Source organism: Equus caballus, chromosome 1 (genome assembly GCF_041296265.1).
Source record: "Equus caballus isolate H_3958 breed thoroughbred chromosome 1, TB-T2T, whole genome shotgun sequence".
Taxonomy (NCBI): domain Eukaryota; kingdom Metazoa; phylum Chordata; class Mammalia; order Perissodactyla; family Equidae; genus Equus; species Equus caballus.
Window position 1 is genome coordinate 104,635,142 of NC_091684.1, and position 208,402 is coordinate 104,843,543.

At 47.8% G+C, this 208,402-nt stretch overlaps 4 protein-coding genes and 1 long non-coding RNA gene across 19 annotated transcripts; all 5 read left to right on the forward strand.

The window, feature by feature from the left end:
- Window positions 1-20,203: 20,203 nt before the first annotated feature.
- BLM (BLM RecQ like helicase) lies at window positions 20,204-117,693 on the forward strand. Of its 7 annotated transcripts, XM_070230739.1 has the most exons (23): window positions 20,218-20,386; window positions 56,009-56,110; window positions 57,048-57,733; window positions 59,096-59,258; window positions 62,380-62,501; window positions 66,127-66,259; window positions 66,561-67,258; window positions 69,000-69,191; window positions 72,344-72,462; window positions 73,645-73,758; window positions 75,293-75,391; window positions 75,600-75,748; window positions 81,150-81,319; window positions 87,233-87,339; window positions 89,275-89,435; window positions 94,926-95,121; window positions 97,628-97,818; window positions 101,541-101,688; window positions 108,675-108,874; window positions 109,315-109,507; window positions 112,082-112,204; window positions 114,116-114,317; window positions 117,343-117,693. In XM_070230739.1, exons 14-23 carry the CDS (start codon window positions 87,240-87,242, stop codon window positions 117,512-117,514), a joined length of 1,686 nt encoding a protein of 561 aa, XP_070086840.1. In that variant the 5' UTR covers window positions 20,218-20,386; window positions 56,009-56,110; window positions 57,048-57,733; window positions 59,096-59,258; window positions 62,380-62,501; window positions 66,127-66,259; window positions 66,561-67,258; window positions 69,000-69,191; window positions 72,344-72,462; window positions 73,645-73,758; window positions 75,293-75,391; window positions 75,600-75,748; window positions 81,150-81,319; window positions 87,233-87,239; the 3' UTR covers window positions 117,515-117,693. The 7 variants fall into 7 exon arrangements, with proteins under 7 accessions (XP_023505347.1, XP_070086831.1, XP_070086840.1 ...); XM_023649579.2 differs by lacking the exon at window positions 81,150-81,319 and having other exon boundaries at window positions 20,204-20,386; XM_070230730.1 differs by lacking the exon at window positions 81,150-81,319 and having other exon boundaries at window positions 20,206-20,386; window positions 66,131-66,259.
- An 8,791-nt stretch (window positions 117,694-126,484) lies between these two features.
- Window positions 126,485-139,215, forward strand: LOC102148517 (uncharacterized). The gene is made up of 4 exons (XR_288922.4): window positions 126,485-131,176; window positions 134,982-135,046; window positions 136,467-136,701; window positions 138,075-139,215. It is a non-coding gene; the product is annotated as an uncharacterized lncRNA (long non-coding RNA).
- A 14,957-nt stretch (window positions 139,216-154,172) lies between these two features.
- FURIN (furin, paired basic amino acid cleaving enzyme) lies at window positions 154,173-166,100 on the forward strand. Of its 6 annotated transcripts, XM_070230787.1 has the most exons (17): window positions 154,937-155,061; window positions 155,963-156,071; window positions 158,289-158,628; window positions 159,023-159,121; window positions 159,232-159,327; window positions 159,645-159,773; window positions 159,884-159,960; window positions 160,269-160,357; window positions 160,874-161,046; window positions 161,458-161,670; window positions 162,124-162,224; window positions 162,346-162,449; window positions 162,539-162,656; window positions 162,769-162,948; window positions 163,350-163,474; window positions 163,587-163,697; window positions 163,959-166,100. In XM_070230787.1, exons 3-17 carry the CDS (start codon window positions 158,452-158,454, stop codon window positions 164,546-164,548), a joined length of 2,382 nt encoding a protein of 793 aa, XP_070086888.1. In that variant the 5' UTR covers window positions 154,937-155,061; window positions 155,963-156,071; window positions 158,289-158,451; the 3' UTR covers window positions 164,549-166,100. The 6 variants fall into 6 exon arrangements, with proteins under 6 accessions (XP_070086905.1, XP_023505390.1, XP_070086888.1 ...); XM_070230804.1 differs by lacking the exons at window positions 154,937-155,061; window positions 155,963-156,071 and adding an exon at window positions 154,173-154,307; XM_023649622.2 differs by lacking the exon at window positions 155,963-156,071 and having other exon boundaries at window positions 154,912-155,061.
- Window positions 166,101-166,927: 827 nt separating this feature from the next.
- On the forward strand, window positions 166,928-177,012 carry FES (FES proto-oncogene, tyrosine kinase). Its single transcript, XM_023649612.2, has 19 exons — window positions 166,928-167,118; window positions 167,576-167,797; window positions 167,988-168,161; window positions 169,567-169,663; window positions 169,794-169,977; window positions 171,397-171,534; window positions 171,609-171,728; window positions 171,874-171,996; window positions 172,127-172,313; window positions 172,436-172,519; window positions 173,097-173,306; window positions 173,656-173,778; window positions 174,191-174,244; window positions 174,863-174,981; window positions 175,289-175,383; window positions 175,487-175,610; window positions 175,833-175,990; window positions 176,110-176,232; window positions 176,652-177,012. The coding sequence occupies exons 2-19, from the start codon at window positions 167,585-167,587 to the stop codon at window positions 176,792-176,794; spliced, it is 2,469 nt and encodes an 822-aa protein (XP_023505380.1). The 5' UTR covers window positions 166,928-167,118; window positions 167,576-167,584; the 3' UTR covers window positions 176,795-177,012.
- A 7,883-nt stretch (window positions 177,013-184,895) lies between these two features.
- MAN2A2 (mannosidase alpha class 2A member 2) lies at window positions 184,896-204,059 on the forward strand. Of its 4 annotated transcripts, none has more exons than XM_023649658.2 (23): window positions 184,896-185,209; window positions 186,962-187,111; window positions 187,680-187,937; window positions 188,009-188,153; window positions 188,267-188,438; window positions 188,886-189,013; window positions 189,208-189,381; window positions 189,773-189,959; window positions 192,086-192,263; window positions 192,563-192,765; window positions 192,971-193,153; window positions 193,327-193,441; window positions 193,684-193,751; window positions 193,910-194,075; window positions 194,581-194,817; window positions 195,030-195,152; window positions 195,471-195,585; window positions 195,873-196,006; window positions 196,213-196,354; window positions 198,509-198,642; window positions 200,541-200,735; window positions 200,899-201,009; window positions 201,493-204,059. In XM_023649658.2, the coding sequence occupies exons 1-23, from the start codon at window positions 184,910-184,912 to the stop codon at window positions 201,643-201,645; spliced, it is 3,771 nt and encodes a 1,256-aa protein (XP_023505426.2). In that variant the 5' UTR covers window positions 184,896-184,909; the 3' UTR covers window positions 201,646-204,059. The 4 variants fall into 4 exon arrangements, with proteins under 4 accessions (XP_023505426.2, XP_023505418.1, XP_070086859.1 ...); XM_023649650.2 differs by having other exon boundaries at window positions 185,056-185,209; window positions 198,425-198,642; XM_070230758.1 differs by lacking the exon at window positions 184,896-185,209 and adding an exon at window positions 185,465-185,678.
- The last annotated feature ends 4,343 nt before the right edge of the window (window positions 204,060-208,402 follow it).

Here is a 208,402-nt window from a genome sequence, read left to right on the forward strand (position 1 = left end):
CCCTCCCTGCTGAATCTACGGGGAAAGTCAACAGTAAATTTTTGCTGCTTCTGAGAGGCCTCACAGACTTCCTTTCCAGTTTGTCCTATAAAATGTACTTCACATTATATTAAAGGACAGGGGTATTTCAAATCTGAGTGTGAAAGCTTTTAACAGTTTTTTTTTTTTTTTAAAGATTGGCACCTGAGCTAACATCTGTTGCCAATCTTTTTTTTTTCCTTCTTCTTCTTCTCCCCAAAGCCCCCCAGTACATAGTTGTATATTCTAGTTGTGAGTGCCTCTAGTTGTGGCATGTGGGACGCCGCCTCAGCGTGGCCTGATGAGCAGGGCCATGTCTGTGCCCAGGATCCAAACCAGTGAAACCCTGGGCCGCAGAAGCAGAGCTCTCAAACTTAACCACTTGGCCACGTGGCTGGCCCCTAACAGCTCTTTGATGACAATAGTATATTATATTTTGCATATAGCGATATTTCTATATGTCTTGTGAACATAGATTTATATTTATGTGATAAATATTTCTTCATCTGGATGAAATTAAACAGAAGTAATTGTTTTGTGGATTGTGCCTTTCCATTATATGCTTAAAAAATGACAGTACTATGGTCCACAATGGAACACGTTCGAACACATCAAAAGCTTCCATCAGACTTCCTTCATCCTGCCCACTTCATTCACGTGAGCCGCGCCACGGATCATGTGAGTGAAGCCAAGGGGAAGACTCTTGGGCGCCCTCAAGTGGCCATCTGGGGGAATACCTGTAAGGTGATCTGGGTGAAGACCACCAGCCTCTACATACTTTCCCTCTGAGTTTGGGGCCTGGTTTTGGAGAAGAGCAACATTTAAGAAAGTTGCCAAAGGAGCCTAGTTGGTGGGTAAGGACAACAAAGCCATGGATGAGAAGAGAGAAAACGGTTGCAGTAGCCAAAGCATCTTCATCTCATAAGGCTTCTTTAGAAGATAGCTGGTAAGGCATGAGAAGTCACTAAGCTAAAGACTTTTGGAGATTTATTGCTCTTCATTGTTTTTCCAGTTCTCCATAGATATGAACAACCCAAAAGTCATAGCCAGAATCAATAAAAATATTGACAGATTGATTAGAAGGGTACATGTTTTGATTAAAAAAGTTAGTTCAGGAGCCGGCCAGGTGGCGCAGTGGTTAAGTTCACACGCTCTGCTTCGGCAGCTCAGGGTTTGTGAGTTTGGATCATCTTTCTCAGCAAAAAGAGGAAGATTGGCAACAGATGTTAGCTCAGGGCTAATCTTCCTCACAAAAAAAAAACCAAACAAAAACAAATAAAATATCCAGACAGTTCATGACTGTGCAGATGTCCGACATCAAAGGGGAACGTTACCCCACCTCGTGCCCTGGAACCGATGAACAGATCTGTCCATGTAAAAGATAATAGTAAGATGCCTTTGAGGCCAATATAGGTTCAGTCAGTTGGACAGTAACTGTGTATCGGTTGAAAACCCAATGTATTAGTCAGGGTCCTGGCAGAAAAGAGATGGTGCACTCAAAAGGGGGCATTTAAGAGAGGCTAATTAAGGGATTATTTACAAAAATATGGGCAGGTTGGGGGAACCAGCAAGGGATGGAACTAACAACAGACGGAAGCTACCGCCAGACTCGAGAAGGCAAAGGGAAGGAGCAGTTCCTGGAGCCTCAGTAATATGGCCTTGGTAAAAGGATGCACCACTATTGAACCACGGCCTGGCCTCTACTCCCACCCTCTGCGTGCCATTGGGCAGACCCAACCTCCTGATTCACGGAGGGGAGCAGAGAGTGGTTCTGAAGGGCCAAACAGAAGAAACCCAACGCACTCAATTGGGTTAAAAAATTAGAGTACTTTGGGGCCGGCCCGTGGCCGCATGGTTAAGTTCACATGCTCCGCTTCAGCAGCCCAGGGTTTTGCCAGTTCGAATCCTGGGCGGGGATGTGGCACCGCTCATCAAGCCATGCTGAGGTGGCGTCCCACATGCCACAACTAGAAGGACCCACAACTAAAATATACAACTATGTACTGGGGGGACTTGGGGAGAAAAAGCAGAAAAGAAAAGTTAGAGTATTTTATTTAACAAGATTTTCTGAGGTGGGGCAGCTCCATGGTTGGTATATCAGTGATGTCATGGAAGACCCAAAGTCCTTCCATCTTTCTACTCTGCCCTCCCCAGGTTAGCTTCTGTCCTGGTCACAAGAAGGTTGTTGCCACTGCAGCTCCAGGTGCCACACTCAGGCCCAACAATGACTTCCTGGGGAGGGAAGAGGGTCCTTATTTATTTATTTATTTATTTATAGGAAGATTAGCCCTGTGCTAACATCTGCGGCCAATCCTCCTCTTTTTGCTGAGGAAGACTGGCCCTGAGCTAACATCCATGCCCATCTTCCACTACTTTATATGTGGGACGCCTACCACAGCATGGCTTGCCAAGCGGTGTCATGTCTGCACCCGGGATCTGAACCGGCGAACCCTGGGCGGCCAAAGCGGAACTTGCACACTTAACCGCTGTGCCACAGGGCCAGGCCCCCTGGGGCATCTTCTTTTAGGAATGAGGAAACTTTCCTCAGAAGCCTCCCCAGGAGATTTCTGTTTGTGTCTCAGAATGGATATGTATGTATCACATATCCCTTCTGGACCAATCCCCATCCTAGGGAACGGTACCTGACTCATCCAGATTTGCCCTTGAGCTACATAGAGTGTCAGTCTCTAGGGGAAGAAGGATGTGCATAGATGTCTGCACAAAATCAAGATTCTGTTAATGAAAAAGAGGAGAGAGGGGTTGTGTGAAGGCAAACAGACGTGTGCAAAAAATTATGAGTTTTTTAGTATGTTGGAATTATATTTTGGTTTTTAGAAGGAGCCCTGTACCTGAAGGGGAGCAGACTTCCCCTGTCCCCCATTTAGAGGAGCACCAAGGCAAAAATAGAATTCTCCAACAGGAAAGATGTCCGAGCCACAGAACACAGGCTGGAGGCACACCCGGGTCTACCGATTGCAAGGAGAATTATAACAGGCGATAGGGAGTTGTCTCCATGAGTCTTTGTACAACAGAGGTAAACTTTTTTCAATGGCAGAAAAGAGTGAAGTACTTACCAGAATCGAGGATACCTAATGCTGGGGCCAAGAGGACTTGTTTAAAGGAAGAAAAAGCCTTTTAGATTTGAAGGCCTAGATAATCATTTAATGTAATCATCTAATGTTGTTAGCTTCTTGAGTCAGATGCAGTAGAGGTTTTATATTTGAAGTGCGATTTAATATTTACTGTCAGCAAAAGCCAGATGTGTCCAAGAAGGTATGCATCTGTGCGATTGTGGTGAGCCCAGGTCGCTCGAGCATGGCTAATTCCCCAGAAGAAAATGCGTGTCTCTCTTTTACTGATTTGTAGCATCCAAGCAGTAGGCTTGGGACAGGCATAACTGTAATTTGTTTTAGAGGCTCTGTGGCCCTTGAGGGCACAAGAGAAAAGGGAGATTAAGAAATCTCATTTGAGGCCTTTTAGTGAGGAGGAGGCCAGCAGACGGCTGTTACCGTACTGGATGAGAACACAGTTTTCAGGAAATGTTATGATACTTAAATCACTTTTAAGAATTAGTACAGGAGTTCCGAGCTGAAACTGCAGATTGAATGTGCACACCTAGATTCACTCACTCTAAAAACCCTTAAAAAAACATAGTAAAGTGGGTTTTTTTTAAACTACAATAAATCTACAAGGATGAGGAGAACATAAGAGACAACAGTAACAAAATTTTGGAAGCCAGATAGCAGAAAAAGAATGCTGAAGAGTTGGCCCCATGGCCGAGTGGTTAAGTTCGCACGCACCCAGGGTTCACCAGTTTGGATCCTGGGTATGGACATGGCACTGCTCATCAAGCCATGCTGGGGTGGCATCCCACATAGCAGAGCCAGAATATACAACCACGTACTGGGGGCTTTGGGGAGAAGAAGAAGAAAACAAAATGAAAGATTGGCAACAAATGTTGGCTCAGGTGCTAATCTAAAAAAAAAAAAAGAGTGCTGACTGTTTTAGCAGATCTAAGAAGGGCCAATTCCTGGGCCAGTAGTGGGCAAAGGTGAAAATCAACCCAGTTTATACCACAGAATCCTAAAAAAGCACAGCAACTGACAGAACCAGGTATCTCTGGAATTGGGAGCGAAAGGAGGGTCTCAAATAACAAGGATTGGATGAAAGCAGTTTGAAAGCAGTTGGATTCCTTGATCCTCTTACCCACCGCAAACCTTTGGACTTGGTTTCCCATTAGTTCACTCATTGTGACCATGTTTACTTTTAATTCTTCTTTTTGCTGAGGAAGACTGGCTCTGAGTTAACATCGTGCCCATCTTCCTCTACTTTATATGTGGGATGCCTACCACAGCATGGCCTGCCAAGCAGTGCCATGTCCACACCGGAGATCCAAACTGGTGAACCCCAGGCTGCTGAAGCGGAACGTGTGAACTTGACCACTGTGCCACTGGGCCGACCCCTTCTTTTAATTCTTTGAACATATTTTCTTCTAGATTTTTGAACGTACTTTTAATTTTCTTAAAGTCTTTGCTAAATCCAACATCAGGACCATCTTGGGGTCAGTTTCTATTGACTCTTGGTCATCATTGTTTTTATTATGGGTCACATTTTCCCGTTTTCTTACATGTGTAAGAATTTTAGGTTGTTTAATGGAGGCTATGAGTAATACACTGCAGAGGCTCCAGATTCTGTTACCTGCTTTACCTCTAGTATATGTTTTACTCTCAACTCTGCAGCAGCCTCTCTCTGGGATACCTCATGTAGTCTTCCCCTACACATGTGCATCCCAGCCCGTGGTCAAGGACTCATGGGGGACCTGCCACATAGATTTCTGTCTCACACACACACAGCAGCATCCTCTCCAGTGCCAGGACCTGTAGACTGCAGTTGCTTCAGCAGCCCTGAACTCTGATCTCTGCCTCTTCAACACAGTAGGGCGTCCCTACTCTACTAGGACTCCAGCTTGCTGGGCTGTAATTGGAAAACCCTTCCCCAGCAGAAAGCCAAAGCGATTTGGGGCTCATCACATGCTTCTTCTTCTTTTAGGAAACACTCTCATGCACTGGCTGTTGTCCAATGCCTGGGAATGATTACTCATACCTTTTGTCCAGTTTTATGGTTTTTTATGGCAGGAAGGCTAATCTGGTACCAGGAATTACATTATAGCTGGAACCCTTACCTGATATATTTCTATTTCCTTCTGGCATCCTTCCTTCCCCTCCTCTTCACCCATTTAAGCAAGTTCTGTGTTTTTTGGCTCAGAGATGAAACAATAATAAAAGCAGAAAACAATAGTCCAAAAACAGTAGTTTCCAAAAACCTAAGCCTATTAAGAAGATAGAGTTCTCTAAGGAGACTTGATAAAAGCCTTTTAAGCAGGGGAAAGAGAAAGGAGAAATTGATGTGTGACAGCAGTGAGGAGGTGGGTTCAGGAACGAAAGGCTCAGAGCCCTGCTCCATGGGCAGCATCCCAAGGAAGAGAGAGGGCACTACTGTCTAGGGTGTGTAGGCAAGCCATGCCACAGGCAGCCTCTCCCAGATTTCCATGCCCTTGTTTCTCACTGAAGCAGCAGAAAGATTCCCAGGGCCCCCAAAGTAGGAATAGAAGTTGAGGAGAGTTTACAGACCTGAAGAAGGCGGATACACAGGAACAAGGTACTTCTTTGTGACCAATGAGGAAGGAAAATAAGGACCAACCACTGTCCAACCCACTCCTTGGCACAATGTGAGCCTCTAGAACTCAGACATCATATAGCAGAAAGGAAGGAAAACCCCAAATTCCTGAGGTTAATTTGCTGTCGCTCTAGCAGATGGGAGATCAAAAGATAAATTGTTATATAGAAATAAAGAAAATACTATTTGTTGCAAACCTAAATTGGTGAGCTGATATTCATGCTGTACCCTCAAGGCCACCATTTATAAGGACTTGACTGAGAGCTTCACATCCATGATCTCATTTAAGTTCATCTCATTTATTGGGAGTCCATTACCTCCTACGCCCTCTGATGATTCTTCTGAAATGGCAGATATACCTGCCTGAGGAAAAATTAATAATAAAGATGTACATTTCCTCTGTGCCAGGCTTGATGCTAAAGGCTTTATGTCACTTATCCTCATACTCAAACTATGAGACATGTAGTACTGCCTCCGTTTTGCAAATGTGGAATCTGAAATTCAGAATTGTAAAATGAGTGTGGTTTTAATTAGTTAATTTTTTTGTGAGGAAGATTGGCCCTGAGCTAACATCTGTTGCCAATCTTCCTCTTTTTGCTTGAGGAAGACTGTCCCTGAGCTAACATCTGTGCCAATCTTCCTCTGTTTGGTATGTGGAATGCTACCACAGCGTGGCTTGATGAGTGGTGCATAGGTCCATGCTGGGATGTGAACCTGCTAACCCTGGGCCGCGGAAGCAGAGTGCATGAACTTAACCACTTTGCCACCAGGCTGGCCCTGAGTGTGGTTTCTAGATTCAAACCCACTAGAAGCTTTACTGTATGTTACTTACAACTTGTGTGGGGAAAACTAGATCCAGGAGTCTAATAGCGAGCATCTACAATATGACTTATAAAGTGCATTTATTTCCAGTTTAAATAAACTCCCTTTTATTCCCTACAACAAATATTCTAAGATTCAATGAATAATGTTCTTGGCTAAATATTGTATTCTGGGAAGACATTAAATAAGAACTTTGTAGTCAACATTGTTCTGTTTTTTTATCTTTCTGTACTTTAGTTGGGATATTTTCTATTGGCTTGTCTTCAACTTTACTATCTCTTGCCTCTGCTGTGTCCAGTCTGCTGCTCAGACCATCTGAATTCTTTATTTCAGATATTATATCTGTCAATTCTTGAGTGTTCATTTGGTTTTTATAAATTCCAATTCTCTGTTGAAATTCTCCACCTTGTCACCATTTTGTCCATTGTTCCCGCTATTTTCTTTAACATATTTAAATAGTCATTTTTTTAGCAGAGCATTTAATTATTTTATTGAGGTTGTAATGGTTTATAACATTGTGTAATTTCAGGTATATATTATTATAGATCAGTTTCTGTAGGCTGCATCGTGCTCATCACCAATAGTCTCATTTTTATCCATCACCAATATGTGCCCCTTTACCCCTTTCTCCCACCCCCAACCCCCTTCCCCTCTGGTAACCACTAATCTGTTCTCTTTATCCGTGTGTTTGTTCATCTTCCACATATGAGTGAAATCACGCAGTGTTTGTCTTTCTCTGTCTCACTTATTTTGCTTAAGATAATTCCCTCAAAGTCCATCCATGTTGCTGTGAATGATGTGCTTTTGTCTTTTTTATGGCTGAGTAGTATTCCATTGTGTATATACACCACATCTTCTCTACCCAGTCATCAGTCCATGGGCACATGGGTAGCTTCCACATCTTGGCTATTGTGAATAATGCTGCAGTGAACATAGGGGTGCATAAGTCTCTTTGAATTGTTGATTTCCAGTTCTTTGGATAGATACCCAGTAGTGGGATAGCTGGATTGTATGGTATTCTTATTTTTAATTTTTTGAGACATCTCCATACTGTTTTCCATAGTGGCTGCACCAGTTTGCATTCCCACCAGCAGTGTACGAGGGCTCCCTTTTCCCAAATCGCCTCTAACATTTGTTTACATAGTCATTTTAAAGTCCTTGACATCCAGATCAGATGTGGGTCTGCTATTGTCTCATTTTTTCTCTTGATTATCAGTCACATCGCCCTACTGTATTAGTTTTCCATTGCTGCTATAATAAATTACCACAGATTTAGTGGTCTAAGACAACACTTACTTATTGTCTTACAGATCTGGAGGTCAAAGGTCCAAGATCAGTCTCCCTGGGCTAAAGTCAAGGTGTGAGCAGGGCTGGTTCCTCCTAGAGGCTCCAGGGGAGAAGCCATTTCCCTGTCTTTGCAGTTTCTAGAGGCCACCTGCATTCCTTGGCTTGTGAGCCTTCCCTAGCATAACTCCGACCTCTTGCTTCCATTCTCACACCTCCTAATGCTGACTCTAACCCTTCTGCTCCCCTCTCATAAGGACCTTGTGATTAAACTGGACCCACCTGGATAAGCCAGGACAATCTCCTCATCTCAAGATCCTTACCTTTATCACATCTGCAAAGTCCTTTTACCTTGTAAAGTAACACATTCACAGGTTCCCGGAGTAGGACAGAGACACCTGTGGGAGGCTGTTGTTCAGTCTACCGCACCTCTTTTTCTATGACTTGTAAGTTTTTAGTATATGCCAATATTGTGTATAACAGACTCTCAGAGGGTGAAGCCAATCGTACTTTCTCCCAGACAGGTCACTTATCCTTAATCAGACAATGTAGTTGAAGAGGATGATGCCTCTATCCAATGAGGAACTGAGCTGAGTTGGGGTGAGGTGCCGTGTTAGTTAGACTCCACCTCTGTTTTCAATTATCTTGAGACTGAGACCCGTCTTGTGTTTGCTGAAGGCCCTTCCCTCAGCGGAACTCCGTCTGCCCAACACCAAGAGACTGTGATACCAGCTCAACACAAGGTTGACATAAGGGGAGCCATATTGTAGAAAAGAAGCCATATTGTAACTTTGAATGACCTCTGATTAACTAACCCCAGACATGCCCTCTAGATTTGATGACCCCTCCCCGCTGTGATAAGTTGATGACTTTATTCTTTTGAGTTCTTTAGGAATGTGGTGACTCCCAGGCAGAGAGTCTATGTGATAGCCATCATCAATGAGAACTGAAAGATCTGGATATGGGGTGTTGCTCCGGTCTCTGATGCATGTCCAGTAAAACAAAAGACTATCAGGAACTGAGACCAGATGCCTCCCCCACCCAGAGGCCAGCCCCCTATATAACTGGCCTGTAGTCTTTGTTCTGTAAGACAGTTCCTTTGGACATTAGTGAGCCATCTTCCCCCTTGCTAGCAAGCTGTAATAAAACCCGTTCTCTCCTACCAACTTGCCCGTTGACTACTGGCATGTCTTGAGGTGGGCAGACGATCCCTGCCCCCCCCACCCTGCCCCCAGCCTTGGGCGGTACCAACTGCAGATCTTATTCAGGCCTTTCCAGCCCAGACCCCTACCTGGGCCCTTCCCTCGCTGCCCTTCCCACCCTAGTCTACCCCAGCACTCAGCCCATGGGGAAAAAAAGCCTCATCTCCAGGAACCTTCTAGATTTCTAGATTCTAGTCTGTAAGGGTGCCTGAGTGACCTCAACAGTTCAGTGTAAACCAAGCCCACTCTTTAGCCTATGCCCAGACTTCACAAATGCACCCCGGAAAAAAAGGACCAACAATCTTAGCTCGCCTAAAATGGGCTCTTCTCTCTCTGCTTTCATTGCTCTCTAACGTCCTTAAAAATATGATTTTTGTAACTTATCTTTTTTTTTTTCCTGATTGTTGCAGCAGGAATGGTGACTTAGTGACACCTACTACATCCTACTCTGAAGCAGAAGTTCCTTGTGAATAACATTGAATATTCTGGGAAGAACTTTCTAGTTAACCCTGATCTGTCAGAAAGCTTCTTGCATCTTCTTAGCAAACATAACAAAAGACAGACTATGCATAACGTCAAATTTAAGTAAGATCTTTTTCCATCTACCTGGTCTCTTAACTGTGTTCTTTGTTTACTTTGCTCCTGAGTGGTTAGGAGTGCAAATATACTTAGCTTACTAGCATAGTACTTTGAAAATTCAATGTATTTGATATAATAGGATTTGTTCTTCCTAAGGCTTATAAAATACCATTGCAACTTCTAGTTTTTTGCATTTTTAAAATTCTGTATTTAATATTATGAGTAGGTAACATCTTCAAATGTTCAAATGTCAAAAGATATAAAAGGATATACAGTGAAGTCTTTCTCTGACTCCTTCTGCCACGTACCCAGTTCCCTCTCCCCAACAGGTACCCATGAATATTAGTTTTACTTATCAGAAAAGTTTAACTGCATTTGCAAGCAGATACATATAAACACTATTTTTCTCCTCCTTTTCAACACAAACAGTAGTATACTATGCCTACTGTTGTGTACTTCTTTTTTTAAACACAACAAAAGTACTTGTCTTTATTATTGACTCATGTTACTGAAAAGTCCATGGCATGGCTGACAGCACGGCAGGATCCAGGGTCTTGGACAATCATGCCAGAACCCCAATTCTTTCTCTCTCTTGCCTGCACTCTCCTCTGTGGTGGTTTCATCCTCAGGCCTGCTCCCACCCTCTCCCACATGGTGTTCCCCTCTCAGTCTCAGTTTCAGGATGATATCCTGACAGTGTGGCAACCCCACCAGAAAGGGCACAGCCTGCCATATGCCCAATAAATTCTAGTGAAGTCCTGGAGAGAGATCTCGTGGGACCAGCTGGAGTCACAGGCCCATCCCTGAACCAACTGCCAAGGCCAAGTTGGTGGGATACGCTGATTGGCCTGGCCTGAGTCACATGTCGCCCTCTGGAGTGCAGGCTTGAGAAGTCAGGCCCACATCGGCTTGAGTCACGGGCTGGGAGGTGGGAGGGGGCGCTTTCCAAAGGGATGTCGAGGTGCTGTGAGCAGAAGCTCCTCCACAAGTGAAAACAACGCACGTTTACTGTGAAAGGTGCTGTTTTGTTGCCTTTAGGTTTTTGGCTCTTTCATGCCTGGAAGCTGCCATTTAATGCCAAATACACGTGTGGCTGGGGCCCTAGCACTGGCTGTTGGAAAATGCCCCAGGTGGAGAGGGCCACTCTGTGTTTTCTTAGATGCTGTATTTTCTGTTTGGCAGCTATTAACCACAGGGCCAAACTAACAGCCCAAGTTGTTTACATTTCCCGCGATCCTGCTCTTGTGAGCACAGAAAGTCCTATTACAAACCCTCCAGTCAATCCCGGGTCCATACCCACAGCCTCCTCCTTTATCACACACTGCCAGTACTCCCCCGCCCTAAATCAGCCCAGGGCCAGGTACCAGACATCCTGGGACAGCCCCTGTGCCCCAGGCCTGCTGCAATTATTCGAACTAGGAGCTTATCAGGTAAACACTCAAAAGGAAAAAACGTGGGGCGGGGTGGGGGTAATGGTCAGGGACAGACAAGTGACAGAAAGAAAAACAAGAGGAAAAACGTAACCCACCTAGAGATACAGCTGTGTGACTGCTCTAAAAGATTTCGTTCAAGAGGAAAAAAGGAGGGGAGTAAGGGAGACAGATTGGGCTGCAGACGGACGTGGAGAGGCTGCTGCTAGAAGCTCGGGCCGTCCCCTCCCTTATCAGCCAGAGGCAGAAACTAAAAACCACTGCTTCAGGCGGCTAAAAGCCTAAAACAGAAGAAAAAGCTGGGGAGGGGGTGGGGAGAAGAAAAGAGAAAAACCAACCAAATTCTAGATACAGGGGGAGAAAATAACAGGTAACTAAATTATATATATATGATAGTTTAACATAAATATACAGTAGATACATTATATATGTATATTTGATATCTAAGTTAAAACAAAGGTCCTTAATTTAACCCAGTTGGAAATCCAAAATGTATATACAAAAATTCAATACTGAAAGAATTCATATAATAAAAAGATAAAAAGGATGTTGATTGGTTTTTGTGCTTCTACAACCCAGGTTCTAAATCGACTTCAGCCATTTGCTAAAATGCACCAATTGACAATAATCACTATCGGGGCTCAAATTATAGTTTACCTGGGGATCTCACTAAATTTAAACATCGTGCCCCCTATAATCTTAAGAAAGTAACTAAATACAAAATAGAGAAAAAAATAGGAACGCCTCGCCTCTGGTCCTAGGAGCCGCTGCCCTATAAACATCCCATATTGGGCACACGCATTATAACACGATGAATAATAAAATTAAATCTTTGGCGCTTACAAATTAGCTTGATACGATGGGACCCCGTGGACTCCCCAGTTAAAATAGTTAATATGGCCTAATGTAAGTTAGAACAGGGCCTTCAAGGATTAAAATTTATTATATAAAACCTAACTAATAAAGCGGTCATTATGCCCACTGCTTCTCCACTTGCCGGCCCAATTTTGCCTATTCTTAAACCTGGAAAAGATAAAGGGTGCTGTATTACTTAGCTCAGCTCATCAGACAAAATACCACAGACTGGGTGACTTAAACAACAGAAGTTTATTTTCGCCCAGTTCTGGTGGCTGGAAGCAAAAGGTCAAAGTACTGGCTGACTCAGGGTCCGGGGAGGCCTCTCTTCCAGCAGCCTTCTCAGTGGGTCCTCACATGACTTCTCTCTGGTCATGTGGAGAGGGAGGTCTCTCTCTTCCTCTTCTTATAGGGCTCCCAGTCCTATTGGATCGGAGCCCCACCCTTATGACCTCATTTCCCCTTAGTCACCTTCATAAAGGCCCTGTCTCCAAATACAGTCACATTAGGGGTTGGGGCTTCAATGTATAAACTTTGGGAGGACACAAACATTCAGTCCCTAACAGGCGCTCCTAGGCGGATTACTACAACATTAATGCTCTGGTCCCATCCACTAGGGCCCCCACACCCAATATCCCACGTTATTGAATTACTGCCTCTACCCAATCAACATCCGGTAAATATCTTGCTCTTATACATTTGGCTAATATGTTCTGCTGAGTGCCTATTTCAACACCTCTCAGCCCTAGTTTGCCTTCACCTCTGACTTGACACAATAAGCCTTTTCCAGGTGTGGGGTACCTAAACAGCTCTGCCCTCACAATCTTTGCAGACAGGATCTTCACTGCACCTACCTTTCCCCAGGAGCACAGGTATGACGTTATAGTGATGACATCCTCCTCCAAGGAGACTCATTTGATATACTTGTTATGGACACATAAGTTCAACAACATCTTTTAGTCCTTTTTGGGTCTGGTGGCAACATATTTCTCATCTATAAATTTTACTTCCAAATTAAAATCAACAGGCACTCCCATTGGTGCCCTCCAAAGCTCCTTCACCATAGCGTCTTTGTCAACCCTTCTCATGCTTCCTGGAGTCTTATGATGGCCATAAGTTGGCCAAGAGCTTATGACACAAGAAACACCCTCTTCCAGGCTCATGCTCTACACCACTAAAACAACAAATAACAGGCCACATACCGGGCTGTCCTGGAAATAGAGGTTCTCACAGACCCTGAGCCTGTGACCCTCCACACCCAGCTGCCCATTATGCTTTGCATCATGACAAGTGCATCCCGCAAGCTTGGCATAGCTACTGAGTTCTCCCTAAGACAGGAGGGAACCAAGCCTGGACCCTCTGGCGTATTCCACCTGTAGGAGGGGGTGGCTCGCCCTGTCCTCAGACCCTTGCCAGATGCCATAGGGCTGAAGGAGTCACCCTTCCCCAGACCTCTTGGCTACTTGAGAAAATGCTTGGGATTAACTGAATGACGGGCAACGGGAGACTACACGAATGGCACTGCTAACCATCATATGTGATGGAGTTCAGTGGAATGTTGCTGCCTCCCATCCCTTAACCAGGATGCCCCTGATAAAGGACAGGACCCCAAAGTCAACACACCTGGTCAAGTTCAGGCAGTCATCTTAACACTGGATGTTCTGGCCAACAAATGGTTCCATCTTCACATTTATTACAAACTATTGGGCCATTACCCAAAAACTGTCCTCTTCAAGGTAAAGGACTCTGGGAATCCTACCTCACAGATACCCAGAATATAAATCAGAATCACACATGTCTCTACGTGTACGAAGGCCACAATACAAGGCCTTGCCAGGACTCCTTATTCCCTTCGGGGTTACAGATATTACTGGTAGAAACCAAGACATTCACTTTTCAAAATACACAATGCTGGGCTTTTGGAAAAGGCATTCAATAGAACCTTCACGTTCCCAATGGGGCCCAAATAGCCAGTTTAACTGAGCGACAGAATGGTCTCCTCAAACAACTCCTTTTAAAATCCAAGACCAGCACATAAACCCCTGAATGAGGCTCTATGTTGCCCCAGGCCTTAATCTATCTTTACAAATTTTCGACCCATTTGAACCTAAACTTTCACCAAAAACAAAAACAAAGACCCTGACAAGTGGAGGTGTGCCCCCTTCTGTTGATTACTGGCTGGGGTGCTTTCATTGGTTTGCAACCCTGGAGCCCAAAGCCTCTGAGTAACCCATGGTTCCAGCAAAGCACGGCAAATGCTAAGACCCACATTAACCTGAGTGGGTACCCCAAGTGCCACACCCAGACAACACTGCCCTGGCCCAGGGGCTCACCACTGGAGATGCCATCGCCCCAGCCCAAGACCTCACCATTGGAAAAGTCTTTGCCTCTGTGCTGGAGATGACGTCACTCAGACACTGAACCTCCACTTAGCGATGCCCACGGACAGCCCACCCCAAGGCACAAATTGGACACGGGATAGTCTTACTTTTCCTCCTTTGATATTAGAGATTCTCTTATGTTTCTGAGCTTGCTGGCTGCTAGCCCAGGGTCCTAGTATATTTCTTGCTCTCTGACAAAATGTACACCCCTACACTCCCACGCCTCAAGAGAAATCTCATAGAGGTAACCACTATCTGTGCCATTCCAAAAACCCATGGAGATTATTATTTTCCCCAGAAGCCGCCTGCCTCATATCAGTCAACCCCTTGCCCCCTTGCGGCGAGGACCTCTCACTCCCCGGAGCCTTCTCCTGCCCTTTCCCTGCATCTCCCATCATGACCGGTCCTTCCCCCGGGTTACACACAATACCACGCATCTTTACATACATATCCTTTCCTAAACTATCAGCTCATACCCTCCCACAACATAACTGCCGTGACCTGAGAAATATACCAAGACATTATTGTCAAACACATTTTTAACACACTTTAAAACTCCACCAAATTATTGTTAGAGACCCCCAAAATTTCAGGTCTCTTTTCTTGGCTAATGCCATATAAATGGAAAACCTAATACGGGCTGACCTAGCAGGACTCCTTATATTTGTCCCTGTGTTCCTCCTTTCTACTCTCATAATAAAATGTTTCCTATGTTGTTTAGGACAACTTACGCCTTACTCTGGAGAAGTCTCCATTATCATCCACCCCAAAGTTTCCTTGAAATGATGCCAGATAGCCACAGGGCCAACTGTTCTGTGTTTCCTTAGATTCTGTATTTGTCCTTTTGACATCTGTTAACCACAGGGCCAAATTAATAGCCATGGTTGTTGACAGCTCCCCTGCAGCCCTGCTTTGCAAGCACGGAAAGTCATTTTACAAACCCTCCAATCAATCTCAAGTCCACACCCACAACCAGCTCCTTTCTCTAACCCTCACACACCACACCAATATTTCCCCTGCCCTAAATCAACCTAGGGCCAGGTACCTGACATCCTGGAACAGCCCCCATGCTCCAAAGCCCACTGGAATTCCTTAAACTAGCCATCCTAAGCTAATTTCCCTGCCATGCTTGCTTTTCCTGTAGAAACCCCAGTCAAGGCTCTGGCGCAGTCTTCCCCTTGCTCCTTTCTGCTTCCTGACCAAACCTGTTGCTTTCCCAGAGGCCTGTGCAGTGTGGCTCCTCCTCTCGGGAAACGTAAGTAATAAACTCTTCTTTCAATAGCATTAGCCTGTCTGTGTCCTTAGTCAGGCACTTCCATAAATGAAAATTCTGCAGGTACAACTGAGAGAGGAGCTGCCACTGTGGAGTTCTCAGACGTGGAACACCAGCCCGTGTGTGTTAAAGTGTACATGACACAAAATTTACCATTTTAACTATTTTTAAGTGTACACTGCCATGACAATTATATGCACATTGTTGTGCAACCATCACCATTATCCTTCTCTAGAACTTTTTCATCATCCCAAATGGAAACTCTACCTATTAAACAGTAACTCCTCACTATACCCCCAACCTCAAACCTAGTAACCACTATCCTACTTTCTGTCTCTGAATTCTAGGTGCCTCATAGAAGTGGAGTCATATACAATATTTGTCCTTTTGTGACTGGCTTATTTCATTTAGCATCATGTCTTCAAGGTTCATGTTGTAGCCTGTGTCAGAATTTCCTTCATTTTTAAGACTAAATAATATTCTATTGCATGTATAGACTACATTTGTTTATCCATCAACTGCTGATGGACACTTGGTTTGTTTTCACCTTTTGGCTATAGTGAATAACGCTGCCAGGAGCATTGGTGTACAAACATTCCCCACATAACAGCCAGAAAGAGCTTTCTAAAACACAAATCTGTTAAGTTACTTCCCTCCTGAAAACCTTCTATGGCAAATTAAACCACAATGAAATACCATGAAACATCCTGCAGAATAGCTACAATAAAAAAGATTGACAACTTCAGTGTTGGCAAGGATGCAACAAATGGGACACTCATACAGTGCTGGTGGGAGTGTAAAATGGTACCACCATTTTGGAAACATGTCAGTTTCTACTACAGTTAAATATACGCTTATCCTATGACCCAGATATCTCATTCCTAGATATTTACCCAGGAAAAATTAGTGCATGTGTTCACAAAAAGACTTATACAAAAATGTCCATAGCAGCTTTATTTATAATAGCCTAAGGAAAAAAACTCAAATGTCCTTCAGTAGATGAATGGATAAATAAATTGTGATGTGTTCACACGATTGCATACTACTGTTAAAGAATAATTTTTAAAATTACGTATAATCATGACTTTCATACAGACATAAAATAAACACGTGTCAAAGGCTTTATTTAACTTACTAATTAATGAGATACCCAGAAAGATATTACAACTGATTCAAAGGAAAATTCAAAGTACTACACATACATAGTCAAATGAAGAATAATGAAATGCTTTACAAATAGATGCAAAAATTGGCAGAACTGATCAAATCCACAATAATTAAATACATTGCAGTGGCTACAATTTGCATTCTGTAGACAAGCATTCAATTTTTTTTTTTTTGAGGAAGATTATCCCTGAGCTAACATTTGCTGCCAATCCTCCTCTCTTTGCTGAGGAAGATTGGCCCTGAGCCAACATCCATGCCCATCTTCCTCTACTTTATATGTGGGATGCCTGCCACAGCATGGCTTGTCAAGCAGTGCATAGGTCTGCACCCAGGATCCGGACCTGCAAACCCCAGGCTGCCAAAGCAGAATGTACGAACTTAACTGCTGCACCACCACGCTGGCCCCTGACAAGAACCAATTTTTAAAAAACTTACAGAGTTCTTTATCTCAAAGATGATGAAAGGTGGAGAGCCCTCGTAGAATCAGATATCCCAGAAGGGTATGCTAGACAACACCTCATTTACACTGGAGACTCAGAAATGCTTTTTGGACCATTTCAAAGTTTTCATGATTTTTCTCTACATTATACAGTAATAAAAGAGAATGAACTACTGGTACACACAATATGGATGAAGCTCACAGATATTATGTTGAGCAAATAAAGGTAGACACAAAAGAGTATTACTGTATGATACCAATTTCCTGCTGGGGGCACCAACAGACTGGGAAGCCCCACAAGGGAATCTGATGGGGTGCTGGAAACGGTATATATCTTGATCTGGGTGGTGGAGATACATAGGTATAAACATATATGTGAACTCATTGATTTTACTTAAAGTTAGTGCACAAGCCTCTCCCTGTCCCACTTGCCCCCAAATCCTTCCAACAAGTGCCATTTGCCTTCAGGGTGAAGTCCATACGGAGGTCTGGTCCCTATTTCCTCTCATGTGTCATCTCTATTCCCCATTTTCCTAACATTTCCTCAAAGCTACTTTACTGTAGTCCTTCCATTTTCCTGGCCTTTGCCTCCAAATCATACGTCTTCTTCATCTCTCAGGTGTGAGGACATCTACTGTAACCACAGGCCCATTCAGAGCCAGCTCGAACAGACTCCATCTCTTATCAACAAAGCGATTAAAGATAGTCTTTCAGAAAAACTGCAAAGTCATGCAGCCAGATCATGCGTAAAAGAAGAAATCTTGACCTGAAATGAGCTTGGAACTAAAGATCCTCCATCTTACGGAACCCAAGGACAGGGATGTGACTGGAACCTGAAAGTCCGGCTCTCATCCGAAGCGAGGAATCCCTCATTCAGGAAGGTCTGGCGTTAAAATTCCTTCCCCATCTCCTCAAAAATGTTTAGAACTCCATCGCAAACATTCAGAACCCTGTCATGTTTAAAACCTCACCAGAAATACTTGAAGCCCACCAATCAAAGCCAGTGTTTCCACGTGCCAGTCTGTTCTCCCAACCTCTTAAATCTCGCCCCAAATCCTGAACTGGGGAGACAGATGTGAGGACACACGCCCTGTCTCCCTGCAGATGGATCTCGAAGAATAAGAGCTGATTTTCCCTCAAAGGCTGATGCCATAATTAATTGGCTTGTTTATGCACATTGGGCAGAGAACCCCAGTCTTAGGCAGTAACATTATCTAATCCTGCCTCCCTGAGTATGCGTCCCTCCCAGGTTGATGAGGATCCAGGCTGCCCCAGGGAGAGAAGCCCAAGGGTCCTGCCTACATACTGATCTATATCATCCTCCGGGAAGGGTAGGGCGTCCTGACTTAATCCGGTCTGATTCCGATCCAAAGTTATAGGACCACCCAATAACCAGACCCCGCCTGCACTGATACCATTTTAACGACTTTTTTCATGATCTTTCCTTTGTTTTGTAAAGAAATAACTCACATACCTATGCCTTATAAGTTTAGCTCTAACCCTTAACACATTGCAGCTCTTACTGTCCATGGATCCTGTCCCCACGCCTGCAGCTCTTCACTGCCCGTGGGTCCTGTCCCCATGCCTGCAGCTCTTACTGCCCGTGGGTCCTGTCCCCATGCTGCAGCTCTTACTGCCCGTGGGTCCTGTCCCCATGCTGCAGCTCTTCACTGCCCATGGGTCCTGTCCCCATGCTACTCCATGCTATTCTCTGAATAAAAGAGCACTACTGCCAGTCCTCCAGAGTCCAAGAAATCTTTCTTTAGACTCCTTGACTCACCGAGCCCACATCAAGGTGCTCCCATAACACTGCTCAGCACTCTTACTTCCTGTGTTGTCACATCAGCATACAAGTGTCAGCCTCCTCCACAGACGTCCTTCTAATAACAGACTGTGGGCTCCACGAGGCAGTTCTCTAGGGCCCAGCACAATGCCTGGCACTAGGGAAGACCCCGAAGTTGACGGACAATGAAGGAAAAAGCAAAAGGAGATTCAGTCAGGCGGGGTGTGGTCAGGCACTTTCAGCTGAGTGTCCCCTACACTGAGTTCTGAGAGGTTCCTACTTATTCTGGGTAGTACCCTTTCAGTCTTAAATGTTGGCAGCTTCATTTTTTGGGTAGATTTCCCATACTTTGTTGCTATCCTGCTCCCTATTAGCCATTTTGCTGTTAAAAATCTGCTCATGGGCCAGCCCCGAGGCGGAGGGGCTAAGTTCGTGGGCTCGGGGGCCCAGGGTTTCGCAGTTGGATCCTGGGCCAGGACATGGCACCACTCATCTGGCCATGCTGAGGCGGCGTCCCAAATGCCACAACTAGAAGGACCCACAACTAGAAAATACAACTATGTGGGGGGTGGGGGGCTTTGGGGAGAAGGAAAAAAAGAATAAAAAAAGGAAAAGATCGGCAACAGACGTTAGTTCAGGTGCCAATCTTAAAAAAATCTGCTTAATTTACTCTGCTTTTGCTTTTTCCTAAAGAGTACTTTAACAATATGTTTTGTTTGGCTGCAGCGTTTTATTTTTGTCACACTTAAAAATCGGCAGATTACAAACAGAAAGGAGAAACAGATTTTCCGCTTTTCTTAGAAACAAATGAAGGAAAGAAAAAAAGAGATGCGGCACCCCAGAGCCCACAGTCCCGCGTGGAGGCCCTCGGCTGGACCCGCCGCCCGGCTTCTCACTCGGGTACCGCCCGCGCCCCGGGGCGTCTGAGTTTGCGACCCCCGCCCCGTCCAGGACATCTCACAGGAGCGCGGGTGGCAGAGGCCAGCGTGACTACGGAGCGGAGGGGACCACGCGAAGCCTCACGAGGAGCCGGCGCCGCGGCCTGGCCTGCGGAAGCCGGCCAGTCTCAGGGTCCTCACCCTCCGCGGATCTCAATCCCACCGCCATCGAGATTCCAGGAGCCCGTTCTACTCAAATCCTTCACCGGCACCAAGACACACCCCCAAAACACAGAGCTCCCCACGCCGCGCCGGAAGTCGGGCGGTTACCGGTAGTCACCTGACCTGAATTCTGGGCTCTGATTGGGCCCTGGGAGCACGTGCTCCACCCAGCGCCCGCCGGGCGCCCCGTCCCAGCAGCCCACGGGGCGGAGACAGGGGCGACGGGGCGACGGGACTGGTCGGCTTCCTCAGGCCGCAGCCAATCGGAGTCCGCCGGCTCCTGGCGCGAAGGCAGCGGCGCGCGGCGCGGGCTGCGGCGGCGGCGGCTGCGCGGGGCTGCGGTCGTTGGTGCCGCCAGCTGCGGGCCCGCGGGCGAGGTGAGTGCGGCGCGCGGCCTTACGGGCGGCCGGCGCTGGCCCTGCCCCTGCCCCGTTCCCGGCCGCCCGGGGAGGGGAGGCTTACCGGCCTCGTTGCGCGCCCCGGGTCGCCTAGGCCCGCTGAGTCTTGCTTGGGCGGGCAGCCTGGGAGGGGAGCCTAGCCTCACAGATGTGCTCGTATGGGGACGCAGAGGCCGGCGGGGGCCGGCGAGCTTCGCCGGGGTCGCCCGGGGCGTCGGGGAAGAGCCAGCGTGACCCCCGTGATGTTCTCGTTCATGGGTCCCCTGCCCATCACGGCGCCGGGCACAGTGGTCCCTGCGTGATCCCAGCCCGGACCTCGGGCCCCACCTCCATTTCCCCCTGAGGGTAAACCACGACTCTGTACCTTTTTCCATGGCCTTCCGCGGTGACAATCGGGCCGCTGTCTCGTTTGAGTGTGTGCTGTGTGCCACGTGCTCGGCACCCGTCATCTTACAGTCGTAGGTTACACAGGACCCCAGCAGAGGGGAGTGATGGAGGACACACTGCATCGGATGGCCTGGCCGGCAGTCTCGTCCATGTACTAGCCCTGTGACCATCCACCCGTTGCGTAGACTGAGTGCCTCGGTTCCGTTCTGTCCTGTGGAGGAAGTGATCTCTGCTACATTCCGGAGTTTTTGTTAGGATTGAACGACTTAATATACGCAGTAAACGCTTCAAAGAGTACTTGGTACATAGGGCGAGTTCTGTTCCCATCATTATACAGAGAAGTAGGTAAAATTGTCCTCGTTCTTGACAAGGAGACCTGAAGCACGGGGAAGTTATCTCTGTGCTGAGAGGGCATTTAGCGATTGAGTGCTAGCGGTAGGATTTGAACTAAGAGCTGCCTGACTCCAAAGCACCGTCCACAGCTCCAGGCTTTCTCCCATACCCCTCACCTGCCCTTGAGTTGCTCAGAACCTTGCACGCCTGATGGCCCGAGATGGCGCAGCTGCCTGGCAGGTCCTGGTGCCACCAGTGTAGGTAGATAGCATTCCTGTGCCCATGTCAGGATTAAGGAGCAGTAATGGGAGAGACTGGTTGAGAGATCCGAAGTTGGAGAGAGGCAGAGGTATTCTGGATGGGGATAATAAATAGAATTGAAGTGTACCAGCATTTTGTTAGCCGGGCCGCTGTCAGAAAGTGGCATGTAGTCTACAAAATTTCTGGGTCATGAGTTCTTTTCAATGCCACTCACCGTGGTAGCACCTTATAAACATTCTAATCCTTCTGGGAATCGGGAGAGGTAGCTATTGGCTTCAATTTACTGTTGAGGAGACCCAGAGTTTAAACGTTGGGTGAATACCACAGTGTGAGATGTGTAGTAAAAGAACAGTCTGCAGGGAAAACATATACATCCACTCTAGGATAGTGAGTATTACCCAAGGTGGGGGGGGTGGGGGGGGGTGGAGGGAAGGAGGTAAGGGGAGTGAGTGGAATTTCAAATATATTTGAAGTGTTTTGTGCCTTTTAAAGAGAGAGAAATAGGACAGAATTTAACATTTTAAATCTGGTTGGTGAGTACGTGGGTATCATTCTATTTTCTGTATGTTTGAAATATTTAAAATTAAATATATGTAACAAATATAAATGTTTATATATTAAGTGTAATATTAATATTAACTATTTTGATATATATATATATTTTTTATATATGTTTATATGTATTTATTTTAAGGGAAGAAAGGATAGATCTAAGAGGTCCAAGGTAATTGCAGAAATAATCCTGGGAACTAAAGGCTGAAAGCCCTGTGGGTCTCCATGGCCTGGAGTATGATCTGAGGCCTTTGAACTGTTTCCTTGTCTACCTACCTACTATTCTACCTGTCTTTGCACAAATAGTGCATAGACTACCCCTCACAACCTCCACTCTTTCTGGAATGTTCCACTGTCCTTCAAGATCCAATTCATTGTTCTTTGGAAAGTTTCTCCATAATTTTCTTGAATTTTTCCTTCATATGGGAAGGCATAAGACTTTTTTTTTTTTTCCCTGCTTTTTTCTCCCCAAATCCCCCCAGCACATAGTTGTGTATTTTTAGTTGTGGGTCCTTCTAGTTGTGGCATGTGGGACGCCGCCTCAATGTGGCCTGACAAGTGGTGCCATGTCCGCGCCCAGGATCCGAACTAGCGAAACCCTGGGCCCCTGGAAGCGAAGCATGCGAACTTCAGCACTCAGCCACCGGGCCGGCCCCCATAAGACTTTTTAAGAAAAGACTTACTTGTAGGACTTATCCCATTGCGTTCTAAGTTTGTTGATACGTCTGTTTCCTCTCAACCCGGAAGGTCATTGAGGGGAGTAATTATGTCTTGCTCATCTCTGTACTTCACCTGATGCCCAGCACAGAGTGAAAAATACAAGTCGAAGTCAGCCAGTGAAAGTTCTTAGAGATACCCACTTTGTTCTCTAGAATGGGAAGGAACTATTTCATTTCCTTTGCTTAAAAATTCCTATATCTTTTTTTTATTTTTTAAAGATTGGCCCTGAGCTAACATCTGTTGCCATTTTTTTCTTCTCCTCAAAGCCTCCCAGTACATAGTTGTATATTCTAGTTGTGGATCCTTCTAGTTGTGGCATGTGGGACACCACCTCAGCATGGCCTGACGAGTGGTGCCAGGTCTATGCCCAGGATTGGAACTGGCGAAACCCTGGGCCGCAGAAGCAGAGTTTGGGAACTTAACCACTTGGCCACGGGCCCAGCCCCATAAGTTCCTATATCTTAATGAAATATATTCTCAATGTCAAGAAAAATATTGTAGTCATAATCCTATCTTTCAGTCACTTCACCTATTTTCATTTTTCGAGTCCTTTCCAAATTTTAGCTATACAGATTTCGTACATAATCTGTAACCACAATGTACTCATAATTTAGTGTTTTCAATATTGAATTCAATATTAAATTATTCCAGGTAGCTAGTCAGTCTTCATGGTTGTCATCTATCTTGTAAATTATCACAGTATTCCACTGTCCTTCTTTGTTTAATAAGTATGAAATGTTGCTCTATGCTCTTATTAGAAAAGTTGGACATTTTTCCATAAGATTATTTAGTGTGTGTAAAATCTGGTGAACAGTGTGTTTATATTCCCTGATCATTTGTTTTTGGGAACTTGGATGTTCTTTATGTGTTTTTAATATTAATCCTCTGTTATTTGTTGCTAATTTTTCTTTTAAAAAATTTTTTTGTGAGAAAGAAGATATATTTTTAAAAGTACATAGTATATATATAACTTAAAGAATAATTATAAAGTGTAAGATACATTAAAATTGTATAAATGTAAAGAACAATTTGTAAAATTGCAATTACACATACTGTCATCTAGATCAAGAAATAGGATATTACTAGTACCCAGAAGTGCGCTTCCCTCCTTGTAACCTCCTCCCCACCCTAGAGATGACTGTTCTCCTGATTTTTGAGGTGATGATTTTCTTGTCTTCATATTTGCCCCAGGTCTGCATCCACAAATAGAGTAGTTCAGTTTTGCCTGGTTTTGAACTCTATAAATGGGATGATAGTTTATATAATCTACTTTATCTTACTTGTTTGGTTCAACATTATGTTTGTGAGATTCTTCTATATTATAGATACAGGTTTAAAAAAATTTTTAAATAATTTTTAATAAAAATTTACTTTATTGTCATAGAATATTATGATTGTGCCCCAGTTTATCCATCCTACTTTTGATGGCATTTGGGTTGGTTTCAGTTTTATTTTTTTTTGCGGGAGAAGATTTGTCCTAAGCTAACATCTGTTGCCAATCTGACTCCTTTTTCTTCCTCCCCCCATCCCCCCAAATAGTTATGTATAGCTGTAAGTTCTTCTGATTCTTCTATGTGAGCTGCTGCCACAGCATGGCTACTGACAGATGAGTGGTGTGGTTCCACGCCCAGGAAGTGAACCCAGGCCACTGAAGCGGAACCACTAGGCCATCAGGGCTGGCTCTGCTTTCAGTTTTGGGCTGTTAATGTTGCTGTGAATGTTCTTGAACATCTGTCCTGGAGCACATGTTCCCAAGTTTGTATATAACTAAGAGTAGAACTGTTGGGTCAAAGGGCGTGCGTATGTTTTACTTTCGTATATAATGCCAAATTGTTCACAAAAGTGGTTGCATGCCCACCAGTTTGTTAGACTTTCCATTGCTCTATATCCTTGCTGATATTTGATGTGGTGTTTTTAATTTTTACCTATCTGGTAGGTGTATGTATAGTAATATTTTCTTGTGGTTTTGATTCCCTGGATTATTAGTGAAGTTGAGCACTTTGTGTTTAAGGACTATTTCTTCCTTTTTAAAGTGCCTGTTAGGGGCCAGCCCCATGGCCAAGTGGTTAAGTTTGTGCACTCTGCTTTGGCAGCCCCGGGTTTTGCCAATTTGGGTCCTGGGCACAGACCTAGCACTATTTGTCAGGCCATGCAGAGGTGGCGTCCCACATAGCACAACAAGAAGGACCCACAACTAGAGTATTCAACTGTGTACTGGAGGGCTTTGGGGAGAAGAAGAAAAGAAATAAAAAAGATTGGCAGCAGATGTTAGCTCAGGTGCCAATCTTTAAAAATAAATAAATAAATAAAAATAAATTGCCTGTTCAACTTTTCTGTTTTTTCTAGGGACTTGTCTGTCTTTATCTTACTATTTTGTAGGGGTGATTTTTATGTTCCACGTACTAGTTATTTGTCAGATACATTGCAAATATCTTCTACTTTGGCTTTTTTCTTTTTTTTTTGAGGAAGATTAGACTTGAGCTAACTGCTGCCAATCCTCCTCTTTTTGCTGAGGAAGACTGGCTCTGAGCTAACATCCGTGCCCATCTTCCTCTACTTTATACATGGGACGCCTGCCACAGTATGGCTTGACAAGCAGTGCCATGTCTGCACCCGGGATCCGAACCGGCAAACCCTGGGCCGCCGAAGTGGAACATGCGCACTTAACCACTGCGCCGCTGGCCCAACCCCGCAAATTCCTTTTTTTAGTAGTTACTTTGTATTATTATAATTGTTGGTTTAGTCATCTGTCTCTAGTTGTTGAAGGGCTAAAGTGAAATAAAATTCCAAAATACCTTTCAGTCCTCTGGACGCTCTTTGGGTTTTGCTTTTAAAGTAGCTGTAGGGGCGGGCCCAGTGGCCGAGTGGTTAAGTTCGCGCGCTCCCCTGCAGGCGGCCCAGTGTTTCGTTGGTTCGAATCCTGGGCGCGGACATGGCACTGCTCATCAGACCACGCTGAGGCAGCGTCCCACATGCCACAACTAGAAGGACCCACAACAAAGAACATACAACTATGTACTGGGGGGCTTTGGAGAGAAAAAGGAAAAAAATAAAATCTTTAAAAAAAATAAATAAATAAAGTAGCTGTATTGATCTCCAATAAGCTGCATGTATTTCAGGTGGACAGTTTGATCAGTGTTGATATTTGTGAGATCTCGCCACCACAGTCAGGTTAATGAGCGTGTCCCTCTCTCCCCAAGGTTCCTTATGCCTCTTTGTAATGCCTTCCTCTTGCTCCCTTTCCCCCAGTCCAGAATATATGAAGAACTCCTACAGTTCTTTGAAACACATAACAACCCAATTAAAAAGTGGCCGAAGGATTTGAATAGACATTTCTTCAAAGGAGATACACAAATGGCCAAGAGGCACATGAAAAGATGCTCGTAATCACTAATCATTACAGAAATGCAAATCAAAAACAATGAGATATCACCTACCACTCATTAAGATGACTGCTATCGAAAATCAGGAAGTAAGTGTTGGTGAGGATGTGAAGAAATGAGGATATGGAGAAATGGGAACACTTGGGCATTGTTGGTGGGAATGTAGGATGGTGCAGCTACTGTGGAAAACAGTATGGCATTTCCTCAAAAAATTAAAAATAGACTTACCATATGATCTAGGAATCCCATTTCTGGGTGTATACCCAAAAGAATTGAAAGCAGGATTTCAAAGAGATATTTGTATACCCATGTTCATAGCAGTGTTATTCACGATAGCCAAAAGGTGGAAGCAACCCAAATGTCCGTCAATAGAAGAGTGAATAAACAGTGTGTGTTTGAATGAATACTAGTGTGTGGTGTATACAGGCATACGTCGTTTTATTGTACCTTGGAGATAGTGCGTTTTTTCACAAGACCTTCCGCCAGCAAAAGGGTTAAATTTGCCAAAGGCTCACATGATGGTTAGCATTTTTTAGCAGTAAAGTATTTTTTAATTAAGGCTTGTACATTGTTTTTTTAGACATAATGCTCTTGCACACTTTATAATAGACTATGGTATGATGTAGACATAACTTTATATGCACTGGGAAACCCAAAAATTAGTGTGACTCGCTTTATTGCAATATTCACCTTATTGCCGTTGTCTGGAACCAAACCCGCAGTGTCTCCTAGGTGTGCCTATACATACAACGGAGTGTTGCTTGGCCTTAAAAAGGAGGGAAATTCTGACACATGCTACAACATGGATAAAGCTTGAGGACATTGTGCTAAGTGCAATAAGCCAGTCACAAAAAGACAAACACTGTATGATTCTGCTAACGTAGTCAGTTCATAGGAACAGAAAGTAGAATGGTGATGGCCAGGGGCAGGCGGAGAGGGAAGTGTTTAACAGGTATAGTTTCCGTTTTGCAAGATGACAAAGTTCTGGAGATTGTTTGCACAAGAACGTGAATATACTTTACACCACTAAACTATGTGCTTAAAATTGATTAAGATGTTAAATTTTATCTTGTGTGCATTTTAGCACAATTAAAAATATGAAAGGACACAGGAGCCAGCGTGAAGGAGCTGCACTCTCACGGGCCAAATATGAAACAATTTGAGCATCAAAATAAATAGTGACAGTAATGGATTACAACCCACTGAATAAATTAGGAATCCTTACGAAGAAAAAGGAGAGAAGAGAAAGTTCTTTAGAATGCCAGCGACTGAATGATGATGCCAGCTGCTAAAGGCTGATGGGGTTAGAAAAACCATCATTATACAGTGATACTATTTACCAGCCTACTATTGTTTCTTCAGGCATGAATCATCAATGAATACTAAAACAGTTATTTTTTTCTTAGTTATCTTTTTATCATTGATTTCTGGCACAATTACATTTGGTTGGAGAACATGTCATTGTGATTTCAGTCCTTTGCCATTTGTTGAGACTTGCTTTATCGCCAGCTTTTGTAGATGTCTGTTCATGAAAAGAATGTGTGCATTTTCTTTCGTCAAGTTTGTGTTATTCAGATCTTCTGGGTTGTTACTGATTTTTTATTTACTTGTTCTATCAATTACTGAGAAAGCTAATTTGTGTCTTCTGTAATTATAGTTTTCTTCTGATTCTTGTAACTCTGTCAGTTTTGCTTCATGTATTTTGCAGTTATTTTATGGGCCATACAAATTTAAAGTTGTTATACTGTCCTGGTGAATTGAATTCTTCTTTATCTCTGGTAAGGCTTTGTGTCTTAAAATCTATTTTTTTTAATACTAATATAGCTTTCTCAGCTTTCTTTTGGTGAATTTTTCCATTTTCTTACTTTCAACTTTCTGTACACCTAATGTTTTAGGTGTGTCTCTAATAAACAGCAAATAGAGTATGTAGTTAGAAATCATTTTTTTAATTCAGATTGATAGGGGCCGGCCCCATGGCTGAGTGGTTAAGTTCGCACACTCCGCTTTTGGTGTCACGGGGTTTTGCTGGTTCGGATCCTGGGTGCGGACATGGCACCACTCATCAAGTTGTGCTGAGGTGGCATCCCACATGCCACACCAGAAGGACCCACAACTAAAAACATACAACTGTGTACTGGGGGGCTTTGGGGCGAAAAAGGAAAAAATAAAATCTGAAAAAAAAAAATTCAGATTGATAATCTTTTTAACCAAGGCAATTAGTCAATTTATATTTATTACAACTAATAAATATTTGGATTTAAATCTACCCTTTTCTGAGGTATAATTGGCATATAACATTATATTTGTTTCAGGTGTACAAAATAATGATTCAGTATTTGTATATATTGTGACATGATCGCCACAATGTCTACATTTGTCACCATACATAGTTACAAAATTCTCTTTCTTGTGATGAGAACTTTTAAGATCTACTCTCTTAGCAACTTTCAAATATGCAGTCGAGTATTATTAATATATATTTACTGCTGTATTTTGTACTTTGTATTATATTTTTTCTTTTCTCTCCTTTTGTATAGCTCTCTTCTAGGTGAGATTTCTTTCTGTTATTATTACTTCATTTTCATCCTCTCAATGTCTAAAGCTAATCAACACCTTACACTCCTTGCAGGCAATGCAGAGGCCTTGGAGCACATTCACTCTTACCTCCCTCCTCACTTGTGTGTCCTTAGTGTTGGGTATTGCAACTATTTTTTTAACTCCACAAGACATTATTATTGTTGTTTAACACAGTCAAGGTTTGCATAGATTTAACTACATATTTGCCACTTTCTTTGTGTTTCAGTCCATATATTATCTGAGAACTTCTATCCAGGCTCATTTTTCTACTGCCTTAAAGTACACCTTTTAGAATTTCTCTTAATGAGTGTCTGTTGGTGCAAACAGTTGGTTTTTGATTATCTGAAAATATCTTTATTTCACCTTGATTTTTTCTTTTTACTACTTACAATTTTATTAAAAAGGATACACATAAGACGAGGTCTGGGAGGGAGTGCACAGCTTCCATGCCTCTCCCCATGGAGTCAGGCATATCGCCCTCCCAGAACATCAATGCATTCATCAACTAGGAAGCCCTGCTGAGCCTTGTTGTCCAGGGTTTTGATTGGCCTTTCATTATGTAGACATAAGTGATTTGGCCACTTGATTGGTTTCAGTCCCCAGCCCCATTCGCCTCTGCAGAGGTCCAGCTGGTCCAAAGTCCCAACCCCTGTTTATGTGCTTGGTCTTTCTGGTGACTAGCTCCCGACCTGAAGCTGTCTGGGAACGCACCAGCAATCACTTCATTAATAAAACGAAGACAACTCCTGTCATCCAGGACATTCCAAGGGTTTTTGAAGCTCTGTGCCTGGAACCAGGGACAAAGACCAGATAGATTGTTTATTAGACCTCACTCCCTTAGAGCCGGGTCTGTGCAGGGGTAACAGGGGCTGTGACTGTCATTTGCCCAGGACTCAGGCTTGGTTCTCTGACTCTGAGTTCAGATTCTGCCTGGCCTAGAGCCTGGGGTCTTGTCGAGGTGACCTTTCAAGAGTCACCAGGAAGCCTCCTGCCTGGGCTCCTGTGTCCTCCCCTCCCTCGTGATGTTACACGCATACAGAACCTGTGGCTGTGGTGCCTGTTCCTCTTGCTTCCTGGAGAGGAGCCTCCAGAAGCTGGGCTTTGCTTGCTGTTCTTGGGAATGCAGGGCTCCGCACTGTGCTGTCTGCTGCTTCTCTGCGGGGGCCCCATTCCTGTGAGGGTGGGGTACAGGCCGGAGATCATTTAAGTCCTGCCAGCTCCTCACACTGTTTAGACGTTAGGGGTGACAGTGAGGCCCTTGTGCATAGGACGTTTTCCCGGGCAAGGACAGTCTGTGCAGAAGAGCGTCCTGCTGTGGGCTGCGAGGAGCATTTCAGCCAGACTCAGCATTTCCTGCACTGCCAGCGGGAACATTCAGAGCCCAACTCTGACTCTGGAAGTCCCTTTTCTCTCTGGAGCTGCTGAGGGAGAAATTACTGGATTGACTACAGGCCTCGAATCCCAGCTCTGAGCTCTGCTGGTGGTGGGGCTCTGGTTGTCTCTCAACCTCTCGGTTTCTTTGATCCTTAACTTGAAGGTGGAAATGATTGTAATGTCCTTGTAGGGCTTGCTTGTCCTCTTTGAGGCCCTGGCTGTGTATGCTGTGTCCACACTCAAGCTTGCTCATTCTATGTTGTATGCTTTCTGCTCCGCAGAGGAGCTTTGGGGTGGGTTGAGTTCAGCCCCACACGTGCCAGACACTCAAGATTCCACCTCTTCTCGTATGTGGAGGATATTCCTACTAGGCAGTCAGAAGCACTGGCACTGTGCTCATTAGTTGCTTCATAGCCGCCCCTCCCACCCAGACAAGCAGGATTTCCCCAGTTCGTTCTTCCAAGGAGAATATTTGCCTTCCCTATTCGTGTGTGCACCAATCCAGACCTTGCACGCTTGCTCAGCATAATTCCTTCCCTAACTTTTCTTGCCATCGCTTGTCCTCTTGGGCTTCTACCATGGACTGTGACGAAGCCCCTGGAGGATGTGCCTGATACCTCCCTTGTAGTCAGAGACACCTCTCCAGCCTGCCCAGTACCCAGACATCAATGCTGACTTGAGGGGACTTGGTTCCTGGTCTAAAAACTGTGTTCTCAATCTCTGTGGGTGGGGTACAGTATACAGATCTTGCACATCACTCATTACATTTAGTCCTAGGCATATGATTTCTTCTGGTGCCCTATCTCAAGGTATGTCTTCAGTGATCAGAGAGGTCCAGGACTCCAGAACCAGCTCCATTCAGTTGATATCAGGGAAGGCGACAGAGGAACCTCCTTATCATGGCTGACTTCATACAACATCCCTTTGGCTCCCGCTCCAGTCTTTGCTTGCGTTATCTTTTCCGTCAGTGACAATTTACACAGCAGTGAGTCCCCCAGGGGGCTTGTCTCTCTGCTTGACTTCTGTCCCCTTTTATACACGGGCTGGAATTAGGTGATGGGTGGGGTCTCAGGACAGTTGGGCTGGCTCTTAAAACAAGTCCCATGTGGATAGTCCAGCATAGTTTTTAGAACGTGGGAATCCGTGTCACCTGCTGTTAGCTGTTTCAGGACAAAGGGAAAGAGTCCCTTCAACACCCTGTTTCATGAGCTAGCATGCTGTTCTTAAAATTGAGGTAACATTGGTTTATAACATTACATACATTTCAGGTGTACATCATCATATTTCAACTTCTTTACACACTACATCATGTTTACCACCAAAAGTCTAGTTTCCATTCGTCACCATACAAATGTCCCTCTTTTGCCCTCCCCCAACTCCCCTTTCCTCTGGTAACCACCAATCTGTTCTCTATCTATGTGTCTGTGGTTGTTTTCTCTTCCACATATGAGTGACATCATACAGTATTTGTCTTTCTCCATCTGACTTATTTTCCTTAGCATAATGCCCTCAGGGTCCATCCATGTTGTTGCAAATGGCAAGATTTCATCCTTTTTTATGGCTGTAGTATTCTATTGTATATATAAATCACATCTTTATCCATTCATCCATTGATGGGCGCTTAGATTGTTTCCAAGTCTTGGCTATTGTAAATAATACTGCAGTGAACATAGAGGTGCATATATCTTTCAAATTAGTGTTTTTGTGTTCTTTGGATGAATACCCAGAAGTGGAATAGCTGGATCATATGGTAGTTTTATTTTTAATTTTTTGAGGAATCTCTGTACTATTTTCCATAGTGTCTGCATCAGTTTACATTCCCGTCAGCAGTGTATGAGGGTTCCTTTTTCTCCTTATCTTCTCCAACTCTTATTACTTGTCTTTTTTAATAGCCATTCTCACAGACATAAGGTGATGATATCTCATTGTAGTTTTGATTTGTATTTCCCTCATAATTAGTGACACTGAACATCTTTTCGTGTGCCTGTTGGCCATCTGTATATCTTCTTTGGAAAAATGTTCAGATCCTCTGTCCATTTTTTAATCCAATTGTTTTTTGTTGTTGTTGAGTTGTGTGAGTTTTTATGTGTTTTGGATATTAACCCCTTATCAGATATATGATTTGCAAATATCTTCTCCCAATCAGTAGATTGTCTTTTCGTTTTTTTGCTGGTTTCCTTTGCCATACAGAAGCTTTTTAGTTTGATGTAGTCTGCTCGTTTATTTTTGCTTTTGTTTCCCTTGCTTAAAGCGGTATATTTAGAAAGATATTGCTAAGACTGAAGTCAAAGAGCAACTGCCTGTGAGTTTTAGATTTCAGGTCTTACATTCAAGCCTTTAATTTGAGTTAATTTTTGTATATGGTGTAAGATAGTGGTCTACTTTCATTCTCTTGCATGTGTCTATCCAGTTTTCCCAACTGGAAAACTTACTGAAGAGACTTCCCGTTCTTGGTTGTATGTCCGTGGCTCCTTTGTCAAAAATTAGTTGTCCATAAGTGTGTGAGTTTATATCTGGGCCCCCAGTTCTGTTCCTTTTATCTGTGTGTCTGTTTTTCTGCCAGTCTCATGCTGTTTTGGTTACTATAGCTTGCTAGTATACTTTGAAATCAGGGAGTGTGATCCTCCAGCTGTGTTCTTTTTTCTCAGGCTTGCTCTGGCCATTCGGGGTCTTCCATTGTTGCATATAGATTACAGGACTCTTTGTTCTATCTCCATGAAAAATATTGGGATTTTGGTAGGGATTGCATTGAATCTGTAGATTGCTTTAGGTGATATGGACATTTTAACTGTGTTAATTCTTTCAATTCATGAGCATGGAATATCTTTCCATTTCTTTGTGTCTTTGATTTCTTTCAACAATGTCTTATAGATTTCAGATCTTTCACCCCCTTGGTTAAATTTATTACTAGGTATTTTATTCTTTTTGTTATGATTGTAAATGGGATTGTATTCTTAATTTCTTTTTCTGCTAGTTCCCTGTTAGTGTGTAGAAACACAACTGATTTTTGTATGTTGATTTTGTACCCTGCAACTTTACTGTATTTGTTTATTATTTCTAATATTTTTGGTGGATTCTTTAACATTTTCTATATATAAAATCATATCATCTGCAAATAGTGATAATTTTACTTCTTTCTTTCCAATTTGAATCCCTTTTCTTTCTTTTTCTTGGCTAATTTCTCTGACTAGGACTTCTGATACTGTATTGAATAAGTGTGATGAGAATGGGCATCCCTGTCTTGTTCCTGTTCTTAGAGGGATAGCTTTCAGTTTTTACCATTGAGCATGATATTAGCTGTGGGTTTGTCATATATGGCCTTTATTATGTTGAGGTACTTTCTTTCTATACCCATGTTATTGAGAGTTTTTGTCATAAATGGATGTTGAATCTTCTCAAATGCTGTCTCTGCATCTATTTAGATGATCGTGTGAGTTTTATTCTTTGTTTTGTTAATGTGATGTATCACATTGACTGATTTGCAGATGTTGAACCATCCTTGCGTCCCAGGAATAAATCACACTTAATAGTAGTGTATGATCTTTTTAATATACTGTTGCTGATATTTCATTGAGGATTTTGACGTCTATGTTCATGAGCAATATTGGCCTGTAATATTCTTTTTTTGTGTTATCCTCGTCTGGTTTTGGTATCAGAGTAATGCTGGTGTCATAAAATGAGTTAGGAAGTATCCCCTCCTCTTCAGTTTGTTGAAGGAGTTTAAGAAAGGTAGGTGTTAAGTTTTCTTTGAATGTTTGGTAGAATTCACTGGAGAAGCTGTCTTGTCCTGGACTTTTGGTTTTGGGGAGGTTTTTGATTACTCTTTCAATCTTCTTACCAGTGATCAGTTTCTTCAGATTCTGTTTTTTTGTGATTCAGTTTTGGAAAGCTGTATGATTCTAAGAATTTATCTATTTCTTTAGATTATCCAATTTGTTGGTGTATAGATTTTCATAGTATTCTCTTAAAATCCTTTGTATTTCTGTGGTATCTATTGTAATTTTCCTGTTTTCTTTCTGATTTTATTTATTTGAGCCTTCTCTCTTTTTTTCTTAGTGAGTCTAACTAAAGTTTTATCAGTTTTGCTTATCTTTTTCAGAGAACCGGGTCTTAGTTTCATTGATCTTTTCTGCTTTTCTTTTTAGTATCTATTTCATTTATTTCCATTCTGATTTTTTTTCCAAGATTTTATTTTTCTCCACAAAGCCCCCCAGTACATAGTTGTGTATTTGTAATTGTGGGTCCTTCCAGTTGTGGCATGTGGGATGCTGCCTCAACATAGCTTGATGAGCAGTGCCATGTCTGCACCCAAGACTCAAACTGATGAATCCCTGGGCTGCAGGAGCAGAGTGTGTGAACTTAACCACTTGGCCACAGGGCTGGCCCCTCTGTTCTGATTTTTGTTATTTCATTCCTTCTGCTGAGTTGGGGTTTTGTTCTTCTTTTTCTAGTTCCTTTGGGTGTAATGTTAGATTGTTTATTTGAGATTTTTCTTGTTCGTTGAGGCAGGCCTGTATTGCTATAAACTTCCATGTTAGTACCACTTTTGCTGAATACTATAGATTTTGGTATGTTGTATTTTCATTTTTCCCATCTCTAGGTTTTTTTTTTTTTAAGATGCTATTTTTCCTTTTTCTCCCCAAAGCTCCCCAGTACATAGTTGTATATTTTTAGTTGTGGGTCCTTCTACTTGTGGCATGTGGGATGCCACCTCAGCACGGCTTGATGAGCAGTGCCATGTCTGCGCCCAGGATCTGAACCAGCAAAACCCTGGCCTGCCAAAACAGAGCAGATGAACTTAACCACTCAGCCACGGGGCTGGCCCCTCTAGGTATTCTTTGATTTCTTCCTTGATCCAGTAGTTGTTCAGTAGCATATTGTTAAGTCTCCACATGTTTGTGACTTTTCCAGCTTTCTTCTTGTAGTTGATTTCTAATTTCATACCATTGTGGTTGAAAAAGATGCTTGATAGGATTTCAGTCTTCCTAAATTTATTGAGAGGTGTTTTGTTTCCCAATGTATGGTCTATCTTTGAGAATGTTTCATGTGCACTTGAGAAAAATGTATAGTCTGCTGCTTTGGGATGGCATGTTCTATAAGTCTATCTAGTCTAACGTTTCATTTAAGGCCAATGCTTCCTTGTTGACTTTCTGTCTGGATGATCTATCCATTGAAGTAAGCAGGGTATTAAAGTCGCCTACTATTGTGTTGCTGTCAGTTTCTCCCTTTAGGTCTGTTAATAATTGCTTTATATACTTTGTGCTCCTGTGTTAGGTGCATATATATTAATAAATGTTATGTCTTCTTGATGGGTTGTCCCCTTTGTCATTATATAATGTCCATCTTTTTCCCTTGTTACTTTTTTTTTTAAGATTGGCCCTGAGCTAACATCTGTTGCTCATCTTTTTCTTCTTCTTCTTCTTCTCCTCCTCCTCCCCAAAGCCCCCCAGTACATAGTTGTATATTGTAGTTGTATGTCCTTCTAGTTCTGCTCTGTAGGATGCCGCCTCTGCATGACCTGATGAGCAATGCTGGGTCTCTGCCCAGGATCTGAATCAGCAAGACCCTGGGCTGCCAAAGTGAAGTGTGTGAACTTTACTACGCCATGGGGCCAGCCCCATCTTGTTACCTTTTTTATCTTGAAGTCTGCTTTGTCTGATATAGGTATGGAAACTCCCATTTTCTTGTTTGCCATTTGCTTTGAGTATCATCTTCTGTTCCTTCGCTTTGAGCCTATGTTTGTCTTTGGAGCTCAGATGTGTTTCCTGAAGGCAGCAAATTGTTGGGTCTTGTTTTTTAATCCATCCAGCCACTCTGTGTCCATTGGTTGATGAATTCAATCCATTTGCATTTAGGGTGATTTTTGATATATGAGAATTTAATACTGCCATTTTATGTTTTGTTTTCTGGTTGCTCTATATTTCCATTGTTTCTTTTCCTTGTGTTTCTGCCTGCCATTTCAGTGTAGTGGTTTTCTGTGATGTTTTTCTCAGTTTCTTCTTTTTTCACTTTTTGTGGCTTTGCTCTGAATTTTTGTTTTCTGGTTACCATGAGGTTTGTACAAAAGATCTCATAGATGAGATAGTCCTTTTTCCTCTGGTGGCATCGTAACTTCATTTGCCTTTGCAGGTGCTGTCCTTTTTCTCTTCCCTTTCCATGTTTTTGTTGTCACAAATTATACCTTTTTGTGTTGTGAATTTGTTACCAAATTGAAGTGGTTATAGTTATTTTTAATGCTTCCTTTCCCTTTAACCTTTATATTATAATTGTTTATTAACCTATTCCGATAGAGAATTGCAACTTTCTGATTCTGTCTGTTTATTTGTCACCTTGCTCAAAGCTTTGTATACTTTTACCTTTTTGTTTCAGGTGGGAGGGCTCCTTTCAACATTTCTGGTAAGGTAGGTAGTGGCCATGCACTCCTTCAGCTTTGTTTGTCTGAGAAAGCCTTTATTTCTCCTTCATATGTGGGAGATAACTTTGGTGGGTGGAGTATTCTTGACTGGCAGTTTTTATCCTTTAATATTTTGACTATATCATTCCCCTCTCTCCTGGCCTCTAAAGTTTCTGCTGAGAAACCTGCTGAGAGTGTAATGGGAGTGTCCTTGTGGGTTATTGGGGTTTTTCCCCATGGCTGCCTTTAGTATTCTTTTTTTGTCATTGACTTTTGACAGTTTTATTATGATGTGTCTTGGAGAAGGTCTTTTTGCATTGAGATAATTGGGTGTTCTGTTGGCTTCATGGACTTGTATATTCAGTTCCTTCCCCAGGTTTGGGAAGTTCTCAGCTATTATTTCTTTAAATAAGCTCTCTGTTCCCTTTTCTCTCTCTTCTCCTTTGGGGTACCCATTATCCTTCTGTTGCCCTTTCTAATGGAGTTGGATAATCCTCATAGGATTTCTACATTTAAAAAAATTGTGGCCTGGCATGGTGGTTAAGTTCGCATGTTCAGCTTCGGCGCCTGGGGTTCGCCGGTTTGGATCCCAGGTGCGGACATGGCACCACTTGGCAGGCCATGCTGTGGTAGGCATCCCACATATAAAGTAGAGGAAGATAGGCATGGATGTTAGCTCAGGGCCAGTCTTCCTCAGTAAAAAGAGGAGGATTGGCAGCAGATGTTAGCTCAGGGCTAATCTTCCTTAAAAAAAAAAAGAAAAGAAAAATCTTATTTCTCTCTGCTTTTCTACCTGCATCATTTCTAGGTTTCTTTTCTATCTTTGAGCTCACTGATTCTCTCTTCCTTGTGGTCTGCTCTGTTTCCAGTGCTGTCTAACGCATGCTTCACCCTCGTTTATTGAGTCTTCAGCTCCAGAATTTCTGTTTGGTTCTTTTTTTAGAGTTTCAATCTCTTTGGTAAAGTATTCCTTCTGTTTGTTGATTTTATTCCTGAGCTCATTGAACTGCCTTTCTGAGTTTTCTTGTAGCTCATGGAGTTTGTTCATAATAGCTGTTTTGAATTCTTTATCAGTTACATCACAATCTTTTGTGACTTCATGTTTGGTTTCTGGAGAATTGTTATTTTCTTTTTGTGATGCTGTGTTACCGTGACTTTTCATGGTGCTTACCAAGTTACTGCACTTGTTGTAGCAAACACTTATCTATCTTTGTTTTGATTCAAACCTTTCTACCAGTTGGAGATTAGAGGCCTTTGTTTTCTCAGTAGGTGGCACTCTAGTGCTATTGTTTTGGTTTCCCTTACCTGAGCTGCCTCTGACTATATATTGAGGGTTGGTGCATTCCACCCTCTACCACCTCTCTGCAGGATGTGACTGATGCTCTCGTCGTTGCTGCCTATACCCCTGAGGGTTGTTGTTGCCTTGCTATTGCTGGTGTTGCTGCAGTCACTGGCTTTGCCACCAGGGTTGCAGGGTGGCTGATGCCTCTGCTGCATCAAAGATCACCTGGGTTGGAATCCCCTCTGCCATGGCAAGGGGAGGGGAGAGTGGGGAGGGAGCTGGATTAGCAGGGTACCGTGTCTGCTGTTGCCTGTTATCTTGTGGTCACAGGCGCCGCCGCAGTTGTGATGTCAGAATCATGTGTTCACCTCCACAGCTGCTACCAGGCTTTGGTCCATGGCCAGTAGCCTGGAATCACTGGGCTCTGCCTCTACTGCTGCCCACCAGTTTTTCTGGGGCTGGGAATGGCTGGCTCAGCCACCGTAGCTGGGGGTCCAGGGTCCTGGACACTGCCTCTGCTATTTCCCCATTTTGTCTCCTCTCTCTGCTCCAGTCCACCCACCTTCTTATGTGCCAATGTGTGGATCTCTCCAGTATCATGGTGTGTTAGGCAGTGTAGCCTTTGCTGGGTTATGGATGTTTTAGTGAAGGGGATTAAAGGGGAGAGACAAAGGGATCCTTTCATACTGCCATGATGATGACATATTTTTTGGTAACAACTTTATTGAGATTTAATTCACATACCATAAAATTCATTCATTTAAAGTATACAATTGAGGGGGCTGCCCCTGTGGTTGAGTGGTTAAGTTTGTGTGCTCTGCTTTGGCAGCCCAGGGTTTCACTGATTTGGATCCTGGGCACGGACATAGCATCACTCATCAGGCCACACTGAGATGGCGTCCCACATGCCACAACTAGAAGGACCTACAACTAAAATATACAACTATGTACTGGGGGGCTTTGGGGAGAAGAAGGAAAAATAAAATCTTTAAACTGGTTAAAAAAAAAGTAAACATAAAGAGTGTCTGAATTCATATTAAAAAATAAATAAAATAAAATAAGTAAAGTATACAATTCAGTGGCTTTTAGTATATGTATAAAGTTGTGCAGCCGTCATCACATCAATTTTGGAATATTTTCCTCAGCCCAAAGAGAAGCTCCACACCCCTAGCCATCATCCCCCAATCTGCTCACCTCCCCACTGCAAGGCAATCACTAGTCTACTCTCTATCTCTATAGATTTGCTTGTTCTGAACATGTCATATAAATGGAATCATGCTGTATGTGGTTCTTTGTAACTGGCTTATTTCTCTTAGCGTAATGTCTCAAGGATTCATCTTTGTAGCATTTATCAGTTCTATGTTCCTTTGTATGACCAAATAATATTCCATTGTATGCATATACACATTTTACTTATCTGTTTATCAGTTGATGGACATTTGGGTTCTTTCTACTTTTTGGCTGTTATGAACAATGCCCCTATGAAAATTCATGTTCAAGTATTTGTTCAGTACCTGTTTTCAATTCTTTTGAGTACTATATGCTTAAGAGTGAAATTGCTAGGTCATATGGTAACTCTGAATTTATCCCTTTGAAGTACCACCAGACTGTTTTCCAAAGCAGCTGCACCATTTTACATTCCCACCAGCAGTGTGTGAGGGTTCTAATTTCTCTACATCCTCACCAACACTTATTATCTTGCTTTATTATAGCCAGTTTTAAAAATAACAGCTTTTTTGAAATGTAATTTATGTATCATAAAATTCAGCCTTTTAAGGTATACAATTCTCTCTCCTTGATTTTTCTTTTGGTGAGAAAGATTGGCCCTGAGCTAATATCTATGCCAGTCTTACTCCATTTTGTATGTGGGACTCCTGCCACAGCATGGTTTGATGAGCAGTGTGTAGATCCGTGCCCAGGATCCAAACCTATGAACCCCAGGCCACTGAAACGGAGTGTGCACACTTAACTACTACGCCACTGGGCCAACCCTACTCTCCATGAGTTTTGAAGGATATTTTTATTGGGAAGAGTTCTAGGTTATTTTTTTATCAGCGCATTGAAGATTTCACTTTACTGTCTTCTTATTTCCATTTTTGCTGAAGAGAAATGAGTTTTCTATCCAAATGTTGCACAATGGATTTCTTTTTATCTATTCTACTCAGAATTTGTTTGCTTTCTTGAATCTGAGGATTTGTATCTTTCATTAGTTCTGAAAAAGTCCCAGCTACTATCTTTTCAAATGTTAATTCTGCCCCAGTTTCTTCTCTCTTTCTGGAATTAGATGATAGGTTTATGTTAGACTTTGTTACACTATCTTTCCTGTCTTTTAACTTCTCATATTTTCCATCCATTTTCTTTCTCTGTCTATGCCTCTAAGTCAGAAACTATGAAGGAGCTTAGATTTACCCTGCTTTTTTTTTTAGACTTTTCTGCGTTTTTTGGTGAGGAAGATTGGCCCTGAGCTAATATCTGTGCCAGTCTTCCTCTGTTTTGTATGTGGGACTCCTGCCGCAGCACGGCTGTTGAGTGGTGTGTGGGTCCATGCCTGGGATCCAAAGCTGTGAGCCCTGGGCTGCCAAAGCAAAGTGCGTGAACTTAACCACTACGTCACCAGGCCAGCCCCAATTGCACCCTACTTTTAAGCTAGCAAGTTAGCCTGCCACAGTTTTTTATACACACACACACATTTACACATGTACTGACAAGGTACAAGACCCCTGGGTCAGAGATCTACATGGTTTTACAGCAAAAACAGCCATCAGTTCCCCACATCCCAGTTCCCAGAGAGTGACTTGAGGAGGGCTGGACGGTACGTCTGCATACAGTTGAGTGCATCACAGGAGAAGAGCCCCAAAATTCAGAGACTCTAAGCATTTAAGAGGTCCTGGCATATCTGCACATTCTCCCCTCCAGAGACTACTCATTACCCTAGAATGCGGGCAGGTCTTCCCTGGGTAGGAGGGGGAAGAGGCCTTAAGGTTTATTACCCTGAAATATAGGGAACTATCTCCAGAGAGAGCAAGAGGAGGGCTTTATTTTTATGACTGTGGGATGTCTCTGGGGAGCTCTGGCTCCACATCTCTCCAGACGGATACCCTGTCTTCAGCTGCCAGGACCATTTGCTGCCTGACATGGCCTTTGCTCAGAAGGCTTGGACTGTGCAGGAGTGTGAGAAACCCTTGGAGACAGATCCCAGACACTTCCTTCTGACTCTCTCTCCAGTTTACTAATTGTCTCTTTGGCTGTATATAACCTACTGGTAAATCCATCGTTGAATTCTTAATTTTGGTTATTGTATTCTTCATTCCTTGAAATTCTATTGGTGAGGTTGTTTTTATAGTTTTCTGTTTACTGCAGGTACTTCCAAGCTTGTCTTTTATTTTTCTAAACACAAGGAGTTTAATTGCTTTATTCTCTAATGCCTGATACTGTTTGACTGATTCTGTTACACCTAGTTCTCATTCTTGGTGCCTTGTTTCCTTGTGTGCTTTGCTATTTTTGACTGTTTGATACACATTGTCTTGAAAAATTATTTGTAGGAATTATTTAAGACCTAAGATAAGGGTGTATTTCTCCAGAGACATTTTTGCATTTGCTTCTGCCAGGTGCCTTGGAGTTAGGATCACTTTAATCTAAATTCATGACTTGAATTTCTTTTTTTTGGTTATGCAAGTGATGAAAATTGGGTTGAAAAGATTCTTGGGCTTGTGATTTCAGGGCCTCTCCCACTCAGTCCCTCAGTGATTGGTAACTTCCCTTTACTTATGGACACCTGGGGATGGAAGTCAGGTTTAATTTTGGTTTACCTTTTTCCAAATGATACAGGCCTTTGGGGCACTGGCTTTATAGGGGAACACTTCCCATCTTGAGTGGGCCCTAGCTTTGATTCTGTCCATCCTTTTCCTCCAAGGCTATCAAAACTGATGTTCAGATTGCAGGATTGAATAGCTGCCCTCAGGGCGAAGCAACGTCAGTGTTCTCCTTAACTCTCTGGGTTCCCACTTGCGTTTAGATTTTGGTCTGATTATTTTTTCAACTTCTCGTCAGAGATTAGATGTATTTAATGGTTTCTTATTTTATCCAACAATAGTCTAGAGAAACTGCCAACAAGTCTTTTCTGTAAATGGCCAGATAGTAAATATTTTAGGCTTTGCAGACCAGCCGTGCTCTGTCATAACTACCCAACTATGGTGCCAAAGCAGCCATAGGCAGTATGTGAACAAATGGGCCTGGTTGTGTTTCAGTAAAACTTTATTTTATTTATTTATTTTTTGAGGAAGATTAGCCCTGAGCTAACTACTGCTAATCCTCCTCTTTTCGCTGAGGAAGACTGGCCCTGAGCTAACATCCATGCCTATCTTCCTCTACTTTATATGTGGGACACCTACCACAGCATGGCTTGCCAAGCAGTGCCATGTCCGCACCTGGGATCCGAACCGGCGAACCCCAGGCCACTCAGAAGCGGTATGCACATACTTAACCGCTGCGCCACTGGGCCGGCCCCTCAATAAAACTTGATTTATGGAAACAGGCTTCAGGCCAGCTTTGGCCTGAGTCATAGTTTGCCAGCTTCTAATCCAGAGGATATTGCTTCCCGATTATCCCAGTAGCATTTGTTAAATATTGATTACTTGCCCTATTTTGTTATGTTTCTTTGATTACACATTAAAAATTATATTTTGGAGACTAGGTTTTCGTTTTTTAAAGATAGATACTATGCCATTTAAACTGTTGTTACATTGGGGCTGGCCCGGTGGCGCAGCAGTTAAGTTCGAATGTTCCACATCTCAGCGGCCCGGGGTGCGCCGGTTCGGATCCCAGGTGTGGACATGGCACTGCTTGGCACGTCATGCTGTGGTAGGCATCCCCCGTATAAAGTAGAGGAAGATGGGCATGGACATTAGCTCAGGGCCAGTCTTCCTCAGCAAAAAGAGGAGGACTGGCAGTAGTTAGCTCATGGCTAATCTTCCTCAAAAAAAAATAAAATAAAATAAACTGTTGTTACATTTAATATGATTATATTTCTAATGCTAGCTCCCTCTCCAGTGTTATTTAGTATTCTTGTCTCATGCTTTTGTCAAATGAATTTTAGAAACATTTTTGTTGAGTTTTGTGAAATATTCTTGTGGTGTTTTAATTGGAATTTTGTTAAAATCATAAATTAATTTATGAGCAACTGTTGTCTTTATGATATTTAAACCTTTCATTTAAGAACATAAAATATTTCTCTATTTATTCACATCTTTACTTCTCCTAGTAATATTTGGTCATTTTCTTTCCTTTTTTTTTTAAAGATTTTATTTTTCCTTTTTCTCCCCAAAGCCCCCCAGTACATGGTTGTATACTTTTAGTTGTGGGTCCTTCTAGTTGTGGCATGTGGGATGCCGCCTCAGCACGGCCTGATGAGTGGTGCCATGTCCGCACCCAGGATCCAAACTGGCGAAACCCTGGGCCGCCAAAGTGGAGCACGTGAACTTAACCACGCAGCCACGGCGCCAGCCCCTGGTCATTTTCTTTATATCATGAAGATGTATGTCTTTTGTTAATTTAATTGGTAGTCATTTAATATTTTTCATTGCTATTGTTAATTGAATGCCTTTTAAAATTTTTGTTTTGTTTTGTTTTTGTTTTTGTTTTAGGAAGATTAGCCCTGAGCTAACTGCTGCCAGTCCTCCTCTTTTTGCTGAGGAAGACTGGCCCTGAGCTAACATCCATGCCCATCTTCCTCCACTTTATACATGGGACGCCTACCACAGCATGGCCTGCCAAATGGTGCCATGTCTGCACCCAGGATCTGAATTGGTGAACCCCGGGCTGCCAAAGCAGAACGTGTGCACTTAACTGCTGGGCCACCGGGATGGCCCCTAAAATTTTTATTTTCTAGTTATTACTACTACATGAGAATGCATTTGACTCTTGTGGATTTATAGTTCTCTTTTATTTAACTACTTTACTGAAATTTTAGTTATCTATTGTTATAACTGATTTTCTTTGGCTCATGTTGGTATATAATCAAATTGTCTACATGTAATGATATTCTTTTTTTTTTTTTTAAAGATTTTATTTTTTTCCTTTTTCTCCCCAAAACCCCCCGGTACATAGTTGTATATTCTTAGTTGTGGGTCCTTCTAGTTGTGGCATGTGGGATGCCACCTCAGCGTAGCTTGATGAGCGGTACCATGTCTGCACCCAGGATTCGAACCAGCAAAACACTGAGCCGCCTGCAGCAGAGTGTGTGAACTTAACCACTCGGCCACAGCGCTGGCCCCTGTAATAATATTCTTGTCTATTCTTTTCTAGTATTTCCCTTTTTAAATATTTTTGCGTTGGCAAGAATGTTCAATATGAGAGTGAAAATAAGAGATCAATCTTGGTGTTGCCCCTGTTTTTAATGATTCACCACTATTATAACATATAAGATATTGTATTGGGTCTTGATTTTAAGTACTCCTAATTCTGTGTTTTAATATATCTATTAGAAATGGTTTAAGTTTTATCAGATGTCTTTTCAAAAATGCATGGATAATACATACTATATGATTCCATATATGAATCAAGAAGTTCAAGAATAGGCAATACTAATCCATGGTGATAAAGTCACATAGTAGTTATGTCTAGGGTATGTTAACTGGGAGAGGGCACAAGAAAGCATATCAAGGTGCTAGAAATGTTCTATACCTTGATTTGAGTGTTGCTTGTACAGTTATATATATAAGTAAAACTATTTTGAGACATATACTTAAAATCAGTGCACTTTACTGGATGTATGTTTTACCCCAATAGAAATGTATTTTAAAAATCTATTCATCTGATCATATTCATTTTTGTTGGTGCAACTGTTAAGATGATATGTCGTATTAGTGGTTTCACTTAATGTTAAGGCAGCTTTACATTTCTGCAATAAGCCGTAGTTGATCACACTTAGGATCCTTGTTTTTTTTTTTTTTTTCCTTTTTCTCCCCAAAGCCCCCCAGTACATAGTTGTATATTCTTTGTTGTAGGTCCTTCTAGTTGTGGCATGTGGGACGCTGCCTCAGCGTGGTTTGATGAGCAGTGCCGTGTCTACACCCAGGATTCGAACCAACGAAACACTGGGCCGCCTGCAGTGGAGTGTGCTATCTTAACCACTCAGCCACAGAGCCAGCCCCTCACACTTATAATCCTTTTGAGACATTCTTTCTATATTCTTTAACATTGTTTATTCTTTCATTCAGTAAATATTAAGTGCTAGATGCTTAGAGATGCTGTGGGTTATGAAACCAATAATGACCCATAATTGCATCATGCTTACCTTCTAGTAGAAGAAATAGCCAATCAAATAATTACAAAAGTGAATGTACAATTGCAACTATGATAAGGATGGCAATTGAGAGGTATTTGTTATTATAAGAGTGTATCATAGGGGAATTTTTCTTTATCAAGCACTTGTATATTGCTTATTACCTGCCATATGAGCTGGGTAGGCATTATATAGATGAGGAATCTGAGGTACAGAGAGGTTAAATGATGTGTCCAGGGGCACTTACTAATAAGTGACAGAGCCAGGATACAAACCCATGTACTTTAGTTCTGAGCCCATGTTCTTAACCACTCTTATGCTACTACCTAAATGTGGAGTTTTCCTTAAGGAAGTAATGATTTGATTGACATATGAAGGATGAATAGGAGTCAGCCATGTCAAGAGGGTCTGATAGAAGGCTTGTGTTTCCAGAAGGAGCATGTAGTCAGCTGTGTCATGTACTAGGAGATCAGGAACGAGAAGGGTTGGAAAAGGCTATTGGATTAAGTAACATGAAGATCATTAGCGATCCTATTAAGGCTTTTAGCATTGTGATTGGAACAGAAGCCTCTGTGAGAAGAGTGATTGGGAGAGGGGAAAGGGAGAGTGAAGGTAAGTGTTTCAAGAAGTTTGGCTCTGCAGCGAGGGAGAGAGAGGACAGTATCTACATTGGAGAAATGGAGTCATGTAGTGTCATGTTTGGCGGGGGGGTTTCCTCAGAGAGAGAGTCTGTCACATTTGAAAGCTAAAGGGGAGCTAGTTGAGAAGGAGGGACTAATTATACAAGAAAGAGAAGGATCAGTAATAAATAGACTAAGGTTTTTGAGAAGATGGAGGATATAGGGAATCTAACGTTTCAGGTGGGGAACTTGACCTTGTCAAAGAGGGTGGGCTGGGTCCACATAAAGAGGGGCTTGCATGTTTGACAGCAGAAAACTGAAGGAGTTTTCTGTGCTGGTTTCTGCTTTCTCTGGAAAGTGGAAGGGAAGTCCTCTGCTGAGAGTGGAATAGAAGTTTTGAGAAAGTGATTATGTGAAGTTGGCCAGAGAAATGTAGTTTTGCTGCGCAGTGTTGCAGGCCCACTTGAGCTTGGTGAGCATGAACGTACGTTTCTTATTTTGTTCTGATGATGTTTTAGGATCAGGACCATGCTTGTTTTGTAGAATGAATTTTGGTGCTTTAAAAAAAAGTTTGGAAGTTCTTTCTATTTTGTCTGTTCATATTGGTTTCCTATTTCTTTCTTGTATCAACAATGACCTGTTTATATTTTTATCAAAAAAGTATTTAATTTAGCTTTTCAAATCAACTGTTATGCTATGGTACTTAATGTTTCTACATATGTTTCTCTTATATTCTATTTCTTTTGTCTATATTTTACCTTTTCCTTTCATATTTTGTTTTACTATTTGTTCCTTTATCATCCTTTCCAAAAACCACCTCTTGATGTTATCAACTCCTCATTTTTCTTTATTGGCTTTCTCACCATTTAAAGAAACTTTTTAAAATTGTTATTCTATGCTTTTTCTAAGACATTAATGTGTATATAACTAGTTTGTTGTTTTCCTTTCCTTTGGCCATATCCAAATAAAGTAAATTCTTACCAAAGGTTACGGACTCCTGTTGTTACTTAGAACCCCCTGAAACTGATTGTACAATTGTGTTCATTTTTCTGGACAGAAGGTCCATTACTTTTATCAGATTTTTACCAGAAGCCATGACCCAAAATGCTGAGAACCATTGCTAACCAAGAGTTCAGCATGTAGTATTTTCATTGTCACTCTTTAAAATGTATCATTTTATAATTTGGGGATTTTTTTTCTCTGCTCCAGTTGTTTTATTGAGACCATATTTTAAACTTTGTAAATTTTGCTTCTGTTTTTCTTGTTAATTTGTTTTTATTGACTTGTGCCTCCAGTTTGAAACTATGTAATCTCTGTTTTGTGTATATTATATTTTCCTTTATGACAGTTTTTTTTTTTTAAAGATTTTTTATTTTTTCCTTTTTCTCCCCAAAGCCCCCCAGTACATAGTTGTGCATTCTTCGTTGTGGGTTCCTCTAGTTGTGGCATGTGGGACGCTGCCTCAGCGTGGCCTGACGAGCAGTGCCATGTCCGCGCCCAGGATTCGAACCGACGAAACACTGGGCCGCCTGCAGCAGAGCGCGCGAACTTAACCACTCGGCCACGGGGCCAGCCCCCCTTTATGACAGTTTTTTAATTGCTCGTCAACATTTTTTTGGTGAGGAAGATTGGCCCTGAGCTAACATCTGTTGCCAATCATCCTCTTTTTTCTACCCAAAGCCCTGGTACATAATTTAAATCCTGGTTGTAAGTCTCTCTAGTTCCTCCGTGTGGGATGCTGCCACACCATGACCTGATGAGCAGTGTGTAGGTCTGCGCCCAGAATCCGAATCCATAAACCTTGGGCTGCCAAAACAGAGTGCATGAACTGAACCACTATGCTACAGGGCCAGCCCCTCATCAACATTTGTTAAGGAATTATATTCCCTATACTTCTCATTTTATCTCTGCCAAATACCTATTAGTTCTGGAGTCATGGAAAGCTAATTTTAGAAGGAAATGTAGAGATTCTCTAACCCAATTTTACAAACAAGAACACTAGAGAGAATAAATTAATTCCTCAAAGCCACACACAATGGTTTGTGGCTGGATTGACAAAAAACTTGGGTTCTTAGTACAGTTCTCATTCTTTGCTTTTTGTGGTAAAGAGATACTGATCCCCTTACATTTCTGTTTCTTTGATTTCTCCTTGCATTTTTAACAGTTTTAGCTTTATGCATTTTCTTGCTGTGTTGTTTGGATCATATAGATTAGATATAGTTTGGGCTTTTTAGTCATTCTGCAGTGACTTTGTGTGTGTGTGTGTGTGTGTGTGTGAGGAAGATTGGCCCTGAGCTAACATCTGTTGCCAGTCTTCCTCTTTTTGCTTAAGATTGTCCCCGAGCTAACACCTGTGCCTATTTTGTATGTGAGATGCCGCCCCAGCATGGCTTAATGAGCAGTGTGTAGGTCTGTACCTGGGATCAAAACCTGCGCACCCTGGGCCACTGAAGCAGAGCACACAAACCTAACCACTACACTAGCGGGCCAGCCCCATAACTTTTTTAGTTTTTAAAGTCAGTGTCGTTATTCAAACAATTCTTATCAATTTTAGAGATAAGGCTTGAATGTTACATTTTCGAAGACTTTAAAACTACAAAAAGTATTTCTATTCTTTTCATATGTGAATGACAATTGCTTGGGTCTTTTATCCTGAGGATCCTACAAATGTTCTCTGTGTCCCTCAGAAGTAATTTTGTTTGTTACTGTAAGTGTGATTTTTTTTTTCGCTTAGTCACTTGTAAGATTTTTAAAAATGTTTCCTTTTAGGGGCCGGCCTGGTGGCACAGAGGTTAAGTGCGCATGTTCCGCTTCTCGGTGGCCTGGGGTTTGCCGGTTCGGATCCTGTGTGTGGACATGGCACTGCTTGGCATGCCATGCTGTGGTAGGCATCCCACATATAAAGTAGAGGAAGATGGGCATGATGTTATCTCAGGGCCAGGCTTCCTCAGCAAAAAAAGGAGGACTGGCAGTAGTTAGCTCAGGGCTAATCTTCCTCGAAAAGAAAAGAAAAAAATGTTTCCTTTTAGTTTAATTTCATAAGACTACCTCTTAGTGTCATAGTCTGGTTGTTAAAAAAAGGCCCTCTTGGGGCCGACCCAGTGGCACAGTGGTTAAGTGCGCACGTTCTGCTTCGGTGGCCTGGGGTTTGCCGGTTCGGATCCCGGTGTGGACATGGCACTGCTTGGCAGGCCATGCTGTGGTAGGCGTCCCACATATAAAGTAGAGGAAGATGGGCATGGATGTTAGCTCAGGGCCAGTCTTCCTCAGCAAAAAGAGGAAGATTGGCAGCAGCTGTTAGCTCAGGGCTACTCTTCCTCAGAAAAAAAAAAGAAAAAGAAAAACCCACCAAAACAACAACAACAACAAAAGGTCCTCTCAACTTCTGGCCTAAATTATTTTTATTCGTTCAAGAGGCTGTTTAGATAGGACTCCTTTCATCATTTGTTCTTTGCCATTGGTTTCTTTTACTACTTCAAGGAGTCTCATTTGCTGGATATATTTCTTCTTTTTTTTTCTTTTTTTTTCTTTTTTCCTTTTTTCTCCCCAAAGCCCCCCGGTACATAGTTGTATATTCTTTGTTTTAGGTCCTTCTAGTTGTGGCATGTGGGACGCTGCCTCAGTGTGGTTTGATGAGCAGTGTCATGTCCTCGCCCAGGATTCGAACCAACGAAACACTGGGCCGCCTGCAGCGGAGCGTGCAAACTTAACCACTCAGAGCCACGGGGCCAGCCCCTGGGTATATTTTTTCTCTTCCAGCTCTGGATTGTTATCATTCTCTCATTCCTTCTTTTCACTGATTTACTATTCTTTCTATGTATGGATATGGTTTTCTGGTTTATTTTGTTTCATCTGATAAATTTTTTTGCGCTGTTGAATCAGCTTTTTGCCTATTTATAGTACAACGGCATTATAACTTCCTTCATGTATGTGAGAGGAAATTTAATCATTTTCTAAATTATACTCATGATTCTTGTGGTGAGTCTAATTCAGAGGTTTATTTTAAGTTTTGTTGGCTCTCATTGCTTTGTTCTTCTTTAGTATTGTGAAACTTTTCACTGGTCTCAATTTACTTATTTTCAGTTTATTTTCCTCCTTTAATTTTGTGTCACTGGTCCTTGGCAGTGAACAACATTTGTGTCAAACAATTTTATTGATATTTTAACAGAGTATGCACAGAGGAGACACCTTTTTGTTTGTCAGTACGTAGCAACTTCTTAAAGGCGTTCCCACTGAAAGATATTGAATAGGAACGTTGTGTGTGTACTTCCGTGCTCTGGACTACGACTCTGGCTAGAGGATGCTACCCCGTGAGGAGTAACCAAAGAGCAGTGTAGCTTAAAAGAGTAGGGAAAGGTGCCCCAGGGTCATGGTTGACTGCATGCTAACTATGAATTCATAATGTATCACTACATTTATGAAATATTTAATCAAACATTTGTACTGTTGGCGGGCTAAATATACAAATAAAATCATGCTGTGGAATAATGTTGGAAAACTGTTAGAGTACTATGGCTGGTTTTGATCTGAAAATAAATGAGATATGGAAAATTAGAAGGATGCAATAAGAACAATAAAAACTTAGAAGGAGGGGCCAGCCCTGTGGCCGAGTGATTAAGTTCACACACTCTGCTTCGGCTGCCCAGGGTTTCACTGGTTCGAACCCTGGGCTCAGACCTAGTGCCACTCATTAAGCCATGCTGTGGTGGCATCCTACATGCCACAACTAGAAGGACCCACAACTAAAATATATAACTATGTACTGGGGGGCTTTGGGGAGAAGGATAAATAAATAAATAAATAAAATCTTTAAAAGAAAAACAAACTTAGAAGGAATATGGAAAAGGTTAAGTAATGATGCCCTGGACCTTTTTGTTCTGCTTATTGTCTTCAGGCTGAAGGTCTGTGTGCCTCCGCCTCTGTGTCTGCAGTCTAACTGGTTGAGGCTGACGTTCTGAGAGGTCAGTAGTGACTTCACTCCTTATCATTTACACTGTTGAAAGACTGCCCCGTTAGACAGAGCCTTGGAGAAAGCATACTTCACTTAAAGGCCGGTGCTTTTAAACTGAGTACAAAATGGGCAGGTGCCTTTGGACATGTAGGGACTGTGGTCTTAAAGTATTCTCCATTAAAAAACGTCAGGGCTCCTTGGGGAAATGGTGATTCTGAGTCTGGGACAAAACATGCACAGATAAATCTGCGACATCTCCTCATTCCAGATAGTATGGAAGCTCTTAAAGACTTCTAAAGTTATGTCACACGGGTTGAAGAGTCCACCTGGAAAGGCTCCCACTGGCCGAATGTGAAACCATTTGAAAATCAGTCAGGATGATAACTGTACTGGATTGAAACTTACGTGATAGTTTAACCCATGAGTTTATAATGATACTGAAAAAAAATTGACCACCGCTGGAGGTTGTCAGAGAATGAAATCATTATTTTAAAAACTAATAAATAAAGGAAAAGAATCTAAAGTTTATCCTGTCTTTCCGATGTGAACTGTACTACTGGGTGACAAAATAGTAGATCAAAGGAGATTTCTCTTTTTTTTTTTTTTTTATTGAGTTATTGATAGGTTACAATCTTGTGAAATTTCAGTTGTACATTAATGTTTGTCAGTCATGTTGTAGGTGCACCACTTCACCCTTTGTGCCCACCCCCCACCCCACCTTTCCCCGGTATCCACTAAACTGTTCTTAGTCCATAGTTTTAAATTCCTCATATGAGTGGAGTCATACACAGATTATCTTTCTCTCGCTGGCTTATTTCACTTAACATAATTCTCTCAAGGTCCATCCATGTTATTGCAAATGGAATGATTTTGTTCTGTTTTGCAGCTGAGTAGTATTCCATTGTATATATGTACCACATCTTCTTTATCCATTCATCTGTTGCTGGACACTTAGGTTGCTTCCACGTCTTGGCTATTGTAAACAGTGCTGCAATAAACATTGGGGTGCACAGGACTTTTGGGATTGCTGACTTCAAGCTCTTTGGATAAATACCCAGTAGTGGGATGGCTGGATCGTATGGTAGTTCTATTTTTAATTTTTTGAGGAATCTCCATACTGTTTTCCATAGTGGCTGCACCAGTTTGCATTCCCACCAGCAGTGTATGAGGGTTCCTTTTTCTCCACAACCTCTCCAACATTTGTTGCTATTAAGTTTAGATATTTTTGTCATTCTAACGGGTGTAAGGTGATATTTTAGTGTAGTTTTGATTTGCATTTCCCTGATGATCAGCGATGATGAGCATCTTTTCATGTGCCTATTGGCCATCAGTATATCTTCTTTGGAGAAATGTCTGTTCATGTCTCCAGCCCATTTTTTGATTGGGTTGTTTGATGTTTTGTTGTTGAGTTGCGGGAGTTCTTTGTATATTATGGATATTAAGCCTTTGTCAGATATATGACTTGCAAATATTTTTTCCCAGTTAGTGGGGTTTTTTTTGTTTCAATCCTGTTTTCATTTGCCTTGAAGAAGCTCTTTAATCTGAAGAAGTCCCATTTGTTTATTCTTTCTATTGTTTCCCTTCTCTGAGAAGGCATGGTGTCCGAAAAGATCCTTTTAATACTGATGTCAAAGAGTGTACTGCCTACGTGTTCTTCCAGAAGCCTTATGGTTTCAGGTCTCACCTTTAGGTCTTTAATCCATTTTGAGTTTATTTTGGTGAATGGTGAAAAGGAATGGTCAATTTTCATTCTTTTACATGTGGCTTTCCAGTTTTCCCAGCATCATTTGTTGAAAAGACTTTCTTTTCTCCATTGTATGCCCTCGGCTCCTTTGTCAAAGATAAGCTGTCCATAGATGTGTGGTTTTATTTCTGGGCTTTCAATTCTGTTCCATTGATCTGTGCACCTGTTTTTGTACCAGTACCATGCTGTTTTGATTACTGTAGCTTTGTAGTATGTTTTGAAGTCAGGGATTGTGATGCCTCCCTTTTTGTTCTTTTTTCTCAGGATTGCTTTAGAAATTCGGAGTCTTTTGTTGCCCCGTATGAATTTTAGGATTCTTTGTTCTAATTCTGTAAAGAATGTCATTGGGATTCTGATTGGGATGGCGTTGAATCTGTAGATTGCTTGAGGTAGAACGGACATTTTAACTATGTTTATACTTCCAATCCATGTACATGGAATGTCTTTCCATCTCCTTATGTCATCATCCAATTCTCTCAGAAAGGCTTGTAATTTTCATTATATAGGTCCTTCACTTCCTTAGTTAAGTTTACCCCAAGGTATTTTATTCTTTTTGTTGTGATTGTGAATGGTATTGTATTCTTGAGTTCTTTTTCTGTTGGTTCATTACTGGAGTATAGAAATGCTACTGATTTATGCAAATTGATTTTATACCCTGCAACTTTTCTGTAGTTGTTGATTACTTCTAACAGTTTTCCAATGGATTCTTTGGGGTTTTCTATATATAAGATCATGTCGTCTGCAAACAGCGAGAGTTTCACTTCTTCCCTCCCTATTTGGATTCCTTTTATTCCTTTTTCTTGCCTGATTGCTCTGGCCAGGACCTCCAGTACTATGTTAAATAAGAGTGGTGATAGAGGGCATCCTTGTCTCGTTCCTGTTTTCAGGGGGATGGGGTTCAGTTTTTGCCCATTGAGTATGATGTTGGCTATGGGTTTGTCGTATATGGCCTTTATTATGTTGAGGTAGTTTCCTTCTATGCCCATTTTGTTCAGAGTTTTTATCATAAATGGCTGTTGGATCTTGTCAAATGCCTTCTCTGCATCTATTGAGATGATCATGTGGTTTTTATTCCTCAGTTTGTTGATGTGGTGTATCACGTTGATTGATTTGCGGATGTTGAACCATCCCCATGTCCCTGGTATGAATCCCACCTGATCCTGATGTATGATTCTTTTGATGAATTGCTGAATTCTGGTTGCCAAAATTTTGTTTAGAATTTTTGCATCTATGTTCGTCAGTGATATTGGCCTGTAGTTCTCTTTTTTCGTGGTGTCCTTGTCAGGTTTTGGGATCAGCGTGATGTTGGCCTCATAGAATGTGTTAGGAAGTGTTCCATCTTCCCTAATTTTTTGGAATAGCTTGAAAAGGATAGGTATTAAATCCTCTCTGGAAGTTTGGTAGAATTCCCCAGGAAAGCCATCTGGTCCTGGGGTTTTATTCTTTGGGATGTTTTTGATTGCTGTTTCAATCTCTTTCCTTGTGATTGGTCTGTTCAAATTGTCTGCCTCTTCTTGAGTGAGCTTTGGGAGATTGTAGGAGTCCAAGAATTTATCCATTTCCTCTAGGTTATCCATTCTGTTGGCATAGTTTTTTGTAGTATTCTCTTATAATCTGTTGTATTTTTGCAGAGTTTGTTGTTATTTCTCCTCGCTCATTTCTGATTTTGTTTATTTGAACTTTCTCCCTTTTTTTCTTTGTAAGTCTGGCTAGTGGTTTGTCAATTTTATTTATCTTCTCAAAAAACCAGCTCTTTGTCTCATTGATCCTTTCTACTGCCTTTTTCGTTTCAATAGTATTTATTTCTGCTCTGATTTTTATTATTTCTCTCCTTCTGCTGACTTTGGGCTTCATTTGTTCTTTTTTCTCTAGTTCAGTTAGGTGTGCTTTAAGGTTGCTTATTTGGGATTTTTCTTGTTTGTTAAGATGTGCCTGTATTGCGATGAATTTTCCTCTTAATACAGCTTTTGCTGTATCCCATATGAGTTGGTATGTCATGCTATCATTTCATTTGTTTCCAAGTATTTTTTTATTTGTTCTTTAGTTTCTTCAATGATCCATTGCTTGTTCAGTAGTGTGTTGTTTAGTCTCCACATCTTTGTACCTTTCTCAACTTTTTTCTTGTAATTAATTTCTAGCCTTATAGCACTATGATCTGAGAAGATGCTTGTTGTTATTTCAATTTTTTTAAATTTGTAGAGGCTTGCCTTGTTTCCCAACATATGGTCTATCCTAGAGAATGTTCCATGTGCACTTGAGAAGAATGTATATTCAGCTCTTTCAGGGTGGAGTGATCTATATATGTCTATTAAGTCCAATTGTTTTAGTTTTTCATTTAACTCCACTATTTCCTTGTTGATTTTCTGTCTGGATGATCTGTCCATTGATATGAGAGGGGTGTTGAGGTCCCCTACTATTATTGTGTTGTTTTTAACGTCTTCCAAAGGAGATTTCTTTTGATAGAAATATTTCAGCTAATGAATAAAGAATGACATTTAAAATATCACCATTTTGAGAGATCAGCTTCCAGACTGGTGAAGTGAGAACCCTGGGATGTGTGTAGAGATGAAACAGTTTTGGATGAGTTGAGAATTGTGACTCTGGGTGATGGGTGGTAGGAGTTCATTATACTCTTCTGTCTACTTTTTAATGTTAATATTTTGGTAACAACTTTATTAAGATATAATTTGCATATCCATGTGAATTATTCCGTGTTTATTAATTAGTTAACTGTTTTACCTAAAGCATTTTAAAGAGTAAGAAGAGCCAGAAATCGTTCCTTCTTCTGGAGAAGGCGGAACAAAATCTGTATCTTAATCACCTTCAACAAGCTCAACACAATGATATTTCTCAATTGAATGTAATTCAGTTTCTCCCAAGTTTTTCTTTTCACTAATATTTAAAGTAAAACAATTGTTAAACAGGTTATTTTAATAGTGAGTGGAATATGATTTATCTAAAGCTTCCTATTTCCGTGAATATCATCTAGTGTTGTTAACCCTTTCTCCTAAGATAGGTGACCTAAAAGAAAAGTAGATCTCTGGTAAAGATAGAATGGGAAAGGGAGTTGTAACTATCAGCTAAAATGAGGATTTTTTACCATTCATAGATTTCGGCTATTCTGTCTTCCTTCAGCCCCAGTAATTTTAACGTGGCTTAAGCTGTACGTTATCCCAGGCAGTAGGTCAGCAATAGCACAATTTGTTACGCAAGGGGTATAAATGTGCTTCGTAAAAGTATTCTTTCAGGTTGAAGCCAGATATTATGAAACACGATGTCTTGCTGGTAAACCATTCCTCTCATTGATGGTGCTCTTTCTTCTTTTCCCAGTTTTCCTCTTGGGTAGAGAATTTAGTTGTTCATTTGTTCTTTGGGTTTTCAGTATGCTTTGATCATTTTCTCCCACCTTACTTTCTGTCCAGCTCCCATTTATTCTTCAAGGCCAGGCCAGGTCCCATTTTTCTGCAAGGCCTTTCCTAATAATCCTTTCCTTAATGTCTTTTGTGCTTATTTTAGCATTGGGGGAAAACCAGGTCATTTTGCTATTTAAGTGAGCCTTCTGTTATTAAAGATTATATATGTCAAATGTCACCAATTGTAAATGTCAAAACAATTTATTGACCCCCCAAAAAAGGCCTCATTACTCTGGGCACAGTTGGAATAGTACTCCACCCCCCAATAAATATTATGATTAATGCAAAGTATGTAACTCCACTGAGATTTTTTTCCTTCACTTTTTAGGATCATGGCTGCTGTTCCTCTAAATAATCTACAGGAGCAACTGGAGCGTCATTCAGCCAGAAAACTTAATAATAAATTAAGTCTTTCAAAACCAAAATCTTCGTAAGTATTTTGGTTGGTTTGCTGTCATACAGGCACTAACAGTGTCTTAGAGATGAGAGCTCTTTCCCTTCAACCCTTTCCTTGTACAGACGAGGAAACAAACCTGAGAGGGTCAGTGATTTCCGCACTTTGTAAATTAATGGTAGAGCATGTTTTAGCAGCACCAGGTAATAAATTGTTCAGCACCTTTCCGTGCTTCCTGGCACATAATACTTGCTCAGTAAATATTTGTTGAATGAATGAATAATGAATCTTCTTGTAAATTTGGGCAAATAGGTATTTTTGATATTTTAATATAGTTTTATATCCTTTCCAAAAACAGTTTATAAGGAATCTGTAGCTCTCCAGTTCTGATCTTTCCTCCAAGCTATCTTCCAAACTCCTAATGCCGTCTAATAAAAATTCATATCCTTTATTGTGCTCTCACCAGGTTCTGGACACTGTTCTGGGTGCTTGACTTTGAACTCACCGTTGACCCTCATGTCACTAAATCCAGCAGAGTCGAGGACTCTTGTCTCTTTTGCTTGTCCTGATTTCAGCATGGCTAACAGTGTTTAACTCTTCCCGTAAAACTTTTATCAGAGTAGCAACACGTAGCCACATTTGAGCCTCTTCTCTTTTTTACTTATGCTGTCCCCGCCCTCTGGAGTAGCTGTTAATTAAAGACTGCTCGCCTGAGAAATAAAGTAGTGGGAATGGCCTGGATCCTCTCAAAATTGATTAATTAGCTTCTGAATAGGAAAGATCAGCCCATAATAAGTATAATTTAAGTTACCTTATAAATTTTAAATTCAAAGAAGGCGATGGATGCTTTGCTCATTTGTGATACAATGAAGAAAAGTTGTTATATAAATTAGTAAAAGAAATTTAGAGTTTTGTATAGTTGGTGGGTTTGTTAAAATTAATCCATCTAATTCATTTTTCAATTGTTTTTCAGAGGTTTCACTTTTAAAAAGAAAATATCTTCAGCCAATGATGTCTCTGTAACTAGTGTGTCAGTGGCAAAAACACCGGTGTTGAGTGATAAAGATGTTAATGTTACTGAGGCCCGTTCCTTCACTGAACCTTTACCGCCTCCCCCAAATCAGCAGACAAGTATCAGTGACTTTAAAAAAGCTCCAGGAGGACAGCAAACCAAGAGAATTGGTTCAAAACCATTACTGCCAGATTTGTTGCAGTTTCCTCAGGAAGTTTTATGTACTACCCAGAAGACACCAGTTGTAAAGAAATCTCGTGATGCTACTTTCAAGAAATTAGAATTTAGTTCTTCATCAGATTCTTTTATTACCATCAATGACTGGGATGATATGGATGACTTTGATACTTCTGGAAGTTCAAAAGCATTTGTTACACCATCCAGAAATCACTCTGTAAGAGTGAGCACTGCTCAGAAATGTAAAAAGTCCAAGAGAACCTTTTTGAAAGCGCAGCTTCCTAAAGCAAATTCAGTAAAGGCTGATTTGACTCCTTCCTCCTCTGAAATCGAGCAAGTAGATTTGACTAAGAAACAGGATGACTCAGAATGGTTAAGTAGTGATGTGATTTGCATTGATGATGGCCCCAATTCCAAAGAGCTTATAAATGAAGATATGCAGGAAAGTCATTCTTTGGGAGAGGAAAGAGGTAAAAATTATTATTTTATCTCATTTCAATATGTTGATTGTATTAGTTTATTCAAAGCTAGGCATTAGGAACAGTAACAAATATGATACTGCTTTTGTCTTTAGGATCTATGGAAGTGCTTACTGAGCAGTCTGTTGGCCGCATTCTTGAGGCAGGGCCTACTGATGAAAGATTTTATTCTGCTAATATAAATTTTTTTTTTTAAAGATTTTATTTTTTCCTTTTTCTCCCCAAAGTCCCTCCGGTACATAGTTGTATATTCTTCATTGTGGGTCCTTCTAGTTGTGGCATGTGGGACGCTGCCTCAGTGTGGTTTGATGAGCAGTGCCATGTCGGCGCCCAGGATTCAAACCAACGAAACACTGGACCGCCTGCAGCAGAGAGCACGAACTTAACCACTCGGCCACGGGGCCAGCCCCAATTCTGCTAATATAGTTTTTAGATTAACACCAAAGATAGCTCTGTGATTTTACATGTGAAGAAAATAAGGCCCCTAGAGGTTAAAATGGCTTCTTAAGGGTCTACTGGCTGGTTAGTGGTAGAATTGGGATGTGAAACTAAGCCTTTCTATTATAATTCCTTTATGGCTTGCTGCCACCTAATATTGATGTATAATACAATCTAATCATGCTGTTAAAGTATTATAAATTACATTCTAATTATTTTCGCTTTAGTTTTCATAGTTATTAGATGTGCAGAACTTAATAGCTGAGATTAGCCATATGTGGAAGTACCTACCTTATCAGATACTTGGAAATATGAGACTAACGTTTTTAAACACCAGAATCAAGGTTACTGTAGAGTGAAAGAGGACTGAAAGGTGATTAATAAGCAAAACTGTAGTCTAATCAAATGTGTTGCTGTTTATGAAGAGAAGATTTGGTAAAAGTAAACTAGAGAGCAACAATTTGGCATTGTGTTTTCCCAAGTAGTCAAGAGAGACACTGAATCTGGTAGACTTAAATGGCTGTGAAGCCTTTGTGGTAGTGAGAATTTATGTGTACACACAACAGCATTTGTACAGTTACCAGACTTATTTGTTGCACTTTACCCTTACTTAAATATGAGTGAAAAAACAGAAAAGCAAAAGTGCTGATCCTTAGTGTGCGTTCCATAATTAACTTCATGAGACAGTCTTGAAAATCCTTACGCAAATCTTCAGCCTCAATCCAGCATTCACCGGAATCGATCCAGTTGACTCGATAATCATTTATGAGGAAACAAGCCAACATTAACACGTGAAAGGAGAGGGCTGTATACCCAGTGGTGTTGCTGTTTGTGACTTGCCTGAAGCACTAAGTGCTCACACCTTATTCTTGCTGTGTCGTTGATTATTGAAATAACTTATGTTTATCAACATAGATAGTGGTGAAAAGAAGAAAAACTTGGAAGAAAAGGAATTACATTCAATTGAGAAATCTCCATGTGTTGAGTTTGATGAAGATGATTATGATATGGATTTTGTTCCACCTTCTCCAGAAGAAGGAATGATTTCTGGCTCTTCTTCCTCTTTAAAATGCCTTAGGTAAAACAGCTAACTAATTAATAGATATTGTTTGTTTCTGGAATATCTGAAATAATTTATTTCTGTAGTGTCATTTCTATATAGATAAATTTCATGCCTCTGCACAGTTCATTTTATATTTAAATGAGAACATCAAAAAATCCCCATTTATACATTTTATTTAGTTGGTGGTATTCTAAAGCTATAAAGTTCCATTATGATTAATTACGTGGGACCTCAAAACAATTTTCTGTAGTTGATTTTGACATGTGGAATATATTCCTAAAAATATTATGTTTCCAAACTCCTAGACCTGAAATGGCACAAAACTAACTCCTTATTTAGGAAATGACTTAGTAAGTAATAAGTCCTTTTTTTAATAAACCCTGCAGGATAGAATTGGTCATTGTGTCTGTCTTCACTGAATTGTAGTAAATTAGTGACAAGATTGTGGTTAATTGGTAATATTATGAGAAAAAGAGATATCCACATAGCTTATCAGTAGCTTAAAATACTAAAAGTCAGTGTGACCTCTGTCCTCACCCCCAGTCCATTGAGTGGTGGTGCATATACTACACTTTTAACCAATATTTTGATGAGAAACAGATCCCTCTAGTATATCCCCTTAATTAAGGAAGACAGGCAGGAAGAGGGGTTTGCCTGCATAACCTAGCTTATCTGGGTTTATGTTTTAACAGGTGGGTTGGGATGTTTAAAGAGGTTGAGAAGGCTGACTGGTGATTACTGTTTGATGACAAAACTAAAAACCTGTAAGAGCTCCCCTCTCCCCTGCTCCCTTCTGATAGAAATTCAGCTAAAACTGTAGAAAGTGAAAAACTGAGCAGAAGTTCATATAGAGTCTAGATTCTAAATCAGCATTCTTATTGAACAGGTGAAGCCCTGAGGCCCAGGATGATGCAGTTAACAACAAAGGGACTAACATCCAGTGTAGCACTGTTTCCTGGGCCATACCTGTTCCCTTATTGAATGCCTGGCCTTTTTCTTTGTTTATAAAAAGAGTGTGTATTGCACAGATAACATTGTAACCATTTTAACAGGATACTTGTAGTCTCACAATTCCAACAAACAAAATAGATTCTTTATCCTGTTAAGTTTTGATCCTTCCCTACATGTGTGTATGATTTTTGCGTTACTGTAATCAACATGTAACTATAACTTATTATGCTTCTTTTAACATTATTTTAAAAACATTTTCCGTAGTGTTACATAGTCTTTATTTTTATTCCTTTTAATGGCTACATAATTTATTGAGTTGTCATACCATAATTAACTTTACCTAGATCTTCAGCAATTGGAAAATGGTTATTTCCAAGGTTTTTCCTAAGGTAGATTCTCTGTTTTTAATATTACAACCTCATATACATATTTGTATAATAAAACTGAAATAGAATTTTCACAAGTGATACTTTGTGTGCAGTGCATGCTTAAATTTTGTTACGTTTTATTTATTTATTTATTTATTTTAAAGATTGGCACCTGCGCTAACATCTGTTGCTAATCTTTTTCCCCTTCTTCTCCCCAAAGCCCCTAGTACATAGTTGTATATTGTAGTTCTAAGTCCTCCTATAGTTGTGCCGTGTGGACGCCACCTCAGCATGGCTTGACGAGAACTGCTAGGTCCGCGCCCAGGATCCAAACCAGCAAAACCCTGGGCCGCCAAAGCAGAGAGTGTGAACTTAACCACTTGGTCCCGGGGCCAGCCTATGTTTTATTTCATTTTAAAGTACTGCTTGTGACTTCTGAATTACTTTCAGAGGCATAATGTTCAGATAATATGTAGCAGAAAATAGAAACATGTTTTTGTGTCTCTTCTACTCCTAAACCTCTTTAGATGGCCCTCAAAATCCTTTGTCTTCAGGCCCCAAGTTACATTTACAGTTTGAGCTCCAATTATGCCCTTACAGTAACCTAAGCTCCAGTGAACCTATGAGACAAACCAACAATCTGGAAAACATTTCTAAACAATAAAGCCCTTTCTTTAATTACAATATATTATCATTTTTAAAAATGTATAGAATATAGTTAATCATCACTGTTTGATTTAGTTAGAAGATTGCATTCCAAAATCCTGCTTTAGAAAAGTACCATTGATTCCTGGGTATCAATAAATAGATTGCCCTTTTTGTCTGTCCTTCATAATCTGTTACTTTTCCCATACCCATCGTTCCTCAAATGCTACCTCCTCGGTGAAGCCTCCTCAGGCTCCAGAAAGTGTTCTCTATCTTTGGGTTTCCACAGTACTCTCCCTTTTTTTTAAAAAAAAAAAAAAAAAAATTTTTATTTTTCCTTTTTTTCCCCAAAGCACCCCAGTGCATAGTTGTGTGTTTTTAGTTGTGAGTCCTTCTAGTTGTGGCATGTAGGATGCTGCCTCAGCATGGCCTGATGAGCGGTGCCATGTCCACTCCCAGGATCCGAACTGACGAAACCCTGGGCCGCCGAAGCCGAGCGCGCGAACTTAAGCGCTCGGCCACAGGGCCAGCCCCAGTACCCTTACCCTCTCTTTGACACTCATTTAGTACTAATTTATTTTGTTACTTTTAAGATATTTGTTATATCCAGTCAGACTGACCATGTTTATATGTGTTAATATTTTTTTATAATCTGCATGAGTTAATTATATGTACAGATACACATATATACACATTGGCATAATAAGAAAAGTCTGGATCAAATGCTTTGGAGTTTCAGAAGAGAGAGATGTTAATAACCACCTGCTGAAGAAATAGGTGAAGTAACACTTAGGCTGGGCCTAGAAGAACAAGTGTGATTTGGGTAAGAAGAGCTTGGAATGGTGGGTTTTCCCAGTCGAGAGAAGAGCAGAAGCAAAACCCCTGAGGCAGACAACGCGGGGCTCATGTGGGGAGGGTAAGTGATGCCCTGTGCTTGGAGTGTGGCGTTGTCGAAAGGGCATCACCGGAGATGCAGGTGAAAAGGTCTCTTGGGGCCAGAAGACAGCAGACTTTAGGGCCAGCGAAAGAGGTTTTAGAATAGACGAGAGACAAATACATTGTTTTCTTTTCTGTTATATATCATCTGACCAGAGTTGGAAAAATATTAGAGGAAAAATTATGCATTTGGTCTAGTCTAGACTATGATTGGTTTTATATTTTTTAATTTGTAGTGTGTTAAAGGACCTTGACACCCCTGACAGAAAAGATGGTCTTAGCACATCAGAGGACTTGTCAAAAGCTGAGAAAATGACTGTACAGCAGCCTCATCAAGAAACGAGCACAGACTGTGACGGTACAAAAGTATTTTCAACAGATCACATATTTTAACTGCTTACTTTTGAAAGCAAAGATTGTATCTTTACCCTGTGGCTGTAAAGTGTAAGATGGCAAGTTTGTAGTTCCTTTTGCTCTAAATAGAATCATCCCTGTTCATTCGTCAGCCAGCATTTGCTCGAACAACTCAGAAACTCATGTTCTCACAACATAATTCATTCTCTATTTTGAACAGCTACTTGTTAGAACAAGTGTTTTTTAGAAAATTATTTCACATATTGAGCCAGAATTTGCTTTCCTGTAACTTTAATCCTTGTGAGATAAGTCTAAAGCTCCTAGGAGTTTGTTCTCCTTTTTTTTTTTTAAGCTAAATCTCATTAGGTCTTTAAACTCTTCCTGTAGATACTGGTTTCTAGACTTTCATCCTCCTGTTCACCCTTGTGTGTAGTCTGGGTTTGGGTCTTGATGTTCACTTAAAGTTTGATACTTTTGATTTGTTTGATTTGTTTCTAATTCATTTTAAAATTTTCTATTAAATATCAAGTATAAATAATCCAGTAGCTCTACAAGACTTTGAAAAATAGTAGCCTCCTTTCCCGCTCTTGCTTTCTACTTCCCAGGGGCTCTTTCAGCCTAGAGTTTTGTGTCTGTCTAGTCTGGAAATTTTTCTAGTGTTATTTCTTTTTATTTTCTTCTATTTGTTTTGTTTCACTCTTCCTGGAACTTCAATTTGGATATTGGGCCTCCATCGATTATCTTTTCTATTTTCCATCTCTTGCTTTTCTGGGAGATTTCCTCAATTGTATCTTTAACTCTTCTATGGAATTTTTCATTTTTATAAAATCAGTTTCCAAGAGCTCTTTTTTATCCTCTGAATATTTTTGTAGTGCATTCTATTCTTGTTTGATGGGTGCTGTACTGATTGTGTGTGTGTGTGCATGCACACAGACATGTAGTGGTCTCTGTGCGTTGTTTCTGTTTTCTCCAAATTTCTTTTTGTTTATTTTGGTCTCTGAATTTATTGTCAGGGATGTTGCTGAAATGTCTCATGTCCTAAGCACTCTTTTAAGTGCCTTACAATATTAACAAATTTAATCCTCACAGTGGCCCTTTTAGGTAGTTTCCGTTATCCAGTTTTTACAGATAAGGAAACTGAGATACGAATGGTTAAGTAGTTACACAGAGTCGTGACTTAGGCAGCGTTGGGGCTAGGCTTTGAACCCGGCAGACTTGAGGCTGCAGCCGCTGCACCATGCTGTTTCTACATCAGTAAGTTTCACTGATAAAATGGTCCACTAGGACAGTGGCAAGGAGAGTCCTGCAGAATGGCGAGAGAGGCCTCCCTCCTGGCTGACGCCAATTCACGCAGCACCACTTCTTGTTTAACTACAGATATGTCGTCAGACCATGTTTCGCTCCCTTGTCCATGGACATGGACTCCAGAAGCTCAGGGTGTGAGGCAGCAAGAGGCAATGGGTGGCACATTGGCTCTCAAGTGGTGCAGACCTGGGACACAAACCTGTCTCCTCTTCCTCCTGGCTGTGTGACCATGACAGAGTAGTTAAGCTTCTCTAGACCTCAGTTGCTGCTTCTGTAAAACAAGGAGAGTAATATCTGCCTTGCTGGGGAGTTGTCAGGATTCGAGGTGAAGTACCCAGGGTGCTGTCGGCCTTTAATAAATGGTAGTTATTTGGGCCTGGCCCCATGGCCAAGTAGTTAAGTTCACACGCTCCACTTCGGCAGCCCAGGGTTTCGCCAGTTTGAATCCTGTGTGCGGATGTGGCACCACTCATCAGGCCATGCTGAGGTGGCGTCCCACATACCGCAACTAGAAGGACCCACAACTAAAAATACACAACTATGTACCTGGGGACTTTGGGGAGAAAAAGGAAAAATAAAATCTTTAAAAAATAAAAATAAAAAAAATAAATGATAGTTATTATCTGACAGTCTAGTAATCCTTTCAAAGAAGGAAAGATGTTAAGAGGGCTGGTTTATTTTTATGAACTCTTGCTAACTCTGTAATTGTTTCCTCTCCTTCTTAGAGCACACAAAGCAGCCATTTGAGAGCATATTCTAGAATTTTACTCTGAATTAACATCAAGATCACCAGCCTGTAGCTTTTGGCCATCACTTTAGAATTTCTTTGAAAGTTAGAACAATGTTTGCCTGTCTTCACTCTTCCATCAGCTGTCCTGTTCACCAGGTGCCTCACGGATCAGCGAGATCTTATTTGCGCATTTCCTTTGTATTCTGAGGTGTGGTCTGTCTAGACAAGGAGACCTGAGCTCCTTTCCAACTGCTGTGTCACTCTCTGAGCCCCTCTTGGCTTTTATTTCCTTCAGACAATTATTTACTCTCCTCTTTCCAATCTGATGCTCCTTCTCCTTGGAGAGAAAACAGATGTAAAATAGGCATTAAGCAGTCCCACTTTACCATCTCATCCCGCACATCCCTGTTTACATCAGTCACTAGTAAGAGTCCACATTTCCCGAGTCTTTGTCACACGGATGCTTGTCCCCGCACTGCCCTCTGCACCCCTGGTCTGTGCTGTCTTCCCCCCTTCGTGCTCTGTGCACCCTTCAGCTGACTGCCCTCAGTCTGCATCTTCCCAGTAACTTCATTCTCGTCTCTGAACGTTTTCTTCCCCAGATTTCTGACTGTCTCCTGAGAGGACTCTTTCCTCTGCAGCCTCCCTCAACTGTTTATTTCTCCTTAGGCCCTGGGGCTGGAGTAGGCATCTTCCTTGCTTCCCACTGCTACCCTAGTCCGTTTTTTTTCTTTCCTTCATCTAAAGCCTCACCTCCTTTGACGTTTCCTAGTTATATAGTTTAAACAAAACAGTGTGGAGTGGGCTGGCTGGATTCAGATGTCCATATGTTGTCATCAGGAATTTCTCTCACACCTGCCTTCTCTCTCCTCTCTTCATCCCATCTCTCCCTCTCAGTCCCCCATTTCTTTCTGTCTCTGTTTTCTGCTTTCCCTTGTCTTGGTCTTATTTTCAAGCTGTGTTTTCCTGTCTGGTGGCAGAGATGGCCACCAGTAGACTGTCTAGCTCGTTGAAAAGAGAGATCCTCTTTTCCAATCAGTCAAAAAACTCCCAGACCTAATTCTCATTGAGCTGCCTTACGTCAGATAGCCAGTGAGGGAGTTGGGGAGGGGTGCTCTTCTTATGCGGATACCCAGTGAGGGAGTCGGGGAGGGGTGGTCTCCAAAAAGAAGTCAAGTGCTCTGCTGTCACCACTGAAAGGGAGCCTGGATGCCAGGCAGACCAGAACAACTGGGGCTCTTACCATTCCAAGCCCTTATGATATGCTTGGTGTGGGCATGGTGAGATTTACCCCTGAAATTAGTAAAAAAGAAAAATGATAGTAAATTGATAAACTTTTGTATCTTGCAAGGACCTTGGTTACCCTGAGAGAAATATTAAGAATTAACCTGAAATTAAATGTTAACATAGTTATGAGCTCTCATCATATAGAATAGAGGAAATCTGATTTCAAGTTATTTCACAAGCAGATAATAGGACAGTATCTCGATGTTTTTTACCTTGTTTTTAAACTACTTCAAATTTTACATGCATGACTTTCAAATTTTTACCTTTTTTGTTTTCAAAGAAAAATATTAACGTAATTACTTTATAGTTAGACAGATAAGTTTACAGCAGCAGCTTATTCACGTGATGGACCATATCTGTAAATTGGTTGATACGATTCCTGATGCTGAACTGAAAGCTTTGAATTGTGGGAACGAACTGCTTCAGCAGCGCAACATAAGGTATTTTGATTTTTCTACTTCTGGAATATATCTGATTGCATTTCTACCACTCCAAGTCAGAAATGTGGAGGGCAAAATTTCCAGGCATTCTGGCCAGGAAATTGAACAGGATAATTGTCACTATGTTTTAAATTTATTTACTTTTCCAAACTGTTCCTTTAGTACTTATATTCAGATTTTTGAGATTGGGAAAAAGAGGATATATTTTGTCACAATTTGGGATGAAAACTAAAGATGTACTTGTGTGGCCTACATTGTAGACTGCTCTTCTTTAATGTGGTTCTCTGTGTTCTCTCTTCAGAAGGAAACTCCTAGCTGAAGTGGATTTTAACACAAGTGATGCCGGTGTTCTTGGCTCAACGTGGAGAGGCAGGCCTGATTCCCTCGGTAGCCCTGTGGAGGATGTGGCATCTGCCTCCTCGCCTTATGCGTTGCCAAAGGCTGGTTCCTGTCCCACAGAGAATTCTGTTGAGTTCAATTTTCCACACCTTCCCTCAAATTCCATTTCTGCTGGAGAATGTTTACTGACTACTACCCCAGGAAAGACAGGATTCTCAGCCACCACGAAGAATCTCTTTGAAAGACCATTATTCAATTCCCATTTACAGAAGTCTTTTGTAAGCAGCAACTGGGCTGAAACACCAAGGATAGAAAAAAGAAATGAAAGCTCCTATTTTCCAGGAAACGTTCTCACAAGCACTGCTGTGAAAGATCAGAATAAACACACTGCTTCAGTAAATGACTTAGAAAGAGAAATCCAGGCCTCCCGTGAAATCGATAATTTTGACATAGATGACTTTGATGATGATGATGACTGGGAAAATATAATGCATAATTTAGCAGCCAGCAAATCTTCCACAGCTGCCTATCAACCTGTTAAGGAAGGTGGGCCAGTTAAATCAGTATCAGAAAGAATTTCTTCAGCCAAGACAAACTGTCTTCCAGTGGCATCTACTGCTCAAAATAAAAACTTCTCGGAGTCAATTCAGAATTGCACTGGTAAGTTTAAAATAAATTGAATGCTTCTATTTCGTATGAAAACAAAACTGTCCAAAATAGGAATTGTATAAGAACAACCATAGCAAATCATCATTGCCTAAAAACTACATTGTTTCTATGCAGATTTCTGCTGATAATATGAATTACAAATCACAATTTCAAAAGCAAGTTGCTCTTTTGTCTCTGTAGCAGCTGTAGTTTTCTAAAATGTGTAATTATAACCTATTATAGTAAAGCTCTAAAGTCATCACAAATGTGCTTTGCCTTTAAACTAACATTTTTAGTTCCTAAAACAATAAAACTCACGAGGACCAAGTTTTTAATGGTTTAGGGGATAGGTAAAAAGCAAAGCTGAATTTATATGTTAAAAATGTAATGGTGTGTATTTTTAGAATTCTGGATTGATGAGAACTGATCAATTTATAAAGTAGAGAAGCGTGTGTTATGTCTTAAAATATTAAATATAGGGCAGTTTAAGAAAGGTGAAGTCAGAAATTTCTTAAATGAATCAAATTATTTCTTTTGGCCTAGAATCCCTTTAACTCATTCAGCAAATACTATTGAGCGCCTACCATGTGCCATGTCCTGTGCCAGGTTCTGGTGGTGGACAGATGCATGATGAGCACTTCTGCCCTATTAGAGCTCACAGTCCAGTGAGAGGAGTTTGGGAGGAGTGAAATTAGGCACTATAAAGGCTGCAGAGAAAAGCCAAAATTAATTTTAAAACCTTACATCAACCTTATAAAGTTATCACAAAGTGTTTTTTAACTGAACAAGTTTATGTGCGTAAAAGTTTTATAAAGTACAGCCCTCCCTGTTTTTACCGTTGATGACTTAATGCCACAGAGGTTGTTCTTACAGTTATGCTGTTGACCTTTAAGACAACCATTAGTGGATTTATTTTTGTATCATGTTAGAGTGTGTCACACTTGATGTTCACAATCATCCTTGAGGCCGTTGAGTGTTGGGGTTAGAGTAGCTGCCAGGGCTGGCGTGAGCACCTCTTGTTCTCCAAGCTGAACACAGTTGCGACAGTGAGGCTGCAGAGCTCCGGGTGGGTGTGAGACACTATGGAGGAAGAATCAGGAAGCCAAGGCGACCGAGCGTCCAGACGCGGTGCCTGGGAAAACTGCGGCACCATCAACAGAGACGGGGGAGTCAGGAGGCAGAGACAGATTTGGAGAAGCGCTGAGGAGGGCTGTTTTAAGATTTTTGAGCTTAAAGTGTTGCTAAGTCCTTCAGGTAGAAATGTCTTGCAGACAGTTGGAGATACATGAGGGACTGGAACTGAGGAGGGTGTCGGCCAGGTCTTAAGAAAGAGATCTAGACGTTCTGTGCACAGAGGTGATGTTTAAAATTAGGGGACTAGGAAAATGCCAAAAAAACATGTCCCAAGAGCCCAGTCCCAAGTGTCTGCAAGACTCCCAAGTTTCAGAGGCAGTGGACGAAGCGCAGCTAAGGAAGGGAGTTTAAATCGCGTGGAAATCTCACCATCGTCTCAAGTCAAGAGCGAGGAGGAAGGAGGGATAATAGTGGGAGTGCTGCAGAAAAATCAAGGAAAACGTGAATTAGGAAGTCTCCTCCGGGGACTCCGACAGTTGGGGAGGAAACCCCAGTAAATGGTTAAAGAAGGAATTTGCTGCAGGGAAACGTAGGCCAGCGATTCTCAGGGCAAAGGGTAAATGCTAAAACTGACTTGTTACATTAATGCTCTGCTTTTTCTTAACATTCATTTTCTTAGTCAAGTCGGCGCAAAATTTAGCATCCGGAAATCTGAAACATGAGCGTTTCCAAAGTCTTAGTTTTCCTCATACAAAAGAAATGATGAAGATTTTTCATAAAAAATTTGGCCTGCATCATTTTAGAACTAATCAGCTAGAGGCGATCAACGCTGCACTGCTTGGTGAAGACTGTTTTATCTTAATGCCCACTGGTATGTATTTTTAGATACGAATTGGCAGGAATCCATTGGCAGATGTGAAATGAGAGCCGTTTAATAGAAATAAAAAGCACACCTACACAGTATCTCTGTCACTTAGGGACCTCCAAGCCTCCCGTGCAGTAGTGAGAACCCTCTGTTCTCATTGTTGACATGATAACGTTTATAGCCCTTGATGATTTTCATCTCAAAGCTCATCATGTTGAGTTGATCTAGCAGTTCTCTTTGGGAATTTTTCTTTTTTCCAGTCCTAACTTAGTCTGGAACATGAACAAAAAAATTACTGTCAGAGACAATGACCTTTTCTGGCATTTTATTAGGTCCAGTCTGGTGTCACATGAGGGTTAAAATCATCAGCTCTGGGGTGGTGGCCTGAGCTTAAAACGCAGCTCTTGCTCTGGTTAGTGGTATGGCCTTGAACGAGGTGCTCCTCTCCCCGAACCTGAGTTCCCTCGTGTGTGCAAGGGGGTAGGATGAGGGCCCTGCTTCACCGTGCATCGTGAGGATTAAATGAAAGCATTTAGCATAGTTCTTTCTTGGCCTCAGTTTTGCGGAGATCCGGGACTTTTTTTTCATTGTGCTATTAAAGTTTATACCAGCTGTTCAGTGATTTATATTCATCCAAGAATATTAAATACGCAGTTAGGATAGGAAACATGAGGGCTTTGGAACTGCAGTACCTGTCTGTAGTCCTCCCTTGCCTTTTACTTGCCTTGTGTTGTGACCTTTGGCAATTAGTTATTGCCATCATTATTAAATAATGTTGACTAGATGCCTGAATTTTTTCAAACTGATTTTAAAATTTAGAAGAGGTTGGTTTAATAATAAGGATTTCAAATTTTGTTAACTTGTTGGTCACTCTGTGTCTTCCATTTCTACCCCAATCCAAAGGTAAAGCTGGAGAGGATCCTGACAGTGATCTAGTCCAGTGATTTTTTCAGGGCTTTCCATGGTCCTTTAGGGTTTCAAGGGGGCATTTTGAGGGTCCATCCACTCCAATTTCAACCTCTTGGTTTATATATATATAAAGATTCCAAATAAGGTTTCTTTTAGACAAGAAAATTTTTTGAAAACCACGGATGTAGTATGCATTGCAGGTCATAAAGTTGAGGCGCGGTAAGATTAAGTGGCATGTCTAAATTCATATAGCCTATTGAGTGGTGGAGCAGAAACTAGAACTCAGGTCTCTATTCTTAGCATCCTGCTCTTTCCTTGACATTCACACATATGTGCCAAAACAAAATTTACTTGCCACACCTGCGAAAAAGAAGGAAAGCGATATATAGTTTTAAAAAACAAATAGGGGCTGGCCCCGTGGCCGGGTGGTTAAGTTCGCACGCTCCGCTGCAGGTGGCCCAGTGTTTCGTTGGTTCGAATCCTGGGCACGGACATGGCACTGCTCATCAAACCACACTGAGGCAGCGTCCCACATGCCACAACTAGAAGGACCCACAATGAAGAACATACAGCTATGTACCAGGGGGCTTTGGGGAGAAAAAGGAAAAAAATTAAATCTTTAAAAAAATAAATAAAAATAAAAAACAAATAGAAGTCCTAGAATCTGCCTGGCCTAGCTTCTACCGTGAGCAGATGGGTGACGTTGGAAATGAGGGACTGAGCGTTTTTGGTATCATTAGATGTGTACTCACTGTCTGGCCATTTTGAAGTGGAGTTAAATGGAGAGAGGTGTTTTTTTGATCTCGAAATTTTCTCTGTATCTTCTGTTGGTACATGCTAAGGTAATTCTACCCTTCTTTTATTTATTTATTTTTTGGATTTTTTAAAGTTATTTATTTATTTTGAGGAAGATTAGCCCTGAGCTAACATCTGCCAGCAATCCTCCTCTTTTTGCTGAGGAAGACTGGCCCTGAGCTAATACCTTTGCCCATCTTCCTCTACTTTATATGTGGGACGCTTGTCACAGCATGGCTCGCCAAGCAGTGCCATATCTGCACCCAGGATCCAAACCTGCGAACCCCGGGCTGCCGAAGCGGAACGTGTGAACTCAACCACTGCGCCACCGGGCTGGGCTCTACCCTTCTTTTATTTTAAAGGAAGATTGAGGATATTACCTTATTTTATTTTATTTTATTTTTTTAAAGATTCGCACCTGAGCTAATATCTGTTGCCAAGCTGTTGGGGTTTTTTTTTCCTTCTTCTCCCCAAAACCCCCCAGTACATAGCTGTATATTCTAGTTGTAGGTCATTCTGGCTCTGCTATGTGGGATGCCGCCTCAGCATGGCCTGATGAGTGGTGCTAGGCCTGCGCCCAGGATCCGAACTGGCGAAACCCTGGGCCACCGAAGCAGAGTGCGCGAACTTAACCTCTCGGCCACGGGGCTGACCTCAATATTACCTTATTGATAAGAGTTCTGGGAGGGCTGGCCCCGTGGCCGAGGGGTTAAGTTCACGCGCTCCGCTGCAGTGGTCCAGGTTTCACCAATTCGAGTCCTGGGCACAGACATGGCACCACTCATCAAGCCATGCTGAGGCAGGATCCCACATAGCACAACTAGAAGGACCCACAGCTAAGAATATACAACTGTGTACCGGGGGCTTTGGGGAGAAAAAAAGGAAAAAAAATAAAATCTTTAAAAAAGAAAGTTCTGGGAGTAAAAGCTCTGATATTCAGTGTTGAAAGGTTCATACTAATGGTTTAAAAAAACTGAGATCCTAAAAGTGCCTTTTGGATCGTCAAAGAAATATTAAACCATGTTTACTATGGTTTTTAATTTTGTATATTTTATCACAGTTTAACTCTAAAAGTTAAATACTATATAATATAATTATTTTTATCCTAGTATCCTAGCACCCCTTGTACTGCCAGATATAAAAAGTTTGCTGTATTTGGACTTCCCAAGTAGACTTTTAAAACATTTCCATTCCGTTTAAGTCTCCTGCCTTGAGTGTTGCTTTCACTATCGTTTGTACCTATATAAGATGTCTTAGTGATAATTTTTACACATTTAAATTGCCTAAATATTTTGGCTCATTCAAATATGGCAAATTGTTGGCACTGTGGGGAATATCACATGGTATCCTCTTAGTTAATCGTTTTAAACATTATGTGTTATTTACTTTATAACTTTTACCTTTACGTTCTCAAGACAGAACCTGATGGATATTTTTTGTCATCTCTCTTTTAGGAGGTGGTAAGAGTTTGTGTTACCAGCTCCCCGCCTGTGTTTCTCCTGGGGTCACTATTGTCATCTCTCCCTTGAGATCACTTATAGTAGATCAAGTCCAAAAGCTGACTTCCTTGGATGTAAGTTAAAGTGAAACACTACTAATTATAATAAAAATAGTAAAAAAAAAAAAAAAAAAAAAAAAAAGACTTGAAAGCACTTCTATTTCAGTACTCTGGATAACCTTCTTTATTCATGAGTCCTAAGAATAAAGCACAACATTAAGTTGTACATTTAAGCACATGTCTGAAAATTCTGATACAGATTACCTTCTGTAATTCACTCTTATTCTAAAAGAATGCACTTTAGTAAAAACTTTTAAGCAGTATTTTACTGATGTAAATTTTTTTCTTTTTAAAGATTTTTTATTTTATTCCTTTTTCTCCCCAAAGCCCCCCGGTACATAGTTGTATATTCTTCATTGTGGGTCCTTCTGGTTGTGGCATGTGGGATGCTGCCTCAGCGTGGCTCGATGAGCGGTGCCATGTCCGCGCCCAGGATTCGAACCAGCAAACCACTGGGCTGCCTGCAGCGGAGCACGCGAACTTAACCACTCAGCCACGGGGCCAGCCCCAAATTTTTTTTTAATAATATGAAAGGATTTCTTTTTTTTACTCTTGCCAGATCAACATAGTTCTCACTCCTTTATATTTTAAAATGCATACACATGAGTGTGCCCACACACATATGTCCTTCTTCCTCCTGGCTGAGGTTAAGGAACTAGATGAAAGCAGTCTACTCAATCCTGCTGATTGTGATCTTACAGAACTGATTTCAGAGTTAGGAGCCACCATTGCTCAACAAGACCACTGGTTTGATTTTTCTTACAAAGAACGTCTTAGTGCAGTGATGGTAGCCGCTGTTCCACCATCCGTGCTGTTACGCCCCTCTCATTGTTATTACGCATTAAAACCCTGAAGATGTATTTATCTAAAAATAAATGTAGCCATACATTAGGATTGGAGTCACTTAGATGCTGAATTTATATTTATTTTACTTACAAATGTGAAAAGCAAAGGAAGTAAAGAAAAGAGGAAAAAAGAAAAGGAAGTAATAATGGGAAGAGTGTTTTGAGTTAAGCCTAATAAGGGTTTTTTAAAAATATGTACTGATTATTTGTTATTTTTATTATATTGAGATTATATTTCCTCTGACAGATTTGATGAGAGGCTTATAAAAATATTTATAAAATCTAAGGATAAATATAAGCTTAAGTCAGATTAATGTGTAAAATTTAAATTGTTCACTACTTTTATACTTAGATTCCAGCTACATATCTAACAGGTGATAAGACCGACTCAGAAGCTACAAGTATTTACCTTCAATTATCAAAAAAAGACCCAATTATAAAACTTCTATATGTTACTCCAGAGAAGGTTTGTATTTATATCATTATTTTAAAATGTGATAGTAAAGCCCACTAGAATACATATAGTTTTTAAATTTTGACATTGAAATTTGACATAATTGTACAGGATAGTGCAAAGAATTCCTGTATAACTTTCACCCAGAAACTCCAAATGGTAACATATTACTATGATTTTTTTATGTTTTTCTGAAACATTTTAGAGTAAATTGCAGAGATGATATCCTTTTAACCCTAAATACTTGGCTGTGCATTTCTTAAAAAGAAGGAATTGTCATATAACCTCAGTATGATGATCAACATCGGAAAATGTTCATTGAAAAATACTGTTACTTAATCTATAAATCTTGTTCCAAATCTGCTAGTTGTGCCAATAATGTCCTTCATAGCAAAAGAAAATCTTAGATTTTGCATTGCACTTATTGTCATGTATCTTTAATGTCCTTTAAACAGTTTCTCTCTCTTTGTCTTTCATGGTTTTGACATTTTTGAAGAGCAAAGGCCAGTTGTGTTGAGGACTGTCTCTCAATTCGAGTTTATTTTATGTTTCCTCATGATTCAATTCGTGTTGTTCATTTTGGCAGGACTGTCACAGAAGTGGTGCTAGGTTCTCACTGCGTCCTCTTGGGAGACATTTAGTGTTGATATGTCCCATTGCTGCCCTGTTAGTTAACTTGGATCACTTGGTTAAGGTGGTGTCAGCCAGATTTCTCCACTGTCAAATTACTTGTTTTGGCCTTTGTGATTAGTAGGTATCCTATTGTAGGATACGCTGAGACTGTAAATATCCTGTTACTCATCAGACTTTTACCCATGAGTTTCATTATCCATTGATGATTCTCCAAATCAGTTAATACTATAACAAATGTCAAATGAGGATTCTTCCAATTTAGCTGTAAGAAAGTGCTTTCCCTTTCACCCACGTGTTTATTTATATCAATGTGAAATCATGGTTCTTAATTTATTCAGTGGGTTATAATCAATGATCATTATGTATTTTAATGTTCTAATTGTCCTAGATTTGGCCAGTGGGAGAGCTCCATCAAACTGGCTTCTGTGTCCTTTTGACATGTCTCTGTCAAGATATGGGTGCCACACATGGTCATTGCTACTTGAGGGTCATTGCTTCTAGTCCCTGTCATAGACAGAGATACAAAATATATTAATAAAAATACAAATATACATGTATGTAGGTATGTATATGTTTTTCCTCCAAACAACATGCACACGTGTAACACACATCTGTAACCCTTTTACCACTGTAAACATGTGGTGGCCCTCAGATAGACTGTGGCAGAAAAAAGTTTTAGAACCACTGACCTACTACATAAACTGTTTGCTGAGTGTAGGTGAGCATTCTAAAATGTCTGATTTGCTATTTTCTATTACTTCTGCTAATTCTTTTCATAGATTGAAATAAGAACCAGTTTTATGTGGAGCTTTTAATACAGCTTAAGTTGCAATGGAACTTAAGAGACAAAATCCTTAAGGTAACATGGTGTTTAAATGTTTTTAAATGTCTAATTAATACATTTCTGGTCTAGGTCTGTGCAAGTAACAGACTGATTACTACTTTGGAGAATCTGTATGAGAGGAAGCTCTTGGCACGTTTTGTTATTGATGAGGCACATTGTGTCAGCCAGGTAAATGCTGTTTTTATGTCTTGAAATACCAAGAAATATATACTACCAGCAGTATATGTATTTTCTGAACTGAAGAGAAAAAAAAATTAGTGAGTTATTCTGCTATTTCACTGAAGAATAAGGTGGTTCTTAATATATTGAGCAGTATTTGCTTTTTACATAAGGAAGATCCAAATAGTCTGAAAAGCAATATTTTTTTTCCAACTAGTGGGGACATGATTTTCGTCAAGATTACAAAAGGATGAATATGCTTCGCCAGAAGTTTCCCTCTGTTCCGGTGATGGCTCTTACTGCCACAGCTAATCCCAGGGTACAGAAGGACATCCTCACTCAGCTGAAGATTCTCAGTCCTCAGGTGTAAGTTCTTGAAAATCATGAATTTTAAAATCCTAGCGCGGAGGTTCTAAGTTGCTGCATATTAGAATTGTACAGAGCTTTAAAAACCCCAATGCCCAGGTGCGCCCGAGGCCAGTTAGATCAATTTGGGGGGCTGGGAGCCAGTGTGTTTTAAAGAATCTGGAGTGGTTCCAATATGCGGCAAAGTTTGGGAACCAGAGCCCTAGGGCTTTTCTCCACTTACTGATCTCAAAACTCTACCCCAGCACCTATTTTTGGAAGTAGGGATAAATTGCGTGCTGTGCCTGTTGAGCTGGTGTAGTCCCAGTACTGAATCAGCTTTTATTTATCTCATTTGGCTTCCATGTATCCTAGAGTATACTTCATAAAATGAACAGATTACCCTACTTTGTCATTTTCCTTTAAAGTCTCAATTATATCTGTACTATTGAACACAGTCCAGAAACTATCTAACAGCTTTTTTACTTTGTGTTCATCTCAACAGCAAGCAGCTTCTTGTTGCCACCAAATCCATAATTACTCAGTAACAAAAACTACTGTTAAAAATATCCCCACCTATATAGGTTGTACTGGATTATTTTGTACCTCTCAGTTTGCAGAGAAAGGTGCGTTCTCTGAAAGGTTCATTCACTCCGCAAATGTTTATTTAGCATCTGTTGTGTACCAAGGTTAAAATACTTTTTTCTTCTAATTTATTAGTGTGTGCTTTGAGTTTGTGGATTGTCTGAAGGAGTGAGGACTGATAGTTGAGGATGGATTTTTAAAGCACAGCTTTTATTCATTTGGAAATAAAGACCATAAGCTGGCTCTATAAATACAATAATCAGTAAAAACAACAACGGCATCTCAGCGGGTTATGAGGAGAACTGAAAGTTCCGCCTGAAGGACATGAGGGGTCATGAGATTAAGATAGCTACAAAGACCTCTGCAGATTAGACTGGCATTCGTGAGCACAAGAATTTGAGAGTCCTCAGAATTTTGTGTGTGACGACAAAATCTGGAAGGGGATATTTTAATTTAATCTCACTTTCAGAGGGGTGTTTGTATAAAATTTGGGGGAAAAAAGATATGTGGCTTCCATAATTGATATACATTAAAACATTACATTTAAGATGTCATATCAGGGGCGGCCCCAGGGCCGAGTGGTTAAGTTCGAAGGCACTGCTTCGGTGGCCCCGGTCTTTGCGGTTCGGATCCTGGGCACGGACTTGGTACCACCCATCAGGCCATGCTGAGGCGGCATCCCACATAGCACAACCAGAAGGACCCACAACTGAAAATACACAACTATGTACCAGGAGGGCTTTGGGGAGAAGAAGAAGAAAAGAAAAAAATAGATTGGCAACAGATGTTAGCTCAGGTGCCAATCTTTAAAAGAAAAAAAAAGATGTCATGTTATACTTTAGGTTCTAGTGAATAGCCTATCTGCTAGAAATTTGCTTCTACAAGTACTACATTGATCTACGAAAGGTTTTCTTTTTTTTTTCTTTACTAGGCACTTAACCGCTGTGCCACCAGGCCAGCCCCCGCTGTTCTTTTAGATCAATAATATTAATTACCAAATGCTCATAGTTAAAAGAAATGATATAAATTCAATTCAGCTTTTGAATAACTTTTTGTCAGTATAGAATTGGTGATTTTTGTTTGAGTAAACACTGCACATGTATATTTAGAGACAGACGCCTATAATATCTTTTCCCAGTAGTTGGAGGAGCTCTGCCTGGAAAATCAATAGATTGTACGTTTCCTGAGTCTAGCATGTGGTACCCTGTGCAGAACTGGTGCTCAGTAAGAATGAATAAATGTGGGGCTGGCCCTGTATCCGAGGGGTTAGGGTCTCGCACTCCACTTCAGCAGCCTGGGGTTTCACTGGTTCGGATCCCAGGCACAGACATGGCACCGCTCATCAGGCCATGCTAGGGCAGCGTCCCACATAGCACACCAGAGGCGCTCAGAGCTAGAATATACAACTATGCACTGGGGGGCTTTAGGGAGAAGAGAAAGAAGAAGAAGAAAAGAAAAGTAAAAGATGGCAACAGTTGTTAGCTCAGGTGCCAATCTTTAAAAGATAAAAAAAAAACTTCTTTTAATTCCCATTTAAAAAAACTAAAAAGAAAAAAATGAACGAACGAAACATATGGAGGAATTTTGGTAAATGAGGATAAAATATGAAAATTTGGTTGGGGCCAGCCCCGTGGCCGAGTGGTTAAGTTCTCGCGCTCCACTGCAGCAGCCCAGGGTTTCATCGGTTCGAATCCTGGGCGTGGACATTGCACCACTTATCAAGCCATGCTGAGTCAGCGTCCCACATGCCACAACTAGAAGGACCCACAACTAAGAATATACAACTATGTACTGGGGGGCTTTGGGGAGAAAAAGGAAAAAAATAAAATCTTTAAAAAAAAAAAAAAGAAAATGTGGGCAAGTCTGTTGGCTCTTTGGTATATTTGGTCCTTTACCTGGGAGGATTTAAATACCTTACTGAGAGTAAAAGATTTTAATGAACACTTTCTGCTACATTGTTTCTTGGTCTTTTCTGCCAGTAGACCCCTCGTTTGGGTTAAAGGCACCCGGCTGCTCTGTCTCGTGGCCCCATGAAGGCAGGTGTCCCTGGGTAGGAGCTGTGACCCCGTGTTCCTCTCCTCCTGCCCGTCTGTGATAACCTTCTTCCTCTTTGAGAAATACAAGGATGGATAACAAAATAGACTTCATTCCTTTTCCGCAGGACCTTAAAATATGAACGGAGAAAAAGAAAAGAAACAGATACATAGACAGTTAACTATAACACAACAGTAAAAGTAGCTAGCACTTACATATCTACCTACACACTGTGCCAGGCACCATTCCTGGCGTTTGTGTGTGTTATTTATCCACACACAAGTCTTATGAGGTAGGTACTCCTATTTCCCTCACTTTATAGATAAGGAAATTGAAGCACAGACAAATAACACGCACAAGGTCATATATCTAGCAGGTGTTGGAGTAAGAACTTAAACCCAAACAGTCTGGTTTCAGAAGCCTTTAAATACTACACCAAATTGCAGAATGAAGTGAGTGGTGATCAGAGGCGTAGATTATGACTGCCAAAACTCAGGAAAGCAGGATTCACTGTAACCCAAAGTAACAACTCGCTGCATGAGGAGGGGTCAGATGGGGTTTTATAAAGGAAGCTGGCTTTGTAGAATGGATGGTCTTTTAAAATTAAAACAGCTGTACTGAAATATAATTTACATACCATAAAATTCACCTATGTTAAGTATACAATTCTATGACTTTTCTTTTTAGTTTATTCACAGGGTTTTGCAACCCCACCACTATCTAATTTTAAAACATTTTTATCTCGCTTAAAAAGAAACTCCAGGGGCCGGCCCTGTGATGTAGTGGTTAAGTTCGACACACTCTGCTTTGGTGGCCTGGGTTCACGTATTTGCATCCCAGCTGTGGACCTACGCCACTTGTCAGCCATGCTGTGGCAGCAACCCACATATAAAGTGGAAGAAGTTGGGCACAGATGTTAGCTCAGGGCTAATCTTCCTCAGCCAAAAAAAAAAGAAGAAGAAGAAAGAAAGAAACTCTGTTCCTATCAGCAGTCAGTTCCCACTATCCCCCGTACTCCCAGCCCTAGGCAACCATTAGTCCACTTTCTGTCTCTGTAGATTTTTGCCTATTCTGGACATTTCATATAAATAGAACCATACAACATGTGGCCTTTTGTGACTGGCCTCTTTCACTTAGCCTAATATTTTCAAGTTTTTGTTGTAGCGTGCATCACTACTTCATTCTTTTTTATTGCCCAGTAGTAATCCATTGTGTGGATACTCTACATTTTAGTTATCCATTCATCATGTGGTGGATATTCGAATTATTTCTGTTTTTTGGCGATTGTGAATAATGCAGCTGTGAGCATCTGTGTGCAAGTTGTCGTGTGGACATGTGTGTTCGTTTCTCTTAGGCCTATACCTAGGATGGGCAGTCATATGGTAACTCTGTGTCTAACCTTGCGAAGAACTGCCAGATTGTTTTCCAAAGCAGCTGCACCATTTCATAGTACCTTAGCCGTGTATGAGGGTGGCACTCTCTACACATCCACACCAAAACTTGTTACTGCCTGTGTTTTGGTTATACCCATCCTAATGGGGGTGAAGTGGTAGATGAAGGGAATTTTAACAGGCAGAGTGAGAGTTCAGGTCTGAAGTTTCTGGCATGATGGTACAGGTCAGGCCCAGGGAATAGTGAACAATCTGTAGGATAAGTGGAGAAACAGAGAAGGGAGGACCCTTGGAAGGTGGCTTGAGGCCAGATCCTGGAAGGTCTTGCATATTGTGATGGTAAAGTGTTTGGACTTGGTGCTGTGGGCATGTTGCCCTGGGAAGTGGCTAGATCTGGACTGTTTGCTAGAGTGATAACCCTGGCAGTGGGATAGAAGGTGGGGCGAGGAACAAGAGAGTAGAGGCAGGCTAGCCCTTTAGGGACCCTGGTGCTGTCATCAAGGAGAGAGATGGTGGTGGTGGCAGTAGCAGAAGAGGAAGGAGGGAACAGAGTCAAGAGAGAGGGCAGAGTGAATCAGCAAGACCGGCAGCTGTGACAGGCTGCTATAGGTGGACAGAGGGGAAGTTTATTCTAGCTCTGGCACAGGTGACTGGGACCGTGGACCATGACTGGAAATGCAGGGGCGAAGAAGGGTGGGATGGGGTGGGGATGGGTAATGAATTTGGTTTTATATCTGTCATGTTCGGGACGGTGAGGGATGAATGGAGATAGCCAAGAGAGGGATCTTTACCCTTTCTTTGGTCACGTGTGCCTTCTAAAAGAATTTTGGAAAACTGTACCACTTATACATTTTTAACCTGACACCTAAAATTTTTCAGCATGAGTTTAAATAAAGAGAATGTGGTCTGTTGTAAATATCAACATTTTAAAACAAAATTGTTACCTAACCATTTTAAACATATCTAGTAGAATATAATATAACAGGAATTCTGTACCTACTATCATCTACTTAGAAAACACATTAAAAAATGTAAACTATTTAACAGATATATTGCATTTTCTCTTTCTCTCTTTGAGCTCATATTTCTCTTTTAGTTTCTCAGTGGAATTTTATCCTAAAGTAATATATTTTTATGCTTGAAGTCTTGTTTCTTACTCTATCATACTTATCTACAAGGAAAATATGTGTATAAATTAAAAATTGTTTTTTAATTTCCTATATTTTTTTCTAGATTGAATCATTATAGTCAGTAGTACATAACTGATTAGAATAGCTTAAATATATTTTACAAATAATTCTTAAGCATAAATTTTGAGTGGGAATGTAAAACGTAATGAGATCGGACTTTTTTTCAGTTGGTTCACACATCTCTGGATAAATTGAGTTGGCTCGTGTTTCTTATTTTTACAGATGTAGTCACTGAGAAGCATCACTCACCTAAACACATAGGTGAGGATGGAAGGCATTTTATTGTAGCAGGAACACTCAGTTATTTGAATTTCTTCTGACGCGTATCCCAAAATAACATAGTGATCTGTCATCAAAAATTATTTTTAATGATCTGTCAGCTGACGACTCAGGTAGGTCCTCCAAATTTTGTGGAAAGCAAAGAATTGGAAACCGTTTAACTGGCAAAATAAGTCAGATCATTAGTTATTCGCTTTACTTTTTCTGGGAAATATGCCCTAAAAAAAGCTTTACCAAAATTTATCTAGTGACTATTAAATATTCGTGTTACTTTTTCAGTTGAATGAATCTTATATCCAACATATTTGGAAGAGTTGGGGAAATCAAAATACTATTAGTTTCACTATACTTTTCCTAAGGTATTTTGGGCATATGTTTTTATTGTGTGATATGCTTTTAAATAATAATTTTGTCAAAACTTTGTGGCTCCAGATTAGCTCTTTCAGATAATGGGAAATGACTACCATATATCCCAATTGGCAAAGCCAGTTTTCACTGCCAAACCAATCAGCCAAATTAGATTAATTTTCTTATATAAAAAATTTCTGACTTCATTTTTCAATTCACATAAACTATTTAGTACATATCCCCATGGCAACTATCTCAGTTCCAAAAGCAACAAGAGCTGAGCACAAACTGATTCCATTTCCTGACACATCACTTAAAATGACATGAGTTTGACACTCTGGACCTAATAATATTTACCATGTTAATGACCACATCTACTCTCTTAGTGAAGATACAATGGGATCCAAAGCTTTTTTTAAACACTAAAATCTTTATTGAGATATAATTGACACACCGTAAAATTCACCCATTTAAAGGTTAGAATTTAGTGATTTTTTAGTATTTTCACAGAGTTATGCAGCCATCCCCCAAATCTAAGTTTAGAACATCTTCATTACACTCAAAGAAACCTGGCGCTCATTAGCACTCCCTCCCCATTCTCCCCCTCTCATTTGAGCCCATATTCTTTCACTTAGCTGATTTTCGTGGGTCATCCATGTTTAGCATATATCAGTACTTCGTTCCTTTTTATGGCTGAATAATCTTCTATTGCATGGGCATTCCACATTTTATTTATCCATTCATCAGTTGATGGGAACTGTCTCCAACTAGAATATTTGGTAATTCCAAACATCCCGTCTTCTAGCAGGCCACGTAAGATTTGTTGTATGTAATAAACTAAAAGGGACTATTAACTTTTTCATGATAAATTGTGTGAATATTGCTTTTAGTTAGTGACCTATCTGCTGGTGTTTGTCAGTCCTTTTGTGGTAGAGATATTGTTTTGGTTTTAATTGGATTTGAGATCTACAACTTTATGTGCTAATCTCATGTCATTTTAATATTTTTAGTAAAAGTAATTTGCTTGAGGGCTGCCCCATGGCAGAGTGGTTAAGTTTGTGTGTTCCACTTCGATGGCCCAGGGTTTCACCGGTTCAGATCCTGGGCACAGACCTTGCACCACTCATCAAGCCATGCTGAGGCAACATCCCAAATACCACAATTAGAAGGACCCACAACTAAAATATACAACTTTGTACTGGGGGCTTTGGGGATAAGAAGGAAAAATAAAATCTAAAGTAATAATAATTTGACTAAATTAGTAAACATTTCTAAGGTTTTTGTTGTTGTTGTTGTTGTTGTTTTTAAAGATTGGCACCTGATAGGGCTGGCCCTGTGGCCAAGTGGTTAAGTTCATGCGCTCTGCTTCATCAGCCCGGGGTTTTGCTGGTTCAGATCCTGGGCATGGACATGGCACCACTCATCAGGCCATGCTGAGGTGGCGTCCCACATGCCACAACTAGAAGGACCCACAGCTAAAAAAAAAATATTGCAACTATGTACTGGGGGGATTTGGGGAGAAAAAGCAGGAAAAAAAAAAAAGATTGGCACCTGAGCTAACATCTGTTGCCAATCTTTTTTTTTTTTTCTCCCCTTCTTCTTCTCCCGAAAGCCCCCCAGTACATAGTTGTAGATTCTAGTTGTGAGTGCCTCTGGTTGTGCTATGTGGGACACCACCTCAGCGTGGCCCGATGAGCAGTGCCGTGTCAATGCCTGGGATCTGAACCAGTGAAACCCCAGGCCACCGAAGTGGAGCACGAAAACTTTAACCACTCGGCCACAGGGCCAGCCCCTCTAAGTTTTCTCAGTTAAGTCACAAACCAAAAAATGACTCAGATTATATGCCAGATGTTTTTAATAACAGCTTTTTGAGATACAGTCCACATACCATACAATTCCCCTATTTAAAGTACACAATTCAGTGGTTTTTAGTATAGAGTTATCCGAACATCACCACAATCAATTTTAGAACATTTTCATCACTCTCCCAAAAAAACCCATACCCATTAGTATTCAGTCACCCTGTCCCCTCACAATCCCCCCCCAGCCCTAGGCAACCACTAATCTACCTTCTATCTATAGATGTGCCTATTCTGGGTACCCCGTATTAACGAAGTAATCTGATATCTGGTCTTCTGTGACCTGCTTCTTTCACTTAGCATATTATTTTCAGGGTTTATTGCTGCATAATGTTTCATTGTATGGGTATACCACATTTTATTTACCCATTGATGAATATTGGGGATGTTTCCATTAGGGGCTATGAATAATGACGCTGTGAACATTCATATAAAAGTTGTTGTGTGGGCCTATGTTCTCATCTCTCTTGGGTGTATACCCAGGAGTGGAGTTGCTGGATCGTACAGTAACTCTGTGTTTAACCTTTTGAAAAACTGCCAGGCTGTTTTTCAAAGTGCTACACCATTTTACATTCCCACCAGCAGTGTGGTGGGTTCTGATTCCACTAGCACTTACTGTTGTTTCTCTTTTTTGACCCAAAGCTTTTTTTTAGATGCATAAACCATTGTTCTGAAATTAAAGTGTAGTGTAGAATGTGTGAGAAAGCACTAAGGCCATTCTTGTTTATAGTCATTTCAGCATTCCTCTTGGTGGGGAGACCCATGCACCATACCCGACTTAAGCCCAAATCACTCAAATCAGCTTTGAGGTTGTCTGCATCATTTGTGTTTGTGGGCGATTCTTTTTATGCCATAATTTTTGTCAGAACTCAAGTTTTCCTTTGCTGTGGCTGTGATTGTAAATAATTAATTGAGAATGACCAAAATAGTCCTTGGATATATCAGTCTTTTATCTACTGCCTTTTGCTAAAATCTGCTACACATTCTTCTGCCATTTCATGTACTAAGAGAGAACTCTGAGTGTTTTGTGCATATAAATGACATCAGAAGAGGGGTAATTTCCAAGTGCTCTAACAGGAGTCACACAAGACTCTAGAGTAGTGTGATCTGTGCCGGTCGTCAGTGATGAAAGAAGTGACACCATAGGGTGAAAGCCATCTTCACTCCCACCACCTTACTCTCCGCATACTGAAATCAGAACATCTAACTAAGGGCTCAAATGCTTCAGTCCTGCTGTTACACTTTACTCCTAACGGAAATATGTAAAACACTTGAAGACATGAAGTCCTACCAAGGGTTTCTGATACTTTGATTAAAGAAAGTTCACCGACACCCATCCCGTATTTCAGTTTGTTTTATTTGGTGTCCTGGAGGTCTTTACATCTGGGACAATGCACAGTAGTAGAGTTCAGAATGGGTGAAAAGCGGGGTTGGTTTCTTTGTTTGTAGAAGGTGAGAGGACGATTGTAGAAGGGAAAAGTGGGGCAGGAGTAACCAGCAGGATGTCTTGACTGCAGGCACATTTTCAGATCAGTCTGAGGAAGACGTACATGTGGAAATGGAGGATCTAGAAATTTCTTTAAAATTGTCTTTGCTCACGTCCCCTTAGAAGGTCTTTGTGAATCCTAGAGGTATGCATACCCCAATTTTAGACCACCGATCTAAAAAGAAGTTGGACTGTGGCTGAGAGCTCTGAAGAGTCTAAACTGGGGTCAAAGTTGGGACTCGTGGGATGATATTTGGGTGCTGTTCAAAGCAATGAGAGTGAGGTCCCTGGAGAAGATAACATAGGGGAAGAAGAGAAGAGCCCAGCACTTCCGGGGTGATTCTCACTTAAGGAGTAAGCAAAGGAAGATGAGGAGGAGATGAAGAAAGCAGAGAGGCAAGGGGAGAAGCCCCAGGGGGATATAAACTTGTGAGAGCCGATAGGCCTTCAGGACGGACAGCTGGCACGGTGGGGTGGGTGGCAGAGAGGGCGGAGAGAGGGAGGTCTGAAAAAGACCAGCGCGAGTGCCAAACACAGGTGGGAGGTTGCCACTGCCTCTAAGGAGGCCTTATCTGTAGCAGTCCCTTCAGCAACACAGCTGCCCTCGCTCCACACGTGAGTCATGTGGAGGATGTGAGGCATCCTCTAGTCCTAAAACTAAACAACGTTATCCTACCGCTGGCAACAAAACCTGGGCCCATCTAGCTTGGGTCTAGGTGCAAAGACAGAAATCCAGTGGTTTTATTACCCTTCTTTCTTCCCTCTGATCCCCCACCCCCACCCCCCATGTGCTGGTGACCTCCTCACCACAGCTTTTTGCAGTTTATGGTGTCTCTCTTTCCTTCCATCAGCCCAGGCACTGAGATGTCTTTGTGCTCTAACTTGTTCTACAGTGTTCTCTCTCCTCCCTTTGGAGACATTGGAACCTGGGGCCATGGAGGGTCCCTGCAGGGCCAAGGACCTATAATAATTCCCTCACCTTTCTTTAGTTTTAAAAGCTTTGAAAAAATAATTTTGGTAGAATAATAATGGCACAAGCTAGAATGGAAGTGATGAGAATTGAAATTGGATGTATGGTTAGTTGGTTAGGAGTGTGTCTTCTGAGAAGCTTCGCATTGGAGGGACAGAGGCAGGATGCCAGCTTCAGTGGAGTGTAGGGTCAGAAGAAGCTTTTATTATCCTTAGGATTGGCGGTCCTAGAATGTATTCGGAGGCAAAAGGGACGAATTCACAGAAGAGAGTGAAATACAGGAGAGGAGATAAGGGAGAGGAAGACCCTGCTAGGGAAGTGGGAAGGAGGAGGTGGGATGCCTAGAGCAGAAGGCCAGAGAAGGGAAGGGCGTGTCATCCCAGAGCCAGCCACGTTCCCTTTGCGGCTCAGAGCAAGAGGTTCATGATGGTCCTTGATCTGATGCGCTTTAGCTCCTTCTGCTGCCCTGCAGTCAGCTCTCTGTGTGCACATCAAAATTTGAGAACATTGGTGGCCTAAAAGTGTGTATGTTTCCTCTATGATTCTCTTAATCTTTTAAATAATGTTTTAGCCATCTCTGCTTTGTTTTTTCCTGCTTTTTCTCCCCAAATCCCCTCCAGTATATAGTTGTATATTTTAGTTGTGGGTCCTTCTGTTGTGGCATGTGGGACACCGCCTCAGCATGGCCTGACAAGCGGTGCCATGTCCTCACCCAGGATCCGAAGCAGCGAAACCCTGAGCCACCGAAGCAGAGCGTGCGAACTTAACAGCTCAGCCGCCGGGCCAGCCCCAGCCATCTCTGCTTTTAATCAACCTCCTCTTGGAGACTGGGCTCCTGACTTACCTGTCATTTTAACATGTTCTCTACAGTCCTTCAAAATTTTTGTCATCTAGTCCCACCGATATTTCCTCCTTATGACCTTTTTTTTTTTTTTGAGGAAGATTAGCCCTGAGCTAACTACTGCCAGTCCTCCTCTTTTTTGCTGAGGAAGACTGGCCCTGAGCTAACATCCGTGCCCATCTTCCTCTACTTTATATGTGGGATGCCTACCACAGCATGGTGTGCCAAGCAGTGCCCTGTCCACACCCGGCATTCGAACCAGCGAACCCTGGGCTGCCGAGAAGCGGAATGTGCAAACTTAACCGCTGCACCACCAGGCCAGCCCCTGACCACTCTTTTCTTTAATCCTTAACCTAAGTTCCATTTCAGTGTTGTGTTATGTAAGCTGCCACTAACAGTACTCAATTTAAGACAAATTGATATGTAGGTTTGCATTGTGGAAAATCAGTATTTAATTTTTGAAGATGTCTAAAACTATATTTTCTCACAATAACAAAATTTTATGTTTGGGACTTCTTTTAGGTTTAGCATGAGCTTTAACAGACATAACCTGAAGTACTATGTATTACCGAAAAAGCCTAAAAAGGTGGCATTTGATTGCTTAGAATGGATCAGAAAGCATCACCCATGTGAGTACAGCCATGTGGTAAATTATGTCTAGAAGTAATAAATAAATGTCTTTTTAGTACCACAATATGATATACATGTAATTGCATATTAAACATTTCTTTTCTCATTATGATAGCACTAACTTGCTATTTATAGAGAAGAATATTGCAACTCTCTCAATTCTGGAAATTGTAAAACCTCATTTGGTTTGATAACAGTAAACCTAACAGAAAATGTGTTAAATACTCCTTCCTACACACCTGTATTATAATTCATGGTTTCAATGTCTTTCCTTTGCCTTCTGTCAGTTTTTGAATTATACAGCTCTTTGTTTTAGTGCCTTGTCCCAAGTGTGTCTGCTTTTGTTATATTAACTGAAACGAGATTCTGAAATTCATAGCAGTTTTCCATGTAACCCCTTTTCCACCTTTCCACAGAGAATTTTTTTGTAAATATCTCTATTTCATTTTTTAAAAATTAGTATACATATTTATTTGAACAAATCAAACAGTACAGAGATAGACTGAGAAAAGGTCAGTGATTTCCCTTTCCAGCCCCTGCTCTCCTAGGCTAATAGAAATAGTTTAGTCTGCATATCTATACCTGTAGCCACAGAGAGATGACTTTTCCTTTAATACCTTTTATTTTCTGATTTTAAAAACAACAATAAATATTATGCATGCTCATTGAAGAAAATTTAGAAAGCAACAAAACGAATAAAGAAGCAAAAATCAAAACCCGTTCCAACACAAGTCACTGTTAGCATTTTGGTTTATTTCCTTCCAATAATTTTTGTATGCATTTTTCTTTTTTTTTCCCCCTAAAGATTGGCACCTGAGCTAACATCTGTTGCCAGTCTTTTTTTTTTTTTTTCCCCTCCATCTCCCCCAAACTCCCCAGCACTTAGTTGTATATTCTAGTTATGGGTCCTTCTGGTTGTGCTGTGTGAGATACCACTTCAGCATTGCTTGATGAGCAGTGCCGTGTCTGCTCCCAGGATCCAAATGGGCAAAACCCTGGGCTGCCGAAGCAGAGCACAAACTTAACCACTCAGCCACGGGGCTGGCCCCTGTATGCATTTTTCTTTCTGTGATCATACTATACATACAGTGTTTCTACCTTCAACCTGTTTTATATCTTGAGTATTTTCCCTTGTCTGTTTAAAAACTTAGAAAACACTTAATTGTTACAGTATATCTTATTTCATAATTTCCTTTCTTAAATATTCTAATGTTGGCCATCAAAATTTTTCTAATTTTTTGTGGGGGTAGGGAGGCCTCCCCCATGACCAAGTGGTTAAAATTCCTCACGCTCCACTTCAGTGACCTGGGTTCATGGGTTCGGGTTCTGGGTGCAGACCTGCTTCACTTACCAGCCATGCTGTAGTGGTGTCCCACATAAAAAAAAAAAAAAAAAGCAGGATTGGCACAGATGTTAGCTCAGGGCTAATCTTCCTCAAATGAAAAAAGAGGAGGATTGGAAATGGATATTGGCTCAGGGCGAATCTTCCTCAGCAAAAAAAAATCTTAATTTTTAAAATTATAAAGCTTTTTGTGTAAGTCCTGTATCACTTTAATTCTTAGATTAATTTCCTAGAAGAAAAGTGAGTCAAAAGATATAAGCATTTCTAAGACTCTTGATACCTATTGCCACATGCTTTCTACAAAGTTGGTGTAAGGGTGCCTTTCCATTTTATAACCAGTGTGAAATAGAGCCCGGGGTTCATCCGGGTCCATCTAAGAAGTCGTTCGGAGTGACAGGTTTAAAGGTCAAATCTTGTCATTTCCAGTACACGTGAATTCCTTGCTTGAATTACTCTGTCTGTGTGATCTCCCTCTACTATAAGAAAACGATGGAGATCTGTTTATGGTTCATATACTTCTAACAACATAATATAAATTGTGTTGTTATTTTGAAAGTCTTCATTTCTCAATACTGTTTTGGTTTCTTGGCAGATGACTCAGGAATAATTTACTGCCTCTCCAGGCGAGAATGTGACACAATGGCTGACACATTACAGAAGGATGGTCTCGCTGCTCTTGCTTATCATGCTGGCCTCAGTGACTCTGCCAGAGACGCAGTACAGCACAAGTGGATTAATCAGGATGGATGCCAGGTAACACTTTTTTTAAATTTTTTTTTATTGAGGTCATAATAGTTTATAATAGGTAACACTTTTAAAAATAAACGAAGGAAACAATCTGTTATAGTATATATGCAAACTTGCACATGTGGAGTGCAAATTGTTTTTACTTTAAAGGTAGTAAACATCAAAATAAGACTGAAATTAAAAAAAAATCGTTTTTGAGACTTCTAAAGTTGCTTTTTATTTCTTAAATCAAAAAAAAGTTTTATTGAGATATAATTCATGTAGCATAAAATTCATTCTTTCAGTGTTTACAGGTCAGTGGTTTTTAGTATATTCACAAGATTGTGCAGCCATTACCACTAATTCCAGAATATTGCATCATCCCAAAAAGAAACCCCATACCCATCAGCAGTCATTCAAACCCCCTAGTCCCTGGCAACCACTAATCCACTAACCACTACTAATCTGTCTCAGATTTTCCTGTTCTGAACATTTCATATAAATGGAATCATACAAGATGTGCTCTTTGCCACTGATTTCTTTTACTTAGCATGATGTTCTCAAGGTTTATCCACGTTGTAGCATGTATCAGTACTTCTTTCCTTCCTGTGGCCAAATAATATTTCACTATATGGATGTACCAGTTTGTTAGCCAGTCATCAGCTGGTAGACATTTGGGTTGTATCCATTTTTTGGTTATTGTGAATAATGCTTCTGTGAACATTTGTGTACAAGTTTTTGTGTGGACAAGTGTTTTTACTTCTCATGGGTAGATAGCTAGGAGTGAAACTGCTGAGTCATATGGCGACTCTGTTTAACTTTTTGAGGAACTGCCAAACTGTTTTTCAAAGGAGCTATAGAATTTTATATTCCCACCAACAACGTATATGCTTCCAATGTTTCTGCCTCCTCATCAACACTTGTTATTGTCTACCTTTTTACTGTATCCATCCTAGTGGATATAGAGTATCTCATGTGATTTCGATTTGCATTTTCCTGATAACTAATGATGTTGAGCATCTATTTCTGAGATGACAAATTTTAGTGTGGATCAAGAGGGAAGCTGAGAACGCTCTAGGCGTCCCATACTGTGGCAGATGCTGGACTTGGATAGATCCCTCTAAACGCAAGGATGAACTTGAGGAAAATGACTAATTTTTTTTTTATAGCCTATGAAGTTCTCAGCTCACTAAAAAAGAAATTATTACCCTGAAGATTCAGAAGAAAAATGTCTCTCAAAGTTATTTTCTAAAAATGGAAAATGGAAGAAAATCTTAGAAGATATCAGCCTGATATCCTCAGAAGGATGGAAGAGGACTTATGTGAACTAAAAACATTTGCCATAAGAAGATCACAGGCTGAGATGAAGAAAGAAATATAAATGCAGTTTATGCAAATAAGAAAATGCAAGAAAAGTAAAACAAATAGCAGAATTATGTGTCAAGATACAAATGGTCCAACTCAATGCAGACATTGAATCAGACGTAGTGAATAACTTGAGAATGCAAGGGGGAAAAAACGTGAAAATGGAGGGGAAAAGCGAAAATATTTGTTGGGGACAGGGAATAGGGAGTCAGCCTAAGAATAATAAATGTCCCCAAGAAAGAAATCAGGATTATGTAGCTACAGTATTAGGATATACACCTGAAAGTTATATTATGTTATAATCCAATGTTACTGCAATAAAAAATAAAGTAGATGCAGTAGTCACATGTATTATAAATAAATACATAACAAATGTATAGGAAATTTAGAAGCATCATCTTAGAATCACTGGGGGAAACTTACGTGTAGATGTAGTTAGCACTTTGTTTGATTTACGAAGCTAAAAGGAATAAGATAAAGAAATAAGTCACTCTGCAAAGAACAAAAATAGGCCTGTCTGAGGCTATTTCACTAACCTGAAAAAGAGGAGCAGACTGTCCTAAGAATCAGAAGAGGGGAGACTGGGACTGAAGAATTGTGTACCCAGCTTGTTGTCCTGTGTGTTGAAAACAGAAAGGCATTCTCAGATGTGTAAAAATTCAGAGAATGTATCACTGATTTATCATCCGTGAAATAATTACAGATGTCAGGCTTCCCAAATTAATTTATATGTTTAATCAAAATTCAGCTGTTTTTTTTCCTTTAATAAACTTTTTCTAAAGTTCACCCAGAGGAATATTCAAGTGAAAATAACCAAAAGAATTTGGCAAGAAAATAACACATGAACACTGGGTTTGCAATACATTATAAAAGATCAATGAAACAGAACTCCAGAAATAGACTAGAAAACATGTAAAAACAATCTATGAAAAGGAAGGCATTAAAAATTATGGAGCCAGCCCTCTGGCTGAGTGGTTAAGTTCACTGGCTCTGCTTCGGTGGCCCAGGGTTTCACCAGTTCGAATCCTGGGCGAGGATCTAGCACCGCTCATCAGGCCATGCTGAGGCGGTGTCCCACGTGGCATGACTAGAAGGACCCACAGCTAGAGTATACAGCTATGTACTGGGGGGCTTTGGGGAGAAAAAGAAGAACAAAAAAAATGAGAAAGGGGAGGTTATTCAGCCAGTGGTACTGGTTGCCTAATGGGGGAAATCATTTTGGATCCTCATATCAAAATTAATTACAGGTATACAAAGCTATTGGTGTTTTAAAAGGTATGAACTCTGAGTGGAAGAGAACTGAAGCTTAAAAACAGCCTAAAAGGAAGTAATTGCTAGAAATGACTAAAAACCAAAACAACTAAACACTTCTATTTTGATAAATAAAATTAAAAGACAACAGCAAACTAGGAAATGCGTCTCTAGCAAATAAAACATGGTGAAGAGCTTGTGAAAATTTGAAGAAAAACATGAGTCTCAAAGAGTAGATTAGCCTAGGCTATCAAGAGACTGTTGGAAAGGAGGACGTACAAGAGGCTAAAGACCGATTTTTTAAAGTGCAGTTTTGCTAATAATCAAAGGAATGTAAAACAGTGAGAGACCATTTTCACCTCTTGTATTAGCAAACTTTCATGAAGTGTTGGGGACAGTACTGTAAGAGATGATTTCCTGCAGTGCTCGCAAGAGCCTTTCTCGAGAACAATACGGCAGGCTGTATCAAGAGCCTCGAATCTGAAACGTGGGCGTGGAACTTTACACCAGTGTTATGTGTAACACGGCTAAGGAGTCTAAGTGTAAATAGTCTGAATGTGCTGAGAGGATGATTGGATACAGTGTGTACATTCCTGCCATTAGAAATGGTTTGTGGGGGCCGGCCCAGTGGCGCAGTGGTTAAGTTCACACGTTCCACTTCTCGGTGGAACGTGTGAACTTAACTTCAGGGTTCTTAACTTCAGGGTTCTTGGGTTTGGATCCTGGGTGCAGACATAGCACCACTTGGCAAAAGCCATGCTATGGTAGGCGTCCCGTGTATAAAATAGAGGCAGATGGGCACGAATGTTAGCTCAGGGCCAGTCTGCAAAAAGAGGAGGATTGGCAGCAGTTAGCTCAGGGCTAATCTTCCTCAAAAAAAAAGAAATGGTTTGTGAAGAGTTTTTTAATGATATGAAAATGTTCAAATGCTAATGATGGAGAAAGGTAATGAAAAATAGGTGTGTAATCAAAAATATGTAATCTCTGCCATAAAAAACAAAATTGAATAGAAATATAAACAAGGGAAAAAGCCAATTTTTTTCAAGTTCTTTACATCTTTATATATAGTATAAATATTTACAATATACATGCATATATATACATGTTTTTATATATATAAAACTTTTATCAAAAATATGATTTTAAAAAATGGTGGTTTTTTGTTTCTTTTTAAATCTAATTGTTTCTGCTCTCAGACCAACTAATCCTTACAGAAGGTATGATAATATAACCAACTGGCCTTAATCTTGTTAGATTTGTGAGATAGAATAAAACTTGATTGTTTTTCGTCACAAAGAAATGATTGTAGCTTGAAGTTTTAAAAGCAACACAGAAATAAAGAAGAAAGTAGCAACAAAGCCATTTTTCCCAGTTACAAGAAATAAAGGCTTTCAGAAGGAGTTGGCGTGTGTGTCATCTCATTTGGAGCCTGCAGACTGCCTCGCAGCCGTGTGCCTACGCGACCTTGGGAGATGCACCTGGGCTTCTCGGAACCCTGTGGGCCTGTGGGCTGGCACATCTCGCTCCGCAGCCTCCAGCTGTTCTCCACCACCAGAGGCTCCAGTGGGCTTTCTCTTTCCAAGGAGATTTGCCTTTGATCACGGTGCCATAAATTCAGAAGGATGCCTCACCTAGAGGGCGGGCTTCTGCTGTTTGCAACATTGATGAGTGTACCCATTTGCTGTCCACATACTTATGGCTTGCAGTTCTTTTCTCTGGTACTCACAGTTTCTGAAATCATGTCAGTAGCCTCGGTCCGGCTGCCAAATCATTCGGTTGCTTTTGAAATAGTGTTCTTGGAGTAGCAATTCATTTTTTGAAGTGCTAAAAAAAGACTTACAGCTTTGTTTGTATAAAGTAATTTTGCCTAGAGATATAATGTGTTTGGGTTAGATAGGTCCTAAATTTACAGCTGAAATGGATATTCGTGAAAATGATTTTTTACTAAAAACTGATTTATCAAGCTCCTGAAGTTCAACCGTCACCTTGCTTCCACTAAGTAATTTGCATAGGCCGAGATCCACAGTCTCCAGCCTTTGTTTTCTAGTATAAGCAAGTCTCAGACTTTGACCCACATGAGTTCCAGTAAAAATTTCACAAGTTTTGACTTTGAAATCAGCTGATGAATAAAAGGAGCTGGTGTTTGATCAGCTGCTGCTACTGGGAAGACAGGTGGAAAGCACTAGAGCAGGTGAACGTGCCGTTGTTCCTGAATCTTCTGAAAGCTCAAGCCCTGGGAACGCCCCAGAGCTCCTGAGCAACAGGTTTGTGACACTGACCTGGATATCATGGCTGTGTGAGTGACACCCCTCACACCTCCATGTCAAAAACATAAGAGAGGGGCCGGCCCGGTTGCACAGCGGTTAAGTGCACACGTTCTGCTTCGGCGGCCCGGGGTTTGCCGGTTCGGATCCCAGATGCGGACATTGCACTGCTTGGCAAGCCATGCTGTGGTAGGCGTCTCACATATAAAAAGTAGAGGAAGATGGGCACGGATCTTAGCTCAGCCAGTCTTCCTCAGCAAAAAGAGGAGGATTGGCAGCAGTTAACTCAGGGCTAATCTTCCTCAAAACAAAAAAACATAAGAGAACAACCGGTGACAACACATCGAGAGGTGCCTGCTGTTGATTCTGGCTCCCTTACGTCATCATACCAAACCACACCAGAAAGTGTCTGCACAGCGAGCTGCTCTCTACCTTCTTGAGTCTTAATAGAATTGCAAATTATTGATATAAAAATCTCATGTTAGTCATGCTAAATAATGGGACCAAGTTAAGATATTAGATTGTTGTATAGAGTACATTTTAAAGTAAAATAGAGAATAAAGCTTTTAGAAGCACTATTATTAAAATGTTCCTTTAAATGCATTATGAGTCTAACAGGCTTTTGCTTTTACATCAGGTTATCTGTGCAACAATTGCCTTCGGAATGGGGATTGACAAACCCGATGTGCGATTTGTGATCCATGCATCTCTCCCTAAATCCGTGGAGGGTTACTACCAAGAATCTGGCAGAGCTGGAAGAGATGGAGAGATATCTCACTGCCTGCTTTTCTATACCTACCATGATGTGACCAGGCTGAAGAGACTTATACTGAGTAAGCTGAGCTCCGCTGTGGGGACGTGCTCTCCTCTTCTGTCTCAGGATAGTAATCTACTCCTGCTATTGTAGGACTTTTGGTCCAGTTTTCTTTAAATAGTATCAGAAAAAAAGAGGTGCTTATATAGATATGGAAATTTTATTTTAGTTCATTTTTATTGTAAAAGTATTACATGCTTGTTATGTAAAACTCAAAATGGTACTGACGTGTACATAGCAGAAAATTTCCAAACCAAGCCTTGTATACAGTCCTCCCCTAAGAAATAACTCCAGTGGTTGATTTCCTTTGTATCCTTCCAGACCCAATTTTTGCGTGCATCCTTGCATGTAACACACGTTTCAAATATGCAGAAAGGTAGAACAGAAAAAATAATGAACTCTCATGTACCACCATCCAGGCTAAGAAGTAAAACCCCCTCTGTGGCTCTCTCCTGTTTCATCCCTCTGTTCCCCCATGAGAGACAGACAATATCTTGTATTTGGTGTTTGCCTTTTCCAAACATGCATTTTACTATGTAAATGGGATTATGTTATATGTGCTTTTTAAATATATATAGTGACCTGATTTTTTTTGGTCAATGCTGGGACATAATTATGACTCCAATTAATACGCATAGCTTGACTGCCTAGAATCACATAGTACGGTTACTCCATGTTTGTTTAATCAGTCACGTTTCAGTAGATATTTAGATTGCTTATTGTTTTTCACTGTTATCAACAGTGCGGTGCTGAACATCCTTGTACAGATATCTTTGGGTGTTTGTGCAATCGTCTTTGTAGGGTAAATTTCTAGACTTAGACCAGTAGCTCAAACTGAATACATTTTAGAAATTTATTATGTCCTTTGCCTGTTTTCCTGCTGGGTTGTGATAGTTAAATATGTTTCCTAAATAGATTTGCCTATTTTGAGACCACTTTTGAATGAACTCTGGCAGAGATACTGAGCATGGGAAATGGCACTTAGCAAGCTCTGTGCCAAATAATGTATCACCTGATTTGCTCGTAACCACTAGCTTTTGAGGTGGAGTTAGTCCCATGAGAAAAGCGAGCTTCAGAATGGTTTGGTAATTGCCCCCAGGAGCACGGATGTGGCAGTGGCCACCACTGTGCTGGAAGGGTAGTGGTGGCAGTGACAGGCGACATTTCCAGCACCGTCTCTGTGCTGCTGTCTTCAGTGCTTCACGCAGATCACTTCATTTCATCTTCACAACAACCCTAAAACTCCTACCGTTTCTCTCGTCTTTTTGCAGAGAAGGAAAATGAGATACAGAGCTGGTGTCAGAGCCCCAGGGAGCCCAGGTCCCTCTGACTCCTGAGTCCATGTCCCTTGCACACTATACCAATGTGATTCTCAGTGAAAAAATGAGACTTTCAAATTTAGTGTCCATTTGTGTGTTTAAACAGAACCTATATTAAGTTAGGTCCAAACAATTTAATAAGTATGTATTTAAGTCCTAATAACTTAGCAGCTGTTTGAAAAAGATTATACTTATAAACTAGAAAAAAAATATTTTTGTTTCATTCTTAACTAACTGCAGTTGCTTACAAATGGAAGGTATGTACATGTTGTTCTCAAACCTCACAATCAGGAGCCGGCCCCATGGCCGAGCAGTTAAGTTCTCGCACTGTGCTTCGGCGGCCCAGGGTTCCATCAGTTCGAATCCTGGTGCAGACATGGTACCACTCGTCAGGCCATGCTGAGGCAGCGTCCCACATGCCACGACTAGAAGGACCCACAACTAAAAATATGCAACTATGTACCCGGGGGGATTTGGGAGAAAAAGGAGAAATTACAAATATCTTATCAAACAAACAAACAAAACCCTCCCAATCAGATTGGACACTGCCTGCCTCCTTTCCTCTTTCACATTGATTTTCTGGAGGTCCTTGTTTTCATCCAGCAACTGCCAAAAATTCAGCCTTGCAAAGATGTCATTGGAAGGAATGTAGCACACCATGAACTACCTCGAACTAGTAGTTTGTGTGGTGTTCAACAGATGTCAGGTATTGCCGTGTTTCCCTTAAATGTAAAATACCCTGCCTCACCCCTGTGAGCCCACTGCAGCACCCGGGGCTGCTTGCACAGCCTCAGGACCACCGGCTTAACCACCTGGACCCTAGATTCTCAGGGAGGTGCACAGCCCACTGCCATCGTTCCGTGCTCTGCTTGCTTTGGATGTTCAGTTCAGTACATACTTGTCTGATCAATATAGTAAATATAATTCAACTCTTCATCATTGGGAATAATGAAGATTTGCAGAAAATTTTCACCTGTTCCTGACAATCTACATTTGTTCTTATAAAACTAAAATCTTGAGAGATGAACATAAATATTCAGTTAATTATAATATAGAATGATGTCATATTGATATATAATGCTATTAATAATTTTATTTCATTTAATATATAAAGTTATCTGAATCTATTCTAAATATTTCTGTGATATTCTCTTCAGTCTTTCTACTCTAATAAGTATGTTTTACTGTGCTCTTCATCTCTTTTAGTGGAAAAAGATGGAAACCATCATACAAAAGAGACTCACTTCAATAATTTATATAGTATGGTACATTACTGTGAAAATATAGCAGAATGCAGGAGAATACAGCTTTTGGCTTACTTTGGTGAACATGGATTTAATCCTGATTTTTGTAAGAAATACCCAGATGTTTCTTGTGATAACTGCTGTAAAACAAAGGTAAAATAAGGAAGTTTTTAATTCTTCATACATAATTAAGGAAATTGCGAAGATTATTTTTCTTCTCAATGTAGAAAAGTTAGATACAAATTAGATTACAGTAAGTGGACCCTAAGGGATTAAACCAGGGAAAGATGACTGCCTCCCCATACTAATTTGAATAGAAACATTTTAATGGTAATTCTGTGGAATATCTTTAGAATTAGAAGCCTATAAAAGAATACACTGGACCTCTCCAAAATACTGAGGTTATATATGTGCACTGATGATTACAGGATATTTTAGAAATCTCGTTAATCTGTAAATATCCAAAAGATCCAACATGGGCAGATAGAATATTTTAAATTCAACTCTAATTATATTTAAAGATCTCATTTTCAAAAGAGTTATAACAACTAGTGTACTGTGTGTTTGGTTCAGATCAATTAGAGTACTCTATAAACTGGTTTTTTAAAAACTATGAGAAATAATGGCAAGAGCTTCTGGATGACTTTGCTTTCATCTGTCCTAAAAATAACCTTGGGAGGATGTTAAATGCGATCATTAGGTACTTTATTGTACCTGTCATGGTAATTCTATGTCTTATTGGTAATTTACAGAGTATTTTCACATTTGATAAAGTATTTGTGTTTATATTGATATATGAAATGTCTCTGCGAGGTGTTGGGAATTCACAAATGAATATGTCTTCACTTAATTGTGGTACCATGTAATAGGTGCAGGTACAGAGATATGCAACACCGGCCAGAGCAGAGGGTGATTTACTGTCTCATGGGGCACGGTCTGCAGATTCATGGCCATCTCCACCCACCACACCCCACCTGTAGACGTTGCTAATCAGTTCATTCATTTGACAAATATTTGTTGAGTGCCTGCTCTGTGGCAGACACTGGTCTAGGAGTCTGGGGTACATCACTGAACAAAAGACAATGATCCTTGTCTTGTGGAGCTTGCATTCTAGCAAAATGAGGCTGCGTACAAACAATATACATAATAAATTCATGTTAAAGGAGAAAAACTGTGGGAAAACGTACAGCAGCATGAGGGGTCAGGAGTAGTGGGTGGGATGCAAGATGCGGTCCTAGACAAGGTGGCCCAGGGAAGTCTTACTGCAAAGCTGAGACCTGAGCAAAGACTTGAAGAAGGAGGTTAGCTGAGCAGCTCTGTGGATATGGGCATTCTTGTCCAAAGCTAAGAACAAAGGTCCTACGGTGGGGGCTATGTTTGTGCATTTGAAGGATAGTAAGGGAACCATGTGGCTGAGCAAGGCTGAGAGTCAGCTAGGGGTAAAGGTAGTGGCCAGCCACAGCCATAACTGAAGGGCTGAGTAACTGGAGGAATGGGGTGATCCTCAGCCAAGATGTTTGGGGAAGGCTGTTTGGCAGGGAAGATCAGGAATAAAATTTGGGATGCATTGAGTTAGATATGTCTATTTGAGTCAGGAATTCTGAAGAGACTGGTGGTACGTATAAATTTGGGAGTGGTTGGCATACAGATGGTATTTAAAGCCATGAGAGCAGATGAAATCTTCAGGGGTATAAGTTTAGACAAAAGAGGAGAAAACCAAAGACTGAGCCCTGGGACATCAAGAGGTTGAGGAAAAGAGGAAGAACTAGGAAAGGAGACCAAGACAGAGAACTAGTGAAGTAAGAAAACCAAGGAAACTAAGTGCAGAAGGTGTTTCAGGGAGGAGGGAGTGGTAAGTAGTCAAAGGCTGCTGCTGAGCCGCGTCTGATAAGGACAGATTTAGCACTGGAGGATTCACAATGACTTTCACTTGACCAGTTTCAGTAGCGTGGGGCAAAACTGGAGGCAGTGAATACCGAGAACTCTTTCAAGTTTTGCTTCACGGATGAACAGAGAAATGAAACAGTAGCTGGCAGGGGAGTTAAGAAAACACAGAAGAAATCACATTGTTGCATGCTGATACGCATGTACCTGTAGAGGGTGAAGCATGGCTGTGTAAAGAGAGGGGAGAACCGCTGAAGCAGTGTTCTTGAGTAGGCCGGGGATCTCGTGTACAGGCTGAGAGAGTGGCTTTAGACGGGAGCTTAGATGGTTCATTTTAACAACAGGAGGAAAGACAAGAAACTGTGGGGCGGATGCTAGTGAGAGCTGTAGTGGAGGAGTTTGTGAAAGCTCTCTTCTGATTGCTTCAGTTTTCTCAATGAAGTACGACGCAAGGTCATCGTCGGCTGACAGTCAGGATAAAAGGGGATTAAGAGAAAGGAGACCCTGTGAAGGTCATCTAGGACAGGGGTCAGCAAACTTTATCTTAAAGGACCAGAGAGTAAATATTTTAGGCTTTCAGGCCTTAGAATCACGGTCTCTGCCACAACTACTCAACTCTGCTATTTTAGCCCAAAAGCAGACATAAACAATAAATACATTGATTTTTCCATGGCTGTATTCCAATAAAATTGGATTTACAAGAATAGGCATACAGTTCATGGGCCACAGTTTCTGGCTCCTATTCTGAGAGAATGGGGGAGTGATAGACTAAGGACGTGTGGTGACTACCTGGCAGCGTTAAGGGTCCACTGGAGGTTTGTGGCCGTGTATTGAGTGAAAGCATTCAACATGGTTGTGTATGTTTCTCCAGCCAAGTTCAGCTACAAAAGTACAGGCGTGGAGTGGTGGAGAGCTGGATCTAATGTGTTTTATCAAGCAATGTGAGGATGTAACTTCTGGGCAAGGGAGTTGAAGGTGTATATAATAATTGGCTGTGGGGTTTAAGCTGAGTTAGAGCACATCTGAGGATGAGGGTCAATGGATAGGCAGTCCCGGTGAGTTGCTGGAGTCAGGATACTACATGAAATAAGTTGGAAAGGTAGGAGATGGTGATCAGAGAACGAAGGGGTTGCCGTAAGGCTAAGGTGTAGTAAGTGTGACCATGGGAGTGAGTGGCCAACGTGTGTGGACAACAGGGCCATTGGAGCAGAGAAGATCAAGATGCCAAAGGCCAAGGTGTGGGAGGATCATCTCTGTGTCCTAAGTCACCAAGAATTAAAGCAGGAACTGTGTTGGAGAGTGACGTGGCACTCTTTCATGATGATTCCACATAGAGTCTAGGAATCACTACCAATTATTAGTATAAAACAAGAAAACCTATTTGTCTTCAGGTTGTTGGAATGTGGTAGATGAACCAGGACTAGAAGGTAGGAGGAACTGCATAGATGGAGGCATAGAAGCATGCAGCTTTTGAGAACTGCAGGTGGTTGGTATTGCTTGTTTAGAGAATAGGATAGATGAAAGCACAAAGATCATAGAGCAATGGGGGCTTTAAAAAGTACGAGTTTGGAGACAACTGAGGAGAATGAGAAAGGGAACTGACAGCAGACCATAAGAATTGACTGGCACCAAAGACCCAAAAGAGATTAGAACTCATAAAGTTGCATGGTTGGACAGTGTTTTCCATCCATTAAGTGACAGCACTATTCCAGGAGAAAAGACAGATATTCCTACCTGCAGGTGCTATCAGGTAATTGAAAGACAACATGTAAGTATGTCTGTGAAACGGTAATGAAATAGATTGAGTAGAGTGCCAGTTGTTCTAGACACAAGTTTAATGTAAGAACTTAGAAAAGAATGAACATTTGAAATTTCCTTGGTTTTTGGTCTTGGCTTTGGTATGGAAATGGTTATTAGGAGACTGTTAAACCCTAGCAATTTAGGTATCATTATCTTAATTATAGCACAAGGTAATCTCTTTTTATCCACAGGATTATAAGACAAGAGATGTGACTGAGGACGTAAAAAATATTGTGAGATTTGTTCAGGAACATAGTTCATCACAAGGAATGAGAAATATAAAACATTTAGGTCCTTCTGGGAGATTTACTATGAATATGCTGGTCGACATTTTCTTGGGTAAGTTGTTTTGTTGTTTGAGTTACATCAGTTGAAATCGAACATCTAAAGAATTCTTATAAGTACATGGAAAAAAACCTCTCTTGTCTATTTTTTTTATAGAACTTAAGGGTTTCGGAATAAAACCTTTTTGAGTAACAAAAGAAAATCAGTTTTTATGATTTATACCAATTATTTTTATAGAATTTACATAAGTCACTTAGATGAGGAGTTTTCACATACAAAAAAGAAAATAATAGGGGCTGGCCCCATGGCATAGTGGTTAAGTTTGGCATGCTCCACTTTGGCAGCCTGGGTTCACAGGTTCAGATCCCAGGCACAGACCTACACCACTTGTCAGCCATGCTGTGGCAGCCACCTACATATAAAGTGGAGGAAGGTTGGCGCAGATGTTAGCTCAGGGCTAATCTTCCTCAAGCGAAAAGAAAAGAATAAAGCTTATCTATTTCATCTGATTGAGTGGAATGTAACTTGCTTAGAGAATTACCCATTGACTGACTTCCAGTTCAAGATGGCAGCTTGAGCATAAGTATCTGTGTTCTTTTTTTGGATAATGATAAGGAAATTAAATGGGGATTCATTCCATAATAGCGTAGGGAACCAGAGAGAGACCATCATCAGAATAGAGGTTTTAAAAATCTTTTAGGAAATGAATGGAAGCATGTTGACAAATGGAATAAAATTCAATAAACCACAATGCAAAATAAATGTAGGAGAGACTGATAGCAGAGGAGGGACTATCAACCAGGCAGAACCCCATTATCACTAGGCCTCAGACTGGAAGTCTAGAGGTCCAGGGCATGGGAGTGAAAGCAGGGGAGCCAAAAGAAGGGGGCAGTTAAAAGAAAGCCTGCCCACAAAAGAACTGCGTCAAATACCAGCCGGAATTGATTCCAGAACAAAAATAAGGAAACTGCCTGAGGAATAGAAAGGCAACTGAGTTAGGGGCCAGAGCCCCTAAGTGGCATTTGGGGACCACCCAGCCCACTTGAAGTCTGGTCCTACCCACTTACCCTAAAGCACACCTGATAACTGAATATCCCTCTTCAGGGGAGGAATTTGGGGGAAATAGACCTAGATATAACACAACAGAGGAAATCCACCTAAAAAGTATACCCTCGTCTCTGAAGGTTAAATATAAATGGACAATCAAGAGAAAGAGCGAATAAGTAGAGTATTTAACCCTAGGGATAGAAATAATTTAGAAAATAGCCAACAGCTGTGGGGAGAAGTAAGCAGAGATTCCTAGTTAGTATTTTCAGAGAGACTTAATAATGGAGTGTTATGGAAAAGAAACAATGAGAAGGAGCTGTTAAAAATTTTAAATGATTGGCAAAGTAAATTTAGTGGAAAGGTTGGAGGATAAAGTCAAGTAAATCTAAGACCTGAGTAAAAAGATATATGGAAAATATGAGAGAAAAATATAGAAGATCAATTCTTAGGAGCTGTAAAATCTGACAAAATTTTTGAAATAGAAAATAGAGGGTTTTATCAAACCAATGATAGAAGAAAATTTTCCAGAGTGGAAGAGTAAAAAGCCTTCAGATTAAAATGCCCAGTGAATGCCAAGTAAGATGCTTTATAAAATGAGATAAAAGAATACCAAGAGCAATCAACATACATAAATCAGGAGCATTTCTATACGCTAAGAATGAACCAGCAGAAAAAGAACTCAGGAACTCAATCCCATTCACAATCGCAACAAAAAGAATAAAATACCTTGGGATAAATTTAAGCAAGGAAGTGGAAGATCTATAGAACGAAAACTACAAGACTTTCCTGGAAGAAATTGATGACAACATAAAGACATGGAAAGACATTCCATGCACATGGATTGAAAGAATAAACACAGTTAAAATGTCCATACTACCTAAAGCAATCTACAGATTCAACGCTATCCCAATCAGAATCCCAGTGACATTCTTTATAGAAATTGAACAAAGAATCCTAAAATTCATATGGGGCAACACAAGACCCCGAATTGCTAAAGCAATCCTGAGAAAGAAGAACAAAACGGGAGGTATCACAATCCCTGACTTCAACACATACTACAAAGCTACAGTAATCAAAACAGCATGGTACTGGTACAAAAACAGGTGCACAGATCAATGGAACAGAATTGAAAGCCCAGAAATAAAACCACACATCTATGGACAGCTAATCTTTGACAAAGGAGCTGAGGGCCTACAATGGAGAAGAGAAAGTCTCTTCAACAAATGGTGCTGGGAAAACTGGACAGCCACATGTAAAAGAATGAAAATTGACCATTCTTTTTCACCATTCACCAAGATAAACTCAAAATGGATCAAAGACCTAAAGATTAGGCCTGAAACAATAAGTCTTCTAGAAGAGAATACAGGCAGTACACTCTTTGACATCAGTTTCAAAAGGATCTTTTCGGACACCATAACTTCTCAGAGAGGGAAGCGATAGAAAGAATAAACAAATGGGACTTCATCAGACTAAAGAGCTTCTTTAATGCAAGGGAAAACAGGATTGAAACAAAAAAACAACCCACTAATTGGGAAAAAATATTTACAAGTTATTTATCCGACAAAGGGTTAATCTCCATAATATATAAAGAACTCACACAGCTCAACAAGAAAAAATCAAACAACCCGATCAAAAAATGGGCAGGGGACATGAACAAACATTTCTCCAAAGAAGATATACGGATGGCCAATAGGCACATGAAAAGATGCTCACCATCACTAATCATCAGGGAAATGCAAATCAGTACTACACTGAGATATCACCTTACATCTGTTAGAGTGGCAAAAATAACCAAAACAAAAAGTGACGAATGTTGGAGAGGTTATGGAGAAAAAGGAACCCTCATGCACTATTGGTGGGAATGCAAACTGGTGCAGCCACTATGGAAAACAGTATGGAGATTTCTCAAAAAGTTAAAAATAGAAATACCTTATGACCCAGCCATCCCACTACTGGGTATCTATCCAAAGAACTTGAAATCAACAATTCCAAAAGTCCCATGCGCCCCTGTGTTCATTGCAGCATTATTTACAACAGCCAGGACGTGGAAGCAGCCTAAATGCCCATCAACTGATGAATGGATAAAGAAGATATGGTGTGTATATATATATACAATGGAATACTACTCAGCCATAAAAAAAGACAAATCGTCCCATTCACAACAACGTGGATGGACCTTGAAGGAATTATGTTAAGTGAAATAAGCCAGACAGAGAAAGACGAACTCTGTATGACTCCACTCACAGGTGGTAGTTAACATATAGACAAAGAGAACTGATCGGTGGTTACCAGGGGAAAGGGGGGGTGGGGGGAGGGCACAAAGGGTGAAGTGGTGCACCTACACCATGACTGACAATAATATACAACTGAAATTTCACAAGGTTGTAAACCATCATAATCTTAATAAAAAGTTAAAAAAAAAGCAAAATACCAAGATTAAAGAGATGCTGGGGAGGAGAGACTTTTCCTCTGCCCTGTTAGGTTTATTAGTTAGGGGCCTGTGAATTAAACTGAAAAAAGACAAATTAACAAGAGAATAGACAGATTTATTCACATCTGTATGGGAGTTCACAGAAAAATGTGACTCAAAGGGGCAGTTAGAGTTTGTGGCTAATATGCCATCTTAATGGGGGAAGGAGAGTGGGGGAAAGGGCACTTAACGGGAAAACAAGTGATTTTTTGTAAAGATAAATGGGCCCTTAGGAGAGTAAGTGGGAGGGAGGTATGGTCGTTTGGGGATGGCGTCTGTTTAGGCGTGGCTGGAGACGCCTCATCTCTGATGGTAGAGTCCGTCCTCCCAGGCTCCGGGGAGGGGATTTATGACAGAGTTCTTTTAGACGCCTCTGCTTTTGGCAGATAAAAGATTTCAGGAACTCATGTACCTTCTGCTCGAAATAGTTTTTATGCCACAGTGGCGTATTCTGGACCCCTTGAGAGATTATCCTGAAATCTTTAGAAAGAAAAAACAGAAACCAAAGCCAAACTGGCATCAGATTAATGTCAGCAACACTGAGACTAGGAGGCAAAGAGAGTGAGTGTCCGTCATATGATACGAATAAACAGAGGAACTAATCCATGGGTCCAGTGAGAGGAAATGCCACCATCATAGCTGTGCAGCAGGTCCAAGAAGCAGGCTGTGCACATTATAACAGAAAGTCAGGAAAAATAGGTCTTGAGCAATATAGAGAAAGAGTAAGAAACGAAATTTTTTATTGATGACAGTGAAGAACACACATTGTTGCTTCTCAACATAAAAAGGAGAAAGGCACTTAGAAACTCCAGGGGAAAGATTATACAAGAAAACCAAAGCCAAATATAAAGCAAAGGAAATTGTTACACGATTTTGAGTAATTGATAGAATGTATACAAACAATCCGTTTATCTGGCTGCAGTAGACATCCTCAGGGTTGCACAAGAGTCCTGACGTTCCCAGTAGGAAAGGACAGTGGTCATCGTATAAGCACTGTTGCTTTGCTCCAACAGAGTCCACGTCTAGACTTAAACATGGTTAGAGGACAGGACAGGATGTGCGTGTTAATCTTGATGATGTAAAATTAAAAGTACAATAAATAAAAATCAAAGAATAACCTCCTACATAGAGGGGAGGGAGGGTGGTCAAAAGTTCTATCTAAAGTTGCAAAAATAATTAATAGGTGAACCTATATTGTCATATAATTAGCAAAATTTGGGGCAGGGTAAGGTGAAGGGGGTGGTATAAATGAGATAAAGCCTCATCTTTCATGGTGGGAGGTCAATAGATGAATGTCAGGTGGTGACTCTGGCTAGAGGAATGACACCAAGAGTTGGGTTCCTTGTGGAGGCACCACCAGGAGAGCTGCAAGCAGCAGGGTTTGAAACATGGTTGCTGGAGAAGAGAGAGGCTACGGAGGGGAAGGGCGGGACAGAGGAATGTTGTCCATGGGAATGTGCATGTATTACTTTCATTAAGAATATATAGGGACCAGCCGGGTGGCGCAGCAGTTAAGTGCGCACGTTCCACTTCGGGGTCCAGGGTTCACCTGGTTCGGATCCCGGGTGCGGACATGGCACCGCTTGGCAAGCCATGCTGTGGTAGGCGTCCCACATATAAAGTGGAGGAAGGTGGGCACGGATGTTAGCTCAGGGCTGATCTTCCTCAAAACAAAAAAGAAAAAGGATATATAAAGCAGGGGATCAGCCCCGTGGTTAAGTGGTTAAGTTCGCATACCCTGTTCTGGTGGCCCAGGGTTTCGCTGGTTCAGATCCTGGGCTCGGACATGGCACCGCTCATCAGGCCGTGCTGAGGCGGCGTCCCACATCCCACAACTAGAAGGACCTACAACTAAACTATACAACTATGTACCGGAGGGCTTTGGGAGAAAAAGGAAAAATTTTAAAATCTTTAAAAAAATTTTAAAAATATATAAAGCAATTCATTTTTTTAAAAGTGAATAGCCTAGATTGGAGTGGGAAGATGGTTTGCTCAGTTTCTCACTGTTCCTTCAGGATCTGCTCGTTCCTCAGGACAAAAGCAGCTTTTAGTGCTGGTGTTCCCTGTCTGGATTCTTGCCTTCTCCCAGTTTGGACTTTTAGGGGTGAAGGGAGCGTGGCATTGCCAATAATTTATTATAAGAGTGATACATGATCAATCTGCATTGCAATATGTAGAAAACTGAAAATATAAATACCTCCAGAAAAAACTGCTAATATTTTAATGTGTTTGCTCAGTCACATATTTATCCTATTGTATATATAATTTATATCATTTTTATATAACAAGATAAAAGCATTTTCTTAATCTTTTATTCTTCTAAAGTAGTTTTGAATAATTTATATCTTATCGTATTGATGAAATGTATTTACGGAGTCTTATTGAGAACATTTTTCTATTGTAAATAATGGTATGCTAACCACCTTTTAAATACACCTTCGACTACATCTCTCATTGCACCTTTCCTGTAGATTCCTAGAAAGATGACTGAATCAAACATTGTCTGACACATTCTTCAGTTTCTCGTTAGCTCTTATATGTTTTTAAGAAAATCGTTTATGTCTCACCCAGTTTTCTTAGTTGCCCTCAGCCCTCAGCCTGGTCCACGTCACCCAGCCCACCTTACCGAAGCAGTGGTCCTGATCCTGTAATGTCACGTTTCAGGGACACAAATCACTTGAAGAAAGAAAACCTTGAATCATTCAGCATATCTGACCAGAAGCCATGTGGAATTTACAATAACGTCATTATTTGGAACTCTTAAAATAGAGCTAAAGCTTTACCAAGTAACTGTTAATTGATTATAATCAGTGTCACAAGGCTTCTGAAGTAGATTGTTACAATAAAATCGTGTTTACAATGAAGATGTATTACGATTCGTAATCACAGTGGCCTGGATGTGAGTCCAGGATGCAGTGCGCTGTGGGGCCCTCAGTCAGCAGGAGGAGGGGGGCGGTGTGCGCAGGCTTGTGGAGTATCGTGCTTTTGCCTCGGCGTCTGTATAGGCTTCATTTGTAAGGGCGACAGGAAGTATTGCGCTAAATACTTGGATTGTAAATAGGTAGCAATTTCAATACAGGACCAGAGATAGTATTTATAAAATTGATTGTCAAAAATTTTTTGTAGCTAGATCAGTAATACACAGTTATCCTAATGTAGCACATTGATATGAAGCTGTTAAGGTTTGTATGAACTTTTTCCGTGATTTCTTTGCTGTAATATAATTTTATACGTTGTAAATGCAACAACCTAAAATGATAAACTTTATTTTGCTGCTATTTTTGGTCAATGTGTGTTATAAAAAGATGAGGGAAAGTGCGTACAACCATCAAAATTTTACAGTTCTACTAAAATGTTCTCATTTTATGGAAATGAGTATCTCTTGGTGCCAGGGGTCTTCCTGCGGAATAGATTGTCTATTCTATTTATCCAGACCTGTCCGTAAACGACTTTCAGCCTCTACTGTACGACAGTTATGATGCACCTGCATTTACTAATCTACCTGCTTGTGCCTTCTGACCAGGGAGCAAGAGTGCGAAAATCCAGTCGGGGATATTTGCAAAGGGGTCTGCTTATTCCCGACACAACGCCGAAAGACTTTTCAAAAAGCTGATACTGGACAAGATCTTGGATGAAGATTTGTATATCAATGCCAATGACCAACCGATTGCCTATGTGATGCCTGGAAATAAAGCCCAAACTGTCCTAAATGGGCATTTAAAGGTACGGTATTTTAAATGTTTATTTTATTTTATTATCTCGCAATGAATGGACAGAAATATATTACTGCAAATTAAAGAGTCTTTCCCAAAGCTTATGGATACTGAATTTGTATATACTGTCCTATATGAACAATACTCTGTTCCTCCTGATTTGGAAAGAGATCTTAAAATTGAACCCAAGTAATGTAATACCTGTCCAAATGAATTTAATGGGTTATCAGATCACTAAATCATCATCCGTTCATTAAAGAAACATTGATCGAGAAGCTTGTCAGTGCTAGGCCCTGGAGATATAAAGACGGAGAATGCCCAGCCCCTGCTCCCAAGGGACTTACCGTCTACCCGGCATAACAGAAACACCAAAAGAAGATGCTAGTAAGCCTCTCTTTGGCTGTAAGCGTGCACACACCCATTCTTGTGCTCCCTTTCTCTCTCACACAGGTAGATTTCATGGAAACAGAAAATTACAGCAGTGTGAAAAAACAAAAAGCATTAGTGGCCAAGGTGTCTCAGAGGGAAGAGATGGTTAAGAAGTGTCTGGGAGAGCTTACAGAGGTCTGCAAGGCTCTGGGGAAGGTGTTTGGCGTCCATTACTTTAATATTTTCAACACCGTCACTCTCAAGAAGCTTGCAGGTGAGTGCGCGCCTCTTCTGTCGCATGGTGTATGTTAACAGGCCAGAAGGGAATCTTACGAAGGACCTTTTTTAAGTGCATAAACATATCTCAGTCTTTTTTATTATTTTTATTTAGTCTCTAAATTGAAAGCTCAGAAAATCAATTTAAACTTATTCTTGAGGGAAAATATATTTTTTAAGATATATGCAGTACTTTATTATTCAGACATATGGTATAATTTTAATTTCATACTTTCCTCTAATTCTGGGTATTAAAATATGGATAATTGTAATCTCTAACACTAGATGTCACTTAATGATTTTGTGTCTGTAGCTGCCTGCCATGTGATGTTTAGCTGTGTTACGTACAAATGCCTTGGCGATGAAGAGCTAAGTTCCTCACAAAAAGAGATTGTTTTATCCTTCTTTGAATCTGGAGCTAGCAAACTGCTGTGTCTTTAGTTAGTAAGTTTACTTGCTGGCCTGAGTTATTTCCTTAGCTTCAGAGAGCTCAACCCAGAATTCTGACAGTAAAAGTCCCTGGAAAATGCATTGTTCACAGAGCTGACTGTGCATTCCCTTCCGTCTTCTTCCTTCCTACCGTCTCACCGTCACCTTCTTTCCATTCCACTCCCCCCCCACGGGTCCTTAGGGCATCTCATCAACTCTAACATGCCGCCTATCTTAAGACTCTGTTATTTTCTGGACTATTAAGAAAGAAAAAATTCTACTAATTAAACTGTGATACAATGCTTTTATTGAAAGAACTGGTTTTGACTTATTTATTTAGGTAGAGATTTTTATCATATATAACTCTGTACATATATTAAAAATGCATAAAATCAAAGTAAGTTGATTTAGGTACTTGTGAAAATTCACATTCAAAGCCTGACTCTCCTGAATCGTTTTTTGACTCAGTTGTCCCTGTCTTCGTTTTTCCTGGTGTCATCAAGAATGTTCGTGATATAGCCTTTTCAGCGTGTTCCACTGTTTTCCCCAGGATTTTAATCAGAACCTTGTCACCCATTCTGATTTGATGGTGTGTTCTTGATACCAGAAAGCGTCACCGATGGTTGCACATCTCTCAGGAACACAGATGTGACACAGCTTCCTCTACTTTAGGCATCCTCTTTTTTAGGTCATGTAGAGCACTTGGTTGTTGCTTGCAGGAAACTGTGGAATTATGCTCATTTCCTCAAAGACAGATATTTACTTTATTAATGCCAAATTTATTCCCCCTTACTGTGTTCTGAGTTTTTCTGCATTCAGTCGCTTTTTCTGTGCTAACCACAGTCAAGGCTTCTGTAGACATTTTGTGTGGCAGCTAAACTCAGCCTGCGAGGAACCAGTGCCGCAGTGACACTGTCAACAGTGCGATGGCTGTGGCTGGGTTCCCACGTGCACGGGTGGCAGCCCCACAGTGCCACTGCTGTCTGGCCGTCAGCACTGTAGGACACATCTCAACCTCACAATGCCAAAATGGGAAAGAGCGTGTGTCTTTGCATGGAAGAAATACAGTGTTTTGTTCCAAGGCTATTAGTGTAATTTCCTAGCTGGTCTCCTTAACTCCAGAGATGAACATGATGTACATTTTAATCTTTCTAAAACTCCAACAGCTCTCCAGATAAATTAGAAATTCTGTCAAGGATATGCATTTCTACTTGCCTCTCCCACTTATCTTCCACTAACCCCCTCCAAAAACCTTCTGGTCTGTCCCACAGGTCTGTTCCTTTTCCTCTAAACACAGAAATGATGTGAAAATCACAGACTTGAAATCCACCCTTTTTTCAAGTCAAACACGTAGGCGTTATTACTCCCTCACTTCCCATAGCCAGTGCATCAAATCCTGCAGACCCAGACTCCCAAAAGGATCCACATCTCTCTCCTCTCCATCTTCACACTGTGTTCTAGCTCACAGCATCCTCGCTTGCCCCTGCAGGGGCTTCCGCCAGGCTCCCAGTCCACTCTTTCTCTCACAGTCCGTTTTCCATACAGCAGCCAGAGTGGTGTTTAAAATGACATGCTTGCCTAGTCACAAGACTGATGTGCTATCTGGATGCAGAGGACTCTTAACAGCCTGCTTGTTAAAGTCAGAATGCCTGCTGCACCTCACATGTGGAAAGGCTGGAGAGAGAACAGGCTTGGGTTGGGTAAAGTAAGAATTCGGTTGTTCCCTTACTGAGTAAGAAATACAAGTCCAGAGTGCAGGGGGAAGGTCAGAGCTGGAGACATAAATGTGGGTGTTCTCCAAAAATGGCAGGAACGTCAGTCTTTTAGCTAGACGAGTCTGCTGTGAGAGCAAGGTCTGGTTAAACTCGGAGGCACGTTGCGCAGGTCCCCCGTGCGGTTCCCTATGCCCTTTGCTCTCCCATCCTCTGCCCTGACTTCTGCACCTTCGGGCTGGGATTGGATGATGGGCCCCTTCCCTCTGGGCCTGTCTGCCGCCTCTGAGTGCCTTTTAGAAACTGGCCCATGCCCGGTGCTCTGTGGTTATTTGGCGCTAAACAAACTTGCTGAATGGGTGAATGAGCATGAATTCAGTGGGTTTTCTATGGGTGGTAATTTAAATTCCTAATTTTATGCCCATGCACAGAATCTTTGTCTTCTGATCCTGAGATTTTACTTCAAATTGATGGTGTTACTGAAGACAAACTGGAAAAATATGGTGCAGAAGTGATTCCAATATTACAGAAATACTCGGAGTGGACTTTGCCAGGTTCAGTATACAGCCAAATATGTGTTTTCTAAAAGTCTGTTTTAATGTTAAGTGATGTGTCTTACTGGATTAGAATTATGTGGTTTCCGGGTTGTATTAATACTTCTACACCTGGTCACGCTGGCGTCCGGGTGCTCAGAGCAGCCCCAGTGGTGTGCTGGGCACCTTTTAGACAGCACTGGTACATAAGTGCCCCGGGGGATGCCAGTTGCTGAACCTGCTAATAGGACCCTAAGGGGAACCTTTGGGCCCAGGACTTACTGGTTCTGGTAAGGCAAGTGCCTGAGGAATCAGGAGCCCTGGGTGCAGATTCCAGATCTGCCACCATCTCACTCTGTGATCCTTGGCAGGCCAGGAATAACCTCTTTGTGCTTCCCTTTCCTTATCTAGGAAGGAACGTGTTATCTGACAAGCATGTCTAAAGATAAAATTTAAGAGTGGAGTTTAAATGTTTTGGAAAAATGTTAACATGTAATTGGAATGCTAGATAATCTTATTAGCCATTGAAAGAATCTGCCCGAGTGAGTGCATCAGCAGCACATGTCCCAGAGCTTCCATTAGGCCTGTCGTGCAGCACCTCTAAGCCCGAGCCTCGTCAGTGAGCTGGAGAAAGCCTCGGCTAAGGGGAAGTCGAGAACAGAGAGAGCTCTTGTGGGAGAGAGGATGGGTGCAGAAGTCTAACGCTCCCCTCTGACTTAGTGCCCAGCAGTGAGGCGCCACAGACAAGCTGAGCTCAGTGTTGCCCACAGGAGGGCTTTTTTCTCGATGACGGGAATGGAAGCAGTATGAGAAATGAGTGTGCGGGCGTTTTAAGTCTCCCTCCACAGTCGTTTTTTTTTATCCATTAACACAATGCTGAAAAGTAGGATTTTTGTAAATTCCTCTGTATGGTAATTATTCCATTAAAAGCCTTGCTTTGAATACCTTGACAGTCTCTTGGTAGGAACTTAACACTTGTTTAGTATACTGACTTGCTCCATAGGGGGTTTTACCTGCGCTAGACAGGGCTGCTCTGCGGAAACAGCCTGCAGGCTGGCGACGCTCCCTCCCACGTCCTGAGGGACAGACACTGAGCCAAGAGCTTTGCCTGGTTTGTGTCGTTGAATCCCCTCAACACCCATTTTACAGGCGAAAGTGAGTGAGGCCTTTCATTTCCCCAAAGTCCCACAGCTAGGGTGACACTCTTCGCTCGAGCCACACTGCACCCCGTGTGAGCTAGTGAGTCCAGCCAGGAAGTGTGTTCCGGCAGAGCGTGGAGCAGGCTCTCTAGACCTATGGAGAGAGTCCATGCCTTTGGGTGCCTTGGGATGTAAATACCTATGGAAATTACCATCTTCTTTGCAAATATGTACTTTTCTACAGACCCATTTCCTGTGTAGTATGTGAAATATTCACCACTGTTATGCAAAGAAGTATGTTTTATCTTTGAAGAGTAAAATATCGTGTAGACTTTTCTGGTACTCATTTACTAAGAAACTTGTGCAGAGACGAAATGCAGGACATAGCTGTGTTTCTCTTATATTGGGCTTATTTTTTCAGCATGTGTAAAATGATAAAATTGTCTTTTATTTAGCACTCTATACTTTCCAAAGAGCTTAATGGGACTACCTGCTCCAGTAATAACAGGGACGCAGGCCTTACACAACTGAGTGTGTCTCTAGTTAAGTTAAAGAGTATCACAAATTTTTTTAATGACTTCTGATCCCTTTTCTTTAAAAACAAGTTGGCATTGAGCACTTTGGGGCTTTGTGAATGGTTCTTGTGGAATGGTTGAATCCGTGTGGCAGGAGGGGGTTGGGGGGGCAGCCAGGTGTCAGCTGCATGTGCTCGCGGTGTGTGTCTCTGTGTGGACTGTAACCACACCTGGACCAGCGCAGCATCCCCGGTGACGTCTGCGTTGTCCGTTTGTAGCTGAGGACAATTCCCCACGGATAAGCCCATCCAGCAGCAGAGGCACCGGAAGAAATGCCCCTGAGGAGTTCGATGAGGAAACACCCATATCTTCTCACTACTTTGCAAATAAAACCAAAAATGAAAGGAAGAGAAAAAGGATCTCAGCCTCCCAAAGGTCTAAGAGGAGAAAAACTGGTTTCAGCGGCTCCAAGACGAAAGGGTATGTTGTGCGACGTGCTCTGCAGTGTGGGGTATAAGGGAGGGAGGGACAAAAGTAGAGCGCTCAGGGTCGCCGTGAAGCATCTGTTACTGTGAGCCGCTGTGAAATGTGCCCTCAACAAAAACATTTGTTTCAGATTTTTTAGATATCTAGTCCTGACTAAGCTGATTATCACTAAAGGCTTATAGTTTCAAAATCTTTGCCGATTTTGACCTTACCTTAGAAAAAGAATTTGATGATTGTTCTTCTTGAGAGACTTTTCTGCCTAAAATACTATAAACCGTGTATAGCTGAATGAGCAAAAGGTTTTGTTTCCTTGTTGCTTTTATGATTCCATCAGGACTTGCCACCCTGCCTTTACTGCTGCCGAATCTGCGGGCCACGCTGCCCTGCACACCCCTGCCCTTCATTAACGACTGGGAGAACCAACCTCCCGACCTGGGAAGGGTAGCGACCTGGGCAGGGTGGCGAGAGGAGGCCGGGGCAGGAAGACCAAAGGTCAGTCCAGCCAGGCCTCTAGGCGGGAGGTGAATGGCTTCCATCTCCCTCCCCCACATTTCCCTGGCCCCTGGGCTGGGACGTGGCTGCTTTGGGGCGCTCTCTGCACACGAGGCCGGGGAGGGCGGGGGGACGGGGGACAGAGAGAGCATCATGGGGAGGGGGGCGGTGGGGGCAGCATTCTTATTTCTTCATAATTGCACTGTCTCTGACCGCCCACTTCTCCGCAAGGACGTCCTCTGCCCTCACCTTGTAGGTAATGGGCAGGATCATGACCGTCCCGTGAGTCTGGAGAATGTGGCCCCCAATAACTACGTATTAGAACAGAAATGCTTACAGAACTAGGAAACAAGGCCGCAGGAAACTTTGCAAGCTATTGTGGTTTTCTTTTGCAGTTTTTCTACCTCTTTTCCTTCTGAGTAGTAAAAACAAAAATTGAGTGGGGGAAGAAAAAGGAAGGCAAATGTTACCAAATTGGCATTTTCTTGTTAAGTCCATAAACAAACATCTTGTATGTGCTAATCCTTCTGCCAGGGTACAGGAATTAAAGGCATTAGTAAATGTTAGTTTAATTTTGTGGTTTTTAGTGCACAAGTGACCAGCAGATGTTCTTCTGTGGGGACATTTTTCTTATTTTCTCCACTTATTCCTCCGTTTTGGAAAATACTCATTTGCTCAGAAGCTCACACAGAGCAGGAGACCTTAAAAGGCATCTGGTCCAGTCCCCTGGGGCTTCTGACAGGGAGCTGAGGACTGGACACCCACTCGCCCACACCTGCCCATGCACGTTCATTTCTGCACAACATCCTTGGAGTTCCTTCAATACGATCACCATCTTCTCATGTTTACTTGTTAGAACAAACCATATTGTAGTGTTCATTGCCATCAGCTCCCTCATTAACTTTTCACAACTTTTGTTTATGAGAGAGGAGCACTGTGCCCTGTGGTCTAGGACGTAATCTAGTAGAGAGCAAGACTCACACTCGCCCGGAAGCCAGGACCAGTTCTGATGCTGGTGTTCAGCCAGCCTGTGTGTTTGCAGTGGGGTTCTCTTCTGATCCCTGCCGCTAAAACCAGGATGTTGTGTGACTTCATTTCACCCCTGTGGCAGCCCCTCTGTGTCTGTGCTTCCTCCGTGTTGTCACTGACCCACCCGGAAAGATCGTTCCCACAGTTCCCAGTCTGCTCACCTGGTGGGGAGCCTGCGCAGACAGAAATGTCTTTGCCAGACCGTGGCTCCCCACCCTACCCTCAGAGTTTTCCGTCTTCTCAGTGATACACAATGAGCCGGGTGTGTTCTGGGCTCTGAGTGGGAGTAGAATGGATGGCCCCAGTGAGAGGGAGGCTGCTGTTGGCAGATTCATTCTGTAAATCAACATAAACAGCAGGTTTTCGCCCGGGGCTTAATTTCTCAGCAGGAAATCAGCATAGGGAAATTTAAGGCTGCTTCTCTGCGTATTTAGGGGATCTTTGCCAGTTCTGCAGTAAAACTGCCCTCAAGCAAGAGTTTAAAAATGTTGAAAAACCACACTTCACCCAGCCCCACCAAAATGTCATTACCGCAGACTAGTGGCCCCAACTCCCTGGCCCGTAAATTCAGAGATGGGGGCCACGGGCATGCCCTGATGCTGTGGAGTTAATGTTGGGCGTGAATTCAGCTGATTACAAAGCAGCGGGACATACTCCTGTAGGGAAAGGCTTCCATGGTGAATGCTGCCTGCTGTTACCCTTGTAAACGTGCTGGCCCTGGGGTGGCTTTCTTTCCATTTTATTTGGGGGAGAAGAAAAAGCTGTTGCCTTCAGGTCAGTGACAGAAGTGAGATGCTGGACGGACTTTGTGATGGGCTGTGGCAAGACCGCTTCCCTGAGTGGGAGGTGACAGCGGGCAGATCTTGGAGGGTAGGCAAGAGAGCAAACTGCTGGCAACGTGGCCCTGACAGAGGCATGCCAAGACCCAGCCACTGGCGGGCCTCCCCAGGGAACCACGTCTGCAGCCTTCTCCGCGCCTGGCCAGCCAAGTAGAGGCTCCGCCCGCCCAGCTCAGTCCCAGCTCCACTCGCCACATAGCTACCTTTCTCTGGGCCGTACAAGCACAGTAATTCCAGAATGTCTATTGTCTGGGCATTTGGGGCCTTAAAACAGGGAATTCTCACTTCCTTTATTTGGTCAGAATAGGTCCAGGAATGTGCATCTCAGCTCTGTTGTCCAGAGGGAGAGGCCCAAGTGTCAGCTGGGAAGGTGTGGATGGAGAGAAGACGTGGGCTTGGTCTCAAGGCACAGAATTAAGAAACAATCCTTGACATTTTAGGAACAAATTGAGGACAGATTTGTCTGAAGGACAGCAGGCCTGTGTTCCTTGAATTGTAAAGGAAACGTACCTCACGCGGGGAGCTTATAGGCAGAAGGTGCACAGAGACACATCAGACCAAGGAACGTCGTGGCTCGTGGAGCTCCGTGCAGCTTAAGAGAAAGAAGACTGTTCCCCTTTGGTTTTATTTAACGTTTTCTTTTCTTTGTCACATTTTAGGGGGTCCACCGCGTCCAGAAAGCTATCTTCTAAAACTAAATCCTCCAGCATCACTGGACCCAGTTTGCATGGCTCTCAAGCAGCATCAGGAGCCACTAGGAAATTGGGGATTATGGCTCCCCCGAAGCCTGTAAACAGACCGTTCCTCAAGCCTTCGTATGCGCTTTCCTGACAGCCATTCCTCGGTGTGCAGAGACGCTACCTCCATCAGCCTCTGGCCATCTGTGAATATAGAACTGTTGGTTTTGTTATACCATTTGTAATTTTTACCCATATCTATTAATATTTAAATAAATGCTTAGGGTGACAGTTCTTATTTTTAAAATAAACATTTCTTTTGAATAAGTGTGATTTGCTGCCACTGCAAATGTTGTGGTTGTTGTTTCTCAGAACTCCTGAAGCAGCAGCTGAATCATCTCAGTGAGAAAAATTCTAATCACGTTATGAAACAAAAGCTGAAGGAAAAGACAGGCATGGGACATTGGGAAACTAAAATTTTTGTGTAAGATGACATAAAATTAAAAGACAAAGGACAGAGAAAATAGGAAAAAAAGATATATGACAGAGGATTAATATCAATGATATACAAAGAGTAGCTATAAATCATTAAGGAAAAAAGCCCAGTAGAAAAATGAAAAAATGATATGAGTAAGCTCTTCTCAGAAGAAGAAATACAAATGACCCACAAATATGTGGAAAATGCCCGTCTCCCTAGTTAAAAATGTAAATTAAAACAATGAGGTGCCATTCTTTTGCCTGTCGAATTGTCAACGTTGGATAATATCCCAAAATCTGGGTTCGACAAGAGAATGGTCAGACATTCTGTTGGTGAGACTGTATAAACGTTGGTGTCGCCCTTTAGTGTTTAAGGAGGCTGTAATTTCAAGACCCTCCATTAATAGGCCGATTGGCCAGAAAGTCCTAAAGTGGGATTTCGGGACTTCTTTTTGGCGCTCCAGTACCTCATTTTTGGAGACATCTGTAGCTTGCTGACCTGTTTGGTGTCCCACTTCTCTCCTTGACCCCAGTCACGAGGGCAGAGCTGAGGAGACCCTGCCCAGGCAGAGGCTGCCGAGGCTGGCATTGGCTGGAGGCCTCGTGGCTTCTGCCCAGAGACTCAGCACTGAGGTGGCCCTGCGTGCACCCTGAGGGGCCCCCTCGAAGCTGCACGCCTCCTGCCTGCCCCCTGGGGCCTCGGGCTCCACGTTTGCCAGAGGCGCCTGGCCAGACGGGAGGCTGCTAAGGACTGCGCTGTTACCTCAACGTGCCTTCCAGCGCTGGCGTTTCCAGAGAGGCTGCCTTTCCAGCAACCCTGATGTGAGTGGCCTGAAGAACCTTCTCGGGGTGAGGAGAGGAAGTGGAGGACAAAGTAGCCGGTAGTTGAAGCTGGTGGGGTAATGTCCCCAGCACCAGGTCACCTTGGGGAGTTGGCGGTGCACGGGGGCCTCTGCCTGGAGGTCCCACCCTTCCACCTGCAGCAGCTCTGGCTGTGGGGGTTGGGGCAGGCCCTGCACACAGCTGGTGCCACAGACGCTGGGTCACTTCCTGGCTCTGACCTCAGCCATCCCCTCACGGAGTGCCTCTTCCGCGCAGACAGTGGAGACAGAGCTGTCCTCTCAGGACTCTGCCTCCAGGGGCCCCCAGGGCAATGGGGAGAAGAGATGAAGGCAGCGCTGCAGGAACCCCCAGCCCTGTCATCAGCACCTGTCACGGGAGCACCAAGGCTGACGGCTGACCCTCCCCACCTCCTGGCAGGAACTGGCAGCCTGGAGACCTTTGACCTACTCGGGATCGAGTGGCAGAGCCAGGCCCCACACCCAGCTCTTTTAAAAAACTCTGGAAACAGGCACAGAAGATGCAAGCGGCCTCTTGAATTCAACCTCCAGCCTTCCCAGAGCCCGCGGAGGATGCGACTGCATCCACACGGGCAGCCTCGGGGACAGAAGCCCATGGACTTTCCTTGAGCCAAACCAGGGCTCTGGCAGCCAGTGAGAGATGGTGACAGCAAAGCAGCTGCAGGCTGGGCCCCCTCAGTGGGCACAGAAATCACTACCGCCTGGGAGGCGTGGGAGGGGTAAGTCCACCAGGGAGGTCCAGCCGAGCCCCCTTCACTACAGGCCGGCCCGAGGGCAGGGGCAGGGCTCTCCCACCCTCACCATCTCCCTCTGGAGGGTGCAGAAAGGACTGGAATCTGACTCTCCAGCTGGGCCCTCCAGCCATGAGAACTCACTGCAGAGAGCTGACAGGCCCTTGCTTACCTCTGGGGAGAGGCAACCCACTACCTCACAGGAAGAGAACGACCATGGAGAGCCCACTCGATGCCAAGGCCTGTTCCAGGAATTTTCACATAATTTAATTCACTCCTTTAATCCCTCCAACAGCCTTGGGAGGTAGGCCCGTGACTTTAGCCTTTTTTATGCAGAAACCAGAATTCGGGGAGGTTATGTAATTGCCCGAATCCACACAGCTGGGAAGTGGTAATGAGTAGGGTGACACACATCTCCGGTGGGCCCTGGAGAGTCCCAGCTTACCTCTGCTGCCCTGGTGTAATAATGAAGACAGCTCCCTTTCATTCTCAAAAGTGCTTAGTTTGGGCAATAAATTACAAGGAATCCAGGTGTGTGCTCTTTCCCCGGACAATCCCCTCTCATCTCCCAACCTCATTTTTTCATCCAAAGTCCCAAGGGCCACCTGCTGGCACCTGCTCTACACTTGAGGCCCCTGGGGCAGGCTCCAGGGACAGAAGCTGCAGAATTAGCAGCCAGCACAGCTGAGCTGCAGTTTTTCTCCAGAAAGGAAATGGAGGCTGTGGTCCAGGCCCCCTTGCTCTTAAGAAATTGCTGCTGCTCCTCCCACGGCCTAGAGCGGCCGCGAGCCCCCAGCTCTCCTGGGCCCAGCAGCTGCCTGGGTTGGCGGCTGCTGTGGGTCTCACCCCGCCCTGGGCTCCCACCGGGCAGAGGGACCATGGCCCACGGGCCCTTTGTGGAGGCTGAGACGGAGTCCCCAAGAGGCTCCAGCAGCCACAGCCTTCAGCAGCGTGGTGGGACACGCTCAGGGGACCCAAGCCCTGACAGGACCCTGCTAGGCGCTCCAGCCCCCGCACTCAGCACTCAATGCTGTTTCTGTGCGGAGCGTCCCCAGAGCTTCACAAGCACCCTCCGCCTTTAGAAAGCTCCTGCTGGTTCCAAACAGCACTCATTCTCCTGTTCTTCGCCCCCAGAACAGCTTTCTTCAGCCAGAGCCGTGTTCCCTCTAGGCAGGAGAGGAAGGAGGGAGGGAACAAAATCCCACAGGGCTTGGAGTGGGCTGCTGGGCCCCTGTTCTGGTTACTGAAGGGACAGAGGACAAGGCAAGAGGGTAAACAGAAGTATGGACTTGAGTCCACAGAGCCTTGGGGAGGGGAGGCACCCCCAAGGGGAGGGCCTGAGCCGGGGTGCCTGTGCCCGCAGTGGTGGAGGATAGGGTTTTGGCATCATCATAACTCAACTGCATGTTCCACTATCTCACAAAGGGTTCAGGGACCATTGCTGACCACTGGTGACTCAGATGGCCCCCAGGCCTAGGCCTGCTCAGGACGCAGTTCATTCCAGCGGCTTCTGTCCCTGTGGGTCCCCCACAAAGGGCCTGGCCGTGTGTCCTGGCCCTGTGTGCTCATCCCTGCTAGGAGCCTCGGGGCCCCAGAAGGTCAGGTCCTGGCCTTTGCCAGTTCTGAGTGGAGCGGAGCCCCAAGCTCCTGCCTCCCTTGGCGAGACCCCCTCCGTGGGGCAGAGGCCAGAGCAGTGAACAGGGTGGAAGGTGCGGCCGGAGCGCTGGGGATGCTGAGCTGGGGGACCGCCCCTGCATCCAGGAAGGGTCTGCCGTGCACCGCGACCAGACTGAAAGCCCTGCCGAGGGAAGTGCGGCTGCCCCCTCGGGCCTCTCCTCCCTGGGGGACCCTGAGCCCCTGTGACCCCGTGAATGTGCAGGCAGAAGCGGGGCCTGCGGTGGCAGTGGTTAACAGCCTGTGCCGGGGTGGGGGGGACCCACCTGGCCACCTGCGCTCCCAGCGCCACCGGCCCAGCCCCCGCCCGGCCACCTGCGCCACCCGCCACCGGCGGCATCACTTTCCCTTCAGCAGGAGAACCACAGCACCCGGGGCTGCCTCCCGCGGGGCTGCAGGCTCCCTTGGTCAGCGATTGCACAAACCAAACGTTTGCTGGCCAAAACACAGCGTCTCGGTCATGGCCCTGCCCTGGCGAGGTCACGGTCAGAACAGAAGCAGGAGTGGGGTGCTGTGGTGCTGTGGGAGCCCCCAGGTGAGACCTAATCCAGTCTGGAGGCCCAGGAAGTGACGTTCGAGGCTTGAAGAACGAGTAGGGGCAGAACAAGGGGAGACCCCAAGTGGGAGAGAACCGCAGAGGGAAAGGGCAGGAGGTGTGGCAGGGCAAGGTCTGGGAGGGGCCCTGCCCAGGCCGAGGAGGGAGGTAGACAAGCCAGCCTGATGGTCCCCAGAGAGTGACTGGAGCAGGAGAAAGACAGGAACCCATCTGAGTGTTTAAAAATGGCTCAGAGCGCAGGGTGGGGAAAGGCCTGGAGGGGGTGAGCGTGGATGCCGCAGACAGGCAGGAGACCCCTGCTTGTCCAGCGAGAGAGTAGAGCTTTCAGGGTAACAGGTGACAGGCGTGGACAGGTCCCACTGACCAAGGAGGGGACATGGGGTAGGGCGGGGGCTGTCTGCATGCTGTGAAGACATCTGGAGACATGGCGTGGCTGCACCAGTGACGCCAACAGTCCCTAGGCCTCCCAGGCAGGTGGATGCTCTGTTTCCTGAGGGATCAATGTGGGGACCCCTGGGCTAGGCCCCGCAACAGCCCTTGGGGCTCAGGATCTCCCACAACATATAGGATGTGCACGCGTGTGCGCTGTCCTCTCCAGCCCACACCACCTCCTCCGAGCTTGGCAAGTCATTCCTCAAAGTCCGCCCCAACAAAAAAGGGCAACTTTGTGCTAATGTATTTTTTATTTAAGAGCATGTGACGAACGCTCTGCTAATATTGACCTAGAAAGTCATCTGCAGGATGTGGTTGAGGGGTAGAACAGTGGCCCCCTGCCTCCCTGTGAGTCCCTGCCACCAGGCTGCCCAGCCTGTGACCCGGGTCCCACCCGGTCCCCAGGGAGGGTTGCACTATGACACACACACAGGGTGCCCGGCGGTTGTATGTCTCATAAACGGCAGCTTAGTTTGTTTGTTTTAAAGCCGGCTACAGAACAACATGGCTAGCAAAGATTTTATTTCTCACTTTACTGTTTGCCTATGTGTGTGGCCAGAGACAGAGAGGTTGCTCACCAAAATATGGATACATGGTGGTGGGATTGAGGTGATTTTCACTTTTTTGAATTGCTTAACTTTTTACAACAAGCTCTGTATCTTTTTTTTTTTTTTTTTGAGGAAGATTCACCCTGAGCCAACAACTGCCAATCTTGCTCTATTTTGTATGTGGGTTGCTACCACAGCGTGTGGCCTGATGAGTGGTGTAGGTCCACACCCAGGATCTGAACCCTCAAACCCAGGCTGCTGAAGCGGAGCACGCGACCTTAACCATGATGCCACAGGGCTGGCCCCCAACAAGCTTGGGATCATTTTTATAATCAGCATAAAGCAAAGGGACAGCCATTCGGCCATCTTGGAGCTCACCTTTGCTCCGGAAGTGCTGAGGGATTGGAACCCCCAGTGGATGAGGGATAGGCTGTGGGGCCACGAGTGACTGCCCCCTCCCAAGGCCAGCCCAGGGCCAGGACCAAGCAAGGCCAGTGGGTGTCAGTGGAGTTTGACTTGCATGGGGCACAGCAGGCAGGGGTGGCCACATGGCCTCCAGTCCGGGGGTCCTGGGGTCTGGCCATCCCCACTGGGGCCACCCTACACCCTCTTCTCTCTTTTCCTCACCTTCTAGGGAGGGGAAGATGAGGGCAAAGCCATCCCAGGACCCCATTTCTGAGCAGAAAGTGACACTTCCCCACCTGGCCACCCTCCTCACTTCAAGGGGCCAAGTGCCCTAGGCTAGGTCACCTGCACAGGGAAAGGACGCCCAGCTGGCCCACAAGGACCTCTAGCCCACAAGTCCTGCCACTCCTCCACAGGCCTCAGCTGAGGTCTGCGCTTTGCCCCAGACTGGGGTTCTGGCTGGGAGGACCTGGCACACAGCAGGCGCCTAATAACATTTGTTGGATGAGTGGATGGGTGGATGGACGGATGGGTGAATGGGTGGGTGGATGGATGGATGGATGGGTGGATGCGTGGGTGGGTGGGTAGGTGGGTGGGTGGGTAGGTAGGTGGGTGGATGGATGAGTGGATGGGTGGGTGGATGGATGGGTGGGTAAAGGGGGCTGCTGTGAAGGCATCTACCTACACTGGCCTCCTCATGGGAGGATAGGATAGGAGGATGGGGACAGGGGCCTGCTGGGCCTTAGAATCTCACAGCCCAGTTGACAGTGCCAGGCCATGGAGCACGGAGACAGATGGGTCACTGAAGGCTTCCTCCCTCATCACTTCTGCTGGCTTCCCCAAGACAAGTGAAAATTGCTTCCAGTTGGCCTCAGTATTCACTTAGATCTCCTTTTGTGTGTGTGTGTATTGATGGTTTTGATTATTAGTGTCTTATTTGTTCTCGGAAAGCTAGCCAATTTCCCCATTATTGATTCGGAGATGCACTGTTTACCATGTGCTAAGATTTGTACAATCACCCGTGTGTGTCTCCAGCTCCCTATTCTATCCTGCGAATCTGGAGTCCGCTCACTTGTGGGGAAGGCTTTGGGGAGGACCAAGATGCAGGGAGGGGGAGAATTCAAGCTCCAGTCCATCTTACCTTGCAGGGCTTCCAATCCCGGCTGAGGAGGCGGAGCCCTTGGGCAGCGGTTTCCAACAGCTTCTGCACGGCTGCAGGGCTGGTTAAAGCTCAGCTTCTGACTTGGAAGATCTGGGCCGGGGTCCCAGGGTCTGAGCTTCTAACAAGCTCCCTGGTGATGCTGCAGCTGCCAGCCACCCGGCCCACATTTTGAGAACCGCTGGCCTCAGGCAGAGGAAATGCACCTGGGGTCAGCCCTCAGGGCGAATACAAACCTCAGCTGCTGGGGAGTTGGCCTGGGGCCTTAGGCAAGGCCTCCTTGCCTCTTTCATCCCTGATTTCTCATGATGACTGACCTCTCTCCAACCACAAGGTGGGATGAGCCTGTGGGTGGATCGGAACACTCCAGAGGGTGTTTCGGAATGGGGAAGCGGAACAGCCTTGCCTGGCGGGCACCGTTTGCAGGAGGGCTTCTGGGGTCACGACACAGCCAGGGCTCTAAAGCCCCTGCCTGCGGGACAGCATGTCTTGAGAGAGACAGGCAAACAGAACAGGGCCGCTGTTCCCAGCGGGCGCTTTGCAGAGTCTCCTGGAGGCAAAGGAAACCTCAAAAACAGTGGAAAAGGGTGTGAGCTGACATTTCCCAGGCCTTGCCAGCCTGCGGGGTCAAATGGGGTCACGTTACCACCCAAATCTGCCTGAGAGCAGAGGTCTCTCCCTGCTGGGCCAGGCCAGGCCAATGTCACTTCATGACACGGCCCATTGGGGACTGCTGGGCAGGGGGCCTGGGGCACCAGTGTGTGACGGACGCTTTCCAGAAAAACACCATGTCAGGCTTTACATGGAGCCTGCTCTCTGCCGAGCCCCAGAGGATGCGACTGCCGAGCCAGGAGAACAGGATGGGGCCAGCCTCCCCGGAGTGTGAGTTTCACCAACTCTAGGAAGCAGGACTATCAGATGGCTCTGGAGTCAGGGTGCCTGAGGTCAAGGGCCAATTGGGTCAATTTATTGTGCGACCTTGAGTAAGTTGCTTAACCTCTCTGTGCCTCAGAGAGATCATAACAACGTAACCCTATGGGATTGATGGTTATGAGTATTTAACAAGATAACGCATGATCAGCATGTAGTGCAGTGCCTGGCACTCACTGGACGTGGGCTCTTGTCCTTATAGCATAGATTCACTGTATGTATTTGTTGTTTGTTGCATATATTTGTGCAGAAGTTGACTGGCAGATAAACTGGATTCGCTTCTCAGTGGGCTCAGCTATTCTCAACCTAATCCTTTAATAAAATCGCTTTCTCAAAAAAAGAATCCTCCTTCAGGCATGGCCACAACCAGCTATCCAATCACCATAAGCCTCCAGATCCTGGGGTTCTGGAAATTGGTAGACAGCACTCCATAACATAGGTGGTCTCAATCCAGACTCAAGGAACCCCTGGAAGATCCAGGAATGGACCAAGAAGGTGCGTAAACCCCTAAATTGTGTATACTGTTTTTGTGTATCTGTGCAGATTTCCAGGAAAGGGGCCACGAGGTTCATCAGACTCTGAGAGGGGCCAGCATCCCTGAAAGGTTAAGGGACCCTGGATCAGTCAGGGGCTGAAGAAGGTCTCAGCAGTCTCCCTGGACGGCACGGCGGCTCCCAGGCTTCTCCCAGGAGCACACAGGGCCTCCCGGAAACCGAGACCTTGGGACAAAGAAGGGAGCAGCTCAGCTCTGCATCCCCTTCCATGACAGCCGGGCCTTCTCCAAAGGGAGGAGAAGACTCAACAGATCAAACGGTGAGAGCAAATCGGGGAGTTACAGCCCTGGGCAAACTGTGTGCCGACAATTAGCTGTGATAACAAGCTGCCTGCAAACTTTCAGGGAGACCAGCCAGTGAAGCCGTGAGCTGACCGCCCCTCGCAGACCCAGCAAACGCAGCGCTGGTGGGGCACGGGGACAGCGCAGGGCCGTTCGCATCCCAGCCTCCTTCCCCATCTGGACAGTGGGTCTGGGGACGGCGGGGCGCCTGGCCTGCCTCCCCCTGGGTTGCTGAAGAGCCGAGGAGCCCTGAACGTGGGTGCGGCGCTCAAGGTCTCGGGCAGTGGCAGGGCCTGGGCGGCCGCTCGGTCGTCCTGTGGCTTCTGGGCCTTGATGGTCCCGGCTGCGGGAGCCTCCCAGGCTGTGGCCGTGGGCAGCAGCCCCCCACTCCCCAGGACGCGCAGGGGGCCGCTAGCTGGCCCCCTCTTCGGGTAAGGGGCTCAGAGGGCTGGGACTGGGCAGTGGAAGGGACTCCAGGGTGGGTGGGGGCGGGGAGGGGGCACTGTACAGGGAAAGATCAGAGAGGTCCCAGGGAGAGGTTAAGTCATAGCTCGGTGGTGAGTGACAGGCCTTTCCCACCTCCTCGCACAGTGGCTCTGGGGACGTTTCCAGGACGCTCAGGGCGCGTCTGTTCCAGCTCCACAGCCCGGGGACCGGGAACCTGGACGGCCTTGTCTTCCCGAGGATTCGGCCCCACTGCAGCCGTGGGGAGGCTGCCCCAGACACTGAGCCCTGACGGCTGGACCGAGCGAGGGTGGGCCCAGGGTTCTCCTCGGGCTGCCCTGAGCGTCCCAGTCCTCCGGTTGGGGGGTCAAGCCCGCTGCCCAGTCGTGGCCGAAACTGCTCTGGCAGCCTCTTCCCGGGGCAGACAGAGGACCCTCCTGGAAAGGGCTGACCCCCCAACTCCAGCACTAATCCCGGATTCCCACCTTTTCTGATGCCGCTTCCTCTCATCTCAAGGATGCTCGGCGACCCCCTGCCCCACCCCGGGCCTGGGTCATCACAGGCCCTCGCTTGTGTGGAGAGCGGGGTCCTGGGCAGTGGCGGGATGGAGGGGGCGGGCATGAGGGGATGTGGGGTCGCTCCTCCTGGAGGACTCGGATTGGTGGAGTAGCTCCTGTCCTGGCCACTTCCCCCAGGGAAGCTCACCACCAAAGTTCCCCAGGGGCACGGCCACAACCATTTCCTCTCTGTGAGTCCCAGAGAGGGGAAGGAGGCTCCTCATGCCGCGGACAAAGGCCTCCCTGCCCTCAGAGGTAGGCTACCCTGATCCTCGGGCCCCAGATCTGGGGTTGCCATTTCCAGCTCTTCAAATCTGTCTGTTGCTGATTTGCTGTGAGACCTTGGGCAAGTCACTTCCCCTCTCTGGGCCTCAGAGTGTCACGGATAGAATGAATGATCCAATTTGCCCACCCACTCGGACATTCCAAAATGGTGAAACATTCAGAGCCATGTGGTTTTGCATAATCAGAGCTGCATTCCTTTAATTTGACAAAAATGCAAATGATCCTGATAGATGACTCAGTAGTCCTCAACCCCAGGCCTGTAAGCCCACATCACATTGGGTGGGGAGGGAGGACCCACCCAGACCCACAGAATCAGTCTCTCTGGGCCTCAGGGTGGGCAGGACCTGCAGATTTGCATTTATAAGAGCCTGCCGGGGACAGGAGTTCAGACTGCAGAGGGCGGAGGGGAGGGAGAGCAGAGTCTTCCCACCCCGACGCCTGACAAAATGAGTAACAGTGACAAATGGCTTATGAAAAGAAGGAGCCAACCGACCAGGAAGACAGTCTCCCCAGCAATGGCCTCCTGGGCCCTCCGTCCTCACACATCCGGGGCTGCACTAGGCATGGGAGCAGGACACACACCTGGCTGGACAGCAGGGCCCGGACAGCAGGCTGGGGACAGGGCGGCAGGAAAGGGAAGATCCCCTGGCACCTTGGAGCTGCCGAGACGCAGGCCGAAAACAGCACAACCCTGAGAAGGGTCCTGAGGGGAAGGCAGAGCGGTGCCCGTGTTAGGAGTCAAACGTCTGCAGGAGTCGCTCCAGCGGACTGCGCAAGATGAAAAGGACTTGCAAGGCTGCCTTGCGACCGCCAGGAAGGGGAAGGAAGTCACATGAGGGCACAGCTGAAAGGGAAGAGGATCTGAGGATGGAAGTGGCTTCCTTGAAACGGATAGCTGCAGGCCAGGGGAAAGTTAATGAGAACATGAATCAGCTTGAAAGAGAGCACAGAGGCGAGATGATTAAAATAACATCAGGAGGGGCAAAGAGCATGCAGAGGGGAAGACGCACGCTGAGGACCCAGACAGGACCACTGCACTTCTGTGAACTGAGTTGCACACGTCTGAAGAGCGGATTAAGAGCACGGAGAGAAACTCGAAATAATCACAATGAATTCAGAGAAAAAGGACAAAGTAACTCAAACAATTAGAGAAAAGATGATCATTCTGGAACCTAGACCTCCTGTAAGAGGAACCGGGGTCTCTGAAGTTGATTATCCAACAGCTAATGCAGAAAAAATATTTGGAGAAGCTCTCCCCAAAAGGGAGGAAGAAGCAGCCAGCTGTACTCGTGAGAGGACCCAGGGGGGTTCCCGAGATCAGCGTCAGGACATGCTGAATCCAGCTGAGTTACTGAACTTTGAAGGACAAACAAGACGCTTCTTCAGACACCCAGGGGGAAAAAGCAAGTCACCAAGAGGAGAAAAAAAATCAGTCTGGCCTCAAATTTTTCCGCGGCAACATTCAATACCAGAAGGAAAGGAAACCGAGTTGGGTGGAAAAGGGGAAACCAAGAACATGACACCCGGTGAGGGAGTTCAGATTTACAGACAACATGGAAAGAGGCAGGGGAATAGCACCCTCAGCCTTTTTTGAAAAAGAAAATTACTCAGCAATGAAACTAGCTAACCATTGAAAGGGGCAATGTTTTTTAAGGTAAAATCATGACTCTCGTACAATAGAAAATGAACACATGTCAAAAACTTGGTTTAACTGATTAAATAATTAGAGAACAAGAAATAGGTTCCAAGTGGTTCCAGGGGAAATTGGAACAACACACACGTATAGACAGATAAGGAATGTGAGATGAACTTACATATGCATGCAAAGCCGATCAATACCCACAGGGCGAAGATCAATTGCGGTCCACTGGATGCAATTCATTTGCATTTCCATGCATAAGAATCATTTGCACTGCTGTCATTTTTCTACAACTTAGATTTGTGCAAAGGTGATGAAAGGCACAGGTTCCTTAATACAGGACACCAGTAGTCTTTTTGGCTTTTTTGGTCCATTTCAAAATCTTTCACAGTTTTTCCTGCTACAACCAAGAGATGACTCCAAGTGCAAAACTCAGGGACAAAATGTGCTTTAAAAATGGAATGGAATCTGTTTGAATACAAGACTAAAATGAAATACTGGGAGAATTATGGTTGTAGAACAGATTGTAAGTATTATAAACCTTGACACAGTGAAAACATCAGAATCAAAATCGGGAGCTGGGGGGCTGGCCCAGTGGTGTGGTGATTAAGTTCACGCGCCCGATCTGGTGGCCCAGAATTTGCAGATTCAGATCCTGGGCACAGACCTACATCCCGCACATCAAGCCATCCTGTGGCGGCATCCCACATCCAAAAAAATAGAGGAAGACTGGCACAGATGTTAGCTCAGGGCCAATCTTCCTCAGGAAAAAAAAAAAAAAATCAGGAGCTGGAGGCAGGGAGAGGTTGTGTAAGGGAACTGATCACCTTTCTCATTCCAAGAAATGACGGAGCCTGCCCAAAATGAAACATTGATTCTTTTTCTCCAGGACTCCAATCTTTAATGAGTTTCATAATCTTTTTTCTTAACGTTAGAGAAATTCGCTATGAACTAATATCTCTGTGGAAAGTAAAGATTTATCTAAGACTTTCTGTGGAACTCAAGAAAAACTAAATACTTTTAGTTTAAAATATAGCAGGTGTGGTACAATCCCATTTTTGAAAATGATTTGGACCTTTTGACCTTTCTGTCTCCCTTTGCCTCTTTCTCTCCAAGGGCCTCTGTGTGCAGAGGCCATTCACCAAATGTTACCACTCGCCAGTAGGCTGCATTAAGCGTCTTCACCTCTGTACCAGAAGTTCTTTGCACACATCTAGCGGCATTCTTCTGAACAGCCGGAGTGCGGAACCACTTCATTTTAAGCTGTGTGAGTCATTGACACTTTAGTGTAAATAAGGTTTTCATGAAGACAGTGTGAAGACCTGGAGTTTCTGCAGGTCCCGACCTGGGCAGCTGAATCCTGGGAAGAGCTGAAGAGGGCAGCTGGTCCCGAGGTCCTCAGCCCCTCTTGGCTGAAAGAACCGTTGAGCTTGTCAAGCAAGCCCCTCTTCCCACAGGTCCCTGTCCTGGAATTCTAAGCCTGTGAGACAGATGCCTATTCTAGCTGGTACTGGACCCAGAAGCTGGGAGCCTGGCCCAGCCTTGATAAGTGTCTGGGACAGGGTTCTCCTCCCTGCAGCATTGTGGGGGCTCCTGAGCTCCGTCTGACCCCACTGCCCTCATATCCAATGCCCACCTCTTGATCAGAGCCCTGACTCCTGCCCTCCTCCATTTGCACCCTTGCTCTAGCCACATTGGCCTAACTTCCCCTTTCCCACACCACGGGGCCTTTGCACATGCTTTATCCTCCACGAGAATCCCTTCCCACCCACCTTCCCTCACCCCCAGATCTCCAGGCTCCTCCTCTGGAAGCCGTCCCTGACATACCTCCCGACCCCAGAGGTCAGGCCTCTGCCCCCACTGTGAGCCCCCCATGGGCCAGCCTGGCTCTGCTCATCCCTGTGGTCCAGTGCCCAGCCAGGGCCTGGCGTTGGGGAGGCAGAAAGGCAAGTGGATGACTGGGCCTTGACCTCATCACCAGCTGGTGACCTCAGCCAGATCCCTTGTTCTCACTGACTGTTTCCTCATCTGAAAAATAGAGACAGGGGAAGTCCTCCTCATGGAGGCCTCAAGAGGAATAAAGAAGATAATGCGTATTTTTATTTTAAGGTTTGTTAAACGCATGACTATGAGATGTGAGCTTAAAGGAGGAGGGAGGAAGTGAAAGGAGGAACCAGCCCCGCCTCCAGTCTGCACCCCCTGGTTCCCACCCGGTAGCACCTCCGTCCCACCCACCTTCGCTGAACACCTACCCTGTGTCCCAGGTGCCAGGGGATGCTGTGAGGTACGTAAACTGTCCTCAGTTTCCCGATGAGGAGCCTGAGACCCAGAGCCAGGCGGGTGGCTCCAGGCCGCACGGCTGGGACTGGCAGGGCCCCGGGCTCTGAAGTCTTTGTCTCCCGCCTCACTCCTCTGCCCCAGCCCCGGTGCCAGGCAAGGAACAGAGCCATGCAAAGCAGCTGCGGGGAGGGGCTCTGAGGGCCACAGAGCTTCTTGCGGAGGGCTTGTGGCCGCCTCTGGGGGGTGGGCGAAGTGCCACGTCGGGGTACAGGAGGTGCCCCTGACATATGAGCACACGCCAGGGGACCTCGCTCGTTTTAAGGGCTTGTAGCGCTCTGCTGGACAACACCCAGGATGTCCAGAATCCGTGATCCCCCACTGTTGGACATCCCAGTTACTTCTAGCCTTTGCTAAGACAAGCAGTGCTGTGATGACCGCCCCTGCCCTACGTCCCTTTGGGTGGGTATGTAGGATAAATTCTCCAAGGGCTCCGACAGGCCCCTCCTGATGGGATGCTGGGCCTCATGCCAGGAGGGTGCCGTTTCAAGGAGGGCCCCTCACCTGGGACTGACCCAAGCTCATTCCAGAGGCAGCCAGTCCCCAAGAGCCAGCTCCCCGGCAAGACCACCCAGGCACTCCACCAGGCCCTCCTTTCGTCAGGGCTTTGTTTGCTGGCTGGTTGGGTTTTTTGTCAGAGGGCAGTGCTGCCTGCCAGCTCGAAAGGTACAAAGCTGGTCTGGGCAGATTGTTATGCAAATCAAACGAGGAAGCAGAGCTTAGAGATCAGAGGGTTTCCTGCTGGCTCCTGGCCTTGGGAGATGCTGATGGAGGAGCCCCACCTCCACAGGAGGCCTGAGAGGGTCAGGGAGGGGCTCAGGGACCACTCAGTCCCAGGGAAATGGGTCCAGCCATTGCCCCAGCCCCTTGGCTCTATCCCCTGCCTCCCGGGGATCCCTCCGGAGCATCTATGGGGGCTCAGAATCCAGTCTGGACAGGCGCTGGGACAGGAAGGCCCTCTCCTTCCCCTTCGCCAGCTCTGGCCCCTGAGCTGCCAACACAGCATCCCCTGGTGATGCAGGAATGTCCAGCGGGGCGCCCTCTGTGCCCACAGTCCATCCAGCCCTGACCCCTCGGCATGGTGGTCAGCTCTGTGACGGCAGAGTGGGTCTGGGTCACTGTCGCCTGCCCTGCACCGGGCAGAGAGCCTGGCACCGCATAGATGCCCAGTGCTGTGCACAACTGGACACACCGATTGTGCCACACTGGCTGGAGCTGGGGACAAAGCGGTGCCGGGCTGAGGGGCCCCCAAGCAGGGGCTGTCCTTGGGAACAACCATTCGCACTCCAGCTGGAGTTGTCAGGAGAAGTGGACAAGAGAGAGAAGGGAGAGAAAGGAAAGGTCCTCCCCGCACAGCTGGAGGCTAACCGGAGCTGCAGGCCGCTCTGGGTGAGGCTGGAGGAGCCCGCGCTGGCTTCCCGCAAAGGCTGCACGCATCACATGACGCTCCTAGACGGAAAGTCTGGTTTCTTCTGCCTTCTTTTGAGTGTTTCAGGAACTTTTTGGCTAATTGGCATAAGGGCTCTCATGCCTAGGATTGGCAATTCTGATAAGCATTTGTGGCATCTCCGGGTTTCAGACATGAGGCTTCTCGTGTCCCCACTCACCTTCGTTCCTGGTGAGATTTGCCTTCATTTGTGTGCAGAGAGAGCTCATCACACGAAGCAGCCCATGCCCAGTGCCTGCTCCCTGACTGGTGAGGAGTGACCGGTCCAATTGCAGTGTCAGAAGATTCAATGGGGGCTAGCCCAGCGGCACAGCAGTTAAGTTCACACGTTCCACTTTGGTGGCCAGGGGTTTGCCGGTTCGGATCCCAGGTGCAGATATGGCACCGATTATCAAGTCACACTGTGGCAGGCATCCCACATATAAAGTAGAGGAAGATGGGCACGGATGTTAGCTCAGGGCCAGTCTTCCTTAACAAAAAGAGGAGGATTGGCAGCAGTTAGTTCAGGGCTGATCTTCCTCAAAAAAAAAAATAAAAAAGGAAGAAGATGCGATGGGGGCCACTGCTGAAGTGCCTTTAGCTCCCCGGCAGATGCTCCAATCAGAAGGTGACACCGAGTTGTGCTATCCCCAGCTTACATGCACGTCAACGCCTGGCAATTGATCACTGGCATGATTTCATTTTACCCCAGCTGCCACCCTCTTCATCAGTGGGACTGAACGATCAGCCCGTTTCAGCAGCTCTGGATGGTCTGCTCCGACCTGGATCCGTGGCAGACAACCTGCTGCTCAAAGCTGGGTGCCGAGAGCTGGCCCCTGGGCCTTTGTATACCCATCCCTCTGCCTGAGCGCCTCTCACTAGCATCCTTTTTAAAAGAGTTACCTCTTTTTAATCATGACCATCACACATACATAGAAATGAACACGTGTTAAAGAGTTTATTATAGGGGCCGCCCTGTGGCCGAGTGGTTAAGTTCGCGCACTCCTTTCGGCAGCCCAGGTTTTCGCTGGTTCGGATCCTGGGCTCAGACATCGCAGTGCTCGTCAGGCCACACTGAGGCAGCATCCCACATGCCACAACCAGAGGAACTACAAGTAAAATCTACAACTGTGTGCTGGGGGGCTTTGGGGAGAAGAAGGGGAAAAAAAAACCCAAAAAGTTTATTATACTCCTGAATCAGTGAGGGAACCAGGAAGATGTTATCACTGGTTCAAAAGAGAATATGAAGACCAGACACATTTATTGATCAGGAATATTGACATGAATGTGCAAATGGAGGCAGAGCTGGGGGAGGAAAGTCAGCAGCGTTCTACGGGATGGTTCAGAATCCGCAGGTCTGTAGACAAGAATTAACTTGCGTTATTGTCAGTTACCTACAATTTGCAGAGTTGTAAAATAGCCTCATAGAATGGAATCAGATCATCCCAGGGGGGTCCTGCAGAGTCAAGATGATGCATAGCTTTTCCACAGATGTACGATTTTCCTACAACCCTCACCACCCAAAGGCCTTCACCTGGCTGACTTAGCCCATGTCTCGCCCAGGAAGCTGTCTGCCTTCTTCCTTTTAACCACAGCACTTCTCAGAGCCTTTAATATGCCAAAGTGCCCTGTGACTCTCTCAGAAGGAGAATGCAACGCACCAGTGTTTTCCACGCTTATCTGGAGGGGAAGCATTTCTTTTTTTTTTTTTTTTTTTTTTTTTAAGATTTTATTTTTTTCCTTTTTCTCCCCAAAGCCCCCCGGTACATAGTTGTGTATTCTTCGTTGTGGGTTCTTCTAGTTGTGGCATGTGGGACGCTGCCTCAGCGTGGTCTGATGAGCAGTGCCATGTCCGCGCCCAGGATTCGAACTGACGAAACACTGGGCCGCCTGCAGCGGAGCGCGTGAACTTAACCACTCTGCCTCGGGGCCAGCCCCGGAAGCATTTCTTTTTTAATGGAGCAAAGACGAGGATTCTGGAGAATTCACATTGAAAAATACCAGTTTAATTCAGCCAGCCTGATTTATGGAATAATACATAAATTATTATTGCCTGGATCAGAATTCTGGCTCAGCCACTAGTGTTCCTGTGGCCTTGGACAAGTTCCTTAATCACTCTGCACGTCGATTTCCTCGTCCATAAAATGGGACTAAAAAGAGAACTTGCCCCAAAGTTGCTGGGAGGATTAAATGAGTTACTGTGAGGAAAACACCTAGCATCGAGTCTGGTACAGCGTGTACTCCATAAATGTTAGCCATGTCATTATTATTTATGAAAACACGGGGTACCATTTATTAACTGTGTGTCTTTGCATCATCTCGCAAGACTCCCACAACCACCCTGAGGCCGGATGAGGAAGAGGAGGCAGAGGAAGGCAGAACGCCTAGGAGGTGAGGTCACTGGCAGCCAGCACGTGGCCAGGGTTCTCGGACCAGGCGTGGCCCTATGAACAAGCTAGTTGAGGGCTTGGCATGAAGTAGGTGCTTAATAAAGATTGGTTTCTTTCTTACCACCCTCCTCCCTCCTTCTCTGCCAGCCAAGAGTCGCGCTCAGTCCCAGTCTGAAGGTCACCTCTGGCCAAGGTCACGGCCGGGTAGACAGTTCTTGAGGCCAAGGGCTCCCAGGAGCGTGGGCAGGGTAGGACCCAGCTGAGCCTGGCCTCCCCTTTTGCCCCCAGAGCTGAGGTCCTGCCTCCCCTTCCTCCTCCTCCTCTTCCCCATGCCCCGCCCCTCCGCATGCTCCTCAGCTACTTGGGGATTTGAGAACACAGGGGTTCCTCCGTTTTCTCCAGCCATCCCAGTGAGAGGCTCCACTTTCAACACATAGGAGGGACTTAAAATCGGTCTTGATTCCATGAATAAATGAATGCAGCCTGTGCCCTGGGGCGTGAGTGGGCCTGCCAGGCCACCTTGGGCCGTCCACAGGATAAACACAGACCCACACAGAGCCCCACCCCAGGCCTTGGCCACAAATGCTGCCCCAGCTGAAGGCTTGCTCAGAGAAATGACTCACCTTGAGTGCTCAGATGCAATTTTCCATGTCTTATGGACTAAAGGTGTTTTCATAACAACTGGGGTGCATGAGCCAGCAGCAGACTGTAAACAGAGCAAAGATCTGGTCAGAAATGCCCCATTCGGAGACCCCACCCACAAGCAGGGCCCCGGAGGCTGTAAGCTTCTCCCCATCGGGGCCTCCTTCATGCCCATGTGAGGCCAAGGGCTCCTTGCTTCATCCCGCAAATAGCACAGACCCCCAAAATGACTCACCCAGGCCAGGCCACTTCCTTAACCAGGGAGGGAGGTGAGTGACAGAGCCAGACCTGCAGCCCAAGGGGCCTGCTGCTCTCCTCCCCGGATGCCTAGGGCCCCCTGTGGAAAGCCTTCCACCAGCTGGTGTCCTGGCACCAGGAATCTGGGGGGCCTGGCACTGAGCCAGGCTGGAGGGTAGGAGGGAAGTACCACCACACAGGCAGAGAGGGTGACTCTCCCTCTAGCAATGACAGAGCTCCCTGGGGGACAGGACACTGACACACTGAAGCAAGTAACAGTGTGAAACAAAGAGGGTGGCGCGTCCCTGAGGACTCAGACCTAAGGGCCGCAGCAGGCGAGGCCAGCACCACCCGCTCACTCACTCCCACGCACCCCCTCTCATTCATTCAGACAGCCATTTATCAGGCACTTTCTAAGGGCCCCCCGTCCCCTTCACCCCGGGCTTTCCCATCTTAGCACATGGCACCACCATCCTCCCAGCTACTTGGGCCAAAAACCAAGGGAGTCGTCTTTAATCCCAGTTTCTCTGATCCGTCTACAGATCCTCTCCGCTTGACCGCCACTAGGCATCCCACGTCAGCCCACTTCTCTGCCACCTCCCGGGGCCAAGCTGCTCACCTCTTGCTTGCACAGAGCAGCGGCCACCAACTGGACTCCCGACCCTTTGACCTTGGTCTCTAAAATCCATTCTCCGACTCATCAGAGTGACCTTGTCCCAGCATCGTTCTGACTACACCATTTCCTGTCTCCAATCCTCCATTGGGTCCTACCAAACGGTAAACATTTTTAAAGAAATTAAGGAGACCAGCTATGGCATCATGCTATAAAGGGGTGGAATGAACAGCAGAAGGGCCCAGAGGCGGAACTGTGCATAAATGAGAACTTGTTATACGACTCAGAGGCCTCCCCAACCAGTGAGGGAAAGACAGACTCTTTTAAAAACGGTGTTGGGACAAATGGTGATCCATATGGAAAAAGTAAAATTAGATTCCTACCTGACACTGCACGCACAACCCCAGGTGGATTCAAGGCTTACGTGTGAACCACGAAAGTTTAACACATTTAGAAGAAAATCTGAGGGAATCTTTTTATGAGCTCAGAATAAGGAATGATTTTTTTTAAATAAACTTTTTGTTAATTACAATATGCATAAAGAAAAGTGCGTGTCGTAAGTGTGCAGCTGGATAAAATTTCACAAAGTGAACCCAGCTTTGTACCCAGCACCCAGACCAAGAAATAAGATGCAACCAGCAACTCAGGAAGTCTCTTCCTGCCTCTCGATGGGGAAGAGTCTCTTAGGTGGGAAAAGCATCAGCAGCAAAGGAAAATATTAATGAGTCTGGTGACATTAACATTCAAGTCAACAAAAAATACTATAAGCAAGATTAAAAGATATGCCACAGTCTGGGAGGAGATACTTAACAATACATACAACCAGCAGGAGATTAGTTTCCAGAATATGTAAAGGGCTTCTCCAAATCAAGAAGAAAGACAACCAATGCAACAGAAAATTTATCCTAAGTTGTGAACGAATACTTCATAGAGAAAGAACCCCATATGGCAAACAATCGTACGAGAAAAGAGGCTTTCCCTTACTGGTAGCAGAGAAAGATAAGTTAAAACAGCAATGAGATATTATGTCTCAGTCATTGGATTGGCAAAATCTTTTTAAAAAGCTCATGTTGCCAAATACGGACCCCAGCCTTGAATACGGCTGGTGGAGGAGTGGGTTGGCAAGGCCACTTGGCAGGGCACCTTGTGGCATCTTGCCAGGTTGAAGGCAAGCACATCGGTGACCTGGTGCTTCTTCCCCTGGTACAGACTCTGCAGGAGCGCTCACATGAGTGCACAGGGAGGGAAATTGAAAACATCACCAAATTATGATACAGCCATGCAACGGAGATGGCCTGGCAATTAAAATCAACAAAATAGAACTGAATTATCTATTAGACACAGCAAGCAGGACATGTGTGCAAGGCAGGACAGGAGAGGTGGGTGCAAGACCAGAGCCTTTGGGAGGAGAGAGACCCCCCTGCAGGGGCTGACCCTGGGGAGGTGGGGCCCACGCTGGGCTTGAGCCCCGGGGAGAACTTATGCACAAAGAAGTGGGAGAAACCACAACCTTTTTTTTGTCTCCCTCATTTTACAGGCGATACAGATAAGCTCCAAGAAAAAAAACGACTTGCCACGTTGGCGACCAAGCTGAGATGGTCACTGGGCCTGACCTGCAATTCTGCGCCCTTTCTATTGTCCCCTGTGCTCTGTTGCATGCTCCCTGCCCGATGGCCCCTCCTCACAAAGGCCTGGACTGGTGCAGCAGCCTCCTCGTCGGCCTCCTGGCCTCTCGTCCTCCACTCTGCCCACGACCTGAGAGACTTTCTTAGGCAGACCTGTCGTCACGCAGCTCCCCGACTCAAAAGCATCCCGCAGCTCCCCACAGCGCCCGAGTCTAAGTCCAGCCTCATAGTGGGCTCCCATTTGAGGGATAAAACAGGTCCTGGCCTCACAGATTCTGTGGGCCAAGAATTTGGACAGGGCGCAGAGGAGACGGCTTGTGTCTGCTTCACCACATCTGGGGCCTCAGCTGGAAGACTCGCAAGCTAGGGGCTGGAATCTTTGAAGGCCCCTTTGCTCACATCCCTTCACTCTTGTAGATTCCCAAAAGAGAGGAGAATTTAGAAGACTCCTGGAATTCATGGCCGCTGAAGCACATCCTCCTGAATTTAAATTACATAAGGAAACCGGCGACTGAATGTGGTGAAAAGGATATTCTCAAAAGTTATTGTTGACAACAAAGATTTATCCAGAGACACAGCTGATCTGGTTCTCTGAATAGGATGGTTGATGCTGGTGGATTGATCAGCAGAGATCTTAGCTGGGCATTGGCTGGAACATCTCCATGTGGCCCTGCCCTGTGTCCTGGGCTTCCTCACAGCGTGGTGGATGGGTTCAGAGTCAAGAGGGAGGCCGAAGCCTTATACCTTTTATGACCTAGTCTTGAAGCCCCACAGCATCACTTCTACCACATTTTACTCATCAAGGCAGCCGCTCACCTTCAAGGAGAGAGGAAATGGACCCCACCTGCTGTGGGGGAGCAGCAAAGTTTTAGAAGACCATGTGGGACTGGAAATTTTCTGTGGCCACTTTTAAACAGATAGACATAGGAAAACATTAGTATTCAGAGCTGGGATGAGTCGGGGAGGCATCACGCAGGCCCTGAAGGGGAGCCTGTCAGGCCGTGGGCAGAGCAGAGGGGAGGCAGGGAGGCCAGTGAGGAGGCAACCGCACTAGTCCGGGTCTTTGTGAGGAGGGGCCGTCGGGCAGGGAGCATGCAACAGAGGAGAAGAGACAATAGAAAGGGCACAGAATTGCAGGTGAGGCTCAGTGATCGTCTCAGCATGGTCACCAACGTGGTAAGTCGTTTTCCTCCTTGGAGCTTCTCTGTGTCACCTGTAAAATGAGTCACACACACAAACGGAAGAGGTTTCTTATTCACAGTGTGGACCCTTTGAGAAATTGGTGAAAGGAATGAATCCTCCACGCAGGGGAAGGAAGACGAACTCGGGCACATACGTAAAACCGGGCCGAAAGTTCCGGGGGTGCCCAGGACCAGCCTGGCTTGGTGGTGAAGGTTGGGGCTCTGGACCCGGAATGTCTGGGTGTGAATCCTGCCTCCACTCCTTACCAGGGAAGAGACCTTGGGTGAGGGACTCAACCTGTCCGTGCCTCTGTTTCCCCACCTGTAGCAGTTAGGGCTGCATTTGGCTGCAGGTAACTGAGGACCTCAATATTCAGTGCCTTCGGCAAAATGGCAGCTCGGTTTCTTTCTTGTGGAAAAGCCCATATGTGTGTGGTTGCTGATGCTGGTTCAGGAGCTGGGTCCCTTCTCTTAGAAAAACCTCTTCACCCGGAGGACCTCCCTTAATCTCATTGCCCACAGTGGAGTCATGGGACTAGGCCCCTGCGGGCAAGGATGAGGAATGGAGCTGTAGCTCAGTGGTTCTCAACCAGAGCCAGCATCGCAGCTCCACGGGACACTCGGAGATGTGCGAGGACATTTCAGGACATCACAATGATGGGGCATGCAGTGGGAGGGGCCACTCCAGTGCACGCAACAGCTTTCCATGGAGAATTGTCCCCCAAAAAAGGCCAAGCGTGTCCTCCATTGAAAAACTCCGAAGCTGTCCTGGTCCCTACAGTGGAGGCAAGGAAGAAGGAAGGGCTGCATGTGGTCCGGTCAGCCAGCCCGTGGCACGTGCCGCCACCACATCCTGGGCTGCTGCGAGGAGTATGGGGAAGTGCTCAGGTCAATGCACAAGCAAATGTTGGGGTCCCCTAAGGGTCAAGAGACTGCACGTGAGGCACACGTGGGAGCCCTACCAGATCTTGTGGCCGAGGTCTGAGAGGAGACACTGCAAAGAACCAACCACAGGACCAGGGAATGGACGCAGGCGGGGACACAGACCGTCTCTGCCTGTGCTGATTTCCCTCGGAGCTTCTTGCCTTTCTCTGAAACTTGCCCGCCCTGGGGGCTTCCCGGGTGTCCCGCCACATCCCGCCATAACGGCCACATCCCGCCTTCAGTCCCCAAAGGGACCCTGACTCAGCAGCAGACGCAGCAGGGCAGGTCAAAGGAAGTGGGGGAAACGTCACTGTTGCTTGTCACCACCACGTCCGTCTGCCTGGCCCAGTTCCCGGCAGGCAGGGAGTCGGCCCCCGGTGGGCGTGGACCAAAGCCACTGTTCCACCAGTGGGCCAGCAAGATGGCCAGCAGGACCTCTGCTGCCTTCAGGACTCGGGGACAGGAGAGGTCTGCGTCTGACCCCCAGGCAAGAGGGAGGAGGTGTCCCCCCAGCCTGAGGATCCGAGAATCAGATCTCATCGTTCCCAAGGGGTGGACCTGGCCCCACCCTAGCCTTGGGGTCCACACCCACTGGGGAGCAAGTGAGGAAGCCTGCCCTCTGCTCGCAGCTGGAGCCCAGACTATGGGCTTCGCGCGCATTGTTGAAAGACAACGGTTTCTGCTCGTGCTATTCCAATGTTAAAAGTAAATTGGGTTCACACTGGAAAAGTTTGAAAGGCACAGAGAAGAAAATAAAAATCCATCCCCAGGCCCATCGTCTGGGACAACCACTCTCCACCTTTTGGTCCATTTCCTTCTAGTCATTTTCCAGAGTGTGTATATAAACTTCATTCATACAACTATTTTATTACCAACTCCTATTTTTCTTTTAAAGCTACATTATAGGCCATTTTTGTTTCAAAACACTATGGACCAGTCAAAGCCAACTCTTCCTCCTGCCACTAGTGCCACAGACGTCCCCTTCCCCAGTGTCACCTGTGTGACGTGGGTGGGCACACAGGAGCTGAAACCCCTGGGGATGGGCCCTTGGGAAACCAGAGGTGGGCAGAGGTCCATGCATCTCCTCCCCAGAACCAGTTTCCAAGCAAAGATTCACAGGTTTACCAGCCCAGTCCCCGGCCAGTCCTCCGAGGAATTCCCTCCATGAGCGGGAGAGGCCTCTATCTGCAGCTCCCCCCACTGACACACAGGCAAGGGAGGCCCCGGAACGTGGGCACCGGGAGCAGCTGTTTGGGAACTTTTTGGTTGCTCCTCACAGAGTCCTCTCACCTCTCTCGCCCTTCCTCAGATTCAGGAGAAACCAATTTTCTCATCCTCCAGACCTGGCCAAGGTGCTTCGGTTCCGGCGACTACAGAGCTGGCGTGAGACAGACGGTCTCCCAGGGGAAGGTGTGGGTCACAGGCTGGGCTCTCAGGTCTGGAAAAGTCCTCAGGTGATCCCAGTTGCCCTCCCTGGGCACCTGCTGTGTGCAGGGCATCGTGCCGAGTGTTCTGCAGAATTAGCCCATCCCATTCTTAGGACATCTCAGCAGGAGCGGCATCGCTATCCCCGTTTATGGATGACGAGACTGAGGCTCAGCAAAGTTAAGCCCCAGGTCAGCTTCCCCATCGATGGAGCGGACATCTGCAGCTAAGAGAGAGAAGATGACGCCGCCCAGAGTGGGGACCGTCCTAAAGCAAGCCTTGTCCCCCTGGACTGAGCTGGCTGCCTCTGTCTGAGGGGACTGGGGAGTTTGCCTTGACCACATACCATGGACAAGGCTCAAATGGACATGTCAGGCCAGCAGCCATGTTCCAGGCACCAGGCCTCCCCCACATCTGCCCACTGACTCACGGAGCACCGAAGGCACAGATGTTATAGGGCCGACCCAGGTACCCTGGGACTTCACATTTGCACCTGTTGACGTGTGGGGCTAGAATGTCTTCTTCCGCTGGGTGTGTGGGCGTGGGGACACATATGCCCGTTCTGTCTCCTGGACCAACTGTCCAGTCACAGATGACAGCTTCTGGGCCTGGACTGGGCAGACCAGAGCTCCAGACCGGCCTTTCCCCACTAACACCTCGTGTGACCTTGACCAGGTCTCACACCCTCCCTGCGCCTCGGTCCCCTCATCTGAGGAATCCTAACCTTATGATTCCCGAAGGGCAGGGATGATGAAACCCCTCGAGGACGGTTCATCCCCCACCATGACATTCATGTGGCATGTGAATTCGGAGGGGCTGGCAGTGACAGTCTGGAACCCCATGGGGAGAAGGAATCCACGGCCGTGTGGGGACGGGTTAGCGATGTCTGCCGTGGGCTGGGACAAGCGAGTCTTGGCTCGCGTGCTGCGTGTTTGCCGTAACTGTGATCCCCCAGGCGACCCGTCCCAAGTGAACCCTCAAGGAGTTCCCCAAGTGCGCCCCGGAGCTGCGGTGCCCTAGTAACCCCATTTCTGCAAACACCGAGCCCTTGGAGAAATCACGCAGCTACTGAGAGGGGATTTTGCTTCGGTTTGTACTTCTCACAGGCACTTCCTGTCCCAGATAACCGGCTCCAGGGCCTGCGCTGGGGTTTACCTGGGAGGTCACAGCTGCGTCCTGAGCGCTCCCATCCGAGGGCTCCCCTCTGGAGAACAGCCCCTCAGGCTGCCTGCTTTCCTGGCAGCGCCCCTCTGCTGCAGGTTCCCCTCGGGCCCCGTTCTTGGCTTATGTGCAAACTCAGACCCGGTTTATGTGGCCGAGATGGCAGAATGCCCCACCCTCCCAGGGGCACTCTCAGAGCAGAAACCTAAGTCTCTCTAAGCATGGAATGCCAGACATGGAGGCAGGTAGAGGGGGACACATCCAAGGATGTGGGGACGGCCTCATTCCTCAGATCAGCCGGCCAGTGAGGGTCCAGCTTCATGCCACCCACCTTGGTCACAGTCGGCTGAACACTGCAAAGGTCTCTGCCGTGTTCCTTCCTGGCACAGTCTTGTTTGACTGCGATAGGTGACTTCACTCCACCCAGTTTCCCTGGCCTTCTGGGTTGTAGGACTCCTGGCCCAGTCCCGAGGGCCAAGAAAAGACCCTGTGCTGCTCAGTGGCTCTAAATGGCAGAGAATGACTTGTGGCGGTGGGGAACATTTTGCAGGATCCCAGAATTTTCCCAAGAGCGAGAATTCCACCTCCACCCAGGGCATACATCCTTTCCACAACCCCTCACCAAATGGACGCTCAGCTTCCACTTGAATGCCTCCAGAGGCGGGGAGCTCAGTGGAGGGGTTGGCAATTCTAGGCATCTTTTATTTCCTCTTTGTGTTTTCATGTAGATTCAAGTTTTCTGCAATGAAATGATTCATTCAACAAGTATTTATGGAGCCTACTACACACTGGGCACCGTTGTAGCCCCGGCAGATACGGCAGTGAGCAAAACAGACAAAACTCCTTGCCCACGTGGAGCTGATAGTCTTATGAGGGGAGAAAGGCAACAGGCAAACAAAGAAGGAGTATATAGACTGTGTCCGATGGTGCACATGCTGTAGAGGAAAAGGAAACAAGGAAGGGGGGTGGGGGTTGCAACGTCTTCATTTTAGCAGACTGTCGGCAGTGAAGGCAACATTCATTTGAGCAATGTCCTGAGAGATGAGCCAGCTAAAGCACGTCGGTGTCATGGAAGAGAGGTCCAAATAGAGAGAACAGGGGGCTGGCTCGGTGGTGCAGTGGTTAAGTTCACATGCTCTGCTTTGGCGGCCCAGGGTTCTCTGGTTCAGATCCTGGGCACAGATCTACACACTGCTCATCAAGCTGTGCTGCGGCAGGTGTCCCACATACAAAGTAGAGGAAGATGGGCACTGATGTTAGCTCAGGGCCAATCTTCCTCAGCAAAAAAGAGGAGGATTGGCAGCAGATGTTAGCTCAGGGCTAATCTTCCTCAAAAAAACCAAAAAAATCTCTAGGCGATTCAGATGTGTTTCCAAGGGTAAGAACCACCAAAATAGTCCTTTAAAAAAAAACAGCCATGGGCCAGCCTGGTGGCACAGTGGTTAAGTTCACACGTTTTGCTTTGGTGGCCTGGGGTCAGCTTGTTCCGATCCCGGGTGCAGACATGGCACTGCTTGGCAAGCCATGCTGTGGCAGGCATCCCACATATAAAGTAGAGGAAGATGGGCATGGATGTTAGCTCAGGGCCAGCCTTCCTCTGCAAAAAGAGGAGGACTGGTGGCAGATTTTAGCTCAGGGCTAATCTTCCTCAAAAAAAAAAAAAAGCCAAATACAGGGAACAGCCTGTGCAAAGGCCCTGTGGTAGAGAGATAGAGAAACAACAGGGAGGCCAGTGTGCTGGAACCAAGTGAGCTGGCGGAGGACTGTGGGAGATGAGATGAGGTTAGCAAGGCTCAGGGGTAGGGTGCATGGTGCCTATATAAATATGGCTTCTGTAATGCAAGAAACCACATTTTTAAATAGGAAGGGGTTGGATTCTCTGGAAGTCGAATCCAGATAAAAAGAACACGCAAATCTAATCACGGTGAGCCAAGTAAAGACCGCACTGGGAAGTGCACAGTGGGACCAGCATTTCTGCAGCTCCAACAGTGCCTGGCATCACTGGAGCCAAAGGGACAGGCTGACTTAGTTTTTACAATTGATTGTACTGATCCAGGAAAACAGAAACCAAATTGCTATGTGGGGTAAGAGGTTTAACCAAAAGGGCTGGGCTTCCTGGGACCTAGTGGGGGTAAGGGGGGAGGTGTTAGTGTTCTCAGACCTGGAGCAGAGGCAGGTGAGGCGGACACTGGAATGGTGGGTGCCTCCCAGGACCCTCACCAGGAGGGGGTCTCCGGACCCAGGCACTTGCTATGGAAACCTTCGTGTGAGCAGCCTGGGCAGCCCTGGGGGTCCTGGTCCTGGAGGGCCAAACCCACCCTTGGGCGGCCGTTCAGGAGGGTGGCAGCCAGCCGCCTATAGGACTCCACTGGGTTGTCGATCTATTAATAAGCCTGTTGCCCAGGAAGCATATGAAGCTCAGATACCTCCATGACACGCTAACTACGCTTGGGCTGGGCCTCCAGCTCCAGGCCTACCTGCCCACCCGGTCTTTGCTGAACTTGGAGCTACTGGCTGAGGCTGCAACAGGGAATAAGACAGGCCTGGGTCAGTCAATGAGCTAACGGGTGGTGACAGGAGAGGGGGTGGGAGATGAAGTGAGGCAGGGCAGGAGAGAGGGAGGTGGAAGGCCATAGGGGAGTGATGGTCACAGAGTCTGCACTTCGTCTTGAGCCCTGGCCAGCCCCAGCCCAGCGCAGACGGCCACGGATGGTACAGGAACATTCAGAACTCTCTGTCCTTTACCAGAGCCTGACAACATGTCATTGTTACAGTCATGGACATAGATCATTATCTTCTAAATGGTATTTTTGGCGTGTGCGTGTTTACTCGCTTTGATATGGAGAGAGAGGAGGCAGGGTCACCTGCCAGGCTTGGCACACTTTCACCCAGGACTCCAGGAGAGGCTCCCCAGAGTGTCCGGGCCCCACGAGGGACTGTGACCCCCGCACTCCCCTTCCGCCTTCTGCCCAGTGCCTGTATATACCGCCTAGCCCGGTCCAGCAGGGCCCAGCCAAGGTGAGCAATTACGGCCAGGAGCTGATGACAAAGAACACAGTAAGCTTCCTGCCCCATCCACTAGCCCTTGCAGTGGTCACTGAGGTCAGTTGGCCTGACACGGGTTCAAATTCTGACTGTACCACTTCCTGTACATGTGACCTTGAGCAAGTTATTTAATCCGTCTAAGACTAAATGTTCTCCTCTGTAAAATGGGTAGCACTTACTTCACAGGGTGGTTTGGAGGATTATAAAAGACCCTGCCTTTACAGATCTTAGCACGGTGCCGGCTCATAGCAAGGACTCAGGAAATGTTAACCATTACGATTATTTTCATCATCGTTACTGTCGGTGTGACCACCTTACACTCTACTGTTGACACAGGATTTCACTGCCCAAGTTTGCGTTTGTGTTTATGATTGTGTTGGCACCAAGCGGCCCTTTTTAATTGCTGCTGGCTAACGAGAAAAAAGCAGAGGCAGATTTAATGCGTAAATGATGCGTTGAAGCCAAGGAAGGCCAAATGATGTAAGAGCCCACTGTGCAAACAGAAGTCTTGCAGCAATTCAAATAGAGAAAAGTAGTGGCAGAACTGAGTCATCGCCCAGCACATGGCAGCATCCACAGACCTGTCCCGCTCAGGGGGTCTGCTCCCATTGGTCAGTCCCGTATCGGCACGAGGGGCGATTTGGTTTCAGCCAAAAAACGTCATCCTTCCCATTGAACCAATGCTGTCACTTTGAGTTGTGTTGGGTTTGTAGTTTTGTTTATATTTATTGTGTAAATATCTCCAGCATGTATTGCCAAGTAAAAAACCAAATTGTAATATGCTTCCTTTTGATAAAAAGGGAAGTAGGAAAAATAAAAAATTAAAAAAAGGGAAGTAGGAGAATAGAGAGGTGTGTGTGTGTGTGTGTGTGTGTGTGTGTGTGTGTGTATAACTTTTTTCTTCTTGCCAGAAGGATAAATCAGATCTAATAAAAATTCGTACTGGAGTGTGGAGGGGAACCACGTGGAAGGGGCCAAGGCAGGAGCAAGATTGCTCCCTATGTATTTTTCTATTTAGTTTTTATCTTTTTTAAAGATTTTATTTTTCCTTTTTCTCCCCAAAGCCCCTCAGTACATAGTTGTGTATTTTTAGTTGTGGGTCCTTGTAGTTGTGGCATGTGGGACGCCACCTCAGCGTGGCCTGATGAGCGGTGCCATATCCGCCCCCAGGATTCAAACCGGCAAAACCCTGGGCCACCGAAGCAGAGTGCGCGAACTTAACCACTTGGCCACGGGGCCGGCCCCTCTATCTAGTTTTGACGTTTGAGTCATTTTGGATTAATGGTTGCGTGAGAGCTGTCAGAAGGAATGTATACCTACTATAACAAAAATAATTGGCCTTAGTCAGCATTGGGGAGGCCGCAGAAGTTCTCTTTCAGTAAAGGGCATGTACAAGGTTCAGAGCAGAGACCTGTGTCAGTGACGGAGAGCCCGGTCCGTTCCCAGGAGAGCAGTCTTCCTAGAACACTATCTGGAAATTATTTCTTCTCTCTAAAAACGAGCAGGTCAGAAAGATCAGCCCTACAGGACCCTATGAGGAGGGAACTTAGCGAGCACAATGATGGGGCCAGCGTTGGGACACAGCAAAGCTACACGTCCCCCATGTGGCCAGATCTCCAGGCGCCCCTTAGAGAGCACAGCCCACTAGTGTGCCTGAAATGGGTTCCAGAGCCTCTAGGCACCAAGCAGGCATCAGGATTTGGGGTGGCAGCTGCCCACAAGGCCCCACCAGCCCCCATCAGCCTGGTCCTATTGTCCCGGAGGGCTGCCCATCTCTTCTCTGCATCCCGATGTGAACAAGTTGGGAAGGGCTCCCTCGGCAGACTGTCTGCTCACCTCCATCCTCAGAGGCGAGAGGTGAAAGGAGCAGGCAGCTTGCAAATGGGTACAAGGCACCTCGTGGGCCACCCAGGGACCAGGCCACACCAAAGGCTGCTCTGAGCGCAGACAGCAGTGCAAGGAGGCTGGCAGCTCTCCTGCCTGGGAAAAAAACAACCTATCACCACCAGAAGGAGAGCCACAGTGAGGGCAGAGATTTCACCCATGAAAGCTTGGGGTTAGGCCAAAGTGGAAAAGTTAGAAAAACCTCCAAGGTCAGCCCACCGGAACAGCCTTCCTGCCTCAGAAGGAAGGAGGATGTGATTTAATCACGGTGGCCATCGTTGCTGGCCAGGCGCTGTGCTGCGTGCTTTACAGGTGTCACCTGATGAGCTGAGGAGCCTTTACCCCACTTTACAGACAAGGAAACTGAGGCCCCAGGAGGTTAAGTCATTCCAGTGAGTTTCAGAGCTGGATTTGACCCTGGGGCTGGGCTGGTAACCAGCACACTAGACGGCCTCCTGTAACGTCTGTGTGGGGAGGGGCAGCTCAGTGGCTCTGTGGCACACCCGTTATAGAAACACCAGCATGTGCTCCTGGGAGAACGCAGGGGAACGAGGCTTGTCCAAGAAAAAGTCGGATGTGAATCCCATCTGAGCCGCGTCGTCCCAGAGCCTGGGGGAATGGGTGTCTGAGTTAGCCATGGCGCCCCCTCTTCCGGAGGCAGAACACTGAGTGAGCAGGCTTTCTGTTCTCGCTCCCCAGGTTCAAACCCTGGATCTTCTTCTTCCTCACTGTGACTCCCAGCAGGCTCTCGAGGCCTCAGTTTCCCCATCTGTAAAATGGGGATAACAATAGTACCGGCTTTGGGGTTGTTATGAGCACAAAACGAGGCCATCAGCATAAAGCGCTCAGCAGAGTCACAGAACGAGCGAATGGGCACTCTGTGAGTTCCCACTGTTGGCTCGAAGTGTCCCTTGTCAGCAAGTCCTCTGTGAACGCTGTCCACGTAGGTGTGGCTGGCGGAGAAGCCCCTGAGCCCAGCCACGCGGTTGGGCAGTGGGACCCCAGGCCTGGCGGCCCCGGTCAGCTCACAGCCTGCAGAGGCTCCAGCATCCCAGAGCAGTGGGTGGTACCCCATCCTTCCCAGGCCTGCTCAGGAGCCCAGAAACCTGCTTGCTGGGTTATGAAAGTCACTCGACTTCCCCTAGCCGGTCCACCACCCACACATCACATGGGAGGGTCTCTAATGTAGGGCTGTTGTGGGCGCCCCCTCTGAGCCCCTGTGTGTCTTCTCCCCATGAGAGTCCGAGGGGCCCTTTAAAAGTGCAAACTAGTAAAATTCTCCAAAAACTGTCCACTGCTCTGAGATTCAGCTCAACATCCCCATGGGCCTGCCACAGTCTCCACGACCCAGCCCTCGCCTACCCCACCTCCTCAGCTCCCACCTCGCTCCGCTCCCAGAGGGTCTGCTCTCCAAGGTCGTGAGCGCACACCCCAGGCCTGGGTCCTCCCGGTCTCCCCTGCCCGGGACGCCCTCTCTCCACATCTTTACTTCTTTCTTTCTTTTTTAAATAGTATAATCCGAGTCTTTTTAAATTGAGATATAATTACCATATAACAATGTGTAAGTTTCAAGCGTACATTGGGTTGATTTGATGCATTTATGCATTTCCTTGCCTCTTTCTTGAGCCTCGGTTCAAACATAACCTCCTCCAAGAGGCCCTCTCTGACCACCAGGGGGACAGTAGCTCTCGCCTCCCCAGGCACGACCACATTTCCCTCCTTATCATTTTTCTTCCAGAGCACTTACGACGATCCGACCTTCTCCTATAAACTGGCTTATTTACCTGCTGTCTGCCCCCCTCGCCACAGCTGGAGCACTGGAGGAGGGCCTGCACTCAGCGGGTGTTCAGTCAACAGCCGAGGAATGAAGGAATGAAATGCCCCGTGCACACTCCACAAGGTTTTTATTGTCACACATCGCTTATCGCCATCATGAGTCCTCTCCTCGCTCCCCTGCCTCACCCAGGGGCTCCTGAGAACCTCGGGGAGGTCTCCCTCAGCTACAAACACTTGGACCATGGGAGAGAGGCCTGTCACTGCTTGCCACCCCCAGTGCTCCCTCCCGGCATCTCGGCACCCCGCTCCGCGTCCAGTGTACCCCGTCGGGCACGAGTGGTGCTGGAGCCTTTCCAGTGCAGGCGGCTCCCGAGCTGGCCTCTGCTCCCCAGGCGCGCCAGGCCCAGAGGAGGGACAGCACCGCCCTCCTCCATGTCTTAACTGACTCCTTCCCCAGCAAGGTTTGCTTTAGGGATTAAAGTTAGTGGAGGAGCCTGTAATTTCCAGACTCATCTGTTCCTTGCCTGGCAGCCAGCACTCCGTTTATTGTATTTTCCCAAGCCCCTGATAATACCACTCCAGACACATTGGTTTGATAGCATCATCTGCCGGAAAAACTCGCCAGCGCTTCCTCCAAGCCGCAGATGGACTCTCGCCGGCCTCACAGAGGGACGGGCGCCTGAGCAGAATGTTCTCGGCAGCCCCTGCCCTCCTCTCTTCCTTCGGCCTGGAGGCCCATGATCCTGTTCTCCTTTTTTCCTGTTTTCTTTTTAAGCACGACAGTGACCTCCCCATTTATCTGCCACAGTCAAGAAATGGGCTACTTCACCTTAATAAATTTTCAAAATGATACCTTTCAAGCACTAAAACTTCATACAAATACATTTTAAAAACAGCTTTATTGAAGTCTAATTGACACACTAGAAACTGTACGTAGTTACAGTATGTAACTTGAGCTGTCTTGACATTTGTCTACACCCATGAAACCATCACCACAATCAAGAAAATGAACATATCCTTCACTCCACGTTTCTTCCCTCTGCCACCTGGCCCCTTCCCCAAGCAACCACCAACCTGCTTTCTAAATACATATTTAATGTGAAGCTGTCTCACCCACTTCCCCACCTTACAAACGGAGAGATCAACAAGATTGCTCCCTGCCTTGATCCAGCCACGTCCTCAGACGTCGAGGAGACATTTAAGATGCTTTGCACCGAACGCTAAATGGCCTCATTGTTGCACTGCCCTGCCAGGTGGTTTGGGGTTTGGGCGTTTTCTCTGTCATTGCCGGCTGTCTCCCTGCACAGTTCCCAGCAGACAACTCCTGCTGCCTCGCCCCCTGGCACACCCACCGGCTCCCTCCCTTCCCATTCCTCATTCCTGATCAGTGGGTCTCGGCTGGGGGCAATTTTGCCCCCCAGGGGATATTTGGCAATGTCTGGGGACATTTTTGTTTGTCCTAATGGGGGTGGGGGTGCTACTGGCTCCTAGCGTTGCTAAACATCCTACGATGCACAGCGAAGAATGATCCGGCCCAAGATGTCGATAGTGCCGAGGTTGAGAAACCCTCTTCTGGATGACAAAACTGACTGGAAAACTCAATAAGAAGTCATGATAAGTGATTGTTGTACTTTTCTGGATCAAGAGGGAGAAAGAAGGCAGGAGCCTGCTGGAGCTGCAAGGCCACATGGGACGGCACAGATCCAGAAGATTCTGGCATGTCTCAGGTCAGGTATCTCCTTCCACTCTATTAGAGGTGGTCGCCCGCTTCCTGAGGACAAGCTCCAAGGGACTCAGCTGGAGGCCCCAGGGCCCAGTATGCAGCAGGTGCTCAATGAATGTCTAGCAGATCAGATTGCACCCAAAGCACCTATCTGGTGCCCGAGTGTGGGTAGCACTGGCTGGGCACTGGAGGCGGGCAGAAGACACAGAGGTGGCAGAAAGGAGTCAATAAACCGACCAGTGGCTGGCAGGCAGCAGAGCCACCCCAATAACTGGGAAAATGAGAAGGGCTGGCCATGCTGGGATCCTGTCCCAGCGTGACCCAATATGTCACCACCAAATCGCTTCGAGCTCCTCCTCTCGCCCACAGACTCCGTTTGCCTGTCATATAAAGGAGGATTTCCCCAATCGGCCTAGCCAGGAATGGACGGGCCCTGCCGTGGGATGCGGCAGCAGGAGCCCCATCTGCCCGGCAGTGTTCACGATGGACGCCGGATGTTCTGGACAAGAAGGCGAAGTGTGGGCATGCTTTATTCAATTCTGCATGTTAAAGGTTTCATTATTTTACTATAAAAGTTACTGTAGATATTTATGAAAGTGCAGGGAAGCCAAAAGAAGAGAACAAAAAGTTCTCAAATCCCACGCTTTCAGAGAAAACCCCAGCCCCATTTTGCTGTGTGCCCTTCTACGCACACAGGGACGTACGTAGTATGGACATTTCGACTAAAACCAGGTGTGGGTGCTGCTGCCCAAGGCTTTGTGGGAGGTGCCTGAGAGTCGGGAAGAGGTTTGGAGAGAAGGGTTTAGAAAGCACTCTGAAGGGACAATGGGAGCGCCGGGGTGAGGGTGACATGGGAGTATGGTTGCTCTCTGGAGCCTCCCAGATTAGCCCCAAATCCCCAAATCCAAGGATAAAGAGAGGCTTGGCTGGCTGGCTGCCTCTCCCCGGACCCCTGCTGGGAAGGTGGGAACCTCCTCACAGCCCCATCCTCCCCTGGCCTTACCCATCAGGCCCTGCTCCCCCCACAGGTCGTCCCCTCTCCTAGCCAGGCTTCTGTCACAGGGTGCCCAGTGTAAAACTGATGAACTGTGATCCACAGGCCCTGAGGCTCCTAAGGCCCCAAGTCAGGGGCCCTGGGGAGTTTAGCCCCCTCAGGCAGTGATAAGGGAACAATACCTGCCCGCTGGACCCTGCTCAATGAGATAAAGGAAGAAGGTGGCTAGCAGGCACCCGCTGGGGCAACCTGGAATTCTCTCCAGAAGGATCTCGAGGAGGGTGGCTTCCAAATTCTTTTTAGCGACAGCATAGTCCTCGTAAGATACAATCATGTGACACTCTGAAGTAGGAGAGGGACAAAGGTGGAGATGCTCCAGGCAAAGCAAGGACAGGTGCTCACTTGCTCAATTCCCTCCCCTCTCCTCCCCTCAGTGATGGGCCTCTGAGCAACACGGCAAAGAATTCTGCCTGATGCCAAAGGCAGGGTCCAAGGGGCAGGCCGGTGGGACGAGACTGGGAAGTTCCAGTGTCTCTGCTGGGTGGCAGCCATCTGAGACAGGGCTCGCCCCTCCTCCTCCTAAAACCCACTGTGGCTCCCCTAGGGCCAGCCGCCAGGATGGGTGGGGCACCTAGAGGCAGCCAGCATTGCTTTCTTTCCGGGTTGACCTTTCTTCTAGGCCAGAGGACAAGTGGGAAGGGCACTGGGGGACTCCAAGTCTAGGTGGAGCCAGTCCTGTCCCGATTTCCCCTCAATGGGGTTCTCTTGCTCACAGACTGAGGAAGAACCGTGACTCACTTCCTGCCTCAGTCTGACTGCAGTATTGTTCTCCCAACTGTGGCTGTGCTGGGGGTGGGAGGGGCTACCCCAGGGTCTTAGCTCCTTGTTGGGGGAAGTTCTCACTCCGAGATGGGGCCCAACTGGACTTACGTCCCAGCTCAACTTTCAAGACCCCTCGTTCTTCCCTGAGCTTCTGGGTTTTTGCAGCATTTGTAAGGGTGCCTCAATGGGACCTTATCCCGTTAATGGAATATTATCTCCATTTTCAGAGCGGTAAATGGAGGCTCTGAGAATTCAGCAACTTGTCTAAGGTGGCATAACATAAGATCGTGCCACAGGGATCTGAACCCAGGTTTGCTTGTTGACTCGTCACATAGTGAGTTACCTTTGGAATATTACTTAACCTCTCTGGGCCTCAGTTTCCTCCTCCATAAAATGCAGATAGTGATACATGAAAGGTGCCTAAAGGAAAACGTATTGCACCTGCCTCACGGGGTTAGGGGTGAGGAAGAAACAAGTTAACACAGAGACGGAGCTGAGAATGGTGCCCGGCTCACAGGAAGCACTTGGCGGTGTGCGTTTTTGTCATTATCCCCAAACCTGTGTTCAGGAGGCCACAGGATAAGACAGTGCTGCCAGGTTACCTCACATCGAGCAGGAAGGGACCAGCAGAGACTGCTCTGCGACCTTGGCATAACCCAGCCTGGGGAAGCTCTTGGCCACATTTCTCCTCTTTTCTTTCCCAGCCCAAGCAGTGGCGGTCTTCATGGGGGCCTCAGCCAAGTAGCACAGACGTTTTCTAGGGCAGGGACCCAGGGACGGAGAGGAGCCGGCTGGTATATTGCAAGTAGCTTGGACTCGGGCTCTGCCAACGCCCCAGATCTCTTCCGGGCTCTGTGGCCTGCTATTCATGGGACCTTCGGCAAATTATTTAAACTTTGCGCGCCTCAGTTTCCTTATCTGCAAAATGGGATTAATAATGTCAGCCTGAAAGGATTATGCGGATTAAAAAAAGTACATAGGGAGGAGATAATGTAAAGCGGCTGGCCTGGTGCCTGGCAGGTGGCTGGTGCAAAACAAAAAAAAAAAAAGAAAAAAAGAATTAAAAAAAAAAATCAAAGGTCATGGGCTACTTGTTCTGCGTATCCACCTGTCTCTACAGAGGCAGATAAAATCCTGAGTCCTCTGAGACTAGGCCACGGGAAGGTTTGCCCGGCTGCTGTGAAGTCCGGCCTCAGGCGGGGTACCCCAGGTCCGTCATCCCAGGCCACTTAACCCGGTCGTGCCCAAACGCCGGCTAGCGAGTGGGGAAGCGGGGAGCAGAGGACCAGCTCCCCGAGAACGAGGCCGGGGCTGAGCTTGCAGGCACCCCTCGAGGCGCCCGGGCCCAAGCGCAGGGCTCCGAGTTCGAGTTCGGATCTCCGCGGGGCCGCGGCGCGGGCAGCGGGGCCTGGGGACGCGCCGGCGGCCGGGGGGCGGGGGGGTTCCGGGACCGCCGGCCCCACGTCCCGCGCGCCCCCCGGGAGCCGGCGGCAGCGGCGCCCCAGCAGGCCGCAGGGCCGGGGTCGGGCCAGGCGCTCCGGGGCGCTCCGCACGCGGCCGGGCGGCCTGGGCGGCGGCGGCGGCCGGGCGCGCGGAGGTGGCGCCGCCAGGGGGAGGGGCGCGGCGGCGGCGGCGGCGGCGGAGGAGGAGCCGGGCCGCCGCAGCCGCTGTCAGCGGCCGAGTAAACAAGCCGCGCCGCCGCGGCCCGGCCGCTGCCCCCGCCCGCCGCCCGCCGCCCGCCGCCCGCCGCCCGCCCGCGCGGAGCCGGAGCCCGCGCCGAGGCCGACCGCGCCGACGCCGAGCCCGCCCTGGTCGCCGGCGGCCGGGCCGCGCCGCCCGCCCCCGCGCGGTGACGCTGCTGCAGGGCCGGGGCTGCCGGGCCAGGCCGCCGCCGGCTCTCCCGGGCCGAGGGCGCCGAGCCGCGCGGCGCTCGCCGGAAAACTTTCCCCGGCCGGCTCCCCAGGGTAAGCAGGGGGCGCGGGCCCGGCGCCGCGGGAGGCGCGGGCCGCCGGCTCTCGGGCCCGCGGGGCGCAGGCGGGGCGCCCGCAGCCCACCTGAGCGCGCCCCGGGCCGGGACTTTTCCTCTCGGGCCCGGGCGAGCCCTCTGACCCCGGGAAGCGCCCGCGGGCCCGCCGGGGCGGGATGGGGAGAGCATTCCAGAGGCGCGGGCGCTCCCGCCTCCCCGCCGGCCTTCGGCGCGCCGGCGGCTCGCCCGGCCCGCGCCGGGGAGGGAGGAGGCGCGCGGGGCGGGGGCGTCGTCCCGGCCGGGCCCCCGCACACCTGGGCGGCCGAGGCGCCGGGGCGGGTCCCGGGTCCGCGGGCGCCGCCGGGCTGCTCCCCGCTCTGGCCTGGCCGAGGCCCCCGCTGCCCTCGCGGGCTGGCCGGACGGAGGGGCGGCCTGCTCGCCGGACAGGTCTGACAGCAGTCACTGCCAGGTCAGTACCTGCTTTCCCGCCACCCGCTGACCCTCGGCCCTGGGCGTGCAGACCGGCATCAACCTCAGGGCGTTGGAATTCGCTTTCCGACTTGGGAAGGGCCCGGGGAACCCAGGTGATGTGGCCTGGGGAGGGCCTGCCAGGTGTGGACACCACGTAGGAGAATAGTCAAGGCTGACTGACCTGTGTCAACCCAGAGCGGCTCAAGTTTTCCTATGACCTATAATGGGCTTCCGCACCAGATCTGATTTTTTAAGAAGGATTCTGTGGCTTTTAAAAAAGTTTGAAAACCTCTGGTCTAGCAGTTTTTACCACCAAGGAAACTGAGGCCCAGAGAGGAAGTGACTTATCTAAGATCACACAGCAGATGAGTAGTTGAGGAGGAGCTGGAAATCAGAGTTTCAGAGGAGCCTGTCCCTGCTTGGAACAGGACCAGGCTTGGTGTCCCTTTGCTGAAAAGAGAGACCAGACCGGGTTTCCCGAGGAGCCCTGTCCACGCCAGGCCCGGAGTGCCTGGGAAGCAGCGGCCGGACCTAGGGGTAGGTTCAGTTTGGGTTCCTTGGAGTGACCCCCTCCGTCGGGATGTTCCTGAGGCTGGAGAAAAGGGCTTTAACCAAGCACACAGCCAGGAAGAGCACCCAGAGCTCTGTCTATGGCCACAACCCGGAGCTGAGTCCCCCGTGAGAGGGCATCACGGGAGGCTAGGGGTACAGCAAGCCTCCGGGTTTGCGCCGAACTTGGACTCAGAGGGTGAGTCAGAGTCTGGGGTGGGGGCGGAGGGGGGGGAAGCCCATTCATTCCTCGTTCTTAGCGCCTGCTCTTCTGGAAGGGGGATCCTCCCTCCAGGATCCTGAGGCGGGGCTGCTGAGGGGCTTCGGGGCGCGGTGGAAGCCGTAGACACTGCTCACCGTGGCTGGGGGTGCTGGGCGGAGAGAGGATGCTTGCTTTCCGGGGGGCTGCAAGGTAATTAAGCAGTTGGTCAATCACCTTTAACACCAAGCAGCTGCAGCTTGAGCCACTGTGTGCTGGAACCTGGGCTCGACCCAGACAAACCCCATCTTGATTTGGGGATGCCAGCAGGGCTCACGGCACTGTAGTTAGGGGGCGGCTTTGCTTGGCATCTGGAACCAAGAGGCAGCTGTTGTGGTGGCAAAAAGAGGACAAGAGGCCTTGTTCCTATCCGGCCTTGCCCCCAGGGCTCCAATCATCTGTTAAATAAGGGGCTTGGGGGTCCCTTCATCCTCTCGGGCTGGATGTTCTGGCTGCCGGACTCTTGAGGTCATTGCTCAGACCAGCTTTCTGAAACTGGGCTGCCCAAGGCATCATGGGGCTGTGGCTTCCAGGCCTGTTCGGGAGTTCTGTGGACTCTGCCCCTGTGGGGTGAGGAGGACCTGCCGTGCGGATGCCTCCTGCCATCAGCTGTCAGGTTATTTTGGTGTAAACTGAAAATACTCCAGGCATTGTGTGTTGAGTCCCCCCAGCCTGCAGGGTGGGACTGTAGCCGGAGCAGCCGGGGAGACTGGTTGTGGCTGAGGGCAGCCCTTGGAGAAGCAAAGGTTCCCCAGGGGAGGGCCTGCCTGCCCAGCTCCCAGGGCTTGCTGAGCTGGGGAGCTTCATTTTGCCGTCCAGTAAAGTGGCTTCCTTTGGGGCTGGGCCCTGGGAGTGGTGGGGCATCCAGGGTCCTGTGGGCAGGCGCTCTGCTCATTGAGCTGGGCGCTGGACAGGCTAACTCCCTGGGACCTCTCCTCGCTTCTCCCCACCCCAGGGGCTTGGCTTCTGGCTCGTCAGGGGCCCTATGTGGGGACAGTTATGTGGCCCTGGGCAGAGAGGTTCCGCTGTCTGTTTGCTGAAGGAGGAAAAACAACACGTGGACTATTGATTCAGCCTCACCTTGGTACTCCTGGCTCAGCAGCCGGTGTTTGCCCCAGCCGCCTGGCTCGGGTTACGCAAGGCTGGTGGGTGTGGAGTGAGAAGGGGCTGCTGCCTGGGCGGCCCCAGTGTTCCCCAGGAAATAGCGTCAAAAGAGCCTGGACTTTGCTTTTGTCTGCCAGTCTGGGCCATAGAGGGAGGTGAAGCCACTGCAAACCCCTTGCTGGGGCCCAAAGCCCCCATCCCACCGGGGTCACCCACTTTCTTCCCAGGGGCTGTGGGTGTTTGCAAATAACTCCCTGTGGCCGGGTTTGCTTGCTGAACCAAGAAACCCTAGTGTGCTGTGTAGATGCTGCCTATTAAGAAATATTAAAAAGCCAACATTTCATTCCTTTATAAAATCTACCTAAGTAATTTGGAAAATATACAGTGACACAAAGAAGGAGATAATTACTCGTAATTCTCACCATCTTGAGAGAAGCGTTGTTAACATTGTGGCGTGTGTCCTTCCAGATTTTGTTTTGGGGTTATATGTAAATATACGTGTATAAATAGTTTTTTAAAAACAAAAGGGGCTCATGTGCACATACTGCTTTATACCCCTGTTTTATGGATTCTGGTGAGCGTGTGTTCAGTGGTTGTTTCTGATTTTAGTAACTCAAGCCTTGCTACTCTTTATCCTACTTGTTGTGTGGAGAGAGGCTTGGGAGCTGTGTGTCCAGGGGTCCATCTGTCCATCTATCCGGCTGACCCTGGGGGCTGGATTTTCACCCGTCTCCCCCAGAGCCCCTTTAGGCCTGGAGTGACCAGTGGGGTGGGCAGGCAACATCGGCGCATGGCTGCAGATGGACTGACTCGCTCCCCCTTTTTTTCCTTTTTCCTCTCAGAGCCGGCAGCTCTCATCCTCCCCTCACAGCCCTGCCTGTCTTGGCCCCATGCCCCCGCCAGTCAGCCCCGGGCCACAGGCAGTGAACAGGCACGCCAGAGCCAAGGCCCTGTGACCAGGCCAAGGAGACGGGGGCTCCGGGGTCCCGGCCACCTGTCCCCTCCATGGAGCTGAGGCCCTGGTTGCTATGGGTGGTAGCAGCAGCCATAGCCTTGGTCCTGCTGGCGGCCGATGCCCGTGGTCAGAAGGTCTTCACCAACACCTGGGCCGTGCGCATTGCTGGAGGCCCGGCTGTGGCTGACAGTGTGGCCCGCAAGCATGGCTTCCTCAATCTGGGACAGGTAGGGGTTCCTACTGCCTGCTCGCCGAAGCATAGGACATTGCTGGTGGTGGGGCCGTGCGGGCAGGGGTTTGGGCACTGGGAGCAGGAAGTGTGGGGCTTGTCTTCCTGGGGGTATCTGGATGGTAGGCATGTTCTGGGAGGCCGGGGGATGGGAGCAGCGGCTTCTCCTGCCCTTGGGCTTCTAGCATAGGTTACTCAGATGGACCAGGGGGCGGGAGCGAGTCCCCCTAGATCTGCTGCACCTTCCCGCTGGGTCCTGGGCAGAGAGCAGATGCTCCTCCATCCCCTGCTGCTGTGTGCCTCCCCTTGCAGCCGGTTGTCCACCCCCGTCCCCCGCCTCCCGGGGGACTGACAGATGGGAAGCCCAGCTCAGTCTCCCTGCTCTGTTATAGATCTTCAGTGACTATTACCACTTCTGGCATCGAGCAGTGACAAAGCGGTCCCTGTCACCTCACCGCCCGCGGCACAGCCGGCTGCAGAGGGAGCCTCAAGTGAGTGCAGCCGCAGCCTCTCCTACAGCCACCCTTCCCTTCCTGCTCTCAGGAGTGCCTCTCTCCCCCCTCTTCTCTGCCCACAGCATCTCTCCCTCACTCCCTCCCAGGTACAGTGGCTGGAGCAACAGGTGGCAAAGCGACGGACCAAACGGGATGTGTACCAGGAGCCCACGGACCCCAAGTTTCCCCAGCAGTGGTACCTGGTATGCTGCCTCCTTGGGTCCTGGGTCCTCCTCCCCAGCTGCACCTACCCCTCCACTGAGGGATCCTGTGGGTGGATGAGACTGACTTTGAGGCTTCCTCTCATTCTTCCTCTTTCTGTCTGCTGAGCAGTCTTTCCCTAGCCCATCGTGTGGAGCCTGGGGATTTCCCTCCCAGAGTTCTTTAGGCTTCTAGGAGCCCAAACAACCAGAGCTGGATGGAGAAGGAGGTTTTGGGGTGGTGAAGGGGTTCCTCCTAATCTCATGCTGCCAACCACATCTCATCAGTGGCGGGGCAACCGGGGTGGGTGTCTCTGCAGTCTGGCATCACCCAGCGGGACCTGAACGTGAAGGATGCCTGGGCCCAGGGCTACACGGGGCGCGGCATTGTGGTCTCCATTCTGGATGATGGCATTGAGAAGAACCACCCGGACTTGGCAGGCAATTATGTGAGGAGGTGGGGCAGGGAGGCAGCTGTCCCTGCTAAGGGGTGTCTAGCGGCAGTCCTGTTCTGCCAGTGTAGTCAGGCTGCTCCTGATGATGGCCATGTCCTTTCCAGGATCCTGGGGCCAGCTTCGATGTCAATGACCAGGACCCTGACCCCCAGCCTCGGTACACCCAGATGAATGACAACAGGTAAGAACCAGCAGGCCCTTGGCCTCCACCTGCTTTCTCTTCTCGTTCATTGGGAAGCAGGGCCAAGACTGGTTAAGACGTGCCCTGCCCGAGAGGCTGAAGTCTCTTCCGAAGTCCTGGTCCAACTGGGGCTCTGAGGGAGAGTCTGGTCAGATGGGAGGTGGCCCTGGGCCAGGTGGGATGTGTGGAGGGACTGTGCGCACACGTGGGACAGTGGTCCTAGTGGAGAGTCCTGCCGACCCTCCTGCTCCTCAGGCTGCACCTGCCACACTCTGTCCACCGCTAATGCTGTGCTCTTGCCCTGGCAGGCATGGCACGCGGTGCGCGGGCGAGGTGGCTGCGGTGGCCAACAACGGCGTCTGTGGCGTAGGCGTGGCCTACAATGCCCGTATTGGAGGTGGGTGTGGGTCTTGGTCATTCTGTCTTTGGGAGAATCCTGGGGGTGGGATTTTTCTCCACCTCCTTCCCATCCAGCCAGTGCCTGTCACTTTCCCACTGTGGATCCTTTTGACCACATGGCCATTCCTTAGAGGGTTCTTAGCAACTCATGTTGCTGAACCACCAGTGCTGGTGGCCCTGTGCTGTGGAGCGGGGTAAGAGTTTCTTAGCAGGAGTCTCCCCAGATCCTCCTGGCTCATTCTGCGTCCTTACGTGGCAGGCCTTGATCACCGCCCTCCTTTGGGAGCCCAGAGCCTCGTCCTAGTCCAGAATGTGTGGTTGAGGGCAGGTGACGTTCTTGTCTTTTCCCCTCCCCGGATATTCTCTTTGGAAAGCAGAGGCAGGCCATTAGGGGCTCAGCACCAGCCTCCACCTGCCCCTGCCCGTGCTCCAGGTGTAGGGCCAGCTGTGCTCTAGGGGCTGCCCCTGGCAGCTGGACCCACGCAGATCCCTCTCCCCCACACCCCGTGGCCAGGGGTGCGCATGCTAGATGGCGAAGTGACAGATGCGGTGGAGGCACGCTCGCTGGGCTTGAACCCCAACCACATCCACATCTACAGCGCCAGCTGGGGCCCCGAGGATGACGGCAAGACGGTGGATGGGCCAGCCCGCCTCGCCGAGGAGGCCTTCTTCCGGGGGGTTAGCCAGGTGAGGTGGGGGTCCTGGCCCAGCCCTGGGATCCAGGCCCTGCCTCTGGGGGCATACTGGGCGCTGTCTTTTCCAGAGCTTTCTTCCTTGTGTTTTTCTGTTCCTGTTTGTTTCTTGTTGTGTTTAATTTTTAATTTTACACAAAGCATGTTTATTAAGACATTAAGGGACCAGAAAGACAGAAAAAGAGAAAAGTAAATACAAATCACCCATAATTCCACCCCTGGGATCACCACTCTGAGCATTTTGGTGGTGTTCCGGGTCTATTTTTTTGTGCATAGACGTATTTGGGTATATACCTGATCCAGCAGGGATCTCACAGGGGAACCGGGGGGTGGGTAGAGGGTCCCCCAAGAACGAGGCCTCCCCCAAGTCCTGTTCGTGAGTGACCCCAGCCCGCTGTGTCCACAGGGCCGTGGGGGGCTAGGCTCCATCTTCGTCTGGGCCTCAGGCAATGGAGGCCGGGAGCATGACAGCTGCAATTGTGATGGCTACACCAACAGCATCTACACGCTGTCCATCAGCAGCGCCACGCAGCTCGGCAACGTGCCCTGGTACAGCGAGGCCTGCTCCTCCACCCTGGCCACCACCTACAGCAGTGGCAACCAGAACGAGAAGCAGATTGTGAGTCCTGCCCCGGGTGGGGAAATGGGCTGTGGCTAGCTCTCCCCAGGGCCCCCTTTCTGACTCCATCTGCCTCCCACCTACACGTGGCTGGGTGATAGTGGCTTAGGCATCCTGGAGTGGGAGCTGGGGGCTCTCTCAGACTCCTGGGGGCCGTAGAGCTGTCTGTGAAGCCCTGAGACATGTGAACTCTCCCTAGAAACATGCATCGCTCTTAATGACCTCCAATCTCTACTTCAAGCCCCTTGTTCCTTGGGAAATGGAGGCCCAGAAAGGGCCAGGCATTGGCCTGTCCACTGCAAGCTAGCGAGGCAGCCCCCGGGAGCAAGGGGTCTTGGCCCTGGCTTGCTGCACCCACTGTGGTGCTCAGGGCCTGTAGGCAGAGGGAGGGCGGGCGGGCGGGCAGGGCCTCTCTGGTCCCCATCACAGGCCCAACACTGTGTCATCTGGTAGGTGACCACTGACCTGCGGCAGAAGTGCACGGAGTCTCACACAGGCACCTCAGCCTCTGCCCCCTTGGCAGCCGGCATCATCGCTCTCACCCTGGAGGCCAAGTAAGTGGTGGGGACTTAGGGGCAGGCCTGTCCCCACCAGTGCTCTCTGCAGGGCAGTCCTTGGTCTCCAACCTCTCTCCTAAGAGACTGAGCTCCCAGCCTCTCCCTCCCACCTTTGCAGTAAGAACCTCACCTGGCGGGACATGCAGCACCTGGTGGTACAGACCTCAAAGCCAGCACACCTCAATGCTAACGATTGGGCCACCAATGGTGTGGGCCGGAAAGGTGAAGACAGGGTGGCCCAGTGGGCTGGACTGGGGGTCGGTGGGGGCACTCTATGCCTCCTGGCTCACCCTGCTTTCCCTGCCCCACAGTGAGCCATTCGTATGGCTATGGGTTGTTGGATGCAGGTGCCATGGTAGCCCTGGCCCAGAACTGGACAACGGTGGCCCCCCAGCGGAAGTGCATCATCGACATCCTCACTGAACCCAAGTGAGGGCTGGACCCTGGCTGGGAGGGGGCGGGTGGGACCCGAAGGTCGCAGGGGGTCCCTGCTGGTCCCTCTGGGCCAGGCTGGTGGACCTTCATGGTGCTGTCTGCACAGGGACATCGGGAAGCGGCTAGAGGTGCGGAAGACTGTGACCGCCTGCCTGGGGGAGCCCAGCCACATCACACGGCTGGAGCACGCTCAGGCGCGGCTCACGCTGTCCTACAATCGCCGCGGCGACCTGGCCATCCACCTGGTCAGCCCCATGGGCACCCGCTCCACCCTGCTGGCTGCCAGGTGCTTGCCCTGTCCGGCTCATCCTCTCCCTCCCACCCACATGCATCATTCATTCACTCTCAGGCCCTGATCGTCACCAAATACTTCTCAAGGGGGTACTGTGGGCATTTAGGGAGGGATGGTTTTGCATATGGGACTGTCTCATATTATAGGAATCCCTGATTCTGCCATTACATGCCACATCTGTGTGCCTTCCCATGTGTAGCACCCTTGCACGTTTCCAGAATCTTCTGGTTGATGAGATTTGGCCTCCTGGGAAACAGAGCCAACAGGCATTCCCAGCCCATGGGGTTGGTGCTGCACTGGGGGAGGGTGTCTGGTCCATGTGTTGTGGGCTTGGTGCCCCCTGGCTCGGGTCCCCCCAGAAGCCTCAGACAGCTGTGTCCACCCTCTTCGTCCAGGCCACATGACTACTCTGCAGATGGGTTTAATGACTGGGCTTTCATGACGACCCATTCCTGGGACGAGGACCCCTCCGGCGAGTGGGTCCTGGAGATTGAAAACACCAGCGAAGCCAACAACTATGGTATTGGGGCACTTGAGGGCTGGCAGGGCAAGGAGGAGAGCTGGAGGGGTGTGGGCTGCCAGGAGGGGTCCCAGGGCCCTCTAACTCTTGCTTCCTCTCCACCCCGGAATAGGGACACTGACCAAGTTCACCCTTGTGCTGTATGGCACGGCCCCCGAGGGGCTGCCCACGCCTCCTGAGAGCAGCGGCTGCAAGACCCTTACATCCAGCCAGGCCTGTGTGGGTCAGTAGTGGGTGCTGTTGGGGTGTGGGGGCCTGAGACGGGGGTGGACAGAGGTGGTTTGTCCTGAAACCCAGCTCTGGGAGAAAAAAGGGTCTGAAGAGCCCCTGGGGCCCTTGGGGTGGTCACAGTTCTGGGGCTGGGAGCTCCTGGGGACTGTGACAACTATGCTTGCAGCTGCAGGCCACAGGGCTCCCGTCGTCCTGGGGCTCACATGGCCGTGGGCAGCTTAGCTGACCCCTGCCTTCTCTCCCATGCCGGCAGTGTGTGAGGAGGGCTTCTCCCTGCACCAGAAGAGCTGTGTCCAGCACTGCCCACCAGGCTTCACTCCCCAAGTCCTCAATACGCACTATAGCACCGAGAATGACGTGGAGACCATCCGGGCCAGCGTCTGTGCCCCCTGCCACGTCTCGTGTGCCACATGCCAGGGGCCAGCCCCCACAGACTGCCTCACCTGCCCCAGCCATGCCTCCCTGGACCCTGTGGAGCTGACGTGCTCCCGGCAAAGCCAGAGCAGCCGTGAGTCCCCACAGCAGCAGCGGCCGGGGCCGCCCCCAGAGGTGCAGGCCGAGCCGCGGCTGCGGGCAGGGCTGCTGCCCTCGCACCTGCCTGAGGTGGTGGCCGGCCTCAGCTGCGCCTTCATCGTGCTGGTCTTCGTCACTGTCTTCCTGGTCCTGCAGCTGCGCTCTGGCTTCAGCTTCCGGGGGGTGAAGGTGTACACCATGGACCGTGGCCTCATCTCCTACAAGGGGCTGCCCCCCGAGGCCTGGCAGGAGGAGTGCCCATCTGACTCAGAAGAGGACGAGGGCCGGGGCGAGAGGACCGCCTTCATCAAAGATCAGAGCGCCCTTTGACGAGCGCCTGCTGCCCGCCCCTTCGAGCCCGTCCCCTCCTTGGGCACTTTTTAATTCACCAAAGTATTTTTTTATCTTGGGACTGGGTTTGGACCCCAGCTGGGAGGCAAAAGGGGCAGAGACCGCCTCCCACCCTACCCTTGGGCCACCTGGTTGCCTGAGGTGGGGCCCCAGGACCAGAGGAGGGGCAGGGAGGGCCTCGCCCCCCAGCACCCCAGCGTGTGGAGAAAGGAGTGAGACCTCTTGGGCAGCTTTCTGAGGCCCAGGCCCCAGCCAGAGCTCCTGCAGAGTGAAGAGGGGCAGCCCTTCTCTTCCGGGGTTCCTGCCCTGGGCCGCCCTCTTCCCCTTCCCTGTCCCTCTGAAGCAATAATGGTCCCCATCAGGCAGCAGGGAGGCTGGCCCAGGGGGTATTTGAAGGAGGAGGCCGCCTCGCCAAGGGCTTTTGCGTCCCTGACCCTGTCCCCCACCTCTGGTGAGCCTCGGGCGGAAGCGGTGATTGAAGGAAGGGACCAAGGCAAGGCAGGTGCTTCCAGGGGCGCACGTGTGTATCTGTCCCTGTGCCCACCTCCACCACAGCTGGCTGCCCGCGGAGTGAGGCTGCCCCAGGCCGAGCCCTGTGCTGGCGTCCTGACCACCCGCCCCTCTCTGGCACCCCCCCCCCGCCGGGGCCCAAGTCCCTGTTTTCTGAGCCCGGGGCTGCCTGGGCTGTTGGCATTCACAGTCCCGGAGCCCCTGGGTGGGTGGTGGGGAGGGACGGTGGCCCAGCCGGCCCCTCCCGCCTCCCACCCGATGCTGCTTTCCCCTGTGGGGATCTCAGGGGCTGTTTGAGGATATATTTTCACTTTGTGATTATTTCACTTTAGATGCTGAGTTTTGTTTTGTTTTTTTTTTTTTGTATTTTTAACGGGGGTAGCAGCTGGACCACCCACCTTCCCACACCCACTGTTCATCCTGCTGTTCCCCCGGCTGCCCTGGCCCTGAGGGGCAAGGGGCTGCAGCGTGTTCCTGAGGAATGAGGAGTAGCTGAGCCCCAAGTCCTGAAGAGGCAGGCAGGCCAGGCCTAGGAAAGGGGGGTCACTGGGGGAGGGGCAGGCTGTCGTCGTGTTTTACATGGGCTCGTCGTGCCAGGAGCTCACGGGTCACTGCTTCTCCAAGTGCCAGGGGTGGGCAGGCAGTGGCACCGAGCCCCCTCCAACACTGTGCCCTGGTGGAGAAAGCACTGACCCGTCCTGCCGCCAAGTCTCCCTCTTCTGACGTGCCTTTTGCACCCCTCCCATTAGGACAATCAGTCCCCTCCCGTTTGGGAGCCCCCTTTTCTTTCTCTCCCCAGCCCCTCCTGGCACCCAGCCACCTGCCCAGGGGTGCCCCCGCCTCTCCCACCTACCCACCCTTGTGGCCAGCCCAGCTGGTTTTGTAAGATACTGGGTTGGTGCACAGTGATTTTTTTTTTTCTTGTAATTTAAACAGGCCCAGCATTGTTGGTTCTATTTAATGGACACGAGATAATGTTAGAGATTTTAAAGTGATTAAACGTGCAGACTATGCAAACCAGGCCTGGTCTCCAGTGTGGTGATAATCGTCCTTCCCAGGACCCTGGGACTCGGTCCAGGGTGGGTGTGGGGGTAGGGCGGGTTAGGTGCCCGGTGGTGTCCTGCCTGCCTCTAGGTGGGCCCAAGTCAGGACTCCAAAGTCTGTCTCTTGAGGGGTTCTGGGGCCTCCTTCAGGGAGCAGCGGGGAGTGGAAGGAGACAGCAGCTGGAGATGAGCCCCAGGGGGTGGGACAAGCTGAGCATGGCACCCCCACAGGCCCGGTCTCCAGCAGGGTGGAGAGTAATAGCCTGTGGCCTGCTCGCTCAGGGTCTTCTTTGGCTGAAGTGGCTCGGCCACCAGCTGTGAGCCCGAGGCCTCTGGAGGGACCCAACTGAACCAAGATGGCTTTTGCTGGCGAGAGCCAGTCTCCCTCAGGGAAACTTCATACCTCTTCCCTCCGAACCGCCCTTCATCAGCCCCAGGTTTCCCTGGGGACGGGAGCCTCGCCTGGGGCCAGGGGAGTGGTGCTGGCCCCACCAGGCCTCTCCTTGGGATATTTACTTGGAAATTTTATTCAAATAGAGACTGGCGCCTGAGCTCTCCTTGGGGAATCCAGCGGGGTGGGGAGGGCCCAGACCAGGCCGCCCAGCCTGCTGCTGGCACTGCCCACCTGCCCCCAGCCTCTGGGCCTGCAGGACCCCGGCCCCAGCGCGCCTGCCACCTCACCGGGCCAGGCCCCTCGCTGCGCCCGGGCGGCCTCCCCGCGTTCCTGGGCGCAGGCCGCTGGGCCGGCCATTCTTCCCCGGCCCCCTCCTCCCTTCCGTTTCCGCGGCCGGCCGGCGGCGGGCGGCCCGAGGCAGCGGCCGGCGCGGGGCAGGGGGGCCGCCCGGCGCTCCCGCCCGCCCCTTCCCCTGGCGGGCCCGCCCCGGGGCCTGGGCCGACCGCGACCGCAGGAGGAGGAAGCGCCGAAGCAGGAACTGGCCGGGGGTCGGCGCGGCCCGGAGTCGGCGCTCGGCGGCCCAGCAGCAGCTGCCCACGCGGGTAACTGCGGCCCGGCCGGGAGGCGGGGGGCGGGGACGGGGGCGGCCTGAGAGCCGGACAGCGGGCGCGCGGGGCAGGGGCCGCGCAGGGGCAGGCGCGGCCCCCGGGCACGGCTCGGCTGGCGCTGCTCGGACCGGCGGGGCCCTGGGCACAGGCCCTGGCGACGGGTGCTGGGTGGAAAGGGCCTGGGAGGGAGGCACTGGGCGGCCCCTATTCCAGGACGGGGAAGGAGACCCCTGGCGCCAGGCCTTGGCCTGGGCCGCAGGAAGCAAGGAGGGCCAGTTCCTGGCCAGGCCGCGGCCTTGTACCTGTAGCTGCATTTCAGCAGGATGGGACCCCACCTTCTGCCTGTCTGCAGCTCCTCTTGGTCCGGCAGCCCCCAGCCTCCCTGTCCCACTCCTCTATCTCCAGCTGCTGCCTTGTTCCCAGTGGTGGCCTCTCCTCTCTCTGTTCCCAGGACGGCACTATGGGCTTCTCTTCGGAGCTGTGCGGCCCCCAGGGCCACGGGGCACTGCAGCAGCTGCAGGATTCGGAGCTCCGGCTGCTGGAGGGCATGAGGAAGTGGATGGCCCAGCGAGTCAAGAGTGACAGGGAATATGCGGGGCTGCTGCACCACATGTCCGTGCAGGACAGTGGGGGCCAGAGCCGGGGCATCGGCCTTGAGAGCCCTATCAGCCAGGTGGGGTTCCATGGGGCACTAGGCCTCCTCACCCCCTTCCCGCCTTCGCCTGAGGAATTCCTCTGGGGGCAGGTCTATGTGCCTGCCCCCTTCCTTCCCTGGAGCACACTGGGGAGGGTGGAGATTTGGCAGGCCCAGGCGTGGGAGCCATTGTCCCCCACTCCCCTGTCTCGCCCAATCCGTGCTGCAGTCCTGGGCCGAGATCACCAGCCAGACGGAGGGCCTGAGCCGGTTGCTGAGGCAGCACGCGGAAGATCTGAACTCGGGGCCACTGAGCAAGCTGAGCGTGCTGATCCGGGAGCGACAGCAGCTGCGGAAGACCTACAGTGAGCAGTGGCAGCAGCTGCAGCAGGAGCTCACCAAGGTGGGTACAGCTCTGGGCTGTCACCTGGTCATTTCTGCCTGAATTTTGAAACTAAAAGGGCTGGCTTTGCACAAGAGCCCCTGCATTCACTGGGGAAGTGGAAGTTCTGACCACAAGGTCTGCTCCCAGGGCCTACTCCGGCCTTGCCACAGCTTCCTCCCTCCCCCAGCCTTGGGCTGGCCTGCAGCAGGGCCTCTGCACTTTCTGTCACCTTACCATGTGCCTGGGCAAAGGACGAGGGATCCAGCCATCGCCTAGGGGGAGCACAAGATCTGTGACCCACCTCCCGAACTGTACCTACTGGCTCTGGGGGCTGAGAGACAGAGAGGAATGAGGGCTCGTCGTCTGCCTTTGGCCTAGGAGACACCACAAGGCAGCAGTGTGGCCCCCTGACACAGAGGTTAAGGATTGGGGCTGTGAAGTCAGCCTGCCTGCATTTGAATCCTGCCCCGCCCCTCGGTCTAGAGGCTGTGTGATCTGAGCTATTTATCCGGGGGCTTCAGCCTCCTAACTCAATGTGCTGGTCAGCCAGCCCCCGCACCACACCCCTTCCATCAGCGCAAACCCAGCCTTGCCACAGACTCACAGCGGCCCCTGGTGGCCAGTCTCCACCCACACCTCTCTCCCCAGAAGCTCATCTAACTCAGGGGTCTGCCTGTTTTTATAGGTACTCTGACTGGAACACAGCCACGCCCATTTGTTTTCATATTACTCATGGCTACTCTAGAGCTACAGTCGCACAGCTGAGTCATTTCAATAGAGGCTGTATGGCCTACAAGCCTAGAACATTTACCATCTGGCCCTTTAAGGAGAAGGCTCATCCGGTCTATACTTTCGGCTCAGTTACAGACGGAGAATCTGAGGCTCAGAGGAGAGGGATGGAAATTGCCCAAAGTATCCCAGTGCATCAGCAGGGGAACCGGGATAAGAACACTGGTCTCCACTATCCATTGCTTCTCCCACCGGGAACATAATTTGCAGAAATCAGTGCAAAATGATAACATAGGGCTCCTTGTCAAAAAATTATCAAGAATTTCAAGATGGCATTAAACCAAGCACAGGGCCCTTCTAATTGTGGAGCTCTGTGTGACCACAGCACAGGCTGCACTCACCTGCAGCTGGGCCCTGCCTGCCACCGGAGAGCACTCTAGGCCTAGGAGGGACAGCTGTGGCCAGCCTGGTCCACCTCTCTGCCTCCCTGGGGGCCTAGCCTTAACTCAGCTCCTCTGACCCTAACCTCAGCAGCAGAGGTTAGGCCCCAGAGGTCTCCAGGCCCTTCCTGGAGGATGGACTTTGATGTGTGGTCTGCCTGGACTGTAGCACCTGTCCAGGGCTTCACCTCGGGAAAGAATCTCCCGTGTCCTGTGGACCTGCTGCCCCACACTGGCCTCTCCTCTCTTCCCAGACCCACAGCCAGGACATTGAGAAGCTGAAGAGCCAGTACCGAGCCCTGGCACGGGACAGCGCCCAGGCCAGGCGCAAGTACCAGGAGGCCAGCAAAGGTGTGTGACTTCCCTCACTGGCAGGGAGGGAATTGGAAGCCAGCTCTGACCTGTCCACAGGTGCCCAGGGAGTGGGGGCTGCCCAGGCCTCTGCTGTCACAACAGCCCCCACCCTCCCCTCCCCCGGCAGACAAGGACCGCGACAGGGCCAAGGACAAGTATGTGCGCAGCCTGTGGAAGCTCTTTGCACACCACAACCGCTACGTGCTGGGCGTGCGGGCTGCACAGCTGCACCACCAGCACCACCACCAGCTCATGCTGCCCAGCCTGCTCCAGTCGCTGCAGGACCTGCACCAGGAGATGGCGAGCATCCTGTAAGACCACAGCCCCACCCCACCCCCATCACAGCCCTCAAACCCTGCCACACGCCCAGAGGCAGGGTCCAGAAAATCCAGTCATGTAAAAGGATGCTCACATAATCACATGAGAACGGGCCCGGGGCCAAGGACTGGAACAGGCAACTTACCTCTGAGTTGCATTATTCCAGGGCCCATTATTGCAGAATTTTGTTATATTTATTGAGTGCTGTTCTAGGCTCTGGGACACAGCAGAGAACCACATAGATAAAAACATCTGTCTAGGATCGTTCATGTCAGTGGAGAGAGAAAAGAAAGTCAATAAGTAAAATAGCATGTTAGAGGCGATAAGAGCTAAGGAGAAAAATAAGATAAGAAAAGGGGGTTCGGAGGCAGCGGATGCAGGGGAGGAGGTTACAGTTTTAAACAGAGTGGTCTGGGAGAGCCAGGGCGGGGGGGGGGGGAATGTTTTGAGAAAGGCCATTCCAGGAGGGGACAGCAGGTGGACAGGCCTGGAGGTGGGAGAGTGCCTGAAATCCAGCTATACCCAGGAAGCCAGTGTGGCCCATGCCCAGGGAGTGGAGGGCAGATCTTGGGGGGCTCCTGGGCGATAGAGGGTCCAGCAGGCCATTGTGTGGACTTCGGCTGTGTTGAGAATAGACCTCAGGATGCGAGGCTGGGGCAGGGAGACTGGACAAGAGGATGTTGCAGTAATCCAGTCCACAGACCATGGCCACTCGGACCAGGACAGCGGGAATGGAGGGGAGAGGTGGTCGGGTCCTGGATGTGTTGTGAAGGTGGAGCCAGTGGGATTTCCTTATGGGCTGGAAGGAAGTAGGAGGTGAGATAGAGGAGTCAAGCATGCCTCCAAGGATTTGGCCCCCGAGCACCAGAAGATGGACTTGCCATTAACTTATGCAGAGGAAGCTATGGGAGAAACGGGTTCGGGAGAGAAGAGTAGGAGTTCATTTTTCCAGTGTTGGAGTTTGGGTGTCTAAGAGATGGCCAACGGGATGTTTTGCGTAGGCAAACGGATACATGAGACTGGAGCTCTGGGGAGGTGCTGGCACTGGTGATATGAATACAGGGTCAGCAGCTCCTCAGTGGCACGCGTGTGTTGGAGCCCTGGAGCCCCAGCTCTTGGGCTGGCTGCCCAGGGCAGGCACGACTGCAGCTCACGTTCAGTGAGCACTTCATACGTATCACGTGCTCTGCACACAGGATCTCACTGGGTCCTTGTTAAGACTCCCAGCTTCCCCATCATAGATTAGGAAGCGAATATCAGGGAGTAATTTGCCTGTGGTCATTTGGCTGGCAAAGGATGAGGTGGGGTGTCAACCCCAGGGCTGACTCCAAGCCCATTGTCATGGACCCCGGGCTTCCCTGAGCCTTGCCCAGCCTGAGACCCCGCTGACCAAGGGTCCTGTCTGGGGGCAGGAAGGAGATCCTGCAGGAATACCTGGAGATTAGCAGCCTGGTGCAGGACGAGGTGGTGGCCATTCACCGGGAGATGGCTGCAGCTGCCGCCCGCATCCAGCCCGAGGCTGAATACCAAGGCTTCCTGCGACAGTATGGGTAAGCCCCTCCTTGCTCCTGCTGGCCACCAGGGCTGCTGGCCTGTTCACTGACGGGGCACTGTCCCCCTGCAGGTCCACACCTGACATCCCACCCTGCGTCACCTTTGACGAGTCACTGCTTGAGGAGGGTGAACCTCTGGAGCCCGGGGAGCTGCAGCTGAATGAGCTGACGGTGGAGAGCGTGCAGCACACGTGTGTGGTGGCTTGGCACAGGGTCTGGGGCCCGGGGGGTGGATACCGTCCAGACAGAGCTGTGGCCAGGTGGCTGGGCTTGCTTGGCTCTTCAGGGATGCATCTGAAGGGCACGGTTCTAACATTGCCCTTCCTTTGGGCACAGGCTGACCTCTGTGACCGATGAACTGACTGTGGCCACCGAAACGGTGCTTGGCCGGCAGGAGATGGTCACTCAGCTGCAGCGTGAGCTCAGGAACGAGGAGCAGAACACCCACCCCCGGGAACGGTGAGTGGGTCCACCCACCACAGCCTGCTGGCTCTCCCTCCTCCCTCCTGCCTACCCGACCCCCCGATGGCTGCCAGCCACAGGCTGAGCCCTTCTCTCTCCCCCGCCTCCCACCTGCCCCTGCCTGCAGGGTGCAGCTGCTGGGCAAGAAGCAGGTGTTGCATGAGGCACTGCAGGGGCTGCAGGTAGCGCTGTGCAGCCAGGCCAAGCTGCAGGCCCAGCAGGATCTGCTGCAGGCCAAGCTGGAGCAGCTGGGCCCTGGCGAGCCCCCACCCGTGCTGCTCCTGCAGGATGACCGCCACTCCACGTCGTCCTCGGTGAGCGCCTACCCACGGCCCACCGCCGCCAGCCACGCCTGCCTGCCCGGGGCCGCGCTCCTCATTTTCGCCCTCGCCCTCCCCAAGCCTGGCCACCCGCTGACGTCTGTCCCTGGCCTCAGGAGCAGGAGCGAGAAGGGGGAAGGACGCCTACCCTGGAGATCCTTAAGAGCCACATCTCAGGAATCTTCCGCCCCAAGTTTTCGGTGAGTGGAGCCTGGCCTGGGCCCGCCCCTCTGCCCTTCTCTAAGGGGTGGGTCAGGCCGGGGCCTCAGAGAAGACCCCCATAAGCCCCTCACACCAGGGCATTTTGGGTTAGTCACTGGGTGGCCCTAGAGAGGAGGCTCTGCCCGGCTGCTTTTACTGGGGAGCCCCTCTCTTCCCTGGATTCCAGGCTGCAGATGTCCCCAGACCCTGCCGCCCCTGCACCCCCTTTCTCTCTGCCACCTGTGTGAAGCCACCTGCAGCCTTGTTACCGCCTGGCTCCCCCTGCTCCGGGAGCGGCTGAGGGGCTGTAGCCTGGGAGAAAAGGCAAAAGCTTGGCTTGGGATCAGCCAGCCTGGGCTTCCCATCCCAGCTCTGCCTAGAGTGGGCCTGGGCGAGTCTAGTGTCTGCTCCAGGGGCCTGCGGACCGCTCGACATGCCACTCGGTTGGTTTATGAGGACTGAGGGGCATATGAGAGAGAGAGACCCTCCCCCCAACCGACCCCCGGCCGGCCTAGTGGCCTGTCCTGACAAGCTGGCTGAGTGACCCCTCCCTGCTCCTCCCCTGCCCCTGCCCAGCTCCCCCCACCACTGCAGCTTGTTCCGGAGGTGCAGAAGCCCCTGCATGAGCAGCTGTGGTACCATGGGGCCATCCCTCGGGCAGAGGTGGCTGAGCTGCTGACACACTCTGGGGACTTCCTGGTTCGGGAGAGCCAGGGCAAGCAGGAGTATGTACTGTCGGTGCTGTGGGATGGCCAGCCCCGGCACTTCATCATCCAGTCTGCTGACGTGAGTGGGGGCTGGACTCCATCCCTCCCCTCCCCTTCACCAGAGAATGACCTTGAGAGGGTAGGAAGGAGCTGCTGTGTCTTAGATGCCTCCCTGGCAGAGCTGAAAGGGGCCACAGAGACCACCCAGTCTCTGTAACAGAGCAGAGGCTTAAGCCTTTGGCATGAGTCCTCCCCTAAGGCTGGGCCAGCAGACTGGTCCTGCACCATCAGGTCGTGCCTTTCCTGCAGGTCCCTGTGCCCCCTGTCCCAGGCAGGCCCTTTCTCCCTGCTGCTCTTCCTCTCCTCTCCCAGGGCTCAGGCCCCCTCCGCACTGGAGGCTGTTGACCCCAGGTCCCCCTGCCCTGCAGAACGTGTACCGACTGGAAGGCGATGGCTTTCCCAGCATCCCCTTGCTCATCGACCACATGCTGCGCTCCCAGCAGCCCCTCACCAAGAAGAGTGGTGTCATCCTGAACAGGGCCGTGCCCAAGGTGAGCCTGTGCCCAGCCCGGCCACGCCACCATGGCAGGGCTTGGGGAGCATGGGTTCGGGCGCACACGGAGTCAGAGCAGGAAGGGCTTCCGAGGCCCCCGTCTACAGACAGGGTATGAGGCGACTCCTCGCTCCCCAGGGGGCAGCCTCCTTCTAGGATTGGAATGTCAAGGTCACTCCCACTCCATGGGCCACACATACCAGACTGGCGCTCATCCACTTAGTGTCCCTGCCTGGTCCCTGAAGTCATCTGAGTGTGATCCTGATAGGGTCCAACCCCTGTTTTACAGATCAACAAGCTGAGGTGCCAAGAAATGAAAGGCAGAGCGTTGGTGGGGTTGCTCAGTCCCGCACAGGGCCCAGCACGCCTGCCCTTCACTGACTTCTGACCCTGTCCCGTCCCTTCCCCAGGACAAGTGGGCACTAAACCATGAGGACCTGGTGTTGGGCGAGCAGATCGGACGGGTGAGTTGCGTGTGGCCGCCTGCCCTTGCCCTCCACCAGCACCGCTTCCTTCCAGCCCACAGCTGGGTCCCCAAGGCCCCCCCGCCACGAGCTCTTCTGCCTCCCTGCTCCCTGCCTCAGTCTGATTCCCATCGTGTACCCAGACCCCCGTGCAGCCGCTGCAGGAAGCTGAGGGGAAAGCACCTGCTCCCAAAAATGTCCCGGGAGACGGCCCTGCGGCCAACACCCCCACCCCACTCCTCCCCACACAGCCCTCACCCCCAGCCCCACCCCTGCCTCCTCAGGGAGGGGAGACTCACTGTTCCCGTGAGCTGTGAAATACTTGTTTAGGAGAGAAGTCACTTTCCTAAAAGTCAGAATGCTCTCCACCCCAGATGAGAGTGATTTATGGCTTCTCCATGTCACTTCTCAGTGAACAGGGCAAGTCAGAGGGAACATTCTCTGCTGGTCCCACGCGGACCTTCTCGGTTCCCCAACCAGGAGGGGAGCTCCTAGAGAGCCGGGATGGATGAGCGGGGTCACTGAGTGAAGGTGGGTGGGGACGAGGTGGGCTGTCCCCTGAGCGGAGAAGAGGACCACGATCCAGGCAAGACTGGTGGGAGCCCATGACCATTTCAGGGGAACTTTGGCGAAGTGTTCAGCGGACGCTTGCGAGCTGACAACACCCTGGTGGCGGTGAAATCTTGCCGAGAGACGCTCCCCCCGGACCTCAAGGCCAAGTTTCTACAGGAGGCAAGGTGGGTGACAAAATAACCATCATGGTATGCTAAGGATCCTCTGTGCAGGGCACCACGTAAAGTGCTTGACCTCTGTGGGGTCGTTAATCCTCATGGCCCCCCATGCCGGTACCCCCCACATAGCACAGAGGGGTAGAGTCTCTGTGACCCACCCAAGGTCACACATCAGGTCAGCTGGCCTCAGGGACCGAGCTCTTCTTTTCTCCTGCCCTCCCCCACCCTCCCTCGGGTTCCCTGGGTGCCCTGGGGCTCCTGGGCCTGGGGAGGCCAGCCCCCGAGGTGAATCCTAAGCAGCAGTCCCCTCCAGGATCCTGAAGCAGTACAGCCACCCCAACATTGTGCGTCTCATTGGCGTCTGCACCCAGAAGCAGCCCATCTACATCGTCATGGAGCTGGTGCAGGGTGAGCGGGGTGGGGGGGAGCTGGTCTTGAGGGCTGGGGCGCTCAGCCGGGCCAGCTCGGCCCCCACAGGAGGCTCAACGAGCCTTCCCTCACCCGCCCCCAGGGGGCGACTTCCTGACCTTCCTTCGGACGGAGGGAGCCCGCCTGCGGATGAAGACTCTGCTGCAGATGGTTGGGGACGCCGCAGCGGGCATGGAGTACCTGGAGAGCAAGTGCTGCATACACCGGTGAGTGGTGGGTGCGGAGGCCCGTGCAGCGGCACCCGGCCCCGACACCTGGCCCAGCCACAGGCGGTGCTGGCACCAGCTCCAGAGTGGATTTCACCTCTCCCGATGGGCCCAGGGGCAGGGGGCAGCTTTGTTCGCAGCTGAATCTAGAGCCCCCGGGCCAGGCAGGTGACAGCTGCAGCATGGACTCTGGCTGAATGAGCCCTGCCCTGCCTCGCCCAGGGACCTGGCTGCGCGCAACTGCCTGGTGACGGAGAAGAATGTCCTGAAGATCAGCGACTTCGGCATGTCCCGGGAGGAAGCTGACGGGATCTACGCAGCCTCGGGGGGCCTCAGACAAGTCCCTGTGAAGTGGACTGCACCCGAGGCTCTTAACTACGGTACGTGGGCCCCATCGTCTCCAGGCTGCAGGGTCCGAGGCTGGCTGTGCGTCTTGCTGCCCGCCTCCCTCTGGCCAATGCATGCGGACAGCCCATTCATGATGCTCACTGCCTCACAGGCCGCTACTCCTCCGAGAGCGACGTGTGGAGCTTTGGTATCCTCCTCTGGGAGGCCTTCAGTCTGGGGGCCTCGCCCTACCCCAACCTCAGCAATCAGCAGACGCGGGAGTTCGTGGAAAAGGGTAAGGCAGCTGGGCTGCGTGACAGCAGCCTCTGAGCCTGGCGCGCTTCCCGGTGTTCCAGCTGGACTCGCCCAGGCCCCCTCACCTTCCAGCCTTCCCCCTGGGGCGGAATGAGAAAGATCCTGTACCTACCGTTGACTGAGCGCCTGCTGTGTGCTAGGCCGTACGAGATCTCATTTATTCCTCACAGCCTGTGAGGTGGGGATTAAAATGTCCCTTTTACAGATGGAAAAACTAAGGTGTGCACAACTAACATGTGACGGGATTGAGGTTAGAACCCCTGTGTCCTTGGTGCAGAAGAGCGGCTGGTTAAGAACAGTGCATCTTAAGCAGCTCCCCTTGCTTACAATATGCCCCAGGGGCTGCTAGGGGCCCTCAGAGTCCTCCTCATGCCTGCTGTGCTGTGCCTGTCCTCACAGGGGGCCGTCTGCCCTGCCCCGAGCTGTGCCCCGACGCTGTGTTCAGGCTCATGGAGCAGTGCTGGGCCTACGAGCCTGGACAGCGGCCTAGCTTCAGCATCATCTACCAGGAGTTGCAGAACATTCGAAAGCGGCATCGGTGAGGTGGGGAGCCGCTTCTCAAGCCAGTGCCCTCTGGAGGCGAGCCTGTGTCTCCTCACCAGCTCCTGCTTGCACCGTTGGACACCATTTGCAGCCCTGGACTGCAGCCAGCGGCGTCCACACTGCTGGCAGGGATGCAGCTCCGTGTCTGCTGTGCATCCCTGCTCCCACCAGGGCTTCCTGTTCCAGGCAGAAATAATAAAACCACTTGTGCCCATCAGGTGCTGTCAGCATGCGCAGTCCTCTGGAGGCAGGACCCAGAAGGAGCAGAGGGCCGGCACTGCGGCCGTGGGGAGGGTGGAGAACGGGCAGTGTTCACGGGCAGAACTGACACGGTTTGGTAGCCCCCGGAGCTGAGACACGGGGAAGAGGGAAGGAGATCAGGATGGTGTACAGGCTTCTGACCAGATGGCGGTGTCGTTCCTGAAATAGGATCGCAGGCAGAGGAGCAGGGCTGTGGGGAGGGCGATGAGTTTGGAGGTGTTGCGTTTGAGAGGCCTGTGGAGACGTAAGTGTGACTGGAAGCCCAGAGGGAAGTAAAGACTGACAGTTGTGGTCAGAAAGTCATTAGTTTACAAACGTTAGAGAGTAGCTGACCCTGTGGATGTGTACGGCAATCACATGAGAGTCAGGAGAGATGAGAAGGGGACCAGGGAAACTTAGAGTTCCCCTCGAAGGAGATCGGAGTGGCTGAAGAGAAAAGAAATGCTTCCCAGGACGTTTCTCTCTCAAGACAAGCTTACTGAGCAATGGGGTGGCAGAGCCGGGAGCCCGTGGCTCCTCCCGAGTCCCCCTGAGATTATCTGAAACTTTTCCAGCAGCCGTGGTGAAGATCCAGAAGACGAAGAAGTACAAGCAAACCGAAAAACAGAAACAGGGAGATTGACGGCACCAAAGAACAAGGCAGGAAGAACTTCGAGGTGAAATGGCCTTCTCCTCAAGGAAGTTTAGGAAACAGTTGACATCTGTTCTCAAAGAGAGAAAAGCCCTATAATGTTTAAACAAGAGGCAATCAAGTTCGAGTGTGACTAAATGGAAATACTAAGAAGTCAAAGGGTGTCTCCATTCAAAGTGGTAAAGTGTCTCCATTCTGGGTGGAGGTGGTAGGTCTCTGCAGGCCACCACTCCCATTGCAACAGCTAGGAGGAAATCAAGAAGACGAAAGCCATCATTTTTAAAGAGAATGGAGAGTGGCGGAAGAAATAAGGACCGGACGAACTAAGATTCCAGGGAGGAAAAAGCCTCTCCCAGGTGAACTGATGCTGGGTGGCTCTTTTCTTCTGAGAGATGTGCTGATTTGGGACGGCTCTGACGATCAGGATTTCCCCAAATCGAGAGACGACTGGGGAAAAGAGAAATGAAGTTTCTGGTGCAGGCAGGGAGCCAGAGGAGGCTGGAATGTGAAGGGAGTGTTCCCCACGGAGCGTTTGCTGAGTTCTGGAGCAGTGCAGGCAACTGGGACGGGGCTGGGCTGGAGAGGCAAGGCCCGGGCGTGCAGTGTCTGGAGAGAGGGGGCCTGAAACAGACAAATAGCTAGTTCACCCTGCGAGATATTGGCCAGATTTGAACCCTGTGGATTGGGAGGCTAAAGAGCTAACCTCAGAGTCTCTGAAGAGAAGAATTTGAAGAGCTCAGACAGAGAGTGGCCAGGCTCTCAACCCCAAATCTGCTCCGAGGGAACAGACGATCCAGAGGAGGACTGAGTTTCAGCAAAACTATAACTCAGTTCAGTACTTGATTACATTGAGATGACCAGCTCCTCTGGGAGCCTACAGGGAGGTATGGAGAAGAATAATCTTTTACCCTTCTTTTATAACCAATATGCAGTACACAAATATTCTAAAACATGCAAAAAAGGGAGAAAAATGGGGCTAATACACAAGAGAAAAAAATAAACAACAGAAGCAGACCCACAGATGATCCAGATAGTGGAGTTGGCAGAAAAAGATTTGAAAATAACTATGCTTGAGTCTGGCCCCATGGCCAAGTGGTTAAGTTTGCGCGCTCCCCTTAGGTGGCCCAGGGTTTTGCTGGTTTGGATCCTGGGCGCAGACATGGCACTGCTCGTCAGGCCATACTGATGCGGTATCCCACATGCCACAACTAGAAGGACCCACAATTAAAATATACAACCATGTACTGGGGGTATTTGGAAAGAAAAAGCAGAAAGAAAAAAATAGATAAGGACCTCTTTATTAGAAAATAAAATAAAATAATATCTATGCTTAATATGTTAAATGAAGAAAAAGGTGGACAAAATAGATGCAAATAGAGAATTTCAACAGGACTGGAAGCTATTTAAAAAGAATCAGGGGCTGGCCCCGTGGCCGAATGGTTAAGTTCACGCGCTCTGCTGCAGGCGGCTCAGTGTTTCATTGGTTCGAATCCTGGGCGTGGACATGGCGCTGCTCATCAAACCACGCTGAGGCAGCGTCCCACATGCCACAACTAGAAGGAACCACAACGAAGAATATACAACTATGTACTGGGGGGTTTTGGAGAGAAAAAGGAAAAAAAATAATAAAATCTTTAAAAAAAAAAGCAAAAGAAAAAGAATCAAAGGAGGAGGTAGAACTGAAAAATACCATTTCTTAGGGCTGGCCCAGTGATGTAGTGATTAAGTTTATGCACTCTGCTTTGGCAGCCCAGGGTTTGCCAGTTCAGATCCTGGGTGCGGACCTACACACCACTCATCACGCCATGCTGTGGTGGCATCCCACATAAAAGAACTAGAAGGACTTGCAACTAGGATATACAACTATGTACGGGGGCTTTGGGGAGAGAAAAGAGGAAGATTGGCAACAGATGTTATCTCAAGGCCAATCTTCCTTACAAAAAAAAAATTTCTGAAGTTACAAACTCATTGGATAGGTTTCATAAAAATTCATAGAACTAAAGGATAAAGTCACAATCATAGTTAAGAGACCAGACACAGCAGAAGAAGGGCTGCTGAACATGAACATAGATTAATAGAAGATATCTAAACTGAAGTATAGAGAGAACAAAAAAAGAATGGAAAGAACAGAGCCTAAGAAACGTGGAAGTCCAATATATGAGTAATTGAAAATCCGAAAGAAGAAAGAGAAGTTAGCATCAGAATAAACTGGAAATGACCCAAATGTCTATACAGCAATAAAAAAGACAAACCACTGATGCATGCATGAACACTGATAAATCTCAAGGGCGTGCTGAAGAAACCAGACATGAAAGAGTGCGTACTTATGATTCCATTTTATGAAGCTGAAGAACAGGCAAAAGTAAGCTATAGAGAAGTCAAAATAGTGGTTATGTCTGGGGGTACTGATGGCAAAAGTGTGAGAGAACGGGGCAAGACTCCCGCCCTGGTGTCCTTGCCACCTTGTGTGTCTCTACATAGGCCATGGGACAAGGATAGAGCAGTGTGGCTTGTCTTGAGAGAACGTGCTACCATTATTTATAGAGTCAGGGGACGTACACAGCCTAGAGAGGAGCCCCCCTATCTTGGAGGAGACTACCACAAGGCCATTTCTCATTCATCTTCATAGTTTCAGCCCAGCGAAGGGCTTTCCATCTGGCCCCTCCCCTTGGAGAGTGCAGCCAAGGCCATACAACTGCTTGGCTGTAGTTAGAGTTGGCTCCTAACCACAGAGTGACCTACCACCGTGCCTCCTGTCGTCTGGTCCCTCCAGATCAGTGCCATCCTATGGGACGAGGTATGTGAGAGGGTGACACCATGCTGGTCTTGCTTTTTCTGCCTGGATCCACTAGGGCTTGTCGTCTGTCTGGCTGAGGCTGTGGAAGTGTGGCAGGCCCACCTAGCGGCTGCATAGTGATTCTTGTGGCCCTGTTAGCTGCCATACTGCGCTTAGGGACTGCTTGACCACTTGACCAATTTGGCACTTAATGATGGGCTGATAAGGTCATAATCCCCTTTTGGAGAAGAGACAGGGCTCTGGACTGTCAGGTTAAGTATGGGATAGCATTCTGGTGGACTGAGTGTCCACTGAGTGCCCACTCAGTGCTGAGGTGTTTGGTGACATGAGAGACAAGTCTCTGGTCCCCAGTGAGCTCCATTGGTGTTTAGAGTAAGAAATCAAAGAGGGAGGGTCTTGCAGAGCTAAAGAAAGCATACAGTGGTATTGCTCACAGCAGGTGACTACAAATAGAACACTACCAGGTGACCAGGGGCAGTCCACCACTCAGAAATGTACTGAGATCCACTCTTAAAACGAGTGAGAGAGAAGGGAAATCAGAGATAGATTTGGACAAAAGTCCAATGAAACCACAGAAGCATGGCTCATCCAACTAGCAAATGAGGGTGCTGTGTCAGTTCTGCTGGATGACAAGGAATGGAAGTCATTAGGGTGCTTAACAACTGATCCTATGCTCCAAGCCACTTTGGCCACAACCACTCTGGCCAGTGAGAGGGATATGGAGGAGGAAGATACAGAGATAAATCAGGGCTCATTGCAGTGGGTCTTTACAACTAGGGGGAAACAGTGGCCTATCCAAGATGAAGTTCTGTCATCTGATAAGCACCCTTGGACAGTATCGGGAGAGGCCGTCACTTCCTTTTAGTCTGCTGTGACCTCAGCCTGGATTCATATCAGAGATCATGAGTGCCCCGATGAAGAAAAAGTCACCCAGAGTCAGATTAAACATTTGCTCGACACCACCAGGCTATGGGTGAAACTGAATCTTCTCTCGCTCTCTGGGGATGTCTCTGGGAAACGTCTCTGCTCTGTAGACGCTGTTTGAGTGGCAATTAGTGACTGAGAGACTAAGGTGTTTTTTTATCATGACGTCCTCGTTTGGGGATGAGGCTGGAGTGAAAACACCAATGAAGTGGGCATTGGCCAACAAGCATTTATCATTAAAGGGGAATGGTACATCCAAGAATGGAGTAAGAATGGAATCTCCTTCCTGCACGAAAGGATGCCCAGGTATGAGGCGCGGCTATCCCAGAGGCAGAGTCTGTGTCAGCACCTTGGATTTCTTGGGGTCCTCAGTACACTGATGTCCCTCAGGACCAAGTTAACGGCCAATGCAGGGCACTGAACTGCTGAGGCTGTGCAACCACAGAGAGCACAGGTTAAAATTTTGCATGGAAAAGGGCGCTCCACACAATATGCAGAGTCGCTGGCTATGGTGCTCGCCCTGGAAAACACTGCTCATAATGCGCCTTGCTACATTTCACTGACCCCCGGGCAGCAGCCAGTGGACTGGCAGTCTGGCATCTGGCAGCAGGACAACTGGATCATTAAGTCCTAACCCCCGTAGGAAGAGCGTTATGGCAACAGACTGTGTGGGACACACGTCCCCTGTTCACAACCCATGGGGATTGTGATGGTTACTTTATATGCCAACTAGGCTGAGCCACGGTGCCCAGATATGTAGTCAAATATTATTCTGGATGTTTCTGTGATGGTGTTTTTGGTTGAAATTAACATTTAAATCGGTGGACTTTGAGTAAGGCAGATTGCTCTCCATAACGTGGGTGGGCCTCATCCCACCAGCTAACGGCCTAAACAGAACAAAGACTGACCTCCCCCAAGCGAGAGAGATTCCGCAGCAGATGCCCTTCAGACCAACTGGAGCATCGGCTCTTCTCTGGTCTCCAGCATCCTGGCCTACCCTCCAGATTTTGGACTTGCCAGTCTCCATAATCGCATGAGCCCATTCCTTAAAATAAATCTTTCCGGATATATACACATCCTATTGATTCTTCTTTGGAGAATCCTGTCTAATTCAAGGATGCCCATGGAAAAGGATCCTGTGACTGTGAACATCAGTGGAACCATCAAGCTGGTCAGAACTGTAGAGCCCAGGTAAGAACCACAGCCGCCTGCAACACTATCCACAGTACCTGGCAGGCCATCTGTAGTCCAGGGCCTGGCTGATGTGCCTGCACTACTAGCCACTCAGTGGAGTGGCAGAGAGAACTCTGGGGCACTGAACCTGCCTGGTCCTGACAAATGGATTATACGGGCCTTCTGCTTTCCCCTCAGGGGTACCACTGGGCATTGACTGCAGTTTTCCGGGTGTGGCACAGTAGTTCCCAACTGCACAGTGGATGTGGGCCGTACTACTCAAGAACTCCTAAAGGGGCTATGTTGCATATTTGGGTTCTCCAAACACATCCCATCAGAGAATGGTGCTGCCTTTATAGCCAAGAGTACTCCACACTGGGGCATTCCCCGGACATTTCCTGCCCTGTATCACCCACAGGCGGCAGGTGCCAGCAAAAGATGGAATGCGCTCTTAAAGGAGAAGCTAAAATAGATAAGTAGACAACCCAACTCAGCTGCTGGTGGAGCGCACACTCGAGGCAAGGCAGCGGGTATTCTAAAGGTGACGGTTCCGCGGAAGGGTGGTTCTCACCTGGACAGAGTGTTCAACTATAAGGTTGGGAGGGAGAGAAGAGGCCCCAACTGGCTATAAGAGACTCAAGCCACATATTTAGTCCTTCCTGCCCTTCATTTTTTCCTCTCTTGCCTGCCTCCAGGAAATCAGGCTAATGGAAGAGCAAAGAAGAGCTGGGGGTGGGAGAGTCTAACTGGATGCTGCTTCCACCCTGCTTAGGCCTGTGCAGATCAGGCTATACTTGCCTGCCAGACACCAGTCAGTCTAAACCCTAGTGTAAGTGGGGACAGACGATTGTATTGCCCCGGGCTTGTGCTGGCCACTCAGAGCAGCACGTACGCGGCAGCCAACACCTCTTGCTGCGCTTGGAGTGATGAATCAGGACAAGCGGAGTGATCCCTCTCGACTCATAATCAGGCTGGCTCTACGGCCGATCTCCAGGGGCATCTGGGACATAATGGTTTGGTTCTGGGTGGGGAGCCAAGTCTGACCATCCTGCTGGAAGGCATAATTGCAGTCATTGTCGTCTAATGTTGCTTAAGACAAACAAAGGATTTAGTCCAAGCTCCCATCAGGACAATTAATTGAGCTATCTGATAGGGTGGCTTATGCTCCTGAAAATAGTTCTTAGCTAGATACATGAAATGTTGGAGCGGCGGGAGATGAAGTCCTAGGAAGCGGGCACAACGCCCTGACACCCTTGCACAGCTCCCTGTAGGCCACGTAGGCAAGGCTTGCCCACAGCCCAGCCCAAGTCTCAGCAGAACGCACTACCATTCCTCCTGCAACATGTGCCCCAGGATTCCCACTGGGACAAGAGGGGACAGGCAGCCTGGTGAGGAGCCGCCCTGTCTTGTGGGAGATGGCTGAGAAGCCATTTCCCGTCCATCTTCCTGATTTCAGTCGAGTGTAGGCTTTCTGCCTTGCCCCACCCCGCACTTAGAGTGCAGCTGCTGGCCGTCAAAGTGTCACTGCAATTGGGAGTTGGCTCCCTCCCCACAGAGACACCTATCACCATGCCGCCTGTCATCTGGTCCTTCCTGTTCAGTGCTGTCCTGTGACTAGGGAAAGCTGACACCAAGCTGGTCTTGTTTTTCCTATCTGTATGAGTCATAAGCTGTCTGAACCCATTGAGGGTTGTTGTCTCCTCCCTGGCCAAGTCTGGGGAAGAGTGGCAGGCCTGCTAGCGGTTGCACAGCGATCCTTGTGGCCCTGTTAACCAGCACGCTGTGCCTCTTGACAGAGGGGGACATTCTGGGGTGACAGGAATGAATGTTCTATGTTTTGATGTGAGTGGTGGTTGTAATTGCGTATACATTTACTAAAACTCATCAAACTGTACACGTACACGTGCCACATACTATAAGTTATAGCTCAATTAAAAAAGGAAAAAGAACTACCAGAGAATCAACAAGAGCTCTTGAAAATTAAGATTATGATTGCCAAAATGAAAACTCCCAACAGAAGGGTCGGAAGAGAGGCCGGCCAGTGGCCAGTGGTTAAGTTCGCTGGCTCCGCTCTGGCAGCCCAGAGTTCCGCCAATTTGGATCCTGGGTGCAGACATGGCACTGCTCATCAAGCCCTGCTGAGGTGGTGTCCCACATGCCACAACTAGAAGGATACACAACTAAAATATACAACTATGTACTGGGGGTTTTGGGGAGAAGGAGGAGAAAGAAGGAAGAAGGAAAAGGAAGGAAGGAAGGGAAACCTCGCGGCTGCGCATTGTCCTAAGGTAATAATTTAAAAAGAAGACGAATGTGGGATTCACGGAGATGTTCACTGCGGGACGGCTTATTATGCTGCAAAATTATAAACAATCCAGATGCCCAGTAAAAGGAGAACCACCAGGAAATTTAAGATATGTCACTCACTGGGTGGCAGGCACGGAAGGGGAAGTGGTTAACACACCGGACCGACAGGGGGCAGCACCCCTTCGCCTAGGGAGCGCGACTGCATCCAACGGAGGATACCCAGAGCAGAACCGGGCGGGGCCCGGGAAGCGCGCTCCTCCGTGCAGCTGGGGAAATGGAGCGGGGACGTCGCTACTGCTGCTGGATAACGCGCTTACTCTCGTAAGATTCAGGAGAGAGAAAGTTGCACGCCGCTCGCCGAGGCTCCACAGCTCGCGGAGGCCGGGGCCCGGGCTGCGGCTGCGCACTGCGGACGGGGGTGGGCGCCCGGGGCCGGGCGCGGGAGGCGCGGGAGGCCTGCCCGCGGGAGTGGAGCCGGGCGGGGCGGCGGGCCCAGCTCCTCGCGCCTGCTTGGCGGGACGCCCCGCGGGCGGGGCCGGGGCGGCGCGCCTGTCCCCGCCCCGCGCGCTGCTCGGCCCGGCGGCCGCGAGAGGCCGGCAACGGCGAGCGAAGCGCAGAGGAGCACGCGGGCGGCCAGGCCCCGCGGGAGCGCGGCTGCGGCGCGCCGCGCCGGGGGCGGGCGCCTGCCGTCGCCTGCGTCGCTGCCTCCGCGCAGGCCGCCGGCCCGGGCATGTGACGGGCGCAGCTCGGCCAGCGGGGCCCGGGGCGGCGCGGAAGCCTGCCGCAGACGGTAAGGCGCGGGGGAGCCCAGGGGCCCGGCCGCGTTCGGGCCTGGGCGGCAGGAGCGCGGGCGGCGCCGCGGGGTCGGAGGCGGCCCGAGCTCCCGCACCCGGCAGTTGTCGCCTGGTCGCCGGGGCCGGCAGCATCGGGGAGGGGGCTGGGCCGGCGGGCGGACAGGCTGCGGCAGACCCGGCGGCAGGTGCCTGCCCTCCCTGCGACCCCACTCTCTCCCCAGCTCCACCCGCTTTGGCCGGGACCCTGCCTCCAAGGGCTAAAAATATTGCCCGGAGGCTCCCGGGGCAGAATCAGATCGCGCTAAGTAGGGCACGACGCGCGCGGAGGCGACAGAGCTCATCGGCCCCAGGGCCCGGGAAGGCTGGGAGCGGCGGCTCCCTCCCACGCTCGGCCCAGCAGCGGGCGGCCTCACTCTGCCGCCGACGAGGCCAGTGGGGCCCGCGGGCGATGGCAGTGGGCGCTGGTCCTCTGAAGTTGCCCCAGAACGGAGTCGCTGTGCCTACCCAGAGGATCTTCACCATCAGTCGCTGCCGGCTTCCTAGGGGGTGCCCTAAATGCTCTACAAGCAGAGGCTGAAAGTTACCCACGGCAGGAGTCAGAATTAACAGGGAAAAGATGTAGGATTCGCTCAATGTTGGAAACATGAGCTGCCGCTGCTGCTTCTGTAATTCATTCTGCTTCTTAATGAGAGAGGAGCCGTGCCAGGCACTGTCTCTGCTGAGTACCAGTCTGATCCAAGAGGGCGGGAAGAGAGGCTTCCCTGTCAGTCTCTTTGATTTATACTTTTAAAATCAAAATAGATACCAGTTTGTTCCTCTGAAACTAGAAGCTTGTGGCAGTGGAGGCTGGACACCCACCTCCTTTGACTGGCTGTGTCTTTCTTGTAGGCAAGCTATGTGGGCAGAGGTTGTGTGGGGAACTCTGGAATCAGAGCTGAGAAATTTGTCATCCAGTCGTGTTTTTATAGCATCAGCCTGGGAGAGAGAGCATCGTCTCTGCCCTAGGGGCATAGCTGCTACTGGGAACAGGCAGGACCAGCCTCAGATGTGCTATTTATGTGACCTTTCTTTGTCTTGGCAACGGGAATAAGAGCCAGGTTGGGTCTGGATCCACAGCCGGTGTTGGGATGTCATGTTTAGGAGCTTGATGATCTTTGCAGTCAGGCAAATAGGTGTTCCCTGGGAGCAGGCCTCAGGAACTCATTGGCGCGTTTGGTGGAAAGACCACCGAAGGGATTTTGCCTGCTGGAGCTACATATGGTGGCGTTCCTCCTGCCAGGTGTGTGTGGCTGCCAGTATGAAGCTGAAAAAGCAGGTGACAGTGTGTGGGGCTGCTATCTTCTGTGTGGCTGTCTTCTCGCTCTATCTCATGCTGGACCGAGTGCAGCATGATCCTGCTCGACACCAGAACGGTGGCAACTTCCCCCGGGTGAGTCAGGCCTGGTTGCTAACCCCTTCATATACAAGTCGTCTGCGCTCAGGTTATCACCCCAGCTGGAGAGCCGTGTCAGCCCAGGGCAGGAACATTCCTTCCCAACAGGCAAATTTTCTAGAAACTCAGAGCTAAAAACAATGATGGCCAAAGCAAGAAGGAAGACAAAATGGCAATCTGTACTGCCGCTCTGTCCTCCTGAGTTCTTGGTGGGCATTGCTGATGGATTGCAGCCTTCTTTCCCCTGAGCATGATGCGATCCTTGTCAGCTCAGTGCTCCCGACAGGCAACAGGCAACGTGGGTTGTTGACAATAGGCCTGTGAGATGAAATCTTTCCCATCCATGAGCTGGAGAGTGAGGATGTTCCCAGCCCAGGTGGTCTGTGGTCCTCAGTAGTGGTTCGCACCTCTTCCCTTCTCTGACCAGAGCCAGCCCCCAGGCTTGTGGTTCTGCCTTTGGTTGGGGATGGAGAGATCACAGTCAGGCCTCAGGTGGGGGACCCCGTGCAGAGATTCTCCCTGTAGCCTAGGAGCTGCGGGTGATTGCTTTCTGGTTTTTTGGCAGAGCCAAATTTCTGTGCTGCAGAACCGCATTGAGCAGCTGGAGCAGCTGTTAGAGGAGAACCATGAGATCATCAGCCACATCAAGGACTCTGTGCTGGAGCTGACAGCCAACGCCGAGGGCCCGCCCGCCCTGCTGCCCTACTACACAGCCAATGGCTCCTGGGTGGTGCCGCCAGAACCCCGGCCCAGCTTCTTCTCTATCTCCCCTCAGGACTGCCAGTTTGCTTTGGGGGGCCGGGGCCAGAAGCCAGAGCTGCAGGTAAGAGTTAGAGCTGGCAGGGACCTACGGTGGCCGTGGATGGGGCTCTGAGCTGCTCTCCTGCCCGGCAGATGCTGACTATATCGGAGGAGTTGCCGTTTGACAATGTGGACGGTGGCGTGTGGAAGCAAGGCTTCGACATCTCCTACAGCCCACACGACTGGGATGCTGAAGACCTGCAGGTGTTTGTGGTGCCCCACTCTCACAACGACCCAGGTAGTGACCCCTGGGAGCTGGGGTGTGGAGTGGGCTTCCTGATGACTAAGGTAGGGGAGGGACAGTTGAAGAAGACGGTGCCATCCTCAGGGGGCCCTGTGTTGGCTCCCCAGGCTGGATCAAGACCTTTGACAAGTACTACACGGAGCAGACCCAGCACATCCTCAACAGCATGGTGTCCAAGCTGCAGGAGGACCCCCGGCGGCGCTTTCTCTGGGCAGAAGTCTCCTTCTTTGCCAAGTGGTGGGACAACATCAATGCCCAAAAGAGAGCGGCAGTGCGAAGGCCAGTGCCGGTTGGGGAGATGTGGGAGGGCTATGCTCTGGGCCCTGGGGTGGGTTTGAAGGTCTCACCTGAAGTTGGGGGCGCCAAGGTGCCAGGGGAGAGGCAACGGGAACTGTGGCAGAGCTGAGGGTGACGGTAGAGGGGCCGATAATGAGAAGGCAGGAAGTGGTTTGAGGGTCACTTGTGTTAGGAGAAATCAAAGTCATGTGAGCACAAGCGAAGAGAAAGCTTGGGGCCTGGCCCTGGCAGCACAGACCGAGGTCCAGAACTCAGCAGGGCCAGGTCAGCGCGGAGGTTGGTTGGAAGGAAAGGAGGGCACATGTCTGTTCTCTTGGTCCTGGGTTCGGGTGAGCTAGCTCGGTGAGGCCAGTGTGCACAGGTCTCGGCATCTTCTGTTGGCAGGCCCGGGTCCTCGCCCCAGGCTGAGTGTTGAGTCCTTATCTCCAGGCTGGTGGGAAATGGGCAGCTGGAGATTGCAACGGGAGGCTGGGTCATGCCGGATGAGGCCAACTCCCATTACTTTGCGCTGATCGATCAGCTCATCGAGGGCCACCAGTGGCTGGAGAGAAACCTTGGTGAGTCCGGGCTCAGGAATGGAAGTGTGAGGACAGCAGGGGGCCACGATGCACAGGGATGGCAGGGGCTGTTCTTTCTAGGCTGATTCCACCAGTGTGGACCTGGTGTGATGGCACGAAGGAAGCTGGGCGCCCATACCCAGAGGCTAGGCCCTGAGGTGTTCAGGGTCCCTGGCTTCCATGCCTCTGCCCAGGTGTGACCCCACGTTCGGGCTGGGCCGTGGACCCCTTTGGATACAGCCCCACCATGCCTTACCTGCTTCGCCGCGCCAACCTGACCAGCATGCTGATTCAGAGGGTGCATTATGCCATCAAGAAGCACTTTGCTGCCACCCACAGCCTGGAGTTCATGTGGAGGCAGACCTGGGGTAAGGCCAGGTAGGGTGGATGGGGTCCCAGCAGTGGTCCTTACTGGGGAAGGGCAGGGGTCTCAGTGTCCTTCAGAGCAGACCAGTAAGCACTGGTGCGGACTGCCAGAAGTGCTTTCTCCTTCAGGTTAGGTGGGGATCACGCTGACCTCTGGCCTCTGTGGGGCCTGCTGTCTGTCCTGAGGGTCTGAGCATACTGTCCCCTAGAGGAGCTGTGGGCTCCAGAGCTCCCTGTGTCCTGACCCTTGGCCTGCGCATCCTCAAGTCCAGTTCGAGCCTCCCCTTTTCTCAGGGCTGCCTTGCCTGCAGCAGCTCCCTTCCTCCTGGCATCCCTGTGCCCAGCTCCAGAGGCTGCCTGCTGGTGGCTGACTGCCCGGGGTGTCTCCCACAGACTCAGACTCCAGCACAGACATCTTCTGCCACATGATGCCCTTCTACAGCTATGACATTCCCCATACCTGTGGCCCGGATCCCAAGATCTGCTGCCAGTTTGATTTCAAACGTCTGCCTGGCGGGCGCATCAACTGCCCCTGGAAGGTGCCGCCCCGGGCCATCACGGAGGCAAACGTGGCCGAGAGGTATTGGCTCCAGCCCCGGCTGGGCGTGGGGGCTGTTTTCACTCCGCAGAGGAGTTGGGAGATCTGGCCTCTGATCTGGGCTCTGCTGCATGGGGGGCTTTGGGTTCCACATCTGTAAAACGGAGTGGGTTCGGTGGCGAGTTCAGGCCCATGGCGGCTGCAGTGGCAGCTGTACCAGGAGTCTCCCTGGAAAACTCGAGTGGTGCTAAGGAGCCACCCTTTCCAGAATGGTTTTATTTTCCCAAATAAGTATGTTTTCCAGTGCCCTAACAAACTGTCAAGAGCCGGTTGACTGACTCAGAGGTGACTAATTCTCAAGTTAGGGACAGTCCCTCACAACCCTTAGCTTACGATGCCTCCATTTAGCTCGGGCATCCCACCGGGGCTCCGAGTCCCCCAGGATCCTAGGTGTCCGTGCACCAGAATCCCATTCAGATGCACCTTCAGTCCCTCCCAATGGCCTCCAGCTCCAAGAAAACAGACCTGTTCCCTCTGAGAATCGTTAGGGACCCTGAGGGTGTCCCCGTTGCTGAAATCAGCCCCCTGGGAAGGTGCAGCTTAAGAGCTATCTAAAACCGCGATTTAGCCAGAACCGGACTGGCCTTAAGAATACAACAAGTTGAACTGGTTTTCATGTTTCAATACTCCAATTTCCATCATGTCCAAGAGGTGAAACGTGACCGAAAGGGAAAGAAAGTGGTCTTTTGTTTCCAGAATCCAGAAATCTAAATGCTGGTTCCAGGCAAGAATCGAGGGCAATTACAGCTTGATTTTTCTCAGAGCAGCAGCTGTGGTCCACAGATGCCAGCCCCGGTCTGCAGAGAGCAAGTCTGCGATAACTTCATTTTCTCCTTTGAAAGGCTGACTAGCCTGATAAATTAGGGGAAAATGCTATTCTAAGGAGTCCTCTCTTGAGAACAAAGCAGAGAAATATAGGCTGGACCAGTACAGTTAAGTAGATTAGTGGCTGGTTGAACTGTGACACCCATAACATGCCAATTACTAGATTGGTCTAAAAAGAGAAAGGGGCTTTAATGATATGCTACAAGGCTCTGTTTTTCTATTGATTTTACCAGTAGCTTGGATGAAAAAGACAATGTCAAATATTTGTATATAATTCCTACTGTATGCCAGGCACCATTCTAAGTGTTTAGACAAATATTAATTCATTCAGTTCACTTAAATTCTCATGATGTTATGCTGGTAGGTACTGATGTTATCCTAATTTTATAGAAGCTGAGGCCCAGAGAGGTTAAGTAACTTGCCCAAGGTCGCTCAGCTAGTGCATGTGGAGCTGGCGTTGGCGTAGTCTGGCTCCCAAGTCCAGCTCTTCACTCCGGTGCTGTGCTGCATTGCTACCTGTCAGGCAAAATGAAGCTGGAGTGTCAGAATCAGCATCCCAAAATGTCTCAACAGGTTGCGATGTGGGTTGAATCTGACCAGATAGGATTTATTAGATGTACATGTAAGCTTCCACCCTTAGCTTTAGAAGACAGAATAGGAGAGTTCAGGATGAGGAGAGAAGACCTTGCTGAGCCACATGCATGGAGAACATGGACATTAGGTCGGTGGGGTGACGGTGACCTGTGGATGCCCCGGGCCAGACTGGGCGGCATGTGGTTCTCTCTTCCCTTTCTGGGTCAGCCTACCCTGGACCCCATATTTAGTGCTGGGCCCCTTCCTCTGAGGGACACTGGCAGATGCTCAGAGAGCTGCTGGTGAGCAGATCCGAGACTGTTAAATGTGGGGACCAAAGAGAAGGAGGAACCGGGACTGTAGATCCTGAAGGGAAGCGCAGAGCAGTGTGAGCACATCTTCGATATGTCTGAAGGATAATCCTGGGGAAGGAGGAGTGATTTGTTCTGCGTGGTGTCCAAGGGCAGACCTGGAGTCAGGGAACTGAAGCCGTAAATCGCAGCCCAGCACAGGAAGAACTCTCCAGTTGCCAGAACCATCCAGAGAACACTGGGCTCCTGGCACCAGGGGTCCCACCCCAGGAGGTGTCCACCTGCAGCTGAATGACTCCTTGATGGGCGTGTTCCAGAGGGGCCTCCCTCGGGCCGGCTCTGCTTAGCATCCTGCCACACCGAGGCTTCAGCCGGGCCCATGCGCTTTCCCGCCCGCAGGGCAGCCCTGCTCCTGGACCAGTACCGCAAGAAGTCCCGGCTGTTCCGAAGCAACGTCCTCCTGGTGCCGCTGGGCGACGACTTCCGGTACGACAAGCCCCAGGAATGGGATGCCCAGTTCTTCAACTACCAGCGGCTCTTTGACTTCCTCAACAGCAAGCCTGACCTCCACGTGCAGGTGTGAGCGAGCGCTGAGCTGGGGAGGGGCCCTGCGTGCGTGCCACTGCCCAGCCCGCCCCGTGAGGTCCCCTGCTCCCCGCTACCCGCTCCAGAGCAGGGGTGTGGGCACGGTTTCCCTTTTGTGTCAGATTCTTTCCCGGCTCCCCAGCTTCTGTGTGAGGTCCAGAGGGGCAGGGTGCACAGGGACTGCCCTCTGTGTGGGCAGAATCCCTGCCCCTAGCCCCAGCTGCAGCTCTGGGGGCCACGATGCCCAAAGACTCTGGAACTGATGGAAGCGGGGTTTTGGGCTCCCCACAGGCCCAGTTTGGCACCGTCTCTGACTATTTTGACGCTCTGTACAAGAGGACGGGGGTGGAGCCAGGGGCCCGGCCTCCGGGGTTTCCTGTGCTGAGCGGGGACTTCTTCTCCTACGCGGACCGGGAGGACCACTACTGGACGGGCTATTACACTTCCCGGCCTTTCTACAAGAGCCTGGACCGCGTCCTCGAAGCACATCTGCGGTGAGGCCCGCCTCCTTCCAGGCCAAAGGGAGTAGAGGAAGCCTCTCGGTTTAAGGAGGGGCTGGATTGGCTCAGACAGGACTCGAGGGCACAGGGACCAAGGCAGGTGGAGCAGTGGTGGAAAGGAGGCTGGTGGGCCTTGCAGAGCGAGCGCGGTACCCTGGGGAGCTGTGCGGGCAGGCGGCTGACTTCTCTCTCTGGGCAGGGGGGCAGAGATTCTGTATAGCCTGGCTGTGGCTCACGCTCGCCGCTCTGGACTGGCCAGCCAGTACCCGCTCTCGAACTTCGCCCTTCTGACGGAGGCTCGGCGCACGCTGGGGCTCTTCCAGCACCACGACGCCATCACCGGCACTGCCAAGGAGGCGGTTGTGGTGGACTATGGGGTCAGGTGGGAGCCCTTCTTTCTCCCCCATCCATTCCACACCCCTGCCCACTGTCCCAAAGAAAGGATGTGCTGGGCGGTCAGTGGGCAGGCCTGCCGAGGGCTCGTCCTGCCGCGAGGTGGACAGCCCATCTGCAGTCATCTTCCCCATGGTCCCTCTCCTGTTCCCCACCCCCCAGGCTTCTGCGCTCCCTTGTCAGCCTGAAGCAGGTCATCATTAATGCAGCTCACTATCTGGTGCTGGGGGACAAGGAGACCTACCACTTTGACCCTGAGGCGCCCTTCCTCCAAATGGTGAGCCCCGTTCCTGGGTCTGCACAGGGGCGCCCCCTGGTGCATGCAGGTCCCATCCCAAGAGCTGTGGTATGAGGGTGTTGCTCCTCTTTTCCTTCCCCGTCCTGGGGTGAAAGATATGTGCCCAGTGCATCTGGTGGTCCACATCCAGGACGGGCGGGGCAGGGGGGAAGAGGTAAGTCTCCATTGGAGCTAGGCTGAGCCTGGCGATGGTTCTTTCCTTCCTGCCCGCTTACTTCCAGGATGACACCCGCTTGAATCATGACGCCCTGCCAGAGCGCACGGTGATCCAGCTGGATTCCTCACCCAGGTGAGCCGGACCAGGCCGGATGCAGAGGCAGAGCTGCTCCTTGGCTCTCAGCCTCCTCCCACCCCACCCTGCTGACCCGCCGCAGAACCTGGCTGCCGTTCCAGCTTCCACCAACCGGGAGCAGTGGCCTCTTGGGTGAGCCCACCTTCTGCCCACAGGTATGTTGTGCTGTTCAACCCGCTGGAACAGGAGCGGCTCAGCGTGGTGTCCCTGCTGGTCAGCTCGCCCCGGGTGCGTGTCCTTTCGGAGGAGGGTCAGCCCCTGGCTGTGCAGATCAGCGCCCACTGGAGCTCTGCCACTGACATGGTCCCCGACGTCTACCAGGTAAGCTGGGGGCTCGGCAGGTGGGCCCCAGCCCTGCGTGCTAATCTTTGGCCTCTGCCCATCCACACCCACTTCCCACCCTCCTGCTCGTGGCCCTGCTTCCTCCCCAGGTTGGGGACAGGAGTCTTGGGGAGAGGGGTTGCCCAGAGGACAGTCACTCCTGGGATTTGAGTCTCTCCTTGAAACGAAGGCGAAGTGTGGTATGGCAGTGATAATGGTAAAAATGGCAGTTATGTTTCCCCGTTGTTCACTCAACAAGTATTTACTGAAAGCTTAACGTGTGGTCACCACTTCATCGTTCTTCAAGTATCATTTGAGGCTCATGAAAGTCTGATGAGGGCCAAGTAGTATCACGCCTGCTTTCAGAGCAGGGCACAGAGGCCCCAGTGGGGCAGGCACTTGCTGACTCTTGGTAAGCGAATGCCCCAGGCCTGGGATCCCGGACCTGTGTCCGGGCCTGCTCCAGGCCGTGGCCCACGCTTCCCCACCCCTGCTGTGCCTGCAGGTGTCTGTGCCCGTGCGCCTGCTGGCCCTGGGCCTCGGCGTGTTGCAGCTGCAGCTGGGCCTGGACGGGCACCGCACCCTGCCCTCCTCTGTGCGCGTCTACCTGCATGGCCGGCCGCTGTCCGTCAGCAGGCATGAGGCATTCCCTCTCCGCGTCATTGACTCTGGCACCAGTGACTTCGCGCTCAGCAACCGCTACATGCAGGTCTGGTTTTCAGGCCTCACTGGGCTCCTCAAGGTAAAGAGCCAGGGACTGGGGGCCGGAGTGGGGCGTGGGTTGGTGGGGCTGTGCCGAGCTGCTTCCTGGCCTGTGAGCGTGCTGCCCCCTGGCTGACGGTGGACCCGGGAGTGGGCCGTCTGGGCTCCTCGGGGAAGTTTGTCCGTGCCTTCCTGGGGACAGGCCTGACATGCTGGTGTGGGGCCAGTGGTCAGGGCTGTGTTTTTTGGCAGAGCATCCGAAGGCTGGACGAGGAGCGGGAGCGCCGGGTGGACATGGAGTTCCTCGTCTACGGCACGCGCACGTCCAAAGACAAGAGTGGAGCCTACCTCTTCCTGCCTGACGGCGAGGCCCAGGTACCGAAAGGCACCTCGTCAGCCCCAGCAGCCCCTGGGTCCCCACTCGCAGGGAGGCTACGAGGAGACATTCCGGAGGCAATGAGGGGCACAGGCCTTCCTCCAGGGTGACCCCTGCTGCCAGGGCTCCTGGCCCATGCTGCCCCTGGGAGGAGAGGAGGGCTGAGAAACTGCGCCTGGGGGCTTGGGCCCGGCTTCCCGGGGGGTGTCAGGCCGGAGCCTGCTGGGACGGGCCCTTCTCCTGCCCGAGCCCGGGCTGCTGCCCCCTCGCTTTGCTCTCTGTGCTGAGGGTTGAGCTGCCACCTGCTCTTTCCCCAGCCCTACGTCCCCAAGGATCATCCCGTGCTGCGTGTCACCGAAGGCCCTTTCTTCTCGGAGGTGGTCGCCTACTACGAGCACGTCCACCAGGTGGTCCGGCTCTATAATCTGCCAGGTGCGCCCTGCAGATGAGGACAGCCAGGGAGGACATGTGGGCTCACAGGCTGCGACATGCTCTTCCTTCTGCCCATTCTCTGTTTGTACATCTGTTCCCAACAAATGTATCATTCGAGACATTAATTCTCTTGGAGTAAAGATGGTCGAGAAATGCCTGGGAATGGCCTGGGGGGTTGGGTACAGCCGCTGCCGGCTCAGCTCGGCTCAGCCTTCTCCCAGCCCAGTTTCTCAGATGGTGGCTCATCCTCACACCTCTTGACCCTCTCTCTTTGTCCCTATGCCCAGGGGTGGAGGGGCTGTCTCTGGACATGTCATCTCTGGTGGACATCCGGGACTATGTCAACAAGGAGCTGGCCCTGCGCATCCGCACAGACATTGACAGCCAGGGCACCTTCTTCACGGACCTCAATGGCTTTCAGGTGACTCCTGGGGCCTGTGGCCCTGGAGACCCCGTGGAGCGGGCTTGCACTGTGCTTTTTGCCACCATCATAGGCACCAGGGTGGTCTGTCCTGATGCAGAAGGGGGAAGCAGAGGCGAGAGTGATCAGGGACTCCTTCAGACTGGGGACCCCTTGGGCCCAGATGGTGTCCGGATGCCCTTCATCTGCTGGCCTTGCCCCCACAGGTGCAGCCCCGGCGGTATCTGAAGAAGCTGCCCCTGCAGGCCAACTTCTACCCCATGCCCGTCATGGCCTACATCCAGGACGCACAGAACCGCCTCACGCTGCACACCGCCCAGGCACTGGGCGTCTCCAGCCTCCACGATGGTGAGTGGAGGACAGGAGCTGTGTGAGGGTAAAGGAAGGGAAAGAGAAGCCCATCCCTGCCCCGAGGCCTCTCTGCTCTGCAGGCCTCCCCTCCTTCTGGTCTGCATCATCTCCATGCTGAGAGAAGGGGCGAGGCATTAGCCGTTCCCGTCTATCCCGGTCGGGCGCTGGGGGAAGGCGCTGCTTGCCCTCCCCGCTCCCCGGTCCTCGTGGAGGTGACTGCGGGGCTGGGTGCCCTGTTGGACCCCTTCAAGAAGCGTTGGGGGATGGAATGGTGATTCTCAGCTGAGGAGTGCAACCCTCCTTCTCCTGGCCAGGAATGGAGTAGAGACAGTTGGAAAAGTACATTTGATGTTATAATGAAGTACTTAGCAAAGGAGAAAGATACATACTGTTTTCCTATTAATGGTCATTAAAAGAGAGAATGACATTCTTAAGAATCAAAACAAAGGCATGAGGGGGCCGGCCCTGTGGTGTAGTGATTAAGTTCGCACACTCTGCTTCAGCAGCCCAGGGTTCGTGGGGTGGGTCCTGAGCATGGCCATGGCACCACTCATCAAGCCAGGCTTGATGCAGCATCCCACATGTCAAGCGGAGGAAGATTGACACAGATTTTTTCTCTTTTTTTTAAAGATTGGTACCTGAGCTAACATCTGTTGCCAATCCTCTTTCTTTTTCTTCTTTTCCTGAAAGCACCCCACCACCATACATAACTGTATATTCTAGTTGTAGGTCCTGCTTTACTGTGTGGGACACCACCTCAGCATCGCTTGATGAGTGGTGCTATGTCTGCGCCCAGGATCTGAACCAGTGAAACCCTGGGCTGCTGAAGCAGAGCATGCAAACTTAACCACTTGACCATGGGGCCAGCCTTGACACAGATGTTAGCTCAGTGACAGATTCTGCAAGCAAAGAGAAGGATTGGCAACGGATGTTAGCTCAGGGCCAATCTTCCTCACCACCCCCCCCCCCCCAAAAAAAACAAGTGCATGAGGAACACTGGCCTGGGACTGGTCACTCGGGCAAAAGCCAAGGTGGCTCCCATATCCTCAGGGTAAAGGGGACAGTTTGCACTTGTGGCCTCTGAGGCCTTCAGCTCTTCCCTCTTTGGGACGGAGCCTTTTGCACAGGGCTGGGCCCAGAGTGCCCAGTTCAGGCCCACATTCTATGGGGGGCCAGTGGCGAGTGCAGGGGGTACCTGACTCCCGACTGGAAGGGGTGGCTCTGCCGCCCCTTCGCCCGGGATCCCCCTGGCTGTGAAACTTGCCCACAGGTTTGTCTACATCATCAACTCCTGACTGAGCCCAGTGACCCCACGTGATTCTCTCTTCTTTTCTGGGGATCAGTGTGCTAAGAAGTGATTGTTTCATATGCAAGGGCTCTGTTAGGATTTTCAGCTTTCTGTGACTTCTCAGGGTCAAAAGACTGAGGCACTGGGGAAGTCAGGATCAGGGCTGGGGCTGTGGACGGGCAGCTGGGGCTGTCTGGGTGGCCCTCATCAGGAGATGCTGGCAAACGTGCTGGGAAGAGCTGCATCCCAGCAGATGCCAGCTCTGCAGCGAGCCCTGCCCCAGCTGCTGTAACAAGGAAGCCATGGCGGTCAGCTGCCGTCACTTCCCCCAGGGCACCCCCAAGTGACGCCTCACGGAGCCACTGGCCATGCCCACCACAGCCTCCTTGTGACAAACGAGGCACGGAGCTGGCGTCTGTCCCCATCATCCCATCTGTGGAATGAGGGCAGGAGCACGTGTGTCCTAGTCACTACCGAGCCCACAGCAGCTCTGACCCCACTGCTGGGAGCCAGGTGCTGTCCCCCGTGGCCAGGCTGGGTGCCGTCCCCTGGGACCTGGGCACCGTTCCCTAGGAGCCGGGCACTGTCCCCTGCAGCCAGGCTGGGTGCTGTCCTGCCTGGGTGCCCACCAGCCCCTCTCCTGCGTGTGGTTCCTGCCAGGGTCTGCCTGCCCCGTCTGATCTCTGCGTCCTCCTCTGTGGGGTCAGCCCGCACTCAGCCCCTCCAGCTCTGGCTTGCACAGCTGCTCTCCCGCCCCAACTCACGGGCTTCTCCCTCAGGGCCTGTGGTGGCTTCTTCCTCAAACGATGCTGTCTGCTTGGGGCTGGAGTGGCAGGCCGGGGGCTCACAGTTACCTTCCCCAGGCCAGCTGGAGGTGATCTTGGACCGGCGGCTAATGCAGGATGACAACCGGGGCCTCGGCCAAGGGCTCAAGGACAATAAGAGAACCCGCAACCATTTCCGCCTCCTGTTGGAACGGCGAACCCTGGGCAGTGAGGTAGGATCCACGCCTCCCTCCCAGGGAGCCAGGCAGGCAGTCCCTGTGGGGGTCCCCAGGTTCCCAGCCTCAGGCTTGAGGAGCACACTGAAGGTGGGCACAGGATGGCTAGAGTCAGGCTGGACTCCTGGGTTGGGGCATGAGTCTGACACTATGCTGCTCCATCTCACGCAGCCTGTCGCCTGTGCCCCTTGGGCTCATCTCCCATCTTCTTTGCCGCCCCCTTCCCCTCAGCCCCTGTGTTCCCTCACCCTCTCTCCTCAAGCCCCTCTCAGCTCCTGGCTTTCTTTGACCCCACCAGCCTGGCAGCCATGTTTAGGGCCTTGATCTTTCACAGCAGCAGGAGCAATAGTGAGAGGTGAGGGGGGTGAGGTCCAGCAGCTAGGGGGCAATCTGCTATTAGTGAGTTGTAACCGCAGCTGGCGCCTGCGGAGGCCAGAGCCTGCCACTCGATCCTGTGTCTGTAGCTCCTTCACTCACAAATAGACCCCAAGCCCCCGCTGTGCTGTAAGGACCCAGAGGGACACAGACGCTTAAGATACTGGCTCTGTTCTCTAGGAAGTTACCTGTGAGTGGGGGTGGGGACATGCTACGTGTGTAAAAATACAAGGTAGAAAATGTTCTGTCCACTGGCCCTGAGGAGTGAGAGGACACTGGGCCAAGGGGATCAAGGACAGCGTCCTGGAGAAGGTGCCGGCCAAGCGTGGCTTTGATGAGTGGGGTCTGATCCACACACGTGACCCAAGGCACAGGGTGCAAGGCAGGAAAGACAGCGTGAGTGGGGACGGCAGTGACTTCGCTCGGCTACACTAGAGCTGCCTGTCCATGTGGCAGCCACTCGCCACACGTGGCTGTTTAAATTAATTAAAACTAAATATGAGAACAAATTCAATTCTTCATTCATACCAGCCACATTTCCAGTGTCGGTGACCACAAGTAGCTAGTAGCTACTGTATGAGTGCAGATATAGCGTATTTCCATGATTGCAGAGAGTTCTCTTGGCCATTGCTGGGCTAGCATGGAGGGTGGGATGGGGCAGACTGTCGTGGCCCTGAATGCCTGGCTGCGGAGTCTGGACTCCATCCTGGAGGCCAGTGACGGACCTGAGCAGGGAGGGACAGTGTTGGGACTCTGCCCTAAGCATGTCGTGCTGACTGCAGGGAGTGGGCTGGACCGTCAGGAAGGGGCACTGCGGGCAGGGGCGACAGTCTAAAGGCTTTTCAAGCCGGAAGTGTTGGTGGCTTGCTCCAAGCCCTGGGAGGGAGAAGGTGCAGAGGTGAGGGCACTGCCGAGGTGGGACTGGAGATCACAGCAGAGGGAAGTGAGAGATTTGGGGCAATTGGAATTCCAGAAGGGTGGCGCTAAGGACAGAAATCCTGAATATGGACAAGTAGCTGCCTTGGAGGACGGTTCAGCTAGGCCTGTGAGCCCAACGTCCAGGACAGTCATCCAAGGAGTGGTCCTCAGTCGGCACAGCTGTAGGGACCACTGGGCCCGAGAATCAGAGCTGGCCCTGTGGATGAGGGATCACACTTGAAACCACAGGATTCCTCCAAGTACTTTTTCCGTCAGAGCACATTCTCCACGTGAAGCACACGTCTGTCGTCCTCTCATCCCCGCACTGAGATCGCCCTCTGTGACGGGAGAGGTTGCTGATGGGAGTGTGTTGCTCAGGATAGTGTTAGGGAAGCAAAAACCCACCAGAAGTAGAGGAGGGAGGGCCTGGTGAAATCGCTCTTTCCAGGTTGTGTGAGATGGGAAGGGTCCTGGAGCCAGCCCCCCCCCGAGTCCAGACTCCTCAGTGAAGCACTTTCCAAAGGAACTGACACAGCCGTGCTTCCCTGCTCGCCCCTCACCCCGGCTCCGCTCCCTCACCCACATCTCCGCCCATCTTGCAGGTCCCAGATAGCCACTCCACCAGCTACCCATCCCTCCTCAGCCACCTGACCTCCATGTACCTGAACACCCCAGCGCTGGCCCTGCCTGTGGCCAAGAGGCAGCTCCCGGCCCCTGGCCTGCGCTCCTTCCATCCTCTGGCTTCCTCGCTGCCCTGTGACTTCCACCTGGTCAACCTGCGTACGCTCCAGGCTGAGGTGAGTGTCCCGCTCTGCTCTGCATCTCCAGGACCAAATTCTCGCCTTTCCTCACCCAGTCGCCTCCCTGTCCCAGTCCTGCCTTCTGGGCAGAGGTGCTGCTGCCCTGCGGGCTCTGAGGGGCACCCCCACCACCCCGCCCTTTGTTCTGTCTGTCGTCCAGGAGGATGCTTTGCCCTCGGCAGAGACTGCCCTCATCTTACACCGCAAGGGGTTTGACTGTGGTCTTGAGGCCAAGAACCTGGGCTTCAACTGTACCACAAGCCAAGGCAAGGTGAGCAGCCCAGTCGGTGCAGGGAGCCCCTGCTGAGAGCAGGGTAGGGAAGGGGTGCCCCCGGATGGCCGGTGGGAGGGCCTGGTGAGACTGCAGTGAGGCGGGACATCGAGGGGGTCACTCTGGGGCTGTTTAGAGAGAAAGGGGGAGGCTGTTGACGTGTTTTCAGAGCTACTGGGCGTACAACTGGAGAACCTCTGTTCCATGAGTAGGGACCTCCATCAAACAAAGTAGAAAATGCCAGAAATGAAAACCCAAAGCCCCTACGCTGTGGTTTTGTAAGCTCTAGTTGTCGTTGAAGCCAGCACTGATAAATGCCTCCACACACCGGGTCCTCTGTGGGCGCCAGCGACTCAGGAGTGAACGAGGACGTGGTCCCTGTCCTCAGAGAGCTCCCAGCTCAGGGCAGCGGTTCACACCCCAGGTTACGTGGAGGAGCTACGTCCCCCGCGGCACAGCCCTGCCCTTCTCTCCTCTCCACAGGTGGCCCTGGGGAGCCTTTTCCATGGCCTGGACGTGGGTTTCCTGCAGCCAACCTCCTTGACATTACTGTACCCTCTGGCCTCGCCCTCCAACAGCACTGACATCTATCTGGAGCCCATGGAGATCGCCACCTTTCGCCTGCGCTTGGGCTAGGGCTTCTCGTGGCCTGCAGAGAGAGTTCATCCACAGAGACTGCTTCTTGACACAGGTCGGGTTGGATGAGCCATACTGGGTATCCCGTCCCCATCTACCTCTCAGAACTGTGACAGCCTGGGCCCTGCTCTCATCTTCTGTTTATTGTTGCTTCTGTGCTCGGGGGCAACCCACCAGCCCGGCGCTGGGTAGACAGGGCAGATGCTGGTGAGATGCAGGAGAGGAGGCCCTTGGTCAGAGTGGGCAGGGCCGGCCTCTGCCGTGGGTTGTGAGCGGCCGCCCAGTTGGGCACAGGCTCAGGCACCCATCCTTTTCCCAAAGTGGCATGGAGGAGAAGCAAGGGCAGAAGAGGCAGGAGGGGCTGACTGCATGAGAGCCCAGCATCGGGGGCACTGTGGGCGAGAGCTGGCTCCAGGGGTCCTCTGGTTATGTAGGGACTGCGTCTCTCGCTGTGATGAGCAGGAGCAGAGTGACGGCGGGGAGGCGGGAACGGGACCCAGAGTTAGCAGTGGGGTGGAGGAGAAGGAGTTGCTGCTTTCTGTGATGGCTCCACTCTAAGTGCTCCCTGGCCTGCACGCCCTGACTGGGGGCTCAGGAAGTGTGGCAGGAAGGACTCCTCAGAGACTCTGTCATGGCCAGAGGTCATATGACGCTTCAGGTACCAAAACCCCCATCTCAAACTGGGCACTTGGTCTGTGTGTTGATTTGTGGGATGATGGCAGGAGCCTGGGGGGTCCTCCACCCTACCGACTCCCCTTTGGTTCCTGCACTCTGCACCACTGCCCCTGGAAGCTGCTTCCTATCGTGGGGCGTTGGGTCTGGCACAGGCAACCCGAGAGCTCTCGCCACCGCCCTGCAGTCCAGCCCTGAAGCTTCACCTTCGGGACGTCCTTCTACGGAAGCATTCGATTCCTCGCCCAGGACTAGGGGTGTGCAGAGTAAGTTAGGGGGCCGTGTGGCTGCTCCTCAGCCTTCATTTCAGCTTCACTTAATAGAGAAGAATCTGTGATAATCCTTTAGATGCTGAAACAATACTTGGTAAAATTTAAAATCTATCCCTTATTAAAACTCTTCCTAAATTAAGGTTAGAAGGAAACATCCTAATCTACATAAAGGTCTCTATTAAACCAGCAGTTAATGGCATTTTAAAGAGCCAGACACCACAGGCGTTCCCAATGAAGTCAGAAGCTAGCGAAGGACATACCCTTATAATTTAGTGATGTCCTGGCCCCACTGACCCCTGCAGTGTGACAGATGAGGGAGAGGAGGAAGAGTAGACGGAGGAATGGCCAACCTATAAAATCTAAGAGAATGAACTTATAAAACCTGTTAAGAACATTCTGTCAGTTGACCCAAATGATCCAATATCGTGTTGCTCTAAAGATTTTGACCCTCCCCAGATCAGCCCATAAACTCAGTGTAACTCCAGTGAGGTCGGATGCTTTTTGGAATCTGACAGGTTCTGAGGTTCATCTGGAAGGGGAAGTGCGTGAGAACACTAAGAGAATTCTGAGTGGCCATGGGCCGGGGGTGGTGCCGACTTGTCCTGCAGGGTTTCCCGAAGGACTCTCGGGCCATCCCACATTCAGTCATGTGACCTGGAGCAGAATCAGACAAAAGCCTGAGGGCCAGAGGGAGAGCCCAGGTATCCGGGAATTTAGTACAGGATAAAGGAGTATTTTAAGTAGGGGGGGAAGATGGGTTATTTTTAATAAATAGTACTTTAAGACCATTGGCTCTCTATTAAACTAAGAGATTTCTACCTCACCGTTTCCACAAAAATTAGTTCCTGAGGGAAAAACACAAAGTTAAACTACAAAATTACTGAAGAAATATAGGATATTTTTATACCTCTGGGGTGGGAAGTTCTGTTCTAAAACATAACGTGAAACCTAAAAGATACATAGTAAGGGAAAAGATAAACAGATTTCACCACAAAAAAATACTGAGAGTTTCTGCGTGATGGAAAACATCAAGGTTAAAACACAAATGATAGACTTGGGAGAAATTATCTGCAGCACTTAAAAAATTGGTGAGTATAATGACTAGGAGAAAAGCTTGCTTTGGGTCCTTAGAGAAAGTCACTGGGGCCTTCTAAGCAGCTACCTAAAGACTCAAGAGTGACACGGCTGAGTTCTTGCAGATCATTCAGGGTCGTCGCTGCCGGCATCAGGCCAGGGCACATGGAATCCCGTCTGTATCATAGTGGAAGAAACAAGCTGATCAGTGTGAAGTGCTTAGTGCCTGGTACATATGAGAGCTCAATAAATATGAGCCAGAATCATTTTAGTAAAGGATGCTAAGCAATTACATGATAGCAGGTGTTATTTGCTAGTATAATTTGTAATCAAATGGTAAGGAGGAATCTGTGAGCCTCCTAGGAAATTAGCAGAATAAAGGCTCTTATCTCTGGAGGTCTTAGATGTGCAATGAAATTATTTGTCTGCCAGAAACTCTCATGTTTAATTCTACACCTTGGCCTTTTAAAACGACTTAGGGCAGGGGCTGGCCCCGTGGCAGAGTGGTTAAGTTCGCGCGTTCCGCTGCAGGAGGCCCAGTGTTTCGTTGGTTCGAATCCTGGGCGCGGACATGGCACCGCTCATCAAGCCATGCTGAGGCAGCGTCCCACATGCCACAACTAGAAGGACCCACAACGAAGAATATACAACTATGTATTGGGGGGCTTTGGGGAGAAAAGGAAAAAAATAAAATCTTAAAAAAAAACAAAACCAAAAACGACTTAGGGCAGCGTTGCTCAAGGTGTGGTCCAGAATCACCGGAATTACTTGTTGAAATTCCAGCTTTCTGGCCGGTCCTGACTAGGGCTGCTCCTTGAGCCTGGATGCTGGAACGCGGATCTGTGAGCCGAGCCACAGCTCCCTGAGACTGACACGTAACAAGAGCAAGAAACAAGACCTGCCTTGAGTTATGTAGGGGGCGAGCAGGTTCCTGGGCACAACCTGTCAAACCAGTCTCCAGGATGAGGGGCCAGAGAACCTGCATTTTTAACAAGCTCCCAGGTGACTCTTCTGCAAACATAATTTAGAAGTGGGCCTAGGATTTTAAGGCAAGCAGCAGCCCCCTAGCACAGAGCTCTGGCCCTGAGGCCTCATAGTTCTGAGAGTTACAATCGTAATTGGAACCAAGACGTGACACAGAAGTAACCTTAACCCCTGCAAATGGATAGAATTGTGCTCCCCCCTGTACCCCTCCATCCACCTAGAACCATCCCGGCTCTGGGGAGGGCTCTGTGGCCAGTTCAAACCATGGAGAGAAAGGTGGACTCAAACTGTTTAAGAATTGGGTCCTCCCATGCAGGGTGAGCCGGGCCCAGACAGCGCTCTGATTTGGCTTGTCCAGCGGGTGGGCATAACTTTAACCTGAAACTGACCTGCTTACCACTCTCTGTCACTGTGGTGAGCTGATGACACCCGTGCACTCACAGCGGGGGAAGTCAGTCTGGGTGGTAGGAACGAGGCTTATCATCCAAGATAGAGATCTCTGATCAACATCTTTGTTTTTCCCTAACAAAAATGTGTACAAGGAACAAACACTTGAAGGGGCAATTCTCTAGTGAGAAGAGATGACAGAGGAAAGATCTGATCCTTCACAACGAACTTTAGTTTCACTTAGGGTCAGTGGGAAATAAATTCAGATCATAACAGCTGCCAGGACCAGCAGGTCTGCAAAGAGCCTCCATCCATTTTGGCTTCTGACTCTGGACCTCCCTAGTTGAGAATAAACCTGAACAGAAAGCGAACCCTATGTCATTAGGTAGCCTGGGCTAATGGGGAGCATAAGTGGGGTTGGGGACCTGGACATCTCAGCATTTGGAAGGTGACAGGGTTGATGATTTAAGACAAAGCATCAGTGTGGAAGCCTTGAGAAGCTCTCTCAGTGGTGGAGGAAAGACTGAGGTTTTCGCCCATTTTATGGTTTAAAAGTATTATTCCAGGAGTTCTTTTTCAGAAGAAATAGAAGCACACCTCAGGAGGATGTTCACTGGAGCGCTATCTGCTGTGGTGGAAAATTGAAAACAAACCTAATTGTCTATCAAAAAGGGAATGAAATACTGTCCATTCACATAATAGATAGAAAGTAATTTTTTAAAATAATCCAGACATTTACATGTATCAATATGGATAAATCTCAAAAACACCGGTGAGGGGAAAGGAAGTTGCAAAGTGATCCGTCCTTATGACATTAAAATACTCAAAAACAAGTACTATGAGGACAGTCTTTTCAACAAACAGTGTCGGGAAAACTGGATATCCACGTGCAGAAGAATGAAGCTGGACCCCGGCCTTAGACTGTATACAAAAACTAACTCAAAATGGATCAAAGACCCAAATGTAAGAGCTAAAACAAAACTCTGAGAAGAAAACAGGAGGAAATCATGATATTGAATTTGGCAATGGTTTCTTATATATGACACCAAAAGCACAGGCAATAAAAGAACAAAACAAACTGGACAACATCAAAATTTTAAACAACTGTGTATAAAAGGACACAGAGTGAAAAGGCAACCCACATAACGGAAGAAAATATTTACAAGTCACATATCTAATATGAGGTTAATCCAGAGTTTATAAAGAACTCCTACAACTCAACAACAACAAAAACTAAAAAATGGGCAAAGGACTTGAATGGACATTTCCCCAAAGATATACAAATGGCCATTATAAGCACAGGAAAAGATGTTCAGCATCACTAATCATCAGAGAAATGCAAATCAAAAACCACAGTGAGATACCACCTCACACCCGCTGGGCTGGCTATGTCAAAACAACAGGAAATAGCAAGTGTCGGTGAGGATGAGAAGAAATTGGAACCCTTATGCCTTGCAGGTGGAAATGAATAATGGTACAGCTACTGTGGAAAACGGTATGGCACTTCCTCAAAAAATTAAAAGTAGAATTACCATGTGACTCAGGAATTCCACTTCTGGGTACATAAAGAAATGAAAGCAAGGACTCGAGATACTGGTATATCCATGTTCGTAGCATCCATGTACAATCACCAAAAGGTGTAAGCAACCCAAATGTCTATACCAACTTTTGAATGAATAAACAAAATGTGGGATATATATACACAATGGAATATTACTCAAGTTTAAAAAGAAAATTTTTTTTTTAAAGATTGGCACCTGAGCTAACAACTGTTGCCAATCTTTTTTTTTTTCTGCTTTATCTCCCCAAACCCCCCCCCCCCGCCCCACACCGTACATAGTTGTATATCTTAGTTGTGGGTCCTTCTAGTTGTGGCATGTGGGACGCCGCCTCAGCATGACCTGATGAGCAGCGCCATGTCCGCGCCCAGGAACTGAACCCTGGGCCGCCGCAGCGGAGCGCACGAACTTAACCACTCAGCCACGGGGCCGGCCCCAAAAAAAGAAAATTTTGACATATGCTGCATGAATGAACCTTGAAGACAGTATGCTCAATGAAATCAGTCAGTCACAAAAGAACAAATACGATATGATTCTACTTATATGAGGTATCTAGAGTGGTCAAATTCATAGAGGCAAAGTAGAAGGAGGTTGCCAGGGGCTGGGGGGAGGGGAGTGGGGCGTTAGTGTTTAATAGGTATCGAGTTGAGTTTTGCAAGATGAAAGTGTTCTGGAGATGGATGGTGGTGATGGTTGTATATCAGTGTTGCTATGCTGCTTGCCACTGAACTACACTTAAAAATGGTTAAAATGATACATTTTGTTTAATGATCTATTTTACCACAATTTAAAACATTTTTAAGAAACAAATACTATGTATTCACAAAAACCTATGAATTTACAAAAGTATAAAAATTGACTGGAAATGGACACCTCACATTTGTAATAATGTTAACATTGTGGAAGGGGGCACTGACAAATGGGGATGGGGATCAAAGGATTATCTTTCGTGTATATATTTTATAAAATGATTTGATGCACCTATGACAAAGGGATGAGTTCTGAGTGGGAAGGCAGATGTTTGTCACATTATTCTCTGTTGTTGTGAGTACTGTGGGGTCAATTCCCACTCCTGGGGCCCCTGTGGACAGCAGAGCTGAACCCAGCCTGGTCTTTTTGCACCATCCTCTCACCTTTCAGCACTGCTGTTCATGGAGTTTTCATGGCCCATATTTCCAGCAGTGGGTGGCCAGGTCCTTCTTCCTAGTCTGTCTAATCAGGAAGCTCAGCTAAAACCTGTCCACTACGGGGGACGCTGCTGGTACGTGAAATACCAGTGGCACAGCTTTCAGCATCACAGCAACACACAGCCGCCACAGTATGGCAACCGACAGACGACACGCAACAGTCTTGGTTCCCTGACCGGGAAATGAACCACTAGACCACCATTAATCTCTGTATCCTTATGTAAATATAGAAATGTAATTTTAGCAAATCTCCAGAAAAGAATAAATGCAATTATAGTATTAAGAAACAAGAGAAAGACAGTGAGTGAGGGAGGGCAGGAGGGAAAAAGAAAACCTGGAAATCTAGCAGGTTCTTAGCTCTCACTTCTAATATAACAGCTGTTCGAAGGGACGGTCAGATCCCCAGGGTGGCCAGGAATCTCTCTGTCTTCATTCTAAATCTAGGCCAGAAGTAAACCTTCCAGGTCCCAGCCCAGCAAAAGCCAAAGTAAATACACATGTAACCTGTGAGGTGCTCCAGACTTAAGGTCGTAATGTATTAATGCTCATTTCCTGATGTTGACGATTGTAGTTGAATTACATAGGAGAATGTTTTTGTTTAAATATGAAGGTATTTAGGGGG

What these genes read in the sequence shown, in the direction of transcription:
- FURIN (XM_070230804.1), top strand. Translation starts at nt 158,452, where the DNA reads ATGGAGCTGAGGCCCTGGTTGCTATGGGTGGTAGCAGCAGCCATAGCC. An exon ending in GGCTGCAGAGGGAGCCTCAA is followed by an intron (nt 159,122 to 159,231) that starts GTGAGTGCAGCC and finishes ACTCCCTCCCAG; the next exon opens with GTACAGTGGCTGGAGCAACA. An exon ending in TCTTCCGGGGGGTTAGCCAG is followed by an intron (nt 161,047 to 161,457) that starts GTGAGGTGGGGG and finishes CTGTGTCCACAG; the next exon opens with GGCCGTGGGGGGCTAGGCTC.
- FES (XM_023649612.2), top strand. Translation starts at nt 167,585, where the DNA reads ATGGGCTTCTCTTCGGAGCTGTGCGGCCCCCAGGGCCACGGGGCACTG. An exon ending in TCATCATCCAGTCTGCTGAC is followed by an intron (nt 173,307 to 173,655) that starts GTGAGTGGGGGC and finishes CCTGCCCTGCAG; the next exon opens with AACGTGTACCGACTGGAAGG. An exon ending in ACCCGAGGCTCTTAACTACG is followed by an intron (nt 175,991 to 176,109) that starts GTACGTGGGCCC and finishes ACTGCCTCACAG; the next exon opens with GCCGCTACTCCTCCGAGAGC.
- MAN2A2 (XM_023649658.2), top strand. Translation starts at nt 184,910, where the DNA reads ATGTTCACTGCGGGACGGCTTATTATGCTGCAAAATTATAAACAATCC. An exon ending in GTGGCTGGAGAGAAACCTTG is followed by an intron (nt 189,014 to 189,207) that starts GTGAGTCCGGGC and finishes GCCTCTGCCCAG; the next exon opens with GTGTGACCCCACGTTCGGGC. An exon ending in TGGTCCCCGACGTCTACCAG is followed by an intron (nt 194,076 to 194,580) that starts GTAAGCTGGGGG and finishes CTGTGCCTGCAG; the next exon opens with GTGTCTGTGCCCGTGCGCCT.
- BLM (XM_023649579.2), top strand. Translation starts at nt 56,013, where the DNA reads ATGGCTGCTGTTCCTCTAAATAATCTACAGGAGCAACTGGAGCGTCAT. An exon ending in GTCAATTCAGAATTGCACTG is followed by an intron (nt 67,259 to 68,999) that starts GTAAGTTTAAAA and finishes TCATTTTCTTAG; the next exon opens with TCAAGTCGGCGCAAAATTTA. An exon ending in TATATGTTACTCCAGAGAAG is followed by an intron (nt 73,759 to 75,292) that starts GTTTGTATTTAT and finishes TTTCTGGTCTAG; the next exon opens with GTCTGTGCAAGTAACAGACT.